At 40.2% G+C, this 288,358-nt stretch overlaps 14 protein-coding genes, 2 long non-coding RNA genes and 1 pseudogene across 18 annotated transcripts; 7 read left to right on the forward strand and 10 right to left on the reverse strand.

Moving 5' to 3' along the window:
* Positions 1-5,870: 5,870 nt before the first annotated feature.
* Positions 5,871-10,742, reverse strand: LOC5566365 (probable tyrosyl-DNA phosphodiesterase). 2 transcript variants are annotated; one of them, XM_021850453.1, is made up of 5 exons: positions 10,556-10,742; positions 10,412-10,492; positions 7,884-9,051; positions 6,305-6,890; positions 5,871-6,242 (listed from the first exon to the last, which is right to left on the reverse strand). In XM_021850453.1, exons 1-5 carry the CDS (start codon positions 10,587-10,589, stop codon positions 6,108-6,110), a joined length of 2,004 nt encoding a protein of 667 aa, XP_021706145.1. In that variant the 5' UTR covers positions 10,590-10,742; the 3' UTR covers positions 5,871-6,107. The 2 variants fall into 2 exon arrangements, with proteins under 2 accessions (XP_021706145.1, XP_001650753.2); XM_001650703.2 differs by lacking the exon at positions 10,556-10,742 and having other exon boundaries at positions 7,884-9,048; positions 10,412-10,498.
* A 2,997-nt stretch (positions 10,743-13,739) lies between these two features.
* LOC110678521 lies at positions 13,740-13,980 on the forward strand. Its single transcript, XR_002501679.1, has 2 exons — positions 13,740-13,829; positions 13,899-13,980. It is a non-coding gene; the product is annotated as an uncharacterized LOC110678521 (long non-coding RNA).
* Positions 13,981-17,858: 3,878 nt separating this feature from the next.
* On the reverse strand, positions 17,859-19,517 carry LOC5575078 (inactive peptidyl-prolyl cis-trans isomerase shutdown). The gene is made up of 2 exons (XM_001661758.2): positions 19,333-19,517; positions 17,859-19,266 (listed from the first exon to the last, which is right to left on the reverse strand). The coding sequence occupies exons 1-2, from the start codon at positions 19,368-19,370 to the stop codon at positions 17,976-17,978; spliced, it is 1,329 nt and encodes a 442-aa protein (XP_001661808.2). The 5' UTR covers positions 19,371-19,517; the 3' UTR covers positions 17,859-17,975.
* A 1,009-nt stretch (positions 19,518-20,526) lies between these two features.
* Positions 20,527-22,868, forward strand: LOC5575079. The gene is made up of 2 exons (XM_001661757.2): positions 20,527-20,643; positions 20,715-22,868. Exons 1-2 carry the CDS (start codon positions 20,618-20,620, stop codon positions 22,846-22,848), a joined length of 2,160 nt encoding a protein of 719 aa, XP_001661807.2. The 5' UTR covers positions 20,527-20,617; the 3' UTR covers positions 22,849-22,868.
* Positions 22,869-29,273: 6,405 nt separating this feature from the next.
* On the reverse strand, positions 29,274-33,608 carry LOC5575080 (UPF0598 protein CG30010). Its single transcript, XM_001661756.2, has 3 exons — positions 33,361-33,608; positions 32,654-32,861; positions 29,274-32,115 (listed from the first exon to the last, which is right to left on the reverse strand). Exons 1-3 carry the CDS (start codon positions 33,520-33,522, stop codon positions 31,817-31,819), a joined length of 669 nt encoding a protein of 222 aa, XP_001661806.2. The 5' UTR covers positions 33,523-33,608; the 3' UTR covers positions 29,274-31,816.
* A 109-nt stretch (positions 33,609-33,717) lies between these two features.
* LOC5569429 (protein TEX261) lies at positions 33,718-48,872 on the forward strand. Its single transcript, XM_021852981.1, has 4 exons — positions 33,718-34,001; positions 43,988-44,289; positions 44,355-48,314; positions 48,822-48,872. Exons 1-3 carry the CDS (start codon positions 33,932-33,934, stop codon positions 44,580-44,582), a joined length of 600 nt encoding a protein of 199 aa, XP_021708673.1. The 5' UTR covers positions 33,718-33,931; the 3' UTR covers positions 44,583-48,314; positions 48,822-48,872.
* An 84-nt stretch (positions 48,873-48,956) lies between these two features.
* LOC5575082 (ribose-5-phosphate isomerase) lies at positions 48,957-50,056 on the reverse strand. Its single transcript, XM_001661754.2, has one exon. It carries the CDS (start codon positions 49,859-49,861, stop codon positions 49,046-49,048), a length of 816 nt encoding a protein of 271 aa, XP_001661804.1. The 5' UTR covers positions 49,862-50,056; the 3' UTR covers positions 48,957-49,045.
* Positions 50,057-58,504: 8,448 nt separating this feature from the next.
* Positions 58,505-59,488, reverse strand: LOC110678393 (NTF2-related export protein 2-like). The gene is made up of 2 exons (XM_021851216.1): positions 59,000-59,488; positions 58,505-58,941 (listed from the first exon to the last, which is right to left on the reverse strand). The coding sequence occupies exons 1-2, from the start codon at positions 59,018-59,020 to the stop codon at positions 58,723-58,725; spliced, it is 240 nt and encodes a 79-aa protein (XP_021706908.1). The 5' UTR covers positions 59,021-59,488; the 3' UTR covers positions 58,505-58,722.
* A 1,641-nt stretch (positions 59,489-61,129) lies between these two features.
* LOC5575083 lies at positions 61,130-64,685 on the forward strand (annotated as a pseudogene).
* Positions 64,686-66,532: 1,847 nt separating this feature from the next.
* On the forward strand, positions 66,533-69,642 carry LOC5575084 (THO complex subunit 5 homolog B). The gene is made up of 4 exons (XM_001661752.2): positions 66,533-66,761; positions 66,820-67,567; positions 68,286-69,247; positions 69,319-69,642. The coding sequence occupies exons 1-4, from the start codon at positions 66,651-66,653 to the stop codon at positions 69,556-69,558; spliced, it is 2,061 nt and encodes a 686-aa protein (XP_001661802.1). The 5' UTR covers positions 66,533-66,650; the 3' UTR covers positions 69,559-69,642.
* Positions 69,643-80,948: 11,306 nt separating this feature from the next.
* Positions 80,949-88,411, forward strand: LOC5575085 (transferrin). Its single transcript, XM_001661751.2, has 6 exons — positions 80,949-81,193; positions 81,729-81,819; positions 81,905-82,326; positions 86,435-87,113; positions 87,177-87,325; positions 87,386-88,411. The coding sequence occupies exons 1-6, from the start codon at positions 81,112-81,114 to the stop codon at positions 88,288-88,290; spliced, it is 2,328 nt and encodes a 775-aa protein (XP_001661801.1). The 5' UTR covers positions 80,949-81,111; the 3' UTR covers positions 88,291-88,411.
* On the reverse strand, positions 88,338-148,550 carry LOC5575087. The gene is made up of 9 exons (XM_021854115.1): positions 148,386-148,550; positions 148,131-148,321; positions 146,194-147,545; positions 146,034-146,129; positions 128,748-128,937; positions 111,790-114,473; positions 111,380-111,729; positions 106,439-107,516; positions 88,338-88,784 (listed from the first exon to the last, which is right to left on the reverse strand). Exons 1-9 carry the CDS (start codon positions 148,423-148,425, stop codon positions 88,421-88,423), a joined length of 6,345 nt encoding a protein of 2,114 aa, XP_021709807.1. The 5' UTR covers positions 148,426-148,550; the 3' UTR covers positions 88,338-88,420.
* Positions 124,867-125,994, reverse strand: LOC110679465. The gene is made up of 2 exons (XM_021854116.1): positions 125,815-125,994; positions 124,867-125,766 (listed from the first exon to the last, which is right to left on the reverse strand). Exons 1-2 carry the CDS (start codon positions 125,886-125,888, stop codon positions 124,965-124,967), a joined length of 876 nt encoding a protein of 291 aa, XP_021709808.1. The 5' UTR covers positions 125,889-125,994; the 3' UTR covers positions 124,867-124,964.
* Positions 148,551-152,109: 3,559 nt separating the features above from the next.
* LOC110679461 lies at positions 152,110-152,487 on the reverse strand. Its single transcript, XR_002502506.1, has 2 exons — positions 152,370-152,487; positions 152,110-152,298 (listed from the first exon to the last, which is right to left on the reverse strand). It is a non-coding gene; the product is annotated as an uncharacterized LOC110679461 (long non-coding RNA).
* Positions 152,488-152,762: 275 nt separating this feature from the next.
* On the forward strand, positions 152,763-185,656 carry LOC5575088 (DNA cross-link repair 1A protein). Of its 2 annotated transcripts, XM_021849735.1 has the most exons (5): positions 152,763-153,055; positions 153,114-154,354; positions 163,810-164,260; positions 165,490-165,945; positions 185,361-185,656. In XM_021849735.1, the coding sequence occupies exons 1-5, from the start codon at positions 152,945-152,947 to the stop codon at positions 185,376-185,378; spliced, it is 2,277 nt and encodes a 758-aa protein (XP_021705427.1). In that variant the 5' UTR covers positions 152,763-152,944; the 3' UTR covers positions 185,379-185,656. The 2 variants fall into 2 exon arrangements, with proteins under 2 accessions (XP_021705427.1, XP_001661798.1); XM_001661748.2 differs by lacking the exon at positions 185,361-185,656 and having other exon boundaries at positions 165,490-166,151.
* Positions 180,632-182,663, reverse strand: LOC5575089 (fibrinogen-like protein A). Its single transcript, XM_001661747.2, has 2 exons — positions 180,882-182,663; positions 180,632-180,807 (listed from the first exon to the last, which is right to left on the reverse strand). Exons 1-2 carry the CDS (start codon positions 181,904-181,906, stop codon positions 180,693-180,695), a joined length of 1,140 nt encoding a protein of 379 aa, XP_001661797.2. The 5' UTR covers positions 181,907-182,663; the 3' UTR covers positions 180,632-180,692.
* Positions 185,657-202,572: 16,916 nt separating the features above from the next.
* LOC5575073 (microfibril-associated glycoprotein 4) lies at positions 202,573-205,005 on the reverse strand. The gene is made up of 2 exons (XM_001661746.2): positions 202,834-205,005; positions 202,573-202,767 (listed from the first exon to the last, which is right to left on the reverse strand). Exons 1-2 carry the CDS (start codon positions 203,865-203,867, stop codon positions 202,650-202,652), a joined length of 1,152 nt encoding a protein of 383 aa, XP_001661796.2. The 5' UTR covers positions 203,868-205,005; the 3' UTR covers positions 202,573-202,649.
* Between the last annotated feature and the right edge of the window lie 83,353 nt (positions 205,006-288,358).

A 288,358-nucleotide genomic window follows, 5' to 3' on the forward strand; every position in this document is an offset into this window, starting at 1 on the left:
GCGGTTTCGTCGGTACGTTCCAGGGCTGATTAATCGGCACAATTATCACTGGTCAAAACCCCGCGAGGGCTGTAACTTTGGACCACTCGCGTCGCACAACACTTGAAACTTTGTTCCTGCGAAGAGGATTAACTTTCTTTAAATCAACTTAAGGTTTTAACGATTTGAACTTTGTTACCGAAAAGAGGCCTTGGCCTTCTCCAACATTGGCTTTTAAGGAATTTTTGATGTTGCAAAATCTGTGTTTGCAGAACATTTCCCGGGAGCGGTTTGTTTTTGCGCAGTTGGTAATGCGCGCCATGTTATTTTAGTGCAAGAGGAAGGATAACGATGTAGGGTTTTATGGGAGGGAATTTGAATTCAAATTTTATTTACATTTATTATATTTTAAGATTTACAAATTTTATAGTTAGGGGATAATTATTTATATGTATTTACAAGAAGAAGACAAAACAAAAACGAAGAATAAATATTTACAAAAGAAAAAGTAGAAAATAAATATTGGGACCTATCTCAGAGGTAACAGTTTTCATCTGTTTTTGCCAAAATGACGCCACCTCTACCTTGCCAGACATACTTTAGATTAAGTTTTCCTTGAGCCTGTCGCAATTCATTTAGTAAGAAAGTTGATAATGGAGTGAGCTCATCGCGAATTGTAACGGTAGTAGTTTTGCTTTTACACATTAGCTTGGGATCAACCATAGTTGAAACCAGTTGACCAAACTGTTTTTTCTTTTCAAGAACTACATCTTTGGATTTTTTATCTTTAAAAACTATCCTGATTGGTGACATTGCATTTTAATCATTTGCCTGAATTCTGGCTACAGAAACTATCGAGTGGTTGTATGATTCAACTCCTATTGTTTCAAATATTTTCGTACAGATGTCGGGTAGGTATCCAGTTTTTTAAAAGGGACACCCAAAATAACTGCATTATTCATTACGGATATTTTGTTTTGCTTATCCATTTCCACCTCCGTTTTGTAAACCAGAGCCGTCAAGGAGCTTTGTGACGATCTCATCTCTTCAATTTCCTGTCTTAATCGAATGTTTTCTTTCTTAAGAACATCGAAAACAGTCAAGATAGCTTCGAATTTTGAAGAGAGGAATTCCTGAGACGATTCGATTGCGCTAGTAACAGCTTTTACTTGCTCTACAACAGTCTGCATATTGGCACGCACAGCACTTTTAAGTTCTTCTAATAGCTTGGACATGTCCTTACTATTTTGTAGCCGCGAATTGATGAGCATTTGCTAGAACAAAAATGCAATTTGCTCTCATTTTGATAGATCTGCCTAAGTTTTTGGGACATTTAATGTGTATTTTTGTGAAGCAATATTTGCACGCAATCAATTTATTGCCATCTGGCTCGATTTTGTGACAATTGTTGCAAAGGTTTTCAGTGTTCATCTTCAAAAACAGATACTTAAAAAGACAAAAATAAACAAAAACAAAGTGGAATGTGTATACACAACACATGCAATATTAAATCCAATTCCTGAGTAACTTGCTTTTCTATTGGACTAGTAAGTCCTAAATTAAAATTGTGCGCGCTTTCAAACTGCATAAATAGCAAGTTTTTGAGATTTTTGCAATTAGTAATAATTTGTTTTCCTCTTTCAATGCCGGTATTGGCTTCTAAGGTTTTTTTTTTTTTCAAAATTTTAGATAATTTCCAAAAGGGCTTAGAGGTTCCAATTGAAAAATTTTATTTTCAAATGTTTGTTTCTTAATTGTGAAAATCGTTTTTTTTTTAATTTCTTTCTGCAGATCCTGTCATATAATTTTCATAGCAGCATTGCTGTCAGATGGGATTGGCGTAAGGAATGTTAGTGTGTAACCGCTGCTATTAGGAGACCGTGTTAAACTCTGCATCTGCACAAAGGTTCCTGGGAGGGATATTTGTTAATGGGGAGGATCGATGAGTCACATGATTTTCTTTAATAAGCGATTAGCCCATGATACACAATTATTTGTGAGATATAAACAGGCCTATAAGGGATGGTACATAAATTAAGTCATGCTAAATTTGAACTTTTTCGACCCCCCCCCCCCCTTTGTCACCTCCAAAAATTTTGTAAGACTTGTCACGCTTGGCTTAGAACAAATTTCTTCAAAATTCATCGCCCATTTCACACCATCATCATCTGGTGAGCATGTTACAAGAAGCACTGTTTTGTACAACAAGACCTGCAGATGGCAGTAGCGTAAAACGACAAACACGAAGAAAAACGATGTGCGCGCCTATGGTTGTGAGATTTGGAACATCGCGAGTTTGAAATGACCGTTAAATGAGTGGTCGAGGGGAATTTCGTCAGTGTTACGTCTGTTTGTCTGTGCTTATAGTGTCGAACCATTAAACATTTTTTTTTAATTTCAAAAATAAATGTAATGGGAAAAGGGTTTAGCAAAACTTTGTTAAACATAAATAATTTATGAATAAGAGTGTATGCCAACACTCACAGTGACGAACCATTCATAGTTTGCTGAAAAGTCATATTTACGTCCCACCATTGCAACAATTGAATGTGCAGTCTACAAACTTTACAGATTTGAAAATTAAAGCATGAGACGATCTCACCAATTAATCCTTCATCCTTGACTGAGCAGCCACAACCCACTTTCAGCTTACCTTAACGCAAACAGACTCTCAGCTTGGGCCTTCACATAGCACTCCTCTACTTTTTAGCTGCCTCTCTGTTTTACATTTCAGACACCTAAATTTTCATGAAAAAACGCCATAAAGAAGTTCTTTTGGAAACAATACGATCTTATTATGAATCATCACTTTTCGGGACATCTCATGTAACCGGTGCGGCGAAAATTCCTATAAGGCAATCAATTTCAAATTTGTTGACATTAGTTTGTTCAGCAAAACTGTAGCCAATAGATTGAAGGTCCATTTTATGGTATTCAAACCGACAAGAAAAACAAGTTTTTCAAAAACCTTTAGTTTAAATTATTTTTTTTTTTGTGGTGTTCAGTTGGAGCTGCCTGACAGCTTAACTTGTCAAGGCTGAACTCTCGGTCTGGCTTTTGCCAAGTTTCCATTCTACCAGGCCAATACTCAGACGGACTAGGCTATGGTGCCCACATGAACACTGTTTTTTTATTAGTATGGACCGATGCACGAGTTCACTAATTTGACGTTTGAGCGGTGCAGAATTCACTAGTTTCCATGATCACATAAATTACACAGCACCGCTCAAACGTCAAATAGTGAACTCGTGCATTGGTCCATTGTGACGTTATAGTTTTTGAAAAATACCAATATTCCCTTGCTTCTGAGAAGAAAAAGCATTGTGAAAATCAGCAGCTCCATCAGAATTTGTTTGAAATAGTAGTGTAGTAGTGTCATTACTTATACTGTCAATGGTTTTGAATAATTTGTCATTTAAGGTGAAGATAAATCGAAGCCAAACCTCAAATTTTCAAGAGCACGGATCTGGAGAACCAAACATCAGTTTTAGCTGAAAACTTAATCGATTGGTCACTTGCTGGTGGTGACCAATCAATTAAGTTTTCAGCTCAAACGGGTGTTTGGTTCTCCAAATTTGTGCTCTTGAAATTTTGAGGTTTGGCTTCGATTTATCTTCACCTTAAGTGCTATTCTGATTACTCCTGTCTTTTACGTAAGATTAGGGCCTTAAATGTCAATTGTCGTCAAGTCTTAACAAAATTAGGCTATTTAGTAGTAGTTCAAGTTAATTTCAATTTTTGTTGTTAAAAGTATTTATTGGTCATTACGTTCATATATCCTTAAAGAAAAAAGTCACTTTCCTTGTCTGTTCAACAATTTCTCGAACCTAGCAAGTGAACCCTAAAGCCTGATTTGCTGCTGAACAGAAATCGCTAAAGGAATTTCTCGCCGATTCCTTGCAGAAATTTTCTACAGCGACTCTCGTTTGAACTGACATTTCTTTTCAACTGCGTACTGCGATCAGAAAAAAGCGCATTCTTGATCGATTCCTTGCAGAAATTTCCCATGCATCAAGATAGGCCGAGAAATTACTTGTCAGCAGCGAATCAGGCTTAATGATCGATCTCAGCGTCTCACTTTCCATAGTCATTTTTATAGTGAATATTTAAGAGTAAAGTTCTACATATAACAGTCTCCTACAAGATTCACTTTTCGGTGGCAAATGCAATGCTTCACAACGCCTACTTTCTACTTGTAAATTTTGCGAAAATGACGCTGGAATTAGACTATTTATACCGTTGTTACAAAAGAGGTATTTCTTTTTATGGCAATGTAAAAACCATATTAAAATAAGATTGTCGCCACTTATTTCTACTCAGTGAATCTACTAGTTATTTTCCTCAGATTAATGTTCCCTACGTCGTACATGATAACGATGTGTCTAGCTAGCTAGTAAGAGTGGCTACGGATTATTCTGGTTAGCAAAAGGCAAACTGATCGTTGCCAATAGTATTAATGTCCACTTCGAATAGATTAATTATTTGAAATGGGCATCAATTCTATCAATGACGCAGAATGTCCGTTGGATCACATCCCAGTTATTATTGCGTCTATGCCAAAGTAAGCCAAAATAAAACAAAACATGAGTATTACTAGCATCCAATCTACGAAGTATACTGTAACTACGCTAACGCTAACACGAATCATTCATAGTTTGTTGAAAAATCATATTTACGTCCCACAATTGCAACCATTAAATGTGCAGTCATACATATTTTACAGATTTGAAATAAAAGCATGAAACGATCTCACCATTATTCCTTCATCCTAGACTGAGCAGCCACAATCCACTTCCAGCTTCACTTAAGGTGAAGATAAATCGAAGGCAAACCTAAAATTTTCTAGAGCACAAATCTGGATAACCAAACAGCCGATTAGCTGAAAACTTAATCGATTGGTCACCACCAACGAGTGACCAATCGATTAAGTTTTTACCTCGAGCGGATGTTTAGTTCTCCAGATTTGTGTTCTTGGAAATTTGGGATTTGGCTTCGATTCATCTTCACCTTAACGCATACAAACTCTCAGCTTGGACCTTCACACAGCACTGTCCAGAAACCCGAGCGAAAAAAAATGACTCCGATTACGCGCGAATCCAAACACGTTAGCTTGGGCCTTCACATAGCGCTCCCCTACTGAGCGACATTTTTGCTTCTAAAATCACTATTTTTAGCTGCCTCTCTGTTTTGCATTTCAGACACCAAGATTTTCATGAAATAACGCCATAAAGAACTCTTTTTAATGTATTCGAATCCTCTGAGCAGAAATCTCAAAAGAGAAACTAGAAAGTAGATTGGAGTACTTTGTACCTTTTAAGGTGAGAGATATATCGAAGCCAAATCTCAAATTTTCAAGAGCACTAATCTAGAGAATTAAACAACCGTTCAAGCTGAAAACTTGATCGATTGGTCACCACCAACGTGTGACCAATCGATTAAGTTTTCAGCTTAAATCGCTATCTGGTTTTCTAGATTTGTGCTCTTGAAACTTTGAGGTTTGGTTTCGATGCATCTTCACCTTAATTCAGTGTCAGTTACTCGTATCCACTCTAATCGATCTAGTGGATACGTATCTGTCAAAGATAAGCTTTTAGAGGGGAATTAAAAGGTACAAGGTACTCCAATCTACTTTTTAGTTGCCACAAATAAGATCTTATTATGAATCATCACTTTTCGGGACATCCCATGTAACCGGTGCGACGGAAACTCGTATAAGGCATTCAATTTCAAATTTGTTGACATTAGTTTGTTCAGCAAAACTGTAGCCACTTTGTGGTGTTCACTTCTTTTCAACACTTATAGTGTATTGACTATCCTACTAAGTTTAAACTTTTACTCCTCCTTACTCTATTCAACCAAAATGCGTACGCTATAAAATTGACAAGAACAACTTTGTTTCAAAAACCTTTAATTAAAATTATTTATTCGAAACAGAAGAAATGTGTATGTCCCGTAGGTATAATGATTGCAAATTTGCTAAGCAAAAGCCGCAAACTCCATGGTTTTTTCAGAATCATTATTCAACTTTTTCCCAAGCATCCCCTCTTTATCCTAATCAACAACTGCTCCAAATAACTTATTTTGGTGTTTATTTAAAAAAATGGAATAGTACTAATGACAATTACGTGCTAGCCCCTGAGGTAATCCATAAAGAAAGGGGTATCTTCGAGAGCGTAGGGAATGATAGGAACGTCATAAGGCATTGGAAATTGGGGATGCTGTTGGCCAGGTTTCGATTCCATCGGGAAAAAGTTCTCCTCAATCTGCAAGAAAAGCAAAGAATTCAGTATGCATCACAGACATAACTTATCGTGTATTATCTTACCACAAATTTGGGTAGGAACAAAACCCCGGCCTCGTAGCTGTTGATCCTGAGGGGAGCTTCAAATTTGGCCGATTTGTTATACACACCCCACGCTGCTTTCGATAAGTTCGCCGATGTCAGCAGAAACCAATACAGCCCTCGGTGGGACCATCGGCAGTACGTTTTGATGTGTGGCACCGCCTTGGTCCTATTCCTGGAATCGCTCTTCCATTGGTGCAAGTAGTCCTTTAGCCACACCTGTTTGTCGTGCGTGGCCTTCATGTAGGGAAGGCATCCACCACCCAGCAGATGATCATGACTGTTTCTTACATTCGAGAAGCTCGGAAAGATCATTTTGAATGCAGGAACTCTTCGCAGTCCGATGGGGGCCGAATCCCTTCTGAAGCTAGCCAAAACTTCCGAAAGAACCCAGGATTGTGGATTCGGACCAAGACTGCCTATGCTGGAGCTTTGAGCCACTAGCGGACAGGAGTCATCAATAGGGGCTGAATGTTTGCCTAATAAGTAGCCCATCCGAGGATGTCCCCATAGAGGCCCTTTGGGGGTATTTAGGTGACCTCCAGGAACCGATGCTACTAGAAATACGCTGAAAAGATAATGAAGGCAAATTACGATCTGAGATTTAGTTGAGATTCAAGTTTTGTTGCATCTTGGATTAGCCTATCATAGCCGGCGATATGGTAAATTCAATTATGATATTTCAGGTTTATGAATCAGGGATGACAGGTTGGAAGACATGCATACCATTGGAAGACATTTGGAAGATATTTCAGAACTTGTGAAGATATTTGGAAGACAATTTCAAATTGAAGACTTCTTGAAATTTCTAAATTTAAAAAATGAATGAGTCGGCAAATACTGGGATTTTTCTAGAGGTTTTTTTCGGTAGTTTATGTATAAGTCTTTCAGTGTAATTTCACCAGGAATACATCCTCAATGCTTAAACGAATTCTTTCAAAGATTGTTTCATAGTTACTCTCACCAATTCTTGCAGGGATTTTTTCTAGTAATACTGTCAAGAATTACTATATAGTTTTCTCAAAGACAGTTCTCAAGGCAGTGACAGATTTTACAGAATCTAGCTCTGTTAAGGAGTTACCCCGATTCCTGGCACTGTTGAACTGTTACAAATGGTTCTTTTCCCGCGCATCTGATTTGCAGAATGAACTTCGGAGGATTTTATTCCAGGTAATAAAAATACCGACTCCCGAAAAATTGTGTGGAATGATGGAGCAAGGCAGTCGTTTGAAATGTTCAAGTATTCTTTAGCAAAAGCAACTTTTTGCACTACCCCTATTCTTCAAAACGCTGAGCCTGCTCATAGACGCTTCTAACAACGCGGCCGGCGCATTTCTACAATAATTTAGCCAAGGTAATTGGGTTCCATTAGGATTCTATTCGCAGAAGTTCTCATCGTCGCAATACAGTAAATTCTCGATTAAATCACGGATCGAAAAAAATTGACGTTATATACCGAAGCGTGATATTTCTAATGAAAATATATTTTTGTGTCTCTTAAAATAACGGACCACCACCTAAACAACACTGATATAATAGGTACATTGTGTAACATACTTACTTGACTTCGCTGAAGTTCGTCTTCTGAATCCGGGCCACCCACGGCTGCAGGTGACCAATTTTATACGAATTCAAATAGGTGATCAGGTTTTCCCTGAATCCGGTTTTACTATCGCCCGCGCCCGTATCCGAATCCTCGGGCATCGGCGGCAACCTGGGGCTGACCCACAGCCCTTGCGTTCGATTATGCCAGTCGTCTTCGTACAGGTTGGCCGTCGAAACCACCACCCGCATCGAGCCGTCCGTGTAGCCATACAGTCCCATCTTGGTGTGGTGTACCCCGAAGGGAGTGGCAATGTGCACCTTCACCGCGGTTACGTTTGGCTTCTTGGACGAAACCATTTTCAGCTCCGGGGTTTCATCGCCGTACAAAATCAACAGGGGACGGTCTTCGTAGCCGGCAAAGAAGTAATGACCCAGAAGCCACCCAATGTCCACCATAAAGTTCATCTGGACAGAACACTCCAGCTCGCCGAGACTGGAGTCTAGCAGCTCTTGGAACGTAATCGATAACGGTTCCGAATGGGTTATCTTGGCGTCGGTGATTGTCGTTAGGAAATAATTGTACGGAGCCGCCGCCGCAAGTTTGCTGGCCATTTGGCCTTTTGGAGCTACCACCGGATAATAGTCGTGAATGTTACGTGGGATAGCTTTCTTCAGTGAGATTCCAGACGGTTTTGGAGGATTTGGCTGTTTCGGAGCTTGCGAACCACTGGTGGAAGGTTGAGCTTCTGGTTTCTTTTGCTGTTCGGCTTGAAGTTTGGCCATTTTGGCTCTCCTTTCGGCAAACAGATCAGCAATTGCGTTGCCTTTTGATGGACTTTTCGAGGTTTTTGAGGGGGAAACTGAAGAATTTAGTTTTAGCTCACTACTGTTTGCTTTTGATGTCATTGGTTTAGGCTTTGCATTTGAGGATTGATCGTTCTTGTTGGAATTATTTGATTGAGATATCCTTTCGGTAGATGTACTGGATGAACCAGCCGATGATGAATTCTGATTCGTATTGTTCTTGGAATACTTTGACGGTGGACTATTACGGCTATGAATAAGCTCTGGATATACTTGCTCTAAGACTTTCAACTGATCTAAGACCACTTCGCGGCTCATGAATAGCTCATCTGGTATGCGGTACTTACTCTTGGCTGAAGCTTCCATCAGAATCGATTCTACTAAAAGTCGGACATGTAAAGTGAGCGTTAGTAGTTGGAATGTTACTCAATTTAATATTCGTAAAAGGCACTGTTTTAACATCAACTTTAGAAAAAAAAAATATCAATAATGGCACAAATCTCCCAAATGGCGGGGAACGTGCCTTTGGAGCCGGCCTTCTGATATTTAAAATTTCGTATTCGTAAACCTTTTTTACAATGGGGAAATCTGCACCAGACGATTGAGAAGGTAACTCAGGGAGTGTGGGGATGCCGCACCAACGACGACCCACTGCGCTTGAGCAATTCTTGTTGAATTGCTCAAGTGGTGAACAGATTGCAAAGACACTACCCTTGGCCTCAGACCATTATCTCTCCGGAACCACCTTACGGCATTTCTTCGAAAAGGGACCAGTGCATATAACACTTTTTTGGTCCTCCATTCCGTATACGGTACTAACCTGTTAAGGATCAACCTTTCCCACAACTTGCTCGTTGTATCTAGTAGACAGATAGGTCTATACGTCTTGGGTAGTAGCACCAATTTTTGTCGCCTCCATACATCCGGGAAGATTCCTTGATCTATGCAGCGTTGCATCGTGGTTCTGAACATGTCCGGATCCGCATTGACTGCTGCTTGCAACATTCGGGATACCATCGGGACCCGGCACCTTGTTTGACGCGAATGATTTCGAGACAGCTCTTCGTTCGTGATCCACGCCACTTCTTCTGTTTCATCTTCCGCATACGGCGCTGAGGGCCATGGGCTTGTGGGATGATGCGGGAAGAGTACCTCGATTATCGATTGCAGCAACTCGGGTGACTTGGGGCGCTATTGCACCTTTGGTCTTAACCACTACCACTCTGTATGTGTCACCCCAAAGACTCGAATTGGCACTCTCGCATAGACTACCAAAGCATGCCCGTTTTCGACTCTTGATTTCCTTGTTGAGAACTAACGCGTTGTAATCTTCGTCTAGACCGCAGGCAGATTGCTCGAAGATTTGCAATTGATGTGGTCTTCCTGGGCATTGATTTTAAAAACAAATAATCATCTACAACATGGCATTGAACAAACAATAAAAAATCATAATTTAAGGTAATAATTAAAATCAGTGTTGTGACAACAGCGCCACTAGCGTTGTACTATTAATAGGTCTATTGTAAATTTAGACCCCAAGAATGTTTGTTCAAAACGATTTTCCCGGTAAAAATCTTGAATTTCCGGTATTTCCCAGTGGATTCAAATTCCCGTCCTTTTTCCGGTTCGGTGGCCACCCTGATAAAGTATTTCAAAATCGATTTAGCATTTGATAGTTTTTCATCAACTTGATGTGAATACAGGGCCCTAAACGAATATGAGTTTGAGTCACTAACTTACAATGGGGATGGGAAAACTCCTTGAAGTGTATAGGATTCTTGCGGTAACAATCCGAACCATACTGGCAAACTTGATCAGGAACTGAAAGGATAAACAAGAAAAGGCAATTAAAATGTTTTGCCACAATTGATAAACCCTTTGTACCTTTGGTGCTTGCTCGCCTCTTATTATTATCCATTTTGATTGTTACTATTACTTGCTCGACCTGAAATGTCGCCGTATCTTAAATACGTTGAATACAGATAAAATTAAAAAAAAATTGTCGGCCTGGAATTTGCAAAAATAAAATGAAAACAACCCAACGGCGACAAACAGCTTTGAGCTGACTGACGTTAAAAATGCGTCTGTTTAGGTCCATGCATAAATTACATTACCACAAAATTCGCACGGAGATTCGTACACGGAAAAAATATAATATCATCCCTTCAGAAAATTACCCGAATGATATTTCAAGCGTGGGCTAGAATAAGAGCGTAAAGCTATCAGTACACACTGCCAAATGTGCAAATTTTTGCCAAATTTTGACAAATTTGTTTGTCATATGTGTACTGACCAAATATATGTGCACAAACATTGATGTGCAAATATTTGTCTAACTTTGTAATAGCCAATACTTGAAGATATGAGGAAATATATATTGTAAAAGTATGCCAAAACAAGTTTTATTTGGTCAACTTTGCAACTCCGTTCAGTTCTCGAGTGGCAAACATGGACAAATAAGAGTTTGTCAAATGTTTGTCCACCGTGTACTGACCTTTGGCAAACAATAGTCAAACGGCAAACGTTAGGCAAACGTCTGAAACGTCAAATAGCCAAATATTTGCACACTTGACAAAGTGTGTACTGATAGCTTAAGACCCCAAGCACAATGTGAACCAAGGTATCTAGAAGGGAGGTAGTCCAATGTGTCAGATTTCCCATTCCGCCATTTTGAAATGCCAAGTGACAGCTGGCGAGTTTGTTTTGGTTGTTTGGATATCAGGTGCATGGCGTGACAAAGTAGGTATTGAATGTTTCTTCTACACCCATATCTGTGTGGTATACGCGGCAAAGTATCTGAATTTCTGCACTGATAGTAAAATGTTTATGACTTACGAGTTATAGTTACAAGAATACAACCGTCACCGTCAGACGGTAACACCGTGGCACATCCTCTTTTTCATCGGTGGACCGTCGGTGGTGGGTGGCTCTCACCCGCAACACTCGAAATTTCCACATTTGCATGCATTGCATGCAGTTGTTGACCATCTATTCAAGTTTATAATCAATTTTTCAGCGACTCAAAACACCGGAATTCCGCAGAATACTACATGAACGACGAAAATTCGATTCGCGACAAAACAGCTTATCAAAGCTAGAGAAAATTTTCACTTCACTGTATTGTACGTTTCCTTAATTGATGTTAAAAAATTAAAAACTAAAACAATTCTGTGCACTTTTTTCAAATGGGCGAAATTGACATCGACGCCAATTTGAGAAATCATTGATTGAAATTTCCTAACAAAAAAACAATTCCCTATTTCTTTTGCAAACTATTTTCGTGCCACAAATCTGTTTACCAAATATAATATTGATTATCTCAACATTTCGACAATTATCAGATTTAATTTGTATTGATGTTGCTGCTCCAATTTGCGAAAAATATCGTCACGCCCTCTCCAAAATGTAATGCTGATTGCGCCCTTCAGAATATTCGACCTCTGTCAGAGCATAAATCCAAATGCGCCCCTGTGCTGAGTCCAACTGAAAACATAGCTGTCAATTGCGCCAGTTTGTTTATGCTTTCTGCAATCACTGGTAGCAATTGCGCCCATTTGCACCTTTCCTAAATTTATGTTTTTTTATAAGTTTTACCACGTAATACGATGTATTGTATCCGTATGATTGTGAAATTGTGTTACTAAAAGGCGATTGAGCTTTATATTGCTAGAAATGCGACCGGAAACCTTGTCAGGTACACTTTATCAGGTATGTGAGATGTTCCGATTCTAATACAAGTGGCCAGAGGTAAGTGGACCGAATAGCAGTCTGGGCAACCTACGGTAAAGAAGTTGGCGTTTTGCTCGTGTCAGGGCATGTGTTCCATGGCCATAGCAGCAAGTTGAATTGATGAAAGTTCTCCCACCTACACCCCACTGACTGTCCAACATAACACCCCACTTTTGATTACAATATAGCAGATTTGGGAATTCCACGTGCATTGTAATTGATTGCATGAATCAAAGCATTCATAGATTGACTTATAATAATTATTATTGAACAGTTAATTTGTTAAATTAGCTTCAAAATGTTAAGTGCCCAATATCAAATAACAATTTTAGATTAGCCCTTTTACCACCCCTTATTTTCAATGCTGTAAATGGGCGAATCAGCACTCTAGGAATAAACTTCTCGAAATCCAGTTGGGCCCATTTGTTTTTTATGATTTATTTATAGTAAAATCAAAGAAAATTGAAGTTTCGTGGCTGTTTTTGAAACTACGCAGCGAGCCTATGCGTCTACTGGGTATAACTAAATTTGTTCATATTTGTTACTTTCGCCCTTTTGAAGAAAGCACACAGAAATGTTTCTCGTCGAGAGAGCAGTGAGTCAAATATGCTGAAGATAAAAACAACAAAGTCTCAAGTGTAGCATCTGTCAACGTAAATGCACCGCCAATAATAATTTTCGAAAATGCATTTGAAAGTATAATCACAGACAAACAGACGTCACACTCTCATCGCTGTCCATCCACCAACTTTTTAACGATCGATTCGAATATCTGGTAGGTGGTCAATCGACCACCCGCAGCGCTCGCGTCGTTTTTGTTCGTGTTTGACGTTTACACACTACCGCCATCTGTTGGTCCATCGGACAACTACAGTGTTTTTAGCATTGGGCGCACAAGTTTTCGCGACTATGATTTTGGTCGCGATTTGTTCTAAGTGTTACGTCTGTTTCTCTGTGGTATAATTGAATATGACAAGGAAAGATTAAACGTCTAAAATGTGATAGATGTAATAATTTGTAGTCTAATTAGTATTTCCATACTTCTCCGTGTACCTTTTCCAAAGTAGAACGGTAAAAGAACCATGCTTAACATTTCATTGAGGTTTATTTTCTTTCCACGAATAAATAATTTACCTTTGATTAATATCAACAAATGGATTATCTCGATTATGAATATCATCGTCACTTTGGTTTATTATATCTTTTAATGAAAAATCAATGTCAATCTTCTTCCAAATAAGTAAAAAAAAACTTTGTTATTTTCTTTACCAGTCATTGGAATCATTGCTGAAAAATTGCTTGGGCCATTTCTAAATGTTACGCTCGAAATCAAACGTCAGAGAAATCAAAAACAAAACAAATGTGAATTGATCCCGTCGTAATCGATTCAAATAAATATTAATTGAGAAGATTTTGCGGAAATCAGAAGGTAACTATTACAAATTCATTGTTTTTTTTTATAAATGATTCTACGGATTGATTTTTGTCTTCATTGTAGTATGGAGGATTCGCCGAAAACCCAAGTGCCTGCGTGTGACACACTGGAGGAAGACTTCCGAAAAGTAGAGTTCCTGGAGTCGGAAAACGACCGCGAGACTTTTTGTAATGCGGACAGCTTTCTTCGGGCTTTTTGAATGTTTCTCTGCCATCTGATTTTGAAGAGGACAACCGAAGCACTGGAAACAATCTTTTGCACCAATCGCGTTCAGGAGAAACAGCATCTACGGAAGGAGTTGGGTCGAATCACGGTGAACAAATGTGCTTCAAGATTAATCTTTCGGTAGGAGACTATAAAAAATACCAATTTCATTTTGTTGGTGTTTTCTTTGCTCGCTGCTTTCGCACTCAACATTTGACGGACCCAGTGTATAAGCGGGATGTGTTCGGTCGTTCAATTTCGGAACTACAACAGTGTATTTGGGAACATTCTAAAGCCTTCATATCCTGCGAAGTTCTTGTCGACCACATTATTGAGGCTGAAAAGAGTGTCAAATGGGCATCTAAACAGTCACCAGATTTATCCGACATGGCGAAATTTGTCCTTTTCAAACACGGCAAAACCAAGAAGCTATACACGTTCAGCGATTTGAAAGAAAACACCAAGTTGTTATCCAAATGGAGGGGGAGTGAAGTTCAAATTCACATATTCAAGTATTCCATCGCTGTTGCAAGTCATACTCTGTGGGAAATGATTAACAAGAAGCTTTTACATCCGGAATTGAAAGATAAAACTGGTGCACCGGCAAACCAAGAAATATTTAGTTGTATCAATCAACTGAAAGCAACCCATTCGCATTTTACTGCTATGTATGCATCTTGGGAGAAATGGGCAAACTACATTTATGCTCAACCAGGAGATGTACGTGCTAAATTGATGAATATCTGCACCTGTTTCGCGCAGTTCCACTTTCGGAAGGAGATCAACTTCGAGTGACATCGCTTCGAGTATTTCAGATATTCAAGTACATGTCCACGAGCTTAGGGGTCATGCACAAATTACGTCACGCTCCAAGGGGGGGAAGGGGGTCAAGCCAAGCGTGACAACCCTTACAAAATTTTCAGAGGACTCATACAAAAAACGTGACATAGGGGGGGGGGGGTCAAAAAAGTTGAAATTTAGCGTGACATAAATTGTGTACCATCCCTTAAGTCACAGGTAAAATCTTCACGAAGCCTTCTGGAAGCAATGGAAGCTTCTTTACCACCAGAAGAGACTGAGTTTAGTAGAAAGTTGGCATCCAATGTAGTGGATGTTGATGATATTGATCACCAAGAATAGCTGCAACAAGATTCTGAGTAAAGTTGTGGAAGAAGATTCTTAATAAAGAATAAATAAATTAAAACTGAACTACCGTACTCAAATCGTTGTTTTGTTTATTATAAGTTACTCACTGAAGCATCGAATTTACCTCCGGCTGAATATCCACATTTGGAGAACAGTTTAGTGTACAATCTTAGGTGGCAAATTTGGTGAAAGCAGCCTGAATTGTGCCTGAAAGTGGCGTTTTATCTGTTGAGTACCTTCCCGGATAAGACCAAACGTTACCGTTTGATAGGGCCATTTTTCTGCAACATTCAAAGAACTTTTGCTGGGTGAATGTTTCATCGGTTTCAAAGCACTCGACAAGCCCTTTTTGCCCTAGAAAACATAGAAAAGAAACCCTTGGTTTCAAACAAAACTCCCCTCTAAAAACAAGCCTTTGTCCTCTGATTCCATAACCCCGGTTTCTAGTTAGCTCACGATTGGCAAACGCAACTTCATCTAAAAAAATCAGTTGATGAAGATCCCATGGAAAACTTTTCAGCTCTTCAACATATCTTTCAATGTCGGATTTACGTATCTGCATGGCCCTTCTTTCCAAAGATTTCCAGGATAAGCCATGCGCATGGAGAATTTTACAGATAGAGGAAGCACTGATTGAAGTTCCAAAGTGGATGGCAAACTGCTGTCGGGTTTCTTCAAGGTACAAAATAGGATGCTTCAGGTACAGTTCCACTAACCACTAATTTCCGAAAAACAACTTGTCGCTTGCTGGAATTCAGGGCTCCGTCTCGCTTATAATCAATAATCTACGAACTTAGCGTTGATTTACATTTCTGATAGAGCGTTGACAACTGCGTCCGTGATAATCCGAGAAAGTAATACCCATATAAACAATGGTATTTCGTATTGCTGCTGGCTCGCCGGTGCCGAACATTTTGAATTATTAGATTTTCTTCCAAGCAGTTCATTTTGGCTATATTTTTTATAAAAAATAAACAGTTAAAAGTGAAACTTCAGAAATCGTGTCGCGTTACCTTCGAAGAAGAACTCTGTTTTGAAAATATCGGAGGTAAGCTGTTTGTGTGAGTCGGTCTAGTTGACAGATTGAGGTGTCAAAATTGACAAGGGCTATTTCTACGACTATTCGAAACACGACTGTTACGAACGGTCGTGTTTGATTAGGAAATCAACCTACAATACCTAAAATGAAAAAGAACAACACTATGTGTTTACTTCTGATACGCAATCGATTGGATTAACTGTTAAAAAGGGGACATTGCAATAAAGTAATGAAATATTAGAAAAAAATACATTTGAATTGGAAAAACTGAAAAGTGTAAGGATTTTTTTAGGAAATTCTTAAAAACGCTAGTTTTCGGAAATCAAAGAATGCGCTTCAAGGTTCTTAAATGATTTTCATTGAATCATACAGACATGTAGCTTGGGATTGCATAATCTGGTTCTGCTACTTTCCCTCGAATGGCGGTTTCCCGAATGTCGTTCTCCCAACGCCAGTTCCAAGAATGCTAGTTCCCCAAAAACCCCGTTTGTCATAACCTTTCGCATTTCAAGGAGGTGAACAATATGTATTTTTTGCAATATGTATTTAGTCGAGAATGATCAAATAATCTCCTTCTTTGGTAGCTTATCGATCTTTCTAACTCAACACTATCTCACTACCCTAGCAGAAGTAAAGTTCTAACCAATAAATCGATATATTGATTTGATTGACATAAGAGATAAAAGATCTGAAGATAATATCAAAATTCTATTCCTGGAGCTCCTGAGCCGTAGCTAAATTTGATGTTGGAAGATCTAAGGAATAGCTCGCTGATATTGGTGAAATCTCATAAAAGCTAAATATGATATGCTAATAGTATTCAAGGAGTAAATTTTAGATATTATTTTCGGATCTTTTATCTCTTATATCTTTCAAGTTAATATCACTTTTGTATGTCCATATCAAAATTTGGTATTAGCTTTTTTCGCCTGCTCGGGTGAAGACTATTATTGCACTTTTTTGAGCTGCATTGCATTGCGGGTCATACGGGGAAATGGCTTCGGAGAAACGGGCCATACGGGGAAAAGTAGCACAATCGCATAATCTATGTCTTAAAATTGTCCCGTTTTTGTTTTTTATTTGTCCCGTTTTTATCTGGTTGGCTTATGGTCAGCCTAATACTATTTGAACTAAAGCCAAGCACAGCATTTATTATGTAACATATTTTATTGTCAGATTATCACGATTCTGATAGAATGAAAGTTTTCAAACATAATTTGATTGCACCACAAATATAATGTCCGTAGGTAGGACATGAAATTTGATTACCGTCAGCGGAAATAGGAACACTTAGATGCAGAAATAAATGCAATTAAATAATTTCGACTCAATAGTTATTTTATAATATACTTTTGAGTAGACAATTTCCCTTAAGAGGAAAATAACCATAATCGTTTTGCAAATTTTCAAAACCAGTTTTTTGCTCAAAATCGAAGCAATGTTCATCAAAATCTATCATTGCATTGCACTTGCTATCTCTATTGCGATGATAGATTTTCATTAAGATATCTTCAAATTTGAACGAAAAAAATGATTTTTAATTTTTGATTGCTGATGAGTGAATGATGGATTCTTGAGCCTTAAATGAGGGGAATCTGATGCATTAATGGTAACAATAAACGACTAATAGCTGATATATGATTGAGTAGGTAGTCATTTATTTCAGTTGATTATTTTACAGTCAATGAATCAGAAAGAAGTCAATTAAAAATCTCCCATTTCACCCTTTCCTACATAGTTCGTCCACTCCTCTATTGCTCGCCCTCTCCTCCAGCTTTCTTCTTCTCCAGTCGATAAAAGTCCTTGCTACTCTCCTTGTACAAGTTCAGCTTCACGTCGAACTCGTCCGCCAAATCCTGGACGATGTCCATCTCCTTGGTGGTGAGGCCCTCCGGCAGCGTGAACTGTTTGCTCTTTTCGTCCGCCACAAACTCCTCCAGGTTCTTCTTCATCGTGTTGGTAAACTTGACCTGTTCCTCGGTTTGCCGTTCGTCCTTGCGTTCCTTCAAGCCGAACGCCCGAGCACAGATCGATCGCTCCTCTTGGCGATGTTTTTCCCACCGTTCATTCAGGATCTTCAATTCCTTTACAATGTCCTTGTTGGTGGCTTCCAGCCGTTGAGCTTTCAGTAGGCTTGTTTTGGCCCGTTCGTACTCTCCCAGGTTCATCAGAGCCCGTCCCTCGTGGAACAGTGCCCGGGACATCCGGTCAATGTTCCCCAAGCGTCGAATTTCGTTAATCATCGAACATGTCCGGCGCGGGTTGTCCTTCTTGTTGTAGCAAACCGCCAAACTGGTGTACAACGCAATTAACGTTTCGGTTTGTTCCTTCTGTTCCTCCTCGTTCTTCACATGGCACCCTTCCAAATAGTTGACCGCCTTGTGGTAATCATTGATCGCGTTCGCTACCATGTTCCGCTTGAAGTAATCCTTGGCGTGCGTTCTCGTATCGGCCACTTTGTCTTTCACAACAGCATACGACGTTTTCTCTTCCTGGGTCAAATTGTCCAATGCATCAGCATCCCCAGGATCCGTGAAACTGACCAGCTTCACAATGAATAAAGCGTCAGCTTTGGGTTTAATTCTCGGCTTGCAACCCAGTTCTCCGAACAAAACCTGATAGCCAATAACGAACTGGGCCTCTTCGCTGGGCTTCATGGATTGAACCGCTTCTTCCAATCCCTGGAGAACTTCCGATTTGCCAATGGTGAACGTTTTGTATTCCCCCCGCATCGATGTGGAATCGAACGCGTACGTTTCGCCCTCAAAGTACGCATTGTAATCGATCGTGACTCGGGCCCGGTCCGGAACCAGCTCATCTCCCACGCCCTGCTTGGTGATTCTCTTGTAGACAAATTCCGACACCATAAACATTTGCGCGCGCAATTCGTCGAAGCTTCGGTCCCAGGGATTCATGATCTTACGGTGGGCATCTTCGTCTTCGTCCGCACTGCCGTAATCATCCTCCATGAAGAACTCTTCGCCGTGGTCGTTGTACTTGGTGCTGATCTGGAATTGGGCTCCATGTTCCCCGAGCAAATCGCTGCAAGATGGAGGGAGGAACGTGAAAACAAATTATGGATTTAAGCAGACAATCACCCGAACTCACCTGATGTTGAGCGCTTCTTTCAGCACCGAACCTTCCATTGTTTGAAGATTTAAGTTTTTGGAATGAAAAAGATGGTTTATCGTTTAATTTATTGGAATTAACAAGTAAAAATTTCTAATTACAACTCGACAAAGCCCGGTTCGGAAGCGTGCCAAGCGTGGTTTTAACTTTGCTTTGTTTACGAAGGAAGAATGAGCAAACAAAGCAAAAATGCTGCGAGATTTCATATTGAGGCGTTACTGAAGGGAGTAATTAAACAGGTCTGTGCCGTAAATAATTTAGAAAGGGATGCCCTTTTTTCCCAAAAATCCAAGCAAAAATCGATACTACGCGTTGCAAGAAAAAAATTGTTTCCGGGTATCACGAGTTGTGAAACTTTAATTTTTTGATCCAAATCATTTCAGTCGCCGCTGACTAAAAATTGAAATTTTTGTTTATATATGAACTACACGCAAAAAAATTGTGCGGTAAAAACTACCATTTTAGGGGGTTAACTTAAGCGCTCGCACCGGCAATTTTCAGCAGACCAGAAATACGCTTGATTTTACCATGTCTGTAGTCGAAATCAGATTGTTGTAAATTATTTCTGTCGAATGTACCAGTTATGTGGTGGGATGTACCGTAAACATAGTAAATTGGTCTGAAATTGCATGGTAGTTTCAAGAATGGGCGTAGTCAGCTAAAATAGTAATTTTTACTACAGAATTTTTTCCCGTGTACTGTCACGATAAGTACTATGACTTAAACGGCTTTCGCTTGAAAGTTTGGCGAAAAAAAAATAGGGAATGGATCAGGGGACATGCCCTATATCAACTGCAGCGATTTGCAGTCCATCGATCCATAGCCTGGAAATTTGTGAATAAACCAGGGAATAAACCCAAAGCAGTATAATATATTACAGTCAACTTTCGTTCGTTGCACTAAACCCGTGGCCCGATTAGTGAAAGACTTTCACTAATCGGGCTAAGATTTGAGCTGTCAAAACACCGATTACAATAGAAATTCAGGGCTACCAACATTAACAAATTGCGGTTTATGTCAGAAAGTGACACTTGCCTTCGTTTTAGGTGGGCTATAGCCCACTTAACGGGAGCCCAATTAAAACGAAGTGCAATTAAACGTAGTGCAACGAACGAAATTCGACTGTATTATATCGCGAATTTAATGACCGAGAAAATTTGTAGCACCCCTAATCGCGCTGTTATGTAAATAAGTTGTATGTCAATTGCAGCACAAACAAAACAAGGCAAAATTCGAATTTCGTGCGCAGTTCGTATCAGTTATCATGGATGCATATTTAAAATTGGAATGGTAGGCATTAATTATTAGATTTAACATCAATTTAATTCGTATTCATTAGAATCCGTTTTCCCTTTTCACAGGTCCAAGAACAACCGACGCAGCGAACAGCGGCTGCTGGAATATTTCGCCATTGACTTCTCCCAATACGAGGAGGACATATTCAACCTGCACATCAATGAAACTGACACGGTGCACCAGTTAGGGGACACCTTTATGGAGAACAGCGATGACCACGAAACGGTGCTGAATTATCCAATTGATCCCCGGACTGGACGAGAGGTACGGCAGCTGGAAATTGACACGACCAAGGCTGAGGGCTTGTACGATGACTTCCCTAGCGGGTCAATGCTGAGCCAGGCAGATCATCAGCACTGTTTGAAGGTTTTGAACAGGATCAACATGAGGCTGGGATTCGAAAGTGCGGAAGACTGCAAAGCCCTGAGCAAGTATCACGCCCTTATGAAGAAAGTGGACAACGAGCGGATGTTGTTCGAGAGTTTTGTCAAAAACTATTTCAACAGCAACTTGGTATGCAGGAAAAGCTCGATCGATAAGGAGCTGGATGACCTGGTTGTGGCCATTTGGAAAGGAAAAGTTGGAAGAATATACACTGATTTTGCGAACAAGAGGTACATGCTGTCTACGGCTGTTATGTGGCTTAACTATAAGCAGCATGAGCATAATGTGCGATTTGAACCAGTTTCCGAAGATGTGGTAGAATTTGGAGTTGTGAAGAATATTTATACCGAGTCTCTATTGTCGTGTAATACTTTGAGGCGGAATCAACGCATTTTGGATGCATTTTTCGATGACCAGCACCGATCGCTTCCGATGGACGATAGCGTCCAGGTGAACACAGTGCTGCAACAGGATGAAGACATCCGATTTGTCATTAACTCGGGAACACTTTGCTACCTGCTCAATTGCGTAAGCAACATGGAAGAGCAATGGATGGTTCCTTTTCGGATCGAAATGATTGGAGGTCGTAACGTGATTTTCATTGACAAAAAACTCCAACCAATCAAGATGCCCACACACGATAGGAACATGAAAGCGCACAAGTATTTGGTACGTAGCTTCATGTCGGTTGTTAAGAAATATAATCCTCATAATGTTAATCGGGAAGCTGACGAGAAAGATTCCCAACGCATTAACAGTATTGAGTATAAAGCAATTGGTTTTGATGAGTATCTGAGGTCAGTTGCCGAAAAATCAGAACTCAAGCCATACCCGAATAGAAACTCTTGTCTTCAGCTGTGGACATTGCAGGAAGGCGATGACCAGTATAGATTTCTTATCAGATTCCGTATGGACTGCTACGAATCCTTGCGAAAAATTAAATTCTACATCAACATTTCGGTTAAACTGGAATATCAAACCGAGTTTGGCGCCGAACAAATGACCAAGAGTGAACTCATTCATGAATGGGCCCGGCAATATCTCCGACCGAACTCGAAAACCCTCCGATTGCGGATTAACGCGGTTACCCATGTCATCATATCTCACCACTATCTCGAGCTGAAGGACATAGAAGAAGAATTGAAGCGCTCGTACGATATCGAACCAGCCAATTTATTTACAAATCTTTGGCAAACCTTGAAAATTCTTCTGAATTTCCCTCCTGGGGATCACATCTTACAGCACGACATGAAAAACAAAGACATCGTAAATGTACTATCTAACGATAACTCCCCCAATCCAACCACATCTTCCATCAATTTGGTGGATCAATACTCAAACGTCGAATACGATCGCCCGGCCGTCGAATCGTACGATTGGATCCCAATTGATAAATCTGTGATAACTCAAATGCATCGCGAAAATACGCTACTCCCGTGCACTTTCCCCCACTGGATCTCCGTCAAGCGCATCACTCCCCGGGGGAAACTCAAACACAGTCGACCCCCTCCTACGCAACAACCTGTTCCCGATCAAAAACCCAAAAAGAAGAAATCCAGGGGAAACCGCGTTCGTCGAAAGCTCAAGGAACGCGAAGCCAAAAAGCAGCAACGGAAGCAGGCTGGCTTTGTCGAAGAAATGCAGCAATCGTTGAATCAATTCGCTCCGTACGAGGGGCCGTCGCGAAACAGCGAACCATCATCCATGGCAGCCAAGAAGGATCCGAGCAAAATGAGCAATAGTCTGCGCGCCATGGAGCGAGATCCGTTCGATTACCATTCATACGTGAAGCAAGCCCAGAAAGACGACCAATAAACTGAAAACGATATAGGTAATCTTGAAATGTAATTCAATAATCTATCACATCATTTGCTTGTGGCTTACAGTATTGCCTATTCACTAAGCAGACCTGGTAGAATCTATGACAAAAGGTCGTAGAACAAAGGTAAGGGATAAAAGGAAACCTTTTCTCAAAGAAGGGAAAAATTCCCATCAAGCAAATCATTTTCGACCTTTTGTCCTTTCGACTTTTGACGTTAACTACGTCTTACGGCAATATACCCTTAGGTTCAGAAAGGGGTACGGGCGCGTTCTGCCAACTCGGTCGAGGCAGATTTCTTGTGTGAACAAGTTACAACATGGACGTTCTAAAGTGCCAGAATGAAGTGTTGTGCTTGTGGGGAGCACTTGAAGATCTATAAAGTTATATGCAATAACCGACCCTTAGCTTAACTATTGAAATTAAAAGTTGCAACTACCTACAATAATCGTTTTGAGATTACTAACATGTCGTCGCGTTAATTTAATCTTAATGATCTTTTATCTACATCCGTCGAACCATTCTGAATGGCCGTTGTGAGAATATCACTAAAAACTTCTCACTTGCAGTAAAGCTGGATTGTCCTACATTGAAACATTAAGGTTTTTGCTCTCTTTTGTTGTTCGTCATCATTAGTGTTGAGATGTCCTGGATGCCGCACATGGCGTACAGTGATCATTGCCATGGAGTTTCTCGGAAGCTGCATGGGGATTGTTATCATGGGAATCAAAAGAGCGAATTTTGTATGATTTCATTGTAGGTCAATACAGCAATAAAGCATGTAGCAATCACCAACATCCAACATTTTGTCCATAAACCGGGCTGGTAGCAGGTAGAGTGTCCATTTCTCGGCCATTTTGCTCGTCCCGGGATTCGGGACAAAAATCTATGCTTGTCCCTGAACTGAATGAAACGGCTTATTATTTTGTTATAATTATTTTTGTGGGAAATTATAGAAACTTCGTAGTTTTTGAACGCGAGCTGATTGTATGCAAAATTTAAGCGATGTACACGGAAAAAAATGTTTAAAGGGTGATTCACTTTAAAACAGTTTTAGAAGACAGGTTGTGATTCTTTCTAATTAATTTACTCAAAACCGTATGAAAGTTACTTACGTCGATTTGAAAAAGTAATCGAGAATTGGATTTATAGAAAATTCGTTTAGTATTGTTAGTGCAGGCAAAATCAAGAACGAATACAAACTTCGCTCAACTATTTCACGCGACCAAAACGTCGCTGGACTTTGGCGTCCTTTTCATGTTAGTGCTTGAGCGACACAGGCTATTTCAATGCGTCGCTGGAGCACTAAACTGCAAAGCGCTCGCCAGTCCAGCGACGCCAAAGTTGAGCGACATTGCAGCGATTACTCGGATGCACAATATGCTTAGGTGACCGGTTAAATCACCTGGTAGAAGGTTTATTGATCGTTTTAGCCTCAGAGCGCTTTTCTCAGCATCCAGCTTTATGAATTGATCTAGCCGAGGCAGATTAAGCATTGCATCTAGGGCGGACGAAGGGGCGCTGCGAACTGCACCAGTAATGGCGACGCACGCAGCGCGTTGCATTTTGTTCAGCTTGGCTCTCGCCGTAATCTCGCTTGTTTTTGGCCATCAAACAAGGGAAGCACAGGCTATTCTAGGCCGAAAGATGGTTTTATATATCCACATGATTTTAGGCCCCATTTTTTTTCACAGGTCTTTGAGCAGACCCACAGATAATTGAGACCTTTATTTACCATGTTTCGAAGATATGTGTTCCAATTTAGTTTAGCATCAAGCGTAATACCAAGGTATTTGACTTCATTTGAGTGAACCAATTGTGTTTGATTAAGGAAAAGAGGTTGCAGCTGTACCTTTCTGCGCTTTGTGAAAGGAACAATCATAGTTTTTGAAGGATTTGTCCCCAGTTTCTCTTTCAGACACCAGAAGAGCGTGTAATCGAGAGCTGGTTGCATTCTTGCAAGGACAAAGCTTTCAAATTTACCGCGTACAATGATGACAACATCATCAGCGTAGCCAACAACCTCGAATCCTCTTTTTTCCAAGCTATTAAGAAGATCGTCCACCACTAGAGACCATAGCAAAGGTGAAGTACCCCTTCCCCTTTGTGGCCATGACAGTGGCGCACGATCCGCTCAACTCGGATGAGATTCGGCGATTTGCCAGCATAGCATGTACCAGGTAGCAATGCATGGGTCAAATTTTCTCCTATGCATTGCTGACACTATAGACGAATAGCGTTATCGAATGCACCCTCAATGTCAAGAAATGCCACGATGGCGATTTCCTTTGCATGAAAAGTTTTCTCGATCTTGTTAACTAGCATGTGTAGTGCTGAGATCGTATAGATTTTCCACTTTGGTAAGCAAATTGGTATTTGGAAAAAGGCATTGCTGCCATACATTTTGAATTTATGAACTCTCCTTAGACCTTTTCCTTTATTTTAAGCATCACTGACGACAGACTTATCGGTCTGTAAGCTTTGGGATTGGTTTTGTCTGTTTTTCCCGCCTTCGGGATAAAGACAACTCGAACTTGACGCCAGTCATCTGGAATATGTCCTAAGACTAAACTGGCCTTAAAAATCTCTATCATGGGAGGAATAGGCGTTTGCTCCTCTTTCTGGATAAACGCTGGGAAAATTCTATCCATGCCAGCAGCTTTAAATGGCTTAAAGGATCTCACTGCCCTTTCCACCCTTGTAAAGGCTTCTTTGGCAACCTTCAATGCGTCTCTTTTGGTACTTAAGTCCCATAGGCCTATTCACATGACGTCTCAAATCAGCTGATCGGGAAGCACTTTGACAGTTCTTCTATGAAAATGACAGGCCCGTGTTAGTACCGGTCCTCCACCGATGTAAACAAATGCATAGACGGATCTGTCACATGAAAAGGCCTATGGCAGGAGCTCTTGTTGACCAGAGACGCCATGTCTGTCGCCATTAGCGTTCACGCTCGCTTCAGGAATTGACTCAGGGAAGTGAGTCCTCAGCATTTCACTCAGTGTTTCTGTGGGATCCACAGTGAGTGAACCGTCAGTTCTTCGGAGAGTTCCCAAACCATCGGAGTGGTCTTTCGATAGAGTTTTATGAAGTCTGGCAGCTAAGGGAGTCTTCTCAATGCTTTCACACATGAGGACCCATGATTTCAGCTTAGCTAGCCTGATTTCCTTGTTGTAGTCTGTCAGAGCCTTTCGGTATAGGTTCCAATCAGTAGAGCGTTTGGCACGGTTTAACTCCCTCCGTGCAGTTTTCGTAAGCTTTTCATGATGGTTGTTCCACCAAGGAACATCTCTGCTCGACCTAACAGATTTAGTCGGACAGCTTTCTTGAAATGCATTAAGAATTTTGGTTTTTATAGAGTCAGAAGCCATTTCTAACTCTAGTACTGTTTTGATATTAGGATTTATTATGTAGTCTTTGGATCGGAGAGTGGCTGAATAGGTTTCCCAATCAGTATTCTTAGGATCTTTAAACGATTTTACAATAGTTACACCCCCTTCCCATTCAAAGACTATGTGTTTGTGGTCTGACATACATAGATATTTCATCAGAAACATGTCAGTTTGTTATTTTGTGGGAGATGGACTGACTACATAAAGTCAGATCAAGCACTTCCTGTCGTGTGGCGTTTTCATATGTAGGCTTGTCACCTGTGTTACATAGGTATGTCAATGTTTTTGAGGATAGAAACTGTAAAACGTACTCACCTCGAGGATTTATATTTGTACTTCCTCATACAGTGTGATGCACATTCGCTTCACATCCGATGACAAGGGGAATGTTTTTTGTTTCACAGTAGGAGGTTAGCGCAGCAATCTCTGGAGGAGGAACATCTTTCGCGTCGCCTGGGAAATACGACGAGACCATGACGATATCAGCTTTCCCCCTAGCGGTAGGAACCTCCACTCTGAATGCTACGATGTCGCGTTTAATGAATTCTGTAATTGGAAAGCATTTAGTGTCATTGTGTATTAGAATAGCTGCTCTGGCTGTCATCATATACCAACTTACATGAGTTTACATGAATACCCTGTATTCGAGATTGGTTGACCCATGGCTCCTGGATAAGAGCCACAGTGAACAGTTCTTTTGCGAATTTCCGGCAAAGCACATCCGTTGCGCTTCGAGCGTGATGGAGATTCACTTGAATGATCTTAGTCATTTTTAGGTGTGCCGCAGTTTCCAGGACGGCGGTCGTCCTTCTTTGGATGCTACGGATCATCTTGTATTTGTTTTCGATGATGTTTCGGGTGTTCGTGTTTGTCAATCTTCTTCCCTAGGCCAGCCTTTTTTGTCTCTGTAGTCGAATTCAATCTTTTACTAGATCCACTGCTCTTAGATGATACCAATCTGCCACCGTTAGAGCTAGGAATTTGGATGGAGCTTGAATCTTTAGAGACATGCAGACTGGCCTTTTTAAGGTGAAGATGAATCGAAGCCAAACCTCAAATTTTCAAGAGCACGAATCTGGAGAACCAAACACCCATTTGAGCTGAAAACTTAATCGATTGGTCACCACCAGCGAGTGACCAATCGATTAAGTTTTCTGCTTAAATGTATGTTTGGTTCTCCAGATTCGTGCTCTTGAAAATTTGAGGGTTGGCTTCAATTTATCTTCACCTTAATGGGGTTTGATTATGAATTTTCGTTCGATTGAGTGGTGGTGCCCTTTATTTTTGTCAACTGTATTTCGCCAAAGCGATAGTTGAGGATAAAGTTGGATTTTGTTAGGTTCTCCATAGACGGCCCATCTACCGTACTCGACATGGATATCGCTTGGTGTGCTTCTTTGGGGAATACGCCAACTAGAGGTTGTGATGTCGTTTTGGCTCTCGATGCGCGTTTTTATGCGCTCATCATAGTACTTCGCACTTTGGGGGAAGAACGCACGAATTGGTACTGGACGCTGAATTTTCTCCTCGTCCATTGCTTCCAACTAGGCACCTTCCCAAGGGATGAGTGAAGGAGTTATTTCTTTCACCCAGTCTGCAGTCTCGAGATCCTTGCAGACAAGGACCATGTATCCAGACTTGTAGAGCAGGTTGCAGAATTTTGGTTTCATCGGCTCATTACGTTGTTTCTCCACTTTAAGCAGCAGGGCCTCCTGAAGAGCATCAAGCTGAGTCGTGAAAAGATGGGATGTGGGAAAGTGTTTCGGAACAACTCCGACCTTCCTACGATTGGTCATGTCACTGTAGCTATGACCAGCCGTTTGGTGTTCTCCGCTATTTTGGTGACCGTCATTTGACTGCTGAGCCATTGGGCCACCGTGGTTGGATTGCTCAGCTCGATCTCTGAGATCCAGACGTTTCTTGGTTCGTTTCTGCTTGGGGACGTCCTCACTGGTTGCCGAGTTGTCTAGAACCGTCCTGCCACGTTTAGAGGGAGCTAGCTCATCTTCGCCCTTTCCGAGTTGAATGAGGGCTTCAGATCGACTCACGCCGCTCTGTATCATGCTGCATGCTTTAAACTTCTTCCTTTGTCCTCTCGCGAGGTTTATTTTGGTCGTCTGTTGGACATTTGCGTTGTTCAGATGACATGAAGGATCCGTTTTCGATCCAGATCCTGATAACATTTATACCATCGTTCTTATCGTCGTCCATGTCCAGTTGGGTGTCCGGATACGGATGGCTTGTTGAATTTTTGTTGCTTACTTCGGTTGCGTCGGTAAGCATATCCTTCTGCGAACTTGCGAGTAACTGCTCGGTTAGCTCAGTATTGCTCTGCACGTCCTCTACTACCATTAGCTCCGACTGAGACAGGCAGTCGACACCTTCAAGGTTGTTGTTGTTTTGATTTGTACTCATATTTGTTCCCAAGAGTCGCTGGGGGAAAACGGTCCGATAATGATAATAATGATTAAACGGTTTTCTACAACCCTTGAAGCTTTTTCAGGGTTTCCAAGTAGAATATTTGTAGGAATTTTTCGGAAGATATTATAGAGTAACAACTGTGTAACCAGTGGTGTCGTAAAGTGTCCAAAATATATGAGATTATCGTGATTTTGTGTATCGTTTTATTGTGAAATAACCTATATGTACCAAGAAAACATTAAACTATTCAAAACTGGACATCACCCAGCACCCACTGTGAGGAACGCAGCCTCATCGTATCAGTTCCGCTACTCATCACAAGACGCCGCAGAAGGATAAGGATGGGTGGCCATTGTGGGTGGTGTAAAGGGGACCATGATGAGGCGAAAAGATTTGGGAGGAAAGTTCTTAACGGACGAAAATCACGGGTGTACGCACGAGCCTATCGATCGCAAGGTCCCTAATTCGATTCCAGGTTGCCGCGAAAACTATTTTTGTTTTCAAATTTCGGTTTCATAAGGCAAATTTATGAATTTCAACCCGATTCCTTGTGGCGAATTTTCATATGGGGTTCTTATGTTTATCGATAGTCCATTTGCCTGAGTGTATACCTGTATTTTCGAAATTTATTTCGCTAATCCATCACATCATTTGCTCGTAGCTAACAGTATTACATATCCACTAAGCAAGGCCGGTACCAGGTTTCTTTTTAGAGAATTGATCATTATTTTGATGCATGTCTCTAAAAAGTCTTTATTTTCAATGGAAGGTCTCTCAAGTCTCTGTTTCAACCGAAATGGTATCTGAAGCCACTATTTTTTAGTGTTATCCTTGCGGTGAATCCAGAAATAAATTGACATGAAAAAAAAAAAACTTTAGAGACCTCATGCCTAAAATAAAAGACCAAACAGGAGCCAAAATGAGCACCAATAAGACTCCGAACAGGAATACAAAAAGAAATCAAACGGAACCATGTGATAAAGTAATCATGAGGTTTTATTCAAGAACCTGATCACGCGTTTCACCAATAGTATTTCAGAGTGTTTTTTATTCCTTGCGACATTACGATAAGTATTACTACTCGTATTACTGTATGTGTTTTTTTAATGATTTTCTCCTGGAATTTTATTTAAAAAAATGAATACAGGTGCTTGCTCAAAGCTTCCTTCAGATATTATCAAAAGTTTTCTTCAGGAATCCATTTAGTAATTATTTTACGGATTTCCTAACGATTTCGTTCAAGATATCTATACAGAAATTAAACCCGATTTTTTTCTAAGGGTAACTCCAGATGCACCAGAAATCCATCCGAAGATTTTTTTTTCAGTGCTTTCTCCAGATGACCTCTAAAAACAATCCACGAATACCTTATTATTTTCTCCATAATTGCCGTTCAGTATTTCTTTATGATTTCAGATATTACTCAAAAGTTGTTCCTAAGATCCGTTCAAAAAATTCCTCCAGGTAAAACAATCTCTGGATAGTTACTCCTCCTCCTGGGATAGTTACTGGGAAAATTTTCAGAGTGAACCTTGTGGCTGTGGGAATTACTGAAAATGTAGAAGCGTTGGGCTGTTCAAAGATATCATAGAGCAATCCTGGAAAAAAAATCCATGAAAAATATCTGGAGGAGTTTCCGGACGAATTTTACGGAGGAGAGTGAAGGATTTTTTAGAGTGATCTCTGGAAAAGTCCTTAAAAGTACTTCAGAAAAACCGCTAGAAGCATTCCAGCAGACCTTCTATTTAAAATAGAGAATTTTTAGAGACTTGCATAAAAATAGTGACCAAGTCTCTAAAAAGAGACCTGCTACAGGCTTCAGCTTCAGGAGTTCTTCTATTGATTTCTCCAGAAATTTCTTTTCAGGGACTCCTCGAAACACCCTTCCAGAAATTAATCCGACGATTTCCCACATATTCTCACAACGATTTCTCCAGATATATTTCAAGGGATGTTTAGAAAAATTTCTCCAAATTTAACACCAGAAAACCCAATTAATTTCCATAGAGATCACTTTAATTGTTTTCCAGACCCTTTACTAGGATTTCCCTAGACATTTATTCTTTATTTCTTTCATCATTTTCTTCAGTATTTACTCCAGTAATTATTTTCAAGCAGAGGATTTTTTTCAAATTTCAACTGAAAATTTCAAGTAAATCGTTCGGCAAAAAAATAAATGGCAAAATTGCGTTTGAATTGATACAGAGCCCAAGACATTTGGTAAAACGTATGCTGATAGCTTTACACCCATTTTGGTTAAGATTAATTCGTATACTCATCCACGGTTTGTCTCAGGAACCACACAAAAATGCCTCCAAGGTTTACACTAGGAAGTCTTTAAGGGATTCTTCCAGGAATTCTTCAGCAACTTCGATCAGAGATGATTACTGATAGATTGCAAACGAAAAACAAAGATTTTTTTTTTTCAGAAATTTGTAAAACAAAATATTTGTAGTAATTCTTAAAGAAAACCATCGTGGAATCTCTATAGCAATTTCTATACACTCATTAAAAAAAACATTAGAGATCGTAATATTGAGGATACTTTGTACAAAATTCATGAAGAAATTGCTTGAGAAGCTCGTAAAAAATTATTAAATGAATTTCAAAAGAAATTTTAGGAGTATTACCTAAAGGAAATTTTTGGCCATTTATTGTATTTTGGCAGCTTTGGTTTCTTCGTCACGGGTAGTTTCCTAAAACATATTGGTCTTAAAATTTTCATCAATACTTTTAGCATATAAGTGCCGAATTTAGAATTTAGATTTAGCCGACAAAAAAAACATGACAAAGAGCAAAAAATTGCCTAGAATACCTAAGATCCCCTACCTAAATTAATGTTTGATGAAACTTCCGGAAAAAAATGCATACAGTAATACGAGAAATAATACATAGTAATGTTAAAAGTAAAATTTGTTGTAATCAAAAAACAGCAAACTTTCATAGAAAAATGTCTGGCAGGATTCTCTAAAAATTTCTTATAAAAACTGTTATCTCCTGATTCCTGTGTGGAATATTTTTGCTCTCTTGATTCTTGTAACAGATTACCTGTTTCCTTTTTTTTTGTTTCCTGTACGGTTTCTTTTATCAAGAATGAAACCTCTAAAGTATTTATTTTAAGAGACTCAATCGTTACCAACCCTGACTAAAATCATTCCAACGGTTCTCCCCTTTGATTAATGTAGGTCTCCTTCCACCAGTCCCTGTCCAATTCGTACTTGTTCTCGTTCCACGTGAAATGCGTTGGCGGTTGATCTTCGCCGTTCAGGAAGCTGAAGTGTTTACTCAACTCGATGGCCAGTTTGGATCGAATCAGCCCTATCGAACCGTACCGTACCGGTGCCGGGTGGTATACCCGTCCACTCAACGGAAACATACATACCCGTTTGGGGTCCCACGGTACGTTCAGAAGCTCACCCGCATGGGCGTATGCCAGCCGCTCGGACCCTTCTGAAACATGAGACAGAATTTCAATACCGTCAACCTGGGAGGGAGGCACCGATACTACACACGAAATATAGAACAACGTTTGATTGAACTGCAAGATAACTCCAGCTTGCCAACAACAATCAAGGCAGGCTTGAGGAAAACCGCTAGTTTTCTTTTGTTGTGTACTTTCGATCTTTCCTGACAAACATGGAAAAAGGGCCACAGTTTTCTATGCACTAAATATTAATTTTCATTGGAAAAAGTAAAATGATGCGTTTTTCAATGCTTTATATTCAATCAGTTGAAAGGTGCTCACGTGACATTACTTGCATTATGTGCATGAATTGATTTTCATTCAATTTTTGTCACTTTTGATGAAATGCGAAAATGTGTTTCAATCAGTTACGCGCTTTTTTCGTGTTAGTCAAATGTTTGAGATCTGGGCTCACAGTGACAGTTCGTGACAGTGGAATCCCGGCTCACTATGACGTACAGAAATTTTGTATTGGTTTCTCCCTCCCAGCCGTCAACCATGCAAACTAAATCTGGCCTACATTACCCGCATCGCGAAACACGTGCGTGAACACGATGGGAACATCATCGCAGCGTACGTAGTTCCGTTCGCGACCGCATGGTGAAACAAAGGGAAAGTGCTCCCGGTAGCGGTCTCCCTCGTTCAGCCGGAGTCGGTTGAAGAAAAATTCGAGAAATTTCTTCTCCTTGAAGCATGAGGTGAAATTTTTTATCCGTGCATCGTCCAGAAAGAGCTGAAAGATGGATTCCATTAGTCGATATTAAACGTGTCATTGTTCCATTCTGGCTTATTCTGCGAGTGAAGAGAGGTGAGAAATCTTAATATGGAATATGTGAAATAATCGACTCAAATGAACTTAGTTCTCGTTTGATTTACTCTAGAAGCTCAGTGGAATTTGGGAATAAAGGTGTCCTTGTTTTGGTTGGAGTGGACTAAAAATGGATTTTTACGCAGACTAGATACCAAGGTGAAATTCATAAAAATGATGCAGCTTTACTTATAGATCAGCAAACTGATACCTAGGTAAACCAAATTCAGAACATAGCTGGAAGCTTGTATTCTTGATTTAGTCAAAATTTTCGATCAAACAGGTAAACATTGGTCTACCACTGTCAAATTCTCCCTTATGATGAGAAATCTCAAATTTGGGCCCCAAAAGTGTTCGATGACGACTTTCAAATTGAGAACCACTGTTCTCTGTTATGTCTATCATTCAACAACACTCAACTCACCATTCCTTCGTGGTCAATGTAGTAGAAATATTCTCGTGTTTTCGGAGCCGGTGACTGCCCTTGCACGTATTTTACGTTGGAACAAAAGTGCCTCTTCGCTCCCGCTATCACTGTTCGCTTGAATATCATTTTTTTGGCTGAATTATCGATGAAATAAAACATATATTATTTTTCGCTTTTGCAACTCAACACCCAAACAAAAAACATCTGATTACGAACGGCAGTTACCGGCGAGCCGAATGCATTTGTATGCCAATTTCCAAGGTCACGCGTGCATTGATAAGGGAAAGAAAACGTTCCCGAAGGGGCGACGTATGACGTTTGTCGCTGTCAAACGAATGTTTTGCGTCTGATGATCGCTTTTTGTTGCCCTTCCACATCGCAGTTTTTCATAATATCGATGCGACCGATACAGAACAAAACGAAATCGAGTGACGATTGTGAGAAAACTATTAATTTTTAAGAAAATGGATTCATAAAGTAAGACAGTTTAGTTAGTTTATAAGTGTAGAAAGTTGTGCACATTATTTGTCGCATCCAGTGACCGAATCCGGGATACCCCGAGAGCAAAATGACTTTCCTTAGTTTGCTGAGTTACTTCTCGCTGCTGGTGCAGATCTGCTTCGTGACCGTGTCCATAGGTTTGTATAGATTGTTCCTTTTGGGGTGATGACCGAATAGAACAGGTAAATTCATAGGGGATGTTGGGTAGACTTGATCCCCGGGGAGACTCGATCTCACCCCATTTCCCTAGAATCTAAAACAGTAACTGATTTATTCTAAATAATTTTATGCAATACTTCTTCTATAGTAAGAGACTGGGACTTCAGAAGATATAAAGAATTATCTTATATGGGCAGTTGTTTGAACTAACCTAAATAAAGTTAATATGACGGCTTAACAAAATCTTAATAACTTTACGAATATTTTAAAAAATTGACAAAAAAATTCAGAACATGGAGATTTAAATGAGTCGAAAGCAAACTTAAAACTTCCTTAGTTTAGATGTGTTTTTATTACTATTTGTTTTGAAAGATATAGGCTGGGGACCCTTGACCCCTCAACTAATATACAGATTACCGACATCATATTTGTGGTGTAATAAAATTCTATTTTGAAACTTCCATATTCTTAGAATTGTCTAATTAAGAAATTACAATTCTCATAATTTATCGATGAATTAATATGTTAAATGCATAATATTCATCAGCTAAGGGTCTATTCACAAATTTCATAACGCTAAAAATGGCTATTTTCGAACCCACCCACCCCCTTGTAACGCTTTTTGTATGAACATTTTACAAATTTTGTATGAGCCGTAACAGCTCGAGGACATCCACTCACCCCCTTCAGCTTTATAAAATTTGTGAATGGGCCCTAATAAAGATTAAGGTTTTTGCGAAAATTGAATTGTATTCATTCGTAAATTTTTCAACCTTTGGAAATAATGATTTTCATGATTAAGGAAGACACGATCAATGAATCATGTCTCACATTCTGGAAACGGTATGAGCAAGAGAAATGCGGTTGTTTCTGAAAATGACATCATCGAAAACGATACCGTAGTCAAAACTTTCATAAATTAGTTAAACATTATTCACAAATTACTATAAAGAATACAGAACTTCCTTATGAAATTGCCTACTTTTAGGCATATTCCACAATTCAAGGTGTTTCTAATTTCAAAATAACTCAAAAAGTAAATGACTTGTAAGAGTTTGAGCTTCATATTCGGCTTCTGGGACCATGATTTCAGCAAGTAATGATATTTTCAACATTACCGAACGTTGCCTTCATGGGTGATCAATGTTACCCCACATCAGTTTAATAAAATCACTTAAAACATTTTTTCAAACATGCTAAAAACTTTCAGAAAACAAAATACAGTATAAAGACATGAGCAATGGGTGGCAGTACTTGTTTTTAAAATATTAAACTTGTAACATATGCATTTTGAAATGAAATCGTTAAGAAATATAAAAAAAGATCAATATTACCCCGGATTGCGGTACCGTTTTTCTAGCCACCACCTGGCTGGGATCTTTTAATTGACGCCGGGAAATTGTTGCATACCAGTCAATGTTTCAATCAGCAAAATCCTATGAATATTATTTAGTTAATTTTTACTAAAGCTTCAATATTTTTATCCCAATAGGCATTTTTTTCCATTGGCATAATCATTTTGACCCTTTATTCTTGCGACGCGCGTGATTTCACAACAAATTTAACCACGAACAAAGAATCCGGAAGTTTATAACCTATGTAGCCAAACACCAATTTTCCGATTTTATCCCACTAATCGTATATGAGCACAGACCGGATCTGTACATTTTCGAAGGAAAAAAGTTTATCATGTTTTTCAATGTTCTCTGATCGTCTACAACATAACTATTCCAAGAAAAAGTGTAATATGTGTATACTCCTTCCTATGCTGCACACAATGCGTTCTCAACCCAACCTCTTTTATGACGGTTCTCCTACTAGCCACCAGATGTCGAAGTGATCGTTCAGCGTTGAAAATATTAGCCTAATACACTGTAAGACCAAAGTACTCTTTAAAGGGTAAAAAAGTACCCTTTATGAGAGAAACTAGTTTAACTCATAAAAAGAGTAAAGGGCCTTTACTCTTTAAAGAGTAAACGGCTTGTACGTCAAACCAACGAGTGAATTTTACCCATTATCGGAAAAATAGCTTTTGAGAAACAGAGTAAAATTTACTCTGTTTTCAAATTTTTTTTTTTTTCAGTCCTTTTAACACAGACAAACAGACGTCACACTCTCATCGATGTCCATCGACCACCTTTTTAACGGTCGATTTGAATAAATGGTAGGTGGCCAACTCACCACCCGCAGCGCTCGCGTCGTTTTTGTTCGTGTTTGACGTTTACACACTACCGCCACCTGTTGGCCGATCGGCCAAACACACCGATTTTAGCATTGGGCGTATATGTTCTCGCGACTATGATTTTTATCGAAATTTGTTCTAAGTGTTACGTCTGTTTCTCTGTGCTTTTAATTTATTTTAAATGGAAATGAACAACACAAAACAAGCTTTTTATTTAAGGAAATTTTATTTTACTTTGCAAACCCATGATTAAAATCTAATCTCCATTAGGCTGCAGATAAGCGATATGTTCTATCCATGGCAATCATCGTTGCGGAACATCACGGGAAATGTGGTTATGTAGTGTGGGTGTGGTTATGTTGAGTCCCTTCAACTCTCGATCAACAAAATCGGCAAATTAGCACATTCGAAGTTTCTGAAACAACTACAAACACATTACAAAACATATTCTGATTGCACACAAGAACTTTTTGCACTTACCGGCATTTTTGACTTCAGCCCTCGTTTATATTTCTAGCAGTAATTGTTCTGAGACAATTTTGGTAAAAAACACCATCCAATCTGCACAAACTTAAGAACATTTTCACCCATTAATGAGTAAGCGATCTGAATTTGAAAATGGGCATAGATTACCCTCTATGCTAATATTTGAAATACCCCTTATTTTGACAGCTCCATATATGAGAAAAAAGTGGGTACTTTTTACACATTAAAGGGTACTGCCGAGTTTACAGTGTAGGATTTGATTTGATTGACATTTTTTAGTAGATCTTTAAAAAATAGAGGGAACATTAAATCAATTGTTTGGAAAGTATCTGCATCTCCATCAATACCACAGCCAAGCTGTATCCAAGATATTTTGACATATGTTTAAATATGTATATATTTTATCAATGAGTTTTTATATTAAATTGATACTTTATTACCTACCTTGATATCTTGATGGCTGTCGGGCGTATTGTAGAGCTCCATCTACGTCGGTCTTGGGCGAAACTTCTCCAGTTGCCCCGAACGTTTAGGGTCACCAGGTCCTCTTCCACTGCGTACAGCCAGCGTATTCGTGGTCTTCCCCGAAGCCGCCGACCTCTACCTGATTCCGTGCTGAATATTCTTTTCGCAATTCTTTCTTCCGACATTCGCACTAAGTGACCAGCCCACTGAAGTTTGCCGTATTTTACACGCTTGATAATATTCTCATCTTTGTACACTTGATACAACTCGTGATTCATGCGTCTGCGCCACACACCATTTTCGAGTTTCCCACCGAGTATTGTCCGCAGTACTTTACGCTCGAAAAGACCGAGAGATTTTCGGTCTGACTCTTTCAACGTCCACGCTTCGTGCCCGTAGAGAGCCACCGGAAGATTCAATGTTTTATACAGGGCGAATTTTATTTCCGTTTGCATGCTGCGAAACCTAAGCTGGTTACGTAGTTCGTAAAAGGCACTATTGGCAGCCGCAACACGTCTTTTCACTTCGCGGGAAACGTCGTTGTCGCACAACCCGGGAGCATCATGACAGCTGCAGTACAACGTCAGTGTACCGAAAAATTTTGGTCCGTGGTACTGTCAAACTCAATGAAATCACGGAGTGTGCTCAAAATAGGGCGTAAACTAGAATTATGCTTGATGGACATAAAAAAGGTTTACAATTTTTGTTTGGCATTTGTAATTTAATTATAAATAAATGAGTGATTACCAAATTGAGATTCTCTGAAAAGATTTGTACGGCCATCGGGAATATTTTGTATGGCCCACGAGCGAGTTTTGAATAGTGGTGTGATGTAGTCCGCATGCTGTATGTTGCTTATAGTAACCGATCCTTTGTTTACGAAGTTATTTATGGACCACTTGGCAATTCAAAGCTAGACAAATTTGTTAGGGGTCGTTCAAATATTACGTGACACAACAGGGGGAGGGAAAGGGTCTTTTGTAGTGTTACGGTCCATACAATAAATTGAATGTTTCCATACAAAATCTGTTACTTCAGGGAGGGAGGGGGATTAAATTGGCAAATTTCTTCGTTAAGTAAAATTTGAATCATCCCTTAAATATTTACGATGATCAATAATTAATGGGAAATTGACTGTAGTTATAAGCTTGAAATCATTCTGAGATCATATCCAGCTTTTGACTCGCAGTACATTTTTTTGCGGATTTGAACATTTTTTTTTCTCATAATCACCCCCAGATGTCTATGTTTCAATCAGATAAGTTTATTGGATAAACTATCCAGCTTTTTACGAGCGCTAATATCACCAAAAATTAGCCCACTTTTATTAAAAAAAAGGATTTAGTGATCTGACGTTTCACATGGGTCGCTTGATATGGACTTATCCACCGGTGCACTAAATTTACTCAGTCCAAGAATTTTGACACTTGGGGAGCATTTAAAAGCGTGACCCGCTAAAGTGTCAAAATTCTTGGACCGAGTGAATTTATCACACCGGTGGACAAGTTAACTGACCGGACTCAAGCCAAACGTCAATATGTTGGATCCCCACCAGAAAGTAAGCTAACTTTTGGCGGTCATTACCGCTTTTGCACAGCTGGGTAATTCTGTTGAAAGGCTAGTCCGCTAAGACCACGCAGATCCTAGCGAGGCTAGCCCGTCCACATCCGATTGCAAATCATAAAGAAATACAATACAGTAGATGTTTCCTTCAACTGGGCAGATACCTCAATCAGCAGCTGCAACTCTCTTTATTCAAACCAGGTATACATTTACAATTCAATATCCTACACAAATATCATACCTCTTTCAACGAACTTCCACACTTTTACCTACGACGACGCATGCTTCTCAACCGACGATTCTTCGATCCTGTCCACGAGCTCCTTTGACCAGCCAGCTGCCATCCAGTGTCCTGTATCGCCTACTTTCCCGATAGATCCCGTCTTCCGTTGCGGCCAATCCATCCAGCCTGAGGATCCCGTGCTGCGCCACGCGGCTTATGCGGCCAATCCTCCTCCAGAACGATACATGCTGTAAGAACACGTTCCTGGGCCCATAACCTGTTGAAAGGCTAGTCCGCTAAAACCACGCAGATCCTAGCGAGGCTAGCCCGTCCACATCCGATTGCAAATCATAAAGAAATACAATACAGTAGATGTTTCCTTCAACTGGGCAGCTAACTGACTGATACCTCAATCAGCAGCTGCAACTCTCTTTATTCAAACCAGGTATACATTTACAATTCAATATCCTACACAAATATCATACCTCTTTCAACGAACTTCCACACTTTTACCTACGACGACGCATGCTTCTCAACCGACGATTCTTCTACCTGAGGTGCGATACTACCTCTATTCCAACAAATTCATCCAATAGACTTATCCACAGTCTTCTTTTCTTGTTGATTTTTTTTCCAATATTTAGATTTAATATTACATAAAATGACATCCGCACCAACACGAATGTTCACCGAATGAACAATGCGTGGATAAATGTGCAACGAAATCGTTTATTTTTCTGTATTCATACATTTTTATACATTTTTCTGCATGCAGTAAAGTTTTTCTTCTCGCTGGAAGTTGCAGCATGGCGTCATCGTATATTAGTTCATAGGCTTATTTGATTGAAACTTAGACCTCTGGTGGCACAGCCGAGAAACATTCCTGGCGAAAAGTTTCAATGGCTGAAGCGGGAATCGAACCCACACCCCATGACACGATGCGCTTAAATGCCTGACGACACTAACCGCACGGCCGCGAGGCCCACAATATTTCTCTTGAGGGCATAAAAGCGATCCACAAAATCAGTTAGCCTGTATTGTGAGTAATTTCTAATGGATTACTTTCCCGCAAAACAAAGCACTAACAGGTCATTTAATCTTTTCACCGAACGAGCTGGTGCGCTCTGAAGTTCATTTGGTGCTTAAGCTTGGTGATTTTATTAAATTTATTTTCATTGGAAAACGAAAATATCAGACTCGCCCTTATTTCATTTCATTCCATTCGTTGTTTTGCATCCGTCACAAAATTCCGATCTGCCATAGTGAAAAATCGTGCCGGCAGCGGTGGATGGCCCCATTGTTTACGTTGCAAGTAGGTACGTGAAAATTGCGTTATCTGTCACTTCGCGGGGGGTTGTTGTCACATGTCACAAGTGTTCCAAGGTAAACAAATTCTTCAACAACTTCAAACACATCCCCATCAAACACTACCTCAGCACCTACACCACATGCCTGACTCTATCTCTACCTGCAACCATGTACTTCGTTTTGGTAGATTGAATGGTCAGACCTATCCTCGCTGTCTCCCTCTTCAGAGACACGAAGGCCTCTTCCACTGATCTGCGATCGATTCCAATTAGGTCTATATCGTCCGCAAAGCCAAGGAGCATGGGCGACTTTGTGATAATAGTGCCATTTCAGATCTCATAATAGCCTCCTCTAGTGCAATGTTGAACAGTAAATTCGAAAGTGCGTCTCCCTGCTTCAACCCGTCTAACGTCACGAACGAGGTTGACACCTCGTCTGTGATCCGAACACTTGTTTTCGAATCATCCAGCGTAGCACGTATCAGCCTTATAAGTTTCGCCGGAAAACCATGTTCAGACATAATCTGCCAAAGCTTATTTCTTTTCACTGAGTCGTACGCCGTCTTGAAATCAATAAACAGATGATGAGTCTGCATGTTATACTCCCGGAATTTATCTAGGATCATTCGCAAGCTAAACATTTGGTCCGTTGTCGAACGGCCCTCACGAAGACCAGCTGGTATTCGCCGACGAAGGACTCCTCGAGCGGTCCCAGTCTGTTAAACAGGATGCGCGACAGAATTTTGTACGCCGAATTCAGCAGGGTAATTCCTCTGTAATTGACACACTCCAGTCTGTGCCCTTTCTTGTAGATTGGGCTTATGAGGCCATCCAACCACTCGTCGAGCAATACCTTCAGAAGTACTCGGTGGATCGACTGATAAAGCTGCTCACTTCCGTGCTTGAGAAGCCCGACCGGGATCTCGTCCTTCCCAGCAGCCTTACAGTTCTTCAGCTCGCTGATAGCCTTTTTAACCTCTCCTATTGTCGGTGGGTCCACAGCTTGATCGTCATCATTAATATTCATCATGTTCCTCGCTACATTTCCATTATCACCGTTCAACAATTGCTGAAAGTGCTCCTTCCACCTGACAGCCACCGCCGTTTTATCGGTCAGCAAATTCCCTTCTCGATAATTACACATGGTAGGCACTGGTACGGTATTGTGCCGCGCACCATTGACCGTTGCATAGAATCTCCGCATATCAATCCGGTTCATGCTTTCTTGAGCTTCAGCTACCACATTTTCTTCGTGCTCCCTTTTCTTTCTGCGGTGGATTCGCTTTTCTTCTGCTCTCGCTGCCCTGTACCGCTCTCTGTTCTGTCGGGTACCAGCCATAACCATACGGCTTCTGGCGACATTATTAGGTCTATTAGGACCTGTCTGTCACTCTCTTCATCGAACCAGTTGTTTCGTCTTCGTCGTTGACCAGTGCTAATCACTTCCCGCGCCGTTGTTGTCACAGCTTCATAGATAGGGTCCCACAGGCTGTCGACATCTCCAGTAACGTTGATTCTTCCCAACTGCTCGTCTAGTTGCTGGCGGTACTGTGCAGCTTCTCTTACAGTCGACATGCGTTGTATATTGAAGCGCAGCGTTTTGTTTGTTCTGGAACTCGTGACGCTGGATAACCGCGCCCGTATTCTAGCTACAACAAGCTAATGATCCGAGTCGATATTAGGGCATCGGAAGGTCCTGACATCCATGACATCTGAGAAAAGTCGCCCATCAACCAGCATGTGGTCTTTTCGGGAGCAGGCATCGCCACTCGTGTGTCACCAGGTGTGTTTGCGGATATTCTTTCGTGCGAAGTAGGTACTGCTGATTGCCATCGCTCTAATCGCAAGCCATTATCATTGGTAACGGAATGGAGACTTTCCGTTCCAATGACAATCTTCTTTCCCGATCTGGGCATTTGCGTCGCCGATGACTATCTTGACGTCTTGTTTTGGGCACTCTCCATAGGCCTTATCCAGGCTCTCATAGAAATCATCCTTCATGTCGTCGGGCTTATCGTTCGTTGACGCATATATTCTGCTCAGGCTGTAGTTGAATAACTTGCCCTCCATTCTGAACATACAGATTCGGTCGCTGACCGGTTTCCACCGAATAATTCGCTTCATCTGCTTTCCAATCATTATGAAGCCAACTCCAAGTTATGCTCTGTCGCCACCGTTGTAGTAGATGTCGTATTCACGTTCTCCGGTTCTCGGCCAGCGTATTTCCTGAATAGCTGCCACGTTCACGCCGACATGCCGCAGTTCACGAGCCAGGAGCCCAACACGCGCGGATTCATTCAAAGTTCTCACGGGCCATGATCCAACTTCCCAATCGTTGTCCTTTATTCGATGCTGGGTCTGTTGCCGTAAAATCAATCTGTTTGCTCTACTTTTGCCTTTCTTGGTTGGTGAGGAGTCTTCGATAGGCCACCTAACCAGGGTTGTGCTACCTACATCGTGCTAGAGGGGCTTCCTCCTCGGTGCTGACACGATACAGCATTGTCCGTTTGTTCTTCACATGATGACCACGGTCATAGCCATCACAACCATCCACCTTTATCAGGGCTTTGGACCTGTAGCTCTGATTTTCAATAGTTTCAAGTTCTTTCGGACATGCTACTATGGTGAACCGTCATGCGCTAGCGGTGATACTTTATTACTGCCAGCAAAAAACTATACAATATAGGGTAGTCAAAATGTCAACATGGAGGTTCCGAATTGGAAAAGGGTTTTAATAAGAAACTACTGATTGAACTTTAACACTTCGCTTAATTTCTGCAAAAGAAAAAATAAAATACCTAAAATCATTAGTAAGGTGAGCAAATACCATTAAAAAAAACTAACTCAAAACCAAACCTTTGTAGGATTCGGTGTAGCTGGGCATAGAGTATCATCGTACCTGCCACACGAATGCAACAGTGACAATTTTGGCAAAGAAAGCTCTCAGTTAATGACTGTGGAAGTGCTTATTGAACACTAAGCTGAGAAGCAGGCTCTGTCCTAGTGAGAACATTAATGTCAAGAAGAAGAAGAACAAGTATAGGTTTTTATACTTGTTATACTGTATGATTTCAATAATTTGACTATCCCAACAGTATTGTAGGTATATAAACAAGAAAATTTAATGTTTGTGAATGTCTATGATACAAACGAGACATTCAGCATCCTTGGATGGAATTACTATCTAGTATCGACCTGCTCAAATTCGCCCTAGTGAACAATCTGACCCAGGATTATGGTACAAAAGGGGATCAAGTGTCACCTATATGTTTTAAACGCTTCCAAAGACACGTCATTGGAAGAACGAAATTTAGGAAATTTACTTTAAGGTGAAACATCTCGGAATCCAAAGATGGCCGGCACAATGGCCGACTTCTCCCCCTACTCACGTTTTCAAAGGCACAAAACTGGAGAAATAGTTGGCAAACGTTCCTGATCTTCTTATTTTAAGCTTTCTACTAGTGCACAAAGCCAAAATAAAAAGTGTACTGATGTGGGATGCTTTCTTCGCGAGATTTGTGCCTTTGAAGTTTCAGTGCAATCTTAGAACTTGATTCCAAACTGTTTCACCTTAAACGCATTTTATAACCGTTTCGTAATGAATGATCCAATTTTGATTTCCCTGAAGAGTTACAGCCACATTAAGAAAATGAGAATAATTCTCCCCAGTCTCCCTATGGATATGATGCGAGTTGGCTGTGGTCCAAAACTGATGATGATTCTCTCATTAACTTGCAGCTGCTGGCCTCTATTACCTTGCCGAGTTGGTAGAGGAGTATACGGTCATGGCCAAAAAGGCCATCACATGGATGATCATGGGTTCCGTTCTGTTGTACATCGTTTTCATTTTTACGGAACGTTTCTCGTGGACACTAATACTCTGCGGTCTTGGGGCGCAGGCCCTTCATGCAGCCATCCTGAAGAACTTCCCGTACGTGAAGTTCCTATCGCCCTGCTTCCTAGGTGCTGTGATATTACTCCTGGCCAATCATTACTTGGCGTTCATCTATTTCCAGCAGCAATTCCATCCATTCACCGAGGTATGTTTAATTGGATTACGAATGAGAGACAATTTCTATATTCGTTACGTTTACTTTTCTTTCAGGTAATGGCATACTTCACACTGTGCCTGTGGCTGGTGCCATTCGCACTGTTCGTGTCTCTCTCAGCCAATGACAATGTCCTGCCGACGAGCAACGAGAGGACGCATCTGTTAAGTGATAACGACGTGGTGACGAACTACTTCTCCAGCCGCAAGAAGATCGGTCTGCTTTCTTTGTTCAACTACGCGAAGGAATCGCTTCTGCCCGAACGAAACAAAAAAGCATTTTAGTTGTACTTAAATGATCTCCAGTTATTACGTAAAACCACCCGCCAGTTGGAGGGTGTTAATAGGGACTGTAAATGTTTTGCCATCATTTGTACGACCACTAGGGTGTAAGCGTGTAAGGTACACTGTGTAACATAATGACGAAACTACATAAAATCTTAAGGTACGCACCTCAAATGTGTTCTTTTGAACCCCCATAAGCTACTGTGAATGTTTGAGCGGAATTCATCCAATCTGAAGGGTCTAAACGAGCTTGAAACTTGTATGGAAAACCGTTCTAGTATACCGTGATGCTATCATATTTCGCGCATGCTCCTAATTTCGCTCACTGCCATATTATCCATATTTTTTGTTGTTACATATTAGACTATATGATTACATTTAATGTAACTATGATTGAAGACAATTATTAAAGATACTAGCCAGCAAAAAATAATTTCGCAAAATATGTTTAAATTGTCAGTGAGCGAAATTAGGAGCGCGCGCGACATATGGGTGCTTTACGGTAGGAGAAAAACTGTTCTAACTACATTTGAGTCGAGTCAAGTACACGACACTGAAGACGGCTGCCAAAGGATACAACTAGATCTAGTGGAATTAAATGGTATAGTACTAAATTCATACTTACATTTTGAGCATAAATTGTAAAGATTCTCCTATCAGTATAGAGAAAAGACGGGAAGAAATATGTTTAGTAAGTGCTCCGATTTCGTTCAAATTTAGTGACTTGAACAACGTTAGGCCTTTAGGCCTCATCCACAAATTACGTAACGCTCTAGGGGGAGGGGGAGTAGGCTCAAGCGTTACGTCTCATACAAATTTTTCAATTTTTCCACACAATGCGTTACGGAGGGAGGGGAAGGGGTTCAAATTTTAGCGTTACGTAATAAATGGACGCTGCCTTACTTTTTTGGCATTAAGATGTCTTTGTTTCGGTAAGGATGCTCCTAAAACTTTTTTTTCTAGCGTTCTCACCCCACGGGCTCACAAAGCAGTTTTAAAAATACATGTACACAAAAATACGGTTTCTAGGACTATATATTTTTTTCAATGTTTGTAGTATTTTATTAAATATTTTTTCCTCAAAAATGGTTCACTTGCAGTTCACGTTTGCATGAAAATTAAGCATTATTCTGTACTAGAAAGCAGTTGAAACACTTTCAAGACCTTCTTTTGTTGATTTTAGAAAGAGAAATGTGGTTATTAAATGTTAAGGATGTTTGGCAGGTGGTTTCTTCAGCTTTAAATAATAATTGTCTACTGGTAACATTTTGCTAGTGATTTTCCTGTTAAGAAATCCTGTGAATTCCAGGAGGAATCTGTTGTTCAGAATTATCAATGAATTTGAATTTTTTGCCGCTTTTATTGAAGCGAATTACCTTACAGAACTTCATTACCAAAACTAAAATGTGTTAGATGCAAGGCAAAGTTTTGGCGAAAACTTTAAATTAAATATATTCGTGGACAAATGAAATAAAGCTATTTAATTCTAGAACAGATGGGTTAATTCTACGAGTGGCGTGAGGTGACAAATGTCGGTATCGTATAGCGAGGTGACAATTCTCGACTCAGATCATCGTAGAAATTCATCAAGGCATACTTAGAATTCACACAAGTTTCATCAGAAATTACACGCGAATTTTTCAAAATTTTCTTCAGAAAAATCTGAAAAAAATCCTTTACATTTCCCTTAAGACATCTCTTGACGAATGATTAGGACAAATCTTTAACCTTCAAGGATCCTTCATCAAAATCATCGTCATCATCGAAACTTCAAATTTTTGGAGGAAAATGTCTTCACTGTGTTTTTTTGATTGAAGAATAGAATCCAGTGAACACATTTTCATGTGAACTCTCTCACAATATCTTTAAAATCAACAATCCAGTGAACACATTATATTATATACACACAAGTTTTTTTTTTTTTGTTTTCAGGTAAGAGCGCTCTAGAGTTCTTGTTTCCAAGACGATCATTACCAACCCTGATTTCCCCAAGATATCATCTATAAAAAATACAATTTTTTGGGTACGTAGGAAAAGTCAATTTGTTCTTAAGTACGAATAGACTATTTTCTTCATATCTGGCTTTGACGGTTCAAAGTATTTTCAGATCATTTGATAAGCATTCTTGGTTTTCGTGAAGGTTATAACAAATTCATCTATTCTTTTCTTACTTTGTTTTCACATTTATAACAATCCGATTTTTTGATTGAAGTCACAAATACTTTATCGTTAGACTTTTTGTTTAAGTGTTTCGAAGCCGAACTTCTGAAAAATTCGTCAATCATTTCTGTAATTTGATATTTATGTAATTTTCAAAACCTGAAAATATCAAGGAATTTGAATTCTGTAAATGATGAGACACCCTTTAGAAAAATTATTCTAACAGAGGCCTTAGAATAATTCAAAAAACATTTTCTGATTTGTTTTCAAATGGACTTGCTAGCAGCATTCTGAACTAAGCAATAAAGAACAGATACCTTCTACAATGTCTGACAGAATTCATTCACAATAATTTTATGAATTTCCGGCAACGCTATTGCACTTTCTGGAAAAAAATCCTCATTTTTTAACAGAATTGACAGACAGAAATTCAAAGCTTTCGAATAAATTGTCGGCGAATCGGTCGGAGCAGCTTTGTTGAAATTTCTTCATAAGGTGAATTTGCAAATCCCTCCGGGGTTTCCTCCAATATTTTAGAAATTGTACCAGAACTTGCTTTAGTTCTGTCTGAAATCCAACCTAGTTTCCCGCCTAGTTTAAAAAAATATGCAAAGATCGTCGCCATAAGTTCCGCCAGAATCGTTTCCGAAAGTTGGACGATGTTTCAACATAAACTTCTCCCAGTATCTCACTACTTTTAAAATAAATCTTCGAGTTGTTTAGTGGAATACCTATAAGTAAATGAAAAACAGAATTCAGTACTATGCCATTTAATTCCACTGTAAAGGATCTTGTCCAAAGTTTTACAAGATACGTTCTCGCGATTTGGCGAAGTTCATCCAAGAAATAGAAATTGCACTGTCGTTCGATGGGCGAAAGAAGCATTAGATTTGTCTCTCAAAGTTTTGGTACAGTATTAAACTTGGATTCCAAGCTGTTTCACCTAAGGCGCAAGATACAACATTCAATCATCGCCAATTATCAAAATTTTAAAACCATCAGTGTTGCGAAGAAAATTGAATAAATGGTTTTTCCTGCTATTCAGATAGCGATCAAATCATTTTGTTTTTAATAAATTTTATATCATTTAGGCGTCAGCATTCTCAATTTCCGGAGCATAACTCAATTTTTATTCGTCAATCGAATTGTGAAGTAACCTTATTGAGAGAAATAGTACTTTTAATCCTTTAAATTGATTGAAAAGTTTAAATAACCAGTCTAAACAGGTTCTTATTTTCAGTTGGTAGAACAATCAACGGGCTAGACATGAGTTAAATCTTCAAACATCTCTCGATTCAATATCTTGTTGGGAAACCCTGTTTTAAACCATCAAACGTGAATATCAAACCTAACTTCACCTGAAAAGATGGGAAGTTTTTGCCGAACACATTACCTCAGATGTTATGCCTTTTTAAGTTATTCAAGATTTACGCAGAAATGTTTCTTCCTTGAAATTCAAAACTGAATATCATAGAAATGTGATCCAATTGCTAGCATATGCCATAAATCTCAAAAAAAAAAAAACTGCAATGAACCCTAAAAGAAACTACAAACTCGTTCAGCCTTTCTTATGTCGTTTTCGTTTTTAGGAACTGGGTCGGTGATCAACACATAAACAAACCAATGTCAAATAAATTGTAGTTCGGTCGAACCTGAATCGGGTTGGGGTTGGAACTGTGATTCATAACGGGTTGCGCCAGTTCCAACCTACCCCATTAAACATTTTGACAGTTAACAGCCGACTAAATTGGTTGAAAAATCGGTCGATTGTTGCACCGACGCTTATGGAAGTTTAACACAGCGATCAACTGACTAATCACCAGATTAAATCGGGTGGCCGACGAAATCTGGTGTTTAGTAGGTCAACTTGCTTGGATTTTACTTAAAATACCGATTTATCCACCTATTTAGTAGGATTACGTCGGCCCACCCTATCAAATCGGGTGATATTCGGTTGATCCCTGTGTTAATCTTCCATAAGCGTCGGTGCAACAATCGACCGATTTTTCAACAAATTTAGTCGGCTGTTGAACTGTCAAATGTTTAATGGGGTAGGTTCAAAAACAAATTCGACATTAGAATAGACGGAATCCGCTCAAACTTTCACAGTAGTTCCTGAGAGTCCAGATGAAAAAAAAAATGGTTGTGTAACATAAGATTTTTTAATTTGATTGTTTCCATCCCGAAACCAACGACCATCTTGAAAATAAACCATTGTTTTTGTTGTATTATTTTTATTTATTGAACATAACGATAAAAAAGCAGCGAAATTGAATAAACTTTACGAGTGAGATACCATAACCCTAGGCGCTTCTTTCAGTCACAGATCCATCGGCAAGGCCAAAATAGGCTTTCGTTGCCATTTTTACAAACAGCCCCGTCTCCACTACTCCAGGAATCATCATTATGTCACGATTGACGACGTCCCAATCGAACTTTTCTTCCGGGAAGTGCCAATCCAGAATAAAGTTACCGTTGTCAGTGACGACAGGACCAGCTTTCGCCACGGCCATCCGTAGCTTCAGACTTCCTCCATATTTGGCCGCCACTTTGTTCCTGATCGGAACGTACGCCATTGGAACCACCTCGATTGGAATGCCTTTTTTGTACTGCTCTCCTAGTTTCTTGGAATTCTTCGTATAATCAGCAATGACCACCAGCTGATCCGCACAGGATGCCACAATCTTCTCCTGCAGCAGACAGCCTCCACCACCTTTGATCAGGACCATGTCAGCGTCCACTTCATCGGCCCCATCGATGGCACAATGGATCTTCGGGTGTTGCTCCAAGTCGCCCAGCACTAGGCCGCTTTCGATAATCAACTGGCGCGCCTGGAAGCTAGTGGGAATGCATACCAGCTTCAATCCTTCGGTTTTAACCCGCTCGGCCAGGCGTTGCACGGCGTAGACCACGGTGGAACCGCTGCCCACTCCGACCACCGTGTTATCCCGCACGTACTCGTCGACGGCTTTGAAGGCGGCAATCTTTTTGGCCAGATCCAGACTCATTTTTGCTGCGGCAGACGAGGAAGCACGGCTGGCGACGATACTGCTTAATAGAGGGTTTATAGATCTAGAACCAGAGAATAGCGAAACTGTCCCGAAGAAACGTTGGAACATGGAAACGCAAGAAATCCACTAGCAGCACCAAATGCCTTAGTTATGGAGAGTGAAAGTGCGAAACTATTCTTAACCATGCGGACACTATGAATTAGTTTATGTTGATGTGAGATGTTGATAAGGTGAACTTGTTTTGATAGTCATTACAAATAAAATGTTTCTTGGTTCAGAGATTAAAGGATTGATTTTGAAATTGCATTATATTTATTTTTTAATAATGTCGTCCGACTCTATATACTCAACAAGAAGGCTTAGTAAAAAAAAATCATAAATAATTAATTCATTATTTTTATTGTTATTTATCTAAATTGCGAATTGATTTAGTTTCTAGATTATTACAAAATTTTAATTAAATTTAATTACGACCGATATAGTGGTTTTCACGCCCGATGGTATGGGTGACCTAGTGTAGATGTAGTTGTGAACCTTAGAGGAAAACAATATGCACTCAGTCTCGAAAAACACCCAGAATCCGTGTATAAATTTTTCAAATTGGGTAATATTTCCATATGCATTTTGATGAGTCTGGAAAGCGTGTGCAAGTTTCTTTGAGGAAAACAAAAACAAACTGTGTATGACGAGCGTATGCTAGTCTACGTGTGTTCAAATGTCACTAAGCTCTATAACTGATTATTTGAAAATTTATGTGGATTAATCACGCGCGCTATCGGCCAAACAAGTTCACCTTGAATGTGTGTGTGAGACCAGCGATTGTTCGTTAGCCAATCAAAATACCGTACCCTGCCGTACCCCCTCAACCATCATGGTGCTATAATTTCTTTGGTTTTAAGACATTACCCTGAATTCCATTACCCCGAATGACTATAAGGCAATCCATGAGACAGCTGCGATAATAACGTAATAACACAGACAAACAGACGTCACACTCTCATCATTGTTCATTGACCACCTTTTTAACGATCGATTCAAAAATATGGTAGGTGGCCAATCCACCACCTGCAGCGCTCGCATCGTTTTTGTTCGCGTTAGACGTTTACACACTACCGCCATCTGTTGGCCTGTCGGCCAAACGAACTAGTTTTAGCATTGGGCGTACATGTCCTCGTGACTATGATTTTGATCGAGATTTGTTCTAAGTGTTACGTCTGTTTGTCTGTGGTAATAACAAGTAACGTCTGCCGGAAGCACGCTAGCTCAAATACAGTTTACCACGCCCTGTATGGGTATTATTTCTTGGGAATTGCAAGGAAAGATTTAGCAGTGATTTACGGAAAATCGTTGTCTACAATTTGCGAATGGATCTCCAGATATGAAGAGATGGGATATTTCTCTCGAAAGCAGCGGGAACAAGTGTACAGGAAGTTCAGCACAATTATACGCCAATGGATTTTTGATTTTTACCTGGAGGAACCAGTTTTTTTTTTTTGGAAGAAGCTAAGCAAAAATTCCAGCTCCATTTTCATCAAACAATCAGTGTTTCATCGCTTTGGGTGACATGAAGCGGGATTTTCACGGAAATCAATTGAACGTCGTGCAATTCAGAACCGTAATGACGAAATAATCCGTTTTGTTATGGAAGCGATGTCCATTCTCTGGGACATATACAATCTCGTACCTATTCCTTGATGAGGTTGCATTTGACAACCGTGATATGTTGAGGAATAAGGGATATGTGGGGGATATAGAGTTGTGGGGAAAAAATAATTTACAAAGGGGAGTTTTGTAGAAAACCACGCATTTCATTTTTATGCTTTTTGGGCTTGAACGGAATTGTGAAAAGTTTCAGGACTGAAGGAACTTTCAACAGGGTGAAATTTTTCGACTGTTGCAAGAAATTCGCATTCAATAACATTCAGGTTCAGCGATATCCTGGATTTTATTCCATATGGATCATGGACGCAGCTAGGATCCACTGCGATCCGAACATAATCCGTGTTTAGCGCTCTATTGGAATAATTCCTATTTTTCTCCCTCCGTAATGTCTATTGTTTAACCAGGTAGAAATTGCATTTGGTTTGATGAAGCGATCCTTGAGAAAGCATCATCACGAAAGTTCACCTATTTTGAGGGACATTTGTTCGACAGTTGTTAAATTCCAAAACTTTTCAGCCAAGGTCATTTTTGAGCATTGTGGATACTATTCCGGGGGAGTTTTCTTGCCTGAAAAAGGATTGAACCAGGACGTGAAAGGAATGGATTTCAATATAACTCCACTTTGATGTGAGAAAACAATCGAATAAAAATTCATTATGGTTTAAAAATAAAACACGTTTCAGTGTTTTGTTATCAAAAAGAAAACTTTGAAGAAAATCTCGAGTTCAATTCGTTTAAATCCTTACGCATGATCAGTGTCTTTACAATCAGTTACCCGTGATGAAAGGTTACGACTTAGCTCTGATTGTTCAGGCCGTAGGTTTGATTCCATTGTGTCGAACAGTTCTGATCCAGCAGCTCCTTTAGCTTTCATTGCACTCAACTTGTTGGCAACACCTTGGATGATGGAAAGGGCCAATGAGACATCCTTTTCGAGGTCTGCAACATCTTTTGCCCATCCGGTGTTGACAACATTAGCCACTAGCATCCCACGATGCATCGCCTGCAATCTAGCCGATTCTGACACTGCAGCCCATCGAAAGTATTTTGCTATTTCGAGAAGGGGTGCACTTTCGTTTTTCAAGCGATCTTTTTCATGCGCTGGTGAAGAATTTACATAATTCGCCAATAACAGCCATGAACTATAATGGCCTTCGATGTGCGGGTAAGATGAGCGTAGTTCTTCCGCAAATGCTGAATCATCGCGAGTGGATGTCGTCCCCGATCGGTCGGGGTTTTGCGGAGAAATCAAAACTTTTTGGAGCTTCTGATGCTGCGCGTGTGTTTCCACATTCAAGGAATACACAAACAGCTTCTCCATGTACGTAGCACTCGAGGTGTTATGTTTGCTATTACGTAGACCTTCTTTTTCGATTTATTCTGCAACATCACACACTCTCCAATGTCCTCGAAATCAGGCATCTCTTTTTCGCACCAAAACGGCACACCATCACGAAATTCCACCTTCCGGTTCACATGATGCTTGGCTGTATTCCAAATACACCGAAGGATGTCATCGAGGTTGCTCCCAACGATGTCTTTGGAACAAATTTGTCCTGGGAGTAGCTGGCTTCGATACAGTTTGCGACAGAATGTTCCTTTGAAACAGAAAATGTAGTTCTCGGGTGCACCATCCGGGGCAAAATCTTCGCCAAGTGCTTCATGCTCGGTTGTAGTTTCGGGAGCAGAATCGATGGAATCGTCCAAAATAGTGTCCAGCTCGTGCAAGGGCAGTCCTTTTTGGTTTTCGTCCAAAGGGTCGTCTTTGAACCGCTCTTCCTCGAGAAACTCATTACTGCGGTAAGATCTGATATTGATATTTAATTATGTTTCATTGCGTGATTCGTTCATGTCATGTCTGTCATGTCTACCTATCTAAAGTGATACTACTTATTCTACCTTTTAACTCTGGTACTTTTTATTTGTTCGCACCTACGGGATTTCTGAGATATAAATACTGATTGCTGTAGTTGAGGTGGAAAGACTTCCCGGACTGCGGACTTATTAACATATTGTCGCACCGCCACCAAACCGGATCGCGCCAGTGAGACTCGCGACGCGCCTCAACTCGCGCGATTTTGAAATCAGTTTTTTAGTGTGGCGCTGCATTCTTACGATTTTTATGAACACAGCGCACTATTCACATATTAGCTGCGACGCACGGGGCCCGAGAAAACAATAATTATAAATAAATGTTGGTCTTGATTTCTACCGGATACATAATATTATTTTATTCTTTATATACAGGATATAAAAGTTCATTTCGAAATTCAACTATACTTACCGGTCCATTTCTGCAACGATTATCCTTTTACTACCGTAATAAGTTGTTATTTTCTCGCAAAACAAGCTCGATGAACAAATATTTACCTCGCCAAAAACAGATGATTGGATGAAATCAAAACATTGGGGCTGTGCATCTGACGTTTGTTTTTACACGCAAAGGTGGGAGTGCTCATATTGGATCTAATTATTACACAATATCTTGCCGAACTGTTTTTTTCTTTATTTTACGAACATAAGTTTTAAAACATGTCATTTTTATGTGCTTTTTGGCAAACGATAATGGAAGATAATAAAATTAGTTGAATAATTTCTTATTTTAATAAATTCAAACGGTACATCAGGAAAAAGTAAGGGGTTGTTTCCGAGATACGACCGCCTGTTTTGATAACGTCACGAACTTATGAAAGATTTGTTCTGCTAAAATCTAATCAATTTTCACACTATTTATTGCATGTCAATTTTGTCGTATTATGGACAGGCTTGATAATACTCCTCAACATCATCAGATTTCGGTGACATACTCTAGTGCAGCATGCTGGCTTTGCCTCTTTGCGAGGAAGAGAAAAAATGCTAACTCTGCTTAGGCAACGAAAATTGAGCTAGGAAGATGTAGCACAAAACACACCAGAGCAAAATTCCATAAAAAAAGAATGCTCTCACAACTCCCCAAGGACTGCCTTGTCCGTGCTGGGTGCTCGAGTTCTTTTGAAAGTAAAGGTAGTAAGGTGAGTAAAGGTAAGCATCGCAACAAGAGAGAGGATACCAGAAAAAATACTCGCATTTTTTTGCGCTCTCAGTCGAATCCTTCGAGGATCTGTGTTGAAAATTTTGAGTTAATTTTTTTATTCTCAGAAAAACGGCAAAATCGCCTCCTCTTTGCATCGGAGAGGAGTTTCTATCAAGCCTTATTATGGACATTATGTGTTATTATTTGGTTGGTTCAGTTAATACTTCAACACTGATAGAATTGGTCGATGGAAGTAGAAGCATGAGCGGAAACTCTTGCTCTCAGAACAAATATACCAGTTCTCGCATAACTTATGATCTCGCCCTAAAAGCCATTGGTAACCATGAGTGTAGCTCGTTATTTCTGAGCATTTGAATGGATCTACACGTTATTTAACAACTCTATTGTGAAGAAAGGATCTTCCTCTACCTGTCAGTGGTGTTGGTTTGAATGGTTATTCTTTGTTATGCTCAGAAACAACGAGCTGCACACGTGGTTACCAATGGCTTTTAGGGCGTTATCTCAGATTATGCGAGAGTTGAACGTTTGGTCCACGACGAATGGTTCACAAATATTGGTTGCTTTAGTGGGTTCCAAAGCCAGTTTGAGGTTGAGGTACTTCTGAAGTTCGCAAACGCCATGTTCTTTTGTTTGCTCATATCGATGTTGAAGCAGCCTGTCACGATGATTGGCATGGTTTGATGCTCGAAGAAGTTCCACGCCATAAAGAACTTCTTCTTCGTCGTGGTATCCGGGGATATGTAAAAGCAAACCAGTAGTGCCCGACAATTCATTATATGTAGTGATCTCGGCAGCGCAGATATCAACATAATCATCTGACAAGCCCAGCTATACATCATAACAGGTGCAAATATTAATGCAGGGAATCAACGATTGTTAGAAAATTTCAGCACATGAGCCAGAGGCTGACCGTCGTACTTGTTTTCCTGCATTCAGTTGTTTGGCATTTTCAACATTATTGAAAACAGACAAAAAATAACATAAAAATTATCAATTTCACCAGAAATTACGGTACATGTAAACTTCAAAACGTCAAAGCCTTATAACAGCAAGAAAAATGTGCTGTTATATGGAAAATAAGACGTGCCTCGATATTTACCCATTTATCAAAAGTTAAGTCATTTAGTTACTATGCAAGGAAAAGTTCGCACCTTGCAAATAGAGTTGTGATCGCATTTTGAGTTTAATTAAAAAACTCAATATTAGGGTACCGGTACCAATGGTTGTGATTAGACTATGGAATAAAATGTACATTTTTCGATAAAAACGGCATGTGTTATTTTTGATGGATAGTTCGCTTCTAGTTTTGTCGATTTGCCAAATTTTAGCTTTTTATTCTATCAAAAAGTCATATAAATAATTAAGTTTACGCAAAAATAGTTGTCGTCGTGTTCCAGTAGTGGACCAAAGGATGGAAGCAGATTTTAAAATGGATGTATAAAATGAAGAAAAGACCCAGAGATGATCTTTATGCTTCATTCGGAAGATATTAGTTGCTGTTCCTAGGGAAAAATGTTAAACCTATGTAAAAATGTACCATTTTGTTTAAAATTCCTTGTATCATTCTCGAACGTCTACTATTGGAGCACTAGCGCAACTACTGGAACACGTGTACCAATAGTGGCTCAAGCGATTTTATGTTAAAAAAATAGTTTTATCACTCTTTTAATATTTTTCCCATATACCGGGTACCCCCGTTGGTTTGACCACATTTAATCTGAACACTTTTTAATTTGTACCCCCCTAATTTGCACGTAGCTCATGGAATAGAGTGAAGTGAAATGGAACACTGTGGAACGAAACGCAGAATCAAAACAAAACAGTGAAAGAGATAACCAGAAAAAACGATTCTAGGGTGACTAGATGTTCAAATTAAAAATGAACCCCGATGGTTTGCATGGAGTACCGTTCAAATTAACGGGGGTGTACGGTAGTAGAGGTTGAAATCTTTCTGTTGTCGCTAAAAGATCTCTGTTAAGGGATGGTACACAAATTATGTCACGTTAAATTTCAACTTTTTTGACCCCCTCCCCCCCTTTGTCACTCTTTTTGTATGAGTCCTCAGAAAATTTTGTAAGACTTCCCGACCAACCAGTCTTCATAATTCTTTATAGATCTTTGACCAACGATGGCGATCGCTAACGGTTCAAAACGAATCTATATCGATCGCTATCGAAAATCACTGACTGGTTGACCGGGTTGTCACGCTTGGCTCGACCCCCTCCCCCCTTGGAGCGTGACGTAATTTGTGCATGGCCCCTAAGGCTTTTCGTTATTTTGTTATGATTTTTCATAGCTTAGGTAGTCCACTAATGGCACCGGTACCCTACCCATACGAGTCATCACTGTATCGTTGCTGGACTGACGAGCGGTTTGCAAATTAGGGGAATTGAGTGCTTTACACGTGAGATGAATTATAAACCTGTGTCAAATAAGGCAATCTATGAGACAGCTGCGATCAGCTGTTTTTTTGTTTACCATGTGCTTTTGATGTTTCGCGATCGGGGTGACTTTCGATTACAAAGGAAAATGTAAAGCTTCGATAACACTCGCATGATTTGTTTACTCTTTCATTTCGGTTGCATTCACACTTTTAGCTGTCAGTCCTATCACGAAACGTCCTCATGGATAGCTTTATTGTGTCGCTGACATGTAAACTTAATTTTATAACGATAAATATATGAATACTAATTGTACATGACAACTGTTAACATTGCGTTCTTAGATTTATTTTGAAAAAGAAAGAAAATAACGGTTCAGCATATAGTGTTGAAATACCATAATTAACTGTAAAACATTTATAATGCATACATTATTTATTTTTGTTCCGGCTTTATTATGTAACTGTTTTAAGCCCGTTTGCATTACAATAAAACAAGTGAAAAATGGATGGTATTATGGATCCGTCAGAAATAAGGACAAACATTTTTTTTAAATATATTTTTTCTCAATCTCCAAGCGTCACGACTAATATTTGAATAGTGCGCTGTGTTCATAAACATCGTAAGAATGCAGCGCCACACATGTCATTATGACAGTTATGTCGTTAACGAGTCACACGTCGCGTGTCCCACACGCGCGTTCCGATTTGGTGGGCACGCGACAATATATTGACTGTTCGGTTAATAATGGATTCTGCGCTCGTGTACATACACGTTACATGTCACCAACACTACTTAAAGAGTGCTGGTTGAAAATATAAACAAAGATCAGCTGTTCCTAGCAAAATCAAACGGCAGTATTTTCAACCAGCAAATTTGCGCACGTGTTCGTGACACCGATTGGCGAGAGCTCAATTGTAGACGCAAACATTTGTTCGGGAAAATCAGCGTTTTTGAATGGTTACATAACTTAACCGCCCCACATTTTGATTTGCACAATTACCGTTGCCCAAACTGTGAAAACCTAATAATGCGTAAATTGAACCAAAGTGTGGTAGGAATGGACGAGTTAATGTTTTTCGAATTTTCTATTTTTGTTCCTTGACATGATTTAAAGTTGTAAATACAGTAATACCTCGATATAACGTAACCTCGATTTAACGTAACCTCTTTATAACGTAACTCGATATAACGTAACTTTTACCTCGATATAACGTAACTTTTTTCAACTCCCTTTTATTTTTCATTTTTTTTATTATAAACATGAATTATTAACTACAATAAACATTCTTCAAGATTCAAACACCAACCATTACTTAATCAGAGCAACCCGCATAAACAAGAACTATATCAGTACAGTTTCCCGAAAGGTCCACAACAATTTGCAACAATATCTGAAACATTTTGGTTACAATGAAAAATAACAATATATCCACCATACCCGAAACGTTTTTAACAATTCGACAAACGGTAAATAGGAAAATCACAATGTGGGGAATAGGCGGTTAAGTTATGTAACCATTTGAAAACGTCGATTTTCTCGAACAAAATTTGTCATCAACAGTTTCCCAAAAGGTAGATATACTGTCCATTTTCTGGCAAAATTAATGTAAGCCAAATTGTTTTGATAAATTTTGAACCATATGTTTCTAAGGGAAATAAATAACGTATGCATAATTATTGGATTACGGTGCTTTATTGTATTTTTACCCTATCCCATACTGGTATGTAAGTGATCAACTATTTACTCAAATCATCATAGTTCCTTAAATAATTGACTTCAGTTGTACATTATTAAACCACAGGAATTTGCATTTAATTTTGCACTTTTTAAAGACTCGAATTAAAGAATTAAAATAGAAATTTAGATCCGCTACCAGCCCTGCGATGATTCAATTATAGTCAGGGTGTTCATAATGTATTCGAAGCGGGGCAGTTCCTGGAAGTACTTCTGGATGTTGTCCGTTGGCACCATCTCCGTTCCACACCAGCAAACCGTTGTCCATGTAGAGCCGGGTCATCTGATGCCGCTTCTTGGCTACTTTTTCGTTGTACAGTTTGGTGAATCCCTCCTCCATCCGGCAAGCGGCATCGATTTTGGTGCGCAGTTCCTACGGGGATTGGGTTTGAACCAAACATCCAACAGATTGGCGAAATAAATGTACTTACTGGGTCGATCGCAGTTGTCATTTTTTGATGTGAATTGCTGTTTTGTAAATATAATTTCAGTTTAACTCGACTGTTTTTCTTCGACGGCAATCCGACGGCGATTTTTTTTTTCTACACTCAACGCTAGATTGTCGCTCACAAATACCAACAAAATGTAACTATTTGTCGAACTGTTAAAATGTAGTTCAATATTGTCAAATGCAAATGTGTGAGTGTGTTGCACAAATTAAAACAAAAACAATTTGCCGAATGGTGGCGTAATGTTTTCACCATATCTTGCTTGAATCCATTCCCATATAATTTAACAATATCAGAGCAGTATCATATATTGTTACTGATAGGTATGGGTTAATCATACTGTTTGAAATGGTGAACAGCTTTGAAGTCCATATGGTTATACATAAAAGCAACTATTTCTGATACATTAACCGTACCCGTTACAAGATGTTTATTGTTCTTAAAGTAAGACAAACTGTATTTTGTTATGCGGGAATAGAGCAACAGAGTGTACTATCAACAGAATACAGTCATAAATCGATATCGAGTGAGATATAAACTCAATTGAAAAAAAAAAAAAACAACATTTTGTCATTGCTGTACATTTGTATACATCATTCTTTTTTTTTGTTCCATTTACGCTCCTTCTGGAGGCTAGCCTGCTACTCATTGCAATGTTCTATGAAAACATTGGAAATTATTGATTTAGACTTTGCATTAAAAAAGACTAGATCAAACTCGGATTGGACTTATGTGTTGACGGGCCACCCTGCCATTGCCAAACCATGTAACGTATATCTGATAATATTTTTTTCTTATACTGCATAAGGATATATTTGGCTAGTGCTTCAGGAGTTCTTAACAGATGTTCTTTGAAAGGTTTCTCAAACAAATTGATGTTTCTCCTGGAATTCCGTCACGGATTTCTCCATGCACTCATCCTAAACCCTTCTGATAGTCATGAATCAAACTTAAAACATTTTTTTTTTATATTTCCAACAGGGATCTCATTGAATTACATCAATGGATGGTTCAATTATTCCTCCAGGAATTTCTCCAGAATATATCCAAGATTTTTTTCTAAGTATTATGAATTTGTCCAATAGTTTTTTTTTTTCAATATATCTATAAAATCTACTGTGTTTCTTTACCAAGTAATTTCTCCAAGATATAAAGTGGACTTATCTGAGTCTAGAGATTCATAAATTATTCCAGCAATTTTTCATCAATTTTTGTAGCGGCCCTTTTAAGGAACAATCCAATAATTATTTTTGGAATGCTATAGAAGTTACTCCAAAAAATTGTACAGGTTTTTGTTTAAAAACCTGAAGAACAATCTTCTCGAAATATCTCCAGCAATTTCATTATGAGTTTCTGCAGATTTTTCTCCAAATATTTATAAAAGATCCATTCTTTGTACTACTTAAGTTTCTTCAAGGATTCTATGTGGAACGAAATCCTTCATTGATTCTATCAATAATTTCTTAACCCTTCAGTCGTCGCGCGGTTTGCCACCGTCAGAACCACCACGCGGATGCTGTGTACGTTAAGCGAGGTTTTTTCCCCACTGTTGTACAAAATACAACAGCGCGACGACTGAAGTGTTAATAAAGTTCACTTTTTTTTTAGTGGGTTGTCAATAGACCATTTCCGTCAAAAAATTGTATTTGCTCATGAGCTTTCTTTCAATTTACTAGACAAACTTCTCTAAGGAACCCATATGTTTTAAAGCTCCTAACTATTGAAAAACAATGAAAAACTGGCGGCACGACAGATCGCCCGACGGTCCCCTACAATTTATTTCTCTCCGATTTTCATCAGACCCCTTTTTCCCCTATGATTTTATCTCCACGTTGTGGTGAATTTTGATCAGCTGTTCCCGCTGTTCCTCTACGGTCTCCTCTCAAGCTTCTGGATTTACTCAGGTCGTGCAGATCATTGATGCGTGACACTAGTTCTCTCTTTTATTCTTTCGCTATTCTTATGCAGAGCAAATAGTGACGTCAGCCGGAAAATAAAAGAAAGAAATAGTGGCACGAGTCTATGATTTGCGCCACCTAAGTAAATTCAGAACATTGATCTCAACTTTGTTGATCTTCTGATTTGAATGCACTACTTTTTCATTTTTTGGTAATGGCGGTGACTGCAATCCCCTCATCCGTCCCGGAAACGACCTTGGTGCTGGTACTGGCCGTTTAAATATCTATATTAACAGGTTCAACACCGGAACCTTTATGTTAACTGCGTGCGCAGACATATTTCCCCGTTTTATTCCCAATACCCCAAGCAAGTGGAAACTGGAATCATCAGGACACGAAGAGAGCCGTCACGACGAAATTCTTCATGTCTTTCGCATAAAGTTGCTGTGGTGCTCCAGCTGAATAATTTCCGAAAAGAGTTCTACTCTCTCCTGGTTTTGCGGCCAGAGGAAAATTGGCGACTGATTTCACTGCATGGCAGCATATTGAAGGTTATTTGTTATGGTCGTTTCATTGTTGAAGAAGACCACTAATTTTTTTTCCAGCTACAATGATGGCCATTTTTAGTGGAGCGAGTTAATAGGCCTTTTCATGTGACAGATCCGTCTATGCATTTGTTTACATCGGTGGAGGACCGGTGCTAACACGGGCCTGTCATTTTCATAGAAGAACTGTCAAAGTGCTTCCCGCTCAGCTGATTTGAGACGTCATGTGAATAGGCCTATATTTTGTTTTCTGCTGGATTTGACATTTTGTTGGGTCTACAAACATCCAATGCAGGGATGTTGTATAAGTTTTGGAAAAGTCTCCACTTTCTATACCCACAGGGTTGAAACAGCTGTGCCGCATGACGAAATTCACCTCAAATTCCCAAATTTTCAAAAATTTGTAAGAAAATCAGGAGTGCATATAAAAAATATCTGAAAGTGTCAATAATCATTAAAAATAATTGCCTTTCGAAGAAAAACATAAAAATTGGGGGTAAGGTCTGACGAAAATGGTCTATTACTTGAAGTATTCGTCTAGGCATTTGTATACGGATTTTTTTTTTATTTTTTAAACTATATTCAGGATTTCGTCCGAAAACTGGTCAAGCTCTCCAGATCCCCAACAAAATTCTCCAAGAATACTGCCGAACGTATTGATTCAGAAACTTTTCATGGAAAATTCGTTAAGAATATTTCTTGTTTTTAATGACATTTGCTAGTGATTTTTTCATGAAATCTCTTCAAAGGATTTGTTTTTAGAATTACGAGTTCCTCATAACAATTTGTTTGAAGTTTTATAATGACTTACTACAAATGTTCATGGACTGCTCAACATTATTTTTTTATGATATCAGAAAGATCTCATCATGAATTTCATTTAGAATTTCTGAGTGTTCAAGGATTCCTCCAGAGATTTTTGTGCAATACATTTCTTTAAGGATTACTGCGATAGAGACGTAAAAATGAAAAATTGAAAAAAAAAACATAAACACAGAAAAATATCGAAAAAATATGTGAGAATATTGAAAATGCCTGCTATTTCAACAACATCAATTTTAGATCCATTTTCTTATCAAACGATACATGTTGAACGAAATTTGAAAAAAAAAATATTTTGCTTCGATATAACGTAACCTCGATATAACGTAACGAAAATAAAAATCGAGTTACGTTATATCGAGGTATTACTGTATTAACATGTTACCATTTTACTAATAAATTACAATTAAAAGCGCATCCAGATACGAATAGAATGCACAGCTTCCGAAGTTAGATATCTCGCATATGTTCGGAGAAAAATCCAACTTCAGAATCCATTTCTAATTCTTTACCGTACCGACAATAGGCCTATTCACATGACGTTCTAAATCAGCTGATCGGGAAGCACTTTGACAGTACTTCTATGGAAATGACAGCCTCGTGTTTGTGCCGGTCCTCCACCGATGTGAACAAATGCATAAGCGGACCTGTCACATGAAAAGGCCTATATCAGATCGTTTGATCCCTACCAGAAAGCGAGCTTGATTGTGGCGGCCATTAACGCTCATAAAAAAGCTGGATATTTTGGCGTTTTGGTGTCTCCTGCGCGACCATGCCTGGACATCAGGAATAATCGCGCAGAAGATATCAAAACTATTTGAAGTAGCTGCGATGATCTTCAAACATTTTTAGAAGTTTTCAAGATAGCCGATAATGGCCCGAATAGCAAAATACAGTTTGTCTTACTATAAGAACAATAAACATCTTGTAACGGGTACGGTTAATGTATCAGAAATAGTTGCTTTTATGTATAACCATATGGACTTCAAAGCTGTTCACTATTTCAAACAGTATGATTAATCCATACCTATCAGTAACAATATATGATACTGCACTGATATTGTTAAATTATATGGGAATGGATTCAAGCAAGATATGGTGGAAACATTACGCCACCATTCGGCAAATTGTTTTTGTTTTAATTTGTGCAACACACTCACACATTTGCATTTGACAATATTGAACTACATTTAAACAGTTCGACAAACAGTTACATTTTGTTGGTATTTGTGAGCGACAATCTAGCGTTGAGTGTAGAAAAAAATTGTCGTCGGATTGCCGTCGAAGGAAAACAGTCGAGTTAAGCTGAAATTATATTTACAAAACAACAATTCACATCAAAAAATAACAACTGCAATCGACCTAGTAAGTACATTTCATTCGCCAATCTGTTAGATGTTTCGTTCAAACCCAATCCCCGTAGGAACTGTGCACCAAAATCGACACCACTTGCCGGACGGCAGAGGAATTCACCAAACTGCACTACGAAAGCGTAGACAAGAAGCGGCATCAGATGGCCCGGCTCTAAATGTACAACGGTTTGTTGGTGTGGTACGGAAATGACGCCAACGGGAAGGACAACATCCAGAAGTACTTCCAGGAACTGCCAATTCCGAACACATTATAAACACCCTGGACGCTCAACCGATCATTGACGCTGTGTCCTCGCAGCTGACGTTCATCATCCAGGTTCCGGGAACGGTCAACTTCCAGGACAATCCCACCGAACGCTTCCAGAAGATTACAGCCCAGGACGACAAGTGGAAGTTTGCGAGCGATTGCTTCCGGTTGCAAGATGCTATCTTTTAAGGGAATAGATCAATACATGGATGCTTTATATTGATCTATTCCCTTAAAAGATAGCATCCTGTAACAGGAAGCAATCGCTAGCAATCTTCCACTTGTCGCACTGAGCTGGGAAGGCGATATTCCGTGGGTTTCAGAATAAGTGTTAGAATATCCTTGAGGTGTAATTGAATCATCGCAGGGCTGGTAGCGGGTCTTGTTTTCTATTTTAATGATGGTTAGATAAATTACTCTAGAATTTTCTCCTGGAAACGCTACTACCTCCTGTAATTGGCTACTGGAAACTAAACTTAAACAATCAAGCTGATGCCTCTGGAGTTCAAGCTACAGAAAGGGTTTTAATGTTAGACGGATACTGATGTGAATCTGAAAATATAACGAAAATGTGAACTCGTAACTGTAAAAATGTTTAAAAAAAAAACAACTATTAAAGGAGGATAGGGACTGGAACAATCAGTTTTTGCATTGATTTTATAATTGTATCTATGATAAAAAAAAACTATGAAAACGATGAATACTTGTATTTCATTAACGTACAACTGAAGTCAGTTATGTATGGGACTATGATGATATGAGTAAATAATTGATTAAGTTGAAGCATGTGTTTCATTATTTTTCATTTATTGAATTCAATTCAAATATTTGATTCTTATGGTATAACACTTACATAACAGTATAGGATAGGGTAAAAATACAATAAAGCACCGTAAACCAATAATTATGCATACGTTCTTTATTTCCTTCAGAATCATATGGTTCAAATGTTTCGAAACTATTTGGCTTACATTAATTTTTCCGAAAAAATGAACAGTATATCTACCTTTTGGAAAACTGTTGATGCGAAATTTTGTTCGAGAAAATCGACGTTTTTATACGGTTACATAACTTAACCGCCCATTCCCCACATTGTGATTTTCCTATTTACCGTTTTTCGAACTGTTAAAAACGTTTCGGGTATGGTGGATATATTGTTATTTTTCATTGTAACCAAAATCTTTCAGATATTGTTGCAAATGGTTGAGGACCTTTTGGGAAACTGTACTGATATAGTTCTTGTTTATGCGGGGGGTTTATTCATATATTTCATAACGCTGAAAATGGCCACACATACCCACTCCCTCGTAACACTTTTTGTATGAATATTCTACAAATTTTGTATGAGACGTAACAACATGAGGACACCCACCCACATTTGTGAATAAGCCCTTAATAATGCGCAATATTATTATTATTCACCAATTTCGATTTCGTTTTGTCCCACAGTGAAAATTTCTAGAAAGATTCGCGAATCAGGCGAAACTGGCAAAATGTACACAATTTAAGAAAATATAGCGTTGGAATAGGGTCCAAAAGGCCTGTCCCAATTTTAATGCCAAACGCTTAAGTTTAGGCCAAAAACACATGTTTACTCAATTTTTAAATGTTTTTCTTTTGTTTAAGTCCAAAAAACGTTTTTTTTAGATTTTGGCACACTTCTTGGCTTAAACTCAAATTTTGGGTGTATTTTGCTTTCCGTGTCCCTTCCGAAATGTCAGATAGGAACAACCCCAGTGTTAAAACTAAAAGCCCTGTGGTGTTTTTGTCGATTAAGCGAACGTCAAACATGATCTTTAGTGTCAAGGTTCATTTATGGACCCAATTTTTGAATTAAAGTTTAAATATGATGTAGCCGTTATTTGAGCGGGAAAAATTGCTGAAGTATTTGCGATAACATGCTCTTTCGTGTCATCAAATAAAAACAATATTTCAATAAACATTTTAGGACCCAATTGTAGCTCGATTGTCTATTCACTGCACTTGAACTTTTCCCGTATCGATAATTTAACTGTTCAAAAAACGCAAATTTGTAGAAGACGAAACTTCACCTCATGCCACATCACACACTTTATTGATTACGCCTGTGTTTTTGTTTATCAAAGTGATGGGCGCATCTGAAATCGAAATCAAAACACGGCGAGAGTAAACGGCGACACTGCAAACAAAAAATAAACAAGGCGTACATGGCGGGCTTAATTGAAACCAGAATGTAAACACGGCGCAAAAGTAATAGGCGACACTGAAAATAATATCGATTACAAGCTCATAACATTGGGCGATACTGGCATCCTTGAGTGCGTTTATGGCGAAACCTTATAATATTTTTTTAGTACGAAATAGCTAGGGAAATTGTAGGAGATGTGTGTGGTATTGATGAGGATTTTAAAACTAGGTTTATGAAATGTGTATTAAAGTGGAAAGGTTAAAGTTTGAGTATATTTTCTCCAATTGGGATTAAAAATTGCACATGAGAATTTCATTGGTTATTTTCTCATTGTTATTGATTTGTCAGATAGGCCCTTATCGCGAATCCCTCTCGATTTCCAATCATATTTTTAGAGCAAGCGCACATTCACCGTTTGCTATAAAATGTCATCGAGCTCGCGAGCGCGCTGACTCTTGCTCCAGTCTCCCTTATATTTTTGACAGCTCGCACAAAGTTTGGGTACGCATCACGCATCCTGTTCGAGTCTGTCCAGGAGAATTTGAGATTTTCGCAACATTTTGTGGACTTTTTGCCGTAAAATGGTGAACAAAACGGAAACAAACGATCGCGAGGTTAGTGACAAGAAACGCAGAAAGACGTCAGTAAACGAGTCATCACCGACAAAGCTTTCCCGGGAGGATCTGTACGCGGTAAGTATTGGTGTCGTGTTTGTTTACACCGCTTTTCTATTTTTATTTTCCACGATAGAGCACAATCGCCTTCGAGGAACAAGAAGCCAGTAAGCGTCCACCGGAAGCAGATGCCCAGTTATTCTACGGAACGTGCGATGAACTGAAGAAGCTGTTTGACGAAATAGCCACCTTGAAAAAGGATAACTCCGACGAGGCCAAGGCAGCAATCGCAGAGAAAAGAATCGAAGGTTCTTTGGCGTTCGTTGCCCTGAAAAAGCTAAACCGGCTGGACAAGGTCCGGATTCGTGATGGCCGAGAAGCGCTGCATAAAGAGAAACTACGTGTCGATAGCAACCGGTTGCAGCTGCAGAACTTGCTTTATGAGGCTGACCATCTGAAGAAGGAGGTTCAACGGTGCTATCTGTTCAAGAGCCAGGACGAGGAAATCGAGCTGGTTCCGGTGGATGAATTTTACGATAAGGCACCGGAAACGATCTCACGCCCTGAGAAGACCAAGGATGACGACCATGCCCGGCGATTGGCTCGATTGGAGTGGGAACTTCAACAGCGAAAGGAACTGGATGCCCACTGCAAAGAGTTGCAAGCTTCGAAGGCAAAAATTGCCGACGAAATTGTGTCGAAAACGGAACGGCTGGATTCTCTGGCACCGCGCTTGAAGGATTTGCTGGCAGCGACAAGACCGCTGCAGGAAGCACTCGATATGCCAATCGAAAAGGGGTGGGAAATCCAGAAAACGGTCCGTCTGCTGGTGCAGCCTCTATATATGTTGTACGCAAATGTTACGGCTTATGGAGAGGCGTGTGGTAAGTGTAAACGTTATCATTGCAGTGCTGGGAGCAGATCTCTTTTTAGTAACTGGGTCTCTATTTTAATGCAAGTTTCTAGAAAGTCTATTTTCAATGGAAAGTCTTAACAGATTCTATTATAACAAAAACGTCTCTTAAGTCACATTTTTCCCCTGTTTTGCTTGCTATGAATCCAGATGCCTTCCTTAGCCGTGTGGTTAGAGTCCGTGGCTATAAAGCAAAGCCATGCTGAAGGTGTCTGGGTTCGATTCCCGGTCGGTCCAGGATCTTTTCGTAATGGAAATTTCCTTGACTTCCCTGGGCATAGAGTATGATCGTACTTGCCCCACACGATATACGAATGCGAAAATGGTTCATAGAACACAAAGCTAAGAAGGTTCTGTTCCAATGAGGACGTAATGCCAAGAAAAAGAAGAAGAATTTGTGAGAAAGAGCAGGGTGTAAAAGAATAGTTAATGGAGAAGAATTGCAATTCAAAAATAATTTGGCATTACAGTCACTTCGTTAATTATTAAAAGTGTTCTTAGAGAAACTTCTGGACTGATTTTATGACGAATTTGCCCTCCGGGTTACTATTTGGTCTCTTTTCGATCTCTCTTTGTTTCTTGTTTTGGCCTCTTTTTCAAGCTAAAGTTCCTTTTTCAAGATACTCAGCCGCTACCTGTTCTGCCATCGGTGTTCCATTACGTTTCAATACATTTCTTAATGATTACAGATCCGCTGCTGACCACATCCGTCCAGGGTGACGAGGAAGAAGCTCGACAGATAGAGATAACCGGCAACATCGATTGTGAGTCCGATGACGATGCGGACAACGAGCGTGAAACGAGAGGAAGTTACAACCGTCGCAAGTCCAGCAAACAGCAAGATCCGATGAGACAGAAGCGTAAAGCTTTGGTCAAGCCACATCCGCTGAGCGTTACCATCACTATTAAGAGCAAAGAGGGAAAGCAATCGTTGGCTTTGACTTTCCAGTACGTCCCAACAGCGGGATTTGTTACGGTAAATTGTTCATTGGTCGATTTCGAAGTCAGTGGAGTAGCAGCAGGAGATGTTATGTCGCAGGAGAACATCTTGAATGAGCTGTTCCAAGATGACAATGGCGAGGGTAGCCCAAACCCGAAAACCAAGTTCCAAATCCAAGAGGTTGGAATCGGTATGGACAAATTCATATCGATGATGAAGGAAAAAGATCTTGGTAAGCCATACAAATGGGCTCAGGAACTGTGCGGAATCGAATTCGTTGATTCCGGTGAGAAATTCCTCGCGGACAGCGACAAATGGCATAAATCAATTCCGACCATAATCAAGGCCATTCGTACCCGCTGGGAGGCACGACTTAGACTATATCAGCAGGTTCATGAATTGGAAACTGGCAACGTGGATACGACCATCAACATGGAGCACAACAATCCGATTCGTATCTCCAGTACCTTGGTTCAGTGGACTGCACTGTCCTATGCGGAATACGTGGCTTCGAATGTCACTGGAAAGTTTGTCGACCACAGCAGCTCTGCCGGAAATGACCTCTATTTCAGGGCGATCATCACACGTGGATCAGCAAAGCTAGAGTGTTACATTTGCATTCCATGTGACTTCCCTGAGAGTACCCCACTATGGTCGCTTTCCTTGAACTGGAATGGAAAACATTCAGCGGGTGATTGTGCTGCGGTCAGGGTAGGTTTTAATTTTGTTATTGCCTAGCTATTTCAGTCGATAACTCACTTATCCTTCAAAAACATTCTCAGGACATGGAATACTGGACCAACAGTTTGCAGGCGCCGAAGCATCCAAAGTCCATTCTATCGTTGCAGCTGAAGCGAGCAATGTCCTGCTTGGACATCTACCTGGAAACCGAAGGACCCTCCTACACTCCGGCAGAGTTCACCCAGGACAAAACCTACCTGAAGCCTTTCCGTGGACGGGCCCGTTCCCGTCCGTTCCGTATTGCGTCCAACGGAAGCAGCTCTGTTTTCACGCAAATTTAAATGTGTGTAAATGATTAGTATTGAAATGTGAAAAAAGTTCTCCCCTGAAACGAATCATTAAATTTTCCAATTACCTATTCCTAATTTTAGATTTTCTTTAGCCGTAACCCGATAAGTCAAGTTCTTGAACATTGGTCTACCGTTGGAAAGCCTGAATAACCCTGAATTGAAACGGTTGGTACGGTTGTCCCCGTTTCTTCCTTTCTTGAATTGAAAAATTTTTGTCCATTAGTTCATTCATGCGTGAATAACCTAATAGTCATGATTTTATTCAATTTTCTTCAAACCCAAAGTCTGCACAGTGGGCCTGGCCATTTTAATGTTTGTATCATATCGTTGATATTCTGCAAATATTAATACTGACAAGAAAATACCTGAATATATTATTAGGTATTTCCAGGATGCTTTTCAATATTGGCTGTGCAAGCGCTTAGATTAGATTAGATTGGTCTACCGTTGGAAAGCCGCATTAAAAAAGTTATTCCCATCTCCAAAACAGATCATGTTTCGTATCAAACATATCTTTCGATGGCTTGTTGTTCACAATTCGTTGAATTTGTCATGCGATTTCTCAAAAGCAGTTTTTTCGTTCACAATCAACGGAATTCACAGTATTTTCCAACCGAAACACAGTGAACACATTTTCATCGAATAATTTTTAGTTTTGAACAGAAAAACTGCTTTTGAAGTTTTGATGATTACGATGACGGAGCGTCCAGAAGTTACTCAACGATTTTGTCTAGTAATACATAAAAAAAGCTAAGCAATTTAGAAAGTTTACAGGGACTACTTTTTGAAATTCCCTAAGATATTCTCTAGAATTCGAACAAAAATTCTTACAAAAAAACTAAAGATATTTCTCAAGAAATTACTTTAGGCAGTGTATTTTAAGTTGGGATTTTTCAAGTTTTTCCTTCAAGGCAGCTTCCAGAAATTCCGTAATGAATTGTTCTAAAGATTTCATTGTACGCCACATGATATACTAATGCGAAAATGGTAACTTTGACAAAGAAAGCTCTCGGTTAATAACTGTGGAAATGCTCATAAGAACACTGAGCTGAGTAGCAGGCTCGGTTCCAGTGAGGACATAATGCCAGGAATAAGAAGAAGGGATTCATACAAAAACTCATCGAGGAATAATGACAAGGATTTCTCTACAAATTTCTGAACGGATTATCACAAGAATTACTCCAGGCATTCCTCCACAAGTGATTTTACCCTAAATTATTTTTAAATATTTCTCTATTGATTCTAAAAACTACTTCAATGTTTTTTTCTCTAATACATACTTAGTTCGGGAATTTCTCTAAAGTCTAAATGTTCGTAAATTATCCATAAATTCAATCAGAGGGTTTTCTATGAATTACTCATCAAGTATTCTTGGTGTTTTTCTCCAGGTTTCAGGTACCTTCAGGAATTTTGTTCAGAATTACTGCAGAGATTGCTATAAAACTCCTTCAGCGATATAAAGAAGTTTTTTTTTTGAAAATTTTCCAAGCATTATTATTTATTACTTCAAGAATTTCCTCCACAGATTTCCATGAATTACCTCAATAACCTCATGAAAAGCTCTAATGATATTTTCTAGTATTCCTTTATTCTTTATTCCTTTTGAGGATTTTTTTTTTCAGAAAATCTTCCAGTAATTCCATAGGCGTAAACAGACATCAGGCTTTAGGGGGCTACGATCTCTTCTCATTAGAGGTAGAAGTCGTGAAGGATTTACCGAATTTACTATGCTTGTTTCGATAATATTTTTTTTGCAATTTCTCATCGTAATAGGCTGTTTTTCATCACGCCAATCTGTCATGAAACGGCCTACTTTCCTGCATTGAAGTATGCAGTGCGGGAATAGTCATTACGCAACTGAAACCAGTGCTGTAATTATTCATTACGCAACGCTTTCTCATTACGCAACTGTTTTGAGTTGCGTAATGAATCATTACACAACAATTTTTCAGAAATTGTAAAATGATGGTGAATGCATTCCGATATAATTTTTGATACCCTCAAGTGGTCTTCTACGAAATTGCAAAATATGTTGTACGTAACTCGTTGCAGAACTCGATTTTACAGCACTAGTCGTAATCAATCGTGGGCAAGCCTCGTAGGATAAATTTACGACTCGTGCTGTAAATTGATATTTGATAATTCATTCTGCAACTTATTACGTAAACTAGTACCATCAGTGCACCAGTATCCGCTCATGCCCCTATTTCCGCTCACTAGTGTAAAACATTATTTTTCGTGTCAAAAACTAACATTTTTCGCACGGATATATTCTAGCAATATTAACAACTTTCAAATGAAGTCATCTGACATTATTTTCATTTATTTGTTTATTTGTTTATTTGTTTATTATTGTAACTCATCGGACTTATTAGTCTAAATGATAATAAAAGGAGCAATTAAGATAACTAACAATACATTATCATTAACATTCAAAAAGTGAGAATCACACTAGTCGTAATCGCATAATACGGTTGACAAAACGTTTAGCAGGTTCACCGAACTCATATTCCTCTTCCACAATTGAAAAGGTCCTTAACATTGCAGAAAAAGGCTCGTTGTAACCGAAAGTGGTGCGATGAAATCGATGTTGGATCACAGCTGTGTTGCGAGTCCATCTGGAGGCACGAAAATCGATTCGGGATAGCAACCCTGGAGTGTTCAGTTCGTTACTGATAATTTTAGCTGCAGTGGAAATCTGTGCAATATTACGCCGACGTTCCAACGTGTCCAGATTGAGTAATTGGCACCTATCTGGATAGGGAGGTAGGTTTACAGGGTCACGCCATGGTAAACTTCTCAGCGCAAACCGTATGAACCGTTTTTGAACCCTCTCAATTCTCAAGTTCCAAGTGAGTTGGTGAGGAGTCCAAACAACCGAGGCAGTCTCTAAAATTGGGCGGACAAGGGCACAATACAATGACTTAAGACAGTAGGGATCCGTGAAGTTTTGCGCAATTTTAGAAATAAACCCAAGCTGGCGATTTGCCTTGGCAATGATTTCCGTCATGTGGGGTATGAAGGTCAGCTTAGTGTCCAATTGAACACCAAGGTCGCATACTTGATCTACTCTGTTCAGTAGTATACCATCGATTTTGTAGTCAAAGATGATAGGGCGTTCAATTCGATGGAAAGTCATTGCAGAGCATTTTGTGATGCTTATCGTCAGTCGATTTCTTCGGCACCAATTTACAAATCGACCTAAGAGGGCTTGCAAGTGATGACAATCCTCAATTGTTCGAACTGAGACGTAGATTTTTGCATCATCCGCAAATATGGATTTACAATTTGGTCCAAGGAGCAACGCAGCATCATTAATATACAGAGAGAATAGTAAGGGACCTAGATTACTTCCCTGTGGCACACCCGACTTATTAGTAAACGCATTTGAAAGCTCATTACCGAACTGCACACGCAGCGTTCTTCCAACCAGATACGAGCGCAGCCAACAAACTAGCCTTTCGGAGGCACCTAATTTCAGGAGTTTGCGAAGAAGTATCTCATGGTCAATTCGATCGAATGCGGCTTTCAGATCTGTGTAGATAACATCAACTTGTGCCTTGCTCTCCATTTGGTTCGCACAGATGGTTGTGAACTCAAGTAGATTAGTCGTTACCGATCTCCCGGGCATGAAACCGTGCTGATCAGTTGAAATGTAGTTCATCGTTTGGTTACTCAGGAAATTTCCAACAATAATCTCGAACAGTTTGGATCCTGCAGACAAGCTCGTAATTCCTCGATAATTCCTTACGTCGTGACGATCACCTTTCTTGTGTACTGGAAACATAAAAGATTGTTTCCAAATTCCTGGGAACACTCGCTGATCAAATGACTTGTTGAAAATCCGGCACAGTGGCTGGGCAATGGCATCGCAGCATCGTACGTAGACAATGGCAGGAATTTTGTCCGGTCCAGGAGTAAACGAGTTTTTCAGCTTTTTAGTTGCAGAGATTACCATCTCAGGAGTAACCCTGAATGAATCCAGGTCGACGATGTTCATTGGAACAGCAGAAATTGAAGCGCCAACCTCATCTTCCGTTGAAGGACAATCAGCAAAAACGGATGAAAAGTGTGTGGCAAACAACTCACAAGCAGAGGCATTCGTATTTGCGTTGGAGTGGTCAAGATACACGTTGGAGGGTATGCTAGGATTTTTCCTTTTCGAATTAACGAACTTCCAGAACTCTCTTGGATTGCTTCGTAAACTAAACTGGATGCGTTGCACATATGAGCGATAAAGAGTCGAGTTAAGCTTGCGATAGGCTTGGCTAGCGATATTGAAATTTCGTTTGTTGGCATAGTTGCGATTGCAACGCAGTTTCCGTTGACATGAGTTCTTTTTACGACGTAAATCGCGCAGTAACGGAGTGCTCCACGCAGGTGAGACAGGCTTGCGTTTTGAGGGAACATTCGTATCTAACCATTCAGTTATTACGTTGCAAAAAACAGTTGTCATATCGTCGATTTCCAAATTATTCAGCCGGGAATCCCAGTCAAATCCTTCGAGAAATGATTGTAAGGCATCGAAATCAATCCTTCGATAGTTCAGCATATGAGAACGGTGGTTAGAGGTACTGTTTCGTAGTGGAGTGCATTCAGCAGTAGGAATTGAAATAACAAGTGGTGGGTGGTGATTGTCAACACGGAGTAAGGGTGTGACCGATTCATCAACTGTGAGGCGAAGATTATCGGACCCAAAAACAAGATCCAGAGTACGACCGAGCTGATTCGTAATCGAGTTGTACTGATGCATATTTAAGAAATTCATTCCATCAATCAGTGCGGAGCTAGAGGGAGTAATCTGGGATTCAGAAACAGCGGTTTCCTCTTCCTGTCGTAGCCATTTTAGGGCCCTAATTTATAAGTTGAGTCGATCAAAATGACTCGACTGGAGTCACTGTCGACCATAAATATCGCTCGACATGGCTCTGTCACCCGACTTTTTCGACAGTTGTCACTCTATGTGACTGGATTATTATGGCAGTCGACGGGTGACATCTGAAATATGCATGCTTACTTTGATCGCCAGTGATTACAGGCGAGTCACATGAATCTGATCGATTTACAAAATAGACCCCTTAATCGGGGTTGGTTGTACACGGTAAAAAATCAGCACGTTCGATTGAATAGATTGATCACTTGACTCAATTCAAAACACCAATCACCTTGATTTGAAGAGTTTCAACTTTGGATTTGCTCTACTGTCTCTAGAATTAGACTCTGAAGTGAAAAGTCGTTGATTTTGAACATCATGTCTTTTGTATGAGAGCAGTCATTGACAGCTCGTTCTAGAAACTGATTGAGATCAATTCAATTCATTTCAACAGATGCGAGTTAGTGTCGAGGTAAGACACTAGACTTGCACTCCGAAGGTTGGTGGTTCAAATCTGGGTCAGGCGGACATGTTTATTTTAACTTTTTTTTATTTCAAATCAAAACATGCAACGTTGAATTCAAGTGCTGTTACCTAGATTTTGTCAAGATCCAACAGTAGTGCAAATCCAAGTGCAGAACTATTGATAGCATGGTGTCTATTTTTTACCGTGTAGTCTCCGCACTCAAGAACAGCACCATCGTCTTGTTGTAAATCGCATAGTTCTCGAATAGATGCAACGTGTGTTTCAATTACGTCAACCAATCTGCTTTTATCGGGGGGTATGTAAATGGCGCAAATGAATAGTTGCATTCCTTGCACAGTGCATGCTACGCAAATTTGCTCAAGATATCGACCATGGGAAATTTCGGCCAGTGCACTAGTATAACGCTTCGAAATAGCTATCAAAACTCCACCAAAACACGTCTTGACACTGTTGAGATCACTTCTTTATATTGAAAACACAAGACCTCGTGAGCGGTTATTGGATCACTAGGTATTTCTGTGTGTTCCAATAACCGCTCATGCAAAAAAAACCTAAAGAAATGTCGATTTTAGAATACAGCCTTCTTTATTGCAATAGTAGCTATGGTTTGACCATAAAACATATTAGGATAAATTACGAAATTCGAAATAATGCATTTTTAAGTAAGTTCGTCAAGTTTTTTTTTCAAATGCTTTTTATTATGCCGCTGATTACCTATGGACCGATGCACGCGTTCACTATTTGACGTTTTAGCGGTGCCGTGTTATTTACGTGACCATGGCAACAAGTGAATTCGGCACCGCTCAAACGTCAAATTAGTGAACTCGTGCATTGATCCATACTTGGAGCTACATTGTGACATAAAAATAGTATCGATCGACACATTAGTTATTTTATAATAAACATTTGAACACATAACTTCCCTTAAATGAGCGGAATCTTGTGCACTGATGGTAATTTGTGAACCGATTATAGAGCGCTGCATATGACGAGCCTAACCTCACTTATTTGACAGCTGCTGGTCCTGTTGTTTACGTTTCGGACTTAGTCGTTTTTTCCTTCATTTTTTTATCTTCGCATTTCTATCACCAGCATGCTGATGGTGACGATTTTCCACGGTAGAAAGATAGAATAATACGATCCGTGCACGGTAAAAAATCAGCACGTTCGATTGAATAGATTGATCACTTGACTCAATTCAAAACACCAATCACCTTGATTTGAAGAGTTTCAACTTTGGATTTGCTCTACTGTCTCTAGAATTAGACTCTGAAGTGAAAAGTCGTTGATTTTGAACATCATGTCTTTTGTATGAGAGCAGTCATTGACAGCTCGTTCTAGAAACTGATTGAGATCAATTCAATTCATTTCAACAGATGCGAGTTAGTGTCGAGGTAAGACACTAGACTTGCACTCCGAAGGTTGGTGGTTCAAATCTGGGTCAGGCGGACATGTTTATTTTAACTTTTTTTTATTTCAAATCAAAACATGCAACGTTGAATTCAAGTGCTGTTACCTAGATTTTGTCAAGATCCAACAGTAGTGCAAATCCAAGTGCAGAACTATTGATAGCATGGTGTCTATTTTTTACCGTGTGGGTATCTGCAGTGGATTTGACCTCTCCTCGCAGCAAACTTTCACGAAATTAAGAATGATTCGAAAAAAGTACTAAGTCCAAACTGTAAACAACAGGACCAGTACCTGTCAAAATTGATGCGTGACGTCACAGTGCAGTGGAGTATAGTGGCGCAATTCCACACCAGTGTTGCTCGCTGTCACCTGAGACGAGACTCGCGAAGACGGTCTTCTTTTTCTGTGTTTGCTGAGTTTTTTTCTTATTCCACTTTGTGTTTATACAAATTATACACATGCTGTTCAAAACCTCACATGAACCTCTCAGCAAAAATGATTGAGTTTGCATCACATCGAATCATAAATAGCCGTTTGAGTGAAATTTCACGTCAGCAAACGTAGCAGACATTAGAAATAATTAATCTTCTGCTTAGATTTATCTGCAACTTTGGAAAAACTGCTCCGCCGACTGAGGTTTTTAATAACAGTTTACTTTGAACACAATACTTTTCACTTTTTCAGCCATAAAAACGGTGGGCTGCATTTGACGTTTCGTGAGAGGGGAATCTGGGCTGCATATGACGTTGATATTTTTCCTCTTCGCGAGTCTATCTCAGGCTGTCACTATCAACGCTTAAAATGTGCTGATTTGTACAGGCCGACTGCGAATACCGTTGGGCAAATTTGACAGGAACATCGATGTTACAGAATCGACTCAAACCCGAGCAAAAGAAAATAACTACTGAATACCAAATTGAGGTATTCCATACCAGATAATTTCCAATACTTACAACCTGAATGAGGCATGAATGAGCCCTGCATAAGAGGTAAAATACCTCAAATAATACTTTCTGCATATTCTACAAATACCAAGCTGATAATTAGATCAGGTATTGTAATACCTAAATAATACATGATGGATTTTCATATAAAAGTGATTTTTTTCAATAACAGTTTAATACCTCCAGCAGTCCTCAATACCTATCGAATACCAAAATGAAGTATTTCTAATTGTTTTAAACATTTTTTTTAAATACCATTAAAATACTAAAATGAGGTATTGACAACTGAACAATACCTAATTATACAGCTTCATTTTTTACCGCCAAAAAAATATTCAAATCGCGATAACTTTTTTGTTTCTCGATATTTTTGAACCATTTTTTCACAAGATCTCAAAAAACTTTTCTAGTTTAAGAATCCGTGTCGATATTAATCATTGATGATCTAGTTTTGAAGATATTCCGATGTTCCTTGGGGAATTGACATTCTACATATAAAATTTCTTTGGTGCTTATTTTGTTTTTGGTTAATTTATCAAATTAATAAAATGTGAACTATACAATGCCAGGTAATAAGGAGCTACTCTGGAAAAATCATACAAATCGGCTCAGTCTTCTTGTAGAAATTTAATAATTACGATATGAGGGTTTTTAGAGTTTTCAAGAACGTTATTCCAGCGTGGTACCAGAAACATAAATGCTCATTACTCAAAATCGGCTGCACCAAATTGCTTCATATTTTCACAACATACTCGGATTAATGTATCATTCCGTGGAGTGAATATCCGAATACGATAAAAATTCTGTAGTCTGAGATAATTACGTGGGTTATTGCTACGCGTCTGTCCCCCAAGGAGTTTTTAAATATCTCCGGATCCCGATGATCAATGATCAATATCGACACATATTCTTGAACTAGAAGAGTTTTTTGAGGGCTTGCGAAAAAATGGTGCAAAAATATCGAGAAACAAAGAAGTTATCGCGATTTGAATATTTATTTAGAGGTGAAAAATGAATCTAAGGTTATTTAAACGTAAATTTATTGGGATAGATAATGATCAGATTTGTTTTTGACCAACGTAGACCTTGCTGCAGTGGGAACAGCTGATTTTGTAATGTTGGATGGATGGATGGATGTGGCGGAGAGTCTGGAAATTTGCAACAGGTACCTACGACGCTACTCAACAGAGACAACGGCAACGGCAATACATGGCTATTCAACTTCCCAGACAACCAGAAGTCGCATAACAGTTTACGAACAAAGTCGTTTACTCATACAAATTGAATCACATCCGCACTAAATGTTGGTTGAAATCGTTTCATCGATGAGTTTCCTCGCATAAAACGCTATTTTACGAGTTCATATGTACATTTCGTTTCGTCCCGTATACTCGTACAAAGTAATTCGGATCAATCCGTAGCAGCTGTCAAATAAATTTTGTTATCATAAATTAAGTCGCATAAGAGTATAGATTAGTTCGCAATAAAATCTACACACTCGCATTGAATGCTTTGTTTCATCATATAAAATATGCACGTATATCGCCTCCACTTTTGTATGTATAAGGCCTTTTCACGACATCTTATACGTGAAACATTGCACATATAAGCATCGCATAACGCAAAAGATGTTTTCATTATACGTGCATTCTGGTTGTTTGGGTTGGTACCTACTAATCGTTCCCGTGATGTACCTTTCAGCATTTAAAGTTTCAACAAAAAAGGGATGGAATGTACCTAAAGGCTCATAAATTTTTAAGTTTATAAAAAATGGGTAGGGAATTACGCTTATACCTAGTTTTAATATATAATGGTTTTATATATACAATGGTTTTTCTTCAAGTCGAGTCTAGTACACGACACTAAAGACGGCCAACTCTAGGAATTAAATGGTAAAGTACTAAATTCGGTTATTATATGATTTATATTCTTGAGGATTTGTTATTAAATTTGCTTGGATTCCAGCTCATTGCAATATTTATGGTAATGAACTGGCTGATTTATTGACAAAACTGGGTGTTTTTTTGTGGACAAATATATAAACGCGATTAACTATTCGGAATATTTTACTAATTTGAAAAAAATTGGCAAATATATTTGGAATACAAGTGAACATGGTCGATATTGTTATTCCATTTATCCGAAAGTTAAAGTATTTCCCTGGTTCCGACATCTTCCTGTTGGACGTAATATTTTCTTTCGTTTCTAGATTAATGTCCAATCATTACATTTGTGGTAGTCATTTGTACCGCATGAATATCATAGATTCAAAAATTTGTGAATGTAATAAATCAAACAAAGACATAGATCATATTGTTTTTGAATGTTCTCGTTTTAATGCACCTAGAAAAAAAAATATTGTAAAGTATAATTAGTGTGGGCAATATTGGTTCGAGATATTTTGGGAAATCATTCATTCCCAATCATGCAAATTTTATATAGGGTAAAAGAACCGGTTTTGGCCAGCCTATGAGAAAATGTCAATAACTGGGGGCCGGACCTGGTGTAGTGGTTAGAACACACGCCTCTCACGCCGAGGACCTGGGATCGAATCCCATCCCCGAGATAGTCACTAAAAATTTAAGTAGTGACGACTTCCTTCGGAAGGGTAGTAAAGCCGTTGGTCCCTAGATGAACTAGCCCAGGGCTAAAAATCTCGTTAATAAAGATAGAAAAAAAAAATTTCAATAAAAATATATGGGAAGCCGTATTTATACAAAAAATATGTCAAATGCAAGCTTTCAAACCACATTATACAAATATGTAAAATACCTGACTGAGCTAAAAGGTACGCCGAAAGTTTGTTATTTATAGACAGATATCGAGGCAGACTTCAGTGGGCTGGTCACTTAGTGCGAATGTCGGAAGAAAGAATTGCGAAAATAATATTCAGCAGGGAACCAGGTAGAGGTCGGCGGCTTCGGGGAAGACCACGAATACGCTGGCTGTACGCAGTGGAAGAGGACCTGGCGACTCTAAACGTTCGGGGCAACTGGAGAAGTTTCGCCCAAGACCGACGAAGATGGAGCTCTACAATACGCCCGGCAATGGCGTGACGCTACGCTATCAAGGTAGGTATCGAGTTTTCATTTTTTGTTAAAAAAAAAACTTTGATTTTTTGTTATGCTGCAAATTGTATTTTACCAGTTATAAAATCATTTTGACAATTTCATGGCCGAGGTTTTTACGATGTTTAGTCAAAAATAGAATAATAAGTGCAAACAACTTTCACTTATATTACAATAATGTTGAAGCATATACTCAAACTTCAATAACATTTGAAGGGTAGAGCTCCAAGTTTAGTTCGTCACAGTCCTTGTTTATTATAAAGCGTTAAGTTGGTTCTAATTAGGCCTTCAAAACAGAAAATGGTATTTAAAAACATTTTTTTTCTTTGTTATTCAGATTTTCAGCCGTAGGCTCCATTCAAAAACACTGTTAATTTCGCAAAGATTAAGCTAACCGCTTTAGTGCCTCCGATCTTACTATTGATATTGGATAAAGAAGATTGATCGAAACATGCCTTGGCTTATTGGAAGAAAAGCATTATTGTGTTACCAAGTTTTCCCCATGCGACGGTTAATACCAATATGCGATCCTGTTATCTAATCTATACCTTACCGGCTCGCGCTGCCTTATCAGATAGCATAGCGAGTCGACTGTGTTCTGTATCATAGTCGAAACTGCCAGTTTGGTTTGGCGTTGCACTTTGGAAGGACTATTTTTTGTGTGGTAAAAAAAATGACCAAATGAAGTGTGAAAAGTGAGTGGATTAGATTGATTGATTATCAAAAGAAAACGGTACTTGTAATCTACAACGAACAGCCAAAATGGCAAGGACAATCAGTGCGGGAGTGACGGTGCTTTTCGGACTATGCGTGTTAAGTGCAGTCGTCAACGGTCAACTAGTTGGTGAGTGTGGGATCGTGTTTCATGTGCGAAAATAGGGTGCGGTTCACTTGACCAAAAAATGAACATGGTTGCGATGGTGCATATATTTGATTATCGAATATCAGCAATGCACCATGTGATCTGTTGCAGTAAATGATGATTGAATCGCTACTTCAAAGACAATAAATTTATGCTAAATATTACATAACTTTTAAAAGTTCAAAAATTTAACTGACTTCAAGATTAATTTCAAACAACCGACATGATAATACTCGATATGCTCGCCAGGAGCGGAAACCGAGTGGACAAGTGCTGAGCGATAACGCCCTTATTACCGTTCAAATTCTTCGAAGCTTGATCGGCTCACACGAAAACATGGAAATAAAAATAACTGTCGTGTGGTATCATCGCGTTGCAGCAACGGAGTTTTTACGAATTTCATACGTGAGCGATAAGATAAGATCCACTTGGTTCTTGTTTGGCCCCACACCTATGCTATATACATATTTCGTTCAACAAATACTCAATACTAGCGTTATTGGGCTTTCTATTACAGATAGAATATGCGCTAGCACCAAGTTTTCCGAACAATGCCTGCAACTTCAAAGGGGCAATCCGGAAGTCGTATGCGTCACAGTTCAAGACAGGTATGAATCGAACTAGTTGCCCAACAGTATAGGCAAATAGTCTGATGAGTGACTAATGTGATTCTCTTTAAATTCTGCGTCATAGCATTGAGTGTGCGCAACGGATTCGTAATGGCACGGCTGATATGGGAGTTTTCAGCGCGGAAAGCATGCTACAGTTGGCAACGCTAGCTTGGGATGGAATCACCGTTGTGAAGGAGCTCCGACACAGGGATCGAACCCGGGAAGTCGTGGATTTCCGTTCGGTTGTGGTGGTCTCCTCGCAGCATCAAGGAGGTGTCGATGGTCTGCGCAATAAGAAATTCTGCCATCCGGGACTACACTACGGACGCCAGCAGCGGTGGAGCGAACGATTTCTGAAGCACTTTGAACGATTGGTCGTGCCGGCTTACTGTGCGGATTTGGATAATGCTGCGGAAATTGAAACAGCTGCCTTGTCGAGCTTTTTCCAGTCTGCCTGTCGACCGGGCAAGTGGTCCAACGTTCCCCAGGAGGACGCCAGCTTGAGTAAGTATAGAGTGCGTGTATCATAGTCGTACTACTAGAGCGATATCCTCAAAATTCTAGGAATACAGGCCTTCAATCTTTCATTCAAGTAAACGGAATATGTCATAGAGTTTTACACATCCTCTAAGCTCTCTAAGGATTCCATAAAATATAGTTTCCGAGGTGCTCACGACGGGCTGCCCAGTAGTCTCATCTTAATTTTTTCTTTATTCCATGTAATTTATTATTTTTTTAATTACTTTGAACATTTGCATCAATATTTTGTTTCCAAAGTACCTATCACCCATTATGAACACACACACTTTATTCCGAGCAGTAACACTCATAATCAAATTTTTACATAGAGTTTGCTTAATCAGTTTTAACATGCAAACTGTTACTGGCTCATTTGTAAACTAAATCGAATAGTAAATGATTACAATTATGTCTTAAATCAATTGATGAAACTTATGAACTTATGTTAGACAAATAGATTTGAAGTTTGGGAATCACTACAATTCAACAAAGCTCTCTACTAATCCTTCTTCTTACCTGCAGGATAGAGCATTACTAATTAAAAAAATGTACATTCGTAGGTCATGGGCCTTAACTTCTGCTGTGTTCAATACATTTCGAGGTTCATTCCTATGATGTTTTTTCAGGATTGACTGCATTTCAAATTTTCCAATTTACAAATAAACCAAGTAATCGTTAGTCCGCTATTTTGCTTTTTAAGGTTTATACGGCTAATATAAGGTAGTTGATCGCGTTCGATTGAGCTGAGAATGACTAATACAATGGGAATTCGCTAGTTGGGTCTTCGCTACATGGGAGTGGTTGGATGTTTTTTGTTCTCCATGACCTACTGAGCTCTAATACACAGTCCGTGTGCTTTATCGATTGAATATATTTGTGGATCTGACCTACTACTGTGCAATGCGCGATTTTTTCTCGCGACGGCGATCTCGAAAACTTCTTAAAATGCTTGTGGATTGTCGCAGCTACTACAAATCGTGTTAGTGTCTTCTGCGCGATTATTTCGGATTGTCCAAGGCATATGCGCAGAAGACACCAAAACGATTTGAAGTAACTGCGACGATCTACAAGCGTTTTTCAAGATCGTCGTGTTGAAAACTAATGACAAAAAACAAGGCTTCTGCTGATATTGATACCACGTCAGCACCATGGTCAGCACCTGTCTTTTATTCACTGTCTGGGTATATATTACAATTTCCGGCAAGCCTCGTAGGATAAATTCACTACTCGTGCTGTAAAAATCATCATTCTGCAACTTGTTCAGTAAACTACTATTATTTTAATTTCAGAAGATAACCAGAAAAAAATGCTGATTTATTTTGATGGAAGTTTGGTCGTGTAACTGAAATATGTTACATATTGAACCGATTCATTTTGTCGATTTACTTTTGAGCCAGCATATAAAGAAAATTATGCAGTTAGTGATTCTTATTTCTTAACAACTCGCTAATCAAGGCCACTCAAAGAAGCAATGCAAATTTTAAAATATTGAAGTAGTGCTATATAGGATGTGTTACGGGATATGTCGACTGCAAATAATAATAATTCAAACCTCTATACTTCGTTCTACATCTTTAATTTAATCGAAAGTTAACGTTATCCAATAATTCAACGAAAAAATGGTGGAAGGGTTTGTGGAAGAAATGGAGAAGAGAAAACACGTAGCAACTCCGGTATAGATCAATCGAAGTTACAAAATTCATGCGTTTATTCTGTGTTACTTAGCAATGACTTCTGGATTATTTGGCATTACGTCCACATTGGGACAAAGTCTGTTTCTCAGCTGTTCAATTTCGCTATTTTTTCACATGTATGTTTGGCGGCATCATCATCATCATTTATTGGTATTACATTGATATTACAATAAAACCGCGTCAACAATTTCACGCCATACAACTCTGTTCGCATCTGCCTCCCTCCATCCTCGGCTGCGGCCCACACCAGATCTTGCAGCACCTGGTCAGCCAACCGTGCCCGCTGCACTCCTCGCCTTCTTGTACCTGCCGGATCGGATGCGATCATCATTTTTGCAGGGTTGTTGTCCGGCATTATTACAACATGCCCAGCCCAACGCATTCTTCCAGGTTCTGATATTGCAGTTTGCGTTTGACGTGCAAATCCAGTCTAACTGAGCTTCAAATGCGGTAACACAAAGTAATCAAAGGATACATAGCAACCATAATGCATATCACCGCCAACCCAGCAAAGAAAATCAAATTATGACTTCGCCTTCCTTGTTAAAAATCTTACCGCGTTTGGTGTTCCCGCATTTGATATTTGCATTTCAAACGCACACAGCAATACCTTCCGGATGCTAGGTTCGCCGTAGAGTGCAGCGAGCTCGCGATTCATTCTTCGCCGCCACACACCACAAAAGATCGTCCTAAGCACCCGACGTTCGAAGATTCCAAGTGCCTGCAGGTCCTCCTTGAGCATCGTCCACGTTTCATGCACGTAAAGGACCACCGGTCTAATCAGCGTTTTGTACATGGTACATTTGGTGCGGGGACGAATCTTGTTTGACCGCAGGTTCTTCTGGAGCCCATAGTAGTCACGACTTCCACAGATGATGCGTCTCCGTATTTCACGGCTAACATTGTTGTTCGCCGTCAGCAAGGATCCGAGGTAGACGAATTCATCTACCACCTCGAATGTATCCCCGTCAATCGTAACGCTGGCGAGCCCTATCACGTTCGGTTCCGCTCACAAGCATGTACTTTGTTTTTGATGCATTCACGTCCAGTCTGTCTCTTGTTGCTTCGCGTTTCAGGCGGGTGTACATTTCTGCCACCGTTTCAAATGTTCTTCCGATTCAGCAAAGCAAACAAATTGACTGAACCTTGTGAAAATCGTGCCTCGGTTGTTAAACCCGGCTCTCCGCATGACACCCCTAGCGCAATGTTAAACAACAGGCAAGAAAGTCCATCACCTTGTCTTAGCCCCCGGCGGGACTCGAACGAACAGGAGTATTCGCCCGAAATATTCACGCAGTTCTGCACACCGTCCATCGTCCCTCTAATCAGTCTTGTGAACTTCCCGGGAGAGCTGTTCTCGTCCATGATTCTTCATAGCTCTATGCGGTCGATACTGTCGTATGCCGCTTTAAAATCAATGAACAGATGATGCGCAGGGACCTGATATTCCCGTATTTTTTGGAGGATTTGCCGTACTGTAAACATCTGGTCCGTCGTCGAGCGGCCGTTCACGAAACCGGCTTGATAACTTCCCACGAACTCATTTGCTATTGGTGATAGACGACGGATGATCTGGGATAATACTTTGTAGGCGGTATTTAGAATAGTTAACGCTCGATAGCTGTTCAGTTTCCTAGATTCTGACTATCAGCCGATGCAGACAAGCGACCAAATTCTCCGGCCCCATCTTAATGAGTTCCGCTCCGATACCATCCTTTCCAGCGATTCTAGAGCTGTTGAACGGCATCCTAAACTTCCCCAAAAGTGAGATCATTTTTTTTTTCATTTTTCGATCACCTTGCGTCCGTCTGACTGTCAGACTCTGACAAAATGTTCACATCTTTATCCCTGCACATTTCGGCTCGCGGCAAGGCCTGCGGGATGCGTTGAGTTTTTGGTAGAACTTGCGCGTTTCTTGGGTGCAGTGCAACAGCTCCATTTATTCGCATTCCGTCTCCCCCAGGAACAGACGGGTTGATGTCTATAACGTTCCACGAGTACCTTTCTGCAGCATTACTGCCCGCACTGCGTTCTTCAAATTGTCTAGATGTTGTTTTGCGGATTCCGCTAGTAGGATGCTTGCGGGATTCACTTAAAAAATGTTTGGCATTCTTCCAAGAACATTGCCTAATTGATTATATCCCATTAATACCCGTAGAAAACTATGCAAGAAATCTTTGGGGTTTCCTTGCAGCAAATTGCGGAGGAATGTTGGAACTTAGATTCAAATTTCGTTTCAAAATGAGAGACCAGAATTTTAGCTCAATGAATAGAATAGCATTATTCACTTAGATGTGATGATTTTTTTTTTCTGAAGTTGATAACAGAATTATTTTAGACTTTTGAAAACACTGAATCCAACATTAAAATTAATGAATTAATTTCATTATTTCTCACAGAATTGAAATACCCGAATCTCTGCGAGTTGTGCCAGAATCCCAACGAATGCACTTACGATACCTCGACAACGTCCAGTCACCGGGCAGCGTTGCAATGTCTTCGTGCCGGCGGAGACGTGGCCTACGTATCTCAGCAGGATGCTATCGAGTTCTTCGACGCCAACAACGACATTGTCAGCCAATATGGATTTTTGTGCCCGAATGGAACTATTGAAGCGATAACCGGAAACAGTAACCCGTGCTCGTGGTTGACCCAACCATGGCCGGTAGTCATGTCCACGGCCAACAGAGCCATCGAAATCTCCGCCCGCATCGAGCGTTGGCTGCGACCTACATCCAACTCCAACTGGGAACAAGCCATCCAGGAAATCATTACTCAAGATAGTCGCACTGCTATTTCGGTTGGTTCGATCCAGGCCCCGGTAGACTATCTGCGTCCCTACCGTCAGCTACCGATTCCGTCGGATCTGTGCCAAACTACGTCCCGCTGGTGTACCACGTCTCCGGAGGAAAAAGACAAATGCGAAGTGCTGCGGACAGCTGCCCTAACGACCGGAATTTTCCCGACGATCGAATGTGTGGATCCAACAACCAGTCGTATGTCCTGTTTGAACGAGATTTCCAATAACCGCGCTGATTTTACCGGAATCGATTCGAATTTCGGTTACCTTGCTAGACAGTGAGTAGATCGATAGATGAACAAGCCCATTGGAAATGATCATTTTTCTTTTTTCGTTTCCAGCCCATTCAACTTGACGGCAGCAATGTTCCAAGAAACCGAAAAGGAGAAGTACTCATCAGTGGTAGTGTTGGTGCGAGCTGAAAGTCGTTTCACTCGGTTTGAAAATCTGCGAAACGCCAAGGCCTGCATCCCAGAGTTCGGAGGAATTGGTAAGCAAAGTAATGTTTTCTTCAAGATCGGGAATAACTTTTCTTTCTCAAACATTGCAGCATCTATTGCGTTCATAAATGTGGGAAAAACTCGAGGCATTTTTGATCAGCACGAATGTGATTACGGTCGTCTGTTGGGAGATTTCTTCAGCGAGTCGTGTGCTCCAGGTTCTCGGGATAGTTTGCATGATCCTCGAGGGGAAAATCCTGAATCGCTTTGTTCGTTGTGCAATGTGCCAGTACGACCCCAAGATCCAGTACCATTGGCATCCAGGGACAGTGGCAATGATGATGGAGAAGAAGATTCAACTGCTTTGCCAGATGAAGTGGAAGACCAACCATCTGAGGTTCAGGGCAAGGCTGATATCGACGCGACTGTGGAAAGGAATATTAATTGTGCTGCCAATGTCAATAACCCGTTCTATGGAACCCGTGGTGCACTGAATTGTCTTAATACGCAGGGTGAAGTAGCGATCGTCGAGGTTCAAAACTTGGCGGAACATGCCCGGGCTTTGAACATTAATCCAAACGACTATCGAGTTCTTTGCAGAAATGGATCACTTGCAGCCTATCCAGGATTCCAGGTAGATGAAGAATGTTATCTTACTACGATTGTCGATGGGGAAATAGTTGTCCGACGTCAGTCGTCCAAGACAGCTGGTATAATCAACGCCCTTAGCTCCTTGGATATCTATTTGCAAAATGATCCCGATTTCCGAATGTACAACATCTTTGGAGGTGTCAAGAACTTACTGTTCGAGGATTCAGCGTTGGGATTGGTCTCTCCACAGCATGCAGAGCTGGGTCATGCAGTACAGAATTACATTCGACTGTTCGAGAACATTGAAGATTGCACAAGTGCAGGCATCAGCACCACAACTGTAGACCCGAACAAGGGTGCCATTATCACTATTAACATTTTCATGACGATGCTGTTCGTTGCTTACAACATAATTCGAGGATAACTCAAGGCTTAGGATAGTTCTTTCGCAAACGTTCAAAAAGCATTTTTTTTTAGAATTCATCTAGCTGTACAGTTGTATTATTTTAACAAAAAAGCGTGAATAAATTTTAAATCGATCCTAATTCTAATTGTTATGCATTTAAGAGGCTCACCACTACCGTGAGCACATTGAAGAGATCATCATCTTCGCAGCGTTCCAACAAAGATCGCTGCCTGAGCAAAGCGTTCAATCGCCTCGGCAGTGGGCTGCTTTTGATGGCAGCTTTGCCTTTGAAATTGTTAGCAATTATTTTCCATATAGAACTTACCACAAGTAACTGCTCGGCCGGATCCGTGCCGTCCAGGACGTCTCTAAGTGAGTACATGTAGTCCTGAGAAGCAAGCAGTGCCGGTCGATTGTTGCTAACGAATGACATGTTACGCATAATTTCCAGCGCGAAGCGACGTAACTCTGGCGTTGACTTACGAATGAGCGCTCCAAGCACTGTGAGATGTCTGTGGGGAGTAAAAGATTTGTAGTGATGTAAAGGCTATAAAGAAGCGTGGGGCGATTCTATAACATTGCCCAGAAAACCATTTCTCCAAAAACATAATTCCGTTCTCCAGAAAGCTATATATCTAGGTGTCCCAATTCTCAAAATTTATTATTGAAAAACAGTTAGGGTAAAGATAAGTGATGCACCCTGGCTTAAACATGTGAATGTAGAGGTGGTATATGTTTGCTGCAGTGCATTTCCGATCCCTGGATGCACCGAAGGTTGGAGTTACATTGTATGTTTAACAGCGTTTATGTCGTGGTATTCGTCGTTTCGTTGGTGTTGCCGTATGATGTGAAAATTCCGTATCGAGCCCAAGGTCGTAGCTGGGTTCGTAATGGTATAGGATGTGGTTATTAACATGTCCAGGATCTTAGCAGGGGTCATATCAAGGTAAAGAGTTCTTGAAGTGGCGATTGAAACGCAATGGGTGGAACTAGGAAACTCATATTTAAGTCTTTACAGGACGAAGGTTAGATTGGGAATGAACAGAATTTTCAGTTGTTAGTCTGTTTAAACAATGGACCAATGCACGTGTTCACGAATTTGACGTTTGAGCGGTGCCGAATTCACTCGTTTCCATCGTCACATAAATAACACGGCACCGCTCAAACGTCAACTAGTGAACTCGTGCATCGGTCCATTGGGGTCTACCCCGTTTGGCATAATGCCATATGGCATAATGCCGTTTGGCATACAGTCGTTTGGCATAATAGCTATTTGGCATTATGCCATTTGGCATAATGGTCGTATGGCATAATCGTCATTTGGCATAATAGCCGTTTGGCATAATTGTGAAAAACATTGAATTTGATCAAATTCCTTCCATTAAGGGAGAGGGTGTGGATAAACTGCTCGCGATCGTACATTCCGTAGTCAGTTATTGATAGGACATACTTCCAATCTTCATTTTTCAAGAAAACCGATATCCAATAAAGCTCTTTTGAAATTGCAACATACATGACTTCCGGGGTCATTATGTCCTGGATATTACAGCGCATGTTCAACAAAAATGTGTCCAACACCTAAGTTATGTCATGTTGTTTGAAAAAAGAAGGAACATGATATTTTATGACGCATCTTATGGTCCCGGATATTACTGTACCACTTTAGAATTTTCCTTTTCAAATTATGCCAAATGACCATTATGCCAAACGACTATTATGCCAAACGACTGTATGCCAAACGGCATTATGCCAAATGGCATTATGCCATACGGGGTAGACCCGTCCATTGGGTACCTAGGGAGATGTGTTGATCGGTACTAGATTAAACTTAAAAAGGATGATTACTCTTAATCAGCCCATCCTAAAAAAATGTACTACATACATCTCTACTCTACAGAATCGAACATTGTTGACGACGATCTCTTCAATTGAGTTTATAAGCTGGGATACCAAAACCATTTCCGGTTCGACGTATCCATTTTGGCATCTTGTCATCCGGTGGTCTTTTCACGTGATTATACCTGTATGCTGATAACGAGTTTTCGTACGACCCTTTCATAACTTTCATGCGTGTTGATTCGTCAGCCTGAGCATTATTTCCAGGGAACACCAGAACCACATCCATATGAGGACACGTTACTTCCAAGTATTTCGCAGACCTGTCCAAGGGGAACTTGTGTTTCGGTTCGATGCACTGCTTTCGATCTTGATGCAAGTAAAACGCAACTGGAACGTCTTGAGCAGAATCTTCAGTTGATTGAAGTTGATTTTTATTCGTCGCTACACCGTCGGAACAAAGGCTTCCTTGGTCTTCTTCGAAAATTTCCCCCTCTTGCTCAAGGCTTCCAGCATCAACTAGATTCATTCTGTCATCAGGAACCATCTCCATCGCCGCTTGATCTTCCATCCTTGAATGGTCGAGCTGCCGGTTCCAAGAACTAGCGTTTTCCTCGGTGCACATTTCATCTCCATATGACAAGTAAACTTCCATCTCGTACAGGTCGTCTCTAATGGGACACACGCCAATAGTATCGCCATTGAAACTTATCTCAGCCGTTGTTGCTTCAAACGTTACCTTCATTCCAGCTTTTGTCATCATCTTCACTGATAGCAGATTCGCTCGTAAATCCGGAACGTACAGTACATTGTCGATTGTACACGTGACTCCCCGGCTACTGGTTCCCTCAATTCGTCCTCTATGCAATGGGATTAACGATTGATTGTCCTTCGCCACAGAAATTACAATTTCTCCAAGGAAACAAAATATTCCTGCCGATTCACTAGGTGATAACTAGCGCCGGAGTCCAGCTTGAAGATAGCTGCTCTTAGGCTACTGCTATCCGTCGACTTAAGGCTCATGAACGCAACAGCTCTTCTGTTGGCCGCCACATTAGCTTCCGCTTGTGATTCGCTTCTGCAGTCCTTCACTTTATGGCCCTTTTTATTTTTTTTTGTATGGTATTCAGTTGGAGCTGCCTGACAGCTTAACTTGTCAAGGCTGAACCCTCGGTCTGGCTTTTGCCAAGTTTCCCCTCTACCAGGACCAATACTCAGACGGACTAGGCAATGGCGCCCACATGAACACTGTTTTTTATTAGTATTGTGACGTGGTAGTTTTTGAAAAGTACCCATATTCCCTTGCTTCTGAGAAAAGGAAGCATTATGAAAATCAGCAGCTCCATTAGAATTTGTTTGAAATAGTAGTGTAGAATTTGTTTGAAATAGTAGTGCATTACTAATACTGTCTAGTCGAAATGGTTTTGAATAATTTGTCATACACGTGCTATTCTGATTACTATTGTCTTTTACGTAAGATTAGAGTCTTAAATGTCAAGTGTCGTCAAGTCTTAACAAAATTAGGCTGTTTAGTAGTAGTTCTAGTTAATTTCATTTTTTGTTGTTAAAAGTATTTATTGGTCATTACGTTCATATATCCTTAAAGAAAAAAGTCGCTTTCCTTGTCTGTTCAACAATTTTTCGAAACTAGCAAGTGTACCCTAATGATCGATCTCAGCGTCTTACTTTCCATAGTCATTTTTATAGTGAATATTGAAGAGTAAAGTTACATTAGGCTTCTATTACAGTCTCCTACAAGATTCACTTTTCGGTGGCAAATGCAATGCTTCACAACGCCTACTTTCTACTTGTACATTTTACCGCTGTTACAAAAGAGGTATTTCTTATTATGGCAATGTAAAAACCATATTAAAATAAGATTGTCGCCACTTATTTGTACTCAGTGAATCTACTAGTCATTTTCCTAAGAGTTCCTAAGTATTCCCTACGTCGTATATGATAACGATGTATCTAGCTAGCTGGTTGGTAAATGGCTGGGCATGGCGTACCATTGGTACCTCGCGTACCTGAAGGAATAAAATAGACCCCTTTGTGCGGTCCTTAGCCTCTTGCCCAGCAACTCCTATCCCTACCTCCTCGCGGTACTGGCCGGGGTACGAGTAACCTTAGGGAAGATCGGGTAACCAACCCCCGGTGGGAACTTTGGTCGTATGCTGACAGGGAAGGGGGGGTTTGCTTTTGCTTTTGCTTCTGCAAACCTTGAGCGTCTGTACTCCATGTTAGGAGCGGCTCACAACAGCGTCTGTTCCCCATGTCAGGGGCGGCTGATCATCGTCCGAGTGCCAGAGAAGGACTCTAAGCTAAACTGCGCACTATGGTCCTCCGAACATTTAGGGGGAATGGTCCTCCGGAAATCTAGGGGGTTGGTGTCAGGCCCTGCAAGCCAGCCGTAAAAAAATCAAGCAACGAATAATCAACAAGAGAATACGAACCGGGACAATCGGCGAAGACCACAGCGACGTAAAGGGACTAGCGATTGGAAGCTCGGTACGTGGAACTGTAAATCTCTCAACTTCATCGGGAGCACACGCATACTCGCCGACGTGCTGAAGGACCGTGGATTCGGCATCGTAGCGTTGCAGGAAGTGTGTTGGAAGGGATCAATGGTGCGAACGTTTAGAGGTAACCATACCATCTACCAGAGCTGCGGCAATACACATGAGCTGGGAACAGCTTTTATAGTGATGGGTGATATGCAGAGGCGCGTGATCGGGTGGTGGCCGATAAATGAGAGAATGTGCAAGTTGAGGATCAAAGGCCGGTTCTTCAACTTCAGCATAATAAACGTGCACAGCCCTCACTCCGGAAGCACTGATGATGATAAAGACGCTTTTTACGCGCAGCTTGAACGCGAGTACGACAGTTGCCCAAGCCACGACGTCAAAATCATCATAGGAGATCTAAACGCTCAGGTTGGCCAGGAGGAGGAATTCAGACCGACGATTGGAAAGTTCAGCGCCCACCGGCTGACGAACGAAAATGGCCTACGACTAATTGATTTTGCCGCCTCCAAGAATATGGCCATTCGTAGCACCTACTTCCAGCACAGCCTTCCGTACCGATACACCTGAAGATCACCACAGCAGACAGAATCGCAAATCGACCACGTTCTGATTGATGGTCGGCACTTCTCCGACATTATCGACGTCAGGACCTATCGTGGCGCTAACATCGACTCTGACCACTATCTGGTGATGGTCAAACTGCGCCCAAAACTCTCCGTCGTTAACAACGTACGGTACCGACGGCCGCCCCGGTATGACCTAGAGCGGCTCAAGCAACCGGATGTCGCAGCGGCATACGCGCAGCAACTCGAGGCTGCATTACCGGAAGAGGGTGAGCTGGACGAAGCCCCTCTTGAGGACTGCTGGAGAACAGTAAAAGCAGCCATCAACGATGCAGCTGAGAGCAACGTCGGGTACGTGGGACGGAGTCGACGGAACGATTGGTTCGACGAGGAGTGCCAGGAGGTTTTGGAGGAGAAGAATGCAGCGCGGGCGGTCATGCTGCAGCAAGGGACCCGGCAGAACGTGGAACGCTATAAACAGAAACGGCAACAGCAGACCCGCCTCTTTCGGGAGAAAAAACGCCGCCTGGAGGAGACGGAGTGCGAGGAGATGGAACAGCTGTGCCGGTCTCAGGAAACGCGTAGGTTCTATCAGAAGCTCAACGCATCCCGCAACGGCTTCGTGCCGCGAGCCGAGATGTGCAGGGATAAGGATGGGAGCATTCTGACGGACGAGCGTGAGGTGATCGAAAGGTGGAAGCAGCACTTCGACGAGCACCTGAATGATGCTGAGAGCACAGGTAATGAAGGACGGGACAACGGAGGAAATGCCTTCGTCAGTACTGCGGAAGATGGAAACCAACCAGCCCCCACTTTGAGGGAGGTTAAGGATGCCATTCACCAGCTCAAGAACAATAAAGCTGCTGGTAAGGATGGTATCGGAGCTGAACTCATAAAGATGGGTCCGGAAAGGCTGGCCATTTGTCTGCACCGGCTGATAGGCACAATCTGGGAAACAGAACAGCTACCGGAGGAGTGGAAGGAAGGGGTAATCTGCCCCATCTACAAGAAAGGCGACAAGTTAGACTGTGAGAACTTTCGAGCGATCACCATTCTAAATGCGGCCTACAAAGTATTATCCCAGATCATCTTCCGTCGTCTGTCACCCGTAGTAAACGAGTTCGTGGGAAGTTATCAAGCCGGCTTCGTTGACGGCCGATCGACAACGGACCAGATCTTTACTGTACGGCAAATCCTCCAAAAATGTCGTGAATACCAGGTCCCAACGCATCACCTTTTCATCGATTTCAAGGCGGCATACGACAGTATCGACCGCGTAGAGCTATGGAAAATCATGGACGAGAACAGCTTTCCCGGCAAGCTCACGAGACTGATAAGAGCGACGATGGAAGGTGTGCAAAATTGTGTGAAGGTTTCAGGCGAACACTCCAGTTCGTTTGGATCCCACCGGGGACTACGACAAGGTGATGGACTTTCGTGCCTGTTGTTCAATATTGCGCTAGAAGGTGTTATGCGGAGAGCCGGGCTTAACAGCCGGGGTACGATTTTTACGAGATCCAGTCAATTTGTTTGCTTCGCGGATGATATGGACATCGTCGGCCGAACATTTGAAAAGGTGGCAGACCTGTACACCCGCCTGAAACGCGAGGCAGCAAAAGTTGGACTGGTGGTGAATGCGGCCAAGACAAAGTACATGCTAGCTGGTGGGGCCGAGCGCGACAGGGCTCACCTAGGTAGCAGTGTTACGATAGACGGGGATACGTTCGAGGTGGTCGACGAGTTCGTCTACCTTGGATCCTTGCTGACGGCTGACAATAACGTTAGCCGTGAAATACGGAGGCGCATCATCAGTGGAAGTCGGGCCTACTATGGCCTCCAGAAGAAGCTGCGGTCAAAAAAGATTCACGCCCGCACCAAATGTACCATGTACAAAACGCTCATAAGGCCGGTAGTCCTCTACGGGTATGAAACGTGGACGATGCTCGAGGAGGACCTGCAAGCACTTGGAGTCTTCGAACGTCGGGTGCTTAGGACGATCTTCGGCGGTGTGCAGGAGAACGGTGTGTGGCGGCGAAGGATGAACCACGAGCTCGCCCAACTCTACGGCGAACCCAGTATCCAGAAGGTGGCCAAAGCTGGAAGGATACGATGGGCAGGGCATGTTGCAAGAATGCCGGACAGCAACCCTGCAAAGATGGTGTTCGCTTCGGATCCGGTTGGTACAAGAAGGCGTGGAGCGCAGCGAGCTAGGTGGGCGGATCAAGTGCGTATCGATTTGGCGAGCGTGGGGCAGAACCGAGGATGGAGAGATGCGGCCACGAACCGAGTATTGTGGCGTGAAATTGTTGATTCAGTGTTATCTGTGTAGATGTTAACTAAATAAATGAATGTATCTAGCTAGCTAATAGTAAGAGTGGCTACGGATCATTCTGGTTAGCAAAAGGCAAACTGAACGTCACCAATAGTATTAATGTCCACTTCGAATAGATTAATTATTTGAAATGGGCATCAATTCTATCAATGACGCAGAATGTCCGTTGGATCACATCCGAGATATTATTGCGTCTATGCCATATGAATTATGACGCGGCTTTAAGCAAAAAATGCCAAAATGTGATACCACCACTACAGGTTACGCCTTTGGTTTCCATCATATGGGCTAATGGATTATGCCCTCCCATCGCGGCAAGGTCGCATAACCAAGGGGAGGGTCACTTTATGGCCCTTTTTATTACATCAATAACATCGTCCCAGAAATTTATCACTTCGTTCTTCACACCATGCCTTCTCTGATTTCCAACGAACGCGAACGGCTCCTTCTGATATACCTCGGTTATGCGATCGGATTTCTTCATTTCTTCCGCTAACAATCTCTCTCTGACGACATCCAGAGTCAGGTTTTCCTCTCCCAAGTTTTCCAACGCTGTAACCAAAGGGTCGTAGCTCTCAGGAAGGGTAACGAAAAGCTGGGACACCAGACCACTGTCTTGAAGTTTCGCTCCTGCCGATTTGAGTTTCCGGATCAGCTCGTCGAAAATCTTCAGATGGTCCTTGATGCCATCTTGAGCTTTGCGAATTGCTTGCGTATCAGCGTCTGCGAGGAAACCGACTTGTTGGCGTAGATTCCCTCCAAAGTGGCCCAGATGTCCTTCACTGTTTCCTCCTCCCGGATAACATTTAACAAGTCGTCTTGGATAAATGAAATTATCAGGTTCACAGCCTTCCCGCCCATTTCTTTAAATTTCGGAAGTTCGGCTTCGACGGTTGGCGCATCCTTTTTGACCGCGTCCAGAAATGCGGCTGACTTCAGTAACTTCTCGACTCTAAATTTCCAGTTCTCGAATCCGGCACCGGCGAACTGCGGAATCCCGTGTACCAATTCTCTGCGCGTAGGGTCCTTAACCTCTTGAAGCGGCGATTGAAACGCAATGGTTTGAACCTGAGAGAGACTCGCGAAGAGGAAAAATATCAACGTCATATGCAGCCCAGATTCCCCTCTCACGAAACGTCAAATGCAGCCCACCGTTTTTAAGGCTGAAAAAGCGAAAAGTATTGTGTTGAAAGTAAACTGTTATTAAAAACCTCTGTCGGCGGAGCAGTTTTTTTTCCAAAGTTGCTGATAAATCTAAGCAGAAGATTAATTATTTCTTATGTCTGCTACGTTTGCTGGCATGAAATTTCACTCAAACGGCTATTTATGATTCGATGTGATGCAAACTCAATCATTTTTTGCTGAAAGGTACATGTGAGGGTTTGAACAGCATGCGCATAATTGGTATAAACACAAAGTGGAATAAGAAAAAAACTAAGCAATCACAGAAAAAGAAGACCGTCTTCGCGAGTCTCGTCTCAGGTTTGAACTAGGAAACTTATATTTAGGTCTTTACAGAACGAAGCTTAGATTGGGAATGAACAGAATTTTCACTTGTTAGTCTGTTTCAACAATTGGGTATTGCGGCGCTCATTTTGAATTCACATCCTGCGGCGGCGGTAACGCGCAGAAGATATGCGCACAATTCAAACGCATCGTCAAAATTCAAGTAGGCTTGGATTTTTTCGTTCTTCATGGACGCAAATGTTTGAAATTTGCTAAATCTGAAACATTTGGTGATTTTTATTATCACTGCGACGGTATATCGACATTTTCAAATAATCACATTACGTGGATTTATCTTGCAGATCACAATATATTGCAATAACTAGGGAGATAACTAGATTAAAATTAAAAAGGATGATTATTTCGATCTTCAACAAGAGTCGTTCCTTTACCGCATCATTTTGGAGGGTGCTGTCGATACCGGTGATCTCGTGGGTTATTCTCCAGGGTAGGACAGTTTACCAGAAAATGTTCGACAGTATTTTGTGTCCCGCATGCCTCGCACTGGCGGTGGAAACTGTCCTCTGTGCTACCGATGAAGTGAGACAGCCATGTATGTCCGATGTACGATGTACGATGAAGTGCTGAAGCTGAACCTGCCCAGAGGAGTCAAGATTGTCGGTTTTGCGGACGATGTAGTGCTTGTAGTGATCGGCGAATCACGGGAAGAGGTGGAGGTACTGGCAACGGAGGCGATAGATGCCGTGGAAAATTGGATGCGAGAGAAGAAGCTAGCGTTGGCCCATCAAAAGACTGAATTGGTTATGATCAGTAACCGGAAGGCAGTACAAAATGTGAGCATCATGGTCGGTGAGTGCATCATAAACTCGAAGCGAGAAGTGAAACACCTGGGCGTGATGTTGGACGACCGTTTGAATTTCAACAGTCACGTCGACTACGTCTGCAATAAGGCGACAAAGGTGATATCGGCCTTATCCCGAATTATGCCTAACAATTCTGCGATTACCAGTAGTAAGAGGAGGCTACTGGCGAGCGTGTCAACGTCGATCATCCGGTATGCAGCTCCAGCGTGGTCGGCGGCACTGAAGACAGGACGAAATCGTGCCCAGTTGAACCGTACGTTTAGGCTGATGGCAATGCGTGTAGCGAGTGCGTATCGAACGATATCATCGCACGCCGTGCACGTAATAGCCGGAATGATTCCTATCTGCCTTCTACTGGAGGAGGATAGCGAGTGCTACAGGGATCGAGTCACAGGGAGAGGCCGGAACAGAGCGAGAGCCAACACGCTTAGTAAATGGCAGCAGCAATGGAACAACGCAGAGAAGGGCAGGTGGACTTACCGACTGATTCCAAACGTGTCGATATGGACTACTAGAGCGCACGGCGAGATTAATTTTCAACTGACGCAATTCCTGTCTGGTCATGGCTGCTTTAAGCAGTACTTGCACAGGTTCGGCCACGCAAGGTCACCGTTGTGCCCTGAATGCCGAGACATAGAAGAAACACCAGAGCACGTAGTCTTTACTTGCCCACGGTTTGCACAGCAGCGAAGCGAAATGACTGCCATCGTCGGAGACGACGTGAACGTGGAAAATATCGTCCTAAAGATGTGTAGTAATGAAGGTAAGTGGAACGCGGAGAACCGATCTGTTGTTCAGATTATGTCAACACTACAGCGGACATGGCGAGAGGAGCAGCGTCAGATGACGTAGGCAGCCCTGCCGAACGAAGAAGGGCGCCGGACTGTTTTCGACACTCTAAAAGAGCGGACGAAGGGAAAGTGATACTGCTCGGTTCCGGGAGATATTCCTTTGCCGGGGAACTCTCCGCCGGAGTAGGCTAGATCTACCGCCGGGGACTAGCTGAGTAGACGCGACGTAGCACCGGTCCCGGGTCGTAGGAGCACCAGTGAACCGGAAGTTAGCCTCCACCGGAATCGCTGGACTGACTCCGGCACCCTACCGGTCGGCCCGTAAAAAATTGAAGAGCAGCAGTAGCAGCAGCAGAAGAAGAATCGGTCTCGGAAGAACTTCCATCGCCGGGGAATTCTTCGTCGGTGTAGGCTAGGTTCACCGCCGGGGACTAGTTGAGTAGACGTGTCATAGCGACGGTTGAGGGTCGTCGGGGCACCAGTGAACCGGAAGCTAGGCTCCACCGGAATCGCTGGACTGACTTCGGCACCCCTCCGGTCGGCTCGTATCGTAGAAGTAGAAGAATCGGTGTCGGGAGAAATTCCACCGCCGGGGAACTCTCCGTCGGTGTAGATTAAGTCCACCGTCGGGGACTGGTCGAGTAGAATACGTCGGAACGCTGGTATTGAATAGTCGGGGCGCCTACGAACCGGAAGTTATGCTCAACCGGAATCGTTGGACCGACCTCGGCATCTTACCAGCTGAACTATGGAAAGGAGATGGTCGCCGTAACCGTACGAGTGCGGGCTTTGTATGAGCTCAGAGTGGTGCACAAACTGGAGCCGAAGGGCTCAGAATGTTGCATGTAGGTACTAACAAATTGACGGGTCGCCAAAGGGCGAAAATAGGTATTAAGAAATTACTAACGAGTGGAGCCGAAGGGCTCAGCATGAGGCACGTCGTTGAACGGTTTTAAAACTGCTAACAGGAGCCGAAGGGCTCAGGAGCCAAAGGGCTCAGGAGCCGAAGGGCTCAGGAGCCGAAGGGCTCAGGAGCCGAAGGGCTCAGCATGTAGAATAACAAATTGAAGTGGTGCGCTCAGCACGTTGTCCTCCCCTTCGAAGTAATACCGGAAGGTAGTTCCGGAGGGTGATGGTGATGGTACTAAACCTAGGAGAGTGTTTTTAGTGGGGAAGGCACTAAGTGGATCCCACACCGCGCCAAAAATTACACTGGCATGAGCATGAACATATACAGGCCAGTCTATGAAGATTTTTAAACTCCTAGTTGCATGAGAAAAAAAAAAAAAAAAAAAAAAAAAAGCCATGTATGTCCCGTACGCAGCCCAGAGAGGACGACCTGTTCTCGGCGAGTAGGTTGGTCTAGCCATATAGTCGTGGCAGTGGCGCAACCAAGGGGTGGGTTTTGGGGGTCAAAACCCCCCCCAGAGCCGAAAAATTTAAAATTGCTAAATATTCTTGTGAAATTCAGCACTACACATCTTACAACTACAAAGCAATATCTTATTTTAGTTCGTATGAATAATGTGAATGTTAGTAATTTTCAGTTATATACTTTTAAGTTGTGTGGTTTTATTCTTAAACTCTTTGTGGAGTTTGATAAAAACCAAAATTAACTGGTAAATACTACTATAACATGCTTATAAATAACAAAAATTTCTAACCTTTTTAAATCAAACTGAAAGCGTTGTGCCAATAGTTGGAACATACGAATTCCTTGATTTATATAAAAAGGAGAAAAACATATCAGCGAATGCTATTGAAGTACTTATCTGCCGGTGGATGCATTTCGGTTCCGTAACAAATTTCAAACAATTTTGAGATGGATGTGGATCATGAATTACGTTCAATTTATTGGGTAAACCATACAAATCGGGGGTTCGTTCGAAAGAAGTTGGAAAAATGTGCCCATTAAAAATATGAACGCATTGGCGTCCCACTGCAATAGTAAATCAATATGCTTTTTTACAAAGTCATCCAAAAACAGAGTTTAATGTTCGTATTAAAAATCTAAGGTATCACAAATCACATATTTGGTCATAAAATCATCACAATGAAAGCAGAACTGATTTTAACCTTTGAAATCGATTTTCTAGGATGTCAATCCTGCAAGATGTAACAATTAGTCTACTTCCGGCTGTTTAGATTTAAAATGCTGATCTATTTTCGACCTATTGCAACAATAGTGTCAATGATTGCTATAAAAAATTGCTGCGCTCAGCGATTATTCTCGAATTAATTTTCATTGTTAAAAATCTCCAAAACATAATTAAAGCGCAAGATAGAAGTAGAGCGGTAGAATGGTATCACACTTATGTATTGTAATTTTTCTATATTAATTTTACAATCCAAATAAATCCATTCCTAAAATGTCTTTTGAAATTTGTAAAACCCCCCCTAGAATTAAATCCTGGTTGCGCTACTGAGTCGTGGTGTTTTTAATTTTGCGGAGGAACAACCCTCTGTTACGGTCCGCCGTCGCTCCTTCAATCAGGACTTTACGTCATTACGGGGAATCTTTCTTGATAGTGATGGGCTGTTACGGCCGATGCCAGCGAGTATGTCAGCTCGCTCATTGCCGAGGATGCCGCAGTGACCGGGGACCCACATGATTGTGGCTCTAGTGGACGGGCTATCCAAAGCTGCCTGGATTCTTGGTATGTAAGGGTGTCGGTTGCTCGGGTTCACAATTGCAGACAGGATACTGTCCGAGTCACTGACGACCAGCACCGATTATTCGCAGGGCTATAAGTATCAGCTTCAGCCGAGAGAACGGAGCGCTGACCAGGGACACTGTGATAAATTTTTACAGTGAATGCCGAGGCCCACCCGCTCCGCCAGCTTGGAGGCTTCGGTGTATCGGACCTCGTGCCAATTGAATTTTCTATTTAATCCCTCTCTGAAAGCGGTCAGTACTTCCGTGGGGTTGCACTGTCTCCGGGAATGGGTCTTAATGCTTTGGGATATTTGTGGTCTCTTGGCCGACAAGCTTCTGGGTCCGATTCGATGGAGCCCGGCGACCAGAGGAAGCTGGCTGTTGGCTACAGCGGCCACACCGGCTGCACAAGCTGAGTCAACAGGAGTGGAAGGTAGCAGTCCAGAGATCGCCCGAATGGTGTTGTTGTAGGTCGTCGCCAGTATTTTCAGTCGGTTAACCTGTGCAAGGCTGGTAATCTCGATTCCATAGAAGAGTCGGCTACAAATTACTGCGTCGACCACCCGGTGTCGCTGCGCATCCGTTTGGAGGATATACTACGGATCAAGTTGACACGGTTAGTACAACTCTTCTTGATCGCGATAAAGTGGTTGTGGAAAAAATGTTTTCGATCAAGCGTCACTTCCAGCACCTTAAGGATCTTCTTCAAAGCGACCGTCTTTCCGTTCGCCGTGGTCGGTGTTTTTGGAGGGTGGTGATTTGAGTTGCAGATGTGAAGTCTTGAGCTCTTTTCGGGGGCGATGTCAAAGCCCGTGTTGCCAGCCCATTTGGTGACGGCATTCACTGCCGTATGCATCTTTCGACGGATTGAACGGGGATGTATTCCGGTGACAAGGAGCATCCGCGTATACTAGTATATATACCCCTTTTGGCAGAACCAGAAAAAGCCCATTCAAGGCTACGAGAAAGAGTATTACTGAAATCACAGAGCCTTGAGGCACTTCGGTCTTCTCCCTCATGACCTTAGATCGGTGATTTCTTATCAGGACCTCGAAGGTTCGATTAATAAGAAAATTCTTAATAAAATTCAACAGGTTACCGGATACTCCCCATTCTTTAGGATGCTGGGGGCCCAGGCCCGGTTATATGCCTTGGCAAAGTCGAAGGATACGATTTCGACATGTTCCTGCGCCTTCATTGCGTCGTCGAGGATACTTCCGAGGTTCGTTAGGTAAAGTCCCGGTACCATACCCTGGCCGGAATACGTGTTTCCGGTAACCTTGTGAGCCATTGGACTCAAGGTGATTAGCCAACGATTCGCCATCCTTTCTGCAATTTAGCATGCACAGCTCGTGAGTGCTATCGGGCGGTAGCTGGAGGTACTATTAGCCGGTCTGGAGCTCTTGGGAATGGGGACTACAAGGCTGTGCTTCCACTCTTCTGGTAGCGTACTAGAAACGCCACAAGTCCATTCTTGATTTATTAACTCAAGCAGCTTGTTTTTTTTCCACTGCAGCCAAAGTGTTTTAGCATTGGGTATCCTAGTTCGTCTGATCCTACTGACTTGCCCTTGACCCTGCTCAGGGCATAATAAAGTTCTGCCATGAAGAAGTGTTGGTTGAAAGTTGCCCTTGGTCAGGGGGGATGGTATTTAGCAATAACGGATATCCCATGAACATATTCCGCGAGGGCATCCGCGATCGTCTGTGACTCCCGGCTGGTTACTCCGTCGATCTTGAGGGAAAAACATTTCACTCGGCGTTTGCCCTGAATGCTGTTGATTTTCCTCCACAGCTCCGAAGATCACTGGTCCTCATTTATTGTGTCGAGGAAGTCGGCAACCTCTCCGGGCCCAGCTTGATGAGTTCGGCTCCGATACCATCTTTGCCAGTGGCCTTATTGTTCTTGACCTGTTGAATGGCATCCTCAACTTCCCCCATCGTGGGAGCTGTTGGTATCCACTGTCCGCTGTGCAAACGTAGCCATCTCCTTCGATGTCTTGACCTTCTATGCCTGTGTTCTCTGCACAATGCAAGTGCTCATCATAGTGCTTCTTTTACCTTTCGGTCAACTCGCGTTCGTCCGTCAAGATGCTCCCATCATTATCCCTGCACATTTCAACCCGCAGCTTGAAGCCTTTACGGAATGCGTTGAGCTTCTGATAGAATTTCTTGAGAACGGTACAGCAACTCCATCTCTTGACATTCCATCTGTTCTAGACGGCGCTTTTGGTCCCGGAATAGGCGAATTTGCTCCGACAATACTTTCGGCAGCGTCGTTAATGGCTACTTTGAATGTCTTCCAGCAGTCCTCGAGCTCGCCCTCATCCGGCAACGCTGCCTCAAGATGCTGCGTACACACTCAATCACGATTTGCTTGACCGGTAATTTTTTGTACAAGGTGCGAATTGTAAATTGTAAAAAATACCGAACTTTCAGCTTTTTGATTGAAAATTTGTGAGGTTCAGTAATAATTTCTACTTTTTACTGAACTACGGTAGCTGTCAAACCCAATTTTGCAACATTACTGAACAGGCCGAAAAGTCAGTAAAAGCAAATACCGACTATAGGCCTTTTCATGTGACAGGACCGTCTATGCATTTGTTTACATCGTTGGAGGACCGGTGCAAACACGAGGCTGTCATTTCCATAGAAGACCTGTCAAAGGGTTGTCCGACATTTCGCGGTAAACCATTGCGCGGTCAACCATTTCGCGGTGCACCATTTCGCGGCTTGTATCATTTGGCGGTTTACCGTTTTGCGGTTAGTACCATTTCGCGGTATGACATTTCGCGGTCTATACCATTTCGCGGTGTGGGTTTTCCTATGAGTTGCACTGAAAATTGTTGGCATTATCACTAATAACATTTTCATCGGTGATTTACCCTTCTTTTGAACACAGGCAGTCCTTCAAATTGCACTGTTAAGATATATGGAACTTCTCGGTACAAACCGCGAAACGGTACACCGCGAAATAATACTGACCGCGAAATAACATGCCGCCAAATGGTACCAACCGCGAAATGTCGTACCGCGAAATGGCACGCCGCGAAATCGTATACCGCGAAGTGGATTACCGCAAAATGTTATACAATCGACTTACGCATGCGGGAATAGGCCAGGAGAAGTGGATGAACTTGTCATACATTTTTCTGTCAAATCTCATACAAAATCTACTTTTTCTCTGACAGAAATTCACTCTAGGTGAACCACTTCCCCTGGCCTATGTGTCAAATGAGAATCTCCTGCTGTAGAATCATCCGACGCCAGGAAATACGTCTTTCACAACCAAATTTTTCCTGCATCTATTTTGCGCTTTCTCGTGGTAAGTAGTCAAAGTTTAGTAACAAACTCAACTTTTTTGAACAACCAAAAAGGCTCAGCACGATTTTAACTGCTTACGTTGGTAAATTCGGTTGGTTTCCATACAAGAGATAAATTCATCTGCATCATTGAGTTTGCCTCTTGTATGAAAACCAAACAAATAATAATGATTGCCGGCATCTGATTGTTGCAGTCGTACTAGATTTTACCAAGGCGGGCGTCGGTACCGTACATCGTTGATGACGAATAAGTTTGAGCGCAGTTCCATCATCTCCAGCTAGTGGGCGAAATCAATGTTAGCGCCACGATAGGTTCTGTCGTCAGTTATATCGGAGAAGTGCCTCCAACGGTCAAAATGTGGTCTATTTGAGATTCTGTCTGCTGAGGTGATCTCCAAGTATGCCAAAAATGGAGCTACGAATGGACATATTCTTGAAGGCGGCGAAATCTATCAGTCGTAGGCCGTTCTCGTACGGGCGCTGAATTATCCAATCATCGTTCTTAACTCCTCCTCCTGGCCAATCTGTGCGTTCATATCTCCTATGATGATCTTGACATCGTGGCTTGGGCAGTTGTCGTACTCGAGTTCGAGCTGTGCGTAATATGCGTCCACGGTATGGTTACCTCTAAACGTTCGCATCATTGCTCCTCCGTCCAACACGCCACATGAGGCGCTACAATTCTGAGATCGAGAACCTTCAGTGCATCGGAGAGTATGCGTGGAGATGCTCACAATTGCGTGGAGATGCTCACAAAGTTGAGAGAATGACAGTTCCATGTACCGAGTTTCCAATCACTAATCTATTTCCGTCGCTGGTCTTTACCGATGGTTTTCGACCGTTTTTTTTTTCTCTCGTTGACGTTCCGGGGTTGGTTTCCCGATCTTGCCTAAGGTTGCCAGTACCGTAAGGAAGTAGGGATAGGAGTTGCTGGGCAGGAGGCAAATAACCACACAGAGAGGTCTATTTTATTCCTGCAGTAATGCAATCCGACGTGTAACAGAAGATCATGAGCTTATTTGCTATTGTTTAGTTTCATATGGGATTATAGACCCGTAAATATCTACAAAAATCCCAAACAAAATTAGATCAAAAACGATTTGTTTCTTTAGCAACACCCTTCATTAAGGTTTAAAGTTTTCACTGTGAGATAATAAGTGTGTACATACATTACAGTGCTAACGCGTTTGAAGCTGAAAATTTCATAGAACACTATTTTTATGGGTAAGGATGGTAAGAAAGATATGGGAGATTGGGATTTCAAACATTTTTAAATTTTGAATTGCCCTAATGGCACACAATTATGTCTCGCTAAATTTTGACTTTTTCGATCCACTCCCTACCTTCGAAATTTTTGTGAAGTTTGTTACGCTATGCCCGAAAGAATTGTGTATTTGAGCAACCAGTCTTAAGTAGGTACCAATGACCGTGATGATCACATCAGGGCGCTTTTACTTTGATTTATGGTGATAAGCCATTGTTTTCGTTTGCATGTATCAATTTGATGCAATCGTACGCTTTCGTTTGCGATAGCACACTTATGAAAACTACTGCGATAGTCTATTTGCAAAAGAAATCCGTAATATTCGCAATAGTGATAACTAATACCAAAGCAGACTTGTTCATGTTTTTGAAGATGTCTTTTTGTTGGAGCTTCATGCAGATATTTTTTTAAAAACTTGGATGTAGATATATAATTTTCTGGAAAATAGTGCACTGTGTGGAGAATTGGAAGAATCATTCTAGAGAGTACTTAGAATTTTGCGAAACTGTTTTCGGGGGGAATGTTATGAATAGCTGGGAGTGCTTACTTGACTTCGCTAACATCGTTGTGTCGACTGTAGAGTTCCCAGAACTCCAACCATAGCCTAGTCACCGTGATCCATGGCTTTTGCAGTTTTGTAACAACCGGATGCAATTTGCTCACATTGTCCAGCACGTTAAACTTGGTGATCATCACACGTCCTTCATGGCAGGAACAACAGTTCATCAGAACTCTCAAGCAAAGGCGAAGCAACGTCAGTTCAGCTTTCGGTCCTTTTACTTTACCTGTTTCACCCGTTACCGTGGCTATTGTAAGCTTCAATATGGAATGGGGATGTGCTGCGTGCGGTATGCACAGACTTTTACAAACTACGATCGAATTTTCGGTAAGGCACACTAAGGCTTTCATGAACGCTATCTCCAAATCACGGTTGTTACTGATCCACGGCCAATATTGCAGGAACAATCGACATATATAGTTGATGTTGGCCTGATGTACTAAAATGTCCTGGATGAACCACGCCGATAGAATCCCCGCAATGAACGTAAGCTCCTCCACGATTGGAGCTTTTCGCCCTTCTCCATGCTTCTTTACAAAAGTCTGATAGTTGATGCCAATTCCACTGTAGATAGCTTCCATGCGGTCGAGAAGCATTTCCAGAAACTTGCTCGTGCGGGCAACTTTCCTAGCCTTTTCCGATTGCCGCAGCATCACCTGAATTGCGGAGAAGAGTGTTCTTTTTTGGAGAGTGGAAACCAGTGCGCCATTTTCGGGTTTATCTTTTAAACATGCAATCCGAAACTGTTCCATCAGTGCAGAAAACATGTATTCGCTTCCTGTTTGCATGGTTTCATTTTCGTTCTGTTTGATTGGCAGTGTTTGGCGCTTTTTCAACCCGTTGGGGTCCTGATTTTCTCGATCGTCGTCGTCTATGCAGAAATTATCGGTCAAGTAGCGCATCTTCTGTCCGGATTTTGTAGGTAAGTTTTCTGTAGACGTGGTTGACGCTTGCTGGAGTGGGGTAGTTTCCATGAGATTGAGGAATGATTGGAAATCGCAAACCGAAGTGTTATCCGACAACAGTGTTAGCAACGTTAGAAACCGGAGGCATGCAATTTGGTATTCTGAAAAAGAAATAAAAGTCAATATTAGAAATTAAAAAATACTACTACTAGACGCAAAAAACGCCGTCAGGAACCGTAACCGGTACTTGGCTGAACAGATAGTGATACAGGGCAGCGAGAGCTGCAGAAAAGCAAATCTACCGCAATAAGGAAATTGAGATTACTGGCGTAGAAGACAGCATTGAGCCTTTATTAGATATATCGAGTACTTTTAAAGGTATGGGAGGACGGGAAATTCCTACCGATTGTTTGGATAGCTTCAAACGCCCAATCTGCATTCTGGAATGCGCCAATTACAGTGTGATTATCCTGCCGAAATCGGCGTACAAAATATTGTACCACATTTTGATGAACAGACTGGGAGCTCTTCGAATACGCGGTTCCATGAGGACCTATCAAAAACAGACCAAATGTTTAACTTAGGAATAATCTACGATACAATCCATACACAAAACGGGGTTGGTGGTATAATGGCTACCGCTTATGCTTCATAGGGAAAAGGTCATGAGTTAAATCACAGGCCCGTCTCTTTCCTCGTACTTTGTAGTTGTATCTTTTACTTGCTTATATCTTCCACCCTTAATCTATCACAGTTGATCTATGCGTTCATAGCATTTGCTAGAACCAGAGACGGACAAATATCCGTTTCCCTACGCTTCCATTCTTTCATCATTATAGCACGCCTTTCTTTGCGTCTGATGCATAGGCAGTCTGTTAACCAAACAACAGCAAACATCTCTGCCATAAAATTACCACCCCTACACCTTCACGTATGAACTGGCGTAGATGCAGGGGTATATCCGGTCTACTGTGGGAGCCAGTTCTAAGTGCATCATCAATTCCTCCCCCTTCTCCTCATTGGTCTGCATTCTAACATGGCAGGCGCCATTGTGGCCACTAGAACTCATACGCTGAGGGTGTCTCCTAGTCCAAAGCAGTCATCTGGTTGGTTCCTTGTGTAAGTGCAGCTGATCTGGCGATACTGGAGTAGCATCCACGGGCGGCCAATCAAGCTTAACCCTCTCTTTTCCATGGTAGCACAGGTGATCCAACGATTTTCAACGAACGCGGATTAAACCGAATTGGTACGAGTAGCTCAACAATAATTGGAATAAATTTATACGCTCATTTGTCTTATCAAACATCGAAATAAGTGACCTAAGGGTCAAACTATTGAAAAACAATCAACTAGCTATTGAAAAACAATCAAATTTTTTCATTGTGGTTTTGAATAATATAGCTTATTTGAAACTACTTTTGTTCAAGCACTTTTCTAGAAACGCCATTTTGATAGTTAAATTGTCGAACAAAGCTGTGAGAAAGAAAGGGTTAAGCTCAATCTTCGATAAAATCCAGACACATAACTTGCAGGCTACGATTCACTGGAGATATATGAGCTGTGACAGATAATGTAAAGATATGGATTTCCAACGAAACCAATTAGGCTGATACGTGCAATGCTAAGTGGTTTGAAACCATGTGTTCGGATTGCAGATGAGCTGTCAATCCTGATTGTGATGTTGAAAAAAGTATATTACACATTCAAAGTTACAATTCATCGAGCTTCTTGGCATCGAATGGAGAGCAGCAGTGCAGAACCAGCTATTCGATCACAACGTAGTATTAGATTGGGGCCCAGATAGCCGTAGCGGTAAACGCGCAGCTATTCAGCATGACCAAGCTGAGGATTGTGGGTTCGCAACCTTCTGGATACTGGGTTCGCCGTAGAGCCTAGCGAGCTCGTGGTTCATTCTCCGCCGCCACACACAGTTCTCCTGTACTCCGCGAAAGATGGTCCTAAGCATCCTTCGTTCGAACACTCCAAGTGCTTGCAGGTCCTCTTCCAGCATGATCCATGCTTCATGTCCATAGAGGACCACCGGTCTTATTAGCGTTTTGTACATGGTACATTTTGTGCGGGGGTGAATCTGGAGCCCATAGTAGGAGCGACTTCCACTGATGATGTGTCTCCGTATTTCACGACTAACGTTGTTATCAACCGTTAACAAGGATCCGAGGTAGACGAACTCATCAACTACTTCAAAAGTTTCCCCGTCTTTCGTAACACTGCTTCCTAGGCGGGCTGTGTTGCGCTCGGTTCCGCCTATCAGCATGTACTTTGTTTTTGACGCATTCACCACCAGGCCGACTTTTTTTGCTTCACGTTTCAGGCGGGTGTACAGGTCTGCTACCGTTCCAAATGTTCTGCCGACAATATCCATGTCATCCGCGAAGCAAACAAATTGGCTAGATCTTGTGAATATCGTACCACGGTTATTGAACCCGGCTCTCCGCATGACACCTTCTAGCGCGATGTTGAACAGCAGGCACGAAAGTCCATCACCCTGTCGAAGTCCCCGGCGGGATTCGAACGAACTGGAATGTTCGCCCGAAATCTACACGCTATTCTGCACACCGTCCATCGTTGCTCTTACTAGTCTTTTAAGCTTCCCGGGAAAGCTGTACTCGTACATGATTTTCCATAGCTCTTCGCGGTCGATGCTATCATAAGCCACTTTAAAATCGATGAACAGGTGATGCGTTGGGACTTGATATTCAAGGCATTTCTGGAGGATTTGCCGTACAGTGAAGATTTGGTCCGTCGTCGAGCGGCCGTTTATGAAACCAGCTTGATAACTTCCCACAAACTCATTTGCTAGTGGTGAGAGACGACGGAAGATAATCTGGGATAGCACTTTGTAGGCGGCATTCATGATAGTGATCGCACGATAGTTTTCACATTCCAGTTTGTCGCCCTTCTTGTAGATGGGGCATATGACCCCTTGCTTCCACTCCTCCGGCAGCTGTTCCGTTTCCCAGATTCTGACAATCAGTCGGTGCAGACAGGTGGCCAACCTCTCCGGGCCCATTTTGATGAGTTCAGCTCCAATACCATCCTTACCAGCGGCTTTATTATTCTTGAGCAGGTTGATGGCACCCTTAACATCCCTCAATGTGGGGCAGGTTGGTTTCCTTCATCCACCGTGCTGATGTAGTCACCTCCTTGGCTGTCGTGACCCTCTGCGCCTGTATTCTCCGTGCCATTCAGGTGTTTATCGTAGTGCTGTTTCCTCCTTTCAATCACCTCACGTCCGTCCGTCAAGATTCTTCCGTCCTTATCCATAATCATTTTAGCTCGCGGCACGAAGCCTTTTCGGGATGCGTTAAGCTTCTCGTAGAACTTTCGCGTTTCTTGTGAGCGATGTAGCTGTTCCATTTCTTCATCGGTTCTCGTTCGTCAGCCTGTGGGCGCTGAACTTTCCAAACGTCGGTCGGAACTCCTCTTCCTGGCCGACCTGAGCGTTTAAATCTCCTATTATGATCTTGACGTCGTGGCTTGGGCAGCGGTCGTACTCGCGTTCGAGCTGATCGTAAAATGCGTCCTTGTCATCATCAGTGCTTCCGGAGTGACATGGGGACTAGACGCTGTTGTGAGTCGCTTCTGTTATGGAGCACAAACGCTTTAGGTTTAGGGTGCAGAACCACTTGGGCACTTCGATGATTCACTTTGGCATGGAGGGTTTTTCTCGACCGAATTGTCTGAAACTTTGCAGAAAGAGGCACTTCAGTAAGACACATCTTGTGGCCAAATATGAGCTTTGTAGCTTTTAAAAAACCCCCCTGCCCAAGTGAATCAAAAGTGCCAAGAATAGGATCCGGCTCCCTACTTGTTGTAACAAGTAGTATCTCCCACCGAGCAGGAGCACTGCCTCTCGGTGGTGGGCAATAAATCAATAGTTGACGTTATAAGTAAAGAGTCGTTTCGTTACTCGGCTGCCCCTTCGGGACCACAATAAAATAACACAACGTAGGGCCTGGTCAACCCTGGACGAAACACGAATTGTATCTACTGAATAACTTACCTTTCTGTTTGTGGTCCGAAATTGCTTTCATGATCAATCTGAGAAGTGGCTCCAGTTTCAACTCCGACAGTACACCGGTAATAAGTTGATTACCGATCTTATTGGCGACCAGTACGTTCAAAAGCTGCATAATATTACCGGTGACCTGGCGAAGTAAACGCTCGTCGTAACTTTGATACAAGTCGCCATTCAGTAGATAAATTATCCCGCCAATAACAGCCTGATAGGGAGATATCAGCTCACATATATCGTCCTCTTTGTACGTCAGACATCGCATTAACAAATTGCACACTTCCGATACCATCAACAGAGCGGATTTTCCCGGATGCAAAGGCACATTTGAAACGCAGCTGAAAGTTCAAGAAATATTAGAATGTCATTTTACATAAGTGTGTTGAATTGGAACATACTTCATTAAACGCTGCAAGCAGCACTTCTCGATTAGATGTTCGGTTAAACCCGGTGCCAGGTCGATCAAACAAGAGAATATCATGCTGTAGCTTTTGACTACGTCGCAAGTCACCACCTGAATTCCATCGAGTTCTCCAATTTCTACTTCATCACGGGTGGTGAAGCTTTGAAGGGATTCCAGAGATTGCTCGAAAAACCTATGCTTTCTTAACACCGTGAAAAGTGTTTCAATGGCATCTACATCTTTCACACTGCTAGACACTTTGTCACACGGAATTACATACTTGTGCAGAGGTTCATCTTTGTCCCCCTTGTGTGATAGTAAATTTATGAGCAATCCAGCAGCAGATTCCTTAACCAGACTGGCTTCTTCCGGATCCAGAATCGTTTTGATGCAACAAGCGTGCATTCCACCGGGTAGATAGATACACTCCTTAATTATCGAGTGCGCTCCGGACAAAGATTTTGCCATTTTTGCAAGCACATTCCAGGCACACGATCGAATCAGTATACTAGTATGGCTGCACTGTGATGCGATCACCTTGAAGTGTTTCGATTTCAGGTGAACTTCTCGCATTTGGTCTAACAGCAAAGATATGACCATCAGGCAATTCTTTATTATCGTTGAACCCGAATAGGTAAGCATTCCAATGCGCGCAATGTACGAACACAGTTTGTTGATGACATGGTTGAGAAATTTGTTCTCGAATTCGATCAGTTCACTAAGTGCTATCACCCTCGCCAAACTGATCAACGAGAGGACATTTCCGATGTGGCACTTTTGTAGGTCATTATCCAAACGGTTCGTTATGATTTCCAAAAGTCTGTTCAACAAGTTGAAATTGTGTTCCCGTTTGACCTTCATTTGAAAACCTTCTTCGTTGATAAGCAGGCTTGCTACATTTGGGTTATCGCAAGCAAGAGCCGCTTGCAGGACAATTTGGATGAAGTCTACGTTTTTCATGAACAGTTCTTCGGAACACGTTTCCGATTTGAGCAGTTGAATAAAAATGCTCGTTTGTTCAAACAACAGAGTCACTATCCAGACCAATACGTTCTCGTATCCAATTTGTATCAAATCTCCCAGTAAACTGAGCACATCGATGAGTAGCTGTTCATCGGCTGGAGTGTTGGGCGGAGTTAGAATGAACTTTTTTAGATGCTTTACGATTGAGTTGTGTAAAATTTGCTCTCTCATTGGCAATATTAGATTACTTTCTAATCCTGACAATCCTATGGACACTTCGGCGTGGGACACCGCTGTCGCTATAGCTTTCAAACTGTTGCGAAAAATCTCATCTGTTTGAGATGTTCGAATCATATTCAAGTCTTGCTTTGTGAGGTGAAGGACTCGATCAAATTCCAAGGAGCCATCATCTAGTTCAATAACTCCATCCTCATCTTCATTCTCCTTAGGTGACACCAAGTGAGGGGGCAGCACATTATAGTCCACAAGAGCGCCATCCTCTTTGCTAGAGTCAAGTGTTTGCCGAGATCGTTTAGCATTTATCATAATATTTTCAAATGCATCGAACCATTGACTTGCGAACGATAATCGTAAAAACTGCCAAGCGACCTGACGATAACTCTCCAAATAGACCATGTTTTCCACGGTGTGATTCATGCTTTCTAAATCATTAATGTCCTGTTGTTGCATTCGAGTGGTTGCACATTCCATGCCACATGGTCTGCTTAATCGTAAAATGGTGTTCCCTTCTGCAGTAAATTGCTGATCGTCCCGCTCTTCATCGATGAAAATCTCTTCTAAGTAGCTCAACTCGTCGAATGGGCTATACTTCCAGTGGTACTCGCAAATAAACGGAATTTTGTAGTTCTTACATATCGCCGGGAGCGAAACGGTTTTCCCACACCCTAAAGTGTATTCACTGAACAGCAACAGGAACAAGAGTGAACAGCAATCCGGTTTAAAAATTGGCAAATGATGAAAACTCAACAATGATCTTACAATCAAATAGTATACGTTTACATCGTCCGCCAAAAATCTTCGAAACTCAGGAATGGCAAAGCAAAGCTTCGTCAAAATACCAACTGCCGGTACCGCACTGTCCGGGTAGTCGAGGAAGTGCTGCTCGCGCAAAGCATTGTCCAGCACCTGCAATATAAACGCCCATCCGTTAGCTTTATGGATGATCTCGCAAAGAACGGGATCTTCAGCCATGGCGTTCAGCTGGACGAGGGCACTCCGTCTGATCCCAGGATCGGAATTTTCCTGCACCAGTGTATCCAACAGGGGCTTGACGGCACTTATTTCAAACACATCCGTAGAAAGGTGCTTGCCAACGTCATACTTGGATTTCGTCAAGCAAATGGCATTGGACAATGTGTCACGGATATGCTCTATGTTAGGTGAATACTGATGTGCGTTCGGTGCAACGCTCATGAGGAACAGCACTCGAGTTAGGGCTTCCTCGCGAATATCGGCGTCGTCCTGAAAAAGGTAGCGTAGATTTCCTCGGAGTAAGTCAGTCGCTGAGAGTTGAGAGTCCGGATGGAGTAGGGCAAATATAGCACGTGATAGTGTCGATTGCGATTTTATTATGCCAGCCGTTTGCAGAAATGGTAGTACGGGGATAATAATATCTAGAAGATCATTCCATCGTTCTAGTAGGAATGAGCGCGAGTTCAACACAAACAGGAGAATTGTTTCTGCTTGTTGTTTGATCTGAAATGAAAGAAGACGTGGAGTGGATGTAAAAAAAGATTAACTACAGCTATTAAATAATGACTTGAATAAGTTAAAAATGTGTATCATGATTTAATACACTTGCAATCTTCCCTTGCCTCAAACAAAGATCGGATAACCAACTTCATCTGCCCTAATCATCAGCGCCATATTGTGTTATAATTTCTAATTGAGCAGCCCATCGCATGTCAGCCCTTGTCTTACTGAATTATTTTTTACATACGCCATTGAGACGTATATATTTTGAAATCGCCGCCAGGTACATAAATCATCTATTTTGTATGGAAAGCTAAAATTTAGTCATTTATTTTATCTTACGTGAAATTTAGGTATTCATTTTAGCATAAGTTAACTAATATCCATTAAATTATCTCAAGCTATTCTAGAGATTTGAAGAAATATCTGTAAGTTTGAATTGTATCTGAAAGCTCAACAATGTTCAACCCAATGTCAATCAAACAGTCAGTTCATTCTCTTGTTAAAAAAATTCCATTGATTTTTGAGAGAAAATGATCGTTATTCATTATCAAATTAGTTTAAGGTGAAAATGAATCGAAGCCAAACCTCAAATTTTCAAGAGTTCAAATATTAATAACCGAACATCTATTTGAGCTGAGAACTTAATCGATTGGTCATCATCAGCAAGTGACCAATCGATTATATTTTCAGCTCAAACGGATATTCGGTTCTCCAGATTCGTGCTCTTGAAAATTTGAGGTTTGGCTTCGATTAATCTTCACCTTAAAAAAAGACCTTTTCGTTATTTTTAAATTTAACAAAAAACCCAAATAGAACTTGAGGTACACCAGGGCAAATTTTTTAAACGGGTAGAGTAAGATGAAATGCAAAATTTTGAACAAGATGTCAATAAATGTTATCAATATTTTTTTCCCTAAAAGTTTATTTCATACGTAAACCCAATGTTTGTCTAAGTTCAATTCATAATAAATGTGAAATTCTCTTTACCGTTTATCCCACCTCATCCGTTTCAACTTGCCCCGGTGTACCATGTGTAAAATTTCAATACAAAATCGTGAAGAAATATATTGATATACCGAGCGTTCGTCAATTTTCAGTTCATCTCAAAATCACGTGATGTGCGACATGTTTTGAATTTGGAATTATTTGTTGAGTCTGAAAAATATTATATGTACAGTACTGACCCGATTTTGTCAGCCTTCGATTTTGTCTGCCCCCGATTTTATCTACCCCCGATTTTGTCAGCTTTTTGACCCGATTTGTCAGCCTATTTCAAATTTGTCAAAAAATTGTTATAGTCATGTTTTACCACGTTTACATTAAAGTTGATGATGATGTTTGATGTCATGCACGCATGGGCGTAGCCAGAGGGGACAATGGCAATGCCTTTTATTAAGTGTTAAATATAAGGGAGGGGGAGCCCCTGATAAACAAAACTGGCTACTCCCATGTCCATCACCCTCTTAAAAGTCCATGTAACCATGTAACACGTCAAAATTTGAAAAACAGGAACAAAATAAAACGACCCGATTTTGTCAGGTTCCCCATTTTGTCAGCCTAAAATTCATCGAGGGGCTGACAAAATCGGGTCCTTACTGTATATATCGAGCTTCTTCTGATCCTCTGTCCACAGCTTGTAAACTAAAATCCTAAAATATTTGTTCATGGTCTGGACATTCCGATACAAACTTTAAATTAAATGAAAACTTATTGTTCATTACCACACATACAAACACAATCAAACATTCTATACATCTAAATTAATCTAAATCTTAATTGAAATAAACATCATTGTTTTATTTATCTGGTTTTATATCAAGCTTATCAAGCTAATTGATAAAACCTCGCCAACAATATTTACTCGGTTCATGACCGCTTCTCTCCATCCTCGACTGCGAGGTGCATGGTGATCCTGGTCAATCCACCTAACTTGCTGCGCCCCACGCCTTCTTGTACCAACCGGATCCGAAGCGAACACCATCTTTACAAGGCTATTGTCCGGCAATCTTGCAACATGCCCTGCCCAGCGTATCCTTCCAGCTTTAGCTACCTTCAGGATACTGGGTTCGCCGTTGAGTTCAGCGAGCTCGTGCTTCATCCTTCGCCGCCACACACCGTTCTCCTGCACGCCGCCGTAGATCGTCCCTCTTGTTGCTTCGCGTTTCAGGCGGGTGAACAAATCTGCCACCGTTCCAAATTTTCTCCCAATAAATGTCCATGTCGTTCGCGAAGCAAACAAATTGTCCGGATCTCGTGAAAATCGTGCTTCGGCTGTTAAGTCCGGCTCTCCGCATGACACCTTCAAACGCAATATTGAACAACAGACACGAAAGTCCATCACCTTGTCGTAGTCCCCGCCGAGACTCGAACGAATTGGAGTGTCCGCCCAAGATCTTCACGCAGTTTTGCACACCATCCATCGTTGCTGTAATCAATATTGTGAGCTTCCCGGGAAAGCTGTTCTCGTCCATGATCTTCCATAGCTCTACATGGTCAATACTGTCGTATGCCGCCTTGAAATCGATGAACAAATCTCGAAGACTTATTCAAACAGACACAAGTCAGAAAAGTATACAAACTTACTTTAACAATCCTACGTGTTTCGCAGACGAAATTCTACACGTTCCGCTCTAAACCAACTCGATTTTTCACTTTTGGAACGTTTAATTTCAGGATTTACAAAACGACGAAAGTAAGATTCTCCACTTTCGCAACCTAACCACTACTTTCGCCGCTCCGTTGTATGGGAGACAAAGTGACTTAACCACGAATCAAAACAAAACACTACTTGAGTCGATTTTACACTGGTACAAAAACGTCGTAAGTAACTGATTGAAACGGCTTATCATTTTGTCATACATTTTTTGTGGGAAGTGATAGGAACTACCTTGAGTTTTAACGCGAGCTGATTGCATGCAAAATTTAAGCGATGTACACGGCAAAAAAAATGTTAAAAAGAGGATTTATTTTAAAACAGTTTTAGAAGAAAGGTTGTGATTCTTCTTAATTAAGGTAAGTAGTGTTTGATCCTATGGTCGCGTTGCTTGCTCTTGCTGGGGCGGGTAATGCGGACAGGATCAATCGTGTTGCGCGTCGCTCGCGCGGCACGATAGTATATAAGAGTCGCGGATCGCGTGATTAGTGTTAGTAGTGTTTGGTCCTTTGGTCGCGTTGCTTGCTCCTGCGGGGGCGTGTGATGCGGACAGGATCAACCGTGTTGCGCGTCGCTCGCGCGGCACGATAGTATATAAGAGTCGCGGATCGCGTGATTAGTGTTAGTAGTGTTTGATCCATTAGCCGCGTTGCTTGCTCCTGCGGGGGCGTATGATGCGGACAGGATCAATCGTGTTGCGCGTCACTCGCGCGGCACGATGGTATATAAGAATCGCGTATCGCGTGATTAGTGTTAGTAGTGTTTGGTCCTTTGGTCGCGTTGCTTGCTCCTGCGGGGGTGTGTGATGCGGACAGGATCAACCGTGTTGTGCGTCGCTCGCGCGGCACGATAGTATATAAGAGTCGCGGATCGCGTGATTAGTGTTAGTCGCGTTACTTGCTCCTGCGGGGGCGTATGATGCGGACAGGATCAATCGTGTTGCGCGTCACTCGCGCGGCACGATAGTATATAAGAATCGCGGATCGCGTGATTAGTGTTAGTAGTGTTTGATCCTTTGGTCGCATTGCTTGCTCTTGCGGGAGCGGGTGATGCGGACAGGATCAATCGTGTTGCGCGTTGCTCGCGCGGCACGATAGTATATAAGAGTCGCGGATCGCGTGATTAGTGTTAGTCGCGTTACTTGCTCCTGCGGGGGCGTATGATGCGGACAGGATCAATCGTGTTGCGCGTCACTCGCGCGGCACGATAGTATATAAGAATCGCGGATCGCGTGATTAGTGTTAGTAGTGTTTGATCCTTTGGTCGTATTGCTTGCTCTTGCGGGGGCGGGTGATGCGGACAGGATCAATCGTGTTGCGCGTTGCTCGCGCGGCACGATAGTATATAAGAGTCGCGGATCGCGTTATTAGTGTTAGTCGCGTTACTTGCTCCTGCGGGGGCGTATGATGCGGACAGAATCAATCGTGTTGCGCGTCACTCGCGCGGCACGATAGTATATAAGAATCGCGGATCGCGTGATTAGTGTTAGTAGTGTTTGATCCTTTGGTCGCATTGCTTGCTCTTGCGGGGGCGGGTGATGCGGACAGGATCAACCGTGTTGCGCGTCGCTCGCGCGGCACGATAGTATATAAGAGTCGCGGATCGCGTGATTAGTGTTAGTAGTGTTTGATCCTTTGGTCGCGTTGCTTGCTCCTGCGGGGGTGGGTGATGCGGGCAGGATCAATCGTGTTGCGCGTCGCTCGCGCGGTTAGTAGTATTTGATCCTTTGGTCGCGTTGCTTGCTCCTGCGAGGGCGAACGATGAACACTTGTTCGGCATACAATTCATTTATCGAATAATATCGCGAATCCGGTCAGGCGTGAATATATCAAGGATCGCATCATCAACTAAAGATGGCTCTCAGATCCTTACCTTATCCCACTAACCCAATATCACATAACATAAGTGGAACTCGAGCTCAAAAAGTGGCACCCACTTTAATATTTGCATGCTGGTATAAGGACATCGGAATGTCAAAAGTGTTATACCACCAATACATCAATCGACATTGCACATTGGGCCAGACTGCAAAATTAGGAGAAAAAAAAATTGATTATGAAGATGATTTTTTAGAACAAAACTGTCTTCGGCAAAAATGTTACATATGATGAGGACTACATTTTGACATTCAGTGACATAAGGGTGGTCCAACAAAACATGGAAATATTTTTTCCAACTTTTATGCTTCTCAAGCTAGCGCTTTGAACTGTTATATAAAGTTGTTCTCTGTAAAATTTTGAACAACTTTGCCCAAGATGCCAACCTTGTAAGTCTACTATGGCCCTTGCTATGGCGCTTTCAATGTTGCAGGGTAGGGTTGTCCATAAAAAATTGATATTTTTCCCATGACTTTTTTACTTCAAATTCTATCAAAATTACGTCTTCTACAAAGTTTTAGAACCAGTTTAAACGCGCATTTTGGTGAAAGAGTTAAGTGATTCTATTTATTTGTTTATGAAATATGATCAGTTTTATTAAACAAAAAAATCATATTTTTCAAACGTCAATATCGACAACAACGGGGATCCAATTTGCACAGGATCTGAAAGGTATAACTTAGAGGTTCAAATGGTATATTGTATTACTGGAGAATATTGGAGGATTTGCCGTATAATTTTGATGAGAAAATGAACATATAATTCGATAAACGCATTGTACGCCAACCAAGTGTTCATCACTCGCCCACGCAAGAGCAAGCGACACGATGAATAGATCAAACACTTTTAACAATCCGCGACGCTTTTTCATTTCACTACTCGACCGACGCGCGATATGTTTGATCCTGCCTTCATCGCCCGCCCTCACAGGGACAAGCGTCAAGATCGAAGGATCAAATAGATCACGACACTTTTGACCTTTTTTTAAGCGCGACATGTTTGATTCTGTCCCCATCGCCGAGGACGAAGGATCAAACAGAATTCAATTTTGATGAGAAAATGAACATATTTTACAGAAAGTTCATGATTTTAGCTGAAATATTGTTGAGTGCTGACAAAAATAAACTCAAAACCATCGGAAATCTTCCCAATCGAATAAATATGTTTATATTTTTCTTTTATAAATACAAACCTTTTGTAATAGAGATCGAATGCACCTTTGTATTTACGACAATTGTTTTAATGAATCAGTAATAATATGTATGAAATGTATTAAATGGAATAAGCGAAATAATCAGAGTGCATATCTATGACATAACGACATACTATGAAATGGCATTTACAAGCATTTACACATGTTGTTCAATGAAGCTGAACGTTTGTTCTCTATAATGTAAACTGATCCAAGCTCAAGCACACGCTTATTAATTGCAAAGTAGTTTTTTATACAAAACCAAAAAGCATTGCAATTTCACAGTCTAATTAAATTTGATCACTTTCAACCATACACAGCCTATTCATTGGAAATGTATAACGAATCAAAACGTTTTCATTGATAATTAAAAAAGAGGGATTATATTCCGAACTCGCGGATTTTGTATGGCGTGGTGGTTGAAATATTTCACTGATATATGTCATCCAATTCCCAGGAAGTGGAAGTCAATTGCAACTCAAATTTATTGTTTTTGAACCTATTTTATACCCTGGGAGTAGTAATGACTTTCTAGCTCGATGTCAGATAAACCAGCTTAGATTAATTTATATGCTAAATTATTTAACGGGACTTTGACATTTCTTGGCTATCAATTTTATAGTTTAGTCTTAGTAGGCGATAATTGAAGATTGTTTATTGAAATGTCGATAGTTTTCACTGGATTTGTTTTGCTGCTGCGGTTTTTCTGTGCATATTGCAATGCCTACTCTATGTCACACAAAACTTTATTGAATAAAAATGGTCATAACTCATAAACGAATGAATATAATCACTTAATTATTTCACCAAAATACGCGTTTCAACTAGTTCTAAATCTTTGTAGAGGACGTAATTTTGATAGAATTCAAAATAAAAAAGATATGGGCAAAATATCAAATTTTCATGGACTACCCTACCCTGCATCATTGAAAACTCCAAAGGAAACTTTCAGTAGGGAGGCTACAGTAGACTTACAAAATTAGCGTCTTGGGCAAAGTTGTTCAAAATTAAACAAAGATCAACTTTATAGAAGCGTTAAATTGCAAAGCATAAAAGTTGCAAAAATATTTCCGTATTCTGTTGGACCACCCTAATGTCACTTAATGTCAAAATCTAGTCCTCATCATATGTAACATTTTTGCCTAAGTGTTCTAAAAAATCATCTGCATAATCAAAATATTTTTTTTTCATCTAATTTTGCGGTCTGGCCCAATGTGGCATTCTATTGAAATGAACCAAAGATAACATATATCCAGAGTGGCAACGAAGGAAATGAAAATAACTATTTATGGTACAACTTTAGAATGAGATTTACACCACTCGTATTCGAGATAATTTAGTCAATGTATTAGATATGTATGTTGTTGTGCTAGAATTATATTCTTTAGGTGAATGAATGGAAGGATTTTCGAAAGCAAAAGCTTTTTCACGTTATGAAACAGGAAGTTTTTGATAGGAAATAATATTTTCGAAACGATCACATTCTGTGGTTATGAAACATGAATATTAAATAGTATGGCAGAAAAAATTACATTTTATGAAAAAATAAATATGTTTTATCTTCAGACATTGCTTTCCAACGTTGTCGACCGTCCCCCGATCTTAATGTCTGTAATCTTCGCAGCAACTGGTCTACTGATCGAATCATATGTTTTTTGTTTACTCTTGCTAATGACAGTTCGATGTCTTCTATACTAGATATACCACTTGCCAGCAGCTGGAAGTGGGTACAACTTTTCAACTCGCTTTCCCTTCGGAGTTCCACATATGTTATGTGCCAATATCCTTTCCATGACAACTATGGAGATGCAGAAGATTCTTCGGTCTCTAAAACCAATGGTTGTCTAACTAACATTCCTTCCCTTCCCCGATGACCGTAAGGACGTGGCCGGCGCCGTTATTGACTTCTAAAGTTTGAGCTCTCGATTTGTGCACATTGAAGAATGGTAAGCTAATCCTAAGCCCCATTCACTATATCCCTGTGCAACTTCGATTGCTCTGGTCAATCAGGGAGTAGCAACTACGAATTGTACGGTCATGTATGCTCATGCTCATGCTCAAGGTTGTGATTCTTCTTAATTAACTTTCTCAAAACCGTATGAAAGTTACTTACGTCGAATTGAAAAAGTAATCGAGAAATGGTGCGTAGGGACCTGGTACTCATGGCATTTCTGGAGGATTTGCCGCACGGAAAAGATATGGTCCGTTGTCGAGCGGCCGTCGATGAAACCTGCTTGATAACTTCCCACGAACTCGTTTGCTACAGGCGATAAACGACGGAAGAGAAACTGGGATAGCACTTTGTAGGCGGGGTTTAGGATAGTGATTGCACGATAATTTGCACACTCCAGTTTGTCGCCCTTTTTGTAGATAGGGCATATAACGCCTTCCTTCCACTGCTCCAGTAGCTGTTCCGTTTCCCAGATTCTGACTATCAGCCGATGCAGACAAGCGGCCAACCTGTCCGGGCCCATCTTGATGAGTTCGGCTCCGATACCATTCTTGCCAGCGGCCTTGTTGTTCTTGAGCTGTTGAATGGCATCCTTAACTTCCCCCATCGTGGGAGCTGGTTGGTTTCCACTGTCCGCTGTGCTGACGTAGCCATCGCCTTCGTTGTCCTGACCTTCTGTGCCTGTGTTCTCTGCGCCATTCAGGTGTTCATCGTAGTGCTGCTGTATTGAGCTTCTGATAGAACTTCCGAGTTTCTTGAGAACGGTACAGCAACTCCATCTTTTGGCATTCCACCTCTTCCAGGCGGCGCTTTTTGTCCCGGAATAGGCGGGTTTGCTGTTTCCGCTTCAGTCTGTATCGTTCCACGTTTTGTCGCGTACCACACGCAGAGAAAACAATTTTGATATCAAACATATTCTGAATCATTACAACAAATTTTATGTATTATTTGCCGGCTTATAATAGCCTTTCATTGTTTCAATAACTGATAGTGATTAAGTTTAAAAATATTTATTGTTGAATTTAACAGCTGAGTATAACGCGGTTCAACAAAATAAATATTTGATTTAATGCGTTTCTCTTTTGAAACAACAATATTTTTGCATTAAAATAAAAAAGACTGTTTTAGAACAATGCATAGCTGTTTTTTGATTTTATAATATTTATATTTGAAAAAATTACATCTTTTCATTGGCCGTAGTCCTTTCTCTCTTCATATTGTTTTTATTTTGGAATGAATAAAGAAAAAAGATTATGGCTTTGAAAGGCTTAATTTATTCACATTTTTCATAAATATGTTCTAAATGCTGTAAGTATCTGAGCCGCTTTCCAAAGTATAATCATTGGATTCCTGCTCCGCAAGCGACGGGGTGAAATTATCAGTTCAACTTCCTTCCAATCAATTAGTATCAGCGTTTCAATCTTGTATTTTACTGCAATCATTAAAAACATCTAATTAGAATAAATATTGAAGGAATGGTCATAACTTACTGAAAATAGTTTTGATCGTTGTTTCAGATGTTTCAAAACGATTGATTGAACTTTTCCTGAAGAACGATTGATTGTTTCCACGTCGAACATTTTCACTTTCGTTTAGAGCAAAAACCAAAATGGCGGATCACCTGACACTCAAACAAGCTCGCCCTTACCCGGCAACGCTGCCTCAAGATGCTGCGCGTACGCATTGGCGACATCTAGTTGTTTCAGTCGCGCTAGATTGTACCGAGGCGGGCGTCGGTACCGTACATCGTTGATGACGGATAGTATTGGGCGCAGTTTCACCATCACCAGATAGTGGTCGGAGTCAATGTTAGCGCCACGGTAGGTTCTGACGTCGGTTATGTCGGAGCAGTGTCGTCCATCGCTCAAATCGTGGTCGATTTGCGCTTCTGTCTGCTGAGGTGATCTCCAGGTGTACCGATACGGGAGGCTGTGCTGGAAATATGTGATACGAATGGCCATATTGGCAAAGTCTATCAGTCGTAGGCCGTTCTCGTTCGTCAGCTTATGGGCGCTGAACTTTCTAATCGTTGGTCTGAACTCTTCCTGGCCAACCTGAGCGTTCAAATTTCCTATGATGATCTTGACATCGTGGCTTGGCCAGCTGTCGTACTCTCGTTCGAGCTGCGCGTAAAATACGTCCTTGTTATCATCAGTACTTCCGGAGTGAAGGCTGTGCACGTTTGTTATGCTGAAGTTGAAGAACTGGCCTTTGATCCTCTACTTGCACATTTTCCGAGTTTCCAATTGCTAGTCCATTTTCGTCGCTGTGGTCTTTGCTGATTGTCTCTGGCACTCGGACGATGACCAGCCAGGTCGGGCCTACTACAAACTGCAGAAGAAGCTGGTCAAGAGAGATTCATCCACCAAGTGTACCATTTTCAAACTTTTAGGACCGAGAGACCATTACGGGTACGAAACGTTAATAGGCTCGATGAAGACTTGAAAGCGTTTGGGGTGTTTGAACGTAGAGTCAGAGTGCTTAGGACCTTCTTAGGCGTTGGATTATATCGGTATCGAAGAACGAACCATAAGGTCGCCCAATTCTACGGAGAAACCAGTTCTGAAGGTGATTGAAACTTGATAGATTAAAGCTAATTGAAAGAAAAGCAAAAATCAATTCACAGTTCGCTGAGAATTAGCTGCTTGAACATTTAGTTCCCACTTTTTATCTATCACGGTATTCGGCGTGTTAACCAAATATGAAGAACTATCAAAACGTAGTAAAATCATTTATTCTACCAATTAAATTCACAATACATTGATAACAATAAAATAAATTAAAGTCAATCAACCGTTTAAACGGTTGAAACCTTTTTTCAATGAATTTTCTTCAAACGTTTCCAATTATAACTGTCATCGTCGTTGGCTTGAGTGATAGGTGTTCTCATTTCGGCGCCAACATCCACCATTTTTTCTTCCTTCAAACGATTCAACTCAAAGCACCGCCTTGTAACGTGGCCTAGTTTACCACAGAAGCCACAGATCGAGTTTGAATATCCCGTTTTGTGCTTACGTTGAGCACCTTCAAAATATGTCCCTGACGTTGTACTGATTGGCAAAATTCCAAGTCTCTCTTTGACGGGTCGCTTCTCGACCTGATTCGGTCTAACCAGTTCCCACGTGGCTATGATCTTTTCCATCGATTTCAGCGTAAGTTCTTCTTCGCACAGAAGCCGTCGCTGGAGAACTTTGTCGCGAATTCCGATTACCACACGATCCACGATCGCAGAATGTTTGAAATTGCCGAAACCACAGAGCTCGGACTGGACCTTGATGGCGGAGATAAAATCCTGCACCGTTTCCGTTGGCTGTTGGATGCGATTGTTGAATTTGTATCGCTGAATGAAGTCACACTCTTTTTGATCGTATCGATCTCGCAGCTGTTGGACTATTTCCTCGTACGGAACCAGTTTCAGATCTCGGTTGGAGACCAGCAACTTCAGTTCACTGAATATCGCCGCATCCAGCAGCGTTATTAGATAGGCTTTTTTCATCTCGGAGTCAATCAATTCGATGGCATCGAAAAAATAGCCCAGCCGCTCGGACCAGTTGGTGAACGATGTTCCCTTCTGGTAGCGCTCGAAGATGGAAGACATTTTCCTGGTAATGTGCTCAACTCTAAAAATCGATCAGTTTATTCAAACAAAATAATAAATTTCTACCTACCGGATAAGGATACACACAAAATATGAGCTTTTTTCTGGATATACAGTTAAAAATACGTTTAAGTATGAGAGCATTGAAATCGATCAGCAACGTGCTAAAAATGTCAGAAATTAACAGCTTGTCAAATCGTTATCAGCTTCACAATAACGATAAATAGGAACTATTGTTTGTATACCGTTCCTCCGGTCTCTTCTCTCTCATGCCATTCGCATGACCTTGACTACAACCCTTTATCGATGTGTGCGTTCAAATGAGAGCCTAAGTACTAGTCAGTGGTTCCCAATCGCTCAAGGAATCCGCCTCAAGGCGCAGACGATTGCAACAATTTCATGTACAGTGAGAGGCAAAATAAAGTGCCCACCTTACCAGTTTTCGAATTTCTCTCATTGATTTGGTTCAAATTAAAGTTAACACACCTAAATCTTTTGTGATATTTTATTTTTGATGTTCTTTTAAAGTTGCACTTACGAAATTTTGATAAAAAAAAGAATTTTACTTAAAGAAAAAGAAAATCAATTTGTATTGAAAAAAAAGTAGTGACAAAAATAAGTGCCCACTTCCTTCTTGGCCCCAGAAAAGATGATTTAAGAAAAATAAAAAGCAATTTAATAGTTAATGTGTCCTCCTTTGGCCTTAACGACTTGCTGGAGGCTCTTCGGCATGCTTTTCACCAGGTTTTGTAGGTGTTGTGGATCTAGTTCTTCCCAGGCGCGCTCCAAGGCTTCAAAATAATTATTTTTGTTGGTAACACCAGTTTTTTCAACCCTGGCATCGAGAATCGCCCACAAATTCTCGATGGGGTTGAGGTCTGGGCTTTGTGGAGGCCATTCCAGCGGTTTAATCCGACAAGACCGGAAGAAAGACTTGGTCTTCTTTCCAGTATGCTTCGGGTCGTTGTTCTAGAGAAATATGAATTTCTCTTCAAGGCCCGTCTGGATCAGCGAAACCTCCAGATTTTCCAGCAAGATGTTGATGTAGGAATCTGCCATCATTATTCCGTCGATTTTCACGAGGTTTTCTACTCCACTCCATGAAAAACACCCCCAGACCATCACATTTCCTCCTCCATGCTTCACCGTTCCTTGGATGTGGTGCTCTGCATCACACACGAGCCCGCCGCTCTCGGTTAGACAGCTCGAGCTTCAGGAGCGCCACATCCAAGGAACGGTGACGCATGGAAGTGTGATGTGATGAAATGTGATGGTCTGGGGGTGTTTTTCATGGAGTGGAGTAGGAAGCGTCGTGAAAATCGACGGAATAATGACGGCAGATTCCTACATTAACATCTTGCTGGAAAATCTGGAGGTTTCGCTGATCCAGACGGGCCTTGAAGAGAAATTCATATTTCTCTAGAACAACGACCCGAAGCATACTGGAAAGAAGACCAAGTCTTTCTTCCGGTCTTGTCGGATTAAACCGCTGGAATGGCCTCCACAAAGCCCAGACCTCAACCCCATCGAGAATTTGTGGGCGATTCTCGATGCTAGGGTTGAAAAAACTGGTGTTACCAACAAAAATAATTATTTTGAAGCCTTGGAGCGCGCCTGGGAAGAACTAGATCCACAACACCTACAAAACCTGGTGAAAAGCATGCCGAAGAGCCTCCAGCAAGTCCTTAAGGCCAAAGGAGGACACATTAACTATTAAATTGCTTTTTATTTTTCTTAAATCATCTTTTCTGGGGCCAAGAAGGAAGTGGGCACTTATTTTTGTCACTACTTTTTTTTCAATACAAATTGATTTTCTTTTTCTTTAAGTAAAATTCTTTTTTTAATCAAAATTTCGTAAGTGCAACTTTAAAAGAACATCAAAAATAAAATATCACAAAAGATTTAGGTGTGTTAACTTTAATTTGAACCAAATCAATGAGAGAAATTCGAAAACTGGTAAGGTGGGCACTTTATTTTGCCTCTCACTGTACATTCGAAAGAACATTTCTTACTTTACTTATTTGATTCTACATCAATTTCCTTGATAAAACTTCACAAACAATATTTTGTGAATATCGGTCAATGGCGGCCTCTTTCCATCCTCGGCTGTGCCCCACGTTCTCCAGATCCTGGTGAACCTGATTAATCCACCTAGCTCGCTGCGCCCCACGCCTTTTTGTTCCGATGGGATTCGTAACGAACACCTTCTTTTCCAGAGTTGTTTTCCGGCATTCTCACAATATGCCAAGCCCAGCGTATCCTTCCAGGTTTTAGCCACCGTCAGGATACTGGGTCCGCAGTGGAGTTGGGCGAGCTCGTGGTTCATCCTTTGCCACCATACCGTTCTCCTGCATGCCGCCGAAGATAATCGTAATCACCTGGCGTTCGAAAACTCCAACAGCTTGCAGGTCCTCATCGAGTATCGTTCACGTTTCATCACCTTAGAGGACTACCGGTCTACCGGGAAGAAATCTTTTGTGACCACAGTTTCTTCTGAGGCCCATAGTAGACACAGTCATACTATGACAATACTATCATGAAGACTGTGTCATAGTGCTGATTCCACCTTTCGATCAAATCATGACATCCAACAAAATGTTCCCGGCTTCATCGTCGAGTTTTGATTGAACTTCCGCGTTTATTGGGTACGTGACAGTAGCTGTAGCCGATCCTCTGGACATGATAAACCCTACCACGACTTTGACTTTCGTTACGAAAAAAGCGTTTGAATAAAATAAGTGCAAAAACAAACAATGTTGCAAATGGGCCAAATATTTTGAAACCAGTTTTAAAAAATGTAGTGGTTTTCCAATAGTAAATCTTTTGTTAATTATTGAAACCGCCAATTGACTATTCTCAAGTTGGTCAAAAATCAATGGAGCAGCAGCAATCCCTCCAGAAAAGCTTATGTTCAACAGAATAATAAATACTTGAACACTTTGGATAGCAATATTCGCTGGTTATGATTACAATTGTCAATTGCTTGTACAGTGTGGCACTTACCTTTCTGTTGGCGCTGCAGTATCCGAAGCAGATAACTTCAACAAGAATTTCCACCGACAGCGGTATGCCAAGCGAGGCCAATTTGCCAGCTCCCAACTTGTTCACTCCTTTGCGGTGAGTTAGAATGGCTCCCTCGTCCAGAGAGCTTATGTAATCCTTCATCACGGCATTGCATTGGTCGTACGCGGCACTGGAGGAAGAGAAATATGTAGTATTATTATCGCAACACATTTACAGAATTGGGCAATATTTTTGCAAATTTTTCGATTTTAATACAAAAAGTTCAACTTTAGAGGGTTAGATTTGAATTGGTCAGTGTCCAGACAGACTGAATCATGTATATTTTTCGAATCACGAGTTCAAAAGCAATAAATAAAATGTCTTTTTTGATACATTTCAATAATTGACATAAATCAAAAATGATGGAATAGCTTCATGGTATCTTAAGCAAAGTACCGTAAGGACGCCATTCACCGTTCATGCTCCATTCATCGCTCATTGAGTTATTTTGAAAAATCTGAACAAATTTTCGCTATAAAAGTTATTAGCATATATTGGTATACCAAAAAGGGCTGTATCAGAATGAAATTTATATGATTTTATCTAATACATTTTTCTAAAACATAATTTTAGGCTGTTTAAGGCAATAAATATGAGTTCAACAATGATTTTACTATGGAAAATCAAAAAATGCTTCTTAGCTGTTAATGTGAAATATGTTGTCGTACTATAGTACGAAGATAACAATCAGCTAATTAAAGTAAATTGATTCCAACTAGTGCTGTGTACAGATCCTCATACTTAGGATGAGCGGTGAATGGCGCCCTAAACCTGTATCATTGGCATTCGGTACCATTATACGTTTTTTACATTTCACCTTTTTTTTTTTTTTTTTTTTTTTTTTTTTTTTTTTTTTTTTTTTTTTTTTTTTTTTTTTTTTTTTTTTTTTTTTTTGTGTGGTATTCAGTTGGAGCTGCCTGACAGCTTAACTTGTCAAGGCTGAACCCTCGGTCTGGCTTTTGCCAAGTTTCCCCTCTACCAGGACCAATACTCAGACGGACTAGGCAATGGCGCCCACATGAACACTGTTTTTTTATTAGTATTGTGACGTGGTAGTTTTTGAAAAGTGCCCATATTCCCTTGCTTCTGAGAAAAGGAAGCATTGTGAAAATCAACAGCTCCATCAGAATTTGTTTGAAATAGTTGTGTAGTAGTGTCATTACTAATACTGTCTAGTCGAAATGGTTTTGAATAATTTGTCATTCAAGTGCTATTCTGATTACTCCTGTCTTTTACGTAAGATTAGAGTCTTAAATGTCAATTGTCGTCAAGTTTTAACAACATTAGGCTGTTTAGTAGTAGTTCTAGTTAATTTTATTTTTTGTTGTTAAAAGTGTTTATTGGTCATTACGTTCATATATCCTTAAAGAAAAAAGTCGCTTTCCTTGTCTGTTCAACAATTTTTCGAAACTAGCAAGTGTACCCTAATGATCGATCTCAGCGTCTTACTTTCCATATTCATTTTATAGTGAATATTGAAGAGTAAAGTTACCTTAGGCTTCTATTACAGTCTCCTACATGCTTCACTTTTCGGTGGCAAACGCAATGCTTCACAACGCCTACTTTCTATTTGTAAATTTTGCGAAAATGAAGCTGGAATTAGATTATTTATACCGCTGTTACAAAAGAGGTATTTCTTATTATGGCAATGTAAAAACCATATTAAAATAAGATTGTCGCCACTTATTTCTACTCAGTGAATCTACTAGTCATTTTCCTAAGAGTTCCTATGTATTCCCTACGTCGTATATGATAACGATGTATCTAACTAGCTAATAGTAAGAGTGGCTACGGATCATTCTGGTTAGCAAAAGGCAAACTGAACGTCACCAATAGTATTAATGTCCACTTCGAATAGATTAATTATTTGAAATGGGCATCAATTCTATCAATGACGCAGAATGTCCGTTGGATCACATCCGAGATATTATTGCGTCTATGCCATATGAATTATGACGCGGCTTTAAGCAAAAAGTGCCAAAATGTGATACCACCACTACAGGTTACGCCTTTGGTTTCCATCATATGGGCTAATGGATTATGCCCTCCCATCGCGGCAAGGTCGCATAACCAAGGGGAGGGTTTTTTACATTTCAACTTTTTTCCTACAAAAACAAATGGTTTATCTTGCGTCTAGCGCAAAAAGTTATGAAAAATATCAAACGACTGATTTTTGACAGAATTTAACATGTTAAAATGCTGTTAAATGAGCGGTGAATGGCGTCCTTACCGTAGTAGATTTAGACGAGATAAACAAGTTTGCTGATGAAAAATTGTCAGGGCTTCCATATTTTAAGATAAATAGTATATGAATGTTCGTCAAAAACTCCACTTCAGTCATATTGTAATTACTTTTGAATTCGTACGGTCACCCAGGACAAGATGGGTCATCTAAGGAATGAAGCTTTGTATCACTTGAATACGAACCAAATGGATCTGTTTTTCAGGGTCTACTTATTACACAACTTCTTTTTTCTGGCGTTACGTCAGGGAATCGCCAAAGACATTTTTTCAAGACATTATTGGAGCAATCTTTGAAAAATCCCGAAAGTATCGCTAAATAAATTATATGATAGTATCTGATGAAACTTATGTAGAAAATTCTGATAAACTCTTGCTAGGATCATTTTTAGAATGATTGCTGTAGTAATTGCTGGGTTGAAAGTAAAATTATGAAGAATTCATGGAGTTTGCACTTTGAAAAAGACTCGAAAATCGTTTGGAAAAACTGCAGAAGTAATTCGTGTATGAATATTGGAGAAACTTCTTGAAGAACCTAATAATAAATTCTTGAAAGAATTCTTACAAGATTTCCAACAATAACACCTGGAACAATTCCTGAGATAAACCGTAACTAGATGAATTCGGGAAAGAATTCGTATGGAAATGGCTGTCAAAATTACTGAGAAATCGGTGTTTTTTACTTTTTATTGAAGGGGTCCCCAGTCAGGTTAAAAAACAGGACAAGCCTGAAAGGCCAGCCTGAAGAAAACTACAAGTGTTGTAACTTAGCCTAGGGACACAGAGTTATTACATTGAGTGAGATTTAGTTAAAACTCTAATTGACAAAAAGCAACAAATTAAAACAACACTAAGCTAGGGGTACAATAAGGAGCCACTTTTTATGTGACTAACGTTCAGAGCGGACAAATGGTCTGCCAAGTTTAAAACTACACCCGATTCTGTTTTTGCACGGATTTTTTTTTTCGCCAAAACCTTATTTTCGCATGAAACGTCGAGAAACTTTTTTTGCACGGTTTTTGAAATTTTGAATTGAAAACTTTTTTTGCACGGTACGCATCCCCCGTGCAAAAACAGAATCGGGTGTACTACAGAACATGCATACTGTGGGACTACACTCAAAATAATCCAAACGTCATTGTTACGTGGAAACATACGTGGTTTTTTTCCATCGCACTTTCCACGTAGCTTTTACGGGGATCGTAGGTGACACTTCATCGGAGAACCGCGTAATAGCTACGTGATTTTTTTCGTATATTTCACCAAATAGCTTGATGGAACTCAAGGTGCATTTCCAGTGAATTTTACTAGGATTCGCTACAGCTGCAAATAGTTTTGCTTGTATTTTTGGTATTCTTAAACTTCAATTTAATGATATAAAATAAATAATGACTTTTGTTCAACCGTAGTCATTGTATTTATTCAACATTAGATACCGACACAGTTTAATTTAAGTTGTTAACGAAATCGCCTGGTTCTAATATAATTCGGGCTCGAATCTTCCGCCAAGTGGTCGCAGACGATGCTCCTGTGCCAGAGGGAGAATGTCACAAATATGACTATTTTTTCACCATTACACCATATGATAAGTTTACTTACGCTCAATTTTCATTAAAAGAAGAACAATTTGGCCAGCTACGTCTCTTCCGGAACCGTTTGCAAATTTGATTCACATTGCAAACTCTATTTGATGCCCCGTTTGACGCCTTCTAGAAAAATGGTCCAATGATTGATTTAATAATAGAATTCATATTAATATGAGAAAAACTTCATAAAAATATATTTTTGAATTTAGCAGATAAACGAACAAATTCAATCTACCAACTCAAAGTTTATTTACAACCGACGCAGGCCCGGATTTGGGGGGGTGCCGAGGGGGCAAATGCCCCGGGCCCCCCGATTGAGGGGCCCCCCGAGAATTGAAAAAAAAAGTGAAAGATGAATTATTCTTTACATCAATGGTCTTTAATTTAAAATGCATCGGAGATATCGTTTTATGGTTAGCATTAAATTTCATACGATTTTCGTCTGTATTTTTCAGTTTTAATGAAAATCCTTCTATTCGGCAATAAAAACCATCCAGGTTAGCGTTAGCGTAGATACGGTATACTTCGTAGATTGAATACTAGCAACATTAATGTTTTGTTTGATAATCTCATCGAGACTGCTTTCAGAAAAAAGGCTGGGAAAAAAACCTTGATTCAATGAAAACATTCAAAAACTTTGAAAATCTTCTCGGGTTAATAGAAAGCAAGTAACAGCCTTTTGGATTAAATTACTGTGCTCTATGTTCTGGAATGATCCTTTAAAATCAAAGATACTCGGTAATTCATACATTTTCTTGATTTTACTGTCAGAGTACTAAATTCTACCAGAAATTTGATGTTTCCATATTTTACTGTTACGTGTTTTTTTTTTAATTTTGCATTATTATTTTCATGTTTTTTTTAAATATTGCAATTTTTACTAAAAGTTTAAAATTGACCTTAGTTTTGACTGAAATCTACAGAATTGAAATACAAGTATATTTGAACGGATCCCTAAATTACTAGCCCCAGTGGATGAAATATCAAGTGCTATGGTATTTGCAAAATTTCTGCTCGAGAGCTATTAACAGAAACTATAGCACCATCTGCAGGTTATCTAAGCGAGCATAGTTTTTCCAAACTGTTGGCAATATCTCGAACAGTAATTATAAAGTAAGGAACTACAACATGAGCCTTGGAGAAAGCTTATGTAGCTAGTTCTGGAAGTTGTTATTACACCGCGAGTGATGCTCATGTGTTTTTCTGAAAGCAATTGCTCCTTTTACTCAAAGATTAGATTAATTTCTGATTGAAACAAAGCTTGATAATTGTTTGTTGTTTTAGCGTTACGCAAAACAAATTGAGTATTCCAAAGATTATAGTTTAATCGAGTCACGATATGATCTTTTTTTTCTTACAATAAAGGTAGGGAATCAGAAATTACCTCACGATATAATACCAAAGCTAACCGTTTCGCTTATTTCTTCAATAACAAATGACATTCAAGTTCACTAAATTAAATTGAAAAAAATATTAGTTCATTTTTATTATTGTTATCCAAATCTCGATAATCATATTGTCTTGATTGGAAAAGGAATATTTTTAATTTGATTGAGAATGATTCAGTTGAAATTCAATCTTAACATCTACTGTGTAAGACTTTTCAATTAATTGATACATATGATTTATTTTACGTAACATTAACGAAGTGAAGTGGTTATAGTATAATTCGTGTAGTATTACATTTTTTTTAATTTTTCCGAATATTTCATTTCCATATTACTTAGCATTTTCCACTCATTTTGTACCAAGGGCCCCCCTCAAGAGTTCAGACCCGGGCCCACCGAAGCCCAAATCCGGCACTGAACCGACGCCATCTTTGAATTGATCACAACACAAAATGAATCATGAAGTGAACACGGTCGAAATGAATTGAAGCGTGTACGTTGTTTTCACGTTAGAGCGATATTTTGATACTGTGAAAATGACCAGAGCAACATATTGTGTTTATCTATGGCTCGGTAACTGTTATCTTAGTCAGGTAAAGCCAGAAAAAGTTCATTATTTAGGATCTACGTGATTTTTCACGTAGTAATGACGTTTGGATTATTTTGAGTGTACATCAGCTAGTGGGTTACGTTCACGTGAATTGTACAAAGACAATATTTATATCTAAATCTTAAAGTTTAATCCGGCGTCCTTAATGAAGGAGATAAGCGCCGCCATTGAATAGAGCTCGCCCTGCAGGGCTTCTCGAATGCTACCAGAAATCCCATACATCTGTCTGGGGCTATCAAAGGCTGGGCAGTAGCAGATGAAATGTTCAACTATGTTACCCGTGTCACGATGGAAAGGGTTTCCTCCGTCATTGTGGGACACCTTTGTGTGACCGGTTCTCAACCGGGAAATCATTGTTTGGTATGGTCGATTTCACCCAGGTTGCTGAGTTAGTGATGATGACTATCGGGTTGGTAGTAGGTGCAGTGGTGGAATATAGAATAGCAGCTTCTTCGGCGGAGAAGATTGAGTACTGTCCAGGGAGGCTGAGGCTGATTGCTAGATTTTCATCTGTTATATCTATTCCAACATCTCCTACGGAGAGGGATCCGTCAGTGTATCGTCGCTGGTGTGCTGAGTAGTCTTCCCGAAGAACCTCGGCGACGGTTTTTCGCAACCGGATGGATGGATCTCCTGCCTTAAAACTTTTTTGTATTCTGTCGTCGAACTTAAGATTTGAGCTGCGCCAGTCTCGGTGCCAATGGGTTACATGCATGCCCTGCTCTGCCCTACAAAAACCGATGACCACCCTGAAGGTACGATTGGTGAGAAAGTTTTTTTTACAAAATCCAAACCCCGTTAAAGGCCTTTGAGGTATCCAATGAAATTTCGGTATGATTCAAGGATTTTGCCTCCTGCAGAGCCTTGCCGGGAGCAGTAAAATAGGTTTTTGTAACGGGCCGGAAAGCGTGCTGCCGGCGATCCAGCATGCCGCGTTTCTGGAGATGATGCGTAAGACGATGGTTTGCCATTCGCTCTACTACCTTAGAACAGCAGCAGGTGGATCGGGTACAGTTAAACCGCTTATGTCGTTGGCAGTCGCACCGGTTCGGCGGACGAACGCCTGGTCGTTACCGAAGCCTCCACGGATAATGAAATTTGAAGAGGATGGTGATCGCTGCCATGTGGGTCCGAATTGATGCACCAGCTGAACCGTCGGATCTTCGACCGTGTGACAGCCGTAACATCGATTGCCGTCGAATAGCGACTATTGAAGAAAGTCGGTGAACCTTCGTTTAGGATAGTGAGATCACTATCTTCGATGATATTTAGTAGGGTACTGCCCCTAGAGTCTGACCGGGATCCACCCCAGACTGGATGGTGGGTGTTTGAATCACCAACGACCATTCCACACTGGGCCAGGAGCAGAATTTAGCCAGACAAAACCTCTAGCGCTTTAGGAGTGCATTTTTTCGGGTTGGTGTCAAAGGAGACTTATCTTGAATTTGTTTGTTCTTCAATTTGATGATAAAAGTTAGTTGGAAATTTCGCCGCATAGGTGGCGCTGCGATGCAAACTTTTTTGTTTTGCGTCCTAGAGCTTTCGCGTCTTCGGCAATGTTTTAGAACGTGTAAAAATACGACAAGTTGTCGAAGACACCAAAGTTCTAGGACTTCAAATAACAAAGTTATGGTAAAAAATGTGTAAATCACTTAAATTTTACGTTTTTTCTACTTTTTACGTCAAAATCGTAAAATGTTTCATTTTAACAACCATGCGTCGCTTAATTTCGATAACATGCATGCACTGTATGAAAAAAAAAAATCTTATTTTTGTACAAATATTTGAATTTTTGAACAAATTATTGTAAAAATATGATGATTTTTAACATAACTTAACTCAAAAAGTTGCAATTTTTTGCAAAATCTTATCAATGATCCCAAATACGCTATATTTCATCTACCAAATGTCAAAGTTTGTCGGATGTATATTTTGATATATTTGAGATATCTGAATTTAAAATAACCACCTTTTTCATATAAATAGCAAGTGTAGAACTAGCCCTCGTGCGTTAAAATACACTCAAATAAAGATTTAAAAAAAAAAAAAATATAAATAGCATAGACTTATTATTCATTTTATCATTGTACTACAAGATTGTTGACACATTGCGTCAGTCAAGTTTTATTTATCAAATAAAACAAATTTTGATACTAGTGATTTGTAAATTGTGATTTATGTCAGAGAGAACTGTCTCGACGCGGTCATAACAGGATGTAAAAAATGAATAGTAGCAGGCCATAGCAAAGTTCTAATAAGACAGTTGCTGGAGATGACATAAGAGCCACACAACAATATGAAAATATCTAGATACTGTAACACCTGACTAATAAAAAGTATTTGATTAACAAATCTTAACTGACGCAATGTGTCAAAAATCTTGTAGAATAATGATAAAATTAATAATAAGTACATTCTATTTATATGAAGAGATGGCTATCTTGAATTAAGATATTTCAAATATATCAAAATATACATCTGGCAAACTTTGACATTTGGTAGATGAAATATAGCGTATTTCGGAACATTGATAAGTTTTTGCAAAAACTTGCAACTTTTTGAGTTAAGTTAAATTAAATGTAAAGTTAAATCATGATGTTTTTACAATAATTTGTTCAAAAATTCAAATATTTATATAATAATAAGATTTTTTTTTTCATACAGCACATGCATGTCATCGAAATTAAGAGACGCACGGTTGTTAAAATGAAACATTTTACGATTTTGACGTAAAAAGTAGAAAAATCGTAAAATTTAAGTGATTTACACATTTTTTATCATAACTTTGTTATTTGAAGTCCTAGAACTTTGGTGTCTTCGACAACTTGTCGTATTTTTACACGTTCTAAAACATTGCCGAAGACGCGAAAGCTCTAGGACGCAAAACAAAAAAGTTTGCATCGCAGCGCTACCTATGCGGCGAAATTTCCAACTAACTTTTATCATCAAATTGAAGAACAAACAAATTGAAGATAAGTCTCCTTTGACACCAACTCGAAAAATTGCACTCCTAAAGCGCTAGAGGTTTTGTCTGGCTAAATTCTGCTCCTGGCCCAGTGTGCATTCTAGGTTCGGGTAGTTGTTGAATATTTTTTTCTATCATGCCCCGCAGTTTAGGAATATTTCCTCATGGTAGGTAGACACATGCCACAGATATATTTGTGCTTCCCTGAACTTTGACCCCGACAACTGGAAGTTGGGAGTCGATATTGGAGAAGGTAGATGAAAACGATTTTAGCACACCGAGGGCGACGGAATGAAGGAAGATGCTACCGCGCTCAAGGTTCCATACATATCTACGGCCGAGTAAGCGATTCAGCTGTTCGAGGGTAACTCGCTTGACTTCTTGGAGAACCAAGATCCAAGGGGGGTCGCTGCTTGTGAGGATCTCAAGGTCCGAAAGATTGTTAAAGAATTCGTTCATGTTCCACTGCAAGCAAAATCTAGCTGGTTCCGGTAAAGCTGGTGGGGTAGCATCTACTTGTGCTTGGAACTTAGTTGCGAGTGGTGTTGAACTAACAGTGAGCGGCGGAGATCCGATGGCACTCGAAGGGGGATCGGATGTTACTAAGGTATCTCGGTGCGTGAACAAGAAAGAGTTCTACAGATGGCAGGTCCGGAAGTTGAACCCATCAAATGCAGGGATGTCCCGAAGGCAAGAAAAAGGGGGCCCAAGGCCTTCTACGGAAGAGATAATTGTGACTTGACTTCCCGCATTGACCATTGGGATGGCGTGTAAAACCCGCCGCGTCCCGATTGCTTGTGAACCTTAACTTCCCTCGTCATCCAGGGAGGTAGGCTCGGAGGCTTGGTTTCCCTCGTTCAGGTTCCGGAATAGGAAACGGCCGAACTGACGGGGCTCTTGCTACCAGGGGGCTTTGACTGGGCAGCGTACAAAGTGGAACAGTCTTAAGTGGAGTATCATATTTCGAAATTTTTATTATGCTTCCAAAATTTCAAGATATTGCCTACATTTTATTTCAAACATAAAAATAAATATTTACGTAAAAAATTCTTTTTATCCGATTTGTAATATTTTATTTAGTAAATTTTAAAAAGAATTTAGAACATTTCCATCGAAACTCCCAACAATGCCATCTTAAAAACCGATAAAATTGAATTCATTGTAAACTGTGTGAATCCCAAAACTTTACATTGACATCAAGTCGATAAGAATATAAGATTCAGTCTAGAAAAAATATAAGCGTATAGATGAAGTTACGTTAAATGTCATATTCACAGAAAAATACTTTTTTTAGATTTACTAGCTTCTAGGTAAATATTTCGTGTAACTAGATCAAGATTACGGAAAATGTAATAATTGGGCATTAATCAATATTTCAAATTAAAAATGATGATAGAAGATCGAATGTGATTGAAATACAGCTTAAAACCAATATACCTATCATAGACGGTTCTAAGGGAGAACAAATGGTTGAAAAGCTCGTTGTTTCTGAGCAAATGAAAGAATAAGCATCCAAACTAACATCACGGGCAGGTAGATAATGATCCTTTCTCCCACATAGTGTTGTTTAACATGAAAATCCTTTCAAATGCTCAGAAACAACGAGTTACACACATGGTTACCAATGGCTTTTAGGGCGAGATCAGAAGTTGTGCGAGATTTGTTTCAATATTTTTGTAATAAACTAATGGGACTGTTATGCGGGTACTTTCCATATGGGACGCACCTGGTTTGGTATTTTTTTCGCACTTTATCCATAGAAAAATAAAATTTCAATAAATTTTCGAAAAGAACACTAAAAATTAACGCTATTCATGAAGCTTACTCAAAAGTGGTGAAAATTCAAATGGGACTGTTATGCGAGTATGGGCAGTATAGGCTCTGTGGCTTTCAAAAAAATCGATGAAAACGATTCTTTGAAGCTTTTTTGTATTAACATTCTTATGTATTAACCCATGAATATATGTTTTGGTATCATTCTCAAAAACCTTCGAAAGTGGTTCTTTAAAAAACATTAAATAATTATTCTTTGTTTTGCGTTCTAGTGTTAAATACCTATATTGAAGATTTTGTAAAATTTTAAAGAGCTGATGTGCTTTATACCAGGATGGTTTGATAAATAAAACTTAGGGTACCTCGGTGTAATACGCCCCAACGGGGCAATACGCTCCTCTTCATTTTCACGGAATTGAGGCTGTTTTACACGTAAATATGATCACATATCTTCAATATTCGCGAAAAAATGATGTTGCGCATATATTTTCTTCGAGAAGTATAAACAATCAAAAGAAATTCTAAAAAATATCGAAAATCAAGTTTTTGTTTTAAAATTTTGCTTCTGGTAAGCAAGCCTCAGGGTGAATGAAACCCATGCATTACTATTGTACTTATTACAAAAACTTTTACCGGAAGACGAATGCTAATGGACCCCTTTAAGCTTAGCAGGTGGTGAAATTCTGCTTGGAAACATTTCTACAACGCTATGGACCTTTTTTTCTATGGGAAGGGCATATTGCCCGAGTTGTTTTGAAATGTGAACATTGGGACCGTTTACAAAAAAAAGTTTTGTACACTTTTTTAAGGCAACCTGGAAAGAGAAAGTTGCGTGCAGAGCATGGTCAACTAAATAAGGAACACCTTGACATAAAAAAACTTTAGAAGTGCTGCATTCGCTACTGCGATAGAGCAGTACCTATTGCCTTAACCTTTCGGTCGTCGCGTGATTTTTTGTAACCTGAGTATTCGCGCGTTGTACTTTGTAGAACACCCTTGGTTTTGCGAATATCCCAGAAGTCTGAGCACTTAGAAAGATGACGTCTTCGGCAAAATTGTTCTGTAGCTCAAGTACTATCATTGTTTTAGCCAAGAAATTCGGGATTTGGCCACTAGGCGGCGCTAGTGAGCATGAAACTTTTGTTTTGAAGATTTCAGGATCCTGACCACTTAGAAAGATGGCGTCTTCGGCAAAGTTTTTCGGTAACTCAAGGAATATCATTGTTTGAGCTAGTTGATTCAAAATGTTGCCACCAGGAGGCGCTAGTGAACATAAAACATTTATTTTGCAAATATCTCAGGAACCTGATCACTTAGAAAGATGGCATCCTCGGCAGAGTTGTTCAGTAGCTCAAATTCTTTTGTTTTGTATGGTATTCAGTTGGAGCTGCCTGACAGCTTAACTTGTCAAGGCTGAACCCTCGGTCTGGCTTTTGCCAAGTTACCCCTCTACCAGGACCAATACTCAGACGGACTAGGCAATGGCGCCCACATGAACACTGCTTTTTTATTAGTATTGTGACGTGGTAGTTTTTGAAAAGTACCCATATTCCCTTGCTTCTGAGAAAAGGAAGCATTGTGAAAATCAGCAGCTCCATCAGAATTTGTTTGAAATAGTAGTGTCATTACTAATACTGTCTAGTCGAAATGGTTTTGAATAATTTATCATTCGAGTGTTATTCTGATTACTCCTGTCTTTTACGTAAGATTAGAGTATTAAATGGCAATTGTCGTCAAGTCTTAACAAAATTAGGCTGTTTAGTAGTAGTTCTAGTTAATTTCATTATTTGTTGTTAAAAGTAAAGTTACCTTAGGCTTCTATTACAGTCTCCTACAAGATTCACTTTTCGGTGGCAAATGCAATGCTTCACAACGCCTACTTTCTACTTGTAAATTTTGCGAAAATGAATCTGGAATTAGATTATTTATACCGCTGTTACAAAAGAGGTATTTCTTATTATGGCAATGTAAAAACCATATTAAAATAAGATTGTCGCCACTTATTTCTACTCAGTGAATCTACTAGTCATTTTCCTAAGAGTTCTTAAGTATTCCCTACGTCGTATATGATAGCGATGTATCTAGCTAGCTAATAGTAGAGTGGCTACGGATCATTCTGGTTAGCAAAAGGCAAACTGAACGTCACCAATAGTATTAATGTCCACTTCGAATAGATTAATTATTTGAAATGGGCATCAATTCTATCAATGACGCAGAATGTTCGTTGGATCACATCCGAGATATTATTGCGTCTATGCCATATGAATTATGACGCGGCTTTCATTTTCATTTTCATTTTGCAGCGTTTGGTGGGGCAATGAGAGCGCAAGTCAGTCCAAAGCCGGGGTAAGGGATAGGTAATGGCCGTAATAGTCTATGCGGACCACTTGAACACCATCGGAAAGGATAAGAAGGGTTGGGGTAGGGTATAGGGAATGGAGAAGACTTGGCACAGTAATGCGATTAATGCTGCAAAATGTAAATGTGCTGAAAGCAATTTAATTTGAGTTTTGAAGTTTGATTTGACTTATTAAAATTCCAAATAGATCGGCCATTGTACAAGTAAGAAAGAATATGCTGATCGCTTTCTAGAAATTTTATAAACAACAAAATAATAACAATATGAGAGTGATGCTAAGGGCTGCTGATGGCACAATGCGACGCTTTAGGAAATTTTGATACTGATTGAACATTACTATACAGAGCGCAATTTAATCGATGGTGATAACTTTACAAACTTTATCTGTTTTTACACTGATTGACGATGCTGATTTATATAAAAATATTTTAAAAATATTTGATATTAGTTCATTTATTTGTGTGATCTAGGTGTTAATAATGGAAAAATTTTACATACCCTTGATAAAATACTTCCCTGACCAGACATATTATATTTTGAGCGCCCTTTTCGAAGCTATTCTATCCAGGTATCCATGTACTGCTTTCAATCCTGAAATTATTCTTATTGTGCATGCTCATGCATTATATCAGTGATGCTCATAATCATGCAACAGATAAGAAGGAGAGAAAAAGAGAATATAGGAACAGTGATTAGTAATGAGTTAATTATGTAGTTTTGTTAGAATTATAAACAATTAAACAGCAGTAATGAATAGCTTATAAAATTACTTTGCAGCGTAGCTGAGCCTTTCGGAACATAAGACCGATGTATACAAATAATTTGTTTCGAAATTGTCCACGTGGTCTTCTAGTGCCCCTATTAGATAAGAATCAGTCATAGACATACAATACATACCGAATGCTCGCCATGACCCTATGACCAACATTTGTATATGTATAGACTTAGCTGATGTGGCTTTTCGAATAGGTAGTTCTTTCACTCATTGTATGTCTTCAAAACCTTGTCAAGTATAGAAAATTAATTTTATTTCATTTATTACTACATTGAAGCTACATTGTACTTATTAAGTATTAGGTATTATTTTATGTTTTTATCACTATTGATATTATCAAGGCCAGAATTCCCAGTGAGTGAAGAATTTTATAGTACTAGAACACCATAGAAGATCGCTAAACATTACCTAATCATGGAACGGCTTTTTGCTCTATTATTTTAGGTAGATGCTATTGATCTCCCTTTGCTCCTATCCGCAACCCGGTGCACGCGCCCTGTTGGTTTTCGAAAACCTCGTAGAAGATTACAAACCGTCAATGGCATTCCCAATTACTACCCCACATTGCACATTCGAGGGTCTGACTGTGCTCCTAACCCACCCTCAGTTTGTAATCTTCTCGCCAGTTTGAAATTATATTTTCCCGAAGTGAAAGTAATTTTGATGAGTGATAGCCTAGTGCAGCCCAACTGCATAGTACAGTAGTTTAACCAGAATCTTAAGGTCAGAAGATGAAATCCAAATTTTGTAATAAAAAGGTTGCCATTGCTTTGAAATTTACCCAACATCTAATCAAAACTACTAACAACAGCGATCAATCATCAAAATTCATCGCTCCCTGGAAAATATAATCCCAAGCCCAGGGTATATGAATTATGACGCGGCTTTAAGCAAAAAGTGCCAAAATGTGATACCACCACTACAGGTTACGCCTTTGGTTTCCATCATATGGGCTAATGGATTATGCTCTCCCATCGCGGCAAGGTCGCATAACCAAGGGGAGGGTTCAGTAGCTCAAATTCTTTCTTTGTTTAATTCTCAAAGTTTGAGATTTTGTAAAATAATGATAGTCCCTGAGCTTCTGAACAACTTTGCCGAAGGTGCCTGTCTAAAAAGTCAAGATCCTGCAGTATCCGAAAAACAAAAATTTCATGCTCACTAGCGTCGCCTGGTGGCCTATTTCTTGGCTCAAATAATGATAGCCCATGAGCTACTGAACTACTTTGCCGAAGACACTATCTTTCTAAATGGTCAGGCTCCTGAGATATCAGCAAACAAAAAAAAACATGCTCACTAGCACCGCCTAGTGGCAAAATTTTGAATCAACTAGCTCGAACAATGATAGTTCTTAACTTACTAAACAGCTTTGATGTCCTTCTAAATGGTCAAGATCCTGAAATATCAGCAAAACAAAAGTAAAACTTCCATGCCCACTAGTGCCACCTAGCGATCAAATTCCGAATTAAATGAAATACCATCAGATAGCGTTCTACTTCCAGAACAACTTTACCGAAGACACCATGTTTCGAAATTATTTGGATTGTGAGATACACCCGATTCTGTGTTTGCACGGATTTTTTTTACACGGCAAAAAAAGGTTCCATACATTTTGCCAAAACCTTATGTTTGCATGAAACGTCGAGAAATGGTGTTACTTTTTTTGCACGGTTTTTGAAATTTTGAACTGAAAACTTTTTTTGCACGGTACGCATCTTCCCTGCAAAAACTGAATCGGGTGTATATCGATTTCAAGTTGTACTTTACTTGAACCGTATATAGTGCGTTCATTATTATGTGACTTCCATGTACATTTGTTGATGTTACCGTATTATAAAGCGCCATACTGTAAAAAAAAACTGTCGAGTATTGTTCTTAAGAAGATTCCTGAGGAATATTTTTTGGTTTGGTTTCGATAGATACCTTTGTTGTAAAATGATTGCATATAAATCACAACTGTTGTACAAAGTACAACAGCGCGACAGCCCGAAGGTTAAGGGGGGCGTATTACACCTCTTTAACTTATTTGGAGGGCAAAAAAACAATAAGGATCCATATTTTAAAACGTAGTGTTGGACAATAGCAGATTAACATCTTATTATCCACCACGAGGTATTAAAAGTTCTATTTAAAAAATGCACGAGATATTCAAAAAGAATACTAAAAAAATGAACTTTTAGTTCATTATTATAAAACTGTAATAAACTTACACCATACTGATAATAACTTAGATAATATTACAATTATGTGGATCTCTATGAACGATTCCAAGTTTTTTCCAAACTTTTTTCACAAGAACACCATGAGCCAATATTTTGATACTGTCATGAAGTTGTTCTGGTGATGATCTAACTTAAAATTTAGCTTGAATTAAAAAAGGCCGATCCATAACTTTGTCCCGAAAATTTAGCTCAAAATAGTTGAAAAAGTGACTTTCTGACGAAATAAGTGACTTTAGTTGAAACGGCTTCAAAAAAAGAGACTAGGCAAAGTAGGCCGTCATTGCAATTTGTACGCGTCGTTGATGATTATTGCTAATTCATCTAACGATTTCGAATCAAAGAAAATCAGTTGGTTTTGCACTGACACAGCTGAAAAAGTATCAGCATACTTTATGCATTTTTGATACTTTATGATACTTTTTCAACTCAATATAAACTATCAAGACTGAGATTTATCACTTTGAAATGAAAGCTGAAAATTAATCATTGTTGCCAAAACGAATGACCGGCTACTTAAATAGCCTTAAAGTGACTGGCTTAAAAAAAGTGACTCGCTACCAGCCTTGTAGACCGCAACAGATGGGATGTTTTTTTTCGCTTGCTTTGATTGTGCTTCAATCAAATGAGGGCTAATTCTGCAAAGCCCTACGATAACACAATCTAATAGAAAATGTATAAACGGACGCAGTAAAAAGCGAATGCTATTAATACCGAATCAAGAAATCGATGTAGAAATTCCTTGAAGAATTCTTGGGGGCTACCCCGTTTGGGATAAAGTCGTTTGGCTCAATGGTCATTTGGCATAATGGACGCCAATGGTAACACAGCAACTCAGTTTTCAATGATTATGCCAAATGACTATTATGCCAAACGACCGTTATGCCAAATTATTTTATGCCAAACGGCTTTATGCCAAATGACTTTATGCCAAATGGCGTCCCCCCGAATTCTTGTACGGGCTCTCAGAATGATCTTTAACGAATTCCTTCAAAAATTTTATATAAATCTCTTGGAGATTTTCTTAAAAGAACTCATGTAGGTATCTTGGAAGATCTACTGGACTGTACTGGAAAAATCGGTGGGAAACTTAAATTGGCCCGTAGAATATCCTGGAATAATATTGTGCTAAATTTTCAGATAAACTCTGTGAAAATTCCTGGTGTGGTATCTCGAACCAAAATTTACTGCGAGGAGCAGGAACATTGTGACTTAGGGACTATTTTGGTTAAAAAGGAGACTTTAGAGACCTTGCATTAAAATAGAGCCCAAGTCTCTACAAAAGGGACCTGCTACCAGCCCTGCTATATTACCTTTTGATTCGTTCGTCCGAGTGAGATAGCAACCGGAGCACCAGTTTCTCAGCGGCATCTCGCAGCTTGTAGTTCCCCTCGAAGCAGTCATGACATCTGGAACAAATACGTAAAAGAATGAAGTTCCACATAGTATTCGACATTGGACGAATAAACTCACTTTCCCACAGCTCGAACCAACAATTTAACCATAGCGACCGACCGGTGCAAATGGAGTGTATCGACGGCATTTAGGCCATTCATGACCAGCTCCTCATCGGACATGGCTGATGGCTGCCTCAAGATTGCCACGGCCGGTGCCAGAATTTCGTCGGCACCGAGAAGAACTTGCAACTTACGAGTGTTGCCGGATTTCAGAGCCAGATCAAGTACGGGTGCATAGATCGATGGGTAGATGTGCTTCATCGGGTAATCCAGCGCTGCTAGTTGCAGTTCATGGAGCCAATTCTGGTCGTCATCTTCGATGGTTGTTCGCCTTTGGGCGGTGGAGTTGATGGTTTCGAACTCTGCCGGGTTGTAGTGAGGTTTGTGCGGGAAGCATGTGTCGTTGGAAATAGATGGTTGATCCATAGGCTCGGGTGATTGGGCATCTTGTGTTATTTGTAAGAATCGCGAAAGAATACTAATGGTTACAAGGTATTTTGTTCGGGTGGCGAAACTTTTACTGTGGGATTCCCAAGATTGACGAAAGTGCTTCGTCAGGTAGCCCAACTCGTAACGAATTTGACGGATTTGAAAGTCTTCCAGCGGGTGCATTTGCCCCAACTCAAGAAGCTCGTGGAGCAAATTGAAAATTTTGTTCGACACTTGGACATCGCTATCGTCGGACGCTTCTTTCAGGCGGCTTATACCTAACATGCATAGATCGTGAACGAAAGCTGGAACGGAGATTTGCACACATTTCAGTTGCTCAGGACAATCAGTTTTTGGATCCTTGTAGATGTATATACTGGTCAGTTGGAGGGATTTCAAGCGTTTTTGAATTGAAATGGTCAAACGATGAAACATTTCGATGGTTGTGGTCAACTTTGCTCGCCTCGCTTCTAACAATTGAAGCAAAGAATGGAACACATACGGTGGCTGTAAGAAAAACTCCGGTGGATAGTCATTGATGGACCTTGCGAGATAACTGAAAGCGTGTTTGATTGCAGTCTCATCGCCATTAGCGTCTAATGATTCGTTAAGATCGTTGAAAACTTTGGCATCAGGTGCCAGTGGTATCTCCCAACAATTTGTGTAGTAATAGGGACCTCTATCCTGCGTGGTACCCAAGCTTTGTCGGGGAGATTCTGTCAGATCGATGCATTCAAGTTTGAGGCTTGATAAGCTATCTACAATACTCTGTTGGTTTCTCGACGCTTCTTTGATTTCGAAGCTTCTCACTGTGTGAATGATATTGTCCACAAGTTCGGCAAGTTCCGGTTTCATACCAACCAGATATTTCACTTTCCCCATCTCGGTAATGAGACGTTTACTCGTAAAGTGGCTCACAATAGCCAAACCATGAGGGCTCTGTAAAAATAATGAAATTTAATACATAATATAGTGACTCAATTTCATATTCATCTAGGGCTCACGCTGGAAGCACGATATTATCAAACTTTAATGAACTTAAAATTTTTCTTTACAGGGTTTTAGTTCAAGGTTTAACCTTTCATAAAATCTTTGCCTCAAAATAATCTATCGGTGAAAAATTGAAATATTCAAGGTTTATTTCATATGGAAAACTCTTGGACAACTCTTCAGACAGAGTATGAGAATACCTTTCGTGGGTTTCACCCATTAAATTTCTTTGAAATGCAAAAAATATGTAAAAAAATCCAAAATATAGGGGACATATTATGTTTGAAAATCGACAGATGTACGAATATGAAATTGGATTCATACACAAATTCAATACCTTTCCCTTATTCCAAAGATGGAAGTATATCATTGTCGAATTATACATGACACCTATGACTTTCACTATTGATAAACTATTTTAAATTGTATTTTTTGGACGTATTTTACCAACCCGATATTAAAACAGTGCCCTGTACGGATATGAAATTGAGCCACTGTATGGTTCTAATCTGAAATAACGTGGAGGGAACATACATTCAAAAGCAACGAAATCAGCTCCAGCACTGTCGTCTCCTCGCAAATGGGAACGTTACCGAACCAACGAATCAGGTTCTTCAGCAACGAAGTGGGACGGAACTTGATCTCCTGTTGCTCCCAAAGGGCCCGCTTCACCTTGTTTTCAATGTCGTGCAAAGCCCGGACACGGATTTCATAAATCTCGTGAGCTGCGAAGAAAAAGGAAGATAGATTGCTGCCTGTTGCCGTTTCTACACCCATGAAGATACTCACATAATTTGTCCAGCATTTCATTATTGATTACTAGAGACATTTTGCCACTTTATTCATAGAATAGTTGAATTTTTCACTGTAAAATCATTAAACAGAAATTAATTGCAATCCTATGATGAGAAACCGACCGTTGAGAAAAACGCAAGGATAAAACAAAATCAAAAGTCAAACGAAAACCGGCTTTGTTTTTGTCTTTTCTTTTTCCGCACATTTTCTTTTAAACATTGGGCGATTTTTGAAAAAGTCGATCAATATTGTTGCTTTTTTGAGAAATTTCTGAAGCATCTTAAAGCTACACGGGAAAAAATTCTGTGGTAAAAATTACTACTTTAGCTGACTACGCCCATTCTTGAAACTACCATGTAATTTCAGACCAATTTACTACGTTTACGATACATCCCACCACATTACTGGTACATTTGACAGAAATAATTTACAACAATCTGATTTCGTCGACAGACATGGTAAAATCACAGACAAACAGACGTAACACTTAGAACAAATCTCGATCAAAATCATAGTCACGAGGACATGTACGCCCAATGCTAAAATCAGCGTGTTTGGTCGACGGGCCAACAGATAGCGGTAGTGTGTAAACGTCAAACACGAACAAAAACGAAGCAAGCGCTGCGGGTGGCGGATTGGCCTCCTAACATATTTTTGAATCGACCGTTAAAAAGGTGGTCGATGGACAATGATGGAAGTGTGACGTCTGTTTGTCTGTGGTAAAATCAAGCGCATTTCTGGTCTGCTGAAAATTGCCGGTGCGAGCGCTTAAGTTAACCTCCTAAAATGGTAGTTTTTACCGCACATTTTTTTTTGCGTGTAAGTATGCTCACAGACAAACAGACGTTACACTCTCATCATTGTCCATCGACCACCTTTTTAACGGTCGATTCAAAAATATTGTAGGTGGTCAATCCACCACCCGCAGCGCTCACATCGTTTTTGTTCGTGTTTGACGTTTACTCACTACCGCCATCTGTTGGCCTGTTGGCCAAACACACTGATTTTAGCATTGGGCGTACATGTTCCCGTGACCATGATTTTGATCGATATTTGATCTAAGTGTTACGTCTGTTTGTCTGTGGTATGCTGTTTCGCTCAAGAAAAGTAAAGAAATTAGTTGACTGAATGGGTCAAGAAATTTCCTACAGAGGGTCCTCTTTGAAGTGACATTTCTTCTCAACAGCGTACTGCGATCAGAAAAATGTGATTTTCTGAACCATTTCTGGGAAGAAATTTTCCACGCATCGAGATAGGCGATTCTTTTCTTGTCAGTACTTAGCTTAAAGCTAAGTATGCTGTTTCGCTCAAGAAAAGTAAAGTAATTCCTTGACTGAAAGGGTCAAGAAATTTCCTACAGAGAGCCCCCTTTGAAGTGACATTTCTTCTCAACTGCGTACTGCGATCAGAAAAAAGTGATTTTCTTGACCATTTCTTGGGAGTAATTTTCCACGCATCGAGATAGGCGATTCCTTTTCTTGTCAGTAGCAAACCGGCCTTAACCCGTTAACGCCCAGCGTCCTCCCGGATAAAACATACCGTTCAGTGAACGCAATAAACCATTAATGTACAATATTTATTTGGTAACAGAACTGATCGCAGCCCGCTTAACAGCAGAACAACTTAGAGGTGGTGGAGTATTATTAGCCGTTTCGTCCTGCTTGCAATCCTGCTTGATCCATCTTCAGTGAGCAGCTCTTTGGAGCAAGTCTGGGTGAAGGTTCGTTTACGAAGTTTTGTTGTTAGTGTTGGAGTACTTTATTTACCACCCGACTGCAAAAATAATCTGCCACAGAGTCAAAGAATGGAGAGTTGCGCGAAGAGTGAAACCAAATTGTAGGGAATAGATGTAATAGTGTATAAAGAGAATAAAAGTTGTGTGTTAACATAAAAATAAAATGTGTGAAAAATAAGTATCATATTTCCAATAATGAAAGAAAAATGAACAATAAAACGGAGCGTAAACCAAAAAAGCCTTTTGAAAATCGCGAGGGTTTAAATGTACACAAGGACCGTAGAGGGTTTGAATGTGCACAAACCGCATAAACAAACCAGTTTTGAAACGGATTTGCGCGAAGAAAGGTGTGCTTCCTGCTGCTCCGTGTCTTTCGGAGCGCAATTCACGACACAAATCTACCTATCGAACTGTCAAACCGTCTACCTATCGAGCAGACCAGCAAAACAGATAGAGGCTATTTTCGAAGATGCGGAAGAACAATCTTTGAAAGAAGTCTCTTCGCGCAACTCTCCATTCATAGAGTCTGATCTGCTAGACATTCAGCAGCGATTCTACCCCATTACCTCGAATGTATTGTCGCACCGCCACCAAACCGGATCGCGCCAGTGAGACTCGCGACGCGCCTCAACTCGTGCGATTTTGAAATCAGTTTTTTAGTGTGGCGCTGCATTCTTACGATTTTTATGAACACAGCGCACTATTCACATATTAGCTGCGACGCACGGGGCCCGAGAAAACAATAATTATAAATAAATGTTGGTTTTGATTTCTACCGGATACATAATACCATTACCCCGAATTTACAATTATATTAACATGATGATATTGATGACAAATCCTCATAATATTGGAATTCGGCCTGGTTTTGTTCGTTTTTTTTTTCCTAAAACCAGATGAAAACATGAGCAGCTGATAGTACCCATTCACAAATTTCATAACGCTGAAGGGGGTGGGTGGGTGTCTTCGTGATGTTACAGCTCATACAAAGTTTGTAGAGTATCCATACAAAATGCATTACGAAGTGTGTCAAAAATAGTCATTTTCGGCCTTATGAAATTTGTGAATAAACCCATAATCTGACATGCCAAGCAGGGATGCCAGAGTCGATAATCGTTGATTTCAGGAGTTTCTGAAGGGTATACACAGGTGTGCCGAAAATGTGCGGAAAGTGTGCCGGGCACACTGAGCCGAGTTTCCCACCCCCTGGGATTATCCAACATTGAAGTGGATATATTGACTTCGCAGCACTAAACCGTAATCGCACCTGCTCATGTGATGCGAAGTTTTCTGGATGCGAAGCTAATGTCAAAGTCGAAACAATGGGACGGCGGCTGTGACGACTTCGGGCGGCTTCCACAGATGTAAATAAGCGGCTAAATTGACCTCTTACACACTAAGTCATTATTGACGAACTTCAATGAAATGTTATGCAGCTTGTGAAATTAATATTTCTGACGTCGAAATTTCACTGAAAACTGTTTTATTTTGATCAATTATGATGTGCATTACTCTAATTTGGCAAGGAGTATTGATAATTTTTGTGAAGTCTCATTTGTTTTGCTGCATGTGGTGTTAGAGATCAAGAGAGTTTCTAGACTTTGTTCTGAGCAATTTTCTCTCACTGTGTAAATAAGTTCGCAGCTCCAAACAGAGCTGCGATCGCATTCTGGATTTAACCAAAAAATACAATACAATAGTTTTAATAATGGACGTACACTGTAAGACCAAAGTACCCTTTAAAGGGTAAAAAAGTACCCTCTTTGAGAGAAACTAGTTTAACTCATAAAAAGAGTAAAGGGCCTTTACTCATTAAAGAGTAAACGGCTTGTACGTCAGTTTAAGGAGTAAATTTTACCCACTATTCGGATTGGATTGATATGGATAATGGGTAAAATACACCCTTTAATTTGTTTTCAAAAATCATTTTATTGTCGGATTTTAAATCATGCACAGTTTAAGATGCTGAAACTAATCAATGACTTCAGTGATGAACTAATAAACTTTATTTAATCATTTTTTCATATGTTAGGTAATGCAGAATCGTGATAAGATGTTATCCAGCTCATGATGGATACGTCGCCCGGAACATCGTGATATTCATATGCCTAATATGTTCGACCCGCCGATGGAGAACATTGCAAGTTCCGATTTGATCTTGTGGTGTATATCCTGCATTTAAAACATAATGTATATTTTATTAGTCTATTTATAGGATAGTAAACACATTTTATTTTTCTTACCTACATTTTAAACTTCTTGTTCCATCTGTCTAAAAATTTTGCTCCAACTGTTGGTTGTATGTACCTACAAGTTGAAGTAAATTTTCACCCATTAAAGAGTAAACCCTCGGAACTATAAAATGGGCAAATAATACTCTTTATTCAAAATTGAAAATTACCCATCATTTTGACAGCTCCATATATCAGCAAAAAGTGGGCATTTTTTATACTTTAATGGGTACTGCCGAGTTTACAGTGTAGTCAGCTAAATTAGTTATTTTTACCACAGATTTTTTTTCCCGTGCACTTTTTTCCGTGCAGAAAATCGATCATTTTTGTCATGTTTCTAAAGGGCATCAAAACAAGCGCGCGCAATTTTTTTAGGTTTGTTTTTCTCGGTTTCTCCTTCTTCTTTCATTTCGTGTTCATTCTTGAATCAGAGAGTCAGCAAAAATATAAACACAACGCACTGGTTGAGATTGTGATAAGAAGTGTTTTTTTTAGATTTACATTGATATTTTTCATTAAATCGTACAGTGTTGCACATTTTCAATAGCTACGTTTGATGCATTTCAAGAGAGCAAAGGTCATCCGAAATGGATTCTCCCCTGCCAAGCTCCAGTCGGCGATGCTCCAGTCGTCTCTCGCTGTCGAAGAAATTTAGCGAATCCGCTTCCAAAACAGCACCCGTAAGACGGTCTGCAAGGGTAAGTGAAATTTAATCCCTAGACAGTTAGTTCTGTAATAAAATTATTCATATTTTAGAATAATCAACAAACGACATCGTTTGCCACAGCCGAATCGGATGATTTAAGGCAGACTTTGACGCAGGATCCGTTCAAATTGACGCAGCTGACGTTGGCCGAAGAAGATGATCTGATTTCGCTAGCAACGGATGCGGTCACGTTGTCTTCCAAAGAATCCATCAAGGAAGAAACCAAAGGTCTGGGACTTCTACCTGTCATTTCTATAAGTAGTGGCAGTGATAGGGAAGCTAGTCCAACGCCCAGGAAAAGTACGATCTCCGAGTTTTTTACCCCTGTAAAAGCGAGACGTAATTCGCCCTCCTCCGGTGTGTTTGCCAGCACCATTAAAGGAAGCACGGCTCAAAAATCGTCCTCACGTAAGGAGAACTACTCAAAGACTGACCCAAGGAAGGTTAAGAAAGTCAGGAGGCAGATATGCAAAAGCACCAATATCAAGATGCTTACGAGCAAATATTTCGATGATTCACAGAAACGAATCACCAATTTCTTCCAGAAGAATAATGAAGATCCGGATAAGGTTGGATACCACCGAGTGCTGAAGTCTTCCGTCATGCCGGCCATCAACACGGGTGACGAGAACATGGAGAGGTACTTGCACGTAGACATCGATGTCGGTTCTCAGCCTCTACGTACGACTCAAATAAAAGGTCCCGATATGAAACCGATTCCAGATGACCCACAAAAAATCATGGAACGAATTGAAAAAGCGCAAAGTGCCTTATACGATAAAGAAGTCGAGGATTGGAATATGGAGAACACCGACGTTCCGATCATGGTTTCCATACCGGTAAACGAGGAACCACTCGATTCTGGCTTTTCCGACACGAAAACAACGGATCAGAAACAAACGAAAAAGCCAGCCGAAAAGCGAAAATCACTTGGTGCAAAGTCGACAACCAAAAAAGGTCGCCCCGTGAAAACGCCGGCCACGACAGGAAAGCGACAGGGCCGGAGAATCGTTTGCCCTAAGTACAAAATCATTGCAGGGACAAATTTTGCGGTGGACGCGTTTCGGTACGGGGACATCGAAGGCGTATCGCATTACTTTTTAAGCCACTTTCATGCCGACCACTACATCGGGTTGAAGCGAAGTTTTGCCAAGCCGCTCATAATGTCACCAATCACGTCCCGGCTCGTGAAGGCGTTCATCAATGTGGAAGAATCGTACTACCAGCTGATCGATCTGCATGAAACCATTGTCATCGATAATGTGCGGATAACGGCGTTGGATGCTAACCAGTAAGTAAACTGCAGATTTACAATACAACTAATTGTGATACACATATTGATGATGATTTATCGAAATCCGTAATCAAAATCAACTAGGTATCATAAATTTTGAAAAAAAAAAAAAAAACTCAGAAGCCAATACCGGCATTGAAAGAGCAAAATAAATTATTACTAATTGCGAAAAATCTAAAAAACTTGCTATGCAGTATGAAAGCGCGTATAATTTTAATTTAGGACTCACTAGTTCGATTGAAAATCAAGTTACTCAGGACTTAGAGTTCAAGAGAACATTTTTTTTAAATTTCTGGGAGATTGATTTGGAAGAAGTGAGAGCTATTATTAAAAACTACAAAAATATGAAAGCCCCTGGCGAAGATGGAATTTCTTACATCCTCATCAAGAAACTTCCATAGAGTAGCTTATCATTTTTGGTTGATATACACTCAAAATAATCCAAACGTCATTGTTACGTGAAAACATAAGTGATTTTTTCCATCGCACTTTTCACGTAGCTCCTACGCAAATCATAGGTAGCCCAGAATGAATGCATGAACTTTGGAAGTTCGTCCATTCCACCGTTGCGAAACGTAAGAGCTATGTGGATTTTCCGGTAGCCTTTACGAAGCGTTTCAATAGAACCTAGATGGTTTTGCATTAAATTTAACTGTAATGAAGACCAATCTTATTTCTAATAGGATTTGGAAGCACACTAATTCCTAATTGGAAGATGCAAACAAACTTTAAAAAATTGTGATATTTTTATTGTCAATCTGAGCATTTTGAATCATATTTCCCAAATTTTGTGAGTATGGTCTGTCTTGTTGTAGCCTTCGCGTGCTACATATAATTGATAGAGGTTATAAATCACGTGTAAAATATGAACTAATGCAGGGACTCTTTGGTATTCAAAGCCTATTTACCTTGAAATCAATCTTACACAGTGTTTAAAGCAGCAGCAACTTCTGAAGTTCTTCAACAATCAACCGGGCGCCGTCTTAGGATTTGAGCTCAACACTGAATTTACGTACAATATGCAGATGTCAAAATGAACTTAGGCACCTACGTGACTTCCATGTAAGTACGATAGGTCACCTCAGTAAAACATAGGCCAGGGGAAGTGGTTCACCCAGAGTGAATTTATGTCAGAGAAAAAGTAGATTTTGTATGAGATTTGACAGAAAAATGAATGACAAGTTCATCCACTTCTCCTGGCCTATTACCGAGTCACTATTTGGTGGTTATGAACTGAGACGAGACTCGCGAAGACGGTCTTCTTTTTCTGTGATTGCTGAGTTCTTTTCTTATTCCACTTTGTGTTTATACTAATTATTCGCATGCTGTTCAAAACCTCACATGAACCTCTCAGCAAAAACTGATTGAGTTTGCATCACATCGAATCATAAATAGCCGTTTGAGTGAAATTTCACGCCAGCAAACGTAGCAGACATTAGAAATAATTAATTTTCTGCTTAGATTTATCTGCAACTTTGGAAAAAACTGCTCCGCTGACTGAGGTTTTTAATAACAGTTTACTTTGAACACAATACTTTTTACTTTTTCAGCCATAAAAACGGTGGGCTGCATTTGATGTTTCGTGAGAGGGGAATCTGGGCTGCATATGACGTTGATATTTTTCCTCTTCGCGAGTCTCTCTCAGGTTATGAATGGTTTAGTGATCTTTATCTTAGTCAGGTGAAGTGGAGGTAAAATGAATTTGGAATGGTCTACGTGATTTTTCACGTAGCAAAGACGTTTGGATTTTTTTGAGTGTATATAACAAAATGTTTGCAGTTGGCTAATGTGACCAGATGTGCCCCGGCAAAAAAAAAAATCCGGGACGCTTGTTACATCTAAATAACTGATTAATCGCGAGTTGAAAAGGTTGCAACAATGTTGCGCTCTGTGATTGTCATGACAATTTTGCTTTTGATTGTGTCCTTTTCCGCAACAGTTGCGACAAACGGTTGTGAGCGAGCTTGCTTTGTTGTTTGTTTTCCGTCTATTTTGATGATAATTTGATTCACTGCCCTCCATACAAGTGCCGTGGTCGGTCCGACGATTCCGGCTGCTCCAACAGTTCAGAGTCATGTGCTGTCCGCTGCGTTAAGTGCCGCTGCTCCTCTCGCCATCTTCGTTGTAAAATATACATCAGCTGGACAATTGTCTTGTTTACCGCGTCCTATTTTTCTTCGTCAGCACACATTCGTTGGACGATATTGTGCACATTAACGTCATTGCCGACGGTGGATCTCATATCTGCTCGCTCATGCTCGAAGCGCGGACATTCGAAGACCACGTGCTCAGGGGTTTCCTCAACATCGCCGCACTCGGTGCATAACGGCGACCTTGCGTGTCCAAACCTATTCAGGTATTTCTTGAAGCAGCCATGATTAGACAAAAACTGCGTCAAATGGAAATTCACTTCTCCGGATTTTCTGCTTAGCCACATCGACAGGCACGGAATTAGTCGGTGGGTCCATCTACCGTTATCAGCGCTATCCCACTGCTGTTGCCATTTGCTCATGGTTTCATCTCTGGCTCTTTTCCGAATTCCCCGCGTGCCTCGGTCCCTGTAGCACTCGCTGTCCTCTTCGAGTTGAAGGCTTATAAGGATCAATCCTGCAATCACATGGACTGCCTCCGATGAAATTATACGATACGCACTCGACACACGCATGGCCATCAGTCTAAACGTACTGTTCAGCCGGGAGCGGTTCCTTTTCGTCTGCAGTGCTATCACCAACATGGGGCCAGCGTATCTAAGTATCGATGTTGACGCTCGCCAGTAGTCGCTTCTTGCTGCTGCTGATCGCTGAATTGTTGTGCATGATCCGGGACAAAGCTGATATCACCTTCACGGCCCTCTTTCATGCATAATCGAGACATGGCTGTTAAAGCCCAGTCGATCATCGATCATCACTCCGAGATGCTCGCATGCTGCACTGCCTTTCGGTTGTTTGTTATCACTACTTCGGTTTTGTGATGGGCTAACACAAGCTTCTTCCCTCGCATCAATTCTTCCACGGCGTCTACTGCCTCAATAGCAAGTATCTCTACACTGAACCAAGTATTCATGTAAGATTTATCTGAAAACACATATAGTTTTTTTCCATGTAGCTTTTCACATAACTTTCATCAGTTTACAACATGAACTATAGGTATTTCCTTTTGATTAAATTCATCAGGAAAGCACATACATTTTATTAGAAATACGTATGTGAGTTATTGGATTTTGTTAATGAATTTCATGCGAAATTCATGTGAAAATTATTATTTTTGTTCGTGATTCTCATATGATCGTTTAATGATTTTTAATAATTATATTTCAGTTTTATGGGTTCGTTCTACTGAAATAAAAGAAAAATATAATTAATGTTTAAAATTATTTATTTAATACATTATCTGCGTTTCTCCGTACCACCTTTTTGCAGTAGATAAAGATTAAGTTTGATATTATTCGAAAGCATCAATGTACCCTATACAACTTGACTTCATAAGCAGTAAATACTTTATATAATATAATTTAAACTTTAGATATAACTTCGTTTATAGGCCTAATATTCGGCTTCCACATTATTTCAACAAAGAAATTTAAACTATCCAATTCCAAGTCTGTTTCTTCCTGCCATGGCCCATCATCTGCGATTTGTGAAAGATTGGTTGGTTTGTTCCATCATTATTCTGTGAAATTCAGATTCAAACAACGGATTAATATTCAATTATCTTATATTTAGTCATCAAACTTACCTTCCTTTGACATAATTCACATTGACTTTGCACAAAACATTGAAAAAGTTGTGAGAAGACTTTGAAAAGTCTCAAACCTGCTGAAATTTAATAAACTGAATACGCCATCTTGAAACCACTGTTTTGAAATCCTAAATTTTCATATTTGAAAATCACATGAACATTATCGGATAACATACATGACTTATGTTCATATACAATTTACAGTATTGATCAATAAATATGATAGGGTATTTTAATAAGTTCTATGTGCTTATTGCATGAATGTTAATGGATACATATAACATTGATAGGATTTCAATTATTCTGAATGTATGTGACGTTTTTAATACTTTTTATGATATTTCTTGGATCAGTGATACCTTCTCTAGTGATTCGCTGATGACTGCGAGCACCACGTCATCCGCGAAGCCGACGATCTTCACACCCTGGGGGAAACTCAGCTTCAACACTCCGTCATACATAGCGTTCCAGAAGGTCGGGCCAAAAATTCTGAAAGTAGCTCCTCAAAATCTTACAAAGATACTCGGGGATCTCCAATCTGTGCAGCGATTCGGCGATCGCAGCCCAACTGGTGCGGTTGAAGGCATTTTTTGCGTCCAGAGTGACCACTCCGCAGTACCGATTACTTCTCCTCTTTTGCTTCCGCGCCGTCTCCATAGCATCCACGACCTTTTAGATGGCATCAATGGTGGATCTACCTTTCCGAAAGCCGTGTCGCATAAACCCTTTTCTCCCTCCGTGTATTTCGTAAGCCTGTTTAGGATTACTCGTTCACAGCACTTTGCCAACTGTGTCCAACAGACATTTCGGTGTATATGCTGAAGGATCTCCAAGAGGCTTGCCTTGTTTCGGCAGCAGCACTAGCTTTTCCCGCTTCCAAATTTCGGGGAAGTTACCCTCATCGATACATCCTGAACATATCCGGGTTTTCTTAGATTGCTGCTTTCAGAGCTACGTTGGGAATACTGTCTGGCCCTGGAGCCGTCCTTTTTTTTTAAGGCTTGCGCCTCCGCGATCAGATCATCGTTCGTTATATGGGCTTCTTCTTCTTCGTCATCCTGAGCTCCGCACGGTGTGGACGGCCAGCTCGTCGGGTCGTGCTGCGGGAATAGCGCTTCAATGATGATCTTTATCTTCTCTGTACACCTATCGGGTGGTACAGCTGGGCCCCTCAACTTCGCCATTGCAACTCTGTAGGCGTCACCCCACGGGTTTGAATTGGCGTTGCGACAGAGCTCCTCCAGGCAGGCTTTCTTGCTGAGCCTGATTTCCCTGTTGAAATAAAATAATTAATAATTTCAGGCAAAAATCGTTCTTCTTCTTCTTTCTGGCGTTACGTCCCCACTGGGACAGAGCCTGCTTCTCAGCTTAGTGTTCTTATGAGCACTTCCACAGTTATTAACTGAGAGCTTACTGTGCCAATGACCATTTTTGCATGCGTATATCGTGTGGCAGGTACGAAGATACTCTATGCCCTGGGAAGTCGAGAAAATTTCCAACCCGAAAAGATCCTCGACCGGTGGGATTCGAACCCACGACCCTCAGCTTGGTCTTGCTGAATAGCTGCGCGTTTACCGCTACGGCTATCTGGGCCCCTAAAATCGTTACAATCTTCTATTGCCACGATTAATGCGTTATATGTTTAGGTTAAGTTAGGTTAAGTATATTAAAAAGGTTTTTTTTCTCTTATAAGCAGGTGAAATCAACTCACCTGTAAAAAAACTGAACTGCTACGGCAAATGAAATGTAATATGTTGTTAACAAAATGTTTATAGAATCTTAGATTTGTGTTACCAAATTAGGATGATAGTGTTGTCTAATAACACAGAACACCTAGATATAAAAAATAATAAATGTAATGTTTGGAATGAAGTAAAAAAAAATTCCCTGTTGAGAGCGGTTTGTGCCGCCTTGTACACCGGTCTTCGACCTGCTCTTTCAGCGTCGTTGCGGGCTCTCTGCATCCTACTCCTAGTCCGAAAGCAGTTGCATCGCACGCTCGTGCACTTAAAAATCCAAATGTTATTGTTACGTGAAAAATCACGTAGATCATTCCGAATTCATTTTACCTCCACTTCACCTGACTAAGGTAAAGATCGCTAAACCATTCATAACCACTAACTAGTGACTCGGTAATTTTTACTATTTACCTATCGCACTTTCGTGAAATTCACGTAGGTACCTAAGTTCATTTTGACATCTCCATATTGTACGTACATTCGGTGTTGAGCTCAAATCCTAAGATGGCGCCAGCTTGATTTTAGAAGAACTTTAGAAGCTGCTTAACTTTAAACCCTGTGTAAGGGGTCTATAGAGCGCTGCATATGACGAGCCTAACCTCACTTATTTGACAGCTGCTGGTCCTGTTGTTTACGTTTCAGACTTAGTCGTTTTTTTCATAATTTTTTCATCTTCGCATTTCTATCACCAGCATGCTGATGGTGACGATTTTCCACGGTAGGAAGATAGAATAATACGATCCGTGGGTATCTGCAGTGGATTGGACCTCTCCTCGCAGCAAACTTTCACGAAATTAAGAATGATTCGAAAAAAGTACTAAGTCCAAACTGTAAACAACAGGACCAGTACCTGTCAAAATTGATGCGTGACGTCACAGTGCAGTGGAGTATTTTGTAATTCGAGCGAATTCACGTGACTCGTCTGTAGTCATTGTCGATCAAAGTAAGCATGCATATTTCAGATGTCACCCGTCGACTCCCATAGTAATCCAGTCACATAGAGTGACAACTGTCGATAAACTCGAGTGACAGAGCCAAGTCGAGCGAAATTTTTGGTCGACAGTAACTCCAGTCGAGTCGTTTTTGATCGACTCGACTTATAAAATAGGGCCCTAAGATTGATTTCAAGGTAAATATGCTTTGAAATCATAAGAGTCCCTGCATTACTTCATATTTCATACATGATTTATAACCTCTATCAATTATAGCACGCGAAGGCTACAGCAAGACAGATCAAACTCACAAAATTGGGGAAACAGGATTCAAAATGCTCAGATTGAATATAATAATATCACAATATTTCAAGTTTGTTTACATTTTCCAACTGGGAATTAGTTCTCTCCCAAAGCCTATTAGAAATAAGATTGGTCTTTATTACAGTTGAATTTAATGCAAAACTAGTGATCCTTTATAGAGAGATAAGCGGAAGTAAAATGGAATGATTTGGCAACAGTACTGATTTTGCTCGGCGTCGAGAATTATATTGTAACACGGACATGACTTCCTCATTGCTAAAAAGTGTATTTTGTTTCGTTATAGTTCTTTGAGCTACATTTCTAAAGGAATAAACAGTAGAAACAATCAACAACTAAAAATCGCATTGACAAAAATTTAAATAAGTATAATATTTCATATTTTTTGCTTTATGCGAAACAAGTTTTACCGAAATAATTTCAAGCGGATTACATTACTTCTCGAGAAAAGTTCAAAACAAACATAACGCATGTTCGTTTGGCTCACGCTTTGACAGTTCTCGCTGCTCGATTGGCTCACACTTTGACAGAAATGTCAGCTTCCGCGAATCTCTCTTATAAAGGATTACTATGCAAAACCATCTAGGTGCTATTGAAACGCTTCGTAAAGGCTACCGGAAAATCCCCGTAGCTCTTACGTGTAGCGCCGGTGGAATGGACCATGTTCAAAAGTTCATGCGTTCAATCTGGGCTACCTATGATTCACGTAAGAGCTACGCGAAAAGTGCGATGGAAAAAAATCACGATCGTTATATCATATATGTTTTCACGTAACAATGACGTCTGGATTATTTTGAGTGCGCTAATGCCGCTGTCAAATCATTCGCAGTAAAGTGCTGAGCATTGCGCTCCAGCCTCAACGCCTCAACGAACACCTCCTTGTCAAACTGCGACGTTTTCCACCTCCGCTTCTTAGATCACGAATAGACTGGCAATAAACTAACCTAAAGCTCTAATTTTTCGTTGAGTACAAAAAAATTAAATACCAGTGATCCTGTCTAACTTCATTTTGCCTTTAAGTAGGCTGCTGAAAATGGCATGCAATCTCCCATACAAAACAACGACAGATTAGTTTTCAGTTGTTTTTCCAGTTTTTCCAGATCGCTTCCTTTACTCAAACACGTCGGAACACTTGATGAATGCAACAGTGAAATAATCATGTTAATCTATTGGCCCATTAAGCCACCATTTCATTTTTATTTATATACAAGTTCACATCAAAAACACAAAAGTGTGCAAACTCTAGAACAAGCATCACCAAATTAGAACTTTTTGGTGAAAAACTCTTCTATAAAGTTAAATGAATAAGCGTATGGCTGTTGGTTGATTGGACTCCTAATAAACCTTTAAGTCTTCATGTGAGGATGGGGGTCATGTCTCCTCGATGCAAACTTACAATATGGAGATTCCAAAATTTTCTATAGATTGCTTAGTTTTGCTGGACATTTTCCCATTCCCCTTGGAATAGAATCTAATCAATGGCTATTTGCTAAAATTTGTGCAACCCAATTGATAAAAACAGGATTGATTCAGGCACCGTTCTTTCAGCAGAGCAAATAAAAAACTGATTTGCCGCATGCTACAAAGCTATAAAATACTTTATTGAGTATTTTAATATACATAAAACATACAAAACACTTACAATTACGGTGATTTCTCCACATTGGAACAGAACAAATTCCATGCGCCCGATCTGTCTTTTGTTTTCACTAATTATCTTATGTGAATTGGTTGACAGAACGGGGCATGACAGAGAAACATAAAGTACGAACAATAGACATCAACACAAATTACTCCGATACTGCACAGGGGTTCACAAGCTATATTCTCACGTAACACCGATAGTTTGAGAGATAGAAGATAATGTCCAAAATATGACGGGGTCGACAGTCTTATCAAAAATAAAATAAACTCGATCATGTCTCTTGCAGTTGCCCAAACATTGAGGGCAAGTTGAGAGTTTATTTTCAAGTGCATCTCTTATAAAAAAGAACTGAACACATATGGGATCATCCATTAATCACGTAAAAGGTTATTGGGGTAAGGGGGTTTGAGATATATTACATGCCATACAAATTATTTTTATTTTTCATACAAAAAATCATACCATAGAGTGATAGGGTCGAAAAGCCGCCGAAATTATGTTACGTAAAGGCAACAACCTTTCGAACATTCAGTTTCTTTCACTGGCCGCCGAGCGACGACACTGTTGCTAGTATTCCACCCACTGATCGCGCTACGCTGGATTCGACAAAAGTAGGCATGGCATTGAGTAAATGGAATACCAAGTGTGAATTTTATGGCAGTATGGGACAAGACTAAAATTTGCAAAAATTACCAAGAATTCAAAAGTGCTTATTTGAGGTTGAAATGTTGTACAACTCATATCGCATACTGGGTGGATGATTAGAAAATAATTCTGATAGAAATTTCATCGCTACTTCATTACTGGACTCATGTATAATCTCAATGTGACTGTAATGCGGTTACAATTACCAATGTGACAAAAAACAACTTGGTATTTTTTTTCGGATTTTCTAGAACAAACTCACAGATTTCAGAAAGATGATCGAAAGTATTTATCATTTGATGACACTCCCTGATATTAACTCGAAATTGTCAAAAATGTCGAATGTGACAAATATGCAGTTAGGGGCAGTATGGTACTGGCGTACTTTTATGCATATATATTAAACAATTTTTCCATGATTGTGTCTTTCAGTTGCCCCGGCGCCGTCATGTTCCTATTTCAACTGCCAACGGGTACTAACATTCTGCACACCGGAGATTTCAGAGCCAGCTCCGAAATGGAGGAGTATCCCGAATTCTGGAACATGGAAATCCATAGCATCTACCTCGATACGACGTATCTCAGCTCGAAGTATGCCTTCAAATCGCAGTGGGAAAGCATAACGGATGCCTGCGACGTGGTTCGAACGATACTGAATCGCAATATTGGCGCCCGTGTGCTGATAGTTTGCGGAAGCTATCTGATTGGCAAGGAGAAGGTGTGGGCCGAGCTCGCGGCACAGTTCAATTACAAAGTGTGGACCGAACCAAATCGTAGGAAAGCTCTGGTAGCGGTTGATGATCCATTACAGCAGCAGTGGTTGGTAGAGGACCCCAAGTTTGCCGACATCCACGTGCTATCAATGAACAAACTGTCTTATGATGTATGTAGTGTCCAGTGTATATTGTACACGGTGCTCCCCAAACCGTTATTAGCAGAAAGATTCTGCATCTATTCTGTGCTGGTTAGTCAACTCTCACTAAAATTCCTCAAGGAGTTCCTATGCCAATTTCAATTTCTCCAGTCGTTTTGAAGCGTAGCCCTCCCGTAAATTTATCTACGGTGTATCTCAGAAATCGCTCCAAAATTATTTCAGTGATTATTCCAGGAATTCATCAATAAATTTGACTAGGTTGATTATTAGGTTCCTCCAGAGATCCAACTAGAAATTTCATCTACTAATTACACCTGCAGCTGTTCCAAACAATTCACGAGTAACTTTTCAAGTAAAATCTCCACGGACTCTTCAAATTTCATTCCAGGTTTCACACCAGAAATTATTCCGACCATTTTCATACAATTTTCTTCATGGATTCTGTTCAATATTTTTTTCAAGGAATACCTTAAGAATGACTCTCATAATAGTAGAAGAACGTGATCAGTAGGTTTTGCAAAGAATATAGAACGTATAGAAAGTCCTGATAATTGACGGACTTTAAGGTGAAGATGCATCGAAGCCAAACCTGCATCGAAGAGCATAAATCTAGAGAATCTGACAGCCGTTCGCGCTGAATATTGGAATGATTGGTCAACACCAGCGATTGACCAGAAAGTTAAATTTTCAGCACAAACGGTTGTCAGGTTCTCTAGATTTGTGCTCTTGAAAATGCCGGGTTTAGCTTCGTTGCATCTATACCTTGAAAACAAATTTTCAAACGCTTCTAACTAGCCAAGCGCTACGTTACAGCTCCTGCAGGATGAGATACAATTTGATTTGCTTCTACAAATGCCATAGAACAGAGAAATTCTCACTTTTTCAATATTTGACATCGAAGTCTATTCAAAGTGTCCATAAAAAGAAAAATTCGGTCATCATTTGAATAAATTATTGATTTTTTAAATTTTCCTTACATAAACATAATATTTTTTTACAGTTTAGTTTATTTTGTTATTATTCGGTCACTTTCCGGCCTATTCGGCCGAATAACGGATTTTATTATTCGGCAGAACGAATATTCGGCAAAATTAAAAAAATCGAGATATTCGGCCCGAATATTCGGCCGGCCGAATATTCGGTACATCTCTAATAATAACAGTCTGGGTGCACCGAGACATAAGTATAGAAGCCTATCCGCATTTGAACAAAATCTGACTCACGTTTCCATTCCACAGGAGTTGGTGTCGTACGTGGAGCAGTTTCCGGATCGGTACGATCTACTCATCGCGTTACGTCCCAGCGGATGGGAGAAAAATAGCCGACCTCAGTACCGGGGGCGAATCAACATCGTCGGCGTGGAGTACAGCGAACACAGCAGCTTCAACGAGTTGAAACGATTCGTGCGGTATTTGCGGCCACAGGAAGTTATAAGTACTGTCCCGTACGGCAACAGTAATCAGAACAAAACGCCTCAGGTGCCTCCGAGCTGGTATCGGGGGGACATTCGACCCGAGCGTCAGGCTTTACAGCTATCGATTACGTCCTTTGTGAAGGTGGGCTCCAAAACGCCAGTTGGACCTGGTGAAAATCCTAGCTTTCCGAAGGTCGCTCCACAAGAGGACGATGATGATTGCACAATAGTTTCGAGTGATGCTCCAAATGCATCGAAGTCGGTGCAAAACGATGGAGTGGTAAGTAACCACGACGAAACGGTACACTCGGAACAGGGCGAAGAAGATGATGACTCAGACAGTGACTGGATGCCATAGAATTACTTATAAGATTATTCCAAGAACTTTCATTGTGATGTGATTGTTGTGTTAACTTTTTGTTATAAATTGCAATATAATGTTTATACTATAAACAAACCAAAGTAAATGAAACTGATACTTTTCTATTTGAAATTAGTTTGTAGGGATCACTTTCAGAACATACAACATTGTTTTCATTATTCTGGTTTGAGTTTGCTGTAAAAATGTTGGCCCAAAGTCACCCCGCACGACGGTACAGTACTTTCAGTGCTACAAAAATTGTACTTTTCAGTGCTACAAAAACAGTACTTTTCAGTACTATTTTTCTACTATTGATCCAGGTGTCTACTACCTGGAAAACCTGGAATTTTCAGGGAATTCTCTTCGACCTGGAAAAAAACCTGGAATTCTCTGGGAATTTCGGCTACACTCAGGGAAAATATTTCGAACCAGTAATACATGGTAGAATATGTTCTTTTTGTAACACAAAATCTCTTCATCTAACCAAATTTTCGGCTGCGCCGCTATTACAACGCTACGTGATATTTTCAGTAATATAGTTTTTATTTATTTCTATTTCTATTCTATTTTCTATTCCGAATAAAACTTGTCTAAACAAGGAAGCAGAACTTAGAATTGTCAAAATGGTAAAGGCAAGTTTTTTTTTTGTTCTTTATTAAGGTGATTTTTAGCGCATACGGCTAGTTCATCACCATTTGTCAGAAAAGCGCCAGAAAGGCTGCTTTCAATAAGGAGTTTTACAGGCTTTCAAGCAGCATATCAAAATACAAATAAACTATCACAAAATTTGGCAAGTATGATTCCCAGTTGAGTATCTTTCATCAGCATATGAAATAATTATTTTTGTAGGAGAAAACTAAAGATTACAACAGGTACGAAAAATAGTATATTTTCAGATTCGCAGGTCTCTAAAAAGTGTCTGTTTTTGGTTAAGGTCTCTAAAGAAATTTTAATCAATATGATCTATAAAGTTACTTTTTAGCCTTAACCCTTTCTTTCCCATAGTAGCTCCAGAACTCCATTAAATTTCGACGAACTCGTGACAATCAATTTACAACAACCAAAAATATTTGAAATGATTTAGAAAGAATTAATTATTTGAAACATTGTTTGTTTAATTACTTTTTCAAAGAAAAAAAAAACGCTTTTTCAAAGAAATAGTCGATTCAGTAATTTTCACAGGGATCACTCTGAAAAAAAAAATCTCAGTATTTCATCACCGATTTCTCCAAGGGATGGTACACAAATTATGTCACGCTAAATTTCAACTTTTTGTCACACTTTTTGTATGAGTCCTCCGAAAATTTTGTAAAGCTTGTCACGCTTGGCTCTACCCCCTCCCCCCCTTGAGCGTGTCGTAATTTGTGCATGACCCCCAAGTGCAAAATTCTTGAATTTTTCCCACAGTAGCACCTGAAGTTCTTCCCCAATGGTTTGTTCCAGAGATTAAAATAATCGATCTTTTTACAAGAAACCCTATAATAATCCCTACGCCTCTTTTCATTTCATGCAGGCATTTTTATGAGGATTCTTTTAAAAATTCATCCACAACAACTCTCCGGTATTGCTTCATTATTGGATGAAATCTATCATAAACTTTCCCAAAAAATCCTCGATAAATTGCGCCTGGGATTCCTCATTAGGTTCCTTTAGAAATGTTTACAGCATTTCATTAAAATATCATTGCTGTGGTTCAAAGCGAAGTGTATAATATTTTTTAAAATACAATTTCTAAATCTTCATAGATTCTTCAAAACTTCATTCAAGGTTACACACCAGTTAATACTACAGTAATTATTAAAGAAATTGCTGGATTCTGTACGAATTTATTTAAAAATGAAAAATGCCTATGAAATTATTCAGATGTTTGATTTTTATTTTATTATCTTAGCAATTTATCAAGAAATACTTTAGAAGGAAATTAATAAAGAATCCAGGAGTTCTTTCAGAGATTCTCATTGGAATTCATCATTCAAGTTTTCCACACAAGTTTCATCAGAAATTACACTAGTATTTTCTTTACAAATTGGAAACAATGGCAAAGTTTGTATTACAATAATGAGGTTTTGTGGATATTCTATTTTGTGATACTTTTAAAACTACTGCATAATATGGTTACCATTCATTAAAATCATTAATACTCCAGGAAAATATAATTTCCATCTGGTTAGAAGATTACAAACTTATAGGGAAAGGCGGGGCAGTATGGTCATATGGGGTAAAATGGGCCACCTTTCATTTGAGCTTAAAAACAAATTTTGATCTCGATAACCTTAGGACCTCATAAAGTATGCTTCAATTGGCCACCACAATGAAAACCACGCGAAATCTGATTTTGTACTTCATATATCGATAAAAATCTGAAACGTTGATGCTACTACGAAAATCTTATAAGATTTTGGATGTAAAAATAAGCTTTGCATAAAGTTTTGTTTATTGTTTTCAATTTTTTTTCACAGCACAAAATTGTATAGATTCTAAATTAAATTTTCAATAAAACATAATTTATATGAAACATTCAGGAACGGGGCAATATAGTAGCCGGTCAAAGCTATCTTAGGGATGGTACACAAATTATGTCACGTTAGAATTCGACTTTTTTGACCACCCCCCCCCCCGCCTTTGTCACGTTTTTTGTATGAGTCCTTCAAAAAATTTGTAAGGCTTGTCACGCTTGGCTTGACCCCCTCTCCCCCCTTGGAGCGTGACGTAATTTGTGCATGACCCCTTATCCCCAAAATATATAATCAAAAATGTATAAGACCTCTTTTTTGACCCCGGAACCTCACCGCTCGGTTTCAGAAGGAAATCGGCCTACATCCCCAGGCTGCTGGTCTAGAGCAGCCTCCAGGGTGGGCACTCACGGCCTCTTCTGGTTCCGGGTCTCAGGGTGATGTGTGCACCGAGGGGAGTTTTCGGAGTGCAGGAACCTAAATTCAACCCAGGTACTTACGGTCAACCGGTTTATTAGGCGTTGTAAATAGCTCTTGGATTTTGTATTGTATGTGTATTTCGCCCCGTATGTAAAGCCACTCACAAAATAGTGTTTTTCAAAAATGTTCCCAAAAAAATTCTAAGTAATCTTTTTACCAACATACAACTGTGGTATGAAAGAAGATACTTTAAACTTCAAATAAAGCTTATGGATCGATTAAATTGTATTGCGTTTCTATGCTTTTCAAGAACTTTTGCTTAGGTGGACCATACTGCCCCTATCGACCCTAACTGGGTTATGAGCACAATCAGATCCTTGAATGTGGGGTTTGGATCCCTTTTGAGTTTGGATCCAGGTTTGAAATAAATTTCAGTGATAACTGCTATGTATGTTATTAGCTGATAGAAACATAAATAGCTCGTCCTCTTTACCATTCAAAGAACGAGCATTCCGATTTAAAATATTTAAATAATTATTTATATCCATTAGAAAACGTAATCCAATAACAATTTGATTAGCAAATTTTACACCAACTTGGACTGCTTCAGTCATAGTGGTGGTTTCGAACATTTCATCAATCATTTGATTCAATTGTTCAGTTAAAAAAATCAAATCAGAGGGAGACATATTACTTGAAGTAGGTACATTAATGCTTAATCAGATTTTGTTCCCAGTTGGGATTAATTAGATAATTATCTGATGATTTTCCGTTAGAATTCGGTAGACGAGGAGGCGGAGTAGAAGTTTCCTGTGGTGGCAGGGGTTTTCCACTTGATTTGAAACAATTAGAACGGTTATTCGGTTATTCATTCTTCACAGGACAGACGTCCTTAGCGTGAGAGGAAACTCTCTTACTTTATCTAAAGCTTTAATATTATTCAGATCTTTTTTGTTAGAGTGAACCAAATAATTGTGCTTATTCTGCGCGGCGTGTGAGTCGAGACGAGCCACTCTCACCTCGAGTGACGTGAGACGACTAATGTTAATCAAATGGGAGTGAGTCGACAATTGTCACCTCATTCGACTCGTGTCACTTCACACGCCGCGCAGAATAGGCACGAATGATTACTTTGGAATGGGGAAAATCCTAGTAAATCATTTATAGGGTAAACAGGTATAATACGCCCTCCTAAGGAAAAACTGCTATATCGCAGTGGCAAATGCAAAGTTTTTAGTGTCAAACTGTTATTTACTTTCTCTTGCCATGTAGCTTCTAAAAAGCGTTCGAGACGTTTTCTGTAAATGGTCCAAACGCCAAAAAGCTGATTTTCGATATTTTTGATTTTCCTATTGGTTGTTTATACTTCCCAAAGATCTTATATGCGCAACATCATTTTTTCGCGGATATTTAAGATATGTTTATTCATATTTACGTGTTAAAGAAGCCTCAATCCCTTGAAAATGAATTGGGGCGTTTTGCCCGGTTGGGGCGCATTATACCAATTTACCCTACCATTTTTGATCTATTCAGGTGACTTATACTTGAGAGTCACTTGTGAGACCTTTCAAGACGACTTTGAACAAACGTTCAGTTTTGTCGTCATAAGCAGTGATGGAAAGCGGCGATCATTTCTGCTGAACTGGAACAATAACAAAACCAAACGCTCCGGAGCGTCAGAACGCTGGTTAACTCGCATCTCTCGTGCTCCCGAGTAACCGAAGCTAAAAGTGATTCGCGAACGTGTTCGGAGCTGTTCAGAGTTATATTGTGCTTTTGGGAAAAAAAGCTACTTCCCCTTCGAGATTTATGATTTCCAAGGGTTTTTGACTACAAACTAGCAGAGTCTATATACACAGAGTTGCGCGAAGAGACTTCTTCAAATGCTTGTTCTTCTTCGTTTTCGAAAATAGCATTTGACAGTCCGATAGGTAGATTTGGTTTCACTCTTCGCGCAACTCTTCATTCATAGCAACTCCTATCCCTACCTCCTCGTGGTACTGGCCGGGGTACGAGTAACCTTAGGGAAGATCGGGTAACCAACCCTCGGTGGGAACTTTGGTCGTATGCTGACAGGGAAGGGGGGGTTTTCTTTTGCTTTTGCCATTGCAATCCTGGAGCGTCTGTACTCCATGTTAGGAGCGGCTCACAACAGCGTCTGTTCCCCATGTCAGGGGCGGCTGATCATCGTCCGAGTGCAAGAGAAGGACTCTAAGCTAAACTGCGCACTATGGCCCTCCGAACATTTAGGGGGGAATGGTCCTCCGGAAATCTAGGGGGTTGGTGTCAGGCCCTGCAAGCCAACCGTAAAACCTCATCAGCACAGGAACGTCAACGAGAGAATACGGACCGGAACAATCGGCAAAGACCACAGCGACGAAAAAGGACTAGCGATTGGAAACTCGGTACGTGAAACTGCAAATCTCTCAACTTCATTGGAAGTATTCGCATACTCTCCGATGTACTGAAGACCCGCGGTTTCGACATCGTAGCGCTGCAGGAGGTGTGCTGGACAGGTAATCATACCATCTACCAGAGCTGCGGCAACACACGCGAGCTGGGAACAGCTTTCATAGTGATGGGTGATATGCAAAGGCGCGTGATTGGGTGATGGCCGATCAATGAACGAATGTGTAAGTTAAGAATCAAAGGCCGATTCTTTAACTTCAGCAGCTATGCACGTTGATAGCCCACACTCCGGAAGCCCTGATGATGACAAGGACGCATTTTACGCGCAGCTCGAACGCGAGTACGACCGCTGCCCAAGCCACGACGTCAAGATCATCATAGGAGATTTGAACGCCCAGGTTGGCCAGGAGGAGGAGCTCAGATCGACGATTGGAAAGTTCAGCGCCCACCGGCTGACGAACGAGAACGGCCTGATAGATTTTGCCGCCTCCAAGAATATGGCCATTCGTAGCACCTATTTCCAGCACAGCCTCCCGTATCGGTACACCTGGAGATCACCTCAGCAGACAGAATCGCAAATCGACCACGTCTTGATCGATGGACGGCACTTCTCCGACATAACCGACGTCAGAACCTATCGTGGCGCTAACATTGACTCCGACCACTACCTGGTGATGGTGAAACTGCGCCCAAAACTATCCGTCATCAATGATGTACGGTACCGACGCCCGCCCCGGTACAATCTCGAGCGGCTGAAACAACCGGATGTCGCCAATGCGTACGCGCAGCATCTTGAGGCAGCGTTGCCGGATGAGGGCGAGCTCGATAGGGCCCCTCTTGAGGACTGCTGGAGGACAGTCAAAGCAGCCATTAACGACGCTGCCGAAAGCATTGTCGGATATGTGGAACGGAGCTCAAGAAACGATTTGTTCGACGAGGAGTGCCAGGAGGTTTTACAGGTGAAGAATGCAGCGCGGGCTGCAATGCTGCAGCATGGTGCGCGGCAAAACGTGGAACGATACAGACTGAAGCGGAAACAGCAAACCCGCCTATTCCGGGACAAAAAACGCCGCCTGGAAGAGGTGGAATGCCAAAAGATGGAGTTGCTGTATCGTTCTCAAGAAACGCGGAAGTTCTATCAGAAGCTCAACACATCCCGCAAAGGCTTCGTGCCGCGAGCTGAGATGTGCCGGGATAAGGATGGGAGCATCTTGACGGACGGACGCGAGGTGATCGAAAGGTGGAAGCAGCACTACGATGAACAACTGAATGGCGCAGAGAACACAGGCACAGAAAGTCATGACAACGAAGGCGATGGCTACGTCAGCACAGCGGACAGCGGAGTACCAGGTCCCTACGCACCATTTGTTCATCGATCGAGTCGGGCTAATGGTGAATGCGTCGAAAACAGGGTACATGCTGGATGGCAGAACTGAGCGCGACAGGACCCGCCTAGGAAGCAGTGTTACGATAGACGGAGATACCTTCGAGGTGGTGGACGAGTTCGTCTACCTCGGAGCCTTGTTGACGGCTGACAACAATGTTAGTCGGGAAATACGAAGGCGCATCATCAGCGGAAGTCGTGCCTACTATGGGCTCCAGAAGAAACTGCGGTCAAGAAAGATTCACCCCCGCACCAAATGCACGATGTACAAAACGCTCATAAGACCGGTAGTCCTCTACGGGCATGAGGCGTGGACTATGCTCGAGGAGGACTTGCAAGCTCTTGGGGTTTTCGAACGTCGAGTGCTAAGGACGATCTTCGGCGGCGTACAGGAGAAGGGCGTGTGACGGCGAAGGATGAACCACGAGCTCGCTCAACTCTACGGCGAACCCAGTATCGTGAAGGTAGCTAAAGCTGGAAGGATACGCTGGGCAGGGCATGTTGCAAGAATGCCGGACAACAACCCTGTAAAGATGGTGTTCGCTACGAATCCGGTCGGAACAAGAAGGCGTGGGGCACAGCGAGCTAGGTGGATTGACCAGGTGCACCAGGACCTGGAGAGCGTGGGTCACAGTCGAGGATGGAGAGAAGCGGCCATGAACCGAGTGAATTGGCGAATTATTGGTGGCGAGGCCTTATCAAGATAATTGATGTAAAGCCAAATAAGTAAGTAAGTACAAGTAATTTGCCTGTCAAAACCATAATAAATCACACCTCGCTCGATTACTCGCGAGTAAACGTTCCCGAGCTTGTTGCTACTTCTTTTGACATGTTCTACCGAGCAGACAGGTGCGGACTTACTCACACCTAGCCAGTTTCCGAGTCTGTGATGTCTGTGAACTTTTCCAGCACTGGTCATAAGCACGGCATAAAAATTAACAAGGCAGGCTCTTTACTGATGTAAATATCAAGATTGATTGTAAATATGTGACGTCACTCCTATCGTACCATATATCTTCTGGACCACTAGATCATTTATTTTACAAATTTGTTCGAGGTGGATAGGAATGACGTCGTCAAATAGCTTTCAGATTTCGGAATATATCACCTTCTTAATTTTGTCCACCGTGGTCATAAGTAAAAAAAAATGTGCTTCTTCTCTTCAAGATGTTTGAGAAGAAGTTCGCGATCTTATGAGTTTCCTGCAAAACGCGACAGTCTCCTTTCTTTGCGATTTGGAAGGAGACCTTGATTCCCCTAATGGAGTTCAAGATCTCCTGCCTAAATCCCTCAAATTCGGAACAACTGACCACGATAAGTGACACACTTTGCATCCTCACTTGAATCAAAGAGCCTGGGCTAGAGGCTGCTTCGATTTGGTGTTCGAAAAATTTGTTTAGAGCATCGAACTGTTTGCTCATTTCGATGCAATTATCAATAATAATATAATTATTATTTCCAAAAATATTTGTTTGAGTCGAAATGCTAGAAATCAAAATTTGTCCTACTGAATATGAACGGATAACCCTATGTTTGCCCTTACTTGTACCGTACCGATGGAGTTTTCTTTTGTTTCGCATATCGCACCAACAATACCGTCCACTGTCGTCTATTTCTATGCAGGGATGAGTTTGTCTTATTTTGTATGAGTGAGAAGAAATCTACCGTCCCGTAGTAGTTCTTCCCCTTGCCTCTTATCCCACCAGTGGTCTCATAATCTTTCATCAGACAGGAAGTGTCTTACCCCATTCTATGTACGAAGAAGCGGAACATGCCGGCAGAGAAAGCATTTCTCATCTGCATCTCAAACGCCACCCCCCATCCGGTCGAGCGCATGATGTCTTGAGCAAGTCATTAGTCTCACGAAAAGCTGGCAGAATAAAAATGGACTGGAGAATGTCGTCCTCTCTGTTCAAATACAGCAATACCACCACGTAGAACACAGTGACAAAAAATGTGCTTGGGGCAAAGCATTTCTGCCCTGAAATCAACCAGAAGTAGGTATATAATTTTACAAATTACATTCAATTATTCTAAAGATGTGTGTTGCAAAATTTAAGTTTTTCAATTTTACGATCAACTCTTCATGTTAAACATGTTCGAACGCTTTTTCTATGCTGATGGCTACCGCTTCTGCTTCATAAGCAGAAGGTCATGGGTTCAAACCCAGGCCCGTCCCTTTCGTCGTACTTTGTATTTGTATATCTCTCACTTGCTTCTATCTTCCATTCTAAATCTATCACACTCAAACTATTGGTTCATAGCAAACGCTAGAACCAGAGACGGACAAGAAACCGTTCCCCTAACGCTTCCATTCTTCCACGCGCATGCCTTTCCTTTACGCCTGATACATAGGCAGTCTGCTAAGAGCATCTTTAACGGGGGCGACTACCATCAGTGTACCAGTATCCGCTCATGCCCCTATTTCCGCTCACTAGTGTAAAAAATGATTTTTCGTGTCAAAAATCAAAATTTTTCGCACCGATATATTCTAGCAATATTAACAACTTTCAAATGAAGTCGTCTGACATTATTTTCATTTGATAAAATAATTCTTTATATTGAAAATACAAGACCTCGTGACAAAAAAAATAGTATTGATCGACACAATAGTTATTTTATAATAAACATTTGAATACACAGCTTTCCTTAAATGAGCGGAATCTGATGCACTGATGGTATTCGGGTGAGTAAAATGATCACCTACAGAATTGTCATTTTAGTTTAGACACTCATTCTCACACCGGTCGCTACCATATTTAGTAACTCGTTTCCGTACCGGTCGTTGCTTTTTGGGTTAACATATTGGGTTGTGAAAATTATAGCGATCATTTTAGGTTGGGAATTTATGGAACTCTGCTAGAATATCTATTACCTTCTGGTGCGGAATTATTAGAATACCAACGGAAATTTTTAAGATTGTTTATTAATCCGACTGGTTGCTAATTTGATTGGCATCCTTGCAAAATTTACAAGAAATCCTTGCAAATTTGACCGTAATTTCTAAGGTTCCAACTGGGATACTTGGGAATCCAACTGGAATCCTTGGGATTCCGACTGGAATCCTTTGGATTCCGAATGGAATGACCAAAACGCTTGACATCACATTCCCGAGTCGGAATCCCGAGGATTCCAGTCGGAATCCCGAGGATTCCAGTAGGAATCCCGAGGATTCCAGTAGGAATCCCGAGGATTCAAGTAGGAATCCCGAGGATTCCAGTAGGAATCCCGAGGATTCCAGTAGGAATTCCGAGGATTCCAGTAGGAATCCCGAGGATTCCAGTAGGAATCCCGAGGATTCCAGTAGGAATCCCGAGGATTCCAGTAGGAATCCCAATAATTCCAGTCGGAATCCCAAGGATTCCAGTTGGATTCCCAAGTATCCCAGTCGGAACCTTAGAAATTACGGTCAAATTTGCAAGGATTTCTTGTAAATTTTGCAAGGATGCCAATCAAAATAGCATCCAGTCGGATTAATAAACAATCTTAAAAATTTCCGTTGGTATTCTAATAATTCCGCACCAGAATGTAATAGATATTCCCAGAATTCTCCGAAATCGATAATCTTACGAGGAATCGAATATTTCAAAAACGGATTTCCAATAATTGCATCAGATTCCTAGTATTCTTATCAAAATCTTGAAGTTTTACCCAAATCCCAAAAACTTTGTAAGTTTTTCTTCATGCGCATCAGATTTCCAAAGCTCCCACCAGAATCTCAGATCTTCTTCCGTATGCTTGAATTCAAATCGAATAGGGAAGGTGTACCGGTATTCGCCATGTACTAGTTATTCGCCACCCCAGATTATATACCGTTTTACGACATATATGGTTGCCAATTGTTTACTGTTCGCTAAATTGCTTTAAGATGATACGGAAACATTCTTGGAAACCGCAAAATTTTCTCAGAAAATAATAGAAAAAAATCATTTTCCTTGAAATTTTTGCTCTTTTGCACCTATTTTTCGCCACCTGTTCCTGATTCGCCACCCTGCATAAGAAATCAAAGTAAGTGGCGAATTCAGGAATCGAAATTAAAATCGTGGCGAATACTGGTGCAAGTGGTCCAGTATTCGCCACCACCATTTTTAATACCCAAACAAAGTTTCTGATTAGTTTTTATATTTTCCCTGCTGAGCATGGATTGAAAGCTTGTGTTTGCTGTATTGACGGTAACCAAAGGTCGTTTGATTTAGGTATAAACCATATTTTTCCTTAGGGTGGCCAAAACTGGTACACCTGCCCTAGCAGCGCAACTATCGCGCAGCTAAATTTACTCACCCGATGCTTTCCGAAAGCAGCGCTGTCTTTTTACTACCCCGGTTAGCAGCGCTCGGTACGGATCAGCGCTATGATACTGCGCCAGTAATTTAGTTTAGTCGCGCACCGGTCATGTTGCTCTAAGCACAAAAGCAAACCTCTCTGCCATGCCTTTTCCCCAATCCTTACACTCCTGCATGAACTGGCGTAGATGCAGTCGGACTCCACGGTCTACAGTGGGCTAGTATAAGTGCAACATCATTTCCTCCCCCTTCCCCCACATTGGTCTGCATTCTGACGAGGCAGGCACCATTGTCGCCTAAAAATAGAAGATCACCAGCACTTATATAAACTGACGATGCCTGTTAGTCCCAAACAGTCATTCGATTGGTTCCTTGTGTAAGTGCAGCTGATCTGGCGATACTGGAGTAGCATCCACGGGCGGCCAATCAAGCTCAAGCTCAAGCTTAGGACAGAAAGACTTATCGCATAGCCTTCAGGTTTGTTGGAACGAATCAAATTCGTAACCAGTAAAAGTAAATGAGTTTCCGAATCCGAACGAACTGTTCATTGGCAAAAAAATGAATTTTCATTGATTTGAACCATCATTCTGTTCAAAATAACTTTTTCATAAAGTTCAATATTAGGCGAGAGCAAATTGATTGGATGATAGCTAGAGGGTTTAGAAAGGTTTGATGCTCCGGTTTCAAAATAGGTACAACGTTTTTCTTTTTCAGGAAAATATGCCAACTGAAAACATTTGTGTAAGATATAAATCAAGAAAGATAAGCTACTTTCTGAAAGTCTCTTGATGAGAAACAGAATTGGTAGCGTTCAGATAGCAAATAATAAGGACTTTAACGATTAAAAAATATCGAAACAGCGACCACATAGTGACTGAAAAGTGACTTCAAATGCTCATGGGACCGGTCGACTCTATATGCACATGAAGCAATAACCATGTTGGAAGAGAACTTGTGAGCACTTGGAGTGTTAGAAAGACGGATGCTAAGGACCGTTTATGGTTTTATACAGGAGAACGGCGTAGATCACAGCAAGCAAAGTTGCTTCATCAGGTGCAGCATGATCTAAAGAGCGTCCGAAATCGAGTTTGGAGTAACTTTACTAGTAAATTGTCAAAACCACCGATTGAAGTCCACGGGGCATAACCGATGACTCCTGTACCTAAGGGTGCGACAATACCTCCTATATTCCAACAGTACTATGTTAAAAATAAATTATAGTTAATTTTCATCACCGAATAATATTGGATAGTTTCTGACAATATAATGATCACAAATTACATACAACGACATTGGCTTACATATCTTGTTTTATTTTTATTTAATTATTTGGTTTTACATCAATTAGCTTGATAAAACCTCGTCAACAACATTTCGCCAATTCACTCGGTTCATGGCCGCTTCTCTCCATCCTCGACTGCGACCCACGTTCTCCAGGTCCTGGTGCACCTGGTCAATCCACCTAGCTCGCTGCGCCCCACGCTTTCTTGTTCTTACCGGATTCATAGCGAACACCATCATTACAGGGTTGTTGTCCAGCATTCTTGCAACATGCCCTGCCCAGCGTATCCTTCCAGCTTTAGCTACCTTCACGATACTGAATTCGCCGTAGAGTTGAGCGAGCTCGTGGTTCATTCTTTGCCGCCACACGCCGTTCTCCTGCATGCCGCCGAAGATCGTCCTTACCACTCGGCATTTGAAAACCCCAAGAGCTTGCAAATCCTCCTCGGGCATAGTCCACGTCTCATGTCCGTAGAGGACTACTGGCCTTATGAGCGTTTTGTACATCGTGCATTTGGAGCGGGGGTGAATCTTTCTTGACCGCAGTTTCTTCTGGAGCCCATAGTAGGCACGACTTCCACTGATGATGCGCCTTCGTATTTCCCGACTAACATTGTTGTCAGCCGTCAGCAAGGATCCGAGGTAAACGAACTCGTCCACCACCTCGAAGGTATCCCCGTCTATCGTGACACTGCTTCCTAGGCGGGCCCTGTCGCGCTCAGTTGTGCCTACCAGCATATACTTTGTTTTCGACCAGCCTCCTGACACCGCCCATACAACCCCATTGGAAAATAACGGGCAAAGATCTCTGGTTCCCACTAGAAAGTGGTTCCCACTGACAACTCAATGTTTGTAAACAAATAGTCGTTAAAGAACTAACAATCGAGGAAGGCGAAATCTTTTTTGCCGAAAAAAATATTTTCTCACAACAGTTATATTAGCACAAACAAACGATTGCTAACTATTCGTTTAATTAAGTTAATTAGAGTTGATATGGTTAGCGTGGAACACATTTAAATATCGGAGAAAAATTTCCCTAATATGACTACGCCAATGTACGTTGTTGTTCTTGAGTTTGATGTTGACCTCGAAAACATGGCTGCCTAGCACCGGGCTATTTTTGACGCATTCACCATTAGCCCGACTCTTGTTGCTTCGCGTTTAAGGCGGGTGAACAAATCTGACACCGTTTCAAATTTTCTACCAATAATATCCATGTCGTCCGCGAAGCAAACAAATTATCCGGATCTCGTGAAAATCGTGCCTCGATTGTTAAGTCTGGCTCTCCGCATGACACCTTCAAGCGCGATATTGAACAAACAGGGACAAAAGTCCATCGCCATTTCATAATCCCCGCCGAGACTCAAACGAACTGGAGTGTTCGCCCGAGATCTTCACGCAGTTTTGTACACCGTCCATCGTTGCTGTAATCAATCTTGTGAACTTCCCGAGAAAGCTGTTCTCGTCCATGATCTGCCATAGCTCTACATGGTCAATACTGTCGTATGCCGCCTTGAAATCGATGAACAGATGGTGCATAGGGACCTGGTACTCACGGCATTCCTGGAGGATTTGCCGCACGAAAAAGATCTGGTCCGTTGTCGAGCGGCCGTCGATGAAACCTGCTTGATAGCTTCCCACGAGCTCGTTTGCTATAGGTGATAGACGATGGAAGAGAATTTGGTATAGCACTTTGTCGGCGGCGTTTAGGATAGTGATTGCACGACAATTTTCACACTCCAGTTTGTCACCCTTTTTGTAGATAGGGCATATAACGCCTTGCTTCCACACCTCCGGTAGCTGTTCCGTTTCCCAGATTCTGACTATCGTCGTTGTCCTGATCTTCTGTGCCTGTGTTCTCTGCGCCATTCAGGTGTTCATCGTAGTGCTACTTCCACCTTTCGATCACCTCGCGTCCGTCCGTCAAGATGGCTTACACATATGTATTCATCAATTTCTCTTCATTGTTGCTTTCTTTGCATTGCAGCGTGCATTCGTTGGTTGGAACATGACTTCCTTTCAACTAGCGAATCCGACCCGTGAGTTAGATTTACTAATAGTTGGTGTTAATGCTCTAGACTCACGTATCTAGAGAACAAATCGTCACGAGACTTCAAAAAACTCAATATTACTGATTTGTTTAATATTTGGCGAAGTTATTAGGGAAAGAGAGGATCGATGAAGAGAAACCCCTAGTGTAAGTTAAGCCCTTAGGAAAGATTCAAATATGACGTATATCGTTTTTCATGATTTCCAGAACTCCCCTTCCACGAATGGTGAACGTCATGGGATGACCCCATATGAAGAAACAGTGGTGTCGACATGTGGAATTCGAGAAAGAATGTTCGGATATTTTGAAATTTGACATACCTACATACTAATCATAACAATATTATATTTCACTAAATTTCAACGCATTATCATAACAGAAACACATTATTTTTTTCGAATAATCATCCGAGAATATGCTTGTCCATCATAGTTATAATTTCTGTGAAACCAGGAAAGATGTTTCCCATCATTTCCTTTTCGGTATAATCCATTGAGATTACTGCAAAAATAGACCGAATATTAAATGTATCAAATTAAAGAAAATTATAAGCATATGCTATTGATCTGTCTTACCTGAAATGGCAGCTCTTATACCACCATCCTGCCTGATGAGTTTTTGCGCAGTTTACTGAAGATAGGTCGTTATCACTATCGAAGGTTGAAAATTTGATTGACCTATGATAACTTAATGAATCTCCCGCGCTGCCACTATAGCTTCCCAACTTCTTAAGTGAATATTTCTCAGCTTCATCCCCAATCTCAAAGTCATCATAGCGTGCAAATGTATAAGTTCCGTCGTAATCTTTCAATTCTACAACCAGCTCATAGTCACCATTTTTCGTCAAGCGGTGTAGTTTCTCCAACCCAATCCAAAACTCTCCGTCAAGAGTTCCGAATCCATTCCTGTACTCAGTCCAGTTGCGGTGAAAGTCGACCGATCCATCAAAACGGTATTGAACTACAAGCCATCCTCCTTCGAACACTTCCTGTGCGCAATACGCTTCAAATGGTTCTGAGAAATTCTGTGGATGTATGATATATTTTCCAGAAACATTCGCTGGCACTTCGGTGCAATCTTCATAAGGTTTCAAAGTAGATTCAAAATTTTGATTCGTAAAAGTTTTATTTTTGTTATTCGATAGCATTGCCAGCACTAACTGTTTCCAATTTTCCTGATTGCCACAATTGATTTGCTGCTGCGCAATCTCCCACGAACGATCCATCACGGTGGTCAAATTGCGTTCGAGCCTTGTAAGCATTCGAAGCGTTCCCTGATGAGTATCCTCGAGAAGGCTGTGGTTGCGCATTATTTGTTCATTTTTTTCCTTCATCTCAAGCCACATGTTCCAGAATTTGCTCTCCAGTGTCACCAGCTTTCCTACCAGGATTTCATAGCCAAAGCTGCTGCTAGTATCGATGGAACAGTTGGCAATGTTTGAATCTCTGGACACCTCAGTTGCCGCATTGAAATGCAATGCACATACTATACAGATAACAGATAAAATTTTCACCAACATTCTGGAGTAGAGATTCATTACTTGGACTGCGTTACAATGTACTATTGTAGAATTGTTCGGGAGACAGGGTTTTATATCCATCACGTTACCGTAATCCGGGGGCAGTTTGGAACCGCATTACAGTTCCTTCAAAATATACAGCAAAATCATTTAATGTTTTCTAACTTGTAGATGTCTAATGATGATTTGGAACCATTTGGTTTTCACAAAAGGTTAGCTTGCATAAAATTATTCAATGTTTTCAAAGGTGTAATACGCTGATGCCAAGTCTAGATGAGATTTACTCGACTTTTAAACATGCCCTGGTACATGTTGATCAATTTTGCACTAGAGTTCTAGGTGTTGTTTTGTCACAAATCAACCACTTAGGCTGACAGAGATCAATGAAGTGCTGATTTTGTCGAAATAAGTTTGACAATATATTGACTCTTAATGATAATATATAAGGCAATTCAAAAACACTGATCACGCTGTGATTAGGTCAACTCTAAATAAAACTAAACACAATCGTTTCAAAAATTTGTATATTAAAGGGTTATTTTGAAAAACGCAAATTAAAAAAAATGCGATATAAAGCCATTTTAAGTAAACTGGTATATCTCTGGAGGATTTTACTACTTAACAAAGTTATTTACTATGTACAAGAATGCACGAAAGCAGAATTTGATGTCTAAAGTTGTTAGACATATTAAAATACGTGTTTTTGTACCTGAGCACCTGGAATATCCCAGCAAACATACATGTATTTGTTCATATAATTGAGATTAAACTCAGTAAAGTGAACGCTTACTCGGAAATAAAAGATTATTATTATTATTTTTTTAAATTTCTTTATTAGTATCATTCCAAACATTACATTCATTGCTTATATATAGGTGTTCTGTGTTATTAGACAACACTATCATCCTAATTTGGTAAAACAAATTTAAGATTTAATTAACATTTTTATTACATTTCAGTTGCCGTAGCAGTTCAGTTTTTTTACAGGTGAGTTGATTTCACCTGCTTATAAGAGAAAAAAAACGTTTTTAATATACTTAACCTAACTTAACCTAAACATATAACGCATTAATCGTGGCAATAGAAGATTGTAACGATTTTTTTTTTATTATTATTTTATTTGACATTTGTTCCAATGTTTCAACATTGGATATTCTATGTAACTCATTGGTACTATACCAGGGAGGAAGTCTCAGAATCATCTTCAAAATTTTATTTTGAATTCTCTGCAGAGCTTTCTTCCTGGTATTACAACAGCTAGTCCATATTGGTACAGCATACAACATGGCTGGCCTGAAAATTTGTTTGAATATCAAAAGCTTGTTCTTAAGACAAAGTTTTGATTTTCTATTAATAAGGGGATAGAGACATTTTACATATTTATTACATTTGGCTTGAATGCCCTCAATGTGATTTTTGAAAGTTAAATTCTTATCTAGCATGAGCGCTAGATACTTAACTTCATCTGACCAATTTATTGGAACCCCTCTCATCGTGACAACATGTCTACTTGAAGGTTTCAAATAAAGAGCTTTGGGTTTATGTGGGAATATTATTAGTTGAGTTTTGGAAGCATTAGGAGAAATCTTCCATTTTTGCAAGTATGAAGAAAAAATATCCAAACGTTTTTGCAATCGACTACAGATGACACGCAGGCTTCGTCCTTTGGCCGAGAGGCCTGTGTCATCCGCAAATAAAGATTTTTGACATCCCTGAGGTAACTCAGGTAAGTCAGATGTGAAAATATTGTATAACATTGGTCCCAAAATGCTGCCTCGAGGAACACCAGCTCTTACAGGAAGTCTTTCAGATCTGGAGTTCTGATAATTAATCTGAAGTGTACGATTTGACAGATAACTTTGAATTATTCTAACAATGTATGTTGGAAAATTAAAGTTTTTTAATTTTACAATCAAACCTTCATGCCAAACACTGTCGAATGCTTTTTCTATGTCTAGAAGAGCAAGACCAGTAGAATAGCCTTCAGATTTGTTGGAACGGATCAAATTTGTTACACGTAAAAGTTGATGAGTGGTCGAATGTCCATGGCGGAAAATAAAAGATTATTTAAGATGCATAAATTCCCTCTATGTGAACAAATGTGGAGGCCATATACGTACACGGAGAAAACGAAAACGGAAAATATTAGTGAACATTCTATATATGTCACTCCAGCACGGAGGAAAAAACATACAAATTTGAAACAACTACTTTTTTTGTTGATAACCCAAAAAATTGGTTGTTCCTAAACCTTAATTTGTTTTTTTTTATTCACCACCTTCGCCTGAAACAATGTTGCTGATTAGGTTGTTTTAAGGTAGAGTTTCTATATGAATTCAACAAAAATTTTGATCAAGATTTGTCTTTTTTCTAACCAAAGTTTAGTTTGATTCCACCAATAATTAGGTTGTTTAAAATTAGTGTTACTAGAAAGATTTCTCGGTACTTGACAATTTTTTATTGAACGGCAAATATTATAGTGAAATTATTTCGATAATTTAGTAATGAGATGAGTTAGAAATAATACTTCGTCATTATTTCCGCTTAGTGATAAATTTAATTAAACTATAGTGTACTGTGTTTTTTTATCAGAAATGAGACAGAGAATCGTACCATTATAGATTATGGCTGTTTGCATTATCCGACGATATTTTTGCATCGGGTTTGGAGCACAAGTTTTTTTTTCTTAAATGCTGTGATGGATACCCACGACGAAACAAGGTAATAATGCATTACATATTTACTGTCTTCTCTCGGACTAATTTCTAAATTTCGTTTTTTTCCTTTTTCGTTGAAAACATCCAGCGGCCAGAGGCGAAAATTGGAATCTTTTTGTGTAACTCTAGCATACCGGAAGCAAATGCATATTCAAACAGCAGCACCGGATTTTATTTTTTATTTTTTTTAGCATATTATGCTAACTGTAGTATACATAAGCTTTGTAAGTCAAATTGTAGAAAAAGTAATATATTTATAGAACATAGCATTTTTTTAATTACAATAACAAAAAATAAAAAGAAATGAAATAAACCTACAATAACCAGGGATTTGTTAATTTCAAACAACGGATTAAGAATGGCCAACTCAAACTGATTTTTCTAGTTTAAAACAAACTAACGTCTTGGTTGTTTTTACAAATGTCAAACAAAACAACCAATATCTAGTTTGTTTCAAACAAGATTTTGTTGAATTTAAATTCAAAGTCGAGATGAAAACAAACAAAAAAAAATATTTGTTTCAGACAATGTACACGGGAAAAAATTCTGTGGTAAAAATAACTATTTTAGCTGACTATGCCCATTCTTGAAACTACCATGGAATTTCAGACCAATTTACTATGTTTACGGTACATCCCATCACACTACTGATACATTTGACAGAAATAATTTACAACAATCTGATTTCGACTACAGACATGGTAAAATCAAGCGTATTTCTGGTCATCTTGTCATGCACCATTTATTGTAAGTTTCCTAGTCAGTTGTTACCGCTGTTGCGTATATTTGAAAAAATTAAAGCATTATTTCTCCCTTAGTACAAAATCTCGGTCTGATTGGCCTCTCATGGACGCCTCCATTTCTCCATCCTCCATCCGCAAAAGGATCCGGAACCGGTATGCCAGTATCTTTACTAGAGCAGGCAACTAACCAGCGTCAAGTAACGGGGATCATTGCCGTTTCCGCTAATTAATTTGATCGATTCACATCGGCCCAAACAGAGACCAAGTGGTTGTGTTGTGTCGCGGTACAGCGTATTGTAGCCGTACGATCTGCTGAGCTTTCTGTTTTGATATGGTGGATTCTACGAGGATATCGTCAAAATTAAATGGAAGTGGATAATATTATGTTAATAAATTTATATTCATCGCACAAACTTGTGTTTTATTATTGATAAATAAAAAAATAATGAGAAAAACATTTTTTGAAATGGAAATGAGGAATTAAACCGTATTATGTATGACGAAATTAATTACGAAATATGCATGCTGTAATATAAATGCCATTTATATTAGCGAATCATAATGTTGAAATATGTATGGCAAGGGGTGAATAGACCGAATATGGTTTTAGTATGATTGTTATGTTGTTCAGCATATATTTTTTTAACCGTGTACAAAGGTAGGCAATTAGGGTGGTTCAAAATTTTAAAACGTTTGAGTATCCAATATCCCATATGTTACTTAACCTCCTTACCATAAAAATAGAGTTCTGTGAAATTTTCAGCTTTCTAGGTGGTGATTTAAAGGTGGCCCAAAGACAATGTAGGTTTATATGGAAATTACTATGGAGAAATTTTGAGATATGTTCCAAACACGCTAGAACTGTAATATAAGTACAAACTTTTTATCCCATAGTCAAAACTTATTCTTCAGATCATAATCAATAAATTTGCTGAAGAGAGAAATTCAATCCGACGGATAGCAGAGGAGATATTCATGAGTTTGTTCGCTATTATTTAGCTTAATATGGGATTATAACCTGTTACTTTTAAACGATACGCAACCGATTAGCGATTCAGCTGATCCGGAAAATGGACTATTGCGTTTGCCATAACAAATTGGTGAAAGCTTCGCAAAGCGCCATGTACACATTTTTGGCGGACTACAGGCGTAATTCAGATTTGTCGTCATACCTACCACACGCCATGCATAAGCAGTTGGCGCGATTTTCTATAATAGTTGCTTTTTGTTTGAATAGTTGGATGATTAGAATAGGCAGTTTCTTGGCGCAAGAATTATTTCGACTCGATCATTTCGCTACGAAGCTGGCTGGAGAGCAGAAGTGCGCGAGTCGTGTGATCAAATTACTTTCAGTTGTAGTAAACTTTAAAAGTTGAAGTTAAATCTGGTGAAATTAAATTTGAAATCTTAGGTAAAAGTTAGTGAGTGAGTTTGAAAGTAATAAGTTGTGTTAAACGTTTTGTGTATTTCTTTCTTTAGAGGACTGAGGTCCGTGAATAATTCGCGTTTTTGCGCAAAAGGTTTTATTAAGTTCATTTCAACGGAAAAAGGTAATTATAATTAATTAATTGCATAAAGACTTAAAAACTAATGTGATTTCGCGTTGGACATGCAGCGCCCTGCGCTTTTTCCGTACGGCTGGATTTCTACGTTGACATTCGGCATCCGTCCCCGCCGAATCGTGAGTTTTAGTAGTCAGTTCGTTGAGAATTCTGGAGTCCGTTTATCTTTGTGCAATGCAAAGGCCCGCCTTTTGAAAGGTAGTCAAACGGAGGCGCGAGTGAAGTCGCTAAAGTACTTCTATAGCGAATTTTTCTCCTTCGGACGCCAATAGACCATTTCCGTGAAATTTTTTAAATGGCTCATATGCCTTCTATTAATTTACTGAACAAACTTTCCCAAGGAACCCATATGTTTTGAAGACTCAAACTATTGAAAAACAATGAAAAACTGGCGGCACGACAGTACACCCTACGGTTCCCTACAATTTATTTCTCTCCGATTTTTATCGGACCCCTTTTTCTCCTATGTTTTTTGTCTCCACGTTGTGGTGAATATTTGATCAGCTGTTTCTAATCAATCATGACAGTTCCCTTTATTTATGTTTTCATCCGCCACTTCCACCATGGCTGAAATCATCAAAACCATCCCGGAAACCATCTTGGTGCTGCTGCTGGTCGGCAATGTTTTTAACTGCGGTTCCACCACCGGTATTTTAATATGTAGAAGAGATCCAGAACGACGAAATCTTTCACGACAACGGCGGGTTTGCCACCGGCCCAGTTTGCCACCGGGAGCAGAACCTTTTTCGAAGACTATAGCAGAGCACGGCAGAGGCTTCCGGCGGGAAGATGAAGGGGATATTTGTGGTGGTCGTGGAGGATTTTCCGGGGAGATTTATTAGAGTAGTGAAAAGGGGAAGCATGTATACTCCATTGGCCATATGGTTTCGGAACAGTTAGACGACACAAGCAGCAGATATCAAACAATGTGATGGGTTTTACTAAGGTGGCGCAGATGATTGACTAGTTCTCTCTTTCATTCTCCCGCTGTTCTTATGCAGCGCAAATAGTGACGTCACTATTTGCGCTGCATAAGAACAGCGGGAGAATGAAAGAGAGAACTAGTGGCACGCTTCAATCATCTACGCCACCTTAGTAAAATCCATCACATTGGATATCAAACGGTATGAGCCTATAGTCCATTTTACGAAACGGCAACACTGATGATATTGCTGATACTTTCACACGTTACGACAACGCCTCCTGTCAAATTTTCATTCATAAAATGAGCGATCAGCTGTTCAAAAACGTCTCGTAATATGAGCTGTGATGTTAAAGTCACCAAAATAGCTTTGGTGAGCGAATTTGACGGATAGCGCCGACAATTCTTGTCGCATAGGATTCATCGAATGTAGCGCGGTTGTTGCACCATGGCCAGATTCATTTCCCGAGCGCGTGCACGGAAAGAAATAACAATTGTGATTTAAAAAAACAGTAGCGGAAAATCAACTGATGATCATTGTCGTTCTACTATTATCAAACATTTTAATAAAAATAAAATGCTTTTAGAAGTGCGCAGCAATGCTAAATCGGTCTGATGTATTCTGCGCAGTTCATATGTATTTTCCACACGTTCTCCAATAATTGTTTTTAATCCACTTCAATGCCGTCAATCCGCCCCCAAACTGGATGGCGTACACTCAGCTTAAGGTGATTATAAAACGAAGCCAAACAAGGGCACAAGACTGGAGAATCTGACAACAGTTTGCGTTGAAAACCAATCAATCTGCTTGCTTGCTGGTGGTGACTAATGGGATAAATTTTCAACGGTGAGAGCTGTTTGGTTCTCAAGTCTTGTGCTTTTGAAAATTTGAGGTGTGGCTTTGTTCTATAATCACCTTAACGCAATTTATAATTAAGTATTGAGTTGTAAATATTAGTATATATTAGTTGTGTTGCTAGAGGACATCTTGAAAATTCACTGAGATTCTTTCAGAAACCCTTCTGAAATTATTATATGTAGTTATTTCTTTGATGCTCTGATTTTTCCAGTAACCTCCTTGGGACTTCCTATTGGACTATCCCAGAAACCCATCTTGGGTTATTATGGAAATCCTTTCAGGATTCTGCTGTAAAATTCTGGAATTCTGCCGTAAAATTCTGGAATTCTGCCGAAAATGATTTAATGATTGCTTTCCAGTGTAATGGAATCTTTTTTAAAAATCTGGGTTCGGGGATTCTCACAAAATTTCTCGGGATTTCTTCTGGAAATCCAATCGAAATTATTATTTAAATTCTGATATTTTCCTCGTAATTCTTCAGTATTTCTTTCGTGAAACTCTTTGAAAATTCTTCAAAATCCCTTTGAGATTCTTTCCGAAAAATGTCTTAGATTATACCTATTATTCTAGAATACTCTCGGAAAGACGCCTGAGACTATAATCAAAAAAATCTATTATTTCACTTCACTTTCTTCCGTGCAAATTCTTGGGATTCTTTCGGAAATTCCTCTGGAATTATTTTGTAAATCCCAATGGAATTCTCCCAGAAATCCCTGTGGAATACTTCCGAAAATCCTGCCAAGAATCTTCCAGATGACGGGGATTTTTTTAAATCTTTATTTATGGAAATCATCCGAAAATTCCTCTGTAATTGTTTGTAAATCCTCCTTATATTCTTACAGAAATCCTTCTTATATTCTTACAGATTTATTGCTATTGATTTTATTGTTTCTGCCTGAGATAATTTTGTATATCCAGAATTATTCCGAAAATTCCTTCGTGATTATTTAGAATTTTTTTCTAAGATTTTTTGAGAAAAAAAAACTCTGTGATTCTTCTGGAAATTCATAAGGAAGTGTTTTTGATTTTTTTCGTGATTAATCATTGATTTCCCTTGAAAATTTTCTTAAATCCTTGGCAGAATTTTCTGAAAATCCCTCTTGACTTCAAATGGAAATCCTCCAAGAAAACTACCGGACAGTCACTGGGACTTTAAAAAAATACCTATGAGATTCTTTGATTACTGATTTCTTTTTCTGAGCATCTTTTGAAAGTGACTTTTAAATGGTTCTGGAAATTCCATTTGAAATTATTCCGTAAATCTTTCTGGAGCTCTTCTGGACATCGTAATTATTCTGGAAAATATTCATGAAATCGTCTGGATGTCTGTGACTTTTCATTGAATCTTCAGGGGTTCTTGCGAAATAACTTCTGGGATTCTTTTGGATATCACTTTAAAAAAACATTCAAAATCCATTCGAAATTCTCCTGAGATTGTTTCAGGAATTTACGAGAATCCTTAAAATAATTCCTCTAGAAATCTCCCTGATAATATTTTAGTGATTTCTCTGTGGTTCTTCTGTAAATCAACCTGGGATTCTTCCGGAAATCCTCCTTTAATTCCAAAGCAATTTCCAGAAGAATTTTCAGAAGGATATTTTTAAGAATCCTGTATATTTTTCCCTAAGAATCTCAATGTATTTAAACAAAATACCAGGACAATTTACGGTTGAATCCCACAAAAACTTCCGGTGGAATTCTTGAATGCTTATCATTCAAGCAGAATTCCAGTCGTATTTCCGGATGAATTTCGGCAGGTTTTACGGAAGAATCCCAGCAGAATTTCTTGAAAAATTCCAGTAAAATTTCTGGAAGAATCTTTGAAAGATGTTTTGAAGTCCTCCAGCAGGATAACAGAAAGAAATCTGGGGGTATTGTAGAAGAATTTCCGAAAGAATCCTAGAGAGATAGTCGAAATAATAACAGTTTTCTTGAAAAATTCAGGAAACTCCCAGAGTCTAGAGGTAATTCGGGAAGAATTTCTGCAAGAATCCTTAACAGAAGGATTTGAAGGATCCTCAGAAAGATTTTCGAAAGTATCCCAGAAGGCTTCCCGAAAGAATGCTAGAAAGATATCTGGAAGATTTCCTACAGGATTTTTGGAAGAGTCCCAGACAAATTTCAAGAATATGGACGTAAAAATCTCAGTGGCATTTCTAGAATAATTTCAGAAAGATTTTCGGAAGCATACTCGAAAGTATTCTAAAGGGATTCCGAAAGCATCTCAGGTGATTTCCGGAAGAATACCAGAGGTATTCTCATAATAATCCCAGAAGTATTTCCGGAAAAAGGCCAGAGTTATTTTCGGAGGAATTCTCGACGAATTTGTAGTAGAGTCGTAGTACATTTTTTGGCAAAATCCTCTAAAAATATCCAGAAGAATTGCATCAGGATTTTTGTTAGCATCTTCCATTGAATTTCCGAAAGAATCTTCGAGAATTTCGATTCGAATTTGATTTCCAGGATTTCAAAAGTAATCCTTAAGGAGATAAACGCAAACTCACATACAGATTTATGCAAATATTCCAATAAGATGTCCAGAAGAATCACAAAGGATATCCGAAAGAATCTCAGATATAGTACCGGAATGCTAACGATGTTTTTTAGATGAGTTCAAAAGCGATATCTGTAAGTATTCTGTGATTTCCAGAAGAACTTAGAGAAAAATCAGAAATAATCTTTAGTTTTCCAGAACAATCCCAGAGAGGTTTTGAAGGATTCATAAGTGATTTAAGGAGAATCCTAGGAGGGAAATTCCATAGAATTCTGGAGTAATTTCTGGACCAATGTCTTTTTATATGCTGTAACAATATTTACAAGTAATTATAATAAACAAGTATTTATGGAACAATAACAATTTTAATTTATCGCCATAATGGAACGACAATTTTAATTAGAATGTGCAATGTTGATGTTTCTGTGAATCGCCTTGGAATTCTTCTGGAAATCCTTCTATAATCCCAAAACAATTCTCAGAAAATTTTTCAGAAGGATATTTTTAAGAATCTCAATGGAATTTCTGAAAAATACCAGAACGATTAACGGTTGAATCTCACGAAAACTTTCGGTGGAATTCTTGAATTAATCTTATCAGGTTTTACAGCAAAATTTATTGAAAAATTTAGAATAGAAAGATATCCGAAAAAAAACTCCAACAGGATTTTTGTAAGAGTCCCAGGAGTATTTCAAAGATATTGGCGTAAAAATCTCAGTGGAATTTCTTGAAGAATTTCAAAAAGATTTCCGAAAGCATCTCAAGTCATTTTTGGAAGAATACCAGAGGCATTCTCATAAGAATACCAGAAGTATTTCCGGATAAAAATCTAGAGTTATTTTCGGAGGAATTCTCAAAGAATTTCTAGTAGAGTCGTACATTTTTTGATAAAATCCTCTTTAAATATCCAAATGGATTGCATCAGGATTTATGGTAAAATCTTCCATAGTATTTCGAAAACAATTTTCAAGAATTTCAAAGAATTTAATTTCCTGGATTTCAAAAGTAATCCTTAAGGAGATACACGCAAAATCACATACAGAGTTCTGCAAAAAAATCCAAAAAGATGTCCAGAATAATCGCAATGGGATATCCGAAAGAATCTCAGAAGTAATACCGGAATGGTAACGTTTTTTTGGATGAATCCCAAAGCGATATCTGGAAGAAAATTCAGAAATAATCTCAAGATTTTCAGCAGAACAATCCCAGAGAGGATTTGAAGGATTCATGATTGATTTAAGGAAGAATCCCGGGAGACGCTCCCAAAGAATTCTAGAGTACTTTCTGGAACATTTTTTTTCATATGATTTATATATAAAAATACTTTGATTCAAATATATTTCTTGTGTAGCATTAAGTTTAACTACAGACATAGCTCGTAACATCAATAATAAATTAAATTTATAAATCTTTTAAACACATCCAAATTAAGTAACAGTTCAAAGAGTAAAATACCATTCTCATGAGTTTTTGAGAATCATATGGTCGGAGTTTAGACAGACCAGACTAGATGAATTTTGGAGCTCTAAGGATACGTAAAGAACTCCATCAATTTTAAATCTTCCATGTTATTTTGATACAAATGTATCATCAAATAGATAAGTTCCATTATTACAGTAAATATCTATAGTATTTTGATGTTTCACATGTTTGGGGTACATTTTTCTTACTCGATTGAAAAAAACACTTGGTTCAGTCTGTATGAACACCGACCATATCTATGTTTGCTATTTGATATTTAAATACTTGAATTGTGCTGTATCAATATTTACAGGTAATTATAATAAATAAGTATGTATAGAACAATAACAATTTTAATTTATCCACATAATTGAACGACAATATTAATTAGAATGAGCCTCCCCCACATCATCCCTCTCAGGAGAATTTTGATTCCCAATATTTTTTTTGCGGTGGTTCAGAATTGAAAATATTAAAAGTCTATTGTAATCACATCCTTTTTGTTCAATTGCATGTGGTGTTATTCGATATTTAAAATAAGATTCGTTAAGCCGAACATGTTGATCCTTCCACAAGAACCAACAACAAGCATTGCTTATGTTAAGAGATTTTATCGTAATGCACAACCAGCCTAAACGTTCTTCCCCTTTTGTATATGTACTAATTATAATTTCAAATTATTTTAATTAAATTAGTTGTGTTGTCTACTATTGTACACGGCAATATGTTTCAAAATAAGTGGAGCTGCTTTTAAAACAAACTTTAACATCGATCAACCAAACCATAGAATATCCAATAGCGAAAAAATAATAATAATAACCGATCATTGCAAATCGAGCCGAACTGGCGCTCTTTCCGTGCGCACGCGCTCTGTCCGTGCGCACGCGCTTTCTGCAGAGCTGTCAAACAGACTTTTGTGCCTTCCTTCTTTCGCTCTCCTTCAACTCAACAACTCAGCACGATCCACCTCGCGGTGGATTGGTGAGCTGTCTGGTTGTTGCAGATGAACACTTATCGTGTAGCGTGACATCATCATTGACAGTAAGCGTGCAACTCACCAGACAAACGATAGGTGTAATTAACAACTGGACTATGGACTATGCATGCCATAAAACGTTTGACTTTTACTGTGCGCCCTGTTTTCAAGTTGCCCGTGAGAGAGAGTGAGACAGCACCAACACACGGCGCACAGTAAAAGTCATAAGAACAAAAGAATTGATGGCACGTACAGAGGCTCATTTGCTATGGGGTCATGCACAAATTACGTCACGCTCCAAGGGGGGGAGGGTGTCGAGCCAAGCGTGACAAGTCTTGCAAAATTTTCAGAGGACTCATACAAAAAGTGTGACAAAGGGGGGGAGAGGGAGTCGAAAAAGTTGAAATTTAGCGTGACATAATTTGTGTACCATCCCTATCCGTTGTGTCAGGTTTCTCCGTTTTGTCGTGCAATGTTATAGATTTTACTCAGATGGCACAGATCATTGATGCGTGCCACTAGTTCTCTCTTATATTCTCCCGCTGTTCTTATGCAGCGCAAATAGTGACGTCACTATTTGCTCTGCATAAGAACAGCGGGAGTGTAAAAGAGAGAACGAGTGGCACGCATCAATGATCTGTGCCACCTGAGTAAATCCAGAACCTTGGTCGTCGCGTGCTTGATTAGACATTGACATTTCGTTATGTCTACAAACACTCAACGCAGGGTTGAGATTGAAAGTTGTGGAAAAATCTACACTTTGTTCACCCACAGGGTTGAAACAACTGTGCCGCACTACTCAAAATGTGGTGAATTCTCAAGTTTTCAAAAAATCATAATAAAATCGGGAGTGCATATAAATTAGATCTGAAAGCGACAATAATCATTAAAAATAATTGTCTTTCGAAGAAAAATATAAAAACAGGGGGTAAGGTCTGACGGAAATGGACTATTGCCGAAGGTAAAGGTCCCATACGTCACTTCTGGTGGACCCATTTCCGAGAGTTCGGTTCGTTGAAGCGTGACGCCAATTGCACGCCGCGAATCTCGATCCTAACCCGGGCGACATTACTCCCCGCTCGAATTAGCGGACAGGTACGCGAGGCCGGGTCGTGGGTACGTAATCCTCTTTTGGCAGGAGCGGATTGTCCCGGGTATTAATAGGTGAAATCGCCGTCTCACTCTCGAGATCCGAAATCGGAAGCTTCCGTTCCAGCCGCCACTCTCTCCGCAGCGTTATTACAGCCATTTTGCACGCGGGTTAATTCTTCGCTGCCCGCCAATTTGCACCACGCCATCGCCGAAGTCGATCGTCGCCAACATCGAGTCTGCGGAGTCGACATTTCGTTTCCCGTCAACGAGCTAGCATCGAGTCAACGCAAAAAACTTGCGCAGGTACGTCAAGAGTTTAATTTTACATGGCCATGTTTGCTCTTTTTCCATTCCTAAAATAAACCATTTTTGAAGAAAGATTAATCACTTTTCCGTTACGTTTAACTATGCTTTAAATAAAACTACTCACTAACTTACATTACGTTTCGTTCCGTTTCATTAGCTCAATTGAGTAAGCATCCTCTTCTGAATTTCCTAAAACTTTAATTCCCTAAAACTTTGAGGAGGAGTAAAAGTATTTCTTGCGTTGATTTTCTATTGTTGTTTACCAACAACCGTTCAAAACTGTCCCAGAGAGAAAAAGTCTCTAAACGTCGGGCAAATCTGAACACGACTGGTGGTCTCTCATTGAGAGTGGCGCTTAAGCCACCTAGTTTGCTAATAATCTCTAGTAAAGTTTTATGAACGGTTACATCAGCAACACATATTTATTAAAAAAACACCAGATTTCAACCAGGAATATGGTGACCATCTTCCGGAGATTCAAAATCAGGACATTTTGCAATATTCACAATTTTCCGTTGCAAATTCCAAAATTTATCACTTTTTCGAAGACACCCAACTCGAAGACACTTGGAATTTTGATTTTGATAGGTATCTGACAAGTTTTTTTTTAAATGTTATTGTTTGAGATCTGTCAAAAATCACAGTAGGAGCCCTCTTGGCAAGACTTTAGCTCAAAATTACATCTGGAAATAACATCTCGTCAGAATCTACCAACATGAATCCTTTAAGAATCTACCGAGGGTCTCTAAATATTCATCAATTCAGTCCAGCAAATCCTGCAACAATCTTGCCAGTAAATTATTCTTTCTGGCGTTACTTCCCAACTGGGACAAAGCCTGCTTCTCAGCTTAGTGTTCTTATGAGCACTTCCACAGTTATTAACTGAGAGCTATCTTTGCCGATTGACCATTTTTGCATGTGTATATCGTGTGGCAGGTACGAAGATACTCTATGCCCTGGGAATCGAGAAAATTTCCTTCACGAAAAGATCCTCGACCAGCGGGATTCGAACCCACGACCCTCAGCATGGTCATGCTGAATAGCTGCGCGTTTACCGCTACGGCTATTTGGGCCCCACTGCCAGCAAATGATCGATGTTAAAAAAATCTGCTCAGTGTCTGAGTCTCGCTAAGAAATTACTAAGAATGCCAAAAAACAGTCTTTTCGAAGATTTATTAATCCGCAGCTTCATTTTTTACCGCTAAAAAACTATACAAATCACGATAACGCATTTTTGCACCATTTTTTCACAAGACCTCAAAAAACTCTTCTAGTTCATGAACCCATGTCGATATTAATCATTGGTGATCTAGTTTTGAAGATATTCCGATGTCCCTTGGGGGACCGACATTCTCCATAAAAAATGTATTTGGCGGCCATTTTGTTTTTGGCCAATTTATAAAAAAATGTGTACTAAACAATACCAGGTAATAAGGATCTACTTTGAAAAAATCATACAAATCTGTTCAGTATTCTTGAAGATATCTGAAAATTACGATATGAGGGTATAAAGGACCTATCTAACATTGAGAGGCTCTCTTTGTTTACTTTCGCTTTCATTAATAACTGAGTCACATTAACCTTTTCTGTTGCGTTTTTTGTATGAAACGCTAGTCAAGGAAATTGCCTTCCGATCTATAGTGAAAAACTTCCCAAAATCTTTAGTATTCCACTGTTATAATCGAAAGACTGTAGCCTGAGATATTTACGGGGGTTATGGCTACGCGTCGGTCCCCCAATGAATTTTGGAATATCTTCAGATCCAGATGACCAATGAACTGATCGACACATATTCTAAAACTAGAAGAGTTTTTTGAGAGCTTGTGAAAAAATGGTGCAAAAATATCGGGAAACAAAAAGTTGTCGCGATTCGAATATTTGCTTATCGGTAAAATATGAAGCTACCGGTAGAGGGGTTAAAGTTCATGCTAGGAAAAGGCGCTTGGATTTTTTTAATCATGATTTTACAAAGAATATGCTAAAAACCTTTTAGGAGTTTCACAAAGAAGCTCCCGTTAAATTTCCATACAGATCCCGTGATAATTACCCAAGGAGGAAAGAATAACTCGCAATAAGTTATGCATACCATATTTCCGTGTCACACCATAATTAGGTATTGTTCAGTTGGTAATACCTCATTTTGGTATTATAATGGTATTTGAAAAATAAAATGTTCAAAACAATTAAAAATACTTCATTTTGGTATTCGATAGATGTTGAGGACTGCTGGTGGTATTGAACTATTATTGAAAAAAATCAGTTTCATATGCAAATCCGAGTCCAAATGATTCTATTAACAAAAGCAGAATCGTCAAAATCAATACACTAAACTTGAAGGTGTTGTGATAGGGTCAGAGTTGCCTAATATCAATCATATCAGCTGATGGCTGATGGTCTAAAACTATCAATATCACTTGCGAGCTATCAATATCACTTCGATTTGACAACCAACAGCTGTGATGCGACATCGCACTCTAGATCAAAATCACAGCAGAATGAGTGATCACGTGGTCATTATCCATGCTATTAATGTTTTTCAGTGACCAACACATAGTTTCAATCTATCTGCAGCACTGTCAAAAATATCGTACTGATAAATTGCCATTTTATCTGCTTAATTTAAAGCTAAACTTAACCCATCAGTGATATCCATAGTCTATCGCCATCACTGCACTGCTGATGGAGTAGACAGCATGATGTTGATATGATATGGAATGATCCGATTTGTATCGCAGTCGGCCTGTACAAATCAGCAAATTTTAAGCATTGATAGTGACATCGAGCAACTCTGGATAGGGTATGAAACGCATTCCAAACATTCTATGTGGCTGAAATCGATTTCTAAACCACAAAACGCATCATGGATTTCAAGATAGATGCCATTTAAACATTTTTGCCATTTTGTTATGGCACTTTTTAGGATAGCTTTTGGTTATACCAAAAATCTTTGACATTCCAAGGTATTCGCCAAGCATGAAAAAGCAGGACAAAACTTTAAATATGAAAAATAAATCAGGACGGATGGTAACCCTAACCAGGAAATTGGAATAGATATAGAACGACGCTCACTTTACGCAAGTTTCATCGGACCTGGTAAATAAAAAAATGAAACAAGAGAAACAAGAGAAATTTTAGACTATTTTATGATTTAACATGTCTATTTTTTCATAAACTATAATGAATTTGGAAAAAAAAACTAAGCAACCAGGAAGATATGAATGACACGCCAGTCTTGTAAAGTGTTTCGAGCGATGAAGTTGCATTGGAATTGCTCTTGTTGAATTCGGCTGATCGAGCCGATGATCGAGATCCTCCCTTCGGACACTACAACGTCATATGATATTTTTGTAAACGACAATGGATTCAGCAACCCTTAATTAAGTAAATAGCGGTATTTTGGTACTTGATACAAAAACGTGTTCCGCATTGCAGTCAATCAATTGTCATCCTTCACGCAACAACAAAAACATAATCATCTCCAAGATTTGCTTAAAAAGGATACTGGTAGCACTGGATTTTATTTCATCAATGTTATCGACTGAAAAATAATGGGGCAGTCTTAGTTGAGCTGTCACGTCCTGTCCTAGGCCATTACTTTTATTTTTAACAAATTAGCAAATCAACGGAAAATTTTGTATACAAGACAATAATTGATCCCAAAATCTCGAAGCTTGTTATAAACTTGGTAATCATACTTAATCGCTTAACTGTTCAGTTTTCCAATTTACAATACGACCACGAATGGATCAAGCGAATACAGCCAATTGTAAAACGTGTTTCGGTGAACTTCATCATTGAGAACATACATGATTTGTCAAAGACATTTAAAACCAAGGCTGGTTCATTGTACTCTGTAGCCAGAGTAGCTGAACCCGTCTTGTTTAAAACTATGTATTGCTATTTTTTTTGGTATTTGATGGGCTACAATCCGCTACGTTGAATCTACGCCGAATGGATAATTCTTCTCCACTGGGCACGGTCCTGAGCCAATCGCTTCCAGTCGCCCTGAACGTTAAGTGCCCTTAAGTCCTCTTCAACTGCACAAAGCCAACGTGTGCGTGGCCTACCACGAAGCCGACGGCCTCGTCCGGGTTCTCTACTGAATATTATTTTTGCTTGTCGTTCTTCCGGCATTCGTACCACGTGACCAGCCCAACGCAGCCTGCCATGTTTTATGAGCTTGATAATATCCACTTCTTTATATACTTGGTACAACTCATGATTCATGCGACGCCGCCAGATGCCATTTTCTTGTTTACCGCCGAGTATTGTTCGCAGCACTTTACGCTCAAAAACTCCAAACGCTTTCCGGTCAACCTCTTTTAACGTCCAGGATTCATGGCCGTATAGAGCAACCGGAAGGATAAGAGTCTTATATAGCGCGAATTTTGTTTTCGTCTGCAGGCTACGGGACTTAAGCTGGTTACGGAGCCCGTAAAAAGCCCTATTCGCAGCTGCAAGACGCCTTTTCACCTCGCGGGTAACATCATTATCGCAAGTCACTAAAGTACCAAGATACACAAATTCTTCCACTACTTCAAATTTTTCACCACCCAGCACCACTTCACTACCAACGTCACGATTGGAACCACGCTGTCTACCAGCGATCATGTACTTAGTTTTGCTGGTGTTGACGGTAAGTCCAATCCTCGCTGTCTCCCTTTGAAAAGGCACGAATGCCTCTTCTACGGCTCGACGATCAATTCCGATTATATCGATATCGTCCGCAAAACCCAGGAGCATATGCGACCGGGTGACGATGGTACCGCTTCTTTGCACGCCCGCTCTCCTTATAGCTCCTTCGAGAGCAATGTTGAACAAAAGATTCGAAAGCGCATCTTCTTGCTTCAATCCATCTAAGGTTACGAAGGAGGTTGAAGTCTCATCCGCAACCCGCACACTTGATTTCGATCCATCCAACGTTGCACGAATCAGTCTAATCAGTTTCGCCGGAAAACCGTGTTCTACCATTATCTGCCATAACTCATTTCTCTTTACTGAATCGTACGCCGCCTTGAAATCAATGAACAGATGATGAGTCTGCAAGTTGTATTCCCGGAACTTATCAAGGATTTGTCGCAAGGTAAACATTTTATCCGTCGTTGATCGGCCCTCACGAAAACCAGCTTGGTATTCGCCGACGAAGGACTCCTCCAGCGGTCTCAATCTGTTGAACAGAACACGCGACATTATTTTGTACGCCGAATTGAGGAGCGTTATTCCTCGGTAATTGGCGCACTCCAATCTGTGGCCCTTCTTATACAGAGGGCAGATGAGGCCCTCCAGCCAGCTAGCAGGCAATTCTTCTTCCTCCCATATCCTTAACAGAGTACGGTGCAGTATTTCGTACAGCTGCTCACTACCGTGCTTGAAAAGTTCGGCCGGGAGCTCGTCTTTTCCAGCAGCCTTACAGTTCTTCAACTCCTTAATCGCTCTTCTAACCTCATCTAGCGTCGGGGGCTCCACAGCTTGTCCATCGTTGCTGATGGTTAATCTGTTCTCAGACGCGCTCGTGTTCTCTCCATTCAACAATTGCTCGAAGTGTTCTTTCCACCTGGCAGCCACCAAGATTTTGTCTGTCAGCAAGTTACCTTCGCGGTCATTGCACATGACGGGAGACGGCGCAGTTTTTCTCCGTACGCCATTGACAGTTTCGTAAAATCTCCGCATATCGTTTTGTTCGATGCTGTTTTGCGCCTCAGTAATGATGTCTTCTTCATACTGCCTTTTCTTTCTGCGGTGAATTCGTTTCTCGGCTGCTCTAGCTTCCTTGTACCGCTCTCTATTCTGCCGGGTACCAGACACTAACATCCGACTTCTGGCAACATTCTTCTCATCCGTCACATTCTGGCACTCCTCATCAAACCAACCGTTTCTGGGTCGTCTCTGAGCAGTACCTATCACCTCTCGCGCTGCTGTGCTCATCGCACCGTGGATAGACTCCCACAGATTGTTGAGGTTTTCGCCTACGTTGTATCCCTTTATCCGCTCATCAAGCTTCCGGCGGTACTCGTCTGCTACACCTTCTGTTGATAAGCGCTGGATATTGAAACGCAACGGTCGCTGTGTTCTTGTGTTCGCCACGGTAGACAACCGTGCACGAATTTTACTAACAACGAGATAGTGATCAGAGTCGATGTTTGGGCCTCTAAAGGTCCTCACATCGATGACATCCGAGAAATGCCGACCGTCCACCAAAACGTGGTCTATTTGGTTGCAGAGCTCGCCATTTGGGTGCATCCAGGTGTGCTTTCGGATGTCTTTGCGTGCAAAGTAGGTGCTGCTGATGGCCATCCCTCTAGCTGCAGCAAAAGTTATCAGCCTTAGGCCGTTGTCATTGGTGGCGGAGTGAAGGCTCTCCGTACCAATTATAGGGCGGAAAAAATCCTCTCTTCCGACCTGAGCGTTGGCATCCCCGATAACAACTTTTACGTCATGTTTTGGGCACTCTCCGTAGGTCTTGTCGAGACAATCATAAAACGCATCCTTCGTGTCGTCGGGTTTATCGTTTGTCGGCGCATAGATGTTGATCAGACTGTAGTTGAAGAATTTGCCCCGTATCCTCAATACGCAGATTCGTTCATTAATCGGTTTCCACCGCATAACACGCTTCATCTGCTTCCCGATCACTATGAATCCGACGCCATGCTCTGCCTTATCGCTGCCACTATGGTAGATGTTGTATTTGAAAGCTGTGTTGGCGACGGGATCCACCGCCCTGAATTCACGTTCTCCAGTTCTAGGCCATCTTACTTCTTGAATAGCAGCCACGCTCACTCCAACCTTCTGCAATTCACGAGCCAAAAGGCTCACTCGTCCGGGTTCATTTAACGTCCTGACATTCCAGGTACCGAGTTTCCAATCATAGTCCTTATTTCGTTGCCAGGTCGGTTGCCGAAAATATCGTTCGTTATTTCTCCTTTCTCCATTTTTCGTGGTAGGTAAGAAATTCGATATGCTACCTTACCAGGGTCGCGATACCTACATCACGATGGTGGGGCTGCCACCTTAGGTGTAGCTGACGTGATACAGCATTTCATACTCAGCCGCTGGATGCCAGAACAGACGCTGTTTGAGCCGCACCTCCTTGGTGGACAGACACTCGAGACGCACCTCCTCACTCTAGCTGATGTCAGAAGGACAACAGTGCCCAGGCTGCACTACCAACTAAGTACGCAACCCTTAGCTGGCGGTCTTTGTCATCATTTGACCCGTGGAAGCGTGAGGTAGGGACTTGTGAGCTATGTTGGACGCTGCTATATCATTGTAAAAAAAAAAAAAAAAAAAAAAAAAAAAAAAAAAAAAAAAAAAAAAAAAAAAAAAAAAGGCCATGTACTGCTATATCATTCTAAAAATTAAAATCCAGAAATTTGGAAAATATATATTGAACATGCAGTTTAATTATCTCATCATCTACTTTTAATTTTTTTAGGGAGAGCAAGTCCACGTTTCGGAGAGGCCAGGCCCCCTGGCCCAATGGTTGTATGATAAAGAATTACTATTTTTAGAACCCGATTTTTTTTTTTAATTTGGCAAAGTTTTTAGCGAAAGAGGGGATCAATGCAGAGAAATTATTAATGTGGAATTCGAAAAAATAAATTCGATAACTTTGAAATTAACATACCAGCTTCGACTAATCATAAGAATACTATATTTCACAAGAAAACTCAACTCACTTATTATAACAGAAGCTTATGATTTTTTTCGAATAAGCATTCGAGAATATGCTAATCCATCATAATTGTTTTTTCTGTGATACCAGCAAAGATGTTTTGTATTATCCCCTTTTCGGTATAATCCATTGATATTACTGCAAAGAATAGACCGAATAATAATGCAGTTATTTGAAACTACGTTAGTTATTGATTTGTCTTACCTGTAATGACAGTCTTTATACCACCATCCTCCATCATAGTTTTTTGCGCAATTTAATGAAGATAGGTCGTTATCACTATCGAAGGTTGAAAATTTCATTGACTTGTGATAACTCAATGAATCTCCTGCGCTTCCAGTATAACTTCCCAATTTCTTAAGTGAATATTTCTCTTCTTCATTGTCAATCTCAAAGTCATCATAGCGAGCAAATATGTAAGTTCCGTCGTAATCTTTCAATTCTACAATCAGCTCATAGTCACCATTTTTCGTCAAACGGTGTAGTTTCTCCAACCCAATCCAAAACTCTCCGTCAAGAGTTCCGAATCCATTCCTGTACTCAGTCCAGTTGCGATAAAAGTCGACCGATCCATCAAAACGGTACTGAACCACAAGCCATCCTCCTTCGAACACTTCCTGTGCGCAATATGCTTCGAATGGTTCTGGAAAATTCTGTGGATGTATGATATATTTTCCAGAAGTATTCACTAGAACTTTGGTGCAATCTTCATAAGATTTCATAGTGGGCAATTGTTTCTTAAAAGTTATAATTGTTTTATTCTGGAGCATTTCAAGCACTGATTGTTTCCAATTTTCATGATTGGCACAACTGATTTGCTGCTGCAAAATCTCCCATGACCGATCCATCACGGTGGTCATATTGTGGCCCACAGCTTGTTCTAGCCTTGTCAGCATCCAAAGCATTCCCTGATGGGTATTCTCTAGAAGGCTATGGTTGCGCATTATTTGTTCATTTTGTTCCTTCATCTCAAGCCACATGTTCCAGAACTTGCTCTCCAGATCTTCCAGCTTCCCAAGTAGGACTTCATAGCCAAAGCTGTCGCTAGTATCGATGGGGCGGTTGGCAATGTTTGACTCACTGGACACCTCCGTTGCCCCATTACAATGCAATGCACAGACTACACAGATAAAGAATAAAATTTTCACTAACATTCTGGAGCAGAGATGCATTACTTGGACAGCGTTGCAATGCACTATTGGAGAACTGTTAGTGAGACAGGGTTTTATATCAGTCATTTTATCATTGATTCTAAAGTTATCTGTGGTTTTTCCACTACCACAACGGTTTCGTATCGCAGCTTGTGGTCAATAAGGAGATAAGCACGTTATTGGTATGATTATATTAACTTCGTTGTCGTTGTTTGCTCCGTTGAACGTAGTGTCGTTTTCGTCCGTATTTGAATGCCGATTTTACGTTGAAGAACTGCTTAAATTTGACTTCACGCACGAAAACATAAGCAATAACGTTGGTGTGCCGCTATATTTCATTGTTATAGTCCGTTGGTGACTTTAAATCGTGCTGAAATTGCCAGATTATCACTGCACAGAACGCGTAGCTGAAAGCCATTGTGTAGTCAATCATGGATACCGTATGCAAACAGTGTGCTGCAGACATCGATACCTTGAACGGCTTATACACGATCTGTGAAGGAAGATGCGCTAAAAGGTTTCACGCATCATGTGTTGGTGTCAGTGAGTCTGACCTCTGCGCACTTTTCAAAAACATTATTTGGATATGTGACGAATGCATGTTTGAATTCTGCAAGGCAAGAGAGATCACTAATTCACCAAGAGCGCAACCGAAGACGTCAACAATTCAATCAGAGCTAGAAGAACTAAAATTTCAAGTGGCGAAAATCAATGATGCAATATCCAAAATAAACGAAAAAAATCGATCGATCTGCTCCCACCACCGCTTCCTCGCAACCGCATTCAACTCCTGTTTCAACACCAACAACGTTGAACAATAGCAGTCATCGTACGACAAACCAATGCAGTGATGAATCTTTCTCGCTTGTTTTGTCCAATATTGCTTGTAGTGCTACAGAAACCGATATCGCTCGCTTAGTTGCTGATTCACTTCATGCTCTGGAACCCGAATGCCTGAATATATAACAACACTGGTACCGCGTTGGAAAACTGCAATGATATGGACTATATATCATTTAAGGTTGTTTTAAATAAACGATGGATAATGTTGCTTTGGATACTAAAACATGGCCCCGAGGTGTAAAGTTTCATGAGTTTATCAACAGGCTTAACGATACATGGAAACCGTCAAATCTGTTGTAAATTTTGCATTGAAAATTAATTGTTTAGTTCCTTTTTTATGTTGTTTATGTTGAAAGCTAACTGTAAGTTATATTGTTGTGTGCGCAGTTGTTGTTATAGTTTATGATATTTTGGATTGTATGTAACGCTTTTATATGTTGATCAGAATTGTTAATATTAGTGTCAGTAATTCAATAAGATCATCAAAGATCAGTTGGAGTATCTAATAAATAAATAAATAAAATAAACTTCAAAGAATTAATTTGAGCAATTTAGAAAATCACGAGACCAAGCCATCTTTAAGTGAATTCGTATATACCTTTCCTCTTGAAACACAAGTTCAAGGCGATTTTATGAACATAGTTGTTGAGGGGCCCAACTAACATTAAGTGCAAATGTAAACATTCTCTAAGCTCTCTCTATACGGCTTTATGCTGAGTAAATGCGCTGTACATACGAACGAAAGCGAACAACGTCGGTTTCAAACACGTGATGAATGTAGTCAGTGCGATCTTGCGTCTGAGATCAATGATAAGTGTAGTGTGGGTGCGGTGAAAACAGACAAAATGAAGACAGAAGGACTAGAAACAAAACCGGGTATGTCGGAAACACCGGTAGTGATAAAAATGTCGATGCCAATGTATGGACACATGGACACAGTTCGTCGAGTACGTCAGTCGGTTAGAGCAGTTTTTCTTGGTGAATGAAGTGCCCGATAACAAGAAAGTGCCGTCAATGTGGTGGCTGAGCATTATAAATTCTGGAAGTGTGAGCAGTCTTCAAGTCAAACTATTTCGGAGCTTATCGTCGATCTCAAGGCCCAATCCCAGTCATGTGAATACAATATATTCCTTCAAGAAGCCTTGCGTGATCAGTTCGTGGCCGGAGTGCAGAATTCCAATATTCGGAAAAAGTTGCTGACGGAAGCTCGAAAGAGCATGCGAAATCGCTCGCAGCTGGGAAGCGGTGGAATAGGAGTCGAATCCAAAGCATCCAAAATTGCTGCCTTCAACCGGCGGCCAGGATAGAAATTGTTCAAGCCTTAAAAGTCGATGTTCGTCGTCCAGGAGAAGAAGAAGCAAGCCAGTAGTCCAGCGAAGAAATCATCGGAGCCCTCGAAGTCATGTTTCCGTTGTGGTAGGTCCCATAACCCAGAGTCATGTTTAGCCAAGCAGTGGACGTGCTTCGCATATGATAAGGTCGGCCACGTGTCCACATTGTGTCGATCGTCGAAGCAAAAGCCGAGCAACCAGAATCGAGTAGCAGAAATGTCGGAAGTCGTTAAAAACTGGGGGTGAATCGGTTGTCCTCATCGAGCGAACCTTCGGAAGATATATAGTTGCAACGGAACGTACCGGCAGTATTATCAGTGCGCATCGTACACGAATTCTCTCTGCTCTTGGAAGTTCTCTTAAAAACTACCTAAAGCAATAAAACAGTACCGTCGATGGGGGTGACAATGGGTCTGGGGGGTGAGATTGGGTCAAAACGGAAAAATATGATTTATGAAATATTTCAGCTAATAACGGTGATATTACTAAAATTAATAATTCATATGTTAGGGATCATATTATTACACATAATTCATCACAATATACATTTTTAGAAATAATAGTTTTTGTTTACTGTATCAATAAACTTGTATGTTGAAATTAGATAAAATTTACAACATTAAATTTCTCCTGTGCAAAGTATCACGCATGTACTTTAACCTCTACCGTTATATTAGTAGAAGGTTTAAAGTCTTTTCATTACACTTCACACTTATTTTCCGGAATGTATTTGATTTTTCAACAAAAATTTTATTTTTTTCGGTACGGTGTCTGACACATCAAATATGGGGGTGAGATTGGGCCAAGCAAGAACGACAGTAAATGAAATTGCAAGTCCACTTTTTTGACATTTTACGGTGCCGGTAGTTCTCTTTTTCATTAAGATGTGTTTATTCTTTCTAAATACAGCATCTCTGAAACATCAAACTAGTCTACTTGAGGATTCCGTACATTGAATAACAATGCAACGCATTTTGACAACTTCTCAATCGAGCAACTGTGTTTCGTGCGCAGCAACATCGTAAAATTTTATCAAATGGATTGTTTTTTTTTAAATTTAATTATTTATCAGTGTTTTCATATTATAGAAACATCTCCTGGAAGTACAAATGAGTTGGAACACTGAAATATCGTGATTATGACATCAACATCTGCCTGAAATGTATTGATCGTGGAATGTCGCTCCGAAATTTAACTATTTGCGAAGAATTAAAATAATCACTGTTTCAGTACACCTTTGGGGAAACTGAATAGGCTTCATGGCAATGGGGATGAGACTTTGAAGACAATTCGAGGGGAAAAATAGAAAATTTATGTAAACTTGACGATGAATGTTGTGTTTAAGGTACAGTGGGGGAAGTGTATCAGTGGGGTAAGTGGATCATTCGTCAATATTAAGCATAAATACTTGAATATGTAGAATGTTTTCGCACCATTGCTTCGTTTTAGGTTATATTCTTACGTTCACACTGATACTATTGTAAAACTGGTATTAAACGTACACTAACACAAGCAAAATTATTAGCTGCAAAAATTAATTAATTTTAAAATTGTTTTCCATCATTCAAAAATCCATTGTATCTCTGTCTAAAATAGAAAACTATTGGTTTTTTCGACACATTGTGAGCATTTCAGTTCTAATTGAATGAATCACAATGAAAAATATGTGATTTTTATAAATAAATACAAATATATTGGACATGGTACACTTACCCCCACTTTTTAATGGGGTGGGGTTAGTGGATCAAGTATTATTATCATTTATTGGCAGACTGCTTACGAGAATTTCCATAAGTTTTAATAATCGCGAATGTTGTTTTCCTTTATTTTTTTTCTTTCCCAGCTTAAATTTGTCAAATTCGCCATAGAGAATTTGAGTTAATCTACCTAAAAGTTTGTTTAACCTTTTTGTTATAAAAAAAAATATATAAAAAAATAATAGTTTCAAAACTTACACGAAACTTTTCGTAGTTCATCTAAGCTGAGTTGTAAAAGAGCGAAATATATTAATTCTCCAATTGAAAGCATGATATCGTACCTTATTTGATCATATAGATTATTTTAGACAGATGATACAAACATATTCATAAATAGAATAAAAAAATTCAGTTTGTTATTCAAAAATAAATGTAACTAATTTTTTCAAACTGCGAGTGTTTTCCAAAAACATTGTTAGGAATAACCCTACAATACTTCTGTATACCTTTTGTGTATAAATGGATGAATTTTCTCCAAATAATTCTAATTACAATGTTTTTTTTGTTGTTCGAATTAGTGTAAACTAATGTATACATATTTTTCAATATATTTTGATTAAAAATGATACTTTTTAAATTAAAAGTATTAAAATGTAATATAACTAGCATTAACAACAAGAACGAGAGTAGTATCATTCTTACTATACATAATAACATCATATTTGTTTAAAGAACAGATTTTTGCTATTGGTGATCCACTTACCCCACCATGGTGAGGCAAGTGAATCATTTGGCGCAAATTTTTAAGTCCCTCATACTCAATATATAACAATCAGAAAAATCGAAATATTCGATGATTTGAAGTATATTAGTCCCCCATTTGATATCCACAGAAAAAAGTTTGAATTACATTATTCACGTTAGCTGTACATAACAATGAAGTTGACTATTATTTTTTCTGTATCCACTTACCCCACGGTACCTTACATATTTTTTCTCATAGCTCTTCAATTTTTTGGTATAATCGTTCTTTTAAGTGGGTTTATCATACTTGTGAAACATCTTAGATATCTTTTCATCTTGTTTGCATCGTATTTCATCAATATTCTTCAGCTGTGAATGGTTTTGCAACCATATGACCAAAAATAAGTTATTTCAATTATAGTGACCCAATGTCACCCCCTCTATGGGGTGAGATTGGGTCATTTTTCATTCACTTGTGGTGCCGCTGTGAATAAATATTTTTCTTCAATATTTTGAACAGTTGTTAATGTACCATCAAAGTACATACACACCAAATATGAAGTTTATTGTAGTTAAATTGCAATATTTATTCAATAAATAATTCGTTCACATCCCTTTTTGACCCATTGTCACCCCCAACGACGGTACGTTTCAGTGCTACATATACAGTACTTTTCAGAGCTAAAATTAAAAATGGTACTTTTCAGTGCTACTAAAACAGTACTTTTCAGTACTATTTTTTCTACTATTGATCCCTCTGCGATCCTTGTATGGACTCGTGCCTTCGATTTTTCGTTGGACCCGTTGGCGAAAGCTAGCAAATACTCGAAATGAGCAATCAGTTCGATGCTCTAGAGTCTAGACAAAATTGTTCCAAATCGAAGCAGTTTCTAGCCCAGGCTCTTTGATTCAAGTGAGGAAGCAAGGGGTGCCGCCTATCGTGGTCAGTTGTTCCGAATTTGGGGGATTTAGGCAGGAGATCTTGAACTCCATTAGGAAAATCAAGGTCTCCTTCCAAATCGCAAAGAAAGGAGACTGTCGCGTTTTGCCGGAAACTCTTAAAGATCGCCAACTTCTTCTCAAACATCTTGAAGATAAGAAGCACAATTTTTTTACTTATGATGACAAAACTGAACGATTGTTCAAAGTCGTCTAGAAAGGTCTCTTAAGTGACTATAAGTCACCTGAAGAGATAAAAAAAAATGGAACAAATGATTTACTTGGATTTTCCCCAATTCGAGTAGGGTAGGTGTACCAATAGAGGAAGTACTTAACAATATTGTAGCAGGCAGTTTCAGTTCCTTCCCTTCAAACTGTCTTCCTTCCGATAACCGTTCTAATTGTTATAAATCACATTGAAATACCTCTGCGATCGCAGGCAACTCCAATTTCGCCTCTTTATCAAAGAATAATTCCAACAAAATAACATCAGGAAATGGACCTATCTAGTTCTAGTAAAATGTCTCTCTCTCTGATTTCGACTTTTGCTACGAAAGTGCTTAACTGACTTGATCGACTTCTCTTCATAGATGTTCTCTTTCGCTAAGAACTTTGCCAAAATAAATAAATCCGCAATTTTCTTGCTTTCCAAGCTTCATCATACAGCACTAAAATATGTTTCGAAAAGTGAATCAGTTTTCTGTAGAAATGTGAAGAGAACAATGATGAAGAGATATCGATCATTGGAAATAAGTCTTAATAAAAAAATGTCCAATTAATACTCTTGATTTTGATGAAACCAAAAACTATTAGAATGTCACAAAGATATTGATGTTGTGGCAAAGAAATATTTACTTGATAAAATTAATATTAGTCCGTAACACTCTGACCACCCACATTCAGGTCACGAAGCTTAAGAACGCCGCATCACTACCGTCGCCATTCGCATTTTTCTCACTTTCCACCGCAAAAAATCTTCAACCGGTGTTCGGCGTCGGGGTCAACTGAAACCGAAAGTCCAATTTAATTTAATATTCAATCCACAAATTAAGTGAAATCTTTTTTTCCACTGACCTTCCGACAGGCGGCGGCCACCACTGACTGAATTCTCTCCCGACCAACCACCGGTTCGGTATCTGACAGCCTTGCTAAATACCGAACGTCATCAGAGGGGAAAAAACAGCTGTGGCTTGGCCGGGAAAAGCTACCGAAGACCTTCCCGCATCGTAATGCCCACTCCTGCTCCTGGTCAAGGATTGTGCAGTCTCCCATCGATCGAAGCTGCATACTGTCCCGCCCGCCCTCGAAGGCCATCGTTACGTCACGCCTCTCGGAGCTCGCAGGAGGTCAGCTCACGTCCTTCTTTTCTTCCTCATTGCTTTACGGAAGAGGTTCCCAAGCTTTTTGGGATTGTGGCGCTCTTACATATTTTTAGAAATGGAGTGGCGGACTAAATGAACACCATGAGAAACGGGCAAAAGCACTAATTTTCGACCAACAAGAATTCTGTGCCAATTTTCGGATTTCCAAAGTAGGCCAAAAGCGTTTGGATGGGTCGAAAATTAGTGCTTTTCCCCTGTCCAAGCAGCAGGCATTGCGGAATTCGCTCTCATTTGATTATGAAGAACGATCAAAGCAAATAAACAATCCTCAAAAATACGATAGCAATACAGTGACCTCCTACGAATGATTTGTTCTTATTCGACTCCAGCTAAATGTGTAGCCAACTGGCTACTCATACTGATTTTGATTCTGATCATGTCCCTGTTACATTCCAAATATCTCATGGAGCGATTTTTAATCCTATCAGCTTCAAATTTAATTATTTTCGAGCCGATTGGAATACATATGAAACATACATTGATAGTAATCATAATTTTAGCATTTATTTGCAAACATAACTTGATATTGACATTAGGGTCCTAAAATGTTTAATGAAATCTTGTTTATATTTAATAAAACGAAAGAGCATGTTACTGCAATTACTTTAGCAGATTTTCCCGCTCAAATAACGGCTAGATCATATTTAAACTTTAATTTAAAAATTGGGTCCATAAATGAGCCTTGACACTTTTGATCAAGTTTGGCATTCGCTTAGTTGACAAAAACACCACAGGGGTTTTAGTTTTAACACTGGGGTTGTTTCTATCTGACATTTCGGAAGAGACACGGAAAACAAAATACACCCAAAATTTGAGTTTAAGCCAAAGGGTGTGACAAAATCTAGAATAAACATAAAAAAATGTTTTTTTGGACTCAAACAAACGACAAACATTAAAAAATTGAGTAAACATGTGTTTTGGCCTAAACTTAAGAGTTTGGCACTAAAATTGAAACAGGGCTTCAGGACCCTATTCTCTTGAAACTTTAACCCGTAGGCTACGGGGCTGACAACCAAAATTCAAATTGCTCGTATTTGAGCATAACTCCATATTTTTCAGTGAAATTTTGAGGATTGCTTCACTAATAGTTGTAGTTTCATGAGTGAGGGGAACGTATAGATTCAGAGTATTGTGGACAAAGTTATTCCTGAACATCTCTGGGTCAGGTAGGGTAAAAATCACATAAACTTCCTTTTAGAACTCATTTATCATATGGAAACGAAATGTTTTCATACAAAAAGTGAATAGACCCGTTATTTGTAATAAGTTACGATGCAGCAGGATATTAGGAAAAAATAAAATTAACCTAGAACAATGCTAAGGCCTCCAAAACATTCTGAAGTTTTGACCATAATCTACACAGGTTCATAAATTATTTTAAGCAAGTGATGTCCTCGTTTAGTGGTTTACAGCACTCATTTAGCCTTAACAGACGTGTTCACAAATTTTGACAAGATATTGGATATTGGAAGTCATCCAAATCAACCTGGAGTTCAAGTCCTTTTGTTCTATCAAATCTACTACAGTTTATACTCACTCAATTCCCGTGAAACCTTCTCGTTCCTATCCATAAAGCTTCATATGACTCGGAAAGTGTACTGCTATGAATATTGATAATCTGAAGGTCTTCAGAACATACTGCAGTTATGGGCATCAATTTCTATATGCAGCTTGACTTATTATTCAAACAAAATGTTTTCAATATATCCATACTTGATCGCAAATCTCTGTTAGAGTTAAAAAAAAAATTGTTTCAGACGTGTTCACAAATTTTGGCAAGATATTGGATATTGTAAGTCATCCAAATCAACCTGGAGTTCAAGTCTTTTTGATCCATTAAATCTACTACAGTTTATACTCACCGAATTCCCGTGAAACTTTCTCGTTTCTATCCATAAAGCTTCATATGACTCGGAAAGTGTACTGCTATGAATATTGATAATCTGAAGGTCTTCAGAACATACTGAAGTTATGGGCATCAATTTCTATATGCAGCTTGACTTATTATTCAAACAAAATGTTTTCAATATATCCATACTTGATCGCAAATCTCCGTTAGAGTTAAAAAAAAAATTGTTTCAGACGTGTCCACAAATTTTGGCAAGATATTGGATATTGTAAGTCATCCAAATCAACCTGGAGTTCAAGTCTTTTTGATCCATTGAATCTACTACAGTTTATACTCACCGAATTCCCGTGAAACTTTCTCGTTTCTATCCATAAAGCTTCATATGACTTGGAAAGTGTACTGCTATGAATATTGAACATCTTATGGTAACTGAGCGATCATCTTTTCCGAAACGTCTCGTAAAAAATACGTCAGCAGAAAAAATAAAAATTCTTTCTTGAATATACGCTACAACAAATTGACACAGTCGTCTTGTTTCAACCACATAATTTACAGTTAATGATGTATACGAACGATACATAAAGCGTCCGTATTGCAATAATCGTTCCACCTTTCGTAAGGCAAAATGTATGATTTTCGATGGTCTACTTCACAGCGTGTAGTTCATCATCATCAATATCATCATCATCACCATCATCATCTACATAATTGATTTGATTCCTGTAAACGCATCTTAACATTCGTAAAAACTTCCAGCTAACTACATGCTCAGTGATTTCCAAAAACTCATGCAAATAATTTAATACACTTTGCAAGAGACATTGTTGAAATTTGTGGAGGTGCTCAGTACCCTTGAATGTCCATATGTCATTTCAAAAGCTTTGCAGATGTCTCTAGAGCACTGTTTCTCAACCTTGTTAACGGCGAAAAAACGGCTCGCTGTGAGGGGTTCGTTTCAGCGTGCTTTCTACTTGGTCGGGGTCCGCGGACCCCCTGTTGAGAAGTGGAACTGTTATAATAAATGTTGTTGACAAGTGAAAAACAATACCAGAAACTTTTTTTTAACTTTAACGGAGATTTGTGATCAAATATGGAAATATTATAAACATGTTGTTCGAATAATAAGTTAAGCTGTATATAGAAATCAATGTCCACAACTTCAGTATGTTCTGAAGACGTTAAAATGTTCAATATTCATAGCAGTACACTATCCGAGTCATATGAAGCTTTATGGATAGGAACGAGAAGGTTTCACTGGAATTCGGTGAGTATAAACTGTAGTAGATTTGATAGATCAAAAGGACTTGAACTCCAGGTTGATTTGGATGACTTCCAATATCCAATATCTTGTCAAAATTTGTGAACACGTCTGAAACATTTTTTTTAAACTCTAACGGAGATTTGCGTTTGTTTGAATAATAAGTCAAGCTGCATATAGAAATTGATGCCCATAACTACAGTATGTTCTGAAGACCTTCAGATTATCAATATTCATAGCAGTACACTTTCCGGGTCATATGAAGCTTTATGGATAGAAACGAGAAGGTTTCACGGGAATTGGGTGAGTATAAACTGTAGTAGATTTGATAGATCAAAAAGACTTGAACTCCAGGTTGATTTGGATGACTTACAATATCCAATATCTTGTCAAAATTTGTGAACACGTCTGAAACAATTTTTTTTAACTCTAACGGAGATTTGCGATCAAGTATGGATATATTGAAAACATTTTGTTTGAATAATAAGTCAAGTTGCATATAGAAATTGATGCCCATAACTACAGTATGTTCTGAAGACCTTCAGATTATCAATATTCATTGCAGTACACTTTCCGAGTCATATGAAGCTTTATGGATAGAAACGAGAAGGTTTCACGGGAATTGGGTGAGTATAAACTGTAGTAGATTTGATAGATCAAAAAGTCTTGAACTCCAGGTTGATTTGGATGACTTACAATATCCAATATCTTGTCAAAATTTGTGAACACGTCTGTTAAGGCTAAATGAGTGCTGTAAACCACTACACGAGGACATCACTCGCTTAAAATAATTTATGAACTTGTGTAGATTATGGTCAAAACTTCAGAATGTTTTGGAGGCCTTAGCATTGTTCTAGGTTAATCTTATTTTTTCTTAATATCCTGCTGCAACGTAACTTATTACAAATAACGGGTCTATTCACTTTTTGTATGAAAACATTTCATTTCCAAATGATAAATGAGTTCTAAAAGGAAGTTTATGTGATTTTTACCCTACCTGACCCAGAGATGTTCAGGAATAACTTTGTCCACAATACTCTGAATCTATACGTTTCCCTCACTCATGAAACTACAACTATTAGTGAAGCAATCCTCAAAATTTCACTGAAAAATATGGAGTTATACTCAAATACGAGCAATTTGAATTTTGGTTGTCAGCCCCGTAGCCTACGGGTTAACAAATTCCATTGTTAAAGCAAGAGGCATTGCAATATGCAACCAAAATGTGAAGTATAGTTCGAATCCGTGATAATAGGCGATGATCTTAAACTCATGATCCGTCTTAAATACGTGAGGAGGAGACAATTTCAGCGCACTCGCGATCCTGCCATGAAAATGATAATTATATCCTGGAGAAGTGCAATGGCGCTCAGTTTGGGAAACACTGCCTTACCAGGACGATGAGCGCACGATGGCGGTACAATAATGGCTGGTTCGCGCGAATGACAATGTCCACATCGCGTGAAATAGAAAACGGTGGGAAGGCAAAAAAAAACTTCGCTGGCCTTTTTGTGGACCACATTAAAGCTCATCATTACCAACACCCGGAAAACCGCCAACGGAAACCGCGAAATGTGTTCAAAAGTCGCGGACTCACACAAATGGTTGGTCAAGGTACCCCGGGGTAAGTGGGAACTTCCGTCATACGTAGCTCATTTAGGAACAGTTTTTCAAGGGGATAGTCTAGTAAAAAAATATTGATATTTTAATTATCCCATAATTCATGCAACAGTTGCCAATTCAGCGCCATTTCCAACTTGCATAATAAATGTAGACACGTTTCACGTCTTGCATTAGCTCGCCCTAAGGGCAACAATAAAATAAAGAACAAAATTTATATTTTAGGAATGCAATATTTCCCCAGAGTTACGTACTATCTGAAAGCTCATGGTTCAACACTTTTATCGCGTATGGGGATGGAAAAAATATTTAGTTGATGTTTAAATGAAAAACAACTCTTGTCGCGTCATGTCTCCGCCATTTCGAATATTGCACATCAAAAAGCATTCCTTGATCTTACATAGAACGTTTATTTTTTTGCCGAAATATGCTGATTTTCAAGTTAAAGCTATTCGAATAATTCAATACCTTGCAATTATTTTAACGAAATTTTTCATACAAATTTTATTTAAAATATATTTAACCACTCTTCATACAAATTTTGATCAAATTCGGTCAAATACAAACAAAATTTGTGCTTTCAGCCCAGTTTGATAGCATTTATAATAAAAAAACTTTTAAAACAAGGTTAGTTATGTGGGTAGACCCCATTACCCCGAATCCCATCATTCGGGGTTTTGGAATTCGGAGTAAAGGCGTTCGGGTTAATGGAAATCGGGGTAATGGGATTCGGGGTTATGGGTTGAACCGAAGTTTTCACAAGTATATATACAGTGGCTCCTTTATTTTGATGCGGTGAGCACTGACAAAATCTACCTTCAATGATCCATTTCTTCGGGTAACCTTCCAGTAATTCATACAGAGACACCTTCAGGAATCATAAGCTTATTTTTTCGGGGAATCCTTTAGGAATTCTTACATGAATTCGTACATGGAATCCACCACGAATTTCTACGGGAACACATCTGAAGATTCCTCAACATAAATCTGCAGGAGTTTTTTTTTCCTGGAATTCTATCAAAGATGATGGAGATCCTAGACCGACCGGAAATCGAACCCAGACACCTCCAGTATGACTTTGCTAACCACTCGGCTAAGGAAGGCCTTTTTTGATGTTCTCCAGGAATTTGCACCAGGAATTCGTCCGGGGATTTTCTCCAGAAATTCCTTAGGATTTTTTTTCGAATATTTCCTCCTGAGGTTTCCATCAAGAACTCCTCCACCGATTTCCTCCTGGAATTCTTCAGGGGATTCCCAATAGCAATTCCTCTGGGGATTTCGTTCAGGAAATCATTAATGAATTCCTCCAAGGATTATCTATTTCTCAGGGGAATTCCAATAGCAATTCCTTCGAGGATTTAATCCAGGAATTCCTCCAAAGATTTCAAGCATTTCTCCGGAAATATCCCCAAGAACTCATCTGGAGATTTTCTCCAGGAATTCCTCAGGGGATTTCCAACAGTTATTTTTTCTATGATTTCGTTCAGGAATTCCTCCGGGAATTTCATTTAGAAATTCGTCTGGTATTTCTTCCAGGAATTCCTTCCTAAAAAAATCCTCCAAGGATTATCTATTCCTCAGGGGAATTCCAATAGCAATTCCTCCGGAGATTTAGTCCAGGTATTCCTCCGGAGATTTCAAGGGTTTCTCCGGAGATATCTTACTCCTCCGGGCAATATCTCCAGAAATTCCTTAGGAGTACTCCAATAACAATACCTCCCGGGATTTCGTCCAGAATTTCCCAGAAATTCCAAAGAGGATTTTTTCAGAGAGTTTCTCCGGAAATTTCCTCCAGGAATTAGTCCAAGAATTTCCTCCTGGAATTCCTACGAGAATTTTCTCCAGGAATTCCTACGAGAATTTCATCCATGAATTCTCCAGAAATTCCTTCGAGGATTTTTTTTCTGAGAATGTATCGGACGATTTCTTCAAGGAATTTCTTCGGGGATTTCCTTCAAGGAATCCTTTGGGGATGTCCCCCAAGAACACCTCTGAGAATTTTCTCCAAGAACTCCTCAGGAGAATTCCAATAACAATTTTTCGCAGAATTCGTCCAAGATTTCCTCCGAAGATTTTATCTAGACATTATTCCGGGGATTTCATCCAGGGTTTCCTTTGGAGATTTCATTAAGAAATTCCTCCGAGGATTTTCTCCACAAATTTCTCTAAGGATTTCCACAGACATTTCCCGGGAATTTTCTCCAGGAATTTATCCGGGTATTTCCTCCAGGAACTCTTCTAGAGGATTTTTTCCTCCTGCGGATTCCTTCAAGAATTCCTCCGAGGATTCCGTTCAGAAATTCCTCTGGAAATTTTGTCCACAAATTCTTTCGGGGATTTCCTCCAGGAATTTATCCGGGGATTTTCTCCAGAAATTCCGTCAGGGATATTTTCAGTAAATTCTTGCGGGGTTTTCCTCAGGAATTTCGCTGGGGACTTACACCAGGAATTTCTTCGGAGATATCCGCTAGGAATTCCTCTGGAGAATCCTCAAGCACTCTTCCGGGGATTTTCTCCAGGAATTCCTCAGGGGATTTACAACAGCGATTCTTTCAAGTATTGCGTCCAAGCATTCCTCCGGGAATTTCATTTAGAAATTCGTCTGGCATTTCCTCCACGAAATTCTCCGGGGATTTCCTCAGGGAAATTCAAGAATTCCGAAGATATCTCCCAAGAACTCCTCCGGGATTTATCTATAGAAATTCCTTAGGGGATTTCCAATTCTTTCTAGGATTTTGTTTAGGATTTCCTCCGTTAATATCATTTAGAAATTCTTTCGAGATTTCCTCCAGGAATTCCTCCGAGAATTTCAAAGATTGCTCCGAAGATATTTCCCTAGAATTCCTCCGGAAATTTCCTCCAGGAACTCCTCAGGGGAATTCCAGTAGCAATACATCCTGGGACTTCGTTCAGGACTTCGCCTGAAATTTCTTCTGAGCTCCGCTACAAATGCTTCGAAATTACTGCGGGAATTTCTGTAAAGTTCATCCAGGTAATCCTTCGAAGTTCTTTCGGGAATTCCTCAGGGGCTCTACCGAAAATTCCTCAGAAGTTTCTTCCAAAATTTATCCGGAGTTCCTCCCTGAATTTTTCCGGAGTCCCTCCGGGTTTTTTTCGCAGTTCCTCCCGGAATTTTTCCGGAGTTCCTCTTAAAATTCCACCGTACGTTCTTCAGGAATTTCCCTGCGAGTTGTACCAAGAATCCCGCTGGCAGTTGGACCAGGAGTTCGTCCAGGAATGCTCTTAGGATTTTCCCAGGATCCCTTCGGGAGTTATCCAGGAATTCCCCCGGGAGTTCCTATATAAATTCCTCTAGGAGATCCTCCAACAATTTCTAAGGATTCCGATCCCAGGAGTTCCTCAAAAATTCTTATCGGAAGTAACATAAAGAATTCTTAAGTTTGTCTAATAGATCGTAATTCATTAGAAATTTATTCGATAAGTTCCACTACCCAGAGATGAATACGCAAAAAAAAAATACAAGTATTGCCAAGTCCGACAGAAATTCCAGGATGAATGAACTCTGCCAGGATCTCCTATGTAAATTTCGCGATATGTTTAGTATGTTATTACGTAAATTTCTACAGAAATTCCCCCTGGAATTCAGCTTGAACTTCGCTGTTTTCCAAGCATCACCAACATGTTTGTTTTTACACAACAATCGGTTCATGTGCGTTGCGTACGGTTTGGTCTAATTAATTTTGACATGTCCATTTTTGTAAGAAATTTGGACCAAAAAGTGGATCACTGGTGAAGTTACCCTAAGGTTTTCGCAATTTTCAAATTATTCGATCACCATCGCGTGAAGAAAATGCATTATTATTCAAAATATGCTATTTGTTTTAATTATTGAGCTTGATCGATTTTTCTGTCATAAATAAATGGCCGGACGCGCACAACACTACCCCGCAGTTCGCGAAAAAGGAAAATTAAAATGGGAAGCGCTCAACGGCAGCCTCTCCACTGCCGGGCCACGCCAAAGAAGAACAAGAAATTTAATTCTTCTGACAGGAAAATCGATAATTTTTTTTCTTCGCAACTTTTCTCAACAACTTCTTTCGCGCCGTTATTTTCCGGAAGTAAAGTAGCTTAATGGCCGTAAACGGTTGGATGATTATGGCGGAGTGTGAGGAAAAGGGCCAAGCTCCCGGAGAGGGCGGAAGAATTCAGACGTCTTCCTGGGATGGTCGATGTCCTCCTTACAGCAGTGCTGTGTGGGTAGAGTCATTGTCGCAAAGTCGGTCGGATGCAAAATTGGCCCCCGCCGTCTCCCGGTGGCATAAAAACTGTCCAGTTGCAACGACGGCCGACTTGTCCTGGTCCTCCGACAATAGTAGGTACCTTTCCTTCCTTTGGTTTTGCGCTAGTACCTATGTACTCGAACCGGACGCTGCTAGAGCTGGCGATGATGTAATAATTACTTACTTCAATCGATTTTCCTCTTCGTTTTCTTTCTGGGAAATCTTTTTCCTCGAGGGAGTTATCTTTTTCTTCATTTTTTGTACACTTAAAGTTTTGTTTAAATGAGACCGTTCGAAGATCGTTTCTCGAGAAAGAACAATTACGCTGTCCACGTAATGAGTGTTGTGAACATGACATCCTAGGGGGGTCCCGTAGCCTCGAGGTTACGCTTTCGCTTCGCTAAGCGGAAGGTCATGGGTTCGATTCCCAATCCCCCCACACACAAACTCCGTCCAGCCACCAAAAGACGCCGCACGAAGGACCGTGTATTGGGGAACACATCCATCCTTCGTCAGTATCGGATGGTGACTGAGACACACTGACCCTCTTTGTAGGCTGTTGCCTCACACACGACACGGAAACATGGCAAAATGAACCACCGCACACCAATGGACTTCGATATGGATATGGATTGGACGAACGACAGCACTCTCCTCTACCTGCTCGGTATAGGCCAGGGGAAGTGGTTCACCTAGAGTGAATTTCTGTCAAAGAAAAAGTAGATTTTGTATGAGATTTGACAGAAAAATGAATGACAAGTTCATCCACTTCTCCTGGCCTATGAGAGGAATAGCAATATGAACTATAAATAGATTGATACTCGGCATAGTAGTGGCCAAAAGTGTAGAACTAGCCCTCGTGCGTTAAAATACACTCAAATAAAGATTTAAAAAAAAAAGTAGTGGCCAAGAGCACGGAGTGCCTATCAAATAAAAGTAAGGAAAAAAAAAACATGACATCCGAATCAAAAAGACATGAATGGGAAAAGTTATAGTGTGGTGAACTTCAATATAGAAGTTTACGCAATAAGCTGCAGAATGGTGATTTTTACAACACGAGTCGTACATTTATCTAACTAAGCTTGAATTATTACGACGAGTGCTGTGAAAATCAAGTTCTGCGACGAGTTGCTTACATCATTTTTCGGCAATTGATTCTACCCCATTACCCCGAATCCCATTACCCCGAATGCTATTAACCCGAACGCCATTACCCCGAATTACAAAACCCCGAACGACCCATGACCCCGAATGACATTACCCCGAATTCCAATATGATGGGGAAATGTCATCAATATCATCATGTCAAGATAATTATAAATTCGGGGAAATAGCATTCGGGGTGATGGAATTCGGGGTAATGGTACATTCGGGGTGATGGCATTCGGGGAAATGGTATTCGGGGTAATGGGGTAGAATCGCCACGCACACGTTCTAAACAATAACCCATTTTTTGCATTAAATGTATGTTTATTTTTCTTATGTTGTTCAGGTTTTTACAAATTTAACTAATTAATATGGTCGGCCATATTAGTTAGTTAAATTTGTAGGGCCTTTCAATATTGGTTTACTTGAATTTCAATGATGGATTTAGATAACTTGAAGTTGCTGTACAGTATGGCTCTTTGGAGCGCCGGTAATTTCAAAAATTTGATAACCTACTTAACTACAATTTACAAAAACAAAATTTGATAACCTAAGGGGGGGTGCGACTATAGCGCGGATGACCTGTTGGTCTGAAGTGCGGCAACGAGCCCAGTACATCTCGATAGACTCACTAAAGCGATCCTCGAGAGTCTGTAACTCGGACAGACGGTGAACCTCAGAATTTCGCATTCGCCAAGGGGCGTTTAGAGTCATTCTCAGAAACTTGTTCTGAACTCTATGAAGCTTAAGGTGATGTGTTTTAGCGCTGCTCTCCCAGACCGGCATGCCGTACTCGATCACGGGACGAATGATTCGTTTGTAGACAGCAAGCTTGTTCTTTCGGGACAGTGTCGACCTTCGGTTTATGAGGGGATACAACATTCGCAGCATCGCGCTGCACCTCGTGGCCGTTTTGTCAACTTGTTGTCGAAAGATCAGCTTGCTGTTCAAAGTCAAACCTAGATAATCGGTCTCGTTGGACTATTCCACCGCTATGCCATTTAGGGTGATTTTGTGATCCTCAGCCGGAACAAGTCTGGGGGAAGAGGATGACCTGGGTCTTCACCGCGTTGATACATATCTTCCAGTTGGTGTCAAGATATCCAGACCTCGTTGGAGTTTTACCGTGAGCGCTCTGATCACTCTTCCGTTGTAGACGATGGAGGTGTCATCTGCGAACAGAGACAGCTCGTCGCCTCCTGGGAGTGCGGGCATATTGGAGGTGAACAAGTTGAATAGCAGGGGCCCGAGGATACTGCCTTGGGGAACGCCTGCGATGTGTTATATAACAATCTCGAATCTAGGATGACTCGGCCAGATGGGCCTTGTCACCGGGGTACCCCTGACTTCTGGTCACGGCCACGGAAGTCGTCTGGGGCGGGTAACAACCACCTCTTTTCCCAGGGTCGGCTCTTCGCTGTGGTACTGATCAGCGCCCAAAGTAAAACAACACCACTTTATCGCTTTAATTAGGTTTTTATTACACTTACTGTGTGGCGTATATGGTGTAGTGTGAGTTGCTGGCCAGCTTACGGGGTACTCGGGCGATGCGGATGGGTGGGCTCTCGAGGATGAACGGGTGGCGTGGTGTCTCCCACCAAGATGGCCGCCGGTTGGCGTGCCTCCTACTTATAGATGGACCCGGGGAGGGCCTACGTCGGAGTGCCTGGAAATCCGGCTTGGATTTTCCTTGGGCTCAAGCTAAGAAGCAACAATGGGTCCTATTGTGGCACGAATGGGAGGTCTTAGGGCTGGGTCTGACTAATGGCTGGGTCTGACTAATGGCGTCCATACCTGACTTCGCTGGTAATTTATCTCCGAATCCTTTTTAACGAAGGATTATCATCCACGATAAATAACACAATTTATCTCAATAATGCACTTTAGTGACTAACTGAATCTTAATAGTTGTAATAGTTCTTTACACTTTGGTGGTTCAAGTTGGAAAGAACTATCTTATCCATCAGACCCCGTAGCTAACCTCTAAGCCCCTCCCCTCCTCTTCTGAGCCACCCAATTATCCACCACCCTTCTCCTTGATCCATTCCAAACTTCCAATGCCCACCTTATCCTCCTGTCATCCCGGGATATATATTGTCAAGTTGTTTGTGTAATATGTATAGTGTGATAACAATAATTTCTGACATTCAATTTGGCGGTTGATTGATTGGGAGTGGCTTACCTATAGTATATAATTCAAAAATTAAACTGTTATACACATATTGTTCTACAAATTCATGCCGAACTCTAGTATGGCATACCTCTCTTATCTCCTATCTTATTACTCACTAGCTCTGGATTGGGATTGTAGGGTAAACGTACCAGAATGGTAACAGATGATGTCGTGCGCATCGGAAATTGCACCGTTTAGCTAGACCAGGAATGTTCTCGCTGACAGACAGTTATGAACTATTTTCTCCAGGTAGCTGGGAACAGTGTTGTGAACGCAACTCAGCAGACAAAAAATCATGGATGAGTTGGCTCACTTTTTTGACTCATTGTCACACACGGCAATAATTTCTTGTTAGTCTGGCAAAAATATAGTAATCCTTTCTAACGTAACCAACAACATTCGGGTTTCACGAGTTTTTAACGGGTTATGTGACTGAATCATTTTTTACGGTTTGATTTGATTGAGTGGTTTGGCATTAAAATCTCAAGCGTGAGATTTGCGAAGCAGATCTCTAATGAGTTTGCTCACACGGGAGAGCGTATTGATTGAGATTTGAGTGTGAGTCTGTCAACACTGGCTGGAAAGATTGTACTGGTGAAGCTTGTACACCAGGCCATCATGTCAGACATTGTCGAATGCTTTTTCTACATCGAGCAGAGCCATGGCAGAGGTTTTGGATAAGGACTTGTTCCGTCTGAGGATGTTGGTGACTCGGGATAGTTGGTGCACGGTTGATCAACCGCGTCGGAATCCAAACTGTTCCTCGATCCTTACTCGATTTTGCTCAACAGAAGCAAGAAGTCGGCGATAAACTGCCCTTTCGAAAAGCTTTGATAACGCTAAGAGAAGGCTGGTGGGGCGATAGATTTTGAGAGAGGAAGGATCTTTGCCAGGTTTCCTGATGGGGACGACTTCAACTGACTTCCAGGACGATGGGAAATAGTTAAACCACTGATTGCCGTCAAACCGTTATTACTTATAAACTCGTGATTGGAAAAATTATTCAAAAATGTATGTTAAAATTCAAGTTATATCTGATGTTCTGTGAAAATTTCATTCGAATCGGTCCATAAATAACTGAGATCTAGCTCACCAAAGTTGGTCATTTTGTATGGAAAATCGAAAAAGTTGCAAATGTTTTGTCCAATACTGCATGTTTGACTCCCTCTTATCACTATAGGCAAACACAAAGCACGTGGTATATCTGTCAAAACACTGGAGGACATTTAAACATGCCCTTTATGTGAATATAGAGCCAATATAGTGCTTATTTAATGCCTGTATGCATCAGGCTTAGAAGCATTAATGATGAAGTAATAGGGTTTCTATGCCGTATAAGTGCTGTTATTATGCGTGTAAGCATTTGTAGTGCTACTATAATGCATGTATGCATCTATGATGCTGAGTAAGGGCTTATTATTAGTGCTTATGGTTACTTGGGAAAATTTGTATTTCGTTTCAATCGTTCTCAACTCTAAATTTGTACGGAAATGAGCGCTGAAACATGTAATTGAAGGAAAAGCTACACAAAATTGTTTTGAATTATGGCATTCATTTATATCAATTATGGTTTGATTTTACTGGACGAGAGTTTTTGTCTTACAAACAGATTGATATACAAATGATTGAGGAATAAAACTCTCAGTTAATGAATAAGTGCACAAATAAATAAGCTCAAAAGCAGGCTTTGACACAATAGGTGTGTAATGTCATTTCTGTCTGACAAGACAGACAAAATGTTCTGACAGACAAACTATGAAGAAAGTTGTTGTATTCTAAAAGAAAGTGGCTGTGTTCTGAGAAAAAAAAACAGTTTTATGCTAGAATTGATATATTTTCATTTTGTAAGTATCAATAAGTGTCCTATAACTCATTAAATCCTGAAAATCACATAGGACAGTTTTGTCTATTAAGACATGTAACCTCATATATCTTTGATATATCAACTTTCATTTGAAATTTGAGCTATCATCGACCTTGAGTGAAATTAAACTACCTGTTACCATGATTACATTGTACTTTAAAGAACCAAAATTTAAAATAAAAAAAAATGTTCGGGATCCCTCGGTGGATTTTTTTGGGGAACACGTCAAATGAAAGCTAAAACCCTATATTTTCGGATGGTGAAAGGTTTAGCGATGCCTATTTTTTTGTGATAATATTGTTCTACCCGACACGCCGAGAGGCCACCATGATGATGGCGTGGGCTCCCGATCTGCTCAACCGGGTGGGAATATCCGGGCCCAAGATGTTGAAGTGACCCTCCTTGCTGCAGGATGACTCCGTTTCGATTTCTTCTGGGGTTCCCCCAGGCTTCGTGCTTCGCGTTGAGGTCTCCGGCGATGATGTACCGCCCGCGCCGCCGAGTTAGTTTGGTGATGTCCTGTCGTAGGGCCGTTGCCGACCCGTCGTTGAGGTTCGCTTGCGTTGGGTAGTATGCAGCGGTGATGGTGATCGGGCCGTCAGCAGCTTGCACTTCTACTCCTACGGCCTCGATGAGTTTGAGCTGCCGGCTCGGCAGCAGGCGACAGTTGATGTTGTGGTGCAAAGCGATGGCGACTCCCCTTCCTTCAGAGCCGGTCCGATCTAGCCGCACAAGTCGATGGTTGGGAATGGAGACGCGCTCAGGATCGAGGTTCCAGTTTGCGATCCTGGTGATGGCCTCACGGGCCATATTTGGAGAGGAAAGCAAAAAGCACCGAGTTGGCGGCGTCAATCTGTTCCGACTTACTGTATTTACTGTTTTTCGATTGCTTTTAAGATGAGAACAACATTTCCCATGAAGACCGCCAATGCCTCATACATCGAATTTCTCGTTTTAATGCCGATTTCATATTAAAATTATTAAGAAGTTTCGATTTTGCATAATTATTTACAAATAAAAACAAAAGATGGGGAGAACCCTTTCTAACAAACATGTTCATAGTTTGATTCAAACAAAAATGTTAGTTGGTTCAATCCAAATGTTGGTCAATCTAAACTACTTAAATTGTTTGAAACAAAACAAAATTGGTTTGTTTCAGGAGATGTCAAAATGAAACAACAAATTGAATTGTTGTTGCAAACAAATATTGGTTAAATTTAACTGGAAGGTCTCTACATCATTTACTTTAGATTTGAGTTTGTTTCAACAAATACGCTAAGTAAAATCAAACTAACTTTTTGTTTGTGCAAAATTCAAAGTAAAGTTTTGGTTGAAATAAACTAAAGTTTGTTTGTCTTTACCATTTTTTTTCTCCATAATATAGAGAAGCAAAAAAGGGGATTTGTAGTACGCTGTACCTTTCAATTTCGCCCTACACACTTGAAATAAATCACCGAGGTCGGTAACTTGTTTACCGATATCTCAACAGCTGAACGATAGGTAAATAAAATACCGAAAATAATCACGAGATGAATCACCACTCATTAAACAGTTCTAAAGATTCTCATTCAGCTGGTCAAGATTGCTTTACTAATGAGCTGAACAAGACATGTCTCGTCCAATTAAAAACCAATATTCCACCAAATAGATGAATATGTATAAAGGAGTATTGAGAAGACGAACTAACGTTTTATTAGCTTCGCACTTCAGCTATTTCCACATGTTTAAAATAAACATGATTGAAAGCTTAATAAGTATTTTATACAATCCTTATTCAGCTTCGGTGTATTATGAAGAGGCCAAAATAACGATTAATAAACACACTATTCAGCAATAAATAAACCTTGCAAAAAAGGTCACACTATAACTAAATTTTCGGAAAATGGACAAAGTATCGGAAATTCGTGTTGAGTTCCGAATGCATTTCAAAGTTTAAATTACTAATATGAAATAAAACAACGGATATAATCATAACTGATGCTTTTCGAAAACTTTTCAAATAGCTTTAAAGAAAATAAAATTCCAGTTATTATGTTCTGTTTTTTTTTTGTTTACAGATGTACATCTGTGTGGTTGTTTCCGAAGAAATTTGTAGCCTGTTTGGTATTCCTTGGCATTACTATTCTGCACCTGATTCTTTATTCGATGCCGATATATGATTTTTCCTGTAGGTAGAGCAAAGATCCGTACTTTGAAGTGATTAATCTTTCGTTTAACCATGAGAAGGTTCCGGATGAAAGAGTAAATTTATTCTTAATGATTGACCATGCATGAATCAAAAATCATTCAGGAAAAAGGAAAAGGAGCTCCCGGTAGGGCTGAGCTGTAGAAACTCGTCAATTTAAGGTAAACCAATATTTTTTGCTGAAAAATTCAGTTTAAAGTGGGCTTCGTGGCCGTGCGGTTAGCGGCGCCAGTCGTTTAGGCGTATTGTGCCACGGGGTGTGGGTTCGATTCCCGCTCCAGTCGGTGGAAACTTTTCGTCAAACGAAAAATTCATCACTGGGCTACTGGGTGTTCTGTGTGTTGTCCGTTGCCTAATGTTTGTAATCGTTCAGTCTGTGCAGCCTTTGGCTGAAGACGGTGTAAATAGTCTTTTTTTTTTTTTTAAATGTACATTATACTTTACTAAATCGGCTACTATTGACAGCTGGGACCGATCGATCAAATTTTCAGCCCAAACGGTTGGATGGTTCTCTAGAATTGTGCTCTGGAAAATTTGAGGTTCGGCTTCGATGCATTTTCATCTTAGAGCTCTAGTAAAATTGGAGCATAATAAGCTAAAATTTGATTTTGGTATGTTGAGTAACAGCTCAAAATACTTCTGACACATATCAAAATTTATTGCGTTATCCAATGTTCACGCGGCTCTCCCCTCATTACTCGAAAAACAAGAAAACCTACACACTAAGCTCCTACGGTGAATTTCACCGTAATCTCAACAGCTGAACAGTTCGGTGAAATAAAACACCGTAATTCCGTCGAAATTTTACGGATTTCGGTGATTTTTCACCGAATACTGTGAACATTTATCGTACTCCGTTAATTTATTTCACCGAACTGTTCAGCTGTTGAGATTTTACAGGAATCCGTAAAATAATTTAAGTGTGTACATCCAATGCGGCGATGAAAAATGATTTTCCGAGAATTATTTTAGGGTAAATGTTCCAATAGTGGAGGTACTAAGCACGGTTCAACTTCATTTAACCCCTCAAAACTCAAGTAGCACAATGAATGTACATATTATTGTTGTAACGGGAAGTAACGACCATTCACTTAATGAGAAAATTGATTTAATCGCAGTAACCATCGGCATGTCAGTGAAAAATAATACCTCAACTATGGACCGATGCACGAGTTCACTATCTGACGTTTGAGCGGTGCCGTGTTATTTACGTGACCATGGCAACTAATGAATTCGGCACCGCTCAAACGTCAAATTAGTGAACTCGTGCATTGATCCATGGACCGGTGCACGAGTTCACTAATTTGACGTTTGAGCGGTGCCGAATTCACTCGTTGCCATGGTTACATAAATAACACGGCACCGCTCAAACGTCAAAAAATGAACTCGTGCATTAGTCCATTGGTACACTGTTCCTTTAGTTGAGGTAAATTTTTAATTTGTGTTCCTAGGGTAACGGTCGTATTTTGGACCCACTAAGGAAGTGATTTTACATGTTTGTCCCAATTAATTAATTGCACAGCGTAACCAAGTCGAAGAACATACCAAAATGTAGACAAAGACTTCCTCTACGAGATAAAAATGCCCATACGGTCATGTAGGACCCAAAAGACGTCGAAAATAATTGAATTGTGATGCACTGTTTTTCATTATTTTGGACACACCAATACATTTTGGACCCTCAAAGTATATATTTTGGACCCCCGGCATATTTTTATCGTTTGGCGACAAAGTCCACGGCACTGGTTGCATAATATGCTTGCCCATAGTTTAATCAATCGATTGACAATGGAAATGCGAAAAAAATCTTCGCTTTTAGTTCAGAAATTACAAAAAAGTTTTTGTTTACATTTGAAAAATTTCTGACGTCTTCAATTTTTGTCTGTAACTCGTTGTAACGGTTGCATGGATGATCCGATTTAATTAAATTAATTTCAGATAAAATAAACACATTTTCCATGCACAAACGCTTGATGCAAGTTCGGAATTATCCTATCTTTCCAAATGGCATGCAGATTGTATTGGTCTTTCGATTTAAACTGGAAAATTTGCAGGAAATTGGCCCAGGAGGTCCAAAATATATAGAGGTCCAAAATATATTGGTTACCCTATAGTTGCAGTATCCGTTGTTTTCTTATGGGATCCTCCATTATAGGAACACTTTACCGCAACTATTGGTACAAGTGAGAACAGTTCAAGCCGTTTTAGTAATATTTCATCAATTTTGAAGCAATTTGAACGATGTTTTCAGCTATTTCGTGTATCGATAAGCCAATACGTTGATTGGCGGTGTCGGATCTGCAGGTAATTCAATTAATTCAGTGTAAACGGCACTACCGCAACTATAGGAACACCCACAACTAATGGATCACCTACCCTATACTTGAAAAAGGGAATCTTGTAACATCTACAAAGAACGCTTCCCAAAACTTGGAAACATTATATTGAGGAGACTTTCCCTATACTACTGAAAGTGCGTATCTTAGCGAGCATGAGAGATGAATCTAAACCTGTATCAATATACACTCGCATTCAAAAGTTTGGGGCCACCCTCTAAACACCTAGGTACAAAAGTTCTCATTAGAATCAGGCTCTGTTCCAGTTGAAATGTAACGTCAGAACGAAGAATAATAATAAGTCAAATCATCGTTCAAACATTTTCGTGTTAAGTTTTAGTGATGCCAAATATTTGAACCATGGCTTGAATGAATATTTTATCAATACTATTTTTTTTAAGTATTACTAAAAAAATGTTTTCGCTGACATTTCACAAGTGATCTTCAAAAATTATTAATTACGGTTCTTTTGAATTAGCCATGTTTTTAAGTGTGTTTTTCGAGAAATGTCACAAATTTGAGAAAACATATTGGTAAACCAAATTCAGAAAATGTTTTTATCAATATACTTACGAAGCTAAATTTACTAATTGCCTCTCGAATGAGCCATAGAGAGTTTCAATTAGTCATGTTCTAACAGAGATATAAGCAAAACACTTTTGTATGTTTTTGTAACTCCAAACTTTTGCACGGAAGTGTAAGTGAAAATCCACCCTCCGCTCACATGGCTGGAACAAATCTGCACGCCCAGGGGCGGTGATCGCGTGGCCTCTTCGCGTTTAACTGTATTATGATTAAAATTGACTTTTATTTCGCTCATCACCATGAAAACTCTCGTTGCTGGCCCCGCCGCGTCGTGTCGTTTGTCGTCTCCGGACATGCAATGCAGCTTCCCAAAGTTTAGGCGGATTTCTTATTCTGCTTCCACGAAGACAAGTGAATCCTCCGGGAAAATAATCGGAGCAAAAAGGAAAGGACAGAAATCTAATTTTGAAAAACACAGCATCGGACGGCCGCACCCAAATCCAATCCGGAATTCCTTGTCTCAATGGTAACGGATGGAATTGCTGGTTCGAGACGAGGAAGAGAGATGGAGTGGTTTGTGATGCGGAAATTCTGACTGGGAAAATGCTGCTCTTGGTTGTAATGCATGACGTAATGAAAGACAAGGGGCCCAGATAGCCTTAGCGGTAAACGCGAAGCTATTCAGCAAGCTCAAGCTGCATTTATTTCAATACATCCATTGATTTCAATTTAGCGCTGCCAAATACAAAATTATCCTTTATTTAATGTATGACAAAAAAAGATCATTCAACAAAATCGTAGTTTACGGAACCAGTTGCAGAATGATGATTTTTACAGCACGCGTCGTAAATTCCTACATTAAACATTTTCTGCAATTACGTAGAAGAACACTTGAGGGTATCAGAATGCATTCACCATTATTTTACAATTTCTGAAAAATGATTGTGTTATGATTCATTACGCAACTCAAAACGATTGCGTAATGAATCATTATAACACGATTGCAACTCAAAACGATTGCGTAATGAATCAGTATAGCACTGGTTTCAGTTGCGTAATGACTATTCCCGCACAGCATACTTCAGTGTAGGAAAGTAGGCTGTTTCATGACAGATTGGCGTGATGGACAACAGCCTTTTTAAGATGAGAAATTGCAAAAACAATATTACCTTGTGGAATCAATAGGCCTATTCACAAGACGTTTCAAATCAGCTGATCGGGAAGCTCTTTGACAGTTTTTCTATGAAAATGACAGTCCCATGTTAGCACCGGTCCTTCACCGATGTAAACAAATGTATAGACGGACCTATTTACGGGGGTATGTTGTTTTGACGTTTCGTTGTTAAGGCGGAGGTACTCAAAGCACTGCCGTAGTTGAAAAAAGTAGACGTGTTGATGTCAGAGGAAGCGTTTTAAGGCTCAAGAATCTATCAATCAATCATCAGCAATCATCGAAAACTAAAAACCAGTTTTTTCATTTAAATTTATAGAAATCCTTATGAAAATCTATCATTAAATTACAAATAGTAAGTTCAATGCAATGCAAAAACTGTTTTTGGAAATTTGAAAAACGATGATGGTTATTTTCCTCTTAACCCGTATAGTCCTGAGTGAAAGCAAAAATACTGAAACCCTCACTGCTCAAAGAATTCTTAACGGATTCAAATGATATTTTGTCAGTTCATTGGCCCACATATCTAGTTTTTAAAAGTGGACAGAGGAACTCGGAAATATTCATGTGGCCGGAGTTATTCCGGTGGGTCTCTGGGTCAAGTCGGGTAAAAAAGGGGTATTTTTAGGACATGTCAAGTTACCTTTATTTATTTGCAATGACAATCATTTTTATTTGCATAAATCATTAAGATCTGATATTCAACATTATAAATGAAGAGTTTTGCACCGTTTAAAATATACCGGATGTGGCCATTCAGACGTAATGCCCGGAAGAACCGGCTATGGATTCGTTGGATACTAAACCGTTCCAATGCTCGAAAAGTAGAAATCAAACGTAATTGTGCACTCAAATGCGTTCCCATAAGCTTGACACAGATGTTCAGATACAAATTGGCCTCTTTATCGTGAGTTTGAGGCGTCCCGGGATCCAAAAATGGTCATTTGTATGATTAATCAAATGCAAAACTCATAGTTATCCGATTCAACCGTTTCTCAAAAGGTTTATACTGACGCAATTTTCTTAAAATTCCGTTATATAGTGGCCACATTATAACTGATTCCGGAAATTATCTGTGTCTTGAAATTTGCCTACCTCCAGGGGCACAAACGCACAGTACCCTTGTCACCCGACCTGACCCAGTGATCCACCGGAATAACTCCGACCATAGGAATATTTCCGCGTTCCTCTGTCCATTTCTAGAAACTAGATATGTGTGCCAGTATACTGACAAAAAATCATTTGAATCCATTAAGAATTCGCTGAGTGGTGAGGGTTTAAGAATTTTTGCCTTCACTCAGGCCTATACGGGTTAAAAGTGTTAGGCATGGGTGAAAAAGAAATTCGCTGCAGGTCCGAAACCTGATTGTTGCAATAGGAACCATACCCAGCACTCAATTGCTGAGAGATATGAAGTGAGCTGGGGTGCGGTTCAAAAGTTGTTTCTGTAGCACCAGAGGCTTGGAACTGTTGCTGATCATCCTAAACGTGAACGAAAACGTTAAACAGATCACCGGGAGGACCGCAAACACATCCGAGAGATCAAGAGAAATCCGTTCGTCACCATCCGAGAAATGAAAAAAAAGTTAAGTTTACCGATTTCTGACCGTGTGATGCGTCGGTGCATCGCTGAGCATGGGTTGAAGAGCCATTGCGTCTAGAAGCGACCGTTTGTTAACATAGAAAAGCGGCTCAAATTCCCCAGGATCCACATGAATAAGTCACTGGAGTTCTGGAAACGTGTTGTGTGATCGGGCAAATCGAATTTTGAGCTGTTCAACCGGAAACGACGGCAGAGAGTATGGCGCATAAGTGATGGAGGACTGCAGGACAAATATCTCCAGCCAACCATGAAACACGGTGGAGGTAATGTTATGGTCTGGGACTGTTTCTAGTGGTCTGGAGTGGGTAACCTTCGCTAATCAATGGAATTATAACAACAGATGGCTACATCGATATTCTGAACGAAAATCTGGAAGAATCATAGCTGAAAATGGGTCTGGAACACACAGCAAAGAAAACACTCGCCTTCTTCCAAACGTGCTGCATTAAAACCTTGGAATGGCCACCTCAGAGCCCTGACATTGAACCCGATCGAGAATCTATGGGCAGGGCTGTCCATTTTCAATTCATTGAAAGTATTTTCAGTCCCCAACTGACTGACTGTTTCGTTTCAATCCGACAAACATTTCCTTTCATCGCAGCAAGCGTAGTCTTTCATTTCTTTCGTGCAGCCTGTGCGTCGCGCGTCATTTATCAGAGCCTCACCGCAGCAAGCTAGTCTTTCAATCGGTAGTCTCTAGCTTTAGGAGCTGATTAATTCAAATGAACGACGTGGTGGCCCGCATACTTTCTCTATCTTAATTTATTTCCTAACCAGTTATATACATTACTATTGCAATAAATATGTAAAATCCAATTTGAAACATTTTGATAGATTTCAATGAAATCAAATGAAACGAAATTCTTACTCTTCCATTCCACCTTTCTTGTTCGCTGCTTTCAATAAGGTAACGAAACGAATGAGTGGCGAAAGAAGAACGAAGCGACGCAGTTGTTCGTCACCATCGAGACGACGCAGCCAAGCCTTCGTGTTTCACAAAATGCTTTCGAAAATGCACAGCCCTGTCTATGGGTGATTCTGGAAAGTAGAGAAAACTGGCGTAACCAACCAACAAACGTATTTTGAGGCGTTAGAAAAGGCCTGGAACGAACTGGATCCCTGCTACCTCAAAAACCTAGTGGAAAGCATGTCAAAACGACTGCAGACTATCATCAAGGCGGTAGATAAATGGCTGAGCATGGCGTACCATTGGTACATCGCGTACCTGAAGGAATAAAATAGACCCCTCTGTGCGGTCCTTAGTTCCTGCCCAGCAACTCTTATATCTACCTCCTTGTGGTATTGGCCGGGGTACGAGTAACCTTAGGGATGATCGAATAACCAACCCCGGTGTGAACTTTAGTCGTTTACTGATAGGGAAGGGGAGGTGATTGGTGGGTTTGCTACTGCAAACCTGGAGCGTCTGTACTCCATGTTAGGAGCGGCACACAGCAGCATCTGTTACCCCATGTCAGGGGCGGCTGACCATCGTCCGAGTGCCAGAGAAGGACTCTAAGCTAAACTGTGCACTATGGCCCTCTGAAAACTTAGGGGAAATGGTCCTCCGGAAATCTAGGGGATTAGTGTCAGGCCTTGCAAGCCAGCCGTAAAAAATTGAGCAACGAATAATCAACGAGAGAATACGAACCGGGACAATCGGCGTAGACCACAGCGATGTAAAGGGACTAGCGATTGGAAGCTCGGCACGTGGAACTGTAAATCTTTCAACTTCATCGTCATATTTGCCGATGTGTTGAAGGACCGCGGATTCGGCTTCGTAACGCCCAAAACTCTCCGTCGTTACTAACGTACGGTATCGACGGCCGCCCTGATATAACCTAGAGCGACTTAAGCAACCGGAAGTCGCTGCATATGCGCAGCAGCTCGAGGCTGCATTACCGGAAGATGGTGAGCTGGCTGAAGCCCCTCTTGAGGACTGCTGGAGAATAGTGAAAGCAGCCACCAACAATACAGCTGAGAGCAACGTCGGATACGTGGGACGGAGTCTACGAAATGATTGGTTCGACGAGAAATGTAGGTATATTTTGGAGGAGAAGAATGCAGCGTGCTGCAGCAAGGAATCCGGCAAAACGTAGAACGTTATAGACGGAAACAGCAACAGCAGACCCGCCTCTTTCGGAAGAAAAAACACCGCCTGGAGGAGACGAAGTGCGAGGAGATGGAACAGCTGTGCTGGTCTCAAGAATCACGTAAGTTCTATCAGAAGCTCAACGCATCCCGCAAAGGCTTCGTGCCATGAGCCGAGATGTGCAGGGATTAGCACGGGAGCATCTTGCCGGACGAACGAGAGGTAATCGAAAGGTGCTAGCAGCACTTAAACGAACACCTGAATGGCGCTGAGAGCATAGACAATGAACGTCGAGCAACGAAGAAATTCGCCAGTACTGCGGATGATAGAAACCAACCAGCCCCCACTTTGAGGGAGGGTAAGGATGACATTCTTCAGCTGGTAAGGATGGTATCGGAGCTGAACTAATAAAGATGGGCTCGGAGAGGCTGGCCATTTGTCTGCACCGGCTGATAGGCACAATCTGAGAAACAGAACAGCTATCGGAGGAATGGAAGGAAGGGGTAATATGCTCCATCTACAAGAAAGGCGACAAGTTAGATTGTGAGAACCAGTGGCGCAACCAAGGGGGGGTTTTGGGGGTGAAATCCCCCCCCAGAGCAGAAAATTTTTATAAGGATTCAACACTAAGTCCACAAACAACGGAGCAGTAGGTTGTATTAAAAATAATGTTGTTCTCAGATGTGGCTCTCTTATTTGAATACCTTTAATGTGTTTAAAAATCTAAATGTTCTCGATTTTTTTTATAAAAAAGCTACATTTTTCAGAAAAGAAGTGCAGATATGTATGCATATCGAGACCGTTTAAAACGATGATAATTTTAAAATTCGATGTTTTCTAAAATCTTAGTGTAATGGAGACCGTGGTTGAGCTGCTAAGCCGAAAATTCACAATCTTTCGTCTACAATCTGAAAATGCTTTAATATTTGCAATGCTGATTTGCCTTCTACAAACTGCTAATGATAGTCACAATGCTTCTTACCGCGACTTACACTGAAAGATCATTCTTTTCGTTGAAAAATTTGAAAACGTATGTAAGGAATAGAATAGAACAGAGGAAGAGTGATTGAACGCTATCACGCCAATGTGTGTGCGTGCATCCAAATGCTGCTTGGATAAACTTTCGAACAAACTACGAAAAATGTAGATTTAATCGATATCAGAATATTGTAATCCCGTTTAGCCATTAACATATAAAAAATGTAATCAGGTTCCAAAAAATATTTCATTCTCTAAAGGCTTTGTCTTATGCTTGTAGAGAACGACGTATTCTTTGGAAACTGAAGGATTTTCCAAATCCCAAAAAAGTATTTCGTAATACTTTTGGAAAACTTCACCTGGTGCAACAGATTTTCTTAGAGGAGCGTTGTGAATTCATATAAAAATGGATGCTGGATGAGAAAAGCTTAATTTTTGCATATGCTGTTACGTTTTTTCTTCAATGTTAATTAAGCAATATTTAAATTTTTTACGCACGAATTACTTTTCGAAAAAACACATTACCTTAAAGTTCACAAACCCCCCCCAGAGTCAAATCCTGGTTGCGCTACTGGTGAGAACTTTCGAGCGATCACCATTCTAAATGCGACCTACAAAGTATTATTCCAGATCATCATCCATCGCCTGTGACCTGTAGTAAATGAGTTCGTGGGAAGTTATCAAGCCGGCTTCGTTGACGGCCGATCGACAACGGACCAGATCTTTACTGTACGGCAAATCCTCCAAAAATGTGAATACCAGGTCCCAACGCATCATCTTTTCATCGATTTGAAGGCAGCATACGATAGTATCGACCGCGTACAGCTATGGTAAATCATGGACGAGAACAGTTTTCCCGGGAAGCTCACGAGACTGATAAGAGCGATGATGGAAGGTGTGCAAAATAGTGTGAAGGTTTCAGGCGAACTCTCCAGTTCGTTTGGATCCAGTCGGGGACTACGAAACGACTGATGGACTTTCATGCATGTTGTTCAATATTGCGCTAGAAGGGAGTGCTTCGGAAAGACCAAGCAAGACGCTTCGTTTTCGGGACGTCGGCAGTCTGGTTTTAGTTTCGCGTGTTTTGATGGGCAGTGTTTTGGAAAGCCCGAGCAAGACGCTTCGTTTTCGGGACGCCGGGAGTTTGGTTTCGTTTCGCGTGTTCTGCTGGGCAGTGCTTCGGAAGGCCCAAGCAAGACGCTTCGTTTTCGGGACGCCGGGAGTTGTAGCCGGCTCGAGACGGCGAGCGAACCAATCTGCTAGGGCGTTCGGGTTGGGAGAGAACAAGTAGCTTATGCACCACCTCCTAAGAGGACCACTTGTCAATTTAATTGCCCGGCAAACTCAAACCTCACGGCGAGTTCAGTTTTCTAATCAACAAATGCTCCACGTAATCAAGGTACTCAAAACTCTACCCTCTGACCGGCTCAAAACATAACCGACAACTCGACTTTCTACCGATACCGAATGCACGTGGTCGACAGGTATCATCACAGGCCAAGTTCGTCCCGACCACAATTCACCTTCTCGCTTCAGGACAAAAATGGAGGACTGAGAAACCCAAGCAGTCCGACTTGGAGTAACAACACAACTATACTACAACAAACAACGAAACGTGAAAAATATCCTACGACCAGTGCACTCAATATGAGGAAACAATAACTTCAACTACAACATTTAAAGACACGCAAAACTACTATCAACATTTATTCATTTCTACTTTATAACATTAACTTCTACTCGGGTACCCACTTTCACATAACTTTCTCTTTCCTCTTCCTCTCCCTTCTACTTTCTCCTAACTGTGCGGATTTCTTTAGCTAACCTTTAAACTGTAAACTTTCGACAAACGCTCCGGAGCTTTCAAAACGCTTCCCAAGCTTACTAACGCTTCACCAACAATACCACGCAGGGACAAAAATAGCCTTTATACTTACAGTCTGGCTTCTGCTTTACCGGCTGCTTCCTTCTTCGCGTCGCCTCTACGACGCTTGCCCACGGATGAACAAAAGCGCATGGAATGAATAGCGCTGTACCGTTGTCGTCGTCGATACGATGAATTTCCCTAGCTAGGGGGGGAATCGCTCTTCCGGAGTGCGATGGTGACGGCGCAACTCCCTTCTAACTCCAGCCGGCAGTTAGGAAGACCTTCGAAGCTGGCACGTGGGGTCAGAAGTGTGGAAACTGGTGGACGAAATTGGGCGCGGTGTGCCGAGCGGGAGGTGGGATGTTGCGGGAAACTAAATTGTTGAATAAAAAGCCGTCGAACGGCTATTCGACGGAGGTAAGCTTTTGTTCGAGAAGCGTTTAAATCAATTTACTTTTTTTTTATCTTCACTATCACGCACAGTACCGCACAAGCTATCTAACCAATCTATGGTAGCAATCCTATCGGGAGGGAAAATCTAACAATTAACACTGAACAATAAGACACTTCTCACGTTGTTGTACTACCTCAAAAAACACACCGCGAAACTACTTGAAGAACACTTCACACTCCTGCCTCTTCCACGGGTCAGATCAAAGTGGACGAGACAGAACTTGAGATGCCTCAGAAAGGTCGCTGTTTATGTTTTCGGCATTCGTACCGGAAATCGTGGAACGATCTTATCAAAAGTCGGTTCCCGATTATCCCTTAAGCCGATCAGTTAATATTGTCTTTTTCCCTCTCAAACATTTCGCATTTAGGTAGCTCGTGTCAATTCTTTCCCGTAACGTCTTATTCTTTAAATCTAACGACAAGTGGTCCCGACGGGAGAGCATACTCAATCCCAACGGCCCCCGGCGCGCCAAGTGAGTGAACGATAAATTGTACGAGTGAAGCTCGCTGAAGAGTTTATTTGCGAGTGATTGGGGTTCACTCTTGCATGCAAGTTCAGTGCAAGTGAACTATACTGCTGTTCGTTTGAAACGTAAATGAATTTATCTTGCTGTTCGTTTGCTTTTTATTGTACATCTACAAAATATCCTTAATTAATTACTCTAGCAAATACCGCTACAGGTATCAGGTATCAGGTATCAGAAGGCCGGCTCCAAAGGCACGTTCCCCACCAGTTGGGAGATTTGTGCCATCGCCATATTTGAGCCTATTTCATCATCTACCCGATGGGAGAGGAAAGGGAAGGGAAAGATGGGAGGAAATAGGAGTGGGGTCCCTTGAAGAGGGAAGATCGCATAAGCGAAATGAGAGCATGTAGCTCCATACCACAATGGGTTCGAACAGCGCCCTAAAAAGGGCACTGCAAAACGCATGAGCGTAAAGAGAGCCTATAGCTCATTACCACAGCGGGTTAAGAATAACAGGATGTCCTGAAGATTCAGGCTTCTGTATTCAGTTTCACTTAATAAGTGTTTACCAAGTAATTGGAATCGCATTTGCGCAAAAAACTGGACAGTTACATATCAGGTGATACGAAGTTCCATAATCGGAGTCACAACTATCACACACAAATGAGTCAGCACGCTGAATATTTGCCATGTGATAGTTGAGTCGGCAGTGGCCTGTCAACGCTCTGACCAAGAGACTGCAATTCTGCTTTGACAGATTTGTTAAATACTTCGCCACCTTTGGAGATGGCTCAGTAATATACAATTTTGTTTGACGACACGACTCCAAACTATTCCAATATTGCTTGTGCTGAGTTGCCGCCCAAGAGTTTATCTGAAGCTTCACCCAGCACTTCGAAATTGGAATAGCCGGCTCAGGGCCAATGAAGTCATGCGATGCTCCATCGCGAGCTAGCTCATCAGCCAATTCATTTCCAGCGATGGAAGAATGGCCAGGTACCCATACAAGGTTTACAGAGTTGACTGAATTCAGTTCCTCAATTTGAGTTCGACATCCGACCTTGAGTTGGCCGAAGCGAGAGCTTTTATAGCAGCTTGACTATCTGAACAGAAGTATATGACTTTACCTATTACGCGCTGTTGAAGTGCTGATTGCACTCCACACATAAGAGCAAATATTTCCGCCTGAAAAACGGTGCAGTTCCTACCAAGTGAGTAAAACTGATTCAGCCTTAGCTCACGAGAATATACTCCTGCACCAGCTCTACCTTCAAGAAGGGAGCCATCAGTGTAACATATTATATTGTTTGATATACTTCTTTCCAAATAGCCAGACGTCCACTCTTCCCGTGAAGGGAATTGTGTGGTAAATGTCCTGTAAGGAAAGTTACAAGCAATTGTGAGATCACTTGGAGCAAGGACAATTTTGTCCCAATTCACCAAAAGTGGAAACAACGAAGTGTGTGTAGATCTACGATTCACTGGATTTTTCTCCAGTAGATCCAGTACCCATAAACGGTAAGAGCAAGAAAGTGCTTCTTGTTTAAGATATATGTGTAGTGGCGCAACGTCGAAAAGGGCCTCGAGCGCTGCTGTGGGAGTTGTAGAGAACGCACCAGACATCGCCATCAAGCACATTCTTTGGAGATGGCCCAATTTTGATTGGATTGTTCTCACTTCGCCTTTTTGCCACCACACAAGACATCCATATGCCAATATTGGTCGAACAACTGTTGTGTAAATCCATTTGATATATTTGGGTTTGAGGCCCCAAGTTTTACCAAAGGTTCGCCGGCATTGACCGAAGGCCATACAAGCTTTTTTGACTCTGAAATCAATGTGAGCTGTCCATAAAAGTTTGGAATCTAGAATGACTCCGACATACTTTACTTGATCAGTCACATTAATCTCAGTGCCAAAAAGACGTAAAGGTCGAATTCCATCGCGGTTTCGTCTTTCCGTAAAAAGAACAATAGATGTTTTATTCGGGTTAACCGAAAGGCCATATTGGCGACACCAACTCTCGACTACCTGAAGAGCACTTTGCATCAGGTCGAATAGGGTGCTAATGCACATACCAACTATCAGAGCTAGATAGTCGTCGGCAAATCCATAAGTTGGAAAACCGCAATTATTGAGTTGCCTCAATAGCGTATCTGCTACGAGATTCCACGAAAGTGGTGACAAGACTCCCCCTTGGGGGCATCCGCAAACACTCAATTTTCGAATCGCTGCTTGACGCAATGTCGAGAAGAGATGTCGGTTTTTGAGCATTTGATGAATCCAATTGGTAATCATTGTAGGTAGCCCATGGTTTCGTGCGGCTTCCAATATGGCATCGAAAGACACGTTATCAAAAGCACCCTCAATATCCAAGAAAACACCCAAGCAGGATTGCTTCTGAGCGAATGCTTTCTCGATATCGTATACAACTTTGTGTAAAAGAGTCACAGTGGACTTTCCAGATTGGTAAGCATGTTGATTCACATGAAGAGGCATGTTTGCCAAATAAACATCACGGATGTGATGATCGATAATGCGTTCCAGACATTTCAGAAGAAAAGAGGTCAGACTGATTGGTCTAAAACTCTTCGCTTCCTCATACGACGCACGTCCTCCTTTTGGGATAAACTTTACAGTAATATCACGCCAGGATTTGGGAATGTACCCGGTAGCAAAACTGCTTACAAGTAGCTTTTTCAAAACATGTTTGATAGACTCAAATCCCTTTTGGAGCAGAACAGGATAAATCCCATCCGCTCCTGGAGATTTGAAAGGAGGTTTACAGAGTTGACTGAATTCAGTTCCTCAATTTGAGTTCGACATCCGACCTTGAGTTGGCCGAAGCGAGAGCTTTTATAGCAGCTTGACTATCTGAACAGAAGTATATGACTTTACCCATTACGCGCTGTTGAAGTGCTGATTGCACTCCACACATAAGAGCAAATATTTCCGCCTGAAAAACGGTGCAGTTCCTACCAAGTGAGTAAAACTGATTCAGCCTTAGCTCACGAGAATATACTCCTGCACCAGCTCTACCTTCAAGAAGGGAGCCATCAGTGTAACATATTATATTGTTTGATATACTTCTTTCCAAATAGCCAGACGTCCACTCTTCCCGTGAAGGGAATTGTGTGGTAAATGTCCTGTAAGGAAAGTTACAAGCAATTGTGAGATCACTTGGAGCAAGGACAATTTTGTCCCAATTCACCAAAAGTGGAAACAACGAAGTGTGTGTAGATCTACGATTCACTGGATTTTTCTCCAGTAGATCCAGTACCCATAAACGGTAAGAGCAAGAAAGTGCTTCTTGTTTAAGATATATGTGTAGTGGCGCAACGTCGAAAAGGGCCTCGAGCGCTGCTGTGGGAGTTGTAGAGAACGCACCAGACATCGCCATCAAGCACATTCTTTGGAGATGGCCCAATTTTGATTGGATTGTTCTCACTTCGCCTTTTTGCCACCACACAAGACATCCATATGCCAATATTGGTCGAACAACTGTTGTGTAAATCCATTTGATATATTTGGGTTTGAGGCCCCAAGTTTTACCAAAGGTTCGCCGGCATTGACCGAAGGCCATACAAGCTTTTTTGACTCTGAAATCAATGTGAGCTGTCCATAAAAGTTTGGAATCTAGAATGACTCCGACATACTTTACTTGATCAGTCACATTAATCTCAGTGCCAAAAAGACGTAAAGGTCGAATTCCATCGCGGTTTCGTCTTTCCGTAAAAAGAACAATAGATGTTTTATTCGGGTTAACCGAAAGGCCATATTGGCGACACCAACTCTCGACTACCTGAAGAGCACTTTGCATCAGGTCGAATAGGGTGCTAATGCACATACCAACTATCAGAGCTAGATAGTCGTCGGCAAATCCATAAGTTGGAAAACCGCAATTATTGAGTTGCCTCAATAGCGTATCTGCTACGAGATTCCACGAAAGTGGTGACAAGACTCCCCCTAGGGGGCATCCGCAAACACTCAATTTTCGAATCGCTGCTTGACGCAATGTCGAGAAGAGATGTCGGTTTTTGAGCATTTGATGAATCCAATTGGTAATCATTGTAGGTAGCCCATGGTTTCGTGCGGCTTCCAATATGGCATCGAAAGACACGTTATCAAAAGCACCCTCAATATCCAAGAAAACACCCAAGCAGGATTGCTTCTGAGCGAATGCTTTCTCGATATCGTATACAACTTTGTGTAAAAGAGTCACAGTGGACTTTCCAGATTGGTAAGCATGTTGATTCACATGAAGAGGCATGTTTGCCAAATAAACATCACGGATGTGATGATCGATAATGCGTTCCAGACATTTCAGAAGAAAAGAGGTCAGACTGATTGGTCTAAAACTCTTCGCTTCCTCATACGACGCACGTCCTCCTTTTGGGATAAACTTTACAGTAATATCACGCCAGGATTTGGGAATGTACCCGGTAGCAAAACTGCTTACAAGTAGCTTTTTCAAAACATGTTTGATAGACTCAAATCCCTTTTGGAGCAGAACAGGATAAATCCCATCCGCTCCTGGAGATTTGAAAGGAGCAAAACTATTAAGTGCCCATTGAATCGATTCAGTAGTTACGATACTGCGAGCCGAGGCCAGAGACTCGTAACTACATGAAAAGACATTTGGTTCATCCGTAGATGCTATGTCCACACATCCGGGGAAGTGTGTATTGAATAAACATTCTAAAACTTCTTCATCGGAAGAAGTAAAGTCACCATTAGGTAAGCGAATTTCGTTCACTTGGAAATCCTTAGATTTTGCAAGAATTTTGTTCAACCGACTGACTTCACTCAAACTGGAAACATTTGTACAAAGGTTTTTCCAGCCGGATCGTTCAGCAGAACGAAGAGCCTTCTTGTAAGCCTTGCGAGCTGACTTGAACGACTCTGATCCAGCTGAACGGCGTCTGTTCCAACTCCTTCTACATTGTTTCCTGAGTCTAGTCAGATCGGAATTCCACCATGGGGTCCCTCTTGTAGTCTTTACAGACCGCAGAGGACATGCTTCTTCAAAAGCTTCCATAATGTAGGATGTTGTAGTATCAACGGCATCATCCAGATCACTTGGATTTTCAATGGACGGAGAATATCCATGAAATTTGGTCGCAACCAATTCAATGTAGAGTTCCCAGTTTGTTGACCGGGGATTCCTAAAACGCAAAGTCTGCGCAGTTACATTTGAATGTTCAAAGAAGATGTAACGATGATCAGATAATGATTCCTCATCTGATACATGCCAATTCGTCAACTCGTGACTGATTCTATTCGAGCAGAGCGTTATGTCTAACACTTCTTCTCTATTAGAAACCATGAAGGTTGGGCGATTGCCTATGTTAAGTAATCCAAGGTCTGTACTACTTAAGTATTCCATCAGACTGGAGCCTCTCAAATTGATATCCGAGCTGCCCCAGATGATGTGATGAGCATTGGCATCACTGCCCACAATCAGCGGAAGGCCTTTTGTTACGCAGTGTACGACAACTCGTTTGAAGTCATCCGTTGGGGATGGTTCATCATGTGGTAAATATACCGAACAATAGACGTATTTCCTGTTGAGGTCACCAACAGAAACATCGATTGTGACAGCACATACATCTCTGGTAGTTAACTCAGAAATGAGTGTAGCAACGATTGCTTTATTAACGAGCACGCATGCGCGAGGCATGGAGCGCGAGTTTGCCATTTCAAGCTTGCTAAAAGTAGCAAAAACTGGGTCCACAAGGTTACCTAGATAGAAGTTCCCTCTACGAAAGTAGGGTTCTTGAACTAGCGCCACTTGGGCTGCACCATTTTGCATGAGTCTGCAAAGATTGATCGTTGCTGTTCTTTTATGCTGAAGATTGATCTGAGCTAACCTAACCGTAGCCACTACCCAAACTAGGCAGGATTAAGCTTTTTGCAATCTCAGCACGAAAAAGACCAGCAACGAAAAAACCAGATCGGTATCTATTTAAAGTCGCCAAAGGCGAAAGAGCACAGAATACACTGTGTAAAACGCATAATGCGAATCCATATAGGTGAAAATTTAAATTAAATGTCAACATATTCATAATCCCACCCTTATTAAGCCTCAAGATAGAGACTGAAGAAGGGCAGCCGATTATCTCGGAGAAACACAAGGTCACCTGCACCATTGCTCCGGGTAGCACAGGAAGGACTCAATACTATGGAGGGCGCCCTGGTACCCCACAGGCTCCGTTAGCGGTTAGGTTTTATTTAGACCCCCCTAACCATTCATTCTTAGGCACGGTACGCATCACACCACTTGCATGCAAGTTCAGTGCAAGTGAACTATACTGCTGTTCGTTTGAAACGTAAATGAATTTATCTTGCTGTTCGTTTGCTTTTTATTGTACATCTACAAAATATCCTTAATTAATTACTCTAGCAAATACCGCTACAGAGTCTGGTTTTTGTTTCGCGTGTTTTGATGGGCAGTGTTTTGGAAAGCCCGAGCAAAACGCTTCGTTTTCGGGACGCCGGGAGTTTGGTTTAGTTTCGCGTGTTCTGCTGGGCAGTGCTTCGAAAAGCTCAAACAAGGCGCTTCGTTTTCAGGACGCCGGGAGTTTGGTTTTCGTTTCGCGTGTTTTGCTGGGCAGTGCTTCGGAAAATCCAAGCAAGACGGTTCGTTTTCGGGGCACCGAGAAGTTTTGCTGTTCGCGCTGTGTGAGTGCGAAGAGATATTTGTGTTCAATCAAGGATGGATTACCAACTGATGAGCTCATTTCATGCTTATGATAACACATTTTTTCATGAAAGCGTTAGTTTTATGTAATATCCAATCAAACTTTGTATGGTTCGTCACTACAAGTGTCGGCATTATGCTTGTTTTATACAATTCTAATATACATATAAAATTTTTGATATTACTTAAGGTACTTTTTTGAATTGTTCGACATTATGAATGTTGACGTATTTTTTTAAACTTCTATCAAAGACTTTTCTTCTTGAGACAAAAATGCACAGCAATACACTTATGTAATTTTCAAACAAACTATGTATGGTTCGTCACTGCAAGTGTCGACATTATTCCTGTTTCATATAGTTTATAATATATGCAAATATTTTTCTCTTTTCGCCAATAATAAAAACTTCTTTTGAATGGTTTGACATTATAGATGTTGACGTTTATTTTAAATCTTTTACCAAAAACTTTTCGAGTCAAAAATAAAAACTAGCTTTAAGTATAAGTCGTATTTTCCTCCTTATCCATGGACCGCATCACCGACCAAAAATGACCCCAGATCTTTTCCTGTTCCTCTAATAAACACTCTTCCCGTGATGATTGTGGAGATGCAGAGGTATTCTTGGTCTCTAGAAGCAACAATCATTACACCCTAACATTCCTTCCTCATTCCAACTGACTGTAAGGACTTGGCCGGCGTCGTTATTGATCAATAATATTAGACCTGCTAAAATTGCACTCCGAGAGTAAGCGGAAACTCCCATCCCTTATTCGTTTGGATCGCAGTGCAATTATTACCAGTTCTGATCAATCACGGAGTAGCAACCATTGACATGTACAGTCAGTCTATGCTATGCTATGCTATGCTATGTTGTTCAATATTGCGTTAGAAGGTGTTATGCGGAGAGCCGGGATTAGCAGCCGGGGTATGATTTTTTACGATATCCAGTCAATTTGTTTGCTTCGCGGAAAATATGGACATTGTCGGTCGAACATTTGAAAAAGTGGCAGACCTGTACACCCGCCTTTAACGCTAGGCAGCAAAAGTTGGAGTGGTGATGAATGCGTCCAAGACAAAGTACATGCTAGCAGGTGGGGCCGAGCGCGACAGGTAGCAGTGTTACGATAGACGGGGATACGTTCGAGGTGGTCAACGACTTCGTCTACCTTGGATTCTTGCTGACGGCTGACAATAACGTTAGCCGTGAAATACGGATGCGTATCATCAGTGAAAGTCGGGCCTACTATGGCCTCCAGAAGAAGCTGCGGTCTAAAAAGATTCACACCCGCACCAAATGTATCATGTACAAAACGCTCATAAGGCCGGTAGTTCTCTACGTTCATGGAACGTGAACGATGCTCGAGGAGGACTTGCAAGCACTTGGAGTCTTCGAACGTCGGGTGCTTAAGACGATCTTTAAGACGATACTCTACGGTGAACTCAGTATCCAGAAATTGGTTTACAGCTCTGATTTAACATTATAATGTTTAATATTGTACACTTGTTATTAAAATGATGTAAGGGATTATTAGAGCACCCAAATAGTATAATTGTTGTCTTAATAGTGTAACTATCGATAAAAAAATAAATCACTATCAATTTACAACCAACATCTTTTTTTTTAAGATTTTGATAAATTTATTTAAAATTTAACAGTTTTTGTTCCAAAACTTTTTATTTGAAGCATTTCTTACCATTCTGAACATCGAAAAAAGTCGTGGGCGGGAAGGGATTAATGTTGAACCACAACACAGTAGACAAAAACTTGTTAGCAGATCTATCAATCTGCCGTTGAAAACAAAGCTCCAAGAGTGCATTTCAGGGGATGACATGGTGAACGACGGCTATCCGCAGAAAACATGAAGTTGCGGGAAATGTTATAATTGTTGAAAGCAACTACCAGTGGACACAATAAACAGCGGATCGAGAGAGGAACACCGAGGCTTACGGATCAAAAGTAACAACGACCGAGCGATTCCACTGTACACAAACGACTGATTTATTATCAACATAAGCATAAACAATACAATAATCGACAACACACATAACCATGGTGTACTAATTAACATAGAAGTTGTCTTGATACGAGGGACGCTCGATTGTAACATACATACACTTTCAACACTCCCTCTCAAGTCGACAACCATCGTATCACATATCACAGTCCGAATCGTATTCGAAAACTTGTTGTTCCAAGTTCTGTTCAAAGTATCGCTGCTTTGATCATCATTCTTAAATCAAATTAACTATTGTTCAGTTCGCCGGTTCTCATACATCTCATCGGCACATCAAATGTTTAAAAAAAACAATCAATTACATCTCTTAAAAACACTTCGATCACGCATAGCACAAAACGACAAATTAACACTCATCAAAACAAAAGTTTATCGTAAACAAAATAAACTTCTAATTCACCATTTTCGGTTGGTCGTGGTTCCAACAGCTGCTCCTACCAGGGATGCCAGGTTGGAAGACATGTCTTCCATTGGAAGACATTTGAGTAGTGTGGAAGACATTTGGAAGACGGAAGATTTTTGGAAGACTTTTCACAATTTGTGAAGACATTTGGAAGACAATTTTAAGTTATTGGCATTTTAACAATTCCTAGATTTAAAAAAATATGTGAGGTTGAAAATTAAAGAGATGCTCTATCTTTAGCTATCCCTCTCCGAATTCCATTGATTTCTTTAGATATTTATCTGACAATTCGGTCAAGTATTCTTCCAGAATTTCTTCTATTAACTCTTGCAGAGATTTGTAAAAACATTTTAGTAATGACTTTAAATATTATTCCAGAGGTTCATCAAAGGTATTCAGGGATTCCTACAATCATTTTTTCTTTGATCTGTCTCAGTGATACAAATTCATAAAAAATGTACAAATATGATTTTTTCTGAGATTGCTACAATCGTTGCTTCTTAAATTATCCCAAGGGCTTTCGGGATAACTGTCAAGATTTTTTCCACTGGTTTCTTCGGAAACTCCTTAAGAATTCCTTCACCAATTGTTTCACAATATTTCAAAAAATATCTGCAAAAATATCCTTAATAAATTTCAGTGATATTATTTCAGATTTGTTTGGGAATACCCTTAGGTATGTTTCAAAGGAATCTGTGGAGTACTCTAGATACTTTGGAATGAACCTAATTGTAACCATCCTAGTAAAAATCCCGCAGAAATCTTTTTGCTAATTAATCAGGAGATTTCCTCCAGGAATGCCACAGGGGACTTCTCCCAGGAACTCCTCTAGAGTTTTTTTTTTCCTCTGGCGATTTGCTTTTTTGCTTCCTCCGGGGCTTTCTCCTGAAATTCATTCGGAGATTTTTTCCGGGGTATTTCATCCAGTAATTCTTCCGGAGATATCCTTCAGAGTTTCCTACTGAGATTTCGTCCAGGAATTCCTTCGAAAATTATCTCCCGGATTTCCTCTAGTGATTCCTCTAGCAAGAATTCCAATATCAATTCCTTCATGGATTTCGTCCAGCACTTTCTCCGGAGATTTCATTAAGAAATTCATCAGGGTATTTCCTCCAGAAATTCCCTCAAAGGTTTTTTTTTAAAGAATTAATCCGGAGATTTACTCCAGAAATTCCTCAGGAGATTTGCACCACCGGAGACGTCTTCAGAATTTCTTCGTAGTTTCTTCAGAATTAACTTCGCAGTTTCTCTAGGAAAGAGCCCTCAGGATTTTTTTTTTCAGAATACTTGGCGGGAATTCCTTCGGAGGTCCATCTGAAACTTCTTCAAAGTTTGTCCGAGAATTCTATAGTAGTTACTACGGGAATTCTTTCGAAGCTCCACCGATAACTCCTATGGGTTTTTCCATGGATTCTCATAGAATTCTTTCAGTGTTCCTTCAGAAATTCATAGGATTTTCTGCATACATTTCTTGGAGCTCTTTCAGGATTTCCTTCAGAGATCCTCCAGGGTATTTTCCAGAGTTTTTCCGAGATTATCTCCATAGTTCCTTTAGGAATTTTTCGAAGTTTTTCTATATGCGGAATATTTCGTAATTCCTCCAGGAATTGCTTCGAAGCCTCTGCAGGAATTTCTTTGGAGGCCCTCCAGAAATTTCTTCAGAATTCCTCATGGATTTTTTTTTCGGAGTTCTTCATTGAATTTCTTTGAAGCTCCTCTGGGAGTTCCTACAGATTTCATTCGGGAATTCTTTTGGAACGGGAATTTCTTCGGATTTCCTCTGTATTTCTTCCTAGATTTTTTTCCGAAATTCTACAGGAATTATTCATAGTTCCTCTAGTAGTCCACTTCGAATTATCCTGAAGTTACTTCAGAAAATTCACTACATTGCCTCCGAGAAATTCTCCAGAGTTCTTCAAAAAAATTTCAAAAGTTTCTTTGGGGATTCTCTGGGGATTTCATTATGAAACTTTTGCAGAAATTCCTTAGAGGATTTTTAGGAGAATTTGACGGACATTTCCACCAGGAATTTCTCCGGGGATTTTCTCCAGAAATTGCTACCAAGATTTCCACCGGGGATCATCAAGATCTGCTCCGGGTATGTTCTCCAGGAATTCTTCAGGGGATTTCCAATAACAATTCCTTCGGGGATTTTGTCCAGCAATTCATTTATAAATTCCTCCGAAGATTATCTCTAAAAATTCCTTCTGCGATTTTTTCAGAAGATTTATCCGGAGATTTCCTTCAGTTTTTTCTCTGGGGATTTGCACCAGGAATTTCTCCGGAAATTTCCTCCAGGAATTCCTCCTCGGATTTTCTCCAGGGATTTCCTCAGGAGATTGCCTCTAGGGATTCCTTCGGGGATATAGCCCTAGAGCTCCTCAGTGGATTTTCAATAGCATTTTCTCCGAGGATTTCGTCCAATATTTCCTCTTAGGATTTTTCAATGAAATTCTCCAGTGTTTCCTCCAAGAACTTCTCCGAGGATTTCCTCCAGGAATTCCTCCAGGGATTTCCCACAGAAAACCTTCGGGGATTTTTTCCAATAATTCCTCCAGGGATTTCCCACAGAAAACCTTCGGGGATTCTCTCCAAAAATTCCTCTGGGAATTTTGCCCAGAAATTCTTTCGGGGATTTTATTGAGAAATTCGTTCGGGAATTTTCTTCAGAAAATTCCGCTGGGGATATACACTAGGAATTTCTCCAGAGATTTCCTCCAAGAATTTTTCCGGATGTTTCAACAATTCTTCCGGGAAAATCCTCAAGCACTTCTCCGGGGATTTTCGCCAGGAATTCCTCAGGGGAATTCCCATAGCAATTCCTCCGGGGATTTCGTCCAAGAATTCTTCCGAAGGTTTCAAAAATTTCTCTGGAGATATCTCCAAGAACTCCTCCGGTGACTTTCTCCAGGAATTTCTCAGGGGCTTTCCAACAGCAATACATTCGAGGATTTTGTCCAGAAATTCGTCTGCAAATTTTATTAAGAAATTTATTCGGCATTTCCTCCAGAAATTCCTCCGAGGATTTCCCTCGCGAATTTCCCCAGGAAATTTCGCCCGGGAATTTCACCCGGGAATTTTCCCCCCGAGAATTTCAAAGATTCCTCCGAAGATGTCCCCCAAGAACTCCTCCGGGTATTTTATCCATTAATTCCTCAGGGGAATTCCAATAGCAATAGCTCCTGGGATTGCGTTCAGAACTCCGCCTGGAATTCCTTCGGAGCTACAATTTCGCTTCTTCCAAGCATCACCAACATGTTTGTTTTTGTGATCACGTTTGAAATTGATCAGATAAAAAAAACACCGCATGCGCGGGCGGTTTGGTTTATGTTTACTGGTCTAATTAATTTTGACGTATTTGGAATAAATTGGGACCAAAAAATGGTCCACCGTTTAAGTTGCCCTTAAGTTACCATGATAATTGAAAACTTCAAAGTGGAAGACATTGGAAGACATTTTTCCGTGCAATTGGAAGACATTGGAAAAAATCACCTGGCATCCCTGGCTCCTACGTTGCTCATGCTACGCTTGCAAAGCATATCCAAGCCATAAAGCTTCCCTGTGAAGCGTCCAACGGCCATAACACTTCCGTTCTTCGTCACTTCGGCTCGGTCACCGACAAATCTTACCTGCAAACCGGATCTCACTACCCGATTTACAGAAAACAGATTGCAGCTGAGTCCAGGGAGATACAAAACATCCCTCGCTTCGCATTTCTTCCTCTTCCCGTCAACAACCGAATACAGGACAACATCACCACAATATTCTGCTACCAGCTTCTCACCATTCGCCACTATTACTTCCACCGGCCGTTCCAATCTCCGCATTGCACTGAACAAACCGGAATCTTTCAGCATATGGTCTGTTGCTCCGGAATCAAGAAACCATTGCATCTTCACAACTTCTTCTTTTTCTTCTTCTGATGCCACAAAGCAAATGTTTGTCCTATCCGGAGCACCATCTTCTTCAAGTACTACGTCAGTCTTACGTTCACAGTATTTAACATTTTCTTTGTCACTCTGTTTGGGAACCAAACGAACACGGCAGTTAACTTGTTTGTGTCCAAGTTTCCCACACCTGAAGCACTTAATCTTATGCCAGACATGCCTACTTGTCATGGCAACTCCATGGGTTTCAACGTCAGAGGTCAACAGATTCCGGTTCTTCATTTCCACATCCAATAAACGCTTTTTCACAAATGCCATTGTCACACCGGTGGGGAGCGTTTCAATTGCAGTTACCACTGGGTCAAACGATGATGGCAACGTTAAGAGCAAATGGCAGATCGCATCAGAATCCTCCACTGCTGCACCACTTTCTTTTAGTTCGCGAATTAAGCGATCAAATTTGAGCAAATGCTCCGACAAACCGTCACCGACTCCCTCTTCATATTTTAACGTTAGGAGCTGTTTTCTTATAAACAGTTGCCCGGCAACACCACGTCGTTCAAACACTGCTTTCAGTGTGTCCCATATCTGCTTTGGAGTCGCACAATCTTTCACCAACTCCAATTGGTTGTCGGCAATGGCCGAAATAACAATCGCTTTGCACCTTTTCTCCGCGGCTTTCCGTGCAACCATTTGCTTTTTCTTCTCCAATTTTTCAACCGCGGAGTCCGTAGCCACATCGCGCAATTCTTCTATCTCGACAATCTCTCGTTCGACACAATCGAGTAGATCACAAGTGTCGAGCACAGTTTCCATCCGGAACTTCCAATTGTGGAAGCCGGAACCGTCGAACGCGGCGACTTTCACTCTCTCGTCCATACCTGGGCCAATAACCTGTTGAAAGCAACTACCAGTGGACACAATAAACAGCGGATCGAGAGAGGAGCACCGAGGCTTACGGATCAAAAGTAACAACGACCGAGCGATTCCACTGTACACAAACGACTGATTTATTATCAACATAAGCATAAACAATACAATAATCGACAACACACATAACCATGGTGTACTAATTAACATAGAAGTTGTCTTGATACGAGGGACGCTCGATTGTAACATACATACACTTTCAACAATAATGAAGAGCGAAAGAATATTAAAAAGTAAAAATACAAGTAAGTATGTCCAAGTGTTTGTTCCGCGCGCTGCAGAGCGAAACCTTGCCTCTGTCCCGCGCCATCGGAAATCTCTGACGAATTTCATAGTCAGTTGTAACAGTGTGTACCAACCATGCATTGGCTTGCTCGCCTCTGGTCCACATCGCACAGTGGTGGGACCCCATACAAAAGTTGGACAAAACCTTAAAAATTGTCCAGAATGGCTACCACATACCATGGTGTTCTGATTCTATTTTAGCGTTAAGTTTGAAGTATCATGCGATTTTCAGTCATAGGGGTAAGTTTCTTCATTGATTCTTAATTTTAATACGAAATTTTTAATGTGATTTATGAAGTAATCAATCAATGCTGAAATTTTCAGAGCTTTTTCATACATAACAGAGCATAGAAATATTAGAATATGGACAGTTGCCGGAATGCAGCAATTAAAATTATTTGCGTTACATCCCCACTGGGACAGAGCCTGCATTTCAGCTAAGTATTCTTCCACAGTTATTAACTGAGTGCTTTCTATGCCAATTGACCATTTTTGTATTTGTATATCGTGTGGCCGATACAAAGATACTCTTTGCTCTGGGAACTTCCAGTGGGAAGTCGAGAAAATTTCCTTTACAAAAAGATGCTCAACCGGCGGGATTCGAGCCCCTCAGCTTGGTCTTGCTATGCTGAGCCCCTATTTCGAATATAATGTTTTGATACACATTTCTGAGGTTTTGTCCGGCTTTGCGGCCACTGTGCATCGCTCGAAATCGTTCTTAGGATAGCAGCTTCCACCACCATCGACTGAACCGCAGCCACTGCCGACTGCTGCTTCTGCGGAAAAGAATTTCGAGAATTGTGTGGCTTTTGCTGAATAAAATATTACAATTTTAACTTTTCTTTTCGCAGTCGCTGTTGGCTTTTTCCCATCCGTCCATCCATTCAGTTGTTCACTCGCGTCCCGTTCCCGGGGTTTCAAGAAGACCTCCATGGGAGGAGGAGACGTCAACGCTGGCTGCAGTCGTTTGGATGGTTGAAAAATTTATGAATGTATTTTCAAACCACCCACTTGATTCCGCGTTCTTGGCTGTCCTCGGCCCTTGAGCCCAGGAAAACTTTCGGTCAGATTTATTCACAATAGAGAAGAGTGCCACAGTGATTCAGATTTGGTTGGGATTTTCTGTTGATTTTTTTTATGCCAGTAGCCACGCTTTGTTACTTCTGTGCGATACATTTTACTTTTATAGAGTACCCTGGGCGCTACGGGTGGCACTGCAGCATTACTATTGCGATGAACTTTCAAAAGGGTTGTAGAGCACATCGTCTTCGGGCAATGTTTCCAGCTTTTGTAATGGAACACTGCTCATACACTGCGTTTTAAAGACATAAACATAAATATAGCTATCTGATAGATTCCAAATTCTACTGAGTTTGCAATAGGGTAGGTGTACCAGTTATGGACATAGTGGTTCCCTATTTCGCCATACGTGATAACTTTAATATCTTCAAATTTTGAAAAGTTTTGTGTGTTGTAGATGTTAGATTTAAGATATATCTTGATGTAAAAACGTTCAAAAAGATTTTAGATGTGAAAGTTGTCAAAATTTCTCATATGGCCAAATAGGGAACCACTATGGCCATAACTGGTACACTTTCCCTATAATGAATTTGTATGCATTTGTTTTTTTATTCCTATTTTAGTATAATTCCAAACATTACATTGATTTTTGTACCTAGATGTTCTGGGTTAGAAAACACTAGCATCCTAATTGGGTAAAGCATATCCGAATCATGTCAACAAAACAAAAAACATAAATGATATAAATGGTTCAGTCCTAGGCGTTATTACATTTCCTTTAACTATTGAAAATCCAAATTGATATTACAGAATTCACAAAACTAATTTTGTAAGGTAGCATAATTCTAAGCATCCAATATCGTCAACCGAAATTGACGACCAGCATTAAAACCGACGTAAAGCCAAGATGTCATGTCATTTATATTTCTTCATTATGACACAAATCAACTTTTCTTCCGAACTCCAAATTGCATCACATCTGCAGAAACTGTGAGACACCACAGTGCGCAAAACTGCCCTCCGGAGTGCCGCTTCCAAATGAGACGACGATGATAAACTCAAGATCAATATTGTGATTACTTTTATCAGTTGGTCTCCGCTCCCTGGTCTGCTTTTCTTCGATTTTCAATTTAAATGAAAATAATAAAAAATAATATTGCAAGATGGCGTCACACTCATATCTTTCGGCATTCGAAGCAATTGGAACTAGCAGCAGCGCTCGGTGTAGGTGTTGGGGGCTGTCGGGGCACGTATTCTCGAGTGGGTTCGCTTTTCTGTCTCTTTTTCTCTGCCCATCGTCATTCCCTCCGCACTGGCATTTGGAAAAGCGCGCGCTCTAAAGGAAATATAAAGTTCAACTCGTGAATCTGCCCCGCTTTGCGAAACAGTGCTCCAACCCAACCACCGACAACGGGGTCTGCATGGGCGTAGCGAGAGGGGCAGGGGCATAATCTATCCAAAAAGTTCCGTCACATAGTCTTCCAATGAGCATTATAAGGAGATTCTTATTGGGAAAGTCTTTTACTGCAGGGGCCTTCCTTAGCTTAGTGGTGAAGCCCTCAACTACAAAGTAAATCCATGCTGAAGATGCCTGGGTTCGACTCCCGGTCGGTTCAGGATGTTTTCGTAAAGAAATTTGCTTGACTTCCCTGGACATAGAGTAACATCGTTCCTGGCACACGATAAACGAATGCTTAAAGTGCAATTTTGTCACAGAAAACTCTCCGTTAATAACTGTGGAAGTGCTCTTAGAACACTAACCTGAGAAACAGGATCTGTCCAACTCGGACGTAATACCAAGAAGAAGCAGTAGAAAGATTACCATAACGTTTTAAAGCTATTCTCGACTTTTTTGCGACAATGTCTGCAAGAATATCTCCTACAAATATTTGAAAGGTTTCTCGAAGATTCCTTATGAATGCTTCCAAGATTTATTTTCTTAAAAATATGCATAATAATTTCTCAAAAATGTAGAATGTTTTTTATGTAGATCTATGGACGATTTATTTTGTAGGAATCATCAATACTGCTTGAGATTTCAGCAGAGTTCCAGAAACGATCTCTACAAGAATTCGGGGTGTAATTGCTGGAGGAATGAAATATAAAATATCTGAAGGACTTTCTTGAAGAATATCTAGGGTAGGTGTACCAGTTATGGACATAGTGGTTCCCTATTTCGCCATACGTGATAACTTTAATATCTTCAAATTTTGAAAAGTTTTGTGTGTTGTAGATGTTAGATTTAAGATATATCTTGATGTAAAAACGTTCAAAAAGATTTTAGATGTGAAAGTTGTCAAAATTTCTCATATGGCCAAATAGGGAACCACTATGGCCATAACTGGTACACTTTCCCTATAAAATCCACTTACCTATAAATTTTGGAGTACTTTGATTAATAATTTAAAAACTGTTTGTAAAATTCGTGGCAAAATCAGCAAAAAATATTATAATAAAAAAATTGGAAAAAATCTGTTATTCCTCGTAAATTTAAACCAAGCAACAGCGTTGTGTCACGTCCTTGTCGGGCGCATTATTTAGGGAAAGTGTACCAGTTATGGCTGTACTGGTTCCCTATTTGGCCATATGTGTTTTCTCAAAAACTTTCACATTTTGAATATTTTTGAATGTTTTAACATCAAGATTCATTTGATATCAAAGTACCGTCCAGCTACCATTCACCGTGCATTTAAGAAAAATCTACACTTAAAAATATGTTTAATTTTTCTAAACAAATTGAAGCGAACTAGAATACCACTACGAAGCGTGCAATTATACCATAATTCAGGGAAAAATCTAAAATCAGTGATACATTACAAAAACTTACTCAAAAATTGTGTTTACAAATGTCCTGTTAAGGTCGCCTCGTACTGTTCAATGTGACCATTCACCGTGCGTCTAGATTTCATCATTATTTAATTTTGTATAGGGGTTCCTGGGGTAATATGCACCACTTAAGGAAAATGTGCCGAAATGAACACTAAACAACATGTATGTAGTGTTTTAATCCACGAATCTAGTTGGTTTGGGCTCACCCTACATGGTGTTGAGTGAATATTGATCATAATTACATTAGTTTGTTGGTAATTTTAACATTTTTCAAGCACTACTTTTGCGTGTGTTAAGATTGATACGGGGCACGTAAATGACTGGACAATGCGTACCATTGGTACTTCGCGTACCTGCAGGTATAAAATAGACCCCATTTGTGGTCCTTAGCCTCTTGTCCAGTAACTCCTATCCCTACCTCCCCGTGGTGCCGCCTGGGATACGAATAACCGTAGGGAAGATCGGGTAACCAACCCTGGTGGAACCTTGGTCGTATGCTGACAGGGAAGGGGGCTCCTCTCTTCTGAGGGTGTAGCTTATCAGAGCGTCTGTTTTCCATGTTAGGGGCGGCTCAAAACAGCGTCTGTTGTTCATGTTAGGAGCGGCTGATCATCGTCCTAGTGCCAGCGTGGGACTCTAAACAGTACTGTGCACGATGATCCTCCGGCGAGACAGGGGGTTGGTGCAGGCCTTACAAGCCAGCCGTAAAAATCATCAGTACAGGAAGCATACAATGTAAATTTGGACCGGAACAATCGGCATAGACCCAGGCATTGAAAACGGACTAACGATTGGAAACTCGGATCATGGAACTATAAGTCTCTCAATTTATTGGGAAGTACCCGCATACTTTCCGAATTATTGAGGGTCCGCAAGTTCGACATCGTAGCGCTGCAGGAGGTTTGCTGGAAAGGGTCGACGGTACATACGTATAGGGATGGTTATACCATCTACCAGAGCTGCGGCAATAGACATGAGCTGGGCACAGCTTTCATCTGTGCCATGATGGGCGAAATGCAGAGGCGCGTGATTGGGTGGTGGCCAATCGACAACAGAATGTGCAAGTTGAGGATCAAAGGCCGTTTCTTCAATATCAGCATAATCAACGTGCACAGCCCTCACCTAGCAAGTGACGATGACGATAAGGACGCTTTCTACGCGCAGCTGGAACGTGAATACGACGGCTGCCCAAGCCATGATGTCAAAATCGTTATCGGAGATCTCAATGCTCAGGTTGGCCAGGAGGAGGAATTTAGACCGATTATAGGGAAGTTCAGCGCTCACCAGCCTACGAACGAAAACGGCCTTAGACTGATTGATTTCGCCGCCTCCAAAAACATGGCCATACGTAGTACCTACTTCCAGCACAGCCTCCCGTATCGGTACACCTGGAGACAACCCCAACAGACTGAATCACAAATCGACCACGTTTTGATTGATGAAAGGCACTTCTCGGACATTATCGACGTCAGAACCTATCGCGGCGCAAATATCGATTCGGACCACTACCTTGTGACGGTTAAAGTGCGCCAACGACTCTCCGTTGTGAACAACATTCGGTACCGACGCCCGCCCGGTACAATCTGGAGCGACTCAAGCAACCCGAAGTCGCAACTGAATACGCGCAAAGCCTTGAGGCAGCGTTGCTGGAAGAGGGAGAACTCACCGAAGCCCCTCTTGAGGACTGCTGGAGTAGTCTCAAAGCAGCCATAAACAACGCAGCGGATGGTGCCATTGGGTTCGTGGAAGCAAATCGACGGAACGGTTGGTTTGATGAGGAGTGTCAGACGGTTTTGGACGAGAAGAATGCAGCGCGGGCGATGATGCTGCAGCAAGGCACCCGTCAAAACGTGGAACGATACAAACAGAAGCGAAGACAGCAAACCCATCTATTCCGGGATAAAAAGCGCCGCCTGGAAGAGTTGGAATGCGAAGAGATGGAGCAATTGTATCGTTCTCAAGAAACAGGTAAGTTCTACAAAAAACTAAATGCATCCCGTAAAGGCTTTGTGCCGCGAGCCGAAATGTGCCGGGATAAGGATGGAGGTATCTTGACGGACGAACGTGAGGTGATTGAAAGATGGAAGCAGCACTACGATGAACACCTAAACGGCGCAGAGGAGGAAGATCAAGACAGCAGGAGGAATGGCTTCATCAGTACGGCGAATGAGGGAGACGTGCCAACTCCCACAATAGGTGAAGTTAAGGATGCTATCAAACAGCTCAAGAACAACAAAGCAGCTGGAAAAGATGGTATTGGAGCGGAACTGATTAAAATGGGCCCGGACAGGTTGGCCACTTGTCTGCACCGATTGATAGCCAGGATCTGGAATACAGAACAGCTACCGGAGGAGTGGAAGGAGGGAATAATATACCCAATATACAAAAAGGGTGACAAGTTAGAATGTGAGAATTTTCGAGCGATCACCATTCTTAATGCAGCCTATAAAGTGCTTTCCCAGATCATCTTCCGCCGTCTATCGCCACTGGCAAGCAGATTTGTTGGAAGTTATCAAGCCGGATTTGTGGACGGGCGATCGACGACAGACCAAATCTTTATGTTGCGGCAGATCCTCCAAAAGTGTCGCGAATATCAAGTACCTACGCACCACCTATTCATCGATTTCAAAGCGGCCTATGATACCATCGACCGCGAAGAGCTATGGAAGATTATGGACGAGAACGGTTTTCCCGGGAAACTGACTAGACTGATCAAAGCTACGATGGATAGTGTACAGTGCTGTGTGAAGATATCGGGTGCTTTATCGGACCCGTTTTAAACACGCAAAGGACTTCGACAAGGCGATGGTCTTTCCTGCCTCCTGTTCAATATTGCGCTAGAAGGTGTTATGAAACGGGCGGGCTTCAACATGCGGGGCACGATCTTCAATAAATCCAGCCAGTTCATTTGTTTCGCTGACGACGTGGACATTGTCGGAAGAACGTTCCAGGTGGTTGCTGAACAGTATACCAGGCTGAAACGTGAAGCAGATCGGGTTGGATTGAAGGTAAATACGTCGAAGACGAAATATCTGCTGGCTGGAGGAACCGAGCGCGATAGAGCTCGCATAGGCAGACGCGTGACGATCGAGGTGGTGGACGAATTCGTCTACCTCGGATCATTGATAACGTCGGATAACAACTGCAGCAGAGAAATTCGAAGACGTATCATCGCCGGAAGTCGTGCTTACTATGGACTCCATAAGACCTTGCGGTTTGGTAAACTTCACTTCCGTACTAAAAGTACCATGTACAAGACGCTAATAAGACCGGTAGTCCTCTACGGGCATGAGACGTGGACAATGCTCGAAGAGGACCTGCAAGCGCTAGGAGTTTTTGAACGACGTGTGCTTAGGACGATCTTCGGCGGAGTATGTGGGAACGGCGTATGGAGGAGAAGAATGAACCACGAGCTTGCGCAACTCTACGGTGAACCCAGTATCACGAAAGTCGCCAAAGCTGGAAGGGTACGATGGGCGGGACACGTTGTGAGAATGCTGGACAACAATCCCGCAAAAATGGTGTTCAACTCAAATCCGGCCGGTACAAGACGAAGGGGAGCGCAACGAGCTAGGTGGTTTGACCAAGTGGAGCAGGATCTTGGAAGTGTGGGGCGATCGAGGAATTGGAGATTAGCAGCCATGGACCGAGTTAGTTGGCGTAACATTGTGGCGCAGGTCATGTCTTGAAGGACGTAGAGCCAGCAAAAGTAAAGTAAAGTAAAGGGGCACGATGCACCGCTTTTTGGGGCAGAACGCACCACAACATTGAGGCAAGATGTACCTAAACAAAGGGGCATGATGCACCACAACATTGAGGCAAGATGCACCATCGTGTTTTATACGTAATTTTATTTATCGTAAAAACACGAGTTTTTGATGATTTTCGTCTACAAGATGATACAATTGTGCATAAATACGTTAGTAAAGACTTCAAATGACCTAATTTTTCTGACTGTAGTTTATTTTGGAATGGATCGTTCTGCCCCGACCAATGGAGTGCATGTTGCCCCAACCGGGCGCCTAACAGAAAATGTTATAGAAAATAGAAATCGTTGTGTTATTTCACCAAATCATACCATCAACAACTTACCCAGTCTCTAATGATCTGTTTTATGGTGAAAGGTTGTAAAATTTCTCGATTCATCGCTTTCAAAACATCATGTGAAATGATGAGAAAGTTACATCAGAATCGTGCTTTTCGAATTTATTGTTATATCTCCCTGTTAAGTTTTTCAAAATGTATCAAATTCTCAGGGTGTTAACAATTTGCAACGTATAGGGTAAGTGTACCATTAGTGGTGCACCTAAGGGAAAACTGCTAAAATATGGTGATAAAATCATGAAATATATGATTTTAACGTATCATTCGATAGATCTCAAATCCTTCTATCATTTAAATGTATAAAAATCACAATTCATTTGAAATTTCCTTGCAAAAAGCCTTGCACCAATAATAGGAACACTGTTCCTTTAGTGGAGGTATGTTTTAAGAATGGTTCCTTTAGTGGCGCAATCCATTGATTTCTTATGGGACCCTCCACTATGGGTACTGATGCACCACTATAGGTACAAAGGAGCAAAAATTTTAAGCAAAATAATTGTTTTCAATAGTTTTACGGTTTAATTTTATAAATATTATTCGATTACTTGCATCATTTTCGCATCGCGCATAATAGAAAAATATCACATAATCATTTATTAGCGCGAAATATGCCAAAACACACTACCTCCACTATTGGAGCTACCTCCACTAAAGGACCGTTTGCCCTAATCAATCCGCATAATGTATTTCTCTCAAAATTCGTTTATTTCAGAGAAATTGACAAGGGGCGTTTCGCCCCGACAGTGCATATTACCCCAGGAGCCCCTACTGAAAAAACATAGTTGGTGAAGCACTTATGTTGCTTGTAGTGTGTGCACTCATTTTCAAGGGTATTCAAATCTCAATTTACAAAAAAAAGCCATATAAAATTGAAAAAATGCTAAATCATTATTTTTCTATTAAAATTGTCATGTGAGGTTTCACTCTTCTTTGTTGCGTTACGTCCCAACTGGGACAAAGCCTGCTTCTCAGATTAGTGTTCTTATGAGCACTTCCACAGTTATTAACTGAGAGCTTTCTTTGCCGATCGACCATTTTTGCATGTGTATATCGTGTGGCAGGTACGAAGATACTCTATGCCCTGGGAATCGAGAAAATTTCCTTTACGAAAAGATCCTCGACCAGCGGGATTCGAACCCACGACCCTCAGCATGGTCATGCTGAATAGCTGCGCGTTTACCGCTACGGCTATCTGGGCCCCGAAGGTGAGGTTTCACTGTGTTGTCCAAAACTCTTCAAAGTCGCTCCAAAGCTAAATATGAAGCAGTTAAGGTGATGATGCATCGAAGCCAAACCTCAAATTTTCAAGAGCACAAATCTAGAGAACCAGCCAGCGGTTTGAGCTGAAAACTTAATCGATTGGTCACACGGTGGTGGTGATCAATCGATTAAGTTTTCGGCTTGAATGGCTGTTTACTTCTCCAGATTTGTGTTCTGAAAATTTTAGGTTTCTCTTCGATGCATCTTCACCTTAAATCATGACATAACAGTATATCCACCTTAACCCAATAATTGCATGCCTTTTACACTGATGCACGGTAATAGAAACCATACATATCAAAAAGGGTCCATTTACCGTGCATTTGTGTTTCAACTGAAACACAATAAAAATGTTAATTTGCATAAAATCTCAAGGCGCGATAAAATACATCCAACTAGTAGTATCTACAATGAAAACTTATTGAAATTATAAAAAATTGCATACTGTAACGTTAAAATGAAAACTGTGAATTTTTGGCGTTTCTTCTAAGAAAGTTTAAAAATCTCATGAAAAACCAGAATTCGCATGATTTGGCTACATAAACAAAATTTTCAGAGTGCATTGTGACAAGAACTACTTCATTTCATCAGTTTTATCTTATTTTGCCCACAAAACAATAATTTGTGAAAATTATATAAATATTCTGTGGGAATCTGTATATGTACACGGTGAATGGAGGCCGCACGGTGACTGGTGACTTAACGATACTAAATAATGTTAAATAATGAAATTATCACGTGTGGCGAAATAGGGAACCATTATGTCCATAACTACCCTAGCTTCATTTTCGTCGGTATTGGGCGGTACTTCTCCAATTGTCCCGCGCGTTTAGGGTCACTAGGTCGTTTTCCACTGGCTACAGCCAGTGTATTCGTGGTGTTTCATGAAGTCGCCTACTTCTACCTGATTCCCTGCTGAATATTATTTTCGCAATTTTTTTTTTCGACATTCGCACTAAGTGCCAGCCCACTGATGTCTGCCACATTTTACACGCCTAATAATATTAGCAACTTTATACACTTGATACACGATATTCGTGTTTCAAACGTTGCGCCACACACCATTTTTGAGTTTCCCATCGAGTATTGTTCGAAGCACTATATGCTCGAAAACACTGAAGACTTTCCGGTCTGCCTCTTCCAACTTCCACGTTTTGTGCCACCGGAAAAAAATGGTTGAAATTCAATGCATCCAACATTTGAAACATTTGTCGATAAATTTGGTCTAATTTTAGTAATTTGTTTGGACATGCAAATTGGTTATTGGACACCGGTGAAAATGTTCCGAATTTTCTGAGGTCATATCCAAATCACATTTTTTTTCAGTCGCTCGTAAGTTTGTGCGATGTGATAGATTTATAGATGTTCACAGCTTTGCTAGAAACTAGAACCAATTGAAAATTGAATGCCGGTGGACGCATTAAGATCTTTAGAAACATGGCCATTTCTGTAAAACTAGCTCCGGAAAACATGGTCAGTCGTGTTAGTTTTTCCAATCATTATCCAGAATCATATCCGATTGGAAATCTAACTTCAAGATTATGCTTTTCGGAACATATTCGAAATCATTCGCTGCACTCACCACCCGCACTATGAGGGATCAGGCGGTCATAAATCGAAAAATTTTGTTTCCTAAATAATTGTTTTGTCATTTTCTACTTATACAGCCATTCCATGAAAAACCGATCTAGTGGGTCACCGAATTCCGTGAAAATTTGCAATTTTGTTCCTTATCCGAAATAAGGATACACGTATTTTTGGATTTTTTGATTAGGGTGACCATTTCCGAAATAGGGTGAGCAGAAAAATCGCGATTTTGCAAAATTTTTATTTTTAAAAAAATTATAACTTTTGAACCATTTGACCGACTTTCAATCTTTTTGGACGAAATGAAGGCTAAGAATTTTGACTTTTCAGGAAAAATATAAAATTTCACAAAAAGTGTGTTTTTTTACATAAAAAAACTCAATAGTTTCCGTTTTTTGTGTTTTGAAGGCCTCGGGACCAAAGGGGCTATAGCTGTTCTCATTTTTTCTTGAAAGTTCAGAAAATTTTACGTCTACTGTCAAATTTTCAGCGATGTATGTTTTTTTAGTTTTTGAGATATATTTTTTTGAAAATAAAAAATCAGTCATTTTTCATCGGCACACACTGTAGTCTCAGCGCATTAGATTTTTTATTAAAAAAAAATCATAACTTTTGAACAGCTTAACCGATTCCTAATCTTTTTTTATGGAATGAAAGCATAAAATTTCAACTTTTCAGACAAAATTGAAAAATCTGATAAAAATATGTTTAAACGTGAAAAAATATTGAAATTTTAAGTTTTTTTTAGAAAATTTCATATATTTTAATGGAAAAATAAATAACTTTTCAAAGTTTTTTTTTCTATTTTTTCTGAAAAGTTGAAATCTTAAGCTTTCATTCCATTAAAAAAGATTGGAAATCCGTTGAGCTGTTCGAAAGTTATGATTTTTTTAAACATTAAAAATTTAATGCGCTGAGATCTACAGTGTGTGCCGATGAAAAATGGCTGATTTTTTATTTTCAAAAAAATATATCTCAAAAACTAAAAACATACATCGCTGAAAATTTGACAGTAAACGTAAAATTTTCTGAACTTTCAAGAAAAAATGAGAACAGCAATAGCCCCTTTGGTCTCGAGGCCTTCAAAACGGAAACTGTTGAGTTTTTTTTATGTAAAAAAACACACTTTTTGTGGAATTTTATATTTTTCCTGAAAAGTCAAAATCCTTAGCCTTCATTTCGTCCAAAAAGATTGAAAGTCGGTCAAATGGTTCAAAAGTTATAATTTTTTTAAAAATAAAAATTTTGCAAAATCGCGATTTTTCTGCTCAAAAACTGACAAAACTGACGCATGCTTCAACAGTCGAGAGTTGCTCTGGGCATGTCCTAGCAACAACTGGAATTTGTGACGTACTTAAGAGAGTTGCAGAGACTTCGCCTTTTTCTTATATCACATGACATCATAAAATTTTCGATATAAATGTGATAGACATATAATAATCACAGGGCTATCGTGATCGGATTTAAAAAAAAAGATTTAATCACTGTTACATTTACTTTATCGACAATTATTCACTTTTACACAATTAATTAACACAATTCGACTATCTTCACATAATAACCACTGATGACTGCCTGATTGGAATCCTATCGGCCCTATTTAATAGCATAATCTGCTGATTCTGCATGTAGCCTAAAATGTTGACCAACCGATGATGCGTCGTCGTTGTCGTCGTCACTCGTCGTTGTTGCTAGGTGCGTAAGGTGCTTACAATGCATCCGGTCGCATGTTGTGCAATGGGGTTAGCTGCCGGTACTGGTGGAGTGTCCACGGTAACTATATATGTTAAGTTCTTTGGATGGGTGGCCCAGACAATCAGAAATCGCAAATCACGGTTTCCACCGAATAACTCGCCTAATCTGATCCCCCCAAATCCTGACTACGTTCACGTTGGTCTGGCCTTTGCCTTCGGAACAGCAGCGCACGGGTTTGGGGAATAATGGGTAAATATTCATTTTACGGAAGCACAAAGATCCGACCGTCCTCTCCTCAGAACCCCATTCCCCTGTCCCCTTATTGACGCTGATGAAAAAGTGTCATCTGTCCCGGCCGAAGCCATCCATCCAGCAGTGCTCCCCGGGACCTCACACACACCCACACGTCGGAACGGGGTGGTTGGAGGAAGATGCCTCGACCTGCGAGAAAAGTCGTACAGCATTTTTCATTTCAATTTTCATTTGCGGAGCTTCTTGGTTCGTATTTTCGGTTATTTCTTATTTTCCCACCGTCGTCGTTGTCACTGGGGGGAGAGTCCCACAGGAGTTTCAACAATTGTAGTTACCGAGTTGCGTCTTGCCCCGATGTGAATTAATAGCGACGTTTTCATACTATATTCGGAAACATGCCAGGATGGTGGGAAAGCTCTCGTGATGTTGAGTAAGATGTGTTTTGATTTAGAAAATGGTACGACAATCGCTTGGAAATTCACTCTCATAACGTTAGCACGATTTTTTAAGAGTGAGTTTTAGTTTAATTGTTGAGAAGAAGAAGATTCAATGTAATTATTAAGATAATTTCTTCTTATTTTCGAACCATTCTTGTGGTCTGGGGAGAAAAATAATCCAGACCCAGAATGTACGTACACTACCTGTCATAAATACGGACTCGTTTGAAAAAGTATTGCAACACTCAGCTGAATATTGAGTCATCCTGAAAAGTTTACCATCACCTCAAAATAGGAACATTCATGATGCTATATCTCGAGATGCTGATGATCTATAACGGTACGGTCTTCAGCAAAGTTGTTCAGCAGATCAAAAACATTCGAAAAGCAAAGAGTTTGGTTTGCAATTGTGCCGCTAGGTGACGCTAGTGAGCATAAAAAATTGAGTATTTTAAGCATGTTGTGGGGGCCTTCCTTAGCCGAGTGGTTAGAGTCCGCGGCTACAAAGCAAAGTCATGCTAAAGGTGTCTGGGTTTGATTCCCGGTCGGTCCAGGATCTTTTCGTAATGGAAATTTCCTTGACTTTACTCGGCATTGAGTACAACCGTACCTGCCACACGATATACGAATGCGAAAATGGCAACATTGGCAAAGAAAGCTCTCAGTTAATAACTGTGGAAGTGCTCATAAGAACACTTGAGTTGAGAAGCAGGCTCTGTCCCAGTAGGGACGTAATGCCAAGAAGAAGAAGAAGCATGTTCTATCTTGTGATCCACTGTGATAGAAAGTTCGAGTCTTGGGCAAAGTTATTCAGAATGTCAAGGACATCCGGAAAACAAGTAATTTGATTCAAAATTTAGCCGCTAGGTAGCGCTAGTGGGCAGATAAAAATCTCATCATCCGATAAGATAGAAAGTTCGAGTTTTCGACAAAGTTGATTATAAGCTGCCCATACTCGCATAACAGTCCCATTTATATAGGAAATCCCATAGAATATGGGACTGTTATGCGAGTATGGGCAGTAAGTTCATGAACATCCAAATTGCAAACAGTTTGGTTCTACATTTTGCTGCTAGGTGGCGCTAGTGAGCATGTGAAATTGATCATTCTTAACTAGCTTTATCTTTTGATCCAAATAAGATAGAAAGATCGAGTCTTCGGACAAGTTGTTCAGAATGTCAGGGACATCCGAAAAGCAAACCGTTTGGTTCTTAATTTTGCCTTACGTTGCACTAGTAAGCATATTTAATCAAACAAATGCTATCTTGGGAATCAGGTGAAATTGAAAGCTCGAGTTTTGCGACAAAATTGTTTAGAATGTCAAGGGCATCCGGAAAACAGATTGATTTATTTTCAACTTCATACAAGTTCTATCCCATAATTTTGATAAGGATGAATGTTCAAGCTTTTGGATAAGTTGTTAAAAGGTTAAGGTCATCCGAAAAGCAATTTTGTAATTTTGTCACTAGGTGGCGGTAGTGAACATGTTGAAAGAAGAGTTTTAAGCTAGTTGTGTATTGTGATCCTAATGAAATAGCAAGTTTGAGTCTTCGACAAAGCTGTTCAGATAGCCAAAGAAATCCGGACGTCTTTGACGTTACTGAGTTCCAAGGTTGCCAAGAAAACCAGCTTTTACTCTGGTTCTTCAACACTTTGTCGAGATATGGAACATGAAGTTATGGAGGGTTGACTGTTATTAAATCTCATGATTTAATAAGATAGAATGTTCATAATGTTGTTCAGATAGCCTTTGGCGTTTGGAAGTAGAAGTGATTAAGATCAGAGTCACATCATATTCAAGTGATTTTGGTCTGAACCATTACTTCATGTGTGTGTGATTCATGCCTGACGCACATCATATTTAAATTATTAAAGTTAGAATGATTCACTTCATTTTCAAGTGCTTCAAGTTTGATTCCCATTATGTTCAAGTGATTCACTTTATATTCAAACGATTTTCTTTATATTCAAGTGATTTAGGATTGATTCACTTCATATTTCAATGATTCTTGTCGGATTCACTGCATATTCAAGGCGTTCAGATCTGATTCACATGATATTCAAGTGATGCAGGTCTACATTACTTTATATTTACAGTTAACTCTCCCTTACTCGATATTCCGTATCTCGATATCGAGTTAGAGAACCATAGTGAAAGTTGGTTTTCATGGCTAACTCGATGGTCCCTTGGAACTCAGTTGCACTGCTTTTGTGTTCTGTAACTCGATACCTCTCTAACTCGATGGTCTATTCAATATCGAGTAAGGGAGAGATGACTGTATATGTTTCAAGTATGAAATACTTTAAATATCAAATAGGGAGACTTACGGCTTCGGCACCATTCGACTATTATCGGCAACCAAATTTCAAACGCCAAATACACAGTTTTTTTCTGTCAAAACACACCAATGAAAATATTCAGATGATTCTTTGTTCTGTCAGCTTCCCACTGACGAGATTTGCGAGACGGAACAAACAATTTTGCCAGAGATGTCATCAATTCAAATGAACACGCCTCAAAATGCGATTGATTTGGAGCTGCCGAACAGATTCGCCTGCAGCGCTTATGGGAAAGTTGCCGAAGAGATTGAGGCTGCCGACAATAGTCACACTGACAAGAGATGTTCGCAGCGTTATAGAAACGTTTCCAGAAAAATTTTAACAAGTCTGTCGGTGTGAATCGATAGAGGATTTAGCAACGGATGAATGTAAACACACAAACACGTAATTTGGCTGCTGATGTCCGAGAAAATTACAAAAGAAGCGCGACATCGGCTTAGACTGCCGAGAATACGTAAGTTCCCCTAGTTCAGGTCTGATTCACCTAAAATTTAGTTTTGTTTTACTGCATTTTCCAGTTGATCATGTATGATTCCCTTCATGTTCAAGAAGTTTAAGGCAGATTCACTTAATTTTCAAGTTAATCATGCCTGATTCACTTTATATTCAAGTGTTTCAGGTACGATTGACTGCACTTTCCAGAGATTCAGGGCTAATTTACTTCATATTTGAGGACATTATTACTGATTCACTCCATCTTTGAGTGATTCAGGTTTGATTCATTCATTTTCAAGCGATTTGGTTTATCCTTTTTACGGAAATAAACAACAAACGAAACGATTTATCTGATGAACTCGATTCCTTGAGAACCGAGTTTTCTGCAGATTTGTCTCCATCCCAGTCAGTCTCCATAATAGGAAAACTACGGGGTGAAAATAAAGAACTATGTATCAGAATTAAATTACGATAGAAAAAAAACATTAACATATAAAAATTATACTTAACGAACACCAATCCACTAGAATTAGATGGATAAAACCAGCACCAGCAGGAAAACAACGTAGCAAGCAATATGCCACTTCTTTCTTCTCCTCCTGAGTCGCCAGGCACCAAAATCGTCGGGTACCAGAATCTTCGAACACCAAAATCGTACCAGAATCGTTGAATACCAAAATCGTCGGGCACCAGAATAGTCGGTCTATTGATTGTAACACTAGCTGCTACGGAAAACTTCTGTTTTGATGACTATTCTATCGATCATTCCGTTCTTTCTTCAGATTAGCTCTTCTACACACGGAAATTACTGCTTCAAATCCAAATCTTCAATACTCAGAGATCACCTGAAAAACAAAAAAAAATGACAAGCGCAGAAAAAAATTACTAGCCCTTACTTGGCCTACTTACCGAGTATGTTTGATTTACTTTATATTCAAGTGTTTAAAGTTTGATTTAAATTATTGCTGTTTGCGTTTGACGTGCAAATCCAGTCTAACTGAGCTTCAAATGCGGTAACACAAAGTAACCAAAGGATACTTAGCAACCATGATGCATATCACTGCCAACCTAGCAAAGAAAATCAATCTTTGACTTCGCCTACCTTGTTGAAAATCTTACCGCATTTGGTGTTCCCGCATTTGATATTTGCATTTCAATCGCACACAGCAATATATTTTAGTTATTCGGGTTTGGTTTGCTGCTTGTATAAGGAATTTAGGACTGATTTACTTAATTTTCATGTGATTCAGGTTTGATTTACTTAATTTTGAAGTAATTGAGTTAATTTCTTAATTTTGAAATCTCTTCATAATGGAGACTGATTCACTATAATCGAATGTTTCAAGTCTATCATACTTCATATTTAAGTGATTCAGGTCAGATTCACTTCATGTACAAGTGATTCAAGTCTGATTTACTTCATAGTTAAGTGATTCATGTTAGATTCGCTCCACATCCAAGTGATTCGTGTCGGATTCATTGAGTATTCAAGTGCATTAGGTCTGATTCACTTTATAGGTCTAAATTACTTCATATTCATGTGATTCAGGTTTGAAATACTTCATATTCAAGTAATTCAGGTCTGATTCATTTCGAGTTTATAGTATTCATTTTTGTTTAACTGCATTTTCCAGTGATTCATGTCTTCCAAACAGTTTAGGACTAATTCACTTCATTTTCTAATGATTCAGGTCTGATTCACTACATATTCAAATAGTTTAGAGCTTATTCACTTCATTTTCAAGAGATCCTGGATTGATCTACTTATTTTTTAACAAATCATGTCAGATTCAACTCCTATTAAAGAGATGTCTTGCCTTCTGAATAACTTTACTGAAGACTCGAACTTTCTATCTCATGTAGATCACAAGATAGAACATGCTTAAAATGCTCAATTTTACATGCTCACCTGTGCCACCTAGCGGGAACATTTCGAACCAAACTGTTTACCTTCCGAATGTTCTTGATCCGCTGAACAACTTTGCTGAAGGTCAGTTCTTCGCATACCATTTACTTACAATTATCCTTTTTACATCTTGATGGGCATGAGAAAGACAATCCATCTTTTCGGTATTTCTTTGACGAAAAGGATCATTAAAACAACCAAAACGGCAGCTATAGAACGCATAGATAGCGCCACCGTAGCCTTGTGTGTTTGACAGAACAACAATGCTGTCATAATATTACATTCCATGTACAGTAGCGCTTTTGTGTTGATGCGGCGAGCGCCGAAAAAGTTACCTCTAATGATCTATTGGAACAGCAGAACGATTTCGGTAAGTTTGTTAATATTTTTTCGCATTTTCTCATCGTAATAGACTCTTTTAATTCTGCACTAAATTATGCATTGTCGTTATAGTCATAACGCAACTGAAATCAGTTGCGTAATGACTTTTATGGAACGCCTTTTAATTACGCATTACGCAACTCGAAATGGTAAACAATAGATTTTTGATGAACTTCGGCTGTTCCAATTTTGTCAAAACACTACCGAAGTCGGTGATTTATATTAGGTGATGCAAAAAACCTTTCTGAATTCATAATGGTTTTAATTGTAAGATGCTGTTCTTAAGCCTTTTTCAATAGTATTACTTGGGAAAACATATTCTGGTCAATAATTTTCCGGATTCCTTTTTCATAGTCAACATCCACGAACGAATTACTATAAAGTAAAGCAGTACGGAGAAAACAAATGAATTTTCTCAGCATTTTACCGTTTCTTTGAATTTTTACCATCATTACAATTTTTACCATTATTACTGAAGATGAAGACCGTATCACTTGATGTGCAACGCCGTGAACGGTGTTGTCTGTCTTGAGCGCGATAAGATTGAATGTCGTCTTCAAGGAACGGGTCGCCGCCTCATTCCATGGTGTCCTCTTTCTTGGGTGTATATGGAACTGGAATACGTTTTATTCTTTTTTATTTTTATGTCATATTCTTTTGTGTGGGCAGTTTCCGTTTTTCCGATCCACTCTGAGAGTACCCACCCATTTGAATTCTTACTTATATTCAGATGATCCTTGCTACCGTCACTCATGAAAAAGACGACGACAGGCGGACTGGAACGAGGACTGTTAGGGGTGATTCACAGAACTCAACAATAATTTTCATTTTCTCTCATTGTAATAAAAATAATAATGAATGTCGATGCTGCTTTGAGAGCTGAAGCGTGCGAATATACGATTCAAACGCGTCAACCAACGCAGACAGTACACTGAAACTGGCGACCGATAGAAGATGCTGGGCTTGGAGTATGAGATATTTTGTCTTGCAAAACCATAAAGAAAATGTTTTATATTCTTTTGTATACGGCATATGTATCGCCCATTACACATGATTGACGTGTAATTGACTTTCTTTGGCAAAAGCAGAAACATTTTCGATTTTAAGAAAGTAGTACTGCATTAATAAATTTAAAAAACAAAAATGAGTCCATTGATTTGATTAACTGAATTACGCGAAAAGAGCTTACCAAAAAGCACAATACATTTAAAAACAAATAAGTGTATGTCTGACATAACGAGGGTAACCCTTTTTCTATCCGCGGTACTATTTGTAAGAACAAATTTCATATTTGGGTAACAAGTCCTCAAATCTTACTGTCACAATCGTTTTGTGTTTCACTTGCGGCATTGTTCAAAGCTGCTATCGCATCTTAAAATTCGAAATCCCTTCCACCGAAAGGGACCCTTCAGGATATTAAGGTTATCAGAAAGAAATTAGACTTTATTACATCACACAGTGACACAAGGCGCCTTTTTCTCCCCCTTATAGACATTCTTTCATCTCTCGAGTGCTTGCCTAAAGTTTTACAGCACAGGAGGGCGAAGATGGAGATCAACCGTCCGACGACCGGACGGCGGCTGGCAGAAACACCCACATCTTGCCTCGACCACCTCTGACTGAAACACCAACAAAGAAACGCGAACATGAGAAGGATACAAAAGTCTTCCCCAAAAAAGGAAGACGACGAACGACTTAAATGTCAAAAAGCATTTTCTTATCACACGCACTTGACGCTTTCCGTTCGGCCTGGCCGGGTGTGTATGGAAAGTCTCATTCCGTTTCCACGTACCTACCACACGGTTCGCTGCTCGTAAAAAGAAATGTTTCGATGCGTACCGGTAAACGGGGTAGTTTTGATAGTTTTTTTTTCAAGGAAAACTTGATTATTCCTCCATTGTGTCTTGAAGATTTTTATTTTATATTTATAAAAATAGTACTGATATCATAGCTATTGATTGCAGAAGGAAGGTTGCATAAATTAATAGAATGGACCTATATTTATATCTGAATTGATCATCACGGTAATATCAAAAAAATCCTGGAAAAACTGTCACAGCTTTGGGGCTGTCCATTAATTATGTAAGACAATTTTGGCGGTTTTTCGACCCTCCCTCCCCCCATGGTAAGATTTTTTGTATGAAAATCAAAAATAATTTGTATGGCGCGTAAGAAATCTTCAACCCCCCCCCCCTCCCCCCATAAACCCTTACGTAATTAATGGACCACCCCTTTCTTGAAAGATACTATCGAAATTAAAGTGCTCTATGTCCTGGAATGGATTTGAATAGAAAAAGATAGTAGGTAATACATACATTTTCTTGATTTTAATATCAGGGTACTGAAACTATTATACCACAGACAAACAGATGTAACACTGACGATCATTGCAAATTAGCTATGTTACAAACTTGGGGCCTTCCTTAGCTTAGTGGTTAGAGTCCACGGCTACAAAGCAAAGCCATGCTGAAGGTGTCTGGTTTCGATTCCCGGTCGGTCCAAGATCTTTACGTAATGGAAATTTCCTTGACTTCCCTGGGCATAGAGTATAATCGTACCTGCCACACGATATACGAATGCTAATATGGCAACTCTGGCAAAGAAAGATCTCAGTTAATAACTGTGGAAGTGCTCATAAAATACTAAGCTGAGAAGCAGGCTCTGTCCCAGTGAGGACGTAAATGCCAAGAAGAAGAACAAACCTCACAACCAGATATTTAGTGATGTCTAACAGGTAGTCAAATTTAAAGCCCCTTCTGTTTCCGACTTGAATATAAAGCGTCACACCAAAACTTTTTATTTTTTAAAGTACAGAAATTTTGTTGTTTTGCTCAGTATATTGTGGGTCCCGCATTATCGAAGGTGCCCCGTCCTACGGTACATGTTTACGGAAGGCACTGGTCTATCGAACGTCGTCGTGGTGCCATTTTCTGGCGGATGGGGGTGAAAATACAGAACCCAGCGAGAAAGTGACGTTGGAAAAGGATAATTTTTTGTGACAACTCTGAAGCGAAACGAGGTTTACTTTCCGCTAGGATGGCGCGATGTAGGCTTTTCCACAACCACTACAGTAACTGCCGCGGAACGCTGTTGGGTTTGGCCTTTTTGTCATTTTTGTACATAGCTAGGAGTTGCCGTGTGCGTATAAAGTATCTTCTCCGCCGAGAGACGGTTCACGGGGGACGGAGGACGGGACCAAGAAAGAGTCCTTATTGGGCTTCGGAATGTATGTACGAGCTCGGTTATGTTTGTGTGCTATAGATATATGCATGACTGTTGCCGTTTGCGTATGGACTTCGCTACTATTCGCGTCCTTTGGGGTGTGTATATGCCTTGAAGATAGAGGGTGGAGTGTGATGGAATTTTTTTTTCATTCTTTTATAGGTATTTTCTTTGAATGTTGGGATTCGTACCATCGTATCTTATATGCTATACTAAGGTACTGATTGTTTTACATAATAAAAAGGTTTGATTGGATTAATATGATTATTCATTTTGTTTATTAATTGTCTATAGGTTAATTTTTCAATTAGATTAGATGCCACCGATTATTACGAAGCTTTTTCTCTTTTCTCTTAGAGGCTATTCATTAACCACATAGCTCATTTTTGTTGTTGAATTTACGTCTCTTGAGTATGTTAGCATCATCCATATTAGCTTCATTTTTCCCGATCAGACTACCTAACTTTGATTACGCATTAGATGTGTAAGTCTTTTACAATATCACAATTCCTTTGCTTTAACGTAATTTTCCGTTAGTGTAGATCTACGCATTGATGATATGTAGATCTACCATTATACACACACGTTAAACGACAAAGGAATTTTCGAGCGTCGTGAGAGACTTGTACATCTAATGCGTGACCAAAGTTAAGCGTGTACTGACTTTCGTAGACTCATTTTGTCGAAACTCAAATAATTTATCCCAGCCTATCATACTTTTCGTAAAATACACGAACCTAATGCATTAAATCTCTTAAAAAATCGTAATGAGTAATTCTCGCTAAGACCGGCCTACTGTTTACACTTGGTCTTTCAAAATGTTCAAATTTATGTTCATTCGAAAGCTCCTGTCGAGTAAGTAAATAAACTGCATTTGGTTGGTCAAATTTGAAGATCCCTCGATTTTTAACAATTCTTGGCTCACTCAAACTGCCAAAACTCAGAAATTTCTTCGACTACCCCCTCACAATAACATGGTTTTGGAAAGAGAAAACATAGGAGCTTCAATTGCAATAATTAGAAATATTTGGCGGCTATTTTAAATTTGGCCGCTATATTGGATTTCATCAGAACAACTCCATTTTCATGGTCTTCGTAACCATCAATTCAAAAGTATTCGTATCATTGGAAAGCTAACCTAGTTTTACATAAAATATGAAAAAATCAGAGGTGTATGTTTTTTTTTCTGAAGTTGTGTGTGATTTTATAAAACATTTCTTATCGTTCTGTTGCAATTTGCGGTCAAATATTGATGCGGTAGCGATTTGCGCTTGCTGTGATTTATTTGAATTGTAAAATCTATCCACTCGATGTTTGCACGAGATATTATATGCATTGGCGTAAGAAAGGTACAACGAGAGTGAGGACCCCCTTCTTCTTTCTGGCGTTACGTCCCCACTGGGACAGAGCCTGCTTTTCAGCTTAGTGTTGTAATGAGCACTTCCACAGTTATTAACTGAGAGATTACTATGCCAATGACCATTTTTGCATGTGTATATCGTGTGGCAGGTACGAAGATAATCTATACCCTGGGAAGTCGAGAAAATTTCCAACCTGAAAAGATCCTCGGCCGGTGGGATTCGAACCCACGACCCTCAGCTTGGTCTTGCTGAATAGCTGCGCGTTTACCGCTACGGCTATCTGGGCCCCACCATGAGGACACCATATATAGGAGTAATACTTTTTCGAATCAATTCGATCTTTGAGGATTGAGTTTTATCAAATTGAAAGTTTGAGCTACAGTTCCATCATGGCTGCCAAAACGAATAACGGGCTACTCACCCAAAAAAAAAAAAATATTTCGTAACTTTTTTGAATGTAGCACGTAAAAGACGTTATAATTATGGATCCCAATCGAAAAAATATCTGCATTTAGTCCAAAAATACCGATAAAAAGACGGATCTCCGGCTTTCGAAGCGTCCGGCAATCCGGCGTCTCTATTGAAGATTTGCACACTTTTCAACGATTGCTTATCGGATCCTCGTTCCCCAGACAACCAAAATGTACGCATAACGAAATCACCTGGAGGCTTTGTACATACAAAATTTCACTTATAAGATGTCACGAAAAGGCCTTCTACGTACAAAAGTGGAGGCGATATGCGTGCATATATTATGTGATGATTAGTAACATACAATGCGAGTGTATAAAAATTCTCCCGAACTAACCTGTTATCTTATGCGACCTAACTTATGATAACAGATGTTGATTTGACAGCTGCTACGGATTGATTCGACTTACTTTGTACGAGTGTACGGGACGAAACAAAATGTACAAATAAACTCAGAAAAAAGTGATTTATGCGAGGAAATTCATCAATTTGACGAGTTTATCCACGGTGTTTTGCGGGTTTGATGTAATTAGTATGAATAAACGAGTTATAACGTGAACTTTCATACGATTTCTGGTTGTCTGGGTCCTTTAAGGTGAAACAGTTTGAATTCAAATGGTTACATAACTTATCCGCCTATTCCCCACATTGTGATTTTCCTATTAACCGTTTGTCGAATTGTTAAAAACGTTTCGGGTATGGTGGATATATTGTTATTTTTCATTGTAACCAAAATGTTTCAGATATTGTTGCAAATTGTTTGCGTATGGGCTTCGCTACTATTCGCGTCTTTTGGGGTGTGTATATGCCTTGAAGATAGAGGGTGAAGTGTGATGGAATTATTTTTTCTTACTTCTATAGGTCTTATCTTTGAATGGTGTACTTGTATCTTATATGCTATACTAAAGTACTGGTTGCTTTACATAATGGAAAGGTTTGATTGGATTAATATGCTTATTTGTTTTGTTTATTAAATGTCTGTAGGTGAACTAACTAATTAGATCAGCTCAGATTCAATCGAGTATAACAGTATAACACAGTCGAGATAGTTTGTAGATATTTCAACATTTTTTGATTCTTAAATTAGAGGCTATTCATTAACCACATAGACCATTACACAGCGAAACAAAAATGACATTTTTACGTGTCTCAAGGATCAAATTAGGTGTCTCTAGTAGATTTGGGGTTGCTGAATCTGATGCCATTTTCAGAAATGTTCCAGCACGTCACAATCTTTAGCTACAGGTCGCCAAAGTTGTGTGAAACACTGATTTTGTTGATGTTTACATAAAATTTTAAGTATAATTTATCAAACTTTTTTGTGATTTAATCCACTAAGCATGTTATTTTGCACTTAAACTTCCATTTTGAACTAAATTTGGTTGAAATTGCGCGATTAAATTCAGATTAAACCGATTTTTTCGACATGTTTGCTGTCTCCACACAAAATTCTTCGTTTCTCTTATATGGGAAAATACGATACTTTTTTAAAACATCAAAAAATAACTTTACCGCATCGAAAGTATTATAAACATTGCCAATAAGTATTATTATACACATAAAGTTTGAATTATGTGGCAAATTAACCAAATAAATTGCCTTACAAGCTGGCAAACTTGCATACAAGTTGGCTAAAATACTCAATTTTTGCATTTTCAACAGCCTATATCTCAAAAACTAGACGTGCTATGAAATTTCTGAAAACGGCAATGGATTCAGCAACCCTTATTTGAGTGAATAGCGGTATTTTGGTGCTTGAGACAAAAACGTGTTCCGCAGTGTTATCTGCATCATCAGTATTAATTTACTTTCCCCGATCAGATCGTTTCGATCAGCCATGCACTATGGTCCAGAAAGCAGTTTTACGCGGAAAATGCATTTTGAGTTGTAGAATGAAACATTTGACGGTCTTCCACAAAGTTGTTTGTATTAGTTAGATAGGGACGGACCTGGTGTAGTGGTGAGAACACTCGCTTCTCACGCCGAGGACCTGGGATCGAATCCCATCCCCGAAATAGTCACTTATGACGTAAAAAGTTATAGTGACAACTTCCTTCGGAAGGGAAGTAAAGCCGTTGGTCCCGAGATGAACTAGCCCAGGGCTAAAAGTCTCGTTAATGAAGGTAGAAAAAAAAAATAGTTAGGTCCTTTGTTATTAAAAATTAGGGTAAAAAAAATGTGTAAAATTGTGTTACTAACTTTCTAGAAATTATATTATACATGCTTCAGCAAAGTTGTACACCATTTAATTTCAAGCAACCTTGCCAAATAAAAGTTTTTTTGTATCTCTTTAATTGACCGATTTAGAGCTATTTCCTACGGTGACATATGGTGGTCCGAACAAAACTGGTTTTCTGGCTCAAATTCAAATATCTCATCAAAGTAGTCTATGAAACATTAATGCGCAATTTGGTGAGTAAAGAAACTCGCTATCTCCTTCCGTTTGGGAGTTATTGTTGTTTTTCTCACAAAAACATGCCTATTTTAATTGTGAGTATCTCTGATTGGGGCAAACATAAAAAAATATCTTTTGACCACATTCAAAAGACAAAATGATATTGTATATATACAAAAAAATTACAGATGTGTTATTTTTGTAACTCTTATGTGATGCCTTGAAAAACTACTATTTTTTATTACAAAAACTTTAATAACATTTAAACTAACTTAAACACCAAACTTTTTGCATGAAAGTTTGAGTTTCATTGAGTTCTAAAAGTCGTTCAAAAACGACATATTAAAAAAAAACTAAAGTTGAAAAACTTATTTTTGTTGGACCACCCTACGATGATAGGGGAAAAATGCTTTAGATTGGTCAAATTTTGAGCTAAAGAAAAACTTTTTTTTTGGCAAAGTTGATCAAAGTTTGACGTTTTACTACTTTGCTTAGAACTATATACCATTATTTTTGCAAATAAGAAAGTTGATGATATTATCTATGGGATATTGTGGCCCACTCTAGTTTTTAATAACACAGTTTAAAAGCTTACATTTTTATAAACAATTTTGTAGAAGATCATTTTTCATTTTGCAAAATAATAAAAAATACATACGATGAATATCTTCAAAATTGTTTTATAACCCTATCCTTCTTATTTCAGATTTCTCGTCTAAGTAGTCGATGAACGATTTTTAGAACTTAATAAAACGCAAATTTTCATGCAAAAATATTGAAGATATCTATTTAAGTTAAAAAATTATTGAAGTTTTTCTGATAAAAATTCTATGTTTTTGAGGGCATTTCATCAAAATAACACATTAACTCTATTTTTATATAATATACAATATTATTTTGTCTTTTGAATGTCGTCAAAAGATATGTTTAATGTTTGCCTCAATCTTAGATATTCACAATCAAAATTGGCATGTTTTTCATTGAGTGATAAGGACCAAATGTGCTGAAGAAACCGAAATAATACGACGCATAGTTTGTGCATTTTTTATGTCAAAATACAACCTGTAACTTCTGAATAAATAGTTTTCACACAACGTTTTCAATAGTTTTCGAAAATGGAGGTAATTTGTAGCTTGTCACAGAAAAATGAATAGAATCGGTTGAAAAACGGCGAATATATAGCTCTCTGAAGTTGACCTTTTTGTATGGGAAAATGGCTTTGGTGCTTTTTATATATCCGATACTGTATATACATTTGAATGCGTTGTAAATAAGAAAAGTATTTCATGAAGAAGAAAATAATTGAAAATTCGGTTATGATTTTGTTCAATAGTATCCATTTATTTAGTTAACATCTACACAGATAACACTGAATCAACAATTTCACGCCACAATACTCGGTTCGTGGCCGCATCTTTCCATCCTCGGTTCTGCCCCACGCTCGCCAAATCGATACGCACTTGATCCGCCCACCTATCTCGCTGCGCTCCACGCCTTCTTGTACCAACCGGATCCGAAGCGAATACCATCTTTGCAGGGTTGCTGTCCGGCATTCTTGCAACATGCCCTGCCCATTGTATCCTTCCAGCTTTGGCCATTTTCTGGGCACTGGGTTCGCCGTAGAGTTGGGCGAGCTCGTGGTTCATCCGCCGCCACACACCGTTCTCCTGCACACCGCCGAAGATCGTCCTAAGCACCCGACGTTTGAAGACTCCAAGTGCTTGCAGGTCCTCCTCGAGCATCGTCCACGTTTCATGCCCGTAAAGGACTACCGGCCTTATGAGCGTTTTGTACATGGTACATGGTACATGGGTGGTAAATGACTGGACAATGCGTACCATTGGTACTTCGCGTACCTGCAGGTATAAAATAGATCCCATTTGTGGTGCTTAGCCTCTTGTCCAGTAACTCCTATCCCTACCTCCCCGTGGTGCCGCCTGGGGTACGAGTAACCGTAGGGAAGATCGGGTAACCAACCCTGGTGGGAGCTTGGTCGTATGCTGACAGGGAAGGGGGGCTCCTCTCTTCTGAGGGTGTAGCTTATCAGAGCGTCTGTTCTCCATGTTAGGGGTGGCTCAAAACAGCGTCTGTTCTCCATGTTAGGAGCGGCTGATCATCGTCCTAGTGCCAGCGTGGGACTCTAAACAGTACTGTGCACGATGATCCTCTGGCGAGACAGGGGGTTGCTGCAGGCCTTACAAGCCAGCCGTAAAAATCATCAGTACAGGAAGCATACAAAGTAAATTTGGACCGGAACAATCGGCATAGACCCAGGCATTGAAAACGGACTAACGATTGGAAACTCGGATCATGGAACTGTAAGTCTCTCAATTTCTTGGGAAGTACCCGCATTCTTTCCGAATTATTGAGGGTCCACAAGTTCGACATCGTAGCGCTGCAGGAGGTTTGCTGGAAAGGGTCGACGGTACATACGTATAGGGATGGTTATTAGTGTGGGACAAAATTTAGATTCTCGCTCCAGTCCACTTTTTGGATTGCTTTTAGGTCCCATAATAACTGTGCAAAATTTCAGCTCAATCGGAGAAACTATATTTTAGCGCCAGCCGTTCAAAGTTTGTATGAGATTTATTATGGGAAAACTTACTTTTGCAAAAAAAAAAATCACCAGAGATCGCCAATTGACCTCTATAAAAATTCTGAACACAGACCTCGATAGGTATTTCTACAATGAAGAATATTGCCGAAGACCGCGAAACAATCCGACGCTTGTGAAAAAAGTTATTCAATGAAAACCTATTGGCAAGGCAGCGTTGATTAACACGTAAAGCAATAACAATAATAACAAAATCGGGCAAAATTTCCGAACAGTCTATGCTTAATAACTTTTTTCACAAACATCGGATTGCTTTGCGGTCTTCGGCAATGTTGTTCATCGTAGAAATACCTATCGAGATCTGTGTTCAGAATTTTTATAGAGGTCAATGGGCGACCTCTGACGATTTTTCTTTGCAGAAGTAAGTTTTCCCATACAAACTTTGAACGGCTGGCGCTAAAATATAGTTTCTCCGATCGAGCTGAAATTTTGCACAGTTGTTATGGGACCTAAATGCAATCCAAAAAGTGGACTGGAGCGAGAATCTAAATTTTTCATATTACCGTGTCCCAGGCTAATGGTTATACCATCTACCAGAGCTGCGGCAACAGACATGAGCTGGGCACAGCTTTTATCGTGATGGGCGAAATGCAGAGGCGCGTGATTGGGTGGTGGCCAATCGACAACAGAATGTGCAAATTGAGGATCAAAGGCCGTTTCTTCAATATCAGCATAATCAACGAGCACAGCCCTCACCTAGCAAGTGACGATGACGATAAGGACGCTTTCTACGCGCAGCTGGAACGTGAATACGACGGCTGCCCAAGCCATGATGTCAAAATCGTTATAGGAGATTTCAACGCTCAGGTTGGCCAGGAGGAGGAATTTAGACCGATTATAGGGAAGTTCAGCGCTCACCAGCTTATGAACGAAAACGGCCTTAGACTGATTGATTTCGCCGCCTCCAAAAACATGGCCACACGTAGTACCTACTTCCAGCACAGCCTCCCCTATCGGTACACCTGGAGATCACCCCAACAAACTGAATCGCAAATCGACCCCGTTTTGATTGATGGAAGGCACTTCTCGGACATTATCGACGTCAGAACTTATCGCGGCGCAAACATCGATTCGGACCACTACCTAGTGACGGTTAAAGTGCGCCAACGACTCTCCGTTGTGAACAACATTCGGTACCGACGCCCGCCATGGTACAATCTGGAACGACTCAAGCTACCCGAAGTCGCAACTGATTACGCGCAAAGCCTTGAAACAGCGTTGCCGGAAGAGGGAGAGCTCAGCGAAGCCCCTCTTGAGGACTGCTGGAGTAGTCTCAAAGCAGCCATAAACAACGCAGCGGAAGGTGCCATCGGGTTCGTGGAAGCAAATCGACGGAACGGTTGGTTCGACGAGGAGTGTCAGACGGTTTTAGACGAGAAGAATGCAGCGCGGGCGATGATGCTGCAGCAAGGCACCCGTCAAAACGTGGAACGATACAAACAGAAGCAAAGACAGCAAACCCATCTATTCCGGGATAAAAAGCGCCGCCTGGAAGAGTTGGAGTGCGAAGAGATGGAGCAGCTGTATCGTTCTCAAGAAACACGAAAGTTCTACAAGAAACTAGATGCAACCCGCAAAGGCTTTGTGCCGCGAGCCGAAATGTGCCGGGATAAGGATGGAGATATCTTGACGGACGAACGTGAGGTGATTGAAAGGTGGAAGCAGCACTACGATGAACACCTAAACGGCACAGAGGAGGAAGATCAAGACAGCAGGAGGAATGGCTTCATCAGTACGGCGGATGAGGGAGACGTGCCAACTCCCACAATAGGTGAAGTTAAGGATGCTATCAAACAGCTCAAGAACAACAAAGCAGCTGGAAAGGATGGTATTGGAGCGGAACTTATTAAAATGGGCCCGGAAAGGTTGGCCACTTGTCTGCACCGATTGATAGCCAGGATCTGGGATACAGAACAGCTACCGGAGGAGTTGAAGGAGGGAATAATATACCCAATATACAAAAAGGGTGATAAGTTAGAATGTGAGAACTATCGAGCGATCACCATTCTTCATGCAGCCTGTTGAATAAGTTGAACAATCAGCTCTCAAAAATAATAATTCCTTTTTAAATTGAATTAGGTAAATTGTGAGATTGTCATAGACATAATAATCCTGGGAATAAACATTCTTCAAAAACCTTGATTCATAGATGTTTTGGATCATTCCATAGTATATTTTATAGTTCACTAATAACATCCACCATTTAATAAGATGTGACAAATCTTTTGGATTGAAGTGTGGATTAGTTTTAGCAAATTTTTCCCTAACTATTTGAACAAAAACCCTTTGAGGTAACCTCACATAAGTATTCTGAATATTTACCAGTAGATCTAAGAGCTCTCTTAGAGACAAAGTGTTGAATGTTTTTAACATACCATAATTATGGCCCAGAAAAAATGCCAAAAATTCACGATCGTGAATCTCACAAGCGTTATTTTTAATCTCCGTTGGTAAAATTATTGCTGTTTGCGTTTAACGTGCAAATCCAGTCTAACTGAGCGTGACTTCGCATTCCTTGTTAAAAATCTTACCGCGTTTAATGTTCCCGCATTTGATATTTGTACATTACATTCTAAACGGTGCAAAACTATTCATTTATAATGTTGAATATCAGATTGTAATGATTTATGCAACTTAGCTTGTATTGTTGTTCTATTGCTATTTTTATTATAATGTTTTTTTTACAACTATTTATTTTCAAACCTAAATAAATTTGAATTAAATAAACTTCACTTTCATCTAAGCCATCTATTTGAACAAAAAAAAATCGACTTCAAGCAGAGAAAAAACGATTATTCCCAAATTAATCAATTTCCAACTGGGATTGGGGCAAAATTACTCTTGGATCCGAACATTTGCTGCACGACACGTAATGAAATACGATATTCCTTCGGTCATCCTCTTTCGGCTCTGAATGTGATTTGTGCTATTTCACCCTGGTAGCATTATGGATCATGGTTCGATGAGATTCGAAGAGGGTACGAATTCCTATCGATACTTATTTTTGGGGACCTTCTATAGCTTTGTGGTAATGCGTGCGTATATACAAATGAAGCTTATCTCTCAAATGTCTAGATTTTCGAAACAAATGCTATACCAATCCTTGGCATCACAAAACCGAAATACTGGATCCGCCTCAGTTGGGGTGTTATGCCAAGAAATCGATTTTTTTTCTGGAAGCATGGCAAAAAACGAAAGGAATCAGTGCGCCACATGGTTGGCAAAGGAATCTGTACCGAAAGTGACTTACTTTCTCGTTGATTGCTTTCGTCGTTCAATTTCACCGTAAGGGAGCTCTTCTCCCATGCTACATGCGTTTAGTCGTCCGGTAGTAGAGACCCGCCATCGCAAATCGGTTTAGCGACATTTGCCATTTTTCTTCGAATTCAATCATATTTATAGAAGTAACGTGGTTGATAGGATTAAAATTCGTAGGTCCACCACAAGTTACCAAATGGCACTTTAATTCACCATGCATGATAATATATAGAGCTGCTATGCCCTATAATGGTCCTACATTGGCCGAATAATGGCTCTATAATTCCAAAAACGCAAACTAGAGGGAGAGTTCGTACTCATAAGCTTAAAAAAATTTTTATTAGATATATGCATACTTGATTAATGATTATGAAATCAACCATTATTTAAATATTCATTATTCTCATAAAAATGCCTATGTTTCACTCCTACTGTTCGTTGAATGAATCGTTGCCTTTTTCTCTAAATCCAGACCTCACTCTTCGTGTTTTTTTCTCTATTTTGCGTAAACGTTGGGTGGCGCCAGCAGATACCGTGGATCGGAAGAAAATCCTATATACTTAGGGAAATTATTGATTGAAAAGTGTAACATATTAAAATTGGGGATTTCCGAGCGAACGACGTTGAAGACGACGACGACGCTGGTTTTCGAAATGAATGATTAGGTGGAATGAGAGGATTCTTAATGAAAGTGGCGAAAAAAAACGCGAACCAGGGGACGGACAAAAGTTAGTACGGTTGTGTAAATGAGCGTAAAATAATTTGAGAAATTTAGGGAAAACGAACAAAAACGAAATTGAAGCGGTAGATTCTTGAATTTCTCTAATTAATCTTTTAGGGGTTGGTGGGTTATGGGATTGTCTTGTGGCTATGGTTTATCTGCTACGATATGAATTGGGATTGTATTTGGATTGAATTTGGATTTGGATTGGAATAGGATAGAATTTGGATAGGATTTGGATGGGATTTGGATTGGATTAAAATCAAATTGGAATTGTATTGGACTGCGATTACAATATAAAATAAGAATTACTTAAGGTATTCACTTCTAACAAACAGTACTGCACAGAGTCGATTACGCATTGGCTGCATTTCCATACAAAATAGTCAAGTTTAGAGGATTGTATCTCACCATATAGTACCCTGATTGACCTGAAATCCTGACCTTGAATTGACCTGAAAAGTCGGTTCAACAAGAAATTCACACGAACTTTTAATTTATCATACTTCTCCATTTTGATGAACATGGCATAATTTTGAATGAGTAATGATTTAAAATAAATAAACATATTCAGAGCAATATTAATATACTCTTTGCAACATTGATCAATATGATGAGACAAATAAGATTGAAGAAATATTCTGTTGCAGACAAATCTCTCAAAATTTTCCAAACTAAAGTAATGCCGTTCGTCAAAAAATAGGACATATTTGATAAATTTAAAATCTTAAATAAATAAAATTTCAAATCTATCAGTTTGTATGAAAAATGGCCAAAGCGTTCTTAGTTCAATCTAGTATGTTAAGCCCAATTTTTCAATCTCAATCTATTCCGTTCCAACAATCGATTTTAATCATTACCCAACAGCCTTCAACAATTTCCAGAACAGGACGACCGCTAACCTCGATCTGTCCCGATAACCCCAATATTGCGTTCATCCACGACTGAAGACACTCGTCTGTCTATTCCAGGAAAACTTTACCGCTTCTTCTACCATCTGCCAGTGCAACGCTTCCCGCCATCATTCCGATGCATATTTCCGCTTAATGAGGATGAACTTGAAATACAAATCGTGCGACCGAAAAACTGTCAATCAATAAAACGGCCGGAATTGTTTCCGTCTACCTACCTTCGTCCGTTCTTTGAGAAAATTAAAGTATTTCCCATTTCCGCACTTTAATTTAGACGACGACAACGTTCTTATATAGGAACGCAACTAGCACCGAGCAGCCAACGTACCTATTTACCCGAGCAGAAACGAATAACTAGACTATTACTGTGTATTTTTTTTTTACTACTGGACTGTGAAGTGCGGTCTTATAAGTGCGAAAGTGTGAATAAAAGTGCGGGATTGCATCGAATCATGTTAGTGTCTTCGGAGCACTTATTCTCTGATTTGCCGAGAATATGTCCCACGAAGACACATACTCGATTTAATGCCACAGCGCACTTTTATTAGCATTTCCGCACTTGTAAAATCTTCTGCGATAATCCAGTGGTGAAAGAAATGCGAAATATTTGATTTTTCATATATTTAGCTAACATCTAAACAGATAACACTGAATAAACAATTTCACGCCACAATATTTGGTTCGTGGCTGCTCTCTTCATCCTCGGTTCTGCCCACGCTCGCTAAATCGATACGCATTTGATCCGCCCACCTAGGTAGCTGCGCTCCACATCTTCTTGTACTAACTGGATCCGAAGCGAATACCATCGTTACAGTGTTGCTGTCCAGGATTCTTGCAACATGCCCTGCCCATCGTATCCTTCCAGCTTTGGCTACCTTCTGGATACTGGGTTCGTCGTAGAGTTGGGTGAGCTCGTGGCGCATCCTTCGCCACCACACACCGTTTTCCTGCACACCGCCAAAGATCGTCCTAAGCACCCGGCGTTCTAAGACTCCAAGTGTTTGCAGGTCTTCCTCGAGCATCGTCATACCCGTATAGGACTTCCAGCGTTTTGTAGGTACATGGTACATTTGGTGCGGGTGTGAATATTTTTTCTTGTGGAGGCCATAGTAGGCCCGACTTCCACTTATGATGTGCTTTCGTATTTCACGGCTAACGTTATTATCAGCCGTCAGCAAGGATCCAAGGTAGACAAACTCGTAGACCACCTTGAACATATCCCCGTTTTTTGTAACACTGCTACCTAGATCACCTGTCGTTCTACGGTGTCATGTGAACTCTTTCTTCATTAAGATGTATTTATTATTTTTAAATATATAATCGCTGAAACATCAAACAAGTCTAGTTGAGGATTCCGTTCATTGAATAACAACGCAACGCATTTTGACTACTTCTAAAACCAGCAACTGTTTTTCGTGCGCAACAACATCGTACTATTTTATCAAATAGATTTGAATGGAATGAAATGGATTTAACTTTAATTATTTATTAGTGGTTTCATATTATAGAAACATCTCACGGAAGTACAAATGAGTTGGATTGCTGAAATAACGGGATTATGGCGTCAACATCTGCCTGAAATGTATTGATCGTGGAATGTCACACCGAAATTTAACTATTTGTGAAGGTTTAAAATATTCACTGTTTCTGTAAACCTTTGGCGAAACTGAATAGGGTTTATGGCAATGGGGATGAGACTTTGGAGACAATTTGAGGGGGGAAACAAGAAAATTTGTGTAAACTTGGCGATAACTGCTGGGTTTACAGCTCTTCATTTTTTTTGCTATAGTCGTTCTTTTGAGTGGGTTTATCATACTTGTGAAACATCTTTGATGTCTTCTCGTCTTGTTTGAATCGTACTTCTTCAATATTTTTCAGCTGTGAATGATTTTGCAATCATATTCTCAAAAACAAGTTATTTCAATAACAGTGACCCAATGTCACCCCCTCTATGGGGTGAGATTGGGCCATTTTTCATTCACTTGTAGTGCCACAGTGAATCAATATTTTTCTATAATATTTTCTACAGTTGTTACAGTACCACCACCGTACATACACACCAAATTTGAAGTTTATTGGAGTCAAATTGCGAAAGTTATTTAATAAATAAATCGTACATATCCTTTTTTGACCCATTCTCACCCCCAACGACGGTATCTTTAACTTGGTATTATGCAGCAATCTTCTGCTGCTCGGGTACCGTGGCCCTTCAACAAAACGCTAAGCAAAGCGAAATTATTAACGAATTGTGCAACTCGGTCGTCTCTGTCGGTTTGTTCAGAGACGGAGTGGTAGGGGAAAACTTAAATTATGAATAAAGAGTCCGCAGCATAGAGCTAGTTTCCATTGCGCTTCTAACCGTGGTTGTCTTCGTCTTCATCGTCGTTGTCATCGACT

Source organism: Aedes aegypti, chromosome 3 (genome assembly GCF_002204515.2).
Source record: "Aedes aegypti strain LVP_AGWG chromosome 3, AaegL5.0 Primary Assembly, whole genome shotgun sequence".
NCBI classification, from domain to species: Eukaryota; Metazoa; Arthropoda; class Insecta; order Diptera; family Culicidae; genus Aedes; species Aedes aegypti.

What these genes read in the sequence shown, in the direction of transcription:
- LOC5575085 (XM_001661751.2), top strand. Translation starts at nt 81,112, where the DNA reads ATGGCAAGGACAATCAGTGCGGGAGTGACGGTGCTTTTCGGACTATGC. An exon ending in CGTCAACGGTCAACTAGTTG is followed by an intron (nt 81,194 to 81,728) that starts GTGAGTGTGGGA and finishes TTTCTATTACAG; the next exon opens with ATAGAATATGCGCTAGCACC. An exon ending in TGCGTCACAGTTCAAGACAG is followed by an intron (nt 81,820 to 81,904) that starts GTATGAATCGAA and finishes TCTGCGTCATAG; the next exon opens with CATTGAGTGTGCGCAACGGA.
- LOC5575073 (XM_001661746.2), bottom strand. Translation starts at nt 203,867, where the DNA reads ATGACTGATATAAAACCCTGTCTCACTAACAGTTCTCCAATAGTGCAT. An exon ending in TATAAAGACTGTCATTACAG is followed by an intron (nt 202,768 to 202,833) that starts GTAAGACAAATC and finishes TATTCTTTGCAG; the next exon opens with TAATATCAATGGATTATACC.
- LOC5575089 (XM_001661747.2), bottom strand. Translation starts at nt 181,906, where the DNA reads ATGGATATAAAACCCTGTCTCCCGAACAATTCTACAATAGTACATTGT. An exon ending in TATAAGAGCTGCCATTTCAG is followed by an intron (nt 180,808 to 180,881) that starts GTAAGACAGATC and finishes CTATTTTTGCAG; the next exon opens with TAATCTCAATGGATTATACC.
- LOC5575084 (XM_001661752.2), top strand. Translation starts at nt 66,651, where the DNA reads ATGGTGAACAAAACGGAAACAAACGATCGCGAGGTTAGTGACAAGAAA. An exon ending in CCCGGGAGGATCTGTACGCG is followed by an intron (nt 66,762 to 66,819) that starts GTAAGTATTGGT and finishes TTTCCACGATAG; the next exon opens with AGCACAATCGCCTTCGAGGA. An exon ending in GGCTTATGGAGAGGCGTGTG is followed by an intron (nt 67,568 to 68,285) that starts GTAAGTGTAAAC and finishes TAATGATTACAG; the next exon opens with ATCCGCTGCTGACCACATCC.
- LOC5569429 (XM_021852981.1), top strand. Translation starts at nt 33,932, where the DNA reads ATGACTTTCCTTAGTTTGCTGAGTTACTTCTCGCTGCTGGTGCAGATC. An exon ending in CTTCGTGACCGTGTCCATAG is followed by an intron (nt 34,002 to 43,987) that starts GTTTGTATAGAT and finishes ATTAACTTGCAG; the next exon opens with CTGCTGGCCTCTATTACCTT. An exon ending in AATTCCATCCATTCACCGAG is followed by an intron (nt 44,290 to 44,354) that starts GTATGTTTAATT and finishes CTTTTCTTTCAG; the next exon opens with GTAATGGCATACTTCACACT.
- LOC5575088 (XM_001661748.2), top strand. Translation starts at nt 152,945, where the DNA reads ATGGATTCTCCCCTGCCAAGCTCCAGTCGGCGATGCTCCAGTCGTCTC. An exon ending in CCGTAAGACGGTCTGCAAGG is followed by an intron (nt 153,056 to 153,113) that starts GTAAGTGAAATT and finishes TTCATATTTTAG; the next exon opens with AATAATCAACAAACGACATC. An exon ending in ACGGCGTTGGATGCTAACCA is followed by an intron (nt 154,355 to 163,809) that starts GTAAGTAAACTG and finishes TGTGTCTTTCAG; the next exon opens with TTGCCCCGGCGCCGTCATGT.
- LOC5575080 (XM_001661756.2), bottom strand. Translation starts at nt 33,522, where the DNA reads ATGTTTTATTTCATCGATAATTCAGCCAAAAAAATGATATTCAAGCGA. An exon ending in ACATTGACCACGAAGGAATG is followed by an intron (nt 32,862 to 33,360) that starts GTGAGTTGAGTG and finishes TCCATCTTTCAG; the next exon opens with CTCTTTCTGGACGATGCACG. An exon ending in GCACGTGTTTCGCGATGCGG is followed by an intron (nt 32,116 to 32,653) that starts GTAATGTAGGCC and finishes CTCATGTTTCAG; the next exon opens with AAGGGTCCGAGCGGCTGGCA.
- LOC110679465 (XM_021854116.1), bottom strand. Translation starts at nt 125,888, where the DNA reads ATGCTCTCATACTTAAACGTATTTTTAACTGTATATCCAGAAAAAAGC. An exon ending in TTTGTGTGTATCCTTATCCG is followed by an intron (nt 125,767 to 125,814) that starts GTAGGTAGAAAT and finishes ATCGATTTTTAG; the next exon opens with AGTTGAGCACATTACCAGGA.
- LOC5575079 (XM_001661757.2), top strand. Translation starts at nt 20,618, where the DNA reads ATGGATGCATATTTAAAATTGGAATG. An exon ending in GCATATTTAAAATTGGAATG is followed by an intron (nt 20,644 to 20,714) that starts GTAGGCATTAAT and finishes CCCTTTTCACAG; the next exon opens with GTCCAAGAACAACCGACGCA.
- LOC5575082 (XM_001661754.2), bottom strand. Translation starts at nt 49,861, where the DNA reads ATGTTCCAACGTTTCTTCGGGACAGTTTCGCTATTCTCTGGTTCTAGA.
- LOC110678393 (XM_021851216.1), bottom strand. Translation starts at nt 59,020, where the DNA reads ATGACAACTGCGATCGACCCA. An exon ending in TGACAACTGCGATCGACCCA is followed by an intron (nt 58,942 to 58,999) that starts GTAAGTACATTT and finishes CAATCCCCGTAG; the next exon opens with GAACTGCGCACCAAAATCGA.
- LOC5566365 (XM_021850453.1), bottom strand. Translation starts at nt 10,589, where the DNA reads ATGGATAATAATAAGAGGCGAGCAAGCACCAAAG. An exon ending in GAGGCGAGCAAGCACCAAAG is followed by an intron (nt 10,493 to 10,555) that starts GTACAAAGGGTT and finishes TTATCCTTTCAG; the next exon opens with TTCCTGATCAAGTTTGCCAG. An exon ending in ACGAACTTCAGCGAAGTCAA is followed by an intron (nt 6,891 to 7,883) that starts GTAAGTATGTTA and finishes TTATCTTTTCAG; the next exon opens with CGTATTTCTAGTAGCATCGG.
- LOC5575078 (XM_001661758.2), bottom strand. Translation starts at nt 19,370, where the DNA reads ATGGAAGGTTCGGTGCTGAAAGAAGCGCTCAACATCAG. An exon ending in AAAGAAGCGCTCAACATCAG is followed by an intron (nt 19,267 to 19,332) that starts GTGAGTTCGGGT and finishes TCCATCTTGCAG; the next exon opens with CGATTTGCTCGGGGAACATG.
- LOC5575087 (XM_021854115.1), bottom strand. Translation starts at nt 148,425, where the DNA reads ATGTCTCTAGTAATCAATAATGAAATGCTGGACAAATTAT. An exon ending in TGATTTCGTTGCTTTTGAAT is followed by an intron (nt 147,546 to 148,130) that starts GTATGTTCCCTC and finishes TTATTTTTACAG; the next exon opens with AGCCCTCATGGTTTGGCTAT. An exon ending in AACGATGTTAGCGAAGTCAA is followed by an intron (nt 88,785 to 106,438) that starts GTAAGCACTCCC and finishes TACTCCCCACAG; the next exon opens with ACATCTCACAGTGCTTGGAG.